Raw genomic sequence first — 249,670 nt, 5'->3', positions numbered from 1 at the left:
TAGGACACCTGGGTGGAATTGGATAAGTTCTCAGGCCCTTGGCAAATCCAGAAACCGTCTTTGTGATCTGAGGAAGGGGATGGGGAAAGGATAGAGATGGACAAGAGGGAGGCTTTAGGTCAGTCTCAGCTGGGGACAGATAATGGCTGGGGGTTTTCAATGAGGTGGGCTGCTTTCCCTGCCACCTTTGGGTGCAAGGAGGCTGTTTCGGCTCCATTTGATGCCCATGTCCTGCTTTTCCTCTGGTTTATGTCATTTACATCCACCAAAGGCACAGCCGCTGGCTTTGGGAAGGGTTCTCATGAAATTTTCTGGTTTTCACAATTTATGGCATTTTCCTCCATTGCCTACCATTGGCCTCACACAACGGAGGGTTGGCATTTTTTAACAGCCTTTTTCCCCCCTCCAACTACAAAACGTTGTAGAAGAATATGTAAAAAATGCAGAAAAAAAAAAATAGGGTCATCTAATCCCAGTGCCCAGAGAAAACCAGTTAATATTTTGGTGAATTTTCTTTCAACATTTCCCTGTTTGTCTGCAAACATGTATGATTTTCCTTTTCCTTTTTTTTTTTTTAAATAGAGGTCCTGTTTTTGTAGTCTCCTTTTGATTTATTTAACATGACCATTTTCTCATGTTGTTAAATATTCTATTAAAACATGGTTTTTAATGGTGGATGGTATTGTAATAGGGAAGAACAAATCTGACTCCATGTTAGATCTGTTTCTTTTACTTTAATTTTTGTGTTCTGTTGCCTTTGCTTCCAGTTAAGAATGTTGCCTTGAAATATACAGGACAGCCTATTCTCAAGGCTATACCTTTTTTTTTTTTAATTGGCGTATAGTTGCTTTACAATCAGCTATACCTATAGATACATATATCCCCTCTTTTTTGGACTTCCTTCTCATTTAGGTCGCCACAGAGCATTGAGTAGAGTTCCCTGTGCTACACAGAATGTTCTCATTAGTTACCTATTTTATACGTAGTGTCAACAGGTGTATATATGTCAATCCCAGTGTCCCAAGGGCTATACCTTTTAAGAGTATTACACTTTTCTGCTCATACAGAGATAAAATGTTGCAGAACAGAGAATAATACTTGGCTTGTTGGAGGTTTACAGGAACATGGTGACCTGACCTATAGGGACAAAGGATTCCTGTACCAAGAAGTTTGTAACAACCAGCCATACCCCTCCCTCACCTTTTAAAATGCTTTGCTGCAAGTTTTCAGGTAGTTTGGGGTTTGGGGGGGCTTGAGCCACCCATCTCCTTGCGTGGCCCTGCAATAAACCTTTCTCTGCTCCAAACTCTGATGTTTCCGTTTGGCCTCACTGGGCGACAGGCACACAAACTTGCAGTCGTTAACAGTATACTATCATATGGCTATACCATGATTTGTTTACAGTTTTTCTTATTACAAATGATGCTGCAGTGAATGTCCTTGTACATAAGTCTTGGTACTTGTGTGATTATTTCCATAGGTTCAGTTCCTACATGTGAAACTGCTGGGTCAAATATTTTTGAGGCTTGCGATATCACTGGGGCCTGATTTCTATTCAGAAGAAAGATGAAAGTTACAGACTTCAGAGTTGCAAAATGTCTGAGCTGTAAGGCTCCACTGAGACCATTTGACCAAATCAGCCCCTAACTTTGTGGATCGTGGGGACCCTGAGCCCCAAGGCCTCCTGGCTGGTTAGTGGCAGCCTAACCAGGCTTCCTGCCCACTTGTGAGCAACGTTAGGGTCCCCGAGTGACACCTCTGCCAGGCAGCTGGGACCAGGAAGAGGGACCTTGATAGGAACCATGGTTGGTGGTGGCTCGTCAATTTTACAGACTTACCAAATGCCTCCATAAGCCAGGTGCTTGGGCTGCGAGGGAAGGATTTGGAGATTAATAAGACACAGCCTGTGTCTGCAAGGAACTCACAGACCAGTGAGGAGAAAGTCAAACAGATTGTTGCAGAATCTAAGTACTTAGGACTGTGATCAAGGTTAGGAGTCCAGAAAATGGACAGGGGGTTGTAGAACTAGGGGATTAGGGGAGGGCTGAGGGTCAGGGGGGAGGCTTCATTGCAGGTGACGATCATCTGAACAGGTTCTCACCTCTGGGCAAGTGGGCAGAGGAAGGCTGAAGACACAGTTGTGATGGCATCTTAAGGCTGGCAAGCAGGCTGGCGCTGACTGGAGACATTTGAAGATTGCCATGAAGCTTTGGTGGACAGATGGGTAGGATGACTGTAATTTTTTTCTTCCCCAAACCAGGATGTCTTGAGTGAAAAGAGACATTATCACAATAACTCTGGGACGACAGGTGTAAACTGGGACTTCTGTTCTCCCTAGTCCTGGAAGAGAAAGTGTCCGGCCCTGGGAGGCTTGTTGTGTCTGGAAGACAGACGATCCCCGGCGTCCTTCCTTTCAGCCTCAGGTGCAGCCACCTGGCTCATCAGGAGGGATCGACTCTGAGCTGGTCCCCAGCACTGAGATAAACATGACGAGCAACATCGTATTCTGCGCAGCCAGCATTTTGGTGGTTGCAGATCGACCAATTTGGTTCATCCCCACACCAGCTCCAGGGGAAAGCTGGGGTCTTCCCTGACCCTCTGGACCTGAGCTGGCTGCCCTCCTCCAGGTCCTCCACTCAGAAGCTCTCTGCACGCCCCTTGACAGCGAAGCTTCCTTACTAACCACATGGCACCTCTGTCCCCCACTGGGATGAGATCTCCTTGAAGGCAGGGGAGCATCTGTGTCCCCAGCGCTCAGTGTAGGGCCCGGAGCAGGTAGGTGCCCCCAAAATACTGAGTGCATGAGGATTTTCCAGATTGCATCTAAATGGGTTTTTCCTCAAAGGAGGAAGCTGGAATCACACTGAGGTCTCTCCTGGCGCTAATTTTTAACACAATGAAGCTGCGTCCTTGGTGTCTTCTCAGAATGCCTGGCCTTACTTTCAGGCTCCTTAGGGAAAAGCACTTGAGAGAACGGCTCTTCAGTGAAGGATTTCTTCAGCTCAGGGACTCCTTTTTCTGCTCTTCCTTGTCTGCATCATTTGGAAACATCTTTTAAAAGCCATGTTAATTGATTGTCTCGGGCCCTAGGTGGGGTGGTGGGTTTCGCCACAGACATGGGTTATGCAGCCTCCTGGGTCTAAGCCGAGAGCCCTGTGTGGTGCCCACAGTGGGTGGCAAGGAGGGTGAAAGATTAATTATTTAAACACGTCCAGCAGCTCCAGTTTTCCTTCTCTTTATTGTGCAAACAATACATGTTCCTTTCAGAGAAACAGAAAGAAAATAAAAGTTTCTTAAGTCATAATGACTTAGTGGGTGGCCTTCCAGACCTTTCCTTGTGTGTATGTACATGCACACACCTCTTTCAGGGTGTACAACATGATGTTATATGTGTGGCAGAGTTCTGCCGCCTTAGGCCTCTGTGCATATACACACCTTGTGCTGGGTCACAGACCTCTAGAGACCCCAGCTGTCTGGCTGTTTCTTCCTACGCCATCACAGGGACCAGTGAGGTAGAAATGGCCTCTGGAACATTGTAGGAGGTAATCTGGGCCCTCGTCTCTTGGACCCACGTTGGTGTCTGGAGTTAGCTTGGGGCCTGAGGCTAGAGACTCGTCCAGAGGTGCAGCTTTTTCCAGAAAAACCAAGACAGATACTGTCCAATCTCGGACCCCTTGAGGAAGGCTTAACCCCACTTTGCCGAGGTGGGGCCTGAGGTCCAGAGGCTGCAACCAACCCATGCCCTGCCTCTCTCTGCCCAAGTCCTGAGCTCCCCTGGAGTCACTGCGACCTTGCTTCCAGCCTCTGAAGGCCACTGGAGTAGAAGTGATTTGGATTCCAGAGAAGGATGTTCACAGCATCTCCAGCTTCCCCCTGCTGAGCCTACCTGGGGAGGGGCTGGGAGCCCCGAGGACGATCTGGGGGCTGTTATTACCTTACTGATCTGTACTGTAGCATTTCCAAAAATAGTTCCCGCCTCCCCCGCTGCAGGATGAGACAGGCCGCCACTGCCTTCCAGATGCTGCCCGGGGCTTGCCTTCTGCAGGCACCCACCCCAGCCCTTAGGATCTACTGCTTTCAGAGCAAACGCTAACAGATGAGGAGACTGAGATGCAGAGAGGGGAAGTGAATTTCCCAAGGCCACACAGCAAGTCATTGGCAAAGCTGGGGTCCAGTTTTAGGTCTGTGTGGTTCCAGAGCCTGCGTTCTTTTCTGCTACGCCCGCGCTCAGCCTCGCTGGGGAAAGGGCATGCTGAGGGGCCTTGGAAGCTTCTGTGCTCCTGTCAGTCATTCCTAAGCTCATTTCCTCTCTGCCTCCCTCCCTCCCTCCCTCCTTCCCTCCCTCCCTCCCCCCCCCTCCTCTCTTTCTCCCTCCCTCCCTCCCTCCCTCCCTTCCTTCCTTCCTCCCTCCCTCCCTTCCTTCCTTCCTCCCTTCCTCTATCTTCCTCTCTTTTTCTTTCTCTCCTTTTTCTTTTTTCTCTCTTTTCTTTTTAAAAATATTTATTTATTTATTTGGCTGCATCAGGTCTTAGTTGTGGCACCTGGGACCTTCGTTGTGGCCTGTGGATCTTTAGTTGTGGCATGTGGGTTCTAGTTCCCTGACCAGGGATCAAACCCGGGCCCCCTGCATTGGGAGCGTGGAGTCTTAACCACTGGACCACCGGAGAAGTCCCCTAAGCTCATATTCTGCTGAGCTGAGGAGACAGGACATTTGTCACTGTCACCCCTGAACTTGAAGGACATTGAGGCCCAGAGGGGTTTTGTGGCTTGCCTGAGGTCACACAGCTTGTAAGTGGCAGGGCGGAAAACTATGGGATTCCAAATTCTGTTCCCTGCCAGAGGTGCTGTGGCTGCTGTGGCTGGGGTCGGATTTGTTCTTCCTGAGAGAAAGTGCTTGTGGATGGAGCTGCTGGAGGAGTCCCAGAGCCAGAGCCTGAGCTGGCTGCGGGGACAGTGGGAAGCTGAGAGCCAGGAGTCTGGGTCCCTGGGGGCCCAGATTCACCGGGTCTGCCGGGTTCCATTCCGTTCTGGTTTTGGAGCCTGGACCTGTGAGGAGCAGGACTGCTTCCTGACACATGGTATGCTCCATACAGTTGGTTCTGCTTCCCCTGGTGGCTTTGAGAGCTATTTGCAGAATCCAGTTTGTATAGCTGGCCCAGGTGGAGTGCACGTCTGGGAGACCCTGGGCGCTCCGGTCCATCCCTGAGCACAAGGCTCCTTGGGGTTTCTCTGTGCACAGGGGCTGTGGGGCCAAAGGCCAGCTGTGTAGGTTTCCCTTAATAGAACGATGCGTGTCTGACCCACCCTCAGCTCACAGGTGTGTATCACTTATGCATCACTCACCTGTTCAGTCTGCCAGTCCGTCACCAGACATTCACTGAGGGTTTATACTGTGACCAGTACTGGGTCGAGGACTAGGCCTGACGTGTGGCTAACTATGGGTCCTGCCCTCAAGAAAGTGGTCCATGTCCTTTATATCATCATAATTACGAGAGAGAGAGAGAGAGAGAGAGAGAGAGAGAGAGAGAGAGAGAGAGAGAGAGAGAGTGTGTGTGTGTGTGTGTGTGTGTGTGTGTGTGTGTGTGTGTGTACAATGTGCATGTGTGGGGTGACGGACAAAATATACTCTGTGCTCTTACCTGACTCAGATGTACCCAAAACGTACCTGTTTATAGAAGTCATCTCATTTTACACTGCGAAACTGGTGGCTGGAAAAATGTATTTTTAAAAAATTTGCCCATTAAACAGAAATCATTGTCTCCAGATTTAAAACAGGCTCTTCTGGATAAAATATTCCATTAAAGTTCAAACTTCAGACAAGTTTTGTGAGAATTTCAAAAGGCACCTCTTCCTCCAAATAGGTGCAGCTCTGCACCAGGAGAGTGGAGTGTAAGCAAGATTTCACCCCACACTTGCTCCCTTAGCCAGGCCTTCTTGGATGGTGAACAACCTGCACAGCTGTCCTTGGCAGACTTGTCAAACTCCCCACTGAAAGTGTCTTGTCTCAAGAGGTCTCCCTTCCCCCTCATCCCTCTTCTTTCCAAGATGGCTTTTGAGGGGAGGCAGACGTCTTTATGGGTTTGGGGGAGGGACATCCAGGTCTTGTTTTGGACTTTGGATCCTCAGACTAAAAGGCCACTATTAGATGATCATGGTCCCCTCAGGACTGAATATCCGAAACCGACTCAATCCTGTGTCTGAAGCTAAGTGTGTCTGCGTGCCATACCCTTGCCTGTGACATCTGACCTTTACCATCCCCACCAGGACACAGCAGGTTGTCACCGGCGCCTGAAGTCTCCGCCTTCCCATCAGCAGAGTAGAAAATTAGAGTGAGTGGGCTTGAGGACTCGATGCTGTTTGGTGCCACAGCAGTTAAGTGGGTGGTGGAGCAGCTCCTGCCTTTCCAAACCTCCAGGCCGGGGTGGCCTGTTGCCCTGGGGCAGGCCTCAGGCCCCTGCTCTTGAGCCTCAGCTTTCCTCCCCTACCCTGGGGACCAGGCCCGGGTGACTCGGCTACCTCCCTCAAGTCCACCCGGGCCCTGCGGGTTAGGGCTTCCCGTCCCACCTTCAACCACCCTCGGGGTCCAGCTCCCACCACTCTTCCAGACAACTCTGGAGAGGCCATGGCCCTAGAAAAGGGAGTTGACAACAAGAAGTGAGGTCAGAGGGGGCAGCGCTGGAGTTCTGGCACAGATGGGCATCAGTCCTGCTGGTCAGTCTTGGGCAACATGCTGGCCGCTGCCCACAGGAAGCCTTGACCCATGTGGGCCCTGAGGGGTCGGCTGCTCACTGGCTGGTCTTCAGCAGTCTGCACGTGGTGACACGACGGTCCCCATCCTCACGCTCTGTCTTCTCTCCGGCCCCTCTGCCCACCAATCCAGCCTCCCAGGGGCAGAGTTTGGGGTCAGCCTTGGCCTTGCATCCTGAGGGGGCAAGCAGGGAGAACGAAGAGCATTTGCTTCTAGGGAGGGGGCGCTTCGTGACCATGTCCAAACAGCCTCACCTTTCAGTGCAGACCAGCAGGACTTGGTGAGAACAGGAAGCTGCCCGGGGAACCCTTAATCAGGCTTGGAGCTCCTCTATGAGGAGCTAAACTCCAACCGCTGCTCAGTCCTACCAACCACCTCTAAAATCTCGATGTCTCCCACCACGCTCTGCCTCCTACTCCAGGAAGCTACTTGACTCTCTCCCAAATTGGAATTCCTAGGTCGGCGCACGTGATGGCAACAGGGAGACTGGGACAGGGAGGCTGGGACGTGTGTATTGCTTTCCATGCCGGGAGATGGACTCACTGCGAGAATTTCCCCCAGATACAAAGGCTATTTAAAAGATGGTGGGCAGCTGCGTGTGTGACCTATGCCCACTAGATGGCCACACAGGTATTTCTGGATCCATAGGACTCCTCCAGCTAGACCCACTCCACAGACCCTCCCCTCAGGTATGACAGTGTGAGGGGCTGGCCTGGGGACCCCGTCCTCAGTCTTCCCCTCACGCCCCCGCAGTCCCCGGCCCTCTGGAGGTGCCGACGCAGCCAGAGAGGTAGGTGCCTGGGAGCTTGGTGGAGCTCAGAGTCTGTCCTTGCCGAGGTCCTGAGAGTCAGGTTCGGCCAGATCTGGGTTCAAGTTCACATGCTACTGCTTCCTAGATGCAGGGCCAGACCCTAAACACTGGAAAAAGTGTAGTGCCAACACCCCACCCCCAACCCCAAAGTAATTAAAAATAAAAACAATACTAAGTCAATTATACCTCAATAAAACTGGGGGAAAAATGAAAAAAATAACCCACAATACTAACTCATAGAATTAGATTTAATATTGTAAAGTGATGCTACACTTGTCTGTGGGCTGATTTCCCTCTCTTGTGCTTCCACGCACGAGTCAGTCAGCCCAGCTGTGTGACCTGAGGCAAGTCACTTAGGCTCTCTGGTCCTCAGTCCTCAGCTGTAAAGGGGAGTTAGTATAAGTTCCTCCCAGGGTTGTTGAAGGACCACATGAGATGATGGATGTAGAGTATTCAGCTTCAAGCCTGGGTTGCAGTAGTTGTAGTAGAACAGTGGTCCTTTGGGTTGTTACTGATAGAGGCTTCTTTGGGCCGTTGGGGTGTGTAACCCATAGCGCAGAAGACCTGGCTTTGGCTGGTCAGCAGCAGTCGGGGTGATTGGGGGTTCAGCTGATACTTGATTGGAAAAGATGGAGAGAGCTTGAGCAAAGTGTCAGACACACGGGCCAGGTGTAGACATGAAGCAGGTGTCAGGAGAGAAGATGGTCCCGGACTGGGCATCCCCCCGGGTCCCTCATGCTCTCCTCTTGCCCCTGGAGAGGTGCGTGGTTATCCTCACTTTCGAGGCAGAAGCTCAGAGATGCTCAGAGACACAGCAGGCAGGGCTGTGAGCCCAGGTGTGGTGGCAGCTTGCTGGTCAGCCCTCTCCTGCCACATGTGATGCAGATGGGGCTCTTCCTGAGCACCCCTCGCCCACAGTGCTGGCCCTGGGGTCCAGGGATGGCTTGGGCGGGTCCAGGGGCGCTGGTGGACAGTGAGGCTTTTCCGGGCTGTCCCTATGGCCGCCTGTTGCCTCCAGATGCTCTGCCCTGTTCTGCATGCCTGCCACCCCGGGGACACAGCCTGTGACTTTGACACACACATGCACATCCACGCATACCGTCTGGGAGAGCAGGAATTGTCTGAGGAGGCAGAGAGCACATGGCCTCCCCGCTAGGTATTGACACGGCCTCCCTGGTTACGGCCAAGTTCAATGCCCCTGTTTTATAGCTTGGAGCCCGAGGCCAGAGTGGGGAACGAGCCAGATATGAGAGCCAGGGTCGAGCCAGGATTAGAACCTAGGATCCCAGCTCGCAGCTCAACTCTCTCCACGGCGCCCCTGGGAGGGGTCACCATGGTAACAGGGGGCATCAGGCAGCCCAGGTCATTGGGAGGAATAGGCCAGGGAGCTATCATTTCTTGAGAACCTACTAAGTGACTGGTTTATTGGGGCATTTAACTCACCGGCGTGTAAATATGAAATGGTTTCATTTCTTAAAAAATAAGGAGACAGCATAGCTACAAGCCTTGGAATTTCAACTGCCAGGGATCAAATCCTGACTCCTGCCTCTTGCTGTGTGACCCTGGGCAGGTTTCTGAGCCTCTCTGCTGCAGCCTCCTCATCTTTGAAATGGAGATAATAATAATAATATAATGATTAATATAATAACAGTATTATGGAGCTGTTGTGAAGGTTAAGAGAGTTACTAAATCTAAATAAAGCACTATGGGGCTTCCCTGGTGGCACAGTGGCTAAGAACATGCCTGCCAATGCAGGGGACATGAGTTTGATCCCTGGTCCGGGAAGATCCCACATGCCAGAGCAACTAAGTCCATGAACCTCAACTACTGAAGCCTACGCGCCTACAGCCCCTGCTCCGCAACAAGAGAAGCCACCGCAATGAGAAGCCCGCGCACCGCAACGAAGAGTAGCTCCCGCTCGCTGCAACTAGAGAAACCCTGCACGCAGCAATGAAGACCCAATGCAGCCAAAAATAAATAAACAATATAAACAAATATTTAAACTAAATAAAGCATTAGAACGCTGGCTGGTACACAAGAAGCGGTGTATATGTTAGCTGCTAGCATTATTATTATTATTGTATTTATTGTATTTTTATTATTCACATAGTTGCCCTCAACTATACTCCATCCCTCAGTGCCATGTTGGCCTGATTCCGCAGCTTCTGGTCCCTTTCTGTTGGAACCGTTTCATTTCAGTCGTAGGCTCAGGCCTGCATGTTTCCAAATCTCAGTCTTCAGTTCACCTCAGAGCTCCTCTCCCCCCCTCCCCTCGACCCTGCAAACTGCCTGCAGAGGGGTCCCACATACGTCACGGGGCAGAAGCCAGCCTCACCTGGACCCCACCATGGTTCAGTCCCCACCATGGACTCAGGCCGGGAGTCCACACCATGGCTTAGTTCTGTGGTCCCAGGAGTGGTCCTGAGACCTTTCCTCCTCTAATCTCTACTGGGGATAAAAAGAGTCCTTTCCCACCCTTCTGAGGGCCACAGAGAAGAAATGCGATTTCCCCTGGTTTCCCCAGGCGCACACCGCCACAGGCCCTTCAAGTGAAGATCGTCTATGGGCCAGGGTGCCTGCAGGGGGCCTCTCACCTTCAGAAGTCTCTGGGCCAGAAATGCCACCGATGCCACGTTCCCAAGTGCACCCCCAAACTCCCAGAGCCCAGCCCTGTGCAGTGGAGCCCTATCGGCCCCAGTTCTTCACCCCTCCTATGCCTGCCCTTTGTCTGTGGCTTCCAGCTCCTCCCACTACAGAGGAGTGTAAGTTGGGTTTGGCCATGGACTTTCCTTGGTCAGTAAGGTAAAGTAAAAGTGTAACCAAGCAGGACCTATGAGACCTTCCTAGAATAGACCCCCACCCATGTCCTCTGCCTGTCTTTTGTCTGTAGATAAACTTGAGTCAAAGAATAAATTTAATCAGAGAAGTGAGAAAGTGCAGAAAGAAAGACAAACAGTCGAGCAAGACAATATAATAATACTTTAGCCATTAAACAAAATCAAGGACATTTAGTTCTTCCTCAGGGACTATAGATGATATTCTGAGCCACGTCCTTTGAGCTGTTTTGCAGATACTAAGACTCCCACCAGGTGGAAGAAGTTAACTGTACGCTGCCCACAAGCATGTGGACCCCAGACCAGTTGGAACCAGAAGGTGGATGATGCTGACTCCCGATTACCTCACCACCAGCCAATCAGAAGCATGTCCACCAGCTGACCACGCCCTGCTCCTTGAAAACTATAAGACTCCTCACTACCCGCTCTGGGGTGGGGCACACAATTTTGAGGGCATTAGCCCGCTGGTGGCCTCCTTTGCCTGGCACAGCAGTAAAGCCATTCTTTTCTACTTCACCCAAAACTGTCTCCGCGTTTCTATTTGGCACTGGTGAACAGAGGCCGAATTCTGGCAAAAAAAAAGTGACAGCACGTCAATTCTGACCTAGACCTTCAGAGGCCTCATGCTCACTTCCTTGTACCTCTACTATTGTCATGCAAAGAGTAGGCCTGGGCCACCCTCCTGATCCCAAGAGGAGGATGAAGGACACCTGGAGAGGAGCCGAGGCCAGCCCAGGTCACCAACACGAGTCAGCTGCAGCCACCTGAGCGAGCCTGCCAAGCTCAGCAGAGCTGCCCTGCAGAGCCCAACCTTGGTCACCCCCAGACAGGCGAGCAGGCCGAGCTGAGATGAGCAGACCCCAGCCAACCCTCTGACATGAGAGAGTTCGGCTGAGATCGTGGAGCTTCCCAGATGACCCAGCTGAGACCAGCTGACCCCAGCTAGCCCCTGGACATGTGAGTAGGCCCAATGGAGATCAGCAGAGCTGTCCTAGCCAGCTCATTCTAGATCAGACAGCCCTGGTCACTGCAGATTCCTGAGCTAAATACATGTGTGTTGTTGATGCCACTGAGGTTTTGTGGCTCTTTTTATTACACAGTGTTATCTTGGCCTTTAGTTAACTGCTACACACCCCCACCTTCTACCCCACAATGGAGGAGAAGGGCTGAAAATAAAGATGCATTACGCACCTCCATGGGCCCCGAGGAAGCTCTCTACCCATGCTTCTCTCCTGTAGGGGCACCAGTGTGGGCCTGTGGAGCCTCTACCTCTGCCCGCATGCAGCTGACAAACAAGATGCCTTTCCTTAAAGGCATCCCCAGTCTGTCTCTACAATTCTCACAGAGCCTCCTTCTATTTAGAACGTGGGATCCTTGACAGCTTTGGTCCTCGGCTTCGGACCTTAGCTGCTAAGCACGGACAAAACAGGAAAAAAAAAAATCTCATTGGGTGGTCTGTTGCCTGCATATTATCTGAATTAACGTCCGCAGCATCAGTGAGACAGCCGCCACTTTACAGATGAGGAAATGGAGGTCAGTATGGTAAATGTCCTGCACGAGGTTGTAAGTGATGGATCCCAGATCCCAACACACATGTCTGACAAAGGAGCCCATGCCATTAGTCCTGCCACGTGCCACAGAAAAGAATCTCATGGAGTCTGGGCTGAGATGGGCCTGGGACTTCTGGAAGAATCTTTTTAGGGCTCCTCTCTACTTGCCCCCATTGCTCCCCCAGAAGGGCAGCTGCTATACTTGGGTCAGGTTTGTGGGTGAGGGTTGGGTTCCATTCGCCAGAGGCAGAGTGAGAAAGGAGGAGGGCAAGGTGCCTGTGGCTGTGTCTGCCTCTTCCATTTCCCCCCGGCCCCCACTTGCTTCTTCACTTCTTTCTTTGACAAACATTCAGTGAGAATCTGCTACATCGCGGGCTCTGTTCTAGGCCCACGGGACTCAACAGTGAGTGGCAGGCCTGGTCCCGCCCTCACGTAGCTGGTGTTCCAGTGGAGAAGACAGAACAGACTATAAATGAACAACAGTCATAAATGACTAAACATGGCCATTTGGGATCATGCCGAGGGAAGGAGACCGTGCTAGGGATGGGGCGCCTGCATGTCACAGGATGAACGGTCGGGGACCTCAGACCTGGAGCTGAGACCCAATGAGACCCAAGCGTGGTCTTCAGGAAGGAGAAATAGCAGTGCAAAGGCCCTGTGGCAGGAATCAGCTGGATGTACTAGAGAACAGAAGGAAGGCCAGTGTGGCTGGAATTTAGAGGGCGAGGGGGCAGAGTTTTATGAGATATTATTTGATTTTCCAAATCTGTACATGTTAATTTTAATATGAATTTTAAACAATAATTGAAAATCAACAATAGTACAAACTACTACTCCCCAAGCCCCAGCACTGCCCAGGGGGGAGCTGATGTCCTGCCCCAGCTGCCTTGTTTGGCAGGTGGTGGGGTGGGGGGAGTCTCAGCCCTTCCTTTCAGCAGTCCTTGCTGAGTCTTCCATGACCCTCACCCCAAACTCGGGCCCCTAAAAGCTCCTGGGTTCCATACGGACAACAGCAAACACCGCGCCTGCTCAGCGACCTCTGGCGCAGGCCGGCCGGCAAGACCGTACATGACGCATGCGCGCTTGCCCCGGAGCGCTGATTGTGAAGGCTGTTTTCTGTGATAATTGACCTCCTTGAAAGTCAAAGCAGGACGACCAGCCACCTCCTCCCAAGCACCTCAGGAGTCTCCTGCTGTTGGAGAAAACAAGTTTGTTCTGCAATCTGGGCGAGGCTTAACTCTGTTAAACCCAGCATCCTTCCCTTTCCTTCTGTTTTAAGAAAGCCCCCGCGGTGGCGCACTGGTTAAGAATCCGCCTGCCAGTGCAGGGGACACGGGTTTGAGCCCTGGTCCAGGAAGATCCCCCATGCCGCGGAGCAACTAAGCCTGTGAGCCACAAGTACTGAGCCCGAGTGCCACAACTACTGAAACCCGAGCACCTAGAGCCCGTGCTCCGCAACGAGAAGCCAATGAGAAGCCCAACGCACCGCAATGAAGAGTAGTCCCCGCTTGCTGCAACTAGAGAAAACCCACTCGCAGCAACGAAGACCCAACGCAGCCCCCCAAAATTAATTAATTAATAAAAAAAGAAGAAAAAGAAAGGTTCCACGGATGGGCTGTGAGAGATCGATCACCCTGGATCCCAGCTCTACCGCCTCTGGGCTAAGTGACCTCGCATGAGTCACCTCCCTCGGTTTACTCATCAAAATAATTGAGGGAAGGCTGATGATCAAGACAGCTCCAAGTTAGGGCTGTGAGGGAGTTTACCAAGCGTGTGTGCGTTAATTGCAGGTACGTAGCAAGAACTCCTTCTTACTATGAGGTGAAGGACCTGGAACTTAGTAGCCCCTTGACCAGCGGTACCTGAGCCAGAGATGGTGACCATTCTTCCGGTCTTGCCCTCTTCCCTCCGGCCACACAGTGACCCCTTGCTGCTCCCCTCACATTCTTTCTCTTCTGATCTCTGCACTGTTGTCCGCCGACTCCACACCCCCGTACCCTCCCCTACCACCATGGGTCTGCAAGGCTCACTCCCCTGTGGTCTCTGCTCCAGGGTATGTAAACAGCCTCCTCTCCATGTTTCACCTCCCTCGAGTTCACCTACAGCTCTCATCAACACCTGACCTGTTAGGGTCTTTTTTTGGGGTGAGTGGGGGGTAGTTATCATTAGTCTCCCTTCAAAAGAATGGAAGATTCTAGAAGGCAATAAACCACTTGTAGTGGTTGAATGATGACCCCTTCCTGCCAAAGATATGCCCACATCCCAGAACCTGTAAATGCGACCTTATTTTTAAAAAGGGTCTTTGCAGATATACTTAAGGATCTAGAGATGAGACCACCCTGGATTATCCGGTGGGCCCTAAATCCAATGATGAGTGTCTCCAAAAGATGTACCCAGAGGGGAAGGTGGGATGCAGAGATTGGAGGGATGCGGCCACAAGGAATGTCGGGAACCACCAGAAGCTGGAAGAGGCAAGGAAGGATCCTCCCCTGGAGCCCCCGGAGGGAGCATGGCCCTGCCGGACACCTTGAGTTCAGAGAGAATACATTTCTGTTGATTTAAGCCTCCCAGTTTGTGGTACTTTGTTATGCAGCGCCAGGCAGCGGAAATAGTTCTGTAGCGCCAATACCCAGAACAGGGCCTGGAATGTAGCAGAGCAGGGGGCAGCAGGCTTTCTCTGGAAAGGGCCAGAGAGCAAACATTTGAAGCTCTGTGGGCTGTGGGCCGTCCGTCTCTGTTGCGACAACCCAACGCTGCCCTGGAGCCTGCAGGCAGCCACAGATAACACGGAAATGGATGGGCATGGCTACTTTCCAATCAAACATTCTTTGCGGACACTGAAATTTGAATTTCATATAATTTTCATGTGTCACAAAATACGATTCTTATTTTGATTTTGTTTCGACCATTAAAAAATGTAAAAACTGTTCTTAGCTTGTGGGCAGAATGCAGCAGGCGGAGGGCTGGACTTGGCCCATGCGCCTTGGTCTGCTCCTTCCTGTAGAAGATGCTCGATGGGCTTCCCTGGTGGCGCAGTGGTTGAGAATCCGCCTGCCGATGCAGGGGACACGGGTTCGTGCCCCGGTCCGGGAAGATCCCACATGCCGCGGAGCGGGTGGGCCCGTGAGCCATGGCCGCTGAGCCTGCGCGTCCGGAGCCTGTGCTCCGCAACGGGAAAGGCCACAACAGTGAGAGGCCCGCATATCACAAAAAAAAAAAAAAAGAAAAGAAAAAAAAAGAAAAAAAAAGAAGATGCTCGATGGGGATTTGTTGAAGGATTGAAACATCAGAGACGGCAGCTGGATGCTCCAGTCAAGTGGCCCAGAGACGGAGATGAAACCATTTGCAGACTAAGCGCCTGGAGGATTAAAACAGACTTGGATTCTGGGGCCCTGCAAACTGCTGAAAGCAGAGGCCTCACCCCAGGATCATCAGCCACAGGGAGGAACAAGGACGTTTGAAGGCTGATCCGGTCACTCAGATGCCTGGCTAGGGAGGTGGTTTCCAAGTCCCTTGGTGGCTGGAGCGATGGAGGATGAAGAAGGAGGCAATGACGGCTCCCTACAAAGATCAGACGTTGAGCTGTGGGTTTAGTGGCAGTGGATCCTGGGATAACGATCTGGTGGAGCTCTGAGGACAGTGGAACTAAAATTCTAACCCAGTGGTGGCAAACTCCAGTGCCTGCGGGGATTAGGTCAGGGACAGGGTTGAGCAAAGTAGATCTGATGTAACACAATAGGGAGTGGTGGGGACTGTGGCAAAGTGGGGAGACTGTATCCTATCTAAAACAGTTACTCAGTTCCAGCCAGTTCTGCCAGCTGGGAATGCAGGTCCAGTGCTGGCAGACTTTTAGATTGTCCCTAAGAAGCTGGAGAATCCAATTATTTGTATTTGATCTCCTGATTTAAAATCTTGGCTCACATTAAAAAAAAAAAAGGCATACCAGAAGTTTTCCACAGGTTAAGTGGACACTGTCGTACCCATCTTACGTTCAGAGGGGCTAAGTTGCTTGACCAGCAATACGTATCTATGAGATGGCCAATCTGGTTGTAGGTGACATCATAGTCTTCCAAGTGGGGGCTTTGTGTGCCCCCATTCCCTGAGCAGAGTGGTCCAGAGGGCCCAGAGTGTCTCTCCAGCTAGGAGGTCTGGGTCCCTGATGCCTTCAGTCAGAGGGGGCAGGAGGGGGGTGTTCAGGTGCCTGGAATGACATAGCCACACTTGACCCTCCTTCTTGGTTGATGGAGAAGTGGCTGGGTACACACTCCCGTGTCTGATGGAAGCAGCTGTCACTCGTGTCTGTGAAGGAGGCAGTTTTCTGCAAAGAAACCTTGCGACATTGGATGTGGCTGCTGTGCCTGCATTCTTAGGGGCCTGGGAAAGCACTTTGCATGCAATTAGCAGATTAGACAGCCCCTTCTGCCCCCCCATACCCACCTCTTCACCCTGTCATTTCACAATTCCATCGGGACCGGCCATGGCGATAGTGGAGAAGGATTTGCTTTTAATGGGTCTGCCCAGAATTGCCTTGTTTTCTTGACGTTGACTAACTATATCCCTTAATAAAAGTTTCATGACTCAATTCAGTGAGGGAGACATGTAACCCCAGCCCCTACTGTCCTGATCTCGAAGATTATCCCTGGGCGTAGGTCCCACGAACATTCCTGTGTTTGACACGAGCACTGTCTCTAGGGGCATCGCCTGCTGAGTTGCCAGGGCACCCGTGGGCAGAAAGATCCACCCACTGCCTGGGAAGGCCTCTCTGCCATTGCGTCCCTCTAACCTCTCGTGACGGTCATTGGCCATTTTGGCCATCCAGAATCTTTTCCCTTGTATCTGCCCTAATCCCCTGTGGGATTGTTTGCAGACCTACCAGCCCTTTGCAATACTCCCTCTCCCTTTAGATCTGGGCAGAAATGCTTAGACCAACAGAATGCATGGAAGTGACTCCATGTGTGTGCCTGGGGCAGAGCTTAGGAGGCCTTGTGGCTTCCAGCTGTGCCTTCTAAGACCTCCAAGACGCACGCAAAACAGGAGCCCCGTCTAGCTGACTGGAGGGGAGGGCCCACGTGATGAACTAAGGCACCCCACCAAGCATAGTACCAACTTCCGGGTGTACAAGTGAGCTCCTCATTGATCCTATGGCCCAGTCGAGCCATCAGAAGACTGCAGCCCATGAATGGTACCAGGAGAGAGAAGTATAGTTGCCTAGATTCCAGCCCGCAGGATCATGAGAAATAGTAATTGTCGCTAAGTTTTGCAAGTTGTTAACACAGCAATAGATAATTGTTGTAGCCACCTCTCTGTGTCTCCTCCACGAGGTTTGGGCAGGGACTGACCCCAGACGCAGCTCCAGGGGTGGATCTCGACTGGCTTAAGCCAGTCGGAGCATCCCATTCTCTCTGTCTATAGTGAGATGTCAAGAGCCATTTGCTGGGGCTTCTGGGAAAGACAAACTTCCCCATCATCTAAGGAAGAGCTGGTGTGGTGTGAGAATGTGAGGTCAGGAATCCAGGCAGGTTGGACTTGGCAAGGGAGCTCTGTTGGTCTTGGCCGGCTTGGTCACATATCTGGGAATCGGTTGCGGGGGCTGTCAATCAAGGTCCCCCTCCTGGGGCCAGCAGCCTAGCCCAGGTGTGTTCTGATCACAGCGACGACAGAAGTGCAAGTGGGAACTTGCAAGATCTCACTCGTGAGGCCTAGACTGAGGACCAAGCCACCAACATCTTGACCTCAGGCTCTTGGCAAAGCCGTGTCCAAAGTCAAGGGGCAGGGAAGCAGGCCCCGCCCACTGTGGAAGGACAGTGTAAAATGGCAAAGGGTACAGATACAGGATGGATAAAGAATGGGGGCCCAGGATGGGATCTACCTCATTTATTCATCTCAACAGCCTAAATCCACCCCCTGTGTGCCCACCCTTGGCTCACAAACCCCAGCCAAGTCCCTTCCTGGGGCAGCCTCCCCTCAGGGGTGCTGGTCAGGCGGTAGATTTTCTTTTCATGATAAACTTACGCCAGTGAGGGGGCTCTCTCCCTTGCACTGGGTTGAACCCCGTGTCTGGTTTTCCTCACTCCTGGGGAGGCAGGAATGGAATACATCCCATTCTTCCTACTTCCGTTTCTCCATGCTTTACTGCCTTCACCTATTTTAACGAAACCCTCTTCTAACTCGGTAGAATTCTTTTCTGCTCAAAAACTCGACACAATGTTACAAGTCAAATTTATTCCATTAGAAAAAACAAACAAATAAACAAAACCCCCTCCCAACACACAGAACAGAGTTGACCACTCAGAGAGTTGCCAGGTGGAACTTCCAGAAGTGATGGCTGCCAGGTCAAGGTATCCTGGGCCACGGGAATGGGAGTCACATACCTGGGGTTGAACTCTAGCTCTGCCATTGACCTTGGGTAGGTCAACTCCTCTTTCAGCCTCAGTTTTCTCATCTATAAAATGGGGATACAAGGGCCCCTGACTCATAGGGCTATTGCAAGGAGAAAATGAGGTCATGCGTATAAAGGTCTGGGTACACCGTATGGCACTTAGTAGATGTTCAATAAATCATCTTCCTCTTTGGTTTACTTGGGAGACTAAACCAATAAAAGGAGTGTCAGGCAGTTGTGTGTGTGTGTGTGTGTGTGTGTGAGCATTTCTACTGTTTAACAGATTGTGTGGTAAAGGTAAGAGGCTCCAGAATATATATCTTGATCAGAAACCCGAGGAAGATAAGGCAATGCGAGCACAGGCAAGATTCGGCCTTTTTCAGTGAGTTCTGTGTCCCTCACCTCCCATCAGAGTGTGGCGTCCCTTGAGGGCTGTGCCGAAACCACAGGCCTCGACTCAAATCCGCTAGACACTCATGGTGTCTCCTGGGTGGTGGGGGAAGCCCTGGTTCCCAAGTTTGAGGGTCCCCATGTTCTCACACTGGCCCCATCAACAGTCTCCCCTTTGCTAGTATCATCTGTCAGAGTCACTACAACGATGTCCTAAACATTCTGTCCAGTTGGCTTCTCACGGTTTTGCCATGTCCGTGCCATAGTTTCTCCATCTGTCAAAAAGGTCTAGAATCGTACCTGCCTCACAGGGCTGTTCGTGGATATAGTAAGTTAATTCGTCTGAGCCCGCTTACAAAATGCCTGACACAGAGTCTCTATTCTCTATCACCATATTTACGATTTATATTATTACTACTAAGAACAAGACCTTTGCATAGAAGACTCTTCAGTGATACTTTGTTACGAGATGGGGAAGGACCCAGATTGTGACTTCAAACAGCTGCTGAGCCTGGAGATGAGGCTCACGTATTTAAAGACAAGCGCCCACATTTGCTGACCTCTCCTGGGGTGACACGTGACTGTCGACTATTTGTCCCGCTGAAAACAAAGCACCTAATCTGCTCCTCTAAGAGGAAGGTAATTTTTAAACAATGGGAGAGAATGTAACTGCTTTTTTATATCTTTGGAAAGAGCATTTTGAAAGCAGATGTTTGGAAATGTTTCCATTGTTATGAGCTTGTATTGTCAAAAAACAAGGAAAGTATGTTTCCCTTAGAAACTCTCCAAGTCTGCACACTTTAAGAACTTGAAAATGGAAGATTCCAACCAATTTCAAAAAGCTTCCAAAAAGAAAACTTTCAGGGGGTTTTGAATCCATTTGTTAAAAATACATGAATACTAGAGGCAAGTTTGACGTGTGAGGCTTGTTCCCCTCTCTCTCCCCCTCTCCCCCCTCTCCCCCTCTCTCCCCCTTAAGAAAAAAAAAAAGAAAAAAAATACATGAATACTAACCTTCTGATTTGTTTGCTGGACTTAATGATGGATATCTAGAAAGATGAATGTAGATTAGCCAGATTTCACCAAAAACGGTTCCCTATTTTGAGAATGGGACTAAAATATGAATATTGGTATTTAGAAAGCACAGCCCATGAGGTGCTTCTTTCATTTGGATTTAGAAATCTTTGTATAAATCCAAATGAAAGCGCCCTTTTCATCTCTAACAGCCAAATCAAGTATGGAAATAACTCTACATAGAACCAGACTCTTGAATCACGACAGCACAGAGTGTTAACCCATGCTTTTCAAAAAATTTAAGAAAGCATATGCAGTTGCATTGCTAGGTGTAAAAATATATTATAAAGAATGTTTAAAGGAAGGTCAAAAGGTCTGTTATACTGTTAGTAAATAAAATAAAAACATTTAAAAGCCGTGTTTATTTAATCTTTATGTCCTCCTTTAAATAATTTTTAGTTTTTATATATGCTTTATACTGCTGGTAATATATTTGTAATTTATAAACTTTTACGCCCACTTGGAGACCTCTGCTCTCAATCACCTAATCGAGTCCCAGCTGTCCCTCAGGTCACTGTGGAGGCAATTTTAGCTTCTTGGTGGAGGGTGGATGGGGAGAGAGGGGGGCTTTCTTCCTGGTCCAGGGAAGCAGAGCCTGCTGCCCCATTCTCAGCCTCTAGGGGGCAGAAGAGGGAAGCAAAAAACAGCTTGGGGGAAAAACAGACTCAGAAAGACAGCCCAGGAAGGGCTGGTTTCAGGAGACACCTTAGAATGTCTGTTTTCTCCCCAGCCTTCCTCACTGTCCCTCCTCAAGCCTGGAGTAAAACAAACCAGCTACAGCCCCTGAGGACTGAGAAAAATCCCACTGAGTGCTGCAAACAAGGAGGGGAGTCAGTGGGCTATGGGGCTTTCACCTGGACACGTGATTCACCGGAAGACAACAGCCAGCCAGGCCCTGGACTCCGGTCCCTGCCTTGCTACTTCTTGAGCCTCAGTTTCTCCAGCTGAGATTAAGAATTCCATAAGGTTTCAGTTACATCCCTTTGGCCAAAGTGCCTGCCTGACGTGCCCTGGGTCCTAAATAAATGTTCCCACACTCTTTCTCGTGATTCATTCATGCTCCATCCCCCTGAGATCTTCCCTGGCCTGTCATCCAGAGGACATCACTGCTGACGGTGGGGACCAGTGTGAGGCCCTCCTGTCCTCCTCCCACTTCTCCCCAGGGCTGGCTCGCTTCCCTCCTGCCCCGGACGTCAGAGCTGAGGTTGATTTGTTGGTCACCCTATGGCTGTGGTTTCTGAGCACATTTTCCAGCAGACATCCCACGGTGCATGTGTGCCCTGGCCTTGTTCTCTGTGAATGCGGCCAGATGACAAGCCCAGGCTTCCGTCTCATCACCAGAGCAGGTGTGGACCACAGCATGAGCCTCCTGACACATCTCCAGGACCCCTTACCTCCCAGCCACCCACCCTGCCGGCCCCCTGGGCAACCTTCCAGAAACACAGCCCTGGATGTGTCATGCTCTAGGCTCCACAGTCATCACTGGATCCTTACCGCTGATGGGGTAAGATCTTAGCTCCTGGGTTGATGTTCAAGGCCGTGGGATAGGAGCTCTCCCCAACCCCCTGCACTCCAAGCTTCTTCTCTCTCCATGCCTCAGTTTCCTCATCTGTCAAATGGAGGCAAGTAGCCTCGTGAGGGTTGAGAGTGAGAGGGGATGGAAGTCTCCTCCTGTGGTGAGGACGGTCAGCAAGTGTGGATGCCCCTTCCCCTCCCCATTTACAGATGAGAAAGCTGAGGCTCTGAGAGGTAGGGGTGGCCCAGATGTGGCAGAGCCAGGATTAAAATTCAGACCTTCTACCCTTGATACAGGACATCTGCTAACACATCCCAGCTCAACCGTCCCTCCTCAGTGAGGCCCCTGGTTGCTGTCTCTTGCATCCTGTTTTACCAACTGCAATTATTGAATGTATGAGCGGTTTCCTTGCTCATTATTGTCTCCTTTTCTAGAACATAGCCCCATGAAGGTATGGACCTGGTTGGTCTTGTTCGTTGAAAGCCTAGCACAGAGCCAGGGCCTGTTAAATTCTTCTTGAATAGTTGTTGGAAGAGTTAAGACAGTTTCAAAGAAACTCCAGTTGATCACTTGCTAATGAAGTGGGTTCCTTTCTCCTCCGGAGACCCCACACCCTGGGACTTCTTTGATTGCACAGAGCTCCAGGGTCCCTTCCTCCCCTGGGAACACTGGCCCCAAGCAGCAGGCAGCCTCATAAACACACCAGCCTCTCGAGGCCGGCTTTCACTGAAGCCCTGGAGAGGCATCGGAACCAGGGAGTAAAGTGTGTATTAGGCTTAGATACCTTGGGAGTCAATGTTTAAAAAACCTCACCAGTAATTGGAAATTGGCTAATCCCTTGCTATAATTAGGAGGGCCTGGAGGCCGGAGATGCTCTAGTTTCCCATTGAAGGCTTAGAAAACAGGAAGTGACTGGGCTTCCCTGATGGCGTAGTGGTTAAGAATCCGCCTGCCAATGCAGGTGACACGGGTTCGAGCCCTGGTCCGGGAAGATCCCACATGCCGCAGAGCAATTAAGCCCATGTGCCACAGCTACTGAGTCTGTGCTCTAGAGCCCACGAGCCACAACTACTGAGCCTATGTGCCACAACTACTGAAGCCCCCGTGCCTAGAGCCCATGCTCTGCAACAAGAGAAGCCACTGCAATGAGAAGCCCATGCACCGCAACGAAGAGTAGCCCCCGCTCACCGCAACTAGAGAAAGCCCGCACGCAGCAATAAAGACCCAACACCGCCAAAAATAAAAACGAATAAATAAATTAAAAAAAAAAGAAAACAGGAAGTGACTAGGGAGGCCCAGAAGCTGGTGAGAGTGTCTGCAGCAGCCGACTCCAAGTGGAAAGTGAGATGCATTTGGGTCGTGTCCCTTCAAAACATATTCATGGTTCCTGAAAAGTATGAATTTCATTTTAACAGCAACAGTTTTTCTGGTAAATTTCGTTGAATATAAAAAAGGGCACAGCTCCCAACTGTATGGCTCAATGAGTTTTCATAAAGTGCACACACCTATGTGACCAGACCCCAGAAGCCCCACCCCCAGGGGCCCCTTTCAGTCACTATGCCACCTGACTTTTAGCATCATAGACGTGCTAAATGGTGTTGTCAAAAATGTTTGGGGCCTGGATTCCAGGTTCTCAAATTTGAATGCCCCCAGGGGCTCCCCACAGGTACCCCTAACATGGAAGGGCCCAGTGGGACTGTGGCCCCCTGTGATCCACTTTAGGGGGAACTTTGGCAGTGGCTGCCAGGCAAAAATGCAGGCCCAGTGTCGGCAGGTCACTTGATCTTGCCAGAGAAGCTGAAAGTCTAGATTTTTATGTGAAATCATGATTATTGAATGTTGGCAACGCATGAAAATTTAGCACCCCGTGGAGGCCAATTCCAACCAGGCCAAACAAAACATGCTCATGGGCCAAACTTGGCCTGCAGGCTGCCGTTGGAGGTGACCTTGAGGGACCCCCCAGGCCCGTGGGGGGAGATGAGCGTGAACACAGACATCACAGCTCAGAGGAGGGGTGATGAAGGGCCAGACGGAGGAGGGCAGAGCCAAGGAAGGCTCTGCCGTGCGTGCGTGGAGCGACGTGTGACCAGCACTTTGAAGGATGCACAGGGTCAGCAGAGCAAGGGCATCCAGCCAGAGGGAGGGGGAGGGAGGGAGGTGGGCGAGGCCTGGGGGCCCGTCCCAGCGCAAGGTGATCAGGAAGCGCAAAGTGGCTTGGCGTGTCGGCGGCATGGGAGGGGCTGAGATGTGGGCAGGGCCAGCCGTACAGGATCTGGAAAGGCAAACTGGGGCATCTAGACTTTGTCCTGGGGCCGGCAGAGGGCAGTACTTGAGGAGGTTACGCAGAGGCATTTGGGGAATTCCCTGGCGGTCCAGTGGTTAGGACTCGGTGCTTTCACTGCCGTGGCCGGGGTTCAATCCCTGGTCGGGGGTCTTGGGAGACAGGAGGCCTTGGCCTTTGACAGTGTCTGAAGAGGAGGGGACAGGGGCTTGGGCCCACATTTCTGGCCTCCTAAACAAGCTCCCTCCCCACCCCAGCCCCACCCCAGACAAAGACCCTCCTTGACCAAACCTTAGTTGGGCTCCTCTGAGCCCTCTTCTCAACTAGGCCCTGACCTTGGGCTCTGTCCTTGGCCGGCTTACTTCAGTTTTAGCAAGAATCCTACTGGCTCAGTTTAGCAAGAATCCCTCATCCTTGAAACCCAATCAAGTTCCTCATTCCCCACTCCAGACAGCTTATCCTCCTGGGCCGCCTTCAGCAGGAATCTTGTCAAGTCACTTTATTTTTATTTTATTTATTTTTATTTGCGGTACGCGGGCCTCTCACTGCTGTGGCCTCTCCCGTTGCGGAGCACAGGCTCTGGACGCGCAGGCTCAGCGGCCATGGCTCACGGGCCCAGCCGCTCCGCGGCATGTGGGATCTTCCAGGACCGGGGCACGAACCTGTGTCCCCTGCATCGGCAGGTGGACTCTCAACCACTGCGCCACCAGGGAAGCCCTGTCAAGTCACTTTAGCCAGAATCCCCCCAGCCCTGAGGTTTTCTCCATCCACTGACCGCCCCCCTGCTCCTTAGCTATAAATCCTCTCTTGTCCCTGTGTCCGGAGTTCAGCCCAATCTCTCTCTCCTGTGGCAAAACTCCTTTTGCAGTGGTCCCTGAATAAAGGCTGCCTTACTGTCTTAACAAGTGTCATGAATAATTTTTCTTTAACACCTGTCCACACCCAAGGCAACTGTATCATTATCTGAGGATAAAAATATGTATCCTCTCCAAGGGGCTTGCTCATGAGTTTGGATTCGGTTCCTGAAGGGTGTGTAGACACATGCAGTGGCTCCCTCTGGTGGCACAATCTCCACCCCCTCGTCCTTATCCTCACTTTGAGTACAAGGTCCAGGGCAACATCAGTCAGAACTTTGGAGCTTCCCTGCGCCCCGCCCCCACCTGCTCCGGCTCAGCACAGGGCAGCTTTGTCCTTGCAGGAGCTCCTGCCAAACACCTCAAAGGCGTCTTACACATCCCACCTCAGATCCTGCTGGATCTGCTTTTGAAAATTGACACAGATGCAGAACCTCGTTGCAACGACCCTGGTCTGAGCCGCTGGCATTACTTGCACAGATTCACTCACTAGCCCCCAGCTGGTCTCTGTTTCCCCCTTCTTAATGCAGCGTCTAGAGTGGTCCTGTTATACTCCAAGTCAGATATGTCTCTCCTCTACTCAGAACCTCCCCAGGCTCCCACCCAACTCAGAGTAAATGCTGGAGTCCTTGTAACTGACTCCACACACCATGACCTGTCCCCTCCCCCCATCACCTCTCTACTCTCCCTGCTCACTCATCTCCAGCCACACTGCTTTCTCAGTTATCCCCTACCTCAGGGCCTTTGCACTGGCTGCTCCCTCTTCCTGGAACCTCCTTTCCTGGGATATCTCCATGGCCTGCTTCCACCCTCCTTCAAGCCTTTGCTCCAGTGTCAACTTCCCAGTGAGATCTCCTTGAAGCCCTGATTTAAAATCACAATCTGCTACCCTCACTTCTATCTCCTCCCTGCTTTATTGTTCTCCCTGGCTCTTAACACCTGCCGACTCTACAACGTACTTATTAATGATGTTCATGCCCTTTTCTCTCTGGTGCTGAGCATCCAGTGGGCACTCAGAGAGTGGAAGAGTGTCTTAGATGGAAATTTCAAACACCTCTGTGCTTCCTCTGGGTACTTCTTAAGAGAGTGTGGTCCCTGAGACATATGTCACTTGGGCTCTCCTGGCTTTGAATGCCCAGGACAGGGTTCCCAGCTTGTAGGTCCCTGAGTGCTACACACATGCACACGAACCACCGTCTCAAGCCAACATCTGAGGGACTGGTTTTCAAATGTGTACAGACACTCCTCCGATGAATATTGCACGGCCGTTTAAAAGTATCACTGAATTCTTTTCAGCTGTTTGGCCATAATGTATTTTCTCTCTCAACCAATAGCTTCAATACTGAATGGAGGTCCTCCTCAAAATAGTTGGGAACGCCTTGCCTAGAGCCAGAAAAGGGATCTAATGAACAAGTCTGGAGACCCTTGGCCACTCTTCACATGGGTTCCTGCCAAGAACGTTGCCCACAGTTATTCTCACCTACCCCCAGGCAAAGTAGCAGCAGCTGCCAGGGAGCACAGGCTCACCCACTAGAGTAAGGCAATTCATAATCCGTTAACCTTGAATTCTGCAAGCCCTGCCACTCCACAAGCAGGGGGTTGTTGGAGCAGTTCTCAGCTTGGGCAGAATTCAGATGAGCTCTTGTGATCAACATGCAATTAATCGTTGTACACCCTGGGCATCCGGGCACCCTGTGCTTTGCAGTGTGATGGGGCTTCAGGGGGCGTGGCTATTTTAGAGCAGAGGTGGGGATGGAGCGTTCATAGTTGGGCAATCCCACCTTGCACAAGAGATCCTGAAAAGGTCTGTGCGAATTTAGTCCTCTGATCTTGGTTCAGATGTTAATAGTAATAATGATGGGCAGTGTTTATTGAGCACGTACTATGTGCCAAGTGCTTTTTGCAGGTGTGATCTCATTACGACAGCCCAATATTCCTCCTCCCTTTTATAGATATGGAACTGAGACTCAGAAAGGTTTAGCACAATAACTTGTTCAAAGCCCACAGCTGGTCAAGCCCCAGGGTCGCCTGACCCCAAAGTCAGTATTCTTGACCTTTCTGTTCCCACCCCCCACCTTGGAGATTCTGGGTTGGCAGCCTCTGTAGGGCACCCCTGCCTGATAACTGCAACAACTTTGCGTCTGGTGTGGTACCTCCTTGGGTCATACTGCTAAGGACCTCAGGGGGGTGGGGATGCCTGCGTGGCGAAGTCCCATTCGTCATAACCAACACTTGGCATCCTGTGTGGCCCACTTCTTTGCCACCCTTCGTGCTGTACCATGCCATGATAAGGAGCCCGGGTGACTCCAGCTTTAGCCTGCCAGGGGAGCCTGTCCTGTTGGTTCACACGGCCCAAATCTCCCTGGGAGACCCCCAGGGGAAGCACAAGCCCTTTAGACTCTACAACCCCGCATTTCTGGTGAGGTACCCCTCCTGACAGGTCCTGCAACTCCAGGATCAGTAACGAGGCATCCTTTTCAGTGGGCCCTGCTGCTTCTTGGGTGTGGGAAGCCCAAAAAACTCAACTCTGCAGCTCAGACTCTTTGGGGCTCCTTCTTGGGGCTCCCTACCTGGCCTCCAGGGGAGGGTGCTGCGCGTCCATGTTCCTCGTGGGGAGCCCCAGCAGGCTCTGCCCTTCTCTCCAGAGGGCGGGATTTCTCTGGTTCCTGTGTGAGATGACCCCTCCCCTCACGTCCCCGGTGGGAAGCCTCTTTCTCCGAGAGCGCCTTCTGGCACTCTCTTTGCTTCTCAGACTCTCCACTCGGGTGCGGGTCTCTTTAGGGGGCGCCCTTCTCTGCCGGGCTCCCGCCAGCGCCCGGCGTGGGGCACCCCCTCTCCCAGTGAGGGCGGGAACCAGAACAGTGTCGCCGGCCGCCTGCAGGTGTCTCCCCACGGAGGGGCGCGCGTCCCTGCGCCGTGGCCGCTGCCAGGCGCCAGCGGCTCCTCGCCGAGGTGCACTCGCGCTCCGGTCTCCGGGCGCGCAGGAGCCGCTCCGCCACCGCCCGCCCCCCGCGCCCTCCGCGCGCCGCGCCCCCACCCCGGGGGCGGGGGCATGGGCCAGCGCCGCGTCCGCCGCCGCCCATCGCAGGCGCCGGAGCCCCGGGGCGCGGCGGGCAGCGGACGCTGACGCGGGGCGCCGGCTGCCAACTTCGCGCGCGGAGCTCCCCGGCGGCGCGGTCCCGGCGGCGCGGGCGGCATGAAGACGAACCGCCGCGGCCGAGCGCTCCTGGCCGTGGCCCTGAACCTGCTGGCGCTGCTCTTCGCCACCACCGCCTTCCTCACCACACACTGGTGCCAGGGCACGCAGCGGGTGCCCAAGCCGGTCTGCGGCCAGGGCGGGAGCGCCAACTGCCCCAACTCGGGCGCCAACGCCACGGCCAACAGCACCGCCGCCCCCGCCGCCGCCGCCGCCGCCGCCGCCGCGGGGAACGGCCCCCCTGGCGTCGCGCTCTACAGCTGGGAGACGGGCGACGACCGCTTCCTCTTCAGGAATTTCCACACCGGCATCTGGTACTCGTGCGAGGAGGAGCTCGGCGGGCTCGGTGAGTGAGCGGCGGTGCCCCGGGGCTCCGCTCCCGGCTCCCGCGGGCTGCGCGGCCCCGGCGCCCCAGACCCAAACCCGCGCTCCCTCCTCGCGCCCGGGCCGGGGGCCCGCGCCACCGCCAGGACGCCGTGTCCCGCGCTCCGCAGGCTCGGCCGAACGTTCGGGGGCGGGGAGCGCGGTGGGCAGGTCCGGGGGTGTCGAATGATGGCGTTCGGGACGCTCCGCCGTTTCAAGGTTCGGGCAGAGCTCGTGCCCCTTCCGTGCACCAGGCGCCTGTGGGGACGTCGCCGCGCCTTGGAGAGGCGCGTCTCCCGGCACCCACCCCGTTCCTTTCCGAGCCAGAACTCATCTCCATGCTCGCCCCTTCCCCCTCTTCCTTTCGCGGGGCACTGGCTACTCCCATCCATCCCTTCCCGCCTGGGGTGGCGGTGGTGTTGGCGCAGGGACTGTGGCTGTCAGCCGCCCCTTCCACCGCAGATCCACAGAGCTAGAAGCCGAGGGGCTCGTTCTTCCACCCGCATTCCCAGCCCGCACTAACCGCTCCCGGACCGGGTTTGGGCAGCACGGGAGTGAGGAGTGGGGGCAGTCCGGTGGGTTCCCGGCAGGGAGCCCTTCGCGTCCCGGCCCCCGCCCGGGAGAATATGCGGCGGGAAAGCGGGACAGCTCGGCGAGGCTCAGATCAGAATTGGGGCTTGGGGTGGGGGGACTCTTCAGAAGGCAGATCAAACTGTTTCCTCGGCCTCGCACCCTTTCCTGGACCCGCCGCCGGAGGCAGCCAGGGCCGGAGTAAGTGTCCCCGAGGCAGGCATTGAGGCTAGGGCAGGGCTCAGGGGAAAGCTGCCTGGCAGTGGTTGTACCACATGCTGGGGATGCTGGTCCACACCACCCGGTACCTCCCAGACGATGTTGCTCCGAGTCCAAGTCTGGGGACCCTCTTGAGTTGAATTGACCTCTTTGCCCAAGGTTAAAACTCCCCGTGCCTGCCTAGCTCTTTGATGTCAGCGTGGGCTATGTGTGTAGTCTCATGTAGACAGGAGTGGGCCACAACCGCTAGTTTGCCCTGAATATGGCGTTGGCCTGACTGGTTTAAAGGACAGAGGGAGGAAGGTGTGAAATAAACCCGGGGAGGCTGCTGCCTCTGCCTGGAATGCCCTTCCCCCCATCTTCCCTGGCTGGCTCCTCCTGAGCTCCAATGGGACTTCCTGACCCGCCTTCCCAGGCCGGCTCCCTTGGAGAGAAGACCTCCCTATCCCCCTTTGGAGGCAGGGCCTCCCCATCTTTGTATCTCATCACCATTTTTATCTCCCCCATCACACTTGGCACACCTGAAGTTTTCTGGGGGCATGCCTTTGGTCGCCAGCTGCTTGTCCCCCTTACCCATAGGATGTCACTCCATGAGGGCAGGGCCCCAGCCGTCTTGTTCATTGCCATGCCCAGTCTCTGGGTACTGTCTAGTGCATAGAAGGTCTTCAATACCTATTTGCAGGATAAATGTTGGATGAGGCTTCGGGACCATGAATCAGAGGTTTCCCGGGGTGCTGCCTGCTCTTGTCTTGCCTGTAGGGGTGCCCCACTGAACTTTTCTGGGACCACCTCCTTGATGCCGGTGCTTTGCCAAAGACACTCCGAATAGGGTCCCACCCCTGACCAGTTTCACCCCATCAGACTCACTTCTGGTGTGCACTCAGGACTTGAATTTTTACTCTGGGATGTAATAATAATAATAATAATTTAATGATTTAATGATAATTAACCTTAAAAGACATCTTGGCTAAAATTCCCTGCTTTCTGCTCAGCCCAATCCTCTCCCATAGAAGCCTTGGAATGCCTCGTCCTGGGAAATATCTGCATCCTTTAGGGTAGGGTCCCCCCACCTCACCTCCACCTCTCACCAAGTTTCTCCTTCGTATAAAAACGCAGACTCCCTGCCTTTTCCTTTATGTACACACTTAAATCCAATGCTGTGTCCTGCAGCGCAGTTGTCCTGTCTCTGCCCCGTGAAGTGCCTGGGCCCTCATTGGCCAGCTGAGCCTCTCAATTGTTTGAGGTCTCTCCTAGCTTCTTCCTGAAGGTCACGCCCCCAACTCTTGCAGTTATTTCCCTGGAGCTTGTCCATGTAGCTCCTCCAGGGCTTGATACAGGATGTTTAAAGCTAAGCATTAAAAAAATTGTTAATTAAAAACAATGCTAGCTCACATTTATTGAGCCCTTCATGTGTACCAGACATTGTTAAAACTTCTCACCGGGCTTCCCTGGTGGCTCTTGGGTTCAAATCCCAGCTCTGCTGCTGGCTAGCTTTGTGACTTAACCTCTCTGTGTCTCAGCTTCCTGCTCTATCAGAAGGGGATGCTTGGGCTTCCCTGGTGGCGCAGTGGTTGAGAGTCCGCCTGCCGATGCAGGGGACGCGGGTTCGTGCCCCGGTCCGGGAAGATCCCACATGCCGCGGAGCGGCTGGGCCCGTGAGCCATGGCCGCTGAGCCTGCGCGTCCGGAGCCTGTGCTCCGCAACGGGAGAGGCCACGACAGTGAGGCCCGCGTACCGCGAAAAAAACAAAACAAAACAAAAAAAACAACAACAAAACTTCTCACCAGCCGGATCTTGTTGAATCCTTGCCAATACCCTTGTGGCAGGCACTTCTATGGTGCCCATTTTTCAGATGAGGAATTTGAAGCTAAGAGAGGTTTTCGTCTTGGCCTCACAGCTGATGAGGGGGCCTGAATTGTCTTCATGGGGCACAAAGGAATCAAAATGAAGTGATCAGGGAAGAGAATGGTGCAGTTGGGGGTCAGAGAAAGGCGTGATCTGGGGGGCTCAGCATAAGACCCTCACCCCCAGTCCTTGGTTAGTAAAAACATTGATGGTTAGTTTGTGGGGTAAATAAACCAAACCCACAGTTTTCTCTTTCCTCTTGATCACTGTTGGCTAGAGATCGCCCCTCCCAGAAAATCACAATTTTCCTCCCTGGGAGCTTAGAAAATAGTTATCAGCCTGTCAGTGCTGGTGAGAAATTTGGGAGGTCTGAGCCAAGCTTTGGATGGTTTCTCCCACTGATCCTACAGTGCCCAAATCCTGTCCCTCCACTGTTATGGTACTGAAAGGGTGTCAGGAGGTACCTGGCCTCAAACTTTTGTTGCTATGACAACCTTTCTTCTGGGTTCTGCGACCATTTTAAAATTTATTTTCTACTTGAAGAGAAAAAAAAAGAAACACCCCAACACCCCTCCCCCCGAACAAAATCCTGCCCTCCCCGCCAGAACATCAAGGACCAACTTCCTTCCCTCATGCCCATGAAACTACAGGGTAGGCTCTCTTCCTTTCTTTGCATTTTATCCTCACTCCAATGAAAACACCAACCACGAAATCCTAACCTCTCCGTGAGAAGCAGCTGCTAAATGTTCCTTCCTCTCAAACGCCTGTTTGGTTATTTCTTTCTGTGCTCAGAAAAACCTCTCCCCGTTCTGGGCAGCCACAGGGAAATCTAATAAACCCTTTTCCCGCACGAAAAATCTACGGCGTTCACAAAGAAAACTGCAGCCTGTCCTAAACAGACACAATTTCCCCAGACGCGGCACAAAGGAAGCTTTTCTCCTTCCTCCAAGAAGGAGCATCAGCCTCCTTCAACAAACAGAAAGAGAAGTGTGGCCTCGACACAGAATTACCCCAAGCCCTTCATGCAGATTGGATTTCTCTTCTGGATTAGATGCTCGGAAGGCTTGGGTGGGTGCAGACGCAGGCATTGGGGTTGGAGGGGCAGCAGAGAAAGGCCTGGAGGGGTCACGAGTGAAGGTCTGGAGGCGGGCGAGGTGGGGATGGCAGGCAGGTAGCTGTGCTGACTGGGAGCACAGGTGATGTTGGACTTCAGTCTCAGGGAGTGTGTGTTTGAACCTCAGGAAATGGGTGGCTCTGGAGGATTGATGGGGTGGCAGGGTCTAGGAGGGCTTGTGAGGGTGGCTGGTGGGAGGTGGGATTGGGGCGGCCAGGGAGAAGGGGGAGACCAGTCAGCGGGAGGAGGAGCTGGACGTTTGGTGTCCCTACTCTAGACCCATTCTCTCCTCTGTCATGGGTGGGACAGTGCCCACTCTCTCTTGTGAAGGATGGATGCCACCCACTGCCTCTTTTTAGCAGTGTGGTTTGGGCGAGGCCCTCAGTTTGCTGCCCTGTAGAATGGGGTTAGGGAGATCAGAGCAACTAGCAGCTGCTCATGGTGCAAGGATTCAGTGAAATAGTGCAGGGAAGTGCCGGGCACCTTTTGGATGCGTGAGTGCACCTGGTCACCTCTGTGCTGCAACCTTTCTGAGCCACACACGTCTCTGCTGTGGACTTCTGCAGCAGCCTCCCCGCTTCCACCATTGCCCCCACCCCTGCCAGTCCCCTGTCCACCCTGCATCTGAGTAATCATCAGATCCTGTCTCTCCTTTGCACAGCCCCGCTCTGACAACTGCCCCTCCCCCCCACTCAGAGTCAAAGCCACAACCTCCCCAAAGCTTGAGGCCCTGCGTGAAGGTGGCCCTCAGCCCCTCCCCAGCTACATGGCCTCTCTGCCTTTCTGGGGTCCTCTCCTTCTCCAGCCTGGTCACTGGCTTCTGCCACACTGGCTCCTGACACCAGGCACACTCCGCCTCAGTGCCTTTGCACTGCCTTTCCCTCTGCCTGGAATGAAGTCAGCTCTTTCCCAGCACCCCATTCAATATTGATCTCCCCACACTTTTGCTGCTTGATTTTTCTGCTAGCATTTGCCACCAGTGACTTTTCCTCAGTGTTCCTCGTTTGTTTTGTGTGTGGTTCCCCAGCTCTGTGAAGGTGGAGGTTGAGTTTATCTGTGTTGTTTCATGGCTGGCGCCCCAGTGCTCAGGACACTGGCAACAGTAGGTGTTCGGTCAACATTTGTGGGATAGATGTTGGTTGTTATGTCTGTTGTTCTTTGTGCCCAGTTCTCTGCCAGGCTCTAAGTGTCTTCTTATGCTGCAGGGAAGCAGGGGCCCAGTCGGGGACCCCTCCCCTTCTGCTGAGGCTTCTGCTACATCTACCCCTCCTTACACACACACACACACACACACACACACACACACACACACACACACACACACGCATGCATGAGTGTGGGGCGGGCTCATAGCCCCTCAGGAGAAGACCCCTGCCACCCCCTGCCTTTCTTGATTCTCCTTCATTTCTACAGAAAACCCCAGCTCTTCTGTCCGTCCCTTATATCATGCTCCTACATTTTCACAAGTATGAGGACGCATGTGATGTCCCCAACCTAGGGACTTCCGGAGCTTGGGAATACGTTGGTGTAATATTAGACAGGCCAGGAGCAGCTGATACATGAAGAGTTTGACTTTGAAGGGCATGGCTTGAGCCCCCAAAAGTGTTACTTCCTTTTGTTCCCATAACAGCCCTATGAGGTAGGTGCCATGGTTATACCCGATGAGGAAACTGAGGCACAGAGAGGTGAAGTGACTTGTTCAAGGTCACACAGCTTCCAAGTGGCAGAGTTGTGATTTGCAGAAGACTCCAGAGCCTGGCTCTTGCCTGCGGTGCTGTGCTGCACGCCGTCCCCCCAACCCACTTCAGGCAGCCTCCCCAGGCACTTCCAAGAGGCCTTATTGAGAAGGGCACTGCACCAGGTGTCGTGAACCCTGGGTTCAAGTCCAGCCTCCAGTGCCAACTTGCTGAGTGACTTTAAACAAGTCACACCCCCTCTCTCTGTGGCCTTTTCTTTCCTTATGTGTAAAATGAGGGTTTGGTTTTGTTTTTTGTCTGGTTGATGGAGGTGGCAGAGCACCCCATGACCACAGGCCTTGTGGTCAGACAGTTCAGGCTCCAGCCCCCATGCCACCACTCACCTGCTGTGTGACCTCTGGCAGGGGCTTGCCCTCTCTGGGCCGCAGTTTCCCTGGCTGGGACAAGGGGACGATGATATCTGCCTCATGAGAGTGTCCTTGGAGTTAAAGCAGATAACGTGGATGCTTGGCTGGTACACAGCAATCACTCAGTAATGGAGCTTTCGTTGACCTGACCTCGTGTCAGAGGCTGCAGACCCATGGCCATCGGGTCAGATCCAAACTGTCCATCTGTTTTGTTTGGCCCTGCAGTGTCTTCAGCGTCTTTGAATAAGTTGCCAATATTTGAAAATTGAGTCACTTCACAGAAACATCCGGATTTATGGCTTTTCTCAAAAACCTGGCAGAGCCATCAGCGCTGGGCCCAGGTTCCTGTGGCAGTGGCAGCTGCCCCTTCTGGGAGTCCATCGCCTGCCCCTCCTCACTATTGAGGTAACTTGCCACCTTCCAGGCGCTCAGGACCCAAGCCTTGGGGTCCTCCTTGGTGCCTCTTGCTCTCACATCCCACGTCTCATCCATGGGTGAATCCTGCCAGCTCTTCAGTCAGAATCCAACCCCTGCCTGATCACGTTCCACCAGCTCTGCCCTGGCCGGGCCCCTGGTGCCTCTCCCCTGGACTAGGGCAGTAGCCCCTCCCTGGACTCCCTGCTCCTGCCCTTGGCCCCCACCCTCTGTTCTCCACCCAGCAGCCAGAGGAATCCTGTTAAATCCGAGTCAGGTCACTTCCCTCCGCTGCTCAGGGCCCTCCTGTGTATCCCATCTCGCTCAGTTACAGCCAAACATCCCCCAAAGCCTGTGGGCCCTTTGAAATTTTCCCCTATTGCCTCTCTGACCATCTCTCCCCGCAACTGCCCTCCTGCTGCCATACCAGCCTCCTTGCTGGTCCTTGAACAGGCCAAGACCCTCCTGCCTCAGGGCCTTTGTACTTGCTGTTCCTTCTGTGTGGGAACTCTTCTCCCAGATGGCTGCCAGGCACCCTCCCTTCTCAGGCAGGTCTCTGCTCAAATGTCCTCTTCTCAGTGAGACCTTCCCAGACCACACGATGTATATCAGTGACCTCACCACCCCCAAGCACTTCTCCCTCCCTCCTTATTCCCCCATCACTCTGATTATTGTCTTACCCACTACATATCCCACTCATTTATCTTCTTTCTTTCATTAAAAATATTTTAAAAAATTTTTTATTGGAGTATAGTTGATTTACAATGTTGTGCTAGTTTCTGCTGTACAGCACAGTGAATCAGTTATACATAGACATATATCCACTTTGTTAGATTCTTTTCCCATATAGATCATTACAGAGTGTTGAGTAGAGTTCCTGTGCTAAACCGTAGGTCCTTATTAGTTATCTATTTTATATATCGTAGTGTGTATATGTCAATCCCAATCTCCCAATTTATCCCTCCCCCTCTTTCCCCCTTGGTAACCATAAGTTTGTTTTCTATATCTGTGACTCTATTTCTGTTTTTCACTTGTCTTCTCTGCCCAGCACGGATGCTAGCTCCATGGTGGCAGGACTTGGTCCATTTCACGTAATGCCATATCCCAGAAACTAGACGAGCTGGCAATGACTCAGGGTTTGGTGAATATGTGTTGAAAGCATCTGGGATTCTCGGACCTTCTCAGGACTTGTGTGTGCAGTGAGAGGCCCCAAGCTCTGTGTCCATCATTCCCATGGACTTGTCAGATGTTCCTTCTGCCCTCTTCCCTCCCCTGTTCTGCTCCCAAGAAGAGGTATTTAGTGGGCTGCTGGGAAGGACTGAGGGGGTTCACTGTGGTCATCCTCCCTGTTTAAATCCTGGGGTACCAGACTCAGAACCATCTTGCAGGGATGCTGTGACCTCGGGCCTCTGTGCTGCTTGTGGGACCATCTGTGGTGGTTAAGCTCTTCTGGTCCCAAGTGATAGAGGCAGACTCAGGCCCACTTACGGTTAAAGGGGAGTTTTTTTTTTTTTTTTTTTTGCTTTTAAAACCTTTTATTTATTTTATTTTATTTTATTTTTTTATTTTTTTATTTTTTTTATTTTTTTTAACATCTTTATTGGAGTATAATTGTTTTACAATAGTGTGTTAGTTTTCCCTCTACAACAAACTAAATCAGTTATACATACACACATGCTCCCACATCTCCTCCCTCTTGCATCACCCTCTCTCCCACCCTCCCTATCCCACCCCCCCAGTAAAGGGGAGTTTTTAAGAAGGATGATGCTGCTGACTACAGAATCCAGGCAAAGGCCTCGGAGGTCAGAGCCGGGACCTCCTGGGCTCCTGGAGGCCAGAGTTGACGAGTCCTCCCTCAGGTCTAGAGCCCCCAACTAAAATCCTACAGGGGCCAGACTGGAAACCAAAGAGAGTAAACATACAGGGAGTGGGGGGGACTGTGGGGAACTGGGAGCGTCTGCCTGGTCTAAAGCAGCAGCTACTGTTCAGCTCCAGGTGACCGTTATCATTGGCGAAGGGGAGACCGCATGGTACCAAGTTGTGCATTTTGTCAACACTCCAGGTTTTTATACCAAACCTCTTTTTTTTTCCAGTAAGAATTGATACCTGCCACTTTTATTTGTTTTATTCTTTCTCTGTTAGGAAAACATTAACAGGAGATGGATATTTATTAATAAAATAATACATTTGTAGATGAATGGTTATTATAAGAGCCATTGAAATAATATAGTTTTATTAAATCATGGAAATAGATGAACAGAAACTTATTTATATTAAAAATTGTAGATGTTACATTTTTAAAAATTTAGCTAAGTTGTTGAGGTATATTAGCTTGCTTTTATTTAAAATTTTTGAAAAATTGAGAATATTTCAAGTGTAATTTCTCAAATTTTGTTTTGACATATATACCAGACCTCTTGATGGTTGGAATTTGGCAATGAATTCAATTCAAAATAAGAAGCCCACTCTGCAGGCCCAAAGCCAACACTTCTGAGGGGTGAGCAGACCCTGTCCTGCCAGTTTGCAACTTCTAGGCCAGAGCTCTGTTGTTTACGTGATTGGAGTCCCAGCTCCTTGTTTCCATGGTTATTGGTTCATGGTCTCGAGAGGCGGTCTGATTGGACAGTGTGGTGCTGGTGGCCATGACTGCTGGTCCAGTCTGCTCTGTCCTGGGAGTGGAGATGTAGGATTACACAACTGCATCCTGTGGATAGAGGGAAGGGGAAGCCAGGGGACTAGGTAGGGGCTTGGGCAGACATCCCCAAAGGAGTCGACCCTGTTAGGCAGGACACCAGGTCTCACTGAAAGTGACGGAAACTCACCTGAAATGGGCTTAAGAAAACAAACAATTTATGGTCGCTCTTTTTTTTATTTAAAAAAATTTTTTAATACATCAGGTTCTTATTAGTCATCAATTTTATACACATCAGTGTATACATATCAATCCCAATCACCCAATTCATCACACCACCATCCCCACCCCCCACGGCTTTCCCCCCTTGGTGTCCATATGTTTGCTCTCTACATCTGTGTCTCAACTTCTGCTCTGCAAACCAGTTCACCTGTACCATTTTTCTAGGTTCCACATACATGCGTTAATATACGATATTTGTTTTTCTCTTTCTGACTTACTTCATTCTGTATGATGGTCTCTAGATCCATCCACGTCTCAACAAATGACCCAATTTCGTTCACTTTTATGGCTGAGTAATATTCCATTATGTACCACATCTTCTTTATCCATTTGTCTGTCGATGGGCATTTAGGTTGCTTCCATGACCTGGCTATTGTAAATAGTGCTGCAATGAACATTGGGGTGCATGTGTCTTTTTGAATTATGGTTTTCTTTGGGTATATGCCCAGTAGTGGGATTGTTGGGTCATATGGTAATTCTATTTTTAGTTTTTTAAGGAACCTCCATACTGGTCTCCATAGTGGCTATATCAATTTACATTCCCACCAACAGTGCAAGAGGGTTCCCTTTTCTCCACACTCTCTCCAGAATTTGTTGTTTGTAGATTTTCTAATGATGCCCATTCTAACTGGTGTGAGGTGATACCTTACTGTAGTTTGATTTGCATTTCTCTAATAATTAGTGATGTTGAGCAGCTTTTCTTTCATGTGCTTCTTGGCCATCTGTATGTCTTCTTTGGAGAAATGTCTATATAGGTCTTCTGCCCATTTTTGGATTGGGTTGTTTGTTTCTTTAATATTGAGCTGCATGAGCTGTTTATATATTTTGGAGATTAATCCTTTGTCCGTTGACTCATTTGCAAATATTTTCTCCCATTCTGAGGGTTGTCTTTTCTTCTTGTTTATGGTTTACTTTGCTGTGCAAAAGTTTTGAAGTTTCATTAGGTCCCATTTGTTTACTTTTGTTTTTTTCCCATTATTCTAGGAGGTGGATCAGAAAAGATCTTGCTGCGATTTATGTCAAAGAGTGTTCTTCCTATGTTTTCCTCTAAAAGTTTTATAGTGTCTGGTCTTACATTTAGGTCTCAAATCCATTTTGAGTTTATTTTTATGTATGGTGTTAGGGAGTGTTCTAATTTCATTCTTTTACATGTAGCTGTCCAGTTTTCCCAGCACCACTTATTGAAGAGACTGTCTTTTCTCCATTGTATATCCTTACCTCCTTTGTCATAGATTAGTTGACCACAGGTGCGTGGGTTTATCTCTGGGGTTTCTATCTTGTTCCATTGATCTATGTTTCTGTTTTTGTGCCAGTACCATACTGTCTTGATTACTGTAGCTTTGTAGTATAGTCTGAAGTCAGGGAGTCTGATTCCTCCAGCTCTGTTTTTTCCCCTCAAGACTGCTTTGGCTATTTGGGGTCTTTTGTGTCTCCATACCAATTTTAAGACTTTTTGTTCTAGTTCCGTAAAAAATGCCATTGGTAATTTGATAGGAATTGCATTGAATCTGTAGATTGCTTTGGGTAGTATAGTCATTTTCACAATATTGATTCTTCCAATCCAGGAACATGGTATATCTCTCCATCTGTTGGTATCATCTTTAATTTCTTTCATCAGTGTCTTATAGTTTTCTGCATACAGGTCTTTTGTCTCCCTAGGTAGGTTTATTCCTAGGTATTTTATTCTTTTTGTTGCAGTGGTAAATGAGAGTGTTTCCTTAATTTCTCTTTCAGATTTTTCATCATTAGTGTATAGGAATGCAAGAGATTTCTGTTCATTAATTTTGTATCCTGCAACTTTACCAAATTCATTGATTAGCTCTAGTAGTTTTCTGGTGGCATTTTTAGGATTCTCTATGTATAGTATCATGTCATCTGCAAACAGTGACAGTTTTATTCTTCTTTTCCAATTTGTATTCCTTTTATTTCTTTTTCTTCTCTGATTGCCGTGGCTAGAACTTCTAAAACTATGTTGAATGATAGTGGTGAGAGTGGACATCCTTGTCTTATTCCTGATCTTAGAGGAAATGCTTTCAGTTTTTCACCATTGAAAATGATGTTTGCTGTGGGTTTGTCGTATATGGCCTTTATTATGTTGAGGTAGGTTCCCTCTATGCCCACTTTCTGGAGAGTTTTTATCATAAATGGGTGTTGAATTTTGTCAAAAGCTTTTTCTGCATCTATTGAGATGATCATATGGTTTTTACTCTTCAGTTTGTTAATATGGTGTATCACACTGATTGATTTGCATATAGTGAAGAATCCTTGCATCCCTGGGATAAATCCCACTTGATCATGGTGTATGATCCTTTATTTATTTATTTATTTATTTTTTTGTGGTATGCGGGCCTCACTGTTGTGGCCTCTCCCGTTGTGGAGCACAGGCTCCAGACGCTCAGGCTCAGCGGCCATGGCTCACGGGCCCAGCCGCTCCGCGGCACGTGGGATCTTCCCAGACCGGGGCACGAACCCGTGTCCCCTGCATCGGCAGGCGGACTCTCAACCACTGCGCCACCAGGGAAGCCCGTGTATGATCCTTTAAATGTGTTGTTGGATTCTGTTTGCTAGTATTTTGTTGAGGATTTTTGTATCTATATTCATCAGTGATATTGGTCTGTAATTTTCTTTTTTTGTAATATCTTTGTCTGGTTTTGGTATCAGGGTGATGGTGGGCTCGTAGAATGAGTTTGGGAGTGTTCCTTCCTCCACAATTTTTTGGAAGAGTTTGAGAAGGATGGGTGTTAGCTCTTCTCTAAATGTTTGATAGAATTCACCTGTGAAGCCATCTGGTCCTGGACTTTTGTTTGTTGGAAGATTTTAATCACAGTTTCAATTTCATTACTTGTGATTGGTCTGTTCATATTTTCTATTTCTTCCTGGTTCAGTCTTGGAAGGTTATACCTTTCTAAGAATTTGTCCATTTCTTCCAGGTTGTCCATTTTATTGGCATAGAGTTGCTTGTAGTAGTCTCTTAGGATGCTTTGTATTTCTGTGGTGTCTGTTGTAACTTCTCCTTTTTCATTTCTAATTTTATTGATTTTAGTCCTCTCCCTCTTTTTCTTGATGAGTCTGGCTAAAGGTTTATCAATTTTGTTTATCTTCTCAAAGAACCAGCTTTTAGTTTTATTGATCTTTGCTACTGTTTTCTTTGTTTCTATTTCATTTATTTCTGCTCTGATCTTTATGATTTCTTTCCTTCTGCTAACTTTGGGTTTTGTTTGTTCTTCTTTCTCTAGTTCCTTTAGGTGTAAGGTTAGATTGTTTGAGATTTTTCTTCTTTCTTGAGGTAGGCTTGTATAGCTATAAAATTCCCTCTTAGGACTGCTTTTGCTGCATCCCATAGGTTTTGGATCGTCATGTTTTCATTATCATTTGTGTGTAGGTACTTTTTGATTTCCTCTTTGATTTCTTCAGTGATCTCTTGGTTGTTTAGTAACATATTGTTTAGCCTCCATGTGTTTGTGTTTTTTACGTTTTTCCCCCCTGTAATTCATTTCTAATCTCATAATGTTTTGGTCAGAAAAGATGGTTGATATGATTTCAGTTTTCTTAAATTTACTGAGGCTTGATTTGTGACCCAAGATGTGATCTATCCTGGAGAATGTTTCATGGGCACTTGAGAAGAAAGTGTAATCTGCTGTTTTTGGATGGAATGTCCTATAAATATCAATTAAATCTATCTGGTCTACTGTGTCATTTAAAGCTTCTGTTTCCTTACTTATTTTCATTTTGGATGATCTGTCCATTGGTGTAAGTGAGGTGTTAAAGTCCCCCACTATTATTGTGTCACTGTCGATTTCCTCTTTTAGAGCTGTTAGCAGTTGTCTTATGTATTGAGGTGCTCCTATGTTGGGTGCATATATATTTATAATTGTTATATCTTCTTCTTGGATTGATCCCTTGATCATTATGTAGTGTCCTTCTTTGTCTCTTGTAACATTCTTTATTTTAAAGTCTATTTTATCTGATATGAGTATTGCTACTCCAGCTTTCTTTTGATTTCCATGTGCATCAAATATCTTTTTCCATCCCCTCACTTTCAGTCTGTATGTGTCCCTAGGTCTGAAGTGGGTCTCTTATAGACAGCATATAGATGGGTCTTGTTTTTGTATCCATTCAGCGAGCCTGTGTCTTTTGGTTGGAGCATTTAATCCATTCACGTTTAAGGTAATTATCGATATGTGTGTTCCTATGACCATTTTCTTAATCGTTTTGGGTTTGTTTTTGTAGGTCCTTTTCTTCTCTTGTGTTTCCCACTTAGAGAAGTTTCTTTAGCATTTGTTGTAGAGCTGGTTTGGTGGTGCTAAATTCTCTTAGCTTTTTCTTGTCTGTAAAGCTTTTGATTTCTCCATCGAATCTGAATGAGATCCTTGCTGGGTAGAGTAATCTTGGTTGTAGGTTCTTCCCTTTCATCACTTTAAGTATATCATGCCACTCCCTTCTGGCTTGTAGAGTTTCTGCTGAGAAATCAGCTGTTAACCTTATGGGAGTTCCCTTGTATGTTATTTGTCATTTTCCCTTGCCGCTTTCAATAATTTTTCTTTGTCTTTAATTTTTGCCAGTTTGATTACTATGTGTCTTGGCGTGTTTCTCCTTGGGTTTATCCTGTATGGGACTCTCTGTGCTTCCTGGACTTGGGTGGCTATTTCCTTTCCCATGTTAGGGAAGTTTTCGACTATAATCTCTTCAAATATTTTCTCTGGTCCTTTCTCTCTCTCTTCTCCTTCTGGGACCCCTATAATGCGAATGTTGTTGCATTTAATGTTGTCCCAGAGGTCTCTTAGGCTGTCTTCATTCCTTTTCATTCTTCTTTCTTTATTCTGTTTCACAGCAGTGAATTCCACTATTCTGTCTTCCAGGTCACTTATCCGTTCTTCTGCCTCAGTTATTCAGCTATTGATTCCTTCTAGCGTAGTTTTCACTTCAGTTATTGTATTGTTCATTTCTGTTTGTTTGTTCTTTAATTCTTCTAGGTCTTTGTTAAGCATTTCTTGCATCTTCTCGATCTTTGCCTCCATTCTTTTTCTGAGGTCCTGGATCATCTTCACTATCATTATTATGAATTCTTTTTCTGGAAGGTTGCCTATCTCCACTTCATTTAATTGTTTTTCTGGGGTTTTATCTTGTTCTCTCATCTTGTACATAGCCCCCTGCCTTTTCACCTTTTCTATGTTTCTGTGAATGTGGTTTTTGTTCCACAGGCTACAGGATTGTATTTCTTCTTGCTTCTGCTGTCTGCACTCTGGTGGATGAGGCTATCTAAGAGGCTTGTGCAAGTTTCCTGATGAGAGGGAATGGTGGTGGGTAGAGCTGACTGTTGCTCTGGTGGGCAGAGCTCAGTAAAACTTTAATCTGCTTGTCTGCTGATGGGTGGGGCTGGGTTCTCTCCCTGTTGGTTGTTTGGCCTGAGGCGACCCAACACTGGAGCCTACCTGGGCTCTTTGGTGGGGCTAATGACAGACTCTGGGAGGGCTCACGCAAAGGAGTACTTCCCAGAACTTCTGCTGCCAGTGTCCTTGTCCCCACGGTGAGCCACAGCCACCCCCCGCCTCTGCAGGAGACCCTCCAACACTAGCAGGTAGGTCTGGTTCAGTCTCCTATGGAGTCACTGCTCCTTCCCCTGGGTCCCGATGCACACACTGCTTTGTGTGTTTCCTCCAAGAGTGGAGTCTCTGTTTCCCCCAGTCCTGTCGAAGTCCTCCAGTCAAATCCCACGAGCCTTCAAAGTCTGATTCTCTAGGAATTCATCCTCCCATCGCTGGACCCCCAGGTTGGGAAGCCTGACGTGGGGGCTCAGAACCTTCACTCCAGTGGGTGGACTTCTGTGATATAAGTGTTCTCTAGTCTGTGAGTCACCCACCCAGCAGTTATGGGATTTGATTTTACTGTGATTGCGCCCCTCCTACCGTCTCATTGTGACTTCTCCTTTGTCTTTGGATGTGGGATATCTTTTTTGGTGAGTTCCAGTGTCTTCCTGTCAATGATTGTCCAGCAGCTAGTTGTGATTCTGGCGTTCTCTCGAGAGTGAGTGAGCGCACGTCCTTCTACTCCACCATCTTGGTTCCTCTCCTATGGTCGCTCTTGATAGAAAGTCTCCTAAGAAAAGTCTGGGGTTGTGTCATGGCTGGATCACAGTGTTATTGGGAATTTCTCTTTCCAGCCCTTGGCTCTGCCTTCTTCTGGGTTAGCTTCATTCTCAAGTGCACTCTCCCACTGTGGTCAGCCCCAAAAGCTTTGAGCTTACCTCCTGTCCTTCCAGTAACTTCAGGGGAAAAAGAGATCCTCCTCCGCAAAGTTCCAAACAAAAGTCCCAGAACTGGTTCTCATTGGACCAACTTGGACTGAACTGATGGGAGTGGCCAGAGGGGTAGATGGTGTTGATGAGGACGGGTCCCCCTAAGCCGTGAGGCCTGAGAGTGGAAGAGGGGTATGTCAGTTGGCCTTTGCCTCAGCAATGCTGTGTAACAGCATAACCTCAGGGGCAGGCAATTGTAAGCATTTACTTAGCTCACGAGTCTGTGGGTCCACATTTAGGTTGGGCCTAACTGTTAGGTAACTCACATGTGTGCTGGTCGCTGGCTATTGGCTGGAGTGAAGGAGGCAGCTGGGCCACGTGCCTCTTGTCCTTCAATAGGCTGGCCTGGGCATGTTCTCAGGTGGTGTCAGAGATGTAAAAGCCAGAGCAAGCCAAATCGTGCAGGCGCTTTTCAAGCCTCTGCTTACATCACATTTACTTACATCCCATTGGCCAAAGCAAATCACGCAGCTGAGCCTGGAGTCACTGTCCGGGGGCACCACAGAGTTATAATGGCCAAGGGCATGGATACAGGAGGGGTGAATAATTGGGACCATTAAAGCAATCACTGTATCGTAGGTGGTTCGTCAAAATCGGGGACTTGTCCCAGTAAGAGGGGAAATAGATGCTGGTCAGATAAGAACAGCAGATGCCCCCTACTTACACAACAAGGGTACATCTGGGGACTGAAGGAGTTTGTGGCCATGCCCTCTATCCCCCGCCTAATTCCTTTTTAGCCAAGACACTGCAGCTGTTCTTGAGTCAGAGGTTCTTAATTGTGTGGGGCTCTGGGGCTCTGTGATGCTGGGATGAAACCAGGGGCCTCTATCCAGAGAAATGTGTCCCCCTAAACACACAATTTGGCCTATAGTTTCCCGAGGCCCGCACTGGAGACCACACCAGGTTGAGAACTTCTGATTCATCTGGTGTTTCCCAAAGTTGGCTGTGCCCCAGAGTCATCTAGAGAACGTGTTAAAATACAGATTCCCAGGCTCTTGCCCTTGGACTTACTGCTGGATGGGTCTGGGCTGGGGGCCACGGATCTGTATTTCCCCAGGGGTTTCCAGAGCGCAGCAGGCACGGGCACCAGCGTTCCCATCCAGGCCTCTCTTCTGCATCTGGGAAGGAGGCAGCAGGCAGGGCTAGCGTGGAGCGTGGCGCAGAGCGTGACCCCGCCGGCGCACCTCAGCCTTCTGTCCCCTGCGGCGCCCGGCTGCTTCCCTCCACCTCCAGCCACAGGGAGCTTACTTCCCACCACTGGCCGTTTGCTGTTCCCTTCCTCTAGATAGGAAGAACTTGTCTCAGCTGTCACGTCCGCAGACCCTCCCCGAGCCCCAGCCCTCACCGCTGTGTCCTCCCAAGGTTTCTTTGCTTCACAGCACTTACCACTCGCTGAAATGACCTTGTTTCTTTTTATTTTTGTGCACGTTTACGATTTGTACCTCTCATCCTAAAGTGAGCAGCTCAGGGCAGACCAGAGACCATGTTCAACTTCTCACCGTGGTGTCCCAGGACCAGAACGCAGTGGTCCTTAGGAAGTGGCCCAGCCGAGCACAGAGGCCCTCCTGGCCCCCCAGGCCTGTTCCAGAGGGTGGAGCCTGGGGCTCCAGGACTTTCCAGCGCTGGTCAGAGGCGAGGAGAGGCCCTCAGCACACTTGGAGTGGAAGCCTGGGCAGGCTCGCAGGACGCTGAGGAAGATGTGGTCTGGATGGGGACCGAGGTTGAGAGCAGAGCAAGCAGGAGCTTTTCCTCTTCTGAGTTTTCAGAGGAAACGTGGTTCTCGGTTTCCCCATCTGACAAGTGGGGTGATGGTCCTGAGCTCTTGGACCAGCTCCTTCCTGTGATTCCTGGTTGCTTAAATCTACTCTAACTGGGAGGCCAGAATCACTGTCAAAAAACGAATACGGCGGCACTGGCCTCTGTCATTGGATTCTAGCTGGGTGGTGGCGTCGGCAAGGTGTGAGAGGTGGCCTGGCCCCCACCTGCCCACGCTGCGGCTGCCTCCTCGTGGCTTTTGGACAACTGGGCTGCAGGGTCCCCTCTCAGGGGCTGCCCGCTTCCTGCTGGTGGACACCAGCGGGGCTGTCCTAGCTCCAGCTTCCGGGAGCTGGGCTGGAGCCTGGGGGAGGGGCAGTGGCTGTGGGGGCCTGGTCCTGTGTCCCAGCGTCCCCGGGAGTGGGTCAGAGATGGCAGATACACCCAGCATATGGGAGGGACCCAGGGAAAGGCTGAGATCAGACAGCGGAGCCACGAAGGGAGGTAATGAAAGAGGGTGACAGAGACAGAGAGAAAGGGGACACATACAGGTGGGGCGAGAGCGGGAGTGGGGGGGGGCGCGGGGCAGAGAGACACACAGAGATACAGAGAGAGACACAGGGATGCAGAGAGAGTCACAGACACAGGGACACACATGCAGAGGATGGAGAGACACAGGGATAAACACAGAGACCGAAACCAGGAGAGAAACAGAGAAACTGAAAGGGAGAGATACAGAGAGAGAGAGGGAAACACACACAGACACACACACACACACACACACACACACACACACACACACACACACACACACACGCACAAGAGCAGGCCTGAGGAGCTGGGAGGAGAGGCGAGTGAGGGGAGCCTGAAATAGCCCCCGGGAGGAGGGAAGGAGCACATATGGCCCCTTCTTGCTGCTCTTTTCCAGGACGGCTGCGTCCATGGCAAGAGGAGGCGGCTCTGCCCAGGGGCCTCAGCTCTCGGTGACTGGCAGGTGGGAAAGGCAGGGCAGCCAGGCCAGTCCGTCCTCCAGGCTCCTCCCTCCTCCTCCCTCCACCCCTCGGCTGCTGGTGGGAGTGGGTGGGCTTGGCTTTTTGGTGCTGGAGGGGCTTCTGCCCCTCACGGCTCTCCAGCCCCTCTCTGAACTGTCACAAGTCACTAATAATGATGATGGTGATGACTCATGTGTGAGAATAATAAAAACATCTTAGCAAAACGATGGTATTTTTCCCCACATCTTTATCGTAGTATAATTGCTTCACAATGTTGTGTTAGTTTCTGCTGTACAACACAGTGAACCAGCTGTATGTATACACGTGTCCCCATATCTCCTCCCTCTTGCGTCTCCCTCCCACCCTCCCTATCCCACCCCTCTAGGTGGTCACAGAGCATCAGGCTGGTCTCCCTGTGCTATGTGGCTGCTTCCCACTAGCTATCTATTTTACATTTGGTAGCGTATACATGTCAGTGCTACTCTCTCACTTCGCCCCAGCTTCCCCTTCCCCCTCTGTGTCCTCAAGTCCATTCTCTACGTCTGCGTCTTCGTTCCTGCCCTGCCTCTAGGTTCATCAGTACCGTTTTTTTTTAGATTCCATATATATGCGTCAGCATATGGTATTTGTTTTTCTCTTTCTGACTTACTTCACTCTGTATGACAGACTCTAGGTTCATCCACCTCACTACAAATAACTCTGTTTCGTTCCTTTTTATGGCTGAGTAATATTCCATTGTATATATGTGCCACATCTTTATCCATTCATCTGTCTATGGATACTTAGGTTGCTTCCATGTCCTGGCTATTGTAAATAGAGCTGCAATGAGCATTGTGGCACATGACTTTTTGAATTATGGTTTTCTTAGGGTATATGCCCAAGAGTGGGATTGCTGGGTCATATGGTAGTTCTATTTGTAGTTTTTTAAGGACCCTCCATGCTGTTCGCCATAGTGGCTGTATTAATTTACATTCCCACCAACAGTACAGGAGGGTTCCCTTTTCTCCACATCCTCTCCAGCATTTATTGTTTCTAGATTTTTTGATGATGGCCATTCTGACTGGTGTGAGGTGATACCACTCTGTGGTTTTGATCTGCATTTCTCTAATGATTAGTGGGTTGAGAATCCTTTCGTGTGTTTGTTGGCAATCTGTATATCTTCTTTGGAGAAATGTCTATGTAGGTCTTCCGCCCATTTTTGGATTGGGTTGTTTGTTTTTCTGATATTGAGCTGCATGAGCTGCTCGTACATTTTGGAGATTAATCCTTTATCAGTTGCTTCGTTTGCAGGTATTTTCTCCCATTCTGAGGGTTGTTTCTTTGTCTTAAAACTATGGTATTTTATTAGTCATTCACAGCCTAAGTAAACTCAGTACGTGGGAGGCAGCTTCTCTGCAAGTCAACTGGATCTGTACCCTTGTTGCCTCTGAGACACACTTGTGGAGCCTCCCCTCCCCTCTGTCCTGTTTGTCCCCCCTTCTCTCTGGGCCTCTGTCCACCCTGCTTTCTCTGTCTGAGGGTGCAGCTCTGGAAGAACTCCCGTCCGTCCCTCCCATGCTCTCGGCTGCTGTCTTTGTCCCCTGCTGCCCCACTCTCTGCTGAACCCCACCTCAGGAGAAACCTGGGTGGTCCTGGAAGAGGCGCAGAGGGAGGGAGACCCTCCCCAGACACAGCCGGGGTGGGAGAGGGTGGACACAAGTCTCAGTGTCTCCTCTCAGTTGATACTTCTGCTCGGAGCTCTAACCAGCATCTCCAGTGAACAAGCCCACAACCCGCCGCCTGTTCTTCTGCCCTCACCAGCTGGGGTAGGCTGGGTCACTCTGCCCTGATCATCCGCAAATCTGGGAGGGTTCAGACAACCCTGGGGGCTCTGTTCCCTGCTGTTCCCATCAGGGACTCAGGTAAAAGAGCCTCTGTCTCCGGGTTCCTTGGCTGTAGAAGCAGGAAAGGGGGATGAGTTTCTGTCCAGAAGTGGCTCATGCCATTTGGCTTGCATTTCATTGGCCAAAGCAAGTCACATGGCCGTAGCTAATCTCCTCGGGGGCTGGAGTGTTGCTATCCTACCAGGTGCCTAGAAAGCGGAGGACTGGGAAGATTGGTGACACCATGAAAGGCTACCTCACGCTCACCTGCCCCTCTCAGCTCCATCTCAAGAAACAATAAAGGACAATGCCATCTTTCCCAGGCAAAACCTTGGAGTCCTCTTTAACTCCTCTGTCTGTCTGTCTGTCTCTCTCTCTCTCTCACACACACACACACACACACACACACACACACACACCACTACCACCACCACCACCATTCAATCCATCAGCAAATCCTGTTGACTTCTTTTAAAAATACCTCCAGAGTCCAACTGTTTCTCCCTCTCTCCTCTGCCACCCTGGTCCGAGGCAGCACCATCTCTTACGTGGATGACTCCAGCGCCCCCTCACTGGTCCTCCTGCCTCACATGTCCCCACAGTCTGCCGAGGGACCCTACTACACATCAGACCTCATTTCTCTGCTTGAGCCCTCCAGTGGCTCCCATCTCACTTGGGTGTAGCCAGAGTCCTCCCAGTGGCTGCAAGATGTAACTTGGCCCTGATGTCCCTCTGCCTCGTCTCTCACTACATACTTTCTTGTTTCCTCAGCTCCAGCCCCTCTATCCTCTGAGCCTTTGCACAGATGCCCCAGGCATGTTCCTGACTCAGGGCCTTTGCACTTGCAGTTCCCGCAGCCTGAACACTCTTCCCTGAGATCTCTGTCCCCTCGCTTTAATAAAATGCCTCCTTTCGTTCGAGATCTTTTCTGGTCACCCTATTTAAAATTGTGACCCCAACACACCCTCTTCCACCACTCAGCTTAATTTTTTTTTCATAACACTTTTCCCTTGTGACATTCTATCAGTCCCTGGACCTACCTCAATGTCCCAGAGATCTGCCAGCCACACTCTGAGAACCGCTAGCTGCTTAACTCTGTTTTATGGCCAAGGACACTCAGGTCTCTGCAGGGGAGCAGACCTCCTGTAAACCACACCTGTCACTAGCGGAGCTGGTGCTGGGTCCTGGACTGTATCCCCCTCAGCCCTGGCTTCTAGTTGCTGGTCCTTGATTATCCCTTGAAGATCCACAGACCTTGACCTCTAGTTTCCTGACTTTTGCTCTATTTGTCAGAAGAGCTGTTATCAAAAAAAATGGCACTCCCCGACCTCCCCAAAGCCACATTTCCTGGGACGGGTGGGAAGTTGGAAAACTTCACATTTTTATTCATTCTTTCATTCATGTTCATGAATACCTACTATGTTCTTTCTAGGTTTTGTTTAGGTGCAGAGATTATGGCAGCAAACAAGACATGAAGCTTTTAATCTCATGGAGCTGACATTCTAGAGCAGGGAAAGAGACAGTAAGAGGTTGTTTATATATTTGTGCGTTTAACCTACATTTACTGAGTCCCTATTGAGGCCACTGTGGGTTCAGTGGTGAACGAAACAGACACAGGCTCTGACTTCATGGAGCTTACATTCTAGAGGGGACGGACAATGAGTATGGTTTTATCACTCATCATGGCTTATGCAGCACCAGATTCCCTGGAACTCAGGGGCCAGGGAAGCAGTTGGACCCCCTGAGGGGCTAACAGGCCACTCACTGCTTCCACGTGTGGTTTTTTTTTTCTTTTTTTTGCGGTACACGGGCCTCTCACTGTTGTGGCCTCTCCCGTTGCGGAGCACAGGCTTCGGACGCGCAGGCTCAGCGGCCATGGCTCACGGGCCCAGCCGCTCCGCGGCATGTGGGATCTCCCCGGACCGGGGCACGAACCCGCGTCCCCTGCATCGGCACGCGGACCCTCAACCACTGCACCACCAGGTAAGCCCCTGTTTTTTTTTTTTTAATTTAAATGTAGTTGATTTACAATGTTATGTTGGTTTCTGGTGTACAGCAACATGACTCAGATATATATATATAAAATATATTTTTTTCTTTTTTGGATTCTTTTCCATCATAGGTTATTACAACATATTGAATATAGTTCCCTGTGCTATACAGTAGGTCCTTGTTGTTTATTATATTTTATTTTATTTTTAAATCTGTGGTAGAGTCAGAATACTCACTGTCTTTAATGGAGTTTTAAAAATTGAAGTATAGTTGATTTACAATATCGTGTTAGTTTCAGTTTCAGGTGTACCGCACAGTTATGTGTGTGTGTGTGTGTGTGTATGTTCTTTTTCAGACTCTTTTCCCTTATAGGTTATTACAAAATATTGAGTATAATTCCCTGTGCTATATAGTAGGTCCTTGTTGGTTATCTATTTTATATATAGTGGTGTGTATCTGTGAATCCCAAACTCCTAATTTATCTCTCCCTGCCTTTCCCCATAATTTAAGTTTGTTTTCTATGCCTGTGAGTCTGTTTCTGTTTTGTAAATAAGTTCATTTGTATCATTTTTTTTAGATTCCACATATAGGTGATATCATGTGATATTTGTTTTTCTCTGTCTGACTTACTTCACTTAGTATGACGATCTCTAGGTCCATCTATGTTGCTGCAAATGGCATAATTTCATTCTTTTTTATGGCTGAGTAGTATTCCATTGTATATATGTATCACATCTTCTTTATCCATTCATCTGTCAATGGACATTTAGGTTGCTCCTCAAGCCTGTTCTTTATTCCCCCTCTAATGGTTTTGGAGTAGGGTTTTGAGACCTGTGGTCACCTTCCCGTATATGAACCCTCACCTGCTGGCCCAGTTGTCCTGACCCTTGAAGTATTTTCCAGGATAGTTATTTCCATCTTGAAAGATTTGTCCTCCTTTGTAGTAAGAGGTTATTTGGAAGGATTTTCTGGAAGCTATCCTCTTGTCTTCTTTGATTTTCATTCATTCAGACATGTTTTTTGAGCACCTACTCTGTGCTGGGTCCTTTCCTCTATACCAGGAATACTTGATGAACTCAATGAATGAGGTCCCTGCTCACAAGGAGCTCACATTCCAGTGGAGAGAGAGAAAATAAATAAGTTAAAAGGGGATAAAGCAATAATTTCATTTATTATCAATCAATGTAGACCTAAGTGCTATGAAGCAGGGTCATGAGGTAGCATGTGAGGGTGGAGTTTTCTTGATGGGGTGTCAGGGAAACTTCTTTGAAGGGGTGACATTTGAACTGAGATCTGAATGACTAGGATAAGGTGGCCACTCAGAGTTCTGGTGTGGGGGAGGGCATTCTAGGCAAATAAGTTCATCCGTTTCCTACTTCTTGAGTCAATTTTTAGTGGATTGTGTTTTCTCTGAAAATAATTTACTCATCAAGAGATTCGAACTTATTTGCATAAAATTTAGCAAAGTATTTTCTTATGAATAGAAGAAAAAGTCGCTCTTTGGTGAGTTTCCTCTTTGTACTCCTAGTCCTGTGTAGTTTTTTCTCTTTCTCTTGATTTACCTTGCTGAGATCTGCTGAGGGTGATATGGGTCCTGGTGAAAATTGCTTCTCAGACCTTCCAGAAAGAGCAGACTGGCTTGAAATCTTTACATGGGATCTGAACTGAGATGTCATATCCTCGGGTTGGAGGCTCTGGTAATTTGTTCCAGCTTCCTCCCTTGTTTTTGGTCCAGGTCTTGCCAGCAAGGCTGTTTTATTGCCCTCCCCCACTTTTTTTTTTTCCCCAAAGAATCAGTACTCTTGTATTTATAAATTCTGTTTGCTCACATTCCCTAATGCATCATTAAATTTCTTTTGGCTTACTTTTCTGAGGTTTGTTTTGTTAGTGTTTTCAAGTATTTGAGTTGAAAACTTTGTTTCCATAGTTTAAAAAAAAGAATATGCTTAATGCTATGAGTTTGCCTATGAGTACCACTTTGGTCATATCTTGTGAGTTTTTAAATGCATGGGACTTCCCTGGCAGTCCAGCGGTTAAGCTTCCGCGCTGCCGATGCAGGGGATGTAGGTCTGATCCTTAGTTGGGGAGCTAAGATCCAACATGCTGCATGGCAAAAAAAAAAAAAGCAATGCCTTTTTCAAAATTGTTTTCTAAAAATTCTATAATTACAATTTTATTTCTAGCAGTTCTGAAATTTCAGTTTTGTTTCTTCATTGATCCAACAATAATTTAGTGGTGCATTAAACATTTCCTGATGCTTTGCCTTATCTGCTTAAATTTTTGTCATTAATTTCTAGTTTTACTGAATGTTGGAAGAGGTGGCCTGTGAGGTTCTACTTCATACTTTTTCTGGTAAAAGTTTTACTTGAAAAAGCAGGTAATTTCCCTGTATGTAAGGGAAAGCAGCTTTACACAATTTAGAATTTCAAGGATCATTTTGTTATTTATTTCTCGTTGCTTTCTTGATCTGTCAAAAGCTGGATGAGGTAGGTCAAAGTCTTTCTCTTCAATAGTATTCTTTCCATTTTTACTTGTGTTTCTGATAGTTTTTGTTTTTATAAAGTTTTCTTTGTTACTCATCACAAAAAGATTTGTGACAGTTATATTTTCACTGTGGAATTGTGAATTTTATCTTTTGTCAAGATAAAATTACTATTATCCCCTAGTGAATGCTTTTTGCCTTGGCTTCTGTTTTTTCATATTTTAATATTGCTATCCCAGTTTTCTTTTATTTGTGTCCTCTTGCTGTATCTCTTTCTAGCCTTGTTATTTTAACTTTTTCATGTCTTTCTGTTAGGCGCATATCTGGTAAGAGCACATTAGATTAGATTCTGTCTTTTGGTACAACCTAGGGGTCTTAACCAAATGACATTTATTTCTACAGGCAATAAATTTGATCTCATCTCTCTCTTTTTGTTGAATGCTTCAATTCTTTATTCCTTTTTCTTTAAACGTCTTCTTTGTTTTTATCCTTTGGTACGTGGATTCGGTTTTGTTTCTTTTTTCTTTACTAATGATTTAAAAAGTATATACATTGATGTTAATTCTGTTTTTAAAACTTGGGTTTCTATTTCTTTAATAACTATGAAGAGCTGTATATAGTGCATCTTCCATGGTAGGATGAGATTAGTTGCTCTTGATTTCTGCTTTTTGCTCATATTTGTAATAATAATTGCAGCTTGATCCCGTGTGTAACTGGTTTCAGTACTAATTGCAAGTCCCTTTAGTTCATTTTCCCGCACATTTTATTCATATATTGGTTGGCTTTGAACACTAGATACGATGGTGTATGTTCTTGCCACCAGCTGTGCTCTGGATCCCATGCTAGATGCTGAGATGCAATGGAGATGAGGCCAACGAGGTAGGTTCCTGCCCTCCTGGAACTTCTAGTTGTGTGTATGTGTGTGCACACGTGTGTGCACTCATGTGTATGTAAACAATACACAAGGAAGCAAACCCATCTCCCTCTGAGGAGGGGAATCTAAGTGAGACTTGAAGAGTGAGAAATAGCTGGCCCTGAGCAGGCAGAGGAAACAGCAGTGCAGAGCCTTTGCAGAGGGACAGAGCTTGGTGAGTGGGAAGAATGGAGAGAAGATGGATGTGGCTGGAGGGTAGTGAGCTAGGGAGAGTGGTGTGGGGCGAAGTGAGAGAGGGAGCAGAGACAAGATGAGAGCTTTGTAGGCGTGGAGGGCTGTGCTGTATCCCCAATGCACATGATCTACTTCTTAGCTCTTGTTTATTTAAGAACAGCTCTTTGTGACCTTTGGCTATGAATGACAACACCATGGCTGGGTATAGAAGCCACAGGTTTAAACCTTTGCCCTCAGCATCCTGTAGGCATCGCTCCATGTTTTCTGGCATCTAGCATTGAGGAAGAGACGCCTGAAGTCAGCCTAATTTTTTTCCTTTGTAGGCAACTTGTTTTGTTTTTTCCTTAATTCTTGTACGATTTTTTCCCCCATTCATCCTCAAAATAGAATTTCATCACAGAATAAATCTCTTTTTTAATTGGCCAGGTACCTGTTGTGATCAGCTTAGGAAAGCTTAATTGTATTATATTTTCAACTATTTCTACTATTCCATTTGTCCTGGGCTCTTCTTCAGAAACACCCACCTCATATTTATGGGATTGCTTTCTGTTCCCTGACCTCTATGGCTATTATTGTCTGTCACATAATCTTAATGTTCTTTTTGGCTCATTATTTTGGAATTTTTCCTGTTTGGTATTCTCTGAGCTTCCTAGATCTGTGGTTTGGTGTCTGATGTTAATTTGGGAAATACATATATATATAAAATATATATATTCTTTTTCATATTCTCTGCCATTATGGTTTATTACAAGATATTGAATATAGTTCCCTGTGCTCTACAGTAGGACCTAGTTGTTTATCTATTTTATATATAGTAGTTTGTATCTGCTAATCCCAATCTCCTAATTTATCCCTCCCCCACTTTCCCCTTTGGTAACCATAAGTTTGTTTTCTATGTCTGTGAGTCTGTTTCTATTTTGTAAATAAGTTCATTTATATCATATTTTAGATTCCACATATAAGTGATATCATATGATATTTGTCTTTGTCTGACTTACTTCACTTAGTATGATAATCTCTAGGTCCATCCATGTTGCTGCAAATGGCATTATTTCATTCTTTTTTATGGCTGAGTAGTACTCCGTTGTATATATGTACCACATCTTCTTTAACCATTCATCTGTCAATAGACATTTAGGTTGCTTCCATGTCCTGGCTATTGTAAATAGTGCTGCCATGAACTTTGGGGTGCATGTATCTTTTCTTTCTAAAGATTTTTTTTTTTTTTTGATCTGGACTATTTTTAAAGTCTTTGTTGAATTTGTTACAATATTGCTTCTGTTTTTTATGGTTTGGTTTTTTGGCCAGAGGCCTGGGGGATCTTAGCTCCCTGACCAGGGATCAAACCCACACCCGCTGCACTGGAAGGCAAAGTGTTAACCATTGGACCACAAGGGAAGTCCCACAGGGGTGCATATATCTTTTCAAATTATAGTTTTCTCTGGATATATGCCCAGGAGTGGTATTGCTGGGTCATATGTTAACTGTACCTTGTAATTTTTTTCTTAATAGCTGGACATGATGTGCTGGGTAAAAGAAACTGCTGTAAATAGCCTTTAGTAATGTGGTGGTGAGGTGTGGGGCCGGGTGAGTGTCCTATCGTCCTGTGACTTAGGTCTCAGCCTTTTGGTGAGCCTGTGCCCCTGGGCTGTGAGTTTCCCAAGTGCTTCTCAGTCCCCTATCCTGTAAGGTGGCATAGGATGCCTGGAGTTGGGTATTTCCCTTCCCCCAGGTCAGTTAGGCTCTGATAACACCCCAGTAGGTTAGGCTCTGGTTAACTAGTTTGTCCTTGTTAAGAACAGAATGCTCTGATGAATTTCAAAATGGTTCCTTTTCCTCCTCCTGTCCTGAAGCATGAGGGGATTTTTCTCGGATATTCACTGTGAGGATCTGGTCGAGCTTCTGGAGGTAAAATCACAGAAGTGTGAGGACCCCTGATGACGGGGTCCCCCGGGAGTTTTCATCTCTCAGACTTGTCCACACTGAGCCTCCAGCAATTCGTCAGTTACAGTTCAGGATGCATTAAGCCTGCTGCTGGTTGCCACAGTGGTTTCTGCTGCAGGACGTTGTATTTCTCTGCATCCACCTGAGTCTCTAATTTTGGGGGCAGCCATTTGCCCTGTGACCTCACTTCTCTTAGGGCTCAAAGAAGAGTTGTTGATTTTTCAGTTTGTTCAGCTTTTTTACTTGTTCTTAGGATGGATCGGCGACTTCCAAGCCTCTTACATGCTGGTCCGGAAACCAGAAGTCCTGTCTCATTCTTTTGTATGCCAAAATAGTTTAGAAAGTTTGTTCTCCAGCTTTTGGTATCTCTGAATGCTCAAGAGAGTGGATTCCAGACCCTATATCCTTGATGCTTTTTTACTCTAAGTGATCACGGTTAGACCATGCTTGGGCAGCTCTGAGGGTGCCTTGGTCTAGTCTGAGAGGTCCCCTTGCTTTCTCTTTCCTGTGCCCAGACTGATTCTGTTGGGACCTCTAAGGGTGTGAAATGTGGTGCATCCACCAAAGCAAGAGGAGGCTCCAGGCCCTAGTTTCAGTTCCAGCTGGGAGGAGCAGAGACACAAAAGGAGATTCTCTCTGCCCTCGAGCTGTGCCTCCTTGTGTCCCTAACTCATATCAAAACATCTCTTCTTGGGCAGTGGTGTAATTTTCTGGAGCTCAGTGTCACTGACACGCTGCAATGTCGATTCCATTTTCTGTAGGGTTGAGTCTGCTCTTTACTGCTTCAGATGTGTATTTGGATTCTGTTTTTTGCATCTTTAGTTCCTTAAAGTCTTTTCTTTCACCTAGACTGCCTTCCTGGCGGCTCTTCTCAACTAAATCTGTTGTCTTAGTCTCCAATCTGTTGAGTCTCGGTTATAGAGTTTATATTTTCTCAGGGACACAAACGAATGCTTTCGTGAATTATCTTGGAATAAGTACGTTTCGAAGATGTGCTTCTGCCCCTCTTTATTAGGTTGTAGAATTATCCCCAATGGCCTACTTGTCATTGTTTTCCTCACCTTTGGGTCTGGAAAGGTCTCTCCAGGCCTAATGTTTGCTCTAAAATAGGATGTGTAGATTCTCTTTCATTCGTCTCACTTTTCACCTGGCTGCTGTTAGATTCTAACTCATGTATCTTAAGTGGTACCGATGGTTGGCATTTATATCCTTAAGCCGATTTCTGTTTTTTTCAGGATTTATTTACATTTTGTGACTCAGCTTGCTGGAGGTGGGACCTCCCTTTCTCCCTCCTGGTGGTTTGAATATGGAAAGGAGGAATGACCTTCTTGTTCTATGCCGTGCTTTCTAGTTCTTTTCTTAACAGAAATGGCTGACGTAAAACTCCAATTCCCACAGCACACCATTCCGACGTTTCTTCTTGTCTTTGCCCCATTTTACTTCAACTCCAGATGCAATGCACTGTTGCTCCTCTGTTCAGACCCTCGCCATGTGCCCTCACTGGGCATCACAGATACCGGATGGATGGAGGCCGGGCTACAGAGGGTGGGCACCACCTCTACCAGACCTAGTGATGTCACTGCACTAGGGCGGTGGGACCCCTTTGGTCTTCCTTCTTGGCTGCAAAGATAAGTCGATTAATAGAAATTCCTTCTCGGTCTGGCAGAGGTCATTGACTATAAGCCCAATTTCTAGTCCCCTTGTAACATTTCACTGCTTCATGTGTCTCCCTGAGCATTTTGATTGAAAGATGGGTAAAAGGGGCAAGTCATACATCCCTGGTGTGCTACCAGTCTTAACCCAGAAGCCCTGCACCCTCTGTTGAGTGTAGGTTTTGATAAAGAGGAGGGGAAACTTGATCTCTATTGGATTTAGAATAAGAAGATGTGAATTGGAATTGTGGCTCAGTTATTCATTCATTTACTCACTCGTTCATTCCACGACCATTTATTAAGCTCTGAATTATTAAGCTTATATTATATCAGGTGCTTACCTGATAGGTACTAGAGATAAAAGACGGCTAGCATTGGATCTTTGTCCTCTGAGGAATTCTTTCATTACCAGCTCTGTGTGATCTTGAATAAGTGACTTGACTTAATGGTACCTCATTTTACCCATCACTAAAATGGCCATAAAAAACCCAAACATCCCGAGGGTTCTTGGGAGGTCGAGAGGACGCAGGCAAAGAGTGCTCTCCCATAGCACTCGGCATAGGCAGGTATGTGCACATTTGCTACTTTCAAGTCTGAATAAAGCACTTGGAATTTAAAAGGAGGGCCTGAGATGGGAATACTGTTGAGAAAAGAGAGTTTGGTTAGATCTTAACTGGTTCCAAGAAATGCCTGGGAAGCCAGTCGGCACTGCCCTGCCTGGGGGGTGGGAGGCCCTGGAGCTACCCGCAGACCCCCCACCTGCCTGAGTGTCCAGAGGGGCCAGAGCTCAGCCGAGAGGTTCTCAGTTCTGGGGCTGTGAGACTGTCTTCATCTCCTGGGTCTTACCCAACAAAAGGGGTCTCTTCTTAGGTTGCTGGAAAGGCATCTATCCTTGACATTTCATTCATTCATTTATTAGAAAACATTTTGAGTGCATGCTGCTTTTTTTTCTTTTTCCTTTTTCTTTTTTATTTTTTGGCCATGCTACAAGGCTTGCAGGATCTTAGTTCTGCAACCAGGAATTGAACCCTTGGCCCTTGGCAGTGAAAGTGCGGAGTCCTAACCATTGAACCGCCAGGAAATTCCCTGAGTGCATGCTGTATGCCAAACGCTGTGTGTGTGTGTGTTTTGTTTTGTGTTTGTTGGGGTTTCGTGGGGGTAACTAGGAGGAGACAGTGGTGAAAAAGGCCTCTACTTTTATGAACTTTTAAATCTCTGTAAGGGGAGTGATGAGGCAACAAATGAATAAATAAGATGGTTTCAGAGAGTGAGAATTACAATGAAAGAAGGAAAAAAATTGTGATGGGCTGGAGGGTAACTGAAGAGCTAATTTAGCTCGGGTCATCAGAGCAGGGAGGCCTCTCTGGGGAGGTGATGTTTTTCTTAAGACCTGAATGTCAAAAAGGAGCCTCCCAGTGAAGATCTGGGGAAAGCAGAACAGGCAGAGGGAACAGCAAGTGCAAAGGGCCTGAGGTGGGAGCAAGGAACTGAAAAAGGTGGGTGTGGCTGGGGGTCCAGTTAGGAGGCAGTTACAGTGGTCCACACAAAATGGTAGATTGAGCTGGGGTGGGGGGCCTGGAGGAGGGGTGAGTGTGGGAATTGTTTGGCAGGAAGAAACATCAGGACTTGATGATGAGGCTCACAGAGGAAGGAGAAGAGTCAGGGATGAGCCCTAGGATGTTGGCCTGACAAACAGGTGGTGCCATTTACTGAGATGGAGGAAAAGGAGGGGGAACACGTTTAGGGATAAAATCAGGAATTTTGTTTTTTGTCATATTAACGTCTAGATACTCATGTTGACATCTGACCTGCTGAGGACCAAGGATGGAAATCCAAACCGTTGTGTGCCTCTGTGTGTGTGTGTGTGTGTGTGTGTGTGTGTGTGTGTGTGTGTGTGTATGCGTGGGTGTGTTCTGCTTCTGCTGAGGGTTTCTCAGCCTTGGCACTGTTGACATTTTGGACTGGATCATTCTTTGTTGTGGGGGACTGTTTTTTTTTTTTTTTTTTTGCGGTATGCGGGCCTCTCACTGTTGTGGCCTCTCCCGTTGCGGAGCACAGGCTCTGGACGCGCAGGCTCAGCGGCCACGGCTCACGGGCCCAGCCGCTCCGCGGCATGTGGGATCTTCCCGGATCGGGGCACGAACCCGCATCCCCTGCATTGGCAGGCGGACTCTCAACCACTGCACCACCAGGGAAGCCTTGGGGGACTGTTTTTGCCTTGTAGAGTATTTAGAAGCCTCATTGGCCTCTACAACTAGGTGCCAGGAGTACCCATCCCAGTGGTGACAGGCGTTGCCAAATGTCCCCCTGGGGGATGAAATCGCTCCTGGTTGAGAACCAACACGAAACCTTCTCAGGGACGTCTGCCGTTGCCGTAGGAAGAAATGGAAAATACACAGTACAAGTGCTAGCACCACCCTCTCCCTTACCCGTGGTCAGCATCCTTAATTGATCACACTACTTTTTCCTACAAATCTCGATACCGCCTCAGCATCCTTCTTAATACAGCTGACCAGTAGCTCTTATCCATGACTGGGATAGGTGATGAGGGGAAGCCCATGTATTCTCCTTGTTCTAGGGTTACAAGAAACAACAACAACCACCACCACCCAGAGTGCTCTCTGTGGCCCACACAGTGATTTGCAGTAAAATCCTAGACAGCAGCCTTTATCCGCCTGTGCCTCAGTGTCCCTCCAAGTCAGAGGAAAGTGATTCTAACTGCTTTCTATGGATCTAACAGAGCCTTAAGTGGGCGGATCAAGGAGATAATCTTGGTAACTCAATTTGAGTGTTTGGAGGTGGGCAGAATATCACAGAAATGTGCAGTGGGCTCATTATCTCATGGGGTGCTGTGAAGGTGAACCTGTAAATGATTAGAAAACATTTAGCTGTTATCAAGTGCCATATTTAGTAATGGGAATAATGAAAAAGGAAGGCTCTCAGGAGCGGGCGGGCAGGTTGGAAGGCCCTGCAATTGGCTGTCTCAGGCGATCGCCGGGAGGAGTGGTGGCAATGCTCAAGGCTACGGTAATCTGCATGGTGTATGATGTTTTGTTCAGGTTCCGTGTAACCATGGAGACAGACCCCCCCCACCCTTCTTTCCGTGGAGCTGATTCCACACTCCAGCACATGTGTACTCACCACACACGCACGTTCCCTCTTCCCTCTACCCAGACTCCTTCTGGCTTGGGCAGAAGCGAGGGGTCAGAGGCCACCCTAAGAGAGGGACAGAACTGTGGAATCTGGACGCCAGGGCTGTGGGTTCAAGTGCTGCCTCTGCCCCTTCCTGACCATGTGACTGTGGATAAGTGGCTCAGCCTCTGGGAGCCTCCGTCTCCTCATCTGTGAGATGAAGATGAAGTACTCCCCCATCCCCGCAAAGTAATGGGAGGATCAAACTCCATCTCCGGTGCGGGAGAACCCTGTGAACTCTCAAAAACTCTTAGAGTGTAGCCTCACTTGCTGTATTGTTAATATGGACCTCAGGAACCCAGAATGATAGGAATCTAAATCCTTGATTAAAAAAACACAAACAAATGAACACAGTCAACAAAACCAAACCAGTGGTTCGTGCTGTCCTCTCACCAAAGGTCAATGTGTGGCCTCACTGTGTTTTATTTATGTATTTGATCCGAACCCTTGAGAATGAGACTACCCAAGAACTAGACCATGACTCTGGCAGCCGGCAGCTTGGAGCCGTGCTGATGCCAGGTTGGACAGCCTCCCTGGGCGCGTCTCAGCTCTAGCCTTACTGGATGTGTAACCACATGTTATTGAGCTTGTCTGTGCCTCAGCTCCTCAGCTGTAAAGTGGGATGATAATAGTACCTACCACAGAGTTGTTGTGAAGGTTAAATGGATTGATATTTGTAAAGCTTTTAGGACTGTGTCTGGCTGCATAAGTGTTCGTTAAGTCAGTGAACTTCACGGGACTTCCCTCGTGGCGCAGTGGTTAGGAATCCTCCTGCCAATGCAGGGGACACGGGTTCGAGTCCTGATCCAGGAAGATCCCACATGCCGCGGAGCAACTAAGCCCATGCGCCACAACTACTGAGCCTGCGCTCTAGAGTCCTCGAGCCACAACTACTGAGCCCACGTGCCACAACGACTGAAGCCCACGTGCCTAGAGCCGGTGCTCCCCTGCTCACTGCAACTAGAGAAAGCCCGTGGGCAGCAACGAAGACCCAATGCAGCCAAAAATAAATAAATTTTTTTTAAAAGTCAATGAACTTAACAAGCCTGGTATGATATCCAGTTTCTATAGAGCTTGCTGCAAAGCCACGGCAAGATGGGGAGAAGTGGATCAGTTGTGCGTGCGGGTGTCTGGGCGTCCAGGCCAGAAGACCAGGGGTTTAGAGGTGGTGGTGAGGATCTGTCCTTGATGCTGATGTGGACACATTTAATCCATAACCTGCAAGAGGGATTGGGGGCACTCTGGCCAACTGTGTATCTGTCAGACAATAGGGGGAGGGTTCAGGGTACAGAGAGCTGGGGAGAGGATGGTGGTGGCTGTATCCCACTAGGGGAAACATTAGATGGAAAAACGTAATGTGAGGCACTCAGGTCCAGAGAGCAAATGACAGGATCTAATGGGCAAGTCCAGCAGCATATGAGAGACTCAGCAAGGCTCTGGTTAACTGTGAATTTGGTATAAGAACAGGGCCTGGCACATTATATATATATGTATAGTACTGTATATACTATATACATATATATACACACTTATATATATACTATATATGTGTAGTACCTATATATATATATATAGTGTATATATATATATATATAGTGTCTGTGTATATATATATATATATATTATATATATATATACACACACATACACATTATTGTTATCTTTGCTGCTGCTGCTGTTGTTGTTACTGTGATTTTGTGCCAACAGTGAAAAATGGCTTCCCCAAACCAGAATGTGACCTTGGGTTACATCACTAGAAATATTATATATAGCATGAGGGAGGTGTGGCCCCTCTCTTCTCTGCTATAATGGAGGCACACCCAAAGCATTTGGCCTTAAGAGGGGCATTAATGAACTATCATGGGTCTTCTGGAGAGGAACCAGGAGGGTGACTTCTTCACAGGGAAGTGGAGGCTGTGTCTTATTCATCTGTTAATGGCTTGCAGTTCTAAGAATTAAGAAAGATACAGGGCTTCCCTGGTGGCGCAGTGGTTGAGAATCCGCCTGCCGATGCAGGAGACACGGGTTCATGCCCCGGTCCGGGAAGATCCCACATGCCGCGGAGCAACTAAGTCCGTGAGCCATGGCCGCTGGGCCTGCGCGTCCGGAGCCTGTGCTCTGCAAGGGGAGAGGTCACAACAGTGAGAGGCCCGCGTACCGCAAAAAAAAAAAAAAAAAAAAAAAAAGAAAGATACAGAGAGAACTTCTGCCCTCATGGAGTGTACACTCTTCTAGGGAGTGTAAACCAGGCCCATGATTCTCGTATCCAATGGGAAATGCAGTGAACACTGTGTGTGTTGGGTGGAGGGTTTCAACTGTGGGGAAAGGCATTTTAAGCCAAGGAAAGAGAAACAGGGAAGGGGGAGTGGCCTGGTGGCATGGGGGAGCTGTCTTGAAATGTCTCAAGGGCTCCTGTGGTGAAGAGAGCCCTGACTTGTCCTAGGAGACCCCAGAGTCACCATCAGAGGGAGACTGCTGACAAAAGCTAATGGAAGGAGGCTTAGCTCAGACCAGCCCGGGCTGCTCGGCTGCTGCCTTAGAAACCGACTCTGAAATGAGGACTTGATTTGTGTGCCTGCAGTTCATTTGGGAGGGGGGTTCCAGAAGCCCCGGTGAAGAGCGGGGGTCAGGAGATGGGGTAGGGAAGGCAGCTGGTACAGTGCGTGTTCCAGTGCGGAACCCCACGGAGGACTCTGGGGGACGAGTCAGGCATGTGCCCCACCAACAGCCATGGGCCATCGATGGGCTGAGGGCGTCACTGACTTCTTCCGGCTCTGGGTGCTGGCTGAGCACGCGCTGGGGCTGCTGGCAAGTGAGCCTCCTGAATGGGGTTAGGGAAGTAGTGCCTGGATGACCGCTGGCGAGGAGCTGGGCTGAGTCTGCCCTGGGCGATGTGGACTCTTGAAGGCATTTAGTCCATGTTGCCCACTCGAGAGATGCTGTCATCCCGGCTCTTTATCCCGCAGGTGATTGGGGGAGTTTGGAGGTGGGTGGACGTGGAGGAAGAGTAGCTTTTAAAGCTGGTTTTCTTCTTCCTAATCCACCACTGCAGCCTCACTCTCAGGCTAATTCCAAACACGGGAGCCCACTCAGATGCCCAGTTGTTGGTCAGAAGTGCCCAGTTTGCTGACCCAATCGACTCCTACACTGATTAATGGTGTTTTCCCGAGGGAGTGTGGCTGGGTGGCACCGAGGTGGCCCAGTGACCCAGGGGACTGGGCTGTCATCCCAGCTTTCTTGTTTATGAGCTGTGAGACTTCAGACAGGTCACGTCCCCTTAGGTGGAAGGAGCTGATTTCTTATCTGAAAAATGAGAGTTGGATGAGGAAATCTCTTAATTCTAGAGCTGACATTTCCAGGCTCTGGAAAAGCTTGAATAAGACATTAAAGCAATTTATGATTTGAGCTGCCATTAAACTACAAAGACCCTGTGTGGAAATCGGGGCTATTATCATGGTGTGTGGCGAAGCGCTTCCTAATATTTTATGAATTAATCGTGGCCCCATTAGAGCCCCCCTGTGAAGGGGCAACCGTGTGTTATAAAACCGGACCTGTATGTATGTGGGGGTGAGTGGATGATAAATAATTACTGTCACTGAGACGGGTTACTGAAAAGCTGGCAGTTGGGGTTCCCACGAGAGAAGGATCCTCACCTATTTTATTTAAATTAAAAAGGCACCATAGTGCCTTTTAATATACATCTTCTTTAAATAATAGAGCTGTTGGGACTTCCCTGGTGGGCCAGTGGTTAAGAATCTGCTTTCCAATGCAGGGGACGCGGGTTCGATCCCCAGTCGGGGAACTAAGATCCCACATGCCGCAGGGCAACTAAGCCCGCACGCCGCAACTACTGAGCCCGTGCGCCGCAGCTAGAGAGCCCGCCCACCACAACGAAAGATCCTGCATGCCGCAAGGAAGTTCCAGCGTGCTGCAGCTAAGACCCAATGCAGCCAAATAACAGAATAAAAAAATATGTAGCTGTAATTAGTGTATATAAAGGAGGGGAGAGAGTTTACATGCTAGGCACTCTCCCATTTTACAGTTGGGGAAACTGGAAGTCAGAGAAGTTCAGAAATTTGCCTAGTATAGGGGTTCTTGGCTGCGGGCGGGGGCTGCTACTGGCATCCAGTGGGTCAGGGCCAGGGATGCTGCTAAACATCTTACAGTGCACAGGACAGTCCTAACAACAGAGAATTATCTAGCACCATATGTCATATGTGGAGGCTATGAAACCCTGGCCTGGTATCACCCTGCTAAGATCTCCTGGAGTCTTAACCCTGCCTTTGTTGCCACGCCAGTCCTGCGTGGGCACCCTGTGAACCTCAGTTTCTGATCTCGAAGATGGGCCCATGCTTAGAGCTGAGATGTTACCAATGTTTTTCTGTGTTGCCCACTCCCTGGAGAAAGTGATGAAAGCTATGGGCCTTCTCTCTTCAACAATTTGACAGTATTTTCCCTTCTCAATATACTCTTTTAGAGTCTGCTTTTCCATTATTGTCATAATTGTTTCTCCACGTATCTGCAGTCTTAATAATGATCATTATTAAGTGCTTCATACTACTCCGTCCTATTCACAAAGCAGTATTTCCTGAGTCCTTCCTGTGCTGCTGGGCATTTATTTCATTTTTAGTTTTTGGATTCCTTGTAGTTTATCACCACAATGATTATCTTCTTGAATAGAACATTTTTGTTTGTGGAATTATTTCCTTAGGACAATTTCCCAAGAGTATTTCTCTCTCTCTCCCTCTCCCTGTTTTCTTTTTCTTTTCTCTCCCTCCCTTCCTTCCTTCCTTATTTTATTTGATTTAATGAAACATTTTGTAATAATAATATATGCACATGATTTAAAATTCAAAGGCATTAAACAATGCACAGTAAAAAGTCTCCTTGTTCCCAGCCACCCACTTTCTCTCCCAGGGGTGACCTCTGGTAGCACTTTTCAAGTATTTATCTATATTCATGTCTTATAAATGGGGTCAGGCTCTGCCCACTGTTCTGCTTGTGGGCTTGCGTGGGAGCAGATCTCCTTTGGACGGGAGGGGAGGCAGAGAAGGCCTCTCTAAGGAGGTGACATTTGAGTGGAAGCCGAGAAGATGGTAAGAATGGAAGGAAGAGTGGTATAGGAAGATGAGGCAGCAAGTGCAAAGGCCCTGGGGTAGGAACGGGCTGGCAGATTGCAAGACCTCAAAGGAGGTCAGTGGGGCTGTTGCGGAACAAGAAAGGTCAAATTGCATGGGAGGGAACTGGTCATACAGAGCCTTGTTGGCAGTGGTATTAAATTTGGACTTTATGCTAAATACACTGGGATGCCTTTGAGGGCTTTTAAGCAGAGAGGTGAAAGGATATGACTTGCATTGAACAAAAGAGCATTTTGACTGATGAGTGGAGAATATTGGATAGAGGCAGGAATAGGAGGCTTAACAGGTGATGGGCCAGGTGAGAGATGCTGGTGGCTTGGCCTCGGGGGGAGGTGGAGAGAACTGGATGGATTCAGGGTCTAGGTTGATGATACAGCCGACAGAATCAACCGACAGATTGGATGTGGAGTGAGGGAAAGGAGGCACTGAGGACAACTCCTAGACTTTTGTTCTACACACATGATTGTGTCCACTATTGGGATGGAGAAGATTGAAGTGGGAACAGATTTTTGGTTTTATTATTTATTATTAATTTATTTAGCAGGAGGGGAGGGAATCTTGAGTTCAGACTGGGCGTGTTAAGTTTATTGTGTCTGTGTGACAGCGCAGAGGCCATGTCAAGTAGAGGGGGCATGGTAGGGGTGATGGGGTGAGGAAGGGAGATGGCAGGGAGGATGGGTTGAGGTTACCTGGGAGTGCTTAGTGCATACATCAATGTAGGAATCTATTCGTTTCACCCTAACTATACCAGCTCTGCATGCTATCATTCATGTTTTTATTTTGTAACTTTCTAATTTTCCAAAGCAAACGTCGCCTGTAGTGAATTTAAAGACATCGGTAGGCTGCTTGTATTTGGATTTTAGGAACTCTCCTACTTGTTTCAGTAGCTTTACCTAATCTAGGGGAGAATCAAATTTGCCGGATACCCAAATTAAGAAAAAAAGTGGATTTCTCATTGAGTTCATGCGTCTCCGGCCATTTCTACCCTGAAAACCAGGGGTGCTCACTGGAGAGGAACCTTCCGGTATAGAGCTGGAGTTGTCTCTTCTCTTCCCTGTGTACCTTGAAAACCCAAGAGACGCGGCTCCCTGCTGATCTTGGCATAATACATTCTCGTTGCTCTTTCATTATAAATCCTAATTTTCTCTATTTCTGGATTATTTCCTTTCCAGCAGGGTTGTAATTCCTGTCAAGGCTCAAAAAGCCCCAGGATGCATTTTTTTCCCCCTGTGACATCAAGGCTCTCCTTGGAGGGGCTGCTGATGGAAACTGGCACGGAGTTCACCTTCTGTGCTCTGCACATCCAGAAAGCGAGTCTCGTATTTATGTTAACATTTACATAAGGTAGCATTAACCGATTCATCGGGCAGCTATTTATGGAGCACCGTCCGCGTGCTGGGGTCACAACTGTGCTTATCTCTCAGGTCACATCAGCTTGCTACAAAGAATCTGGGATCTTAAAGTAGGCAGGAAATTAAGGTCACCCCTCTGGTGAAGGCTCTTATGAATGGACAAATGGACACATCCATTTGGAACCTAGAGGGGCCTCATGTTCTTGGACACCTTGCTTTGGGAAAGTTAATGGATGAGCTCAAGCAATGATGCTCATACTAATGAACCACTACAGCGTGGCCTGTGCGCAGTTACCATAAAGGGCGGGGCTGAATCCCATCCCTTTCCCAGTCCTGAGTTCCTGGTATGGGAATTGAGATACAAAAATGAATAAGGCAATTTGTTTGGCCACAGGTGACAGAACTCAAACTGGTTGAAGCAAAAAGACTTTGGGAAAAAGAGGCTTAAGCAAACAAAATTTTATTGGCTCACGCAAGGGAAAAGATATGGCTTCAGGCTCGGTTAGATCCAGGTGCTCATATGATGTCAATGGGATTCAGTGTCTCTCTTTCTCTCCACTTCCCTTTGTTTCTCCTTCTGTTTCTGTTTTTTTTTCTTCTCCATTTCAGAATTCTTTTTTTTTTTTGTTGGATTCACTCTATGGTAGCCCCCAACAGCTGTTTTTATTCCCCCCATTTTAGCACCAGTAAACCTCCCAGGCAGGGCTCGTTAGCCAGGTTTGGGTCACTTGACATCACTAACCCTGCCATTGTGAAGAATGTGGCCCTGATAGTCTAGGCCTGGGTCACCTGCTCACCGCTGGAGTGAGGGGTGGAGTCAGCCCCAACAGAATCTCACACACTTGAGGGTGGTGGTGCCCCAAGGAGAGTCAAGATGCCACTACCAGAGTTGGGGAGCATGGGTGCTGGGCCGGCAGAACCACAGACAAGCACCTTGCTACATCTTTCTTCAAAGAGCTTCTCCATGCCTCTGTGTCTTTTGCAAGCACTTCCCTTCTGCAATGGCCCCCACCGGTCCTCCTGGAAAAGTCCTTCCTCCTCTTGCTTCAAGGTTGTGCAAGTGAGGCTCCCTCCATCTGTGACCTGGTGTGCCTCATCTCGCCCTGTCCTCTGTCCCCCCAGCTCACAGAGAAGTGCGGAGTCATCTCTCCACCCACACTCTGTCATAATTACCTGTTCACCAGTGAAAGTGCGGTATGCATGAGGGGAACCCCGGTGCAGTCAAGCCACTGTGAGTCATCTAGGGGTCACCCACACGCCCTTTGAGCCTAATTCAAAGTCAACGCTGCTTCCCTGATGAAGCTTCCTTCGCCCCTGTAGGTGGTGTTAGCTGCTCCCGCTTTGTGCCCCCATCACTGAGGTATTGAGAGGGGCTGGGAATTAGATTGCACCAGGTTACTACCTGCCGGTCCCACCTCTGGCTCACGGAGGGCCCTAGAGACCTACAGTGAGACAGACAAATACTGAGACTAACCCATCATAGGTAGGCTGCCTGGAGGACAGGCCACTCCAGGTAACTGAGAATTCTGGTGAGAGGCCAGAGCTCTTGGTCCCAACCATTCTTGAAAATCCATTTGAGATAAATCAGTGCCCCTTGGGGCTGGGCTGGGCTGGGCTGAACTGCACAATGGATGCCTTTTGGGGATCTTTCACCTTGACCCACCTTACCTGCAGCCTCTTGAACACGAGCCTTCCTTGCATGGGTCTGGGAGTGTAGCTGGCGTAGGAGACTGGGGAGAAGGCAGACTCGCAGAGGGCATATGTCGGGAGTTGTTTTAAAAAGTGCATATTAGGGAGCGACCAAGTGGTGCCAGGCCAGGTGTGTGAGTCCGTCAGTCCTTCCATGCCCAAGCTGGAAACCAGCCCCGGAGGCCTCCCGGCACTTAAAAAAAAGTACATTTTAATTTGAACTTTTTTCTCACAACCCACATTCTCTGCCAAATTCTCCCTCAGGACAGCACAACCAATACACACACACGCACACACACACGCACACACACACACACACACGCTCCCTGTGCCTTGAGGGTTTTGGGTATTGGGATCTAGTACCAGAGTAAGATTCTGAACCAGCCAAGAGTTGTATCCTAAAATTTCAGTTTCATCACCCATCCCTCCTCCATCCATTATCCATCCATCACGCATAAATACATCACCCACTCATCCACCACCCATCCATTCATCCATCCATCTTTCGTCCATCTACTATACATCCATCACCCATCAATCCTTCATCCTTCCATCTATCCACCACTACCCATCCATTCATCCATCCACAATCCATCTATCCATCCTCCATCCCTTCCTCTGTCCATCCATGCCCCCCATACTCCCACACAGCCAGTTCTCCATTTATCCATAATCCATCCATATAACAAATATTTGTTGCTGTCTCTTCTGTTCTGGGCACTGCCTTAGGCAGTGGGCTCCCCAGATGGGCAGGAAGATCCCTGCCCTGAAAGAGCAAGAGACAGACACACAAACAAAGAAAATTCAAAGAGTTGCAGGCGCTCCCATCTCACCCCAGTGTCAGCCATTTACTTTGTGCTGATGATTCCTACATGTAAATAATACACTTGTACTCAAATAATAAAAATGGCATCAGTTCACGTTTATTCAGTTCTTTACATGGTGCTTTCTCACGTATGGCCTCGTTTGTTTCTTAGGACCATTCTTTGGGGGTAGGTATTGTTATGTCTGTTTCTCAGATGAGGAAACTGGGGCCCAGAGAGGGCAGGGAACTGCGCAAGGACCCTCACCTTGGTACTCAGATACGGGCCTTTGGCTCCTGAGCGCGTGCTGTGAGCCAAGGCACTTTCTGCAGCTCCACTTGCTGCGGGTTGAGGGTCTGTCCACCAGCTGACGCAGGCTGTGTGACATCTGGTGGTGTCACAGAAGGCTGCTGGTCCCCCAGTGCCCTGCCATCCATCACCCTCTGAAACTTACCTGGGCTGGGAATGAGAGCCTGACAGACTGTGGGTCACTTCCACAGCCTCCGAGAGCTCCCTGAGGCCGAGGCCTCCCTTCTCTAACTACTGCCTTTCTGGCTACCAGGAGCCATAGTGCATCTAGAGAGAGGGAATTCCTGCATCTTCTGGAGGCATATAGCATAGAGGTTAAGCATAGGGCCTATTAGATAGTAATAAATCCCCTTTAGATAGTATGGTCGGCTTTGAGCCTTAGGCTGGCTTTTTCTGCGCAAGTACTAGAGAGGCATTAAAGACACATCAGCACTAAGCTGGGACTTTCTCCTTGGTATTAATAGAAGGACAGGAGGAGCATTGAAAAGGGAATAATTTTCTTTCTTTGAGAGTTAAAAGCTTAGGCTCTGAGGCAACACTGCCTGGGATGTATGTTCTTGGGCATGCAATGAGTGCTAGAGCTTATTAATATGAGTCTTATCATGACCACGGACAGAGTTTAAAAGCCACAGACAGCATAATGTGGTGGTAAAGAGTTTACATTCTGGAATCCTATCGGCTGATGGTCCAGTCCTGGCTTTGTCACCTTTGCCACTTTGCAGGGTGAGCCTCAGTTTACTCACCTGCAGGATCAGGATGAAAATAATAATAATAATAAAAAAGTTAACACTAGGGACTGTTTGCTACGTGCCTGGCACTGTTGTAGGCAATCCACATTTAATAACTCACTTGGCCTTCACAGCCCTTCGAGGTAGGGATGACCATCATCCCCATTGGACAGGTAAGGAAACTGAGGCATCAAGAAGGGCATACCTTGCCCAAAGCCCTACAGCCAGTACTTGGTGAAGGTGGGACTCAAGCCCAGGCCGTCTGGCTCCCGAGTTCCTCATGCGCTTATTTAGAAAGATCAGCGAGATGACACATGTATATCAGCTGAATGCCTGGCACATAGTAGGGCAAAATAAATGGAGGTGATACTGCTGCTGCTGGCATTACTTGAGACTCTTTCCACTTCTGCTGATGGAAACCCTACTAGCTTAAGCAAAACAAAGAAATTTACTTGCTCTTATAAGTGACAAAGGCATCAGGTTCAACCTGATGGGACCCGGGGTCCCCCCAAATCCTAAAAGGCTCTTCCATTTCTTAGATGACTCTATATTGGTTACATCCAATACGTTAGCCACTAGTGACCTATGGCTATAAGATTGAAATGAAAAATGAATTAAAATAAAATAAAATTTAAATTAAACCCCAAAGAAAATGTGAACTTCAGTAACTCATCTGCACCAGCCACAGTCACTTGTGGGCAGCACAGAACATTTCCACCATTGCTGCCATATTGGACTGTGCTGCTCTCTGTGGAGATCGGTGTGGACACTTGTAAACCCTGCACTCACACACACCCTACCTGCTTAGCAACCCCAGAGGGAAGAGAACATCTTTCTTGGTAGCCCCGGTGGAAAGGTCTCAGGGAGAGCTCTCATTGGCCTGTTTACACCACATTTCCATTCCTCAACCAATCATCGTGGCCTGGGGGTGTGAATGGGATACTCCGATTGGCTGGCCTAATTCCTCTGCCTACCCAGTGCTGGGGGTGATTAGGTCTGCTCACACCACATGGAATATATTTCTGGAGTGGAGGAGAGGGGAAACTGGAGAGTGAAAAAATAACATACTGTGCTCGATAGTATTATTTATTCACAATTATTCATTTCCTCTCCACCATTACCATGTGTCCTTGGAGGCCCTGTGTACTTCCTACCACCGTTGACTTTGGAATGGTCATGTGACCTGCTTTGACCGTTGAAATGTGAGCGGATGTGATGTTTGCCATATCCAAGCATGGCAAGCCTCTGCCCTCCTTTAGCTTCAGACCCCTGTCATGAGAACACAGAGCCCCAGATAGTGGCTGTTTCTTCTGCCTGGTCCCAGAGAGAGGACACGCAGAGCCCAGTGCAGCCAAGCCCAGCTGAGCCTGCTTGAGCTGTGGCCAACCTGCTGCCCTTGTGTAACAAGCATAAGAAGTAAATGTTTGGTACTGAAAGCAGCTGAGATTTTAGGACTCTTCATCATTGCAGCAAAAGCTGCCTCATACACATCCCGATCCTCTTCCTTCTGTCCCATCCCGCTTCCTGCTCTCATCCACTTTGGGATCTGAAGCCTGTGGCAGCATCAGACTCCAGTGAGGACCAGACTCAGGCCAGGGCAGAGGGGGCTTCTCTCCTGATTTCTCTTGAGCTTGCTGCCGTTCATTCAGTCAGAACCATTTACTGAGCTCCTGCCATATGCCGGGGGCTGGAATTGGAAGATCTCACAAGATCCAGTTCCTGCCCTCCAGGTGCTCACAGCTGGAAGGGAGAGTGATTGGCAAGCAAGTGACTGAAGGTGCAGCAGGACCCGGGAGGGCTCTGGTAGACCCAGGCCCAAGACGACCTGGGAGCTTGGCTTGGTTGAACATGGGGCTGGCCTTGGACCTGGAGCACCGTGTTTGTCTGATCAATTTCTTTAAAAAGGACCCTGGGATAGAAGTGTGGTCCTACAAGTGCAGGTGGTCCAGCAAGACTGAAGGCCTCTAGAGATCTTCTTTCTGTAGCAAGGAGCATCCTTCCCCAGCTCATTATCCTCCATGCAGCGCCTGCCATGGTATGTCTGCCTTGGCTGTGGGTCACACTTTACTCTGTTGTAGCCCTTGGGGCCGTCAGAATGACAGGCACATCACGCCTCACTGTCAGCGCTCTCCTGTCCTAACACGCTGTTCTCTGACTTCAGACCTCACTGGTCCTAATTATAAAAGGACAGGCAAGGATGGGGGTCCCCGCTCTTTCATAGGGTCCTAGAGGAAGGCCAGGCGCTCTGTCTCTCTCTCTCTCTCGCTCTCTCTTTCTCTCAGTCACTTATTCATTAATTTATCAGACAGATAGATAACCAATTATGTCCAGTTGGGGGGTGGCGGTTCCAGGGAGAATAAGACCCAGTTAATCCTTCTAGCCTGGGACAGGTTTGTGAGGGCCTGGGGGAGCCAGGGAGGTGGCATTTGAGCTGGGTCTAGGAGGATGGGTGAGATTGACAAAGCAGACAGCATTTTAGGCAGAAAGAAAAGCACAAAGGCATGGAGGTTGGGGCAGCCCTTTAGAGGCGGGGCTCCAGTCCTCCCAAGCCCTCCCCTCCCGGGAGTTCCCGTATGGGGAGTGTCAAGCTCTCCCATCACCTTGCCTTCTCACCTCCTTCCCTGCTGATATGTCTCACCAGCAGCTCCAGGGTAGGCACAGGACACAGCAACTCCTGGTTCATTGGCACTTACTGGAACTCCAGCTTTTCTTACATGGGCTGCTGGGGGAACACGACTCATTCCGCTCAGTCCTGCAAGGTTTGCTTTCAGGACCCTTGCATGGGGACTTTCTCTTGGTCCTAGGAGAGGAGGTCTTGTTACAGACACTGTCAGAATGGCCTGAGCCCCCCAAGTGGGGAATCAGGTTGCCGTGATCCTAACACTCCCATTTATCAAGCACCTGCTGTGTGCCCAGCACTTTCACGGCTGTTGCAGCACACGGCAGGCTCTGGCAAAATTGAGAAAGCCTCCTGCTCGGGCATGGAGGATGGGTTTGACTGAAGCCCCACTCACAGCCTCAGGTAAATGTCCTTGTTTGTGCACAACCTGAACAACTGTGCTTGGCAGCCCTGGGCCCTGTCTAGTCACTATCTCATTTAATCCTCATAATAGTGCTAGGAGGTCATATGTGCTATTTTCATTCCTATTTTACAGTCAAGGAAGCTGAGTCTTTGAGAGCTTCAGGAATTTGTTTAAGTTCACTTAGTCGGCAAGTGTGGGAGTCACTTCACACCCAGGCATCTCTGACTGCAGGTCCTATCCTCTCTGCCACTGTTCACCATCTCCTGCTGCCAGCTGCTCAGGCCTCCAGTCTGATGGGCTCTTAGCTGATTTTCCAATAATTCTCCCTTGCTGCTCTGGGGCCTGTTATCATTCATTATTGCGTTTTGTAGCTTCATAGATTGTTTTATTTTTTACTCCCAGTGGCTTTTTGCTCGGGAGCAGCTGAGAACCTCGTGTTCCCATGCTCTAAATGCATCGTGTCAGTTGCAAGTTTATCTAATTTACTATCAGAGTTGGCGGTGGCACCTTGTCAATTCCATTTTGAGCTCATTTCCTCCCCGATGATTTCCATGCAGGTGGTGGTCTACCTGCCAGCGCCCCCGGGGCCAGGCTCCACATGCATCTCACCTGGTTGTGTCCTTGGGGACATCAGGTTGCCTTTAGCCCCTCGGTAGTGGGTATCCATGGCATGTCTCAAGAGCACCTGTTCTTTAAGGATCAAAACCCCACATCTTGGCAAGAGCTTGGGTTTGGAGGCAAAAGATCTGAATTCAAGTCCCTGTGTTGCAACTTCCTTGCTGTGTGGTCTCAGGCAAATCGCTTAAGTTCTCTGAGCCTCTGTTTCTTCATCTATGAAATGAACAATTAGGAGGCACTATTTTCCTTCCCCCAAATGGCCAAAAAATGGAGCACTTTGAGGATATCATGAGTTGGAAAGGATGAAGGAACATGGGAATCCTCACACGATGCTGCGGGGAGAGGAACCCGTACAACCACGATGAACACTATTTTGGCAACGTTTATTAAAACTATCAATGTTCGTACCTTTTGCCACAGCAATTCCAGCTGCTGAGGTCATCCCTAAGGAAACGCACATGTCCACAAAGATGTTCACTGCCGTCTTGTTCAAATTAGAAACACACCAAATATTCATCAGTAGGGGATGGCTAAGTGAACTGTGGAATATCCACTCTGTAGTATATACTGCAGCTGTTAAAAAGAATGAAGTAAATTTTCAGGTGACAAATGGATAGACTTATTGGTGAGTGAACAGAAGCAGTGTTTAGAAAGGTAGAACAAGAAATTTGCTGTAAAACAGAAGTAGAGAACACATAGTTTCTTAAACCAAGCCTTTTAAAACAGTGAATTGTACTTACAGAAAAGTACACAAAACGAAAACGCCCCGTTTAATAATTTATCGCAAAGCCGACCCCGTGGAACCACCTCGGAGGTCAAAATAGAACATTGCCACCACCCCAGAAACTCCTCTCACACCTCTGCAATGACCCCCACCTTTACCTTGAGAAGTACCCACTGCCCTGGGTAGTGGCATTTCTGGTGGTCACTGCCTTGATTCATTTGATAATTTGGCCACCTAACCCTACAACCCTAAACACCATAGTATAATTTTGCCTATGTTTTGTACTTATGTTAAAGGAGTCACACAGTGGATTCAGTTGTGACTGGCGTCCTGCTCAACATTATTTCGTGAGACTTCACCCCATAGTTGTTCTGCTGTGTAGTTTTTTGGGGACATAAACATGAATATAAATGACTAGAAAAAAAGACCTGGAAAGGTACCCACCAAACTGATGATGTCAGTTTGGGAGAGGGACCCGGAGGTAGGGATGGGAGTGTTCTAAGGAGATTTAGGGATCTTATCTTCTAATTGATTTTTTTTTTTGAGGGAGGAAGGCATTGATGCATTACTTGGCTAATTACATTTTAATAGAAAGAATAAAATGGAGAGAATATTATGTGTTTGCCAGAGTGGTTGAGAGAGTGAAATGAATTAATATAGGTAACACTGGGAACACAGAGCAGGCACTCAGAGAAAGGGAGATGAATACAGTTAAACACAAGCTGGATCTCTTTTGGAAACAGCCAGAGGGTCAGTATAGTGGAGCGGTTAGATGCAGGGGCTCAAGATGGCCTGGGTTCAAATCCTGGCTCCACTACTTGCCAGTTAAAATAAATAAACAGAAGTTTATTTAACTTCTGTCTCCCTCCCTGAGTTTTACCACCTGTAATAGTTATCTGTTGCTGCCTAACAAATCACCTCCAAAACCTAGTGGCTTAAAAGAACAATAATTGTGAACTATCTCTCTTGGATTCTCTGGGTTAGGAATCTGGGAGCAGTTTCGTGGGTGGTTCTGAGTGGGGGTTTCTCATGAGATTGCAGTAGATGAGGGTTGGGGCTGAAGTCACCTGAGGCTTTCCTGGGGCTGGAGAGTTGGCCTACAAGGTGGCTCACTGTCTTGTTGCCAGGCTGGCACTGGCCAGTGGGTTCCTCTCCACATGCCTCTCGCCATGGGGCTGCTTGAGAGCCCTCACAACATGGCGGCTGGATTCCCCCAGAGCAAGCAGTCCAGAAACCAAGTCAGAAGTTGCAGTGCCTTCTGTGACCTGGCCTTGGATGTCACACACTGCCACTTCTGTAGTAGTCCATTATCCCTGGTTCATGCACAAGGGTGTGTAGAGCAGGAGGTAAGGAAGGCTCCCTGGAGTCATGTAGGGGCTGGTTACCACGTCCCATCTGAAATAGGGATAGTAATACCCACCTCCTAGGGTTTTTGTGAGGATTAAGTGAATTAATCTGGGTAAAAGCACTTAGAACAATGGCTGACACGATAAGCTTCATAGGAGCCCTAGTTATTATTATTTCAGAAATGCTGCCAAATGCATCACCTTCATGAATTTTTCTGGGCTTCATTTTATTTCCTAATTTTGTAACTGTAAGTTGGCGCTCAGGTTTCCTGGAATGACACACCATGTAACAATAGTCACGAAGAGCTGTGCTTTGGAGTAACCGCCAGAGCAGCATTTGAGCCACTGTGCAGAGATGGCACCCCACATAGCCATTTTGCATGTCGGCTTCACTGCATGGACTGATGCCCAGCAAGATGGTAGGGCTGATTTTCATCTCTTTGGGAACAAGCATTGAGTCTCACTTCAATCATTTACCGCATCAATGCCCCAGAGCGAATGAAGGCATTGATGTGAGAGTAGACTTGTTACTTTCACCACAGAACAGGAAACTTGTCTTCAGTGCTTTAGTTCAAGGATCCAAAACTCAAGTGTAAGACCAGACAGGTAACCCAAACTTGGCAAGTGGCCAAGGGCAATAAGAATCATGTGAGCGTGATGATAAACAGCAGTCAACCCCTGGCCTTAGTGTTGGAGAGACATTAGGGAGTGGTGGGGACTGTGGCAGACAGGACAACAGATGCCCTGTCTCCAGGGCCGTTGTATTTCAGGTGCCAGGCAGTCATTGTCTGCAGGACTGTAGGCCAGCACTGCCTGGATTTCTGCTCCCTGCCTCAGTGCTTTGCTGCCATGGCCTACCACCGTAGTGAACTTTGGGGCCCTCGAAGCTCAAGTTTCCAGTTGATTTGCAACCAGTGGGTAAAGTGGCTAATGGCCTCCCCTGACTAGCTTCTCCCTTTTCTATAGGGTCTGGCATTGGGGTCCTCACCATCATACACCAGAGTTCCAAATGACCAGATCAGGACAGCAGGAGGACTTGCTGACTTACTTCATCATATGATAGCGACTGTTATTGATTGGCAAAGTGAGGTTTATCACTCTGAGCTGGGGGGGGGGGGCTGGAGAGCAAACGTTTTTCAGAGCACCCCACTCCCAAGAATCTCATGGAGGAAACAGACACATCTCAACCGTTTGTTTTGGGGCTGTGTGGTATCCACTCCAGTTTCCACGTGAGGCATGGTTTATTTGACAGATCTGAAGACATCAGTGGTGAGACAGATGTACTTCATTTGCCTAGAGGTGGGGGGTGGATTGGGACAGGCATTATGGTTTCCTGCCCAGTGGGCATTCCCTCTCCTTCCTTGTCTATCTGACAGGGAGGCTGAAAAGGGCAGATATTTACCCAGCTTCCTTTGTGGCTAGCAGTGTTTAAATGACCCAGTTCTGGCCAATGAGATGTAAGTGGAACTCTGCTGGGACTTTTTGGGAAATATTTTCCCCTTGATGAAAGGATGTGGGCATATGAGGGAAGTCTTCCTCACTCTCCTGGCTCCTTCCCTATTTCCTACTTCTGGAAGTGGTTGGGTGAAGATGTGATGTCTGGAGCTGCAGCAGCCATCTTGTGCCTCTAGGAGAATTTCAGAGAAATGCATCACTCAGCTACTTGATCAACCCTTGACCACCAACCTTCTCGTTATGAGAGATCATTGAATGCCTTTATTATTTAGGCCACTTCTAGTGGAGTTTTTGATTTCAACCGAAAGCTGCATTCCTAATATTATAGGGAGTGCTTGAGCATATTATCTGAGGCTATGGAGAATTGGCTGCCCCTTAAACATCCACAGGGTCTTGAATTTGCTCTATCCTACCCCTAGGCCATTTTCTTTTTTTTTTACTTCTAAACCTAAAAAATTAAATTGTGAAATATATCATTTATGCAAAAGTATGTTTAAAACATAAGTGTATAGTCTAATGAATAATAATAAAAATACCCATATACTTACCACCTAAGTTAAGGATTAGAACATTAGCAAATCTTAGATATTCCCTGTGTGTGTCTCTCTCCATCACACCCTAATTCTCCCCAAAGCTCACTACTATCCTTAACTTTATGCTAATCATTTCCTGCTATTCTTTATAGTTGTTTCACCCATGTGTCCACAAACATATGATGTTTAATGATGCCTATCCTTGAATTGTATATAAACGGAAGCATTTGGGATGCTTGCTGTTCTGTCGCCATTGCCAACAAGTTTGCTTTGGACATTCTTGTCCATGTCTCAGGGTGCACACGGGCAAGAGTCACTCTGGGGCATATGCTTTTGAGTGGAGTTGCTGGGTCGTAGGAATGCACATGCTATCTTGGTTAGGTCATGCCAAATGCTTTTCCAAAGTAGCTGCACCCATTTATACTCCCCCAGCAGTGGCTGGATGCTCGTGTTGCTTACACCCTCACCGACATTCGGTCCTGGGCATGTTCTCTTCTGAATGGCCCTGTGGCCAAGCAGAGTTGACCTTTGATCTTTAAAGGTGCTCTGCCCCATTTGCCATTAAATATCGGCTTTCATACTTCTTTAAGTAATCACCTCCAAGTGATTTGGGGTGCCTTCAGCCATTGCTTCACTCATGGCTTTATCTCTGGGTTCTGCTGATTTTAGAGTTCCCAGTAAGGGTAAAACTGATCTGACATCCTCAGTCATCAAAACTGCCTCTGGTTCAATTTCCCCACGCTTCTCTTCAAGGTCAGCATCCAGTTTCTCTCTCTTGGTTCTATGTATTTTGAATAATCAACTCTGCAGGTGGAGGCACATTCTGGGATTCTCAGGTGTGCATGCTGTAGGGAGGTGAGGACATGGGGCAGGCAAGGAGATTTGAAAGGATGCGAGAGGGCCCTCCCTGGCTCTAATTACCGACTTGGGCAGGTCCCCTACCCTCTCTGAGACTCAGTGTTCTCTTCTATTAGAACGGGGATGATAATAGAGGATTACTGTGGAGAGAGGGGGTGTATGAGTCCTTTAGCACAATGCCAGCATCCAGTAAGTGCTCAGTGAACGTTAGCAGCCGCTATTGGCCCTAGTCCTCACCCAGAGCGGTGCGGTGTGGTTGAGAAAAGTTCCAGGTGTCACTGCTCTCTTGCCATAAATGCGCTCTTGTGAGACATTGTGATCTGTATAATTGTGCACTAATAAGAACAGGGCCAACGAGAAAAAAGAGAGTTCGGGTAGATTGCTCAGAATCTACCAGAGCACCACAAAATCAATACCAATTCTAATAAACACTTGAGCATGTGCAGACGCCCAGGGGCATTTGAGCCCAGCTACACGCTCATTCACACGTTTCGGCCTTAAACCCAACCCTGAGGCTCCCTTTGCCTCCTGAGAGGGAGGTCGTGGGGGGCAGTGGCTTCTAATTGGGACCATTTTCACTAAAAATATGATTGAAAGGATAGCCTTCGTCATTAATCCATTGTTTCAGGAGAGGTAGCAGGAATGACTTTATAGCTTCTTCATCTCAACTTGCCATGCCCCCACATTGCTTAATCCCGTGACAGCATGGAGGTCCTTGGAGCCACTGATCCAGCTACTACTTATAACAAGCGAAGGCACTTCTACAGAATTCTAGTCTTTTTCTTAAGTTCTTTAAATCCTGCTAAAGATATTTTTTAAAATTGTGCTTGTTCTGGACTATTTAAAAATACTAGCGTGCTGGGGAAAATCATGTATGGGCACAATTTCCCTGTTATTTCAACATCCTTTCCCTATTTACCAATCACAGATGAAGTTCCCTTGTTAAAGGAACCTGCCTTATAGCAGAAGAGACTGTGTCCTCAGAGGGTCTTTCCAGCTGCGATGTTCTAGAACAGGGGGTTGGCAAATTACAGCCTGGGGGCCAAATCCAGCCCCACTGCCTGTTTTTATTTTTCGTTTTTTAATTTAAATTAACATTTTTATTTTTAATCGTAAAAAACCATAACATAAAATTTACCATCTCAGCCATTTTTTGGTGGCACGGCATGCGGGATCTTAGTTCCCTCACCAGGGATTGAACCCATATGCCCCCTGCATTGGAAGCGTGGAGTCTTAACTGCTGGACTGCCAGGGAAGTCCCACGTCCTCCAGTTTTAATGTACAGTTCAGTAGTGATAGGTATATCCACACTGTTGTGCCCACTGCTTGTTTTTGTAAATAGAGTTGTATTGGAACACAGTCGTGCCTATTCGTTTATGTATCTCGTATGGCTGCTTTTTTGCTACAACATCAGAGTTGGGTAACTGTGACAGGGACCGGATGGCCCAAAAAACCTAAAATATTTACTTTCTGGCTCTTTACAGAAAAGGTATTCTGACCTCTGTTCTAGAATTATGAAAATGGTCAACTTCCTAGGTCCATGGCCTCTTCCTGCTCTGAGGTCCCAGGACCCCATCCCTTTCCCAGAAGCCAGGTGCAGTTGTGATAAAGGTCTGCAGCTGTAACAAAGAGGCTCTATCATACAGTGAGTACAAGTTTGCCATTGCCAGCTGGGCTGCCTCAGTTCCTCCCTGATGGCTGAGGACAGATCGGATGTGAGGAGTCACTAACTGAAGCAGCTGGGATTCACCTGGCCACCTTTTCTGTGGGTGGGCTTCCCTCTCTGAGTCACCACCCATCCTGTACCACAGGAGACAAGGGACCCATCCTGCCTTTGATGGGATGTTGCCCAGGCCTTCCCTGTTTAGCCATGGCCTGGCCCTATGAGGTCACATTTCCTCGCTCCTGGCCCAGGCAGAGAGGGTGAACTTCCTGCCTCTGAGACTTCTGTCTCTGGGAAACCACTAAGCTCAGACTTGACTAACTGGGAATTGATTCCTAAGCTCCCTGTCCCGGAATCCCTGAGTCCCACCCTCTGAGGACCAGTAGTTACACCAAGGCCTTCTTCCAGAGCTCATGTCCTGGCCGGGCAGGGTAGGACAAGCACATTTCCAATTTGCTTTAGAAATACAGGAAAGTTTTATTATAGTGTGATAGGTGTTCATCGTCAAAAGATACAATAGCCCAGTAGAACAGAGAAGTGAAAATTAAGAAAATCCCTCTTCTTCCCTTGTGCTGCGGCCCCACTCCTCAGTTTAGCCTGTATCTTTCCCATTATTTTCTCTCCATCTACAAGCGCATTCTTCTGCAGAGCAATGGAAACGTGGATGTATGCACTTTGCCTTCTTCTCGTAACAACAGAACTCAAGCATTTCCCCATGTCTGCACATATGGATCTGCCTCATTGTCTTTATTAGCTGTTTAGTATTGCTACAACGGATACACGCGTATTTATTTGGAATACAGACTTCCTTAAAGCCTAGTGCAAATGCCATGTTCCCCCAGGAAGTCTTCCTTGATTCCTGCAGTACAAAATGGCCACTTCCTGCTCCAAACTCCTAGAACCATGTCTCTTATTCAGGTGCTGCGTTAGTCAGGGTAAGGCTATGCTGCCATAACAAAGAGACCCCCCCCACAGAGGCTTATGGAACCGAGAGGCTGTTTCTCTCTTAGGTAATAGTCTCGGTTGATGGAGCAGCTCTGCCCCTGACGGTCATTTCAGGAACTTGGTTCCGTCCAAGTCATCACTCGGCCAACACTTAGGGCACCCAGTCGTCTGCATGGTTGAAACTGGGCCACCCAGGAAGCTGGGAAAGAGTGTGGAGGAGGCCTGCCTGGCGTCTTCATCCCTGACCTGGAGTGTTGACTCACAGGCCTTTGGCAAGAGCTTTGCGTGGCCATGCCTGCTGCCCAGGAGGCCTGCGTGGCATCAGTACCATGGAAGAAAGGAAACAGGTTTTGGTGGACAATGGCTAGTCTCTGCCACAAGCCTTGAGCCTTAACCTCGCGTTTGGGGTCCCCTATTCGTGCTTCCCGCTTTGGGAATGGCAAGGCTGAGGGCGTGACCCAGGACTGATCCATGTCTGCATCTTCCTTCAGTCCCACGCAGCACCTGGTGTGTGGTTGGTGCTTGGCAAACACGCAGCCAGTGCGTGGTAACGTGTTAGTCATTGAAACAGAGGGTGGTGGACTCTCAACAGAATCTTTCACTCATTTAGCAGATATCTGTTAATGTTTGCTACGTGCCAAGCTCTGATCTGGGCCCTGGAGACGCAAAGACACGGCTGCTCTGCTCTCAAACATCATTATCATTATCCTGTTGGGTTCCTGGGAAAGGACGTTCTCTTCCTGCCTCAGGGCCTTTGTATATACTCTTCCTTCTTTCTGGGACTGCCTTCCCTGCAGCTCTCCTCACTGGCCTAGCCAACCCCTACTTTACGTCTCTTCATAAATGCCACCTCCTCAAGGAAACTTTCTCTGACCCACCTCCCCCAGACTAAGTTGGATTCCCCCGTTATCCACACATGGTACTTTTCCTTTGTAAATTTAATCACAACTGCACTGAAGTAACTTTTGTTGTATAAGGTTTTCGTTCAAGGCAGTCCTTACCGTGCATCTGTAAGCTTCACGATGACAGGTGCCTTTTTGTATGCTCAGCACTTAGCAGGACACCTGGCACGATAGGTATTCTGTCTCTACTTGTTTAATCAGTATTATCACCAGTTCACCCATGAGGAAATTGAGGCTTAGAGAGGCCGAGTAACTAACCAGCTCTGAGATCACACAGCTTGTGAGTTTGGGCATTGAGATTTCAGTCTTTCTGCCTCCAGAGCCCTGGCTTTCACAGCTTGATGCAATTAGAATGCCACATGATGTAATAGGGTATTAATAGGGTATGTTTAAGGGGTGGTGGGAGGGCAGAGGAGGGCATGACTGACTCAGCCTGGGGGAGAGGGTGGCTGCCTGGAGGAGGCGGTGACCTTGAAGGCTTAGAAACTGTGGGCAGTTTGGAGTAGCTATCGCGACTGCATGGGAGTATAAAAGATGGAACCAAACGTGGGGCTGGTTGTGCAGGCCCTGCTTTGGGGTTCCAAGGAGTTTGGACTTAGCCAAGCTGACGGGAACTCTCAGAGGTTCGTAAACAGAGGAGCCACATGAGCCCATAGGGTCCGTTTAGAACATCACTTCAGGTCAGGGCTGCAAACTGGCCCTGGCTGGCTGACAGAGCTGGCTGGGCTCACTTAGCCTCCTACATTGGAGTTTGGGGCCAACTGTATTAGTTACGATTTTAAGTCTGACCGCTGAGCCAAACACCCCAAAATAACAGCAGCTTACATATGATTGAAGCTGTTTTTCCTCTCTCACATAAGAGCCTGAACTAGTCAGGCATCTCAGCTCCACACTGGGGCCCCAGGATTCTCCTAGATTGTCACTGTGGCATCCCCAAATACTGCCCTCGTCCACATGGTCCAAGATAGACCACGGTCGTGGCCAGATTCCAGCCGCCAAAGGAGGAGAGGGTGGACATTGGGGCTGAATAAGAGTCTCTTTCACTTCAAAGTGGAAAGATCAGGAGATTTCACGGAAGCGTCGGGGTTCAGGTTCTTGGACAACAGGAAGACTCCAGCAGTGGTGGGTCACACAGGGCCACACAGACATGAGTTGAATACCATCCACCCTCTCGGACAGGGCCTGTACTCTCAGTTCTCCACAGTCCCCACCACTCCCTTTTGTATCGCTGACTGTTTGTTGGTGTCAGCCATCTTATATCTGCTCCTTCACTCACCTGTGTCACCCACCTGTTCCCTGAGGCATGTGAGTTCCTTGCCCTGGGACCTGGCTCTCCCCGGGGGTCCCCACGCAGGGGTGAGAGTGGCTGGCCCAGCAGAGCCCCCTCCCCAGCCCTGCCCTCAGAGGCTCCCAGACCTGCTTTCCCATCCCCGGAAGGGCTGAGGCTGGCAGAGCAGGAGCCTTTTGGCCTGGGTTGCTGTTCAGACTTCCAGCCAGAGGCAATTGTGGACCGTTAGGCTGCATATGGATTTTGCAGTTGAGGCCCCATGGAAGCTCTAGATTATTTTCTTCCCACTCTTGCTGGGGGGCCAGTTGCCAAGGAATGATTTCCTGTGTCGGGATATTTGCCACCATCCATCGGTATCCACGATTCCTGACGCCAACGCCTCCGTAGTTGGGACTGTCAGGCAAGAGGGGGATGAATAGGTCTCCTTTTAGGGGCGAATGTTGATGAAGATACTCAGGTGGAGCTGGAGAGCAGAGAAGCTTGCCTCCCAGGGGCTGCAGGACTCCTGGAGACCAAAGGTCCCTGTGGGCAGGAAAGGGCATTGCCACCTCAGGGTCAACTAGCACTCCACAGTGTGGAAAGGCTCTCCCATACAAGTAGGAGTCTGGTCTAATTTGCTCTTCCTGAGCGCCATCTCTCAGCTGGGACCTCTGTCCCCCTGGAGAACCAGGTCCATCTGGTGCAATTCTCCACAAAGCATACGGTCTCTGGGGCCCCCCGCCTACGATTTCCAAGTTCCCAGAGGCCCCCTGTGCATTCAGGGTCTGGGTTTCCCACAGCTGACTCCCCTAATGAATGGGGTTAGCTCCAAGATGAGATGCTGTCCTTTCTTTGGTTTCCATGGTGACAAACCCCTCTTCAGAGAGTGAGAGCGTTGGGGGATTTAGCTGACTTTACTGAAGATCCGTGGGAGGCTACAGCGCACAGTGTGGAGCTTCTGGCATCTGACGGGCCCCTCCTTCCCCCTGGGTTTCCCGAGATGTGCCTGATGCCTCTCCCCTGAAGCCTTCCCCGTTGGAGCCAAAATACAACCTTGTGTGTGCACGTGTGGTGGGACACTTAGCTTGTACTCACTCCAGCGCTCATCCAAACATTTTGCTCAACAGTCATTTCTATCCCCCAGAGGGATTCTGGTACCGGTCGTGCTGCTCACAGCTGTGAGGTTGGCTGATGTAAGTCATCACCCCCATTTTACAGATGAGAAAACCGAGACTCAGAGAGGTACAGTGAATCTCTCAGGGTGACCCAGCTGGATGAGTGCGCCCTGGGACACAATTCTAGGCCCACTGACTCCCAAGTCCGGCGCCCTTTCTGGGGCACCTCTGCCTTTCCAAACCCTCTTTGCTGGAGCGTGGTGCTGAGTTTGCTTCCATTGAGAGCCTTCCTGGTATGAGCAGAGATGTGGGTAACAGCAAAGCATTCGTTTACTCATTCAACCAGTATATGATGTGCCCACGCTCTGTGCCAGGAACTGTATTAGGGAATTAGTGGTGAATAAGACAGAGGGGACCCCCTGCCCTTACGGAGCTGGGAGCTGGTGGAGACAGACGATGAGCACACACAGCACAGGAACAAAGGCGTCTGGTTCCCACAGTCAGGTTTGTGTGCTGATGAGCCATGTCCGGCAGGGTCAAGGGGGCAGGGGCAGAGTGCTGTCTTATAATGGGGCTCAGGCCTTTGAGAGTGCAAACCCCACAGATATCAGGGGGAAGAGGGCAAGTAGGTGCAAAAGTCTGAGCCTGGGCGGTGTGGGTAGCAGCACAGAAGCCACGGGGTTTGGAGTACAGTGAGTGAGGAGGTGGGGGAGGGGCCAGCTGTGACAAATTGCCACAAATGTAGTGGCTTAAAACAACACAGATTTATTATTTTACAGTTATGGAGGTCAGAAGTCTTGTACAGTCTCACCCCCCTAGACTCAAGGTGTTGGCAGGCTGTATTTCTTTCTGGAGGCCCTAGCGTAGGGTCTGTTTCTGCTTATTTTGATTGTTGGACGAATTCAGTTTCTCAAGGTTGTAGGACTGAGGTCCCCATGTTCCTGCTGGCTGTAAATCGATGACTGTTCTCAGCTTCTATAGGTCACCGTGTTCTTGGCTTGTGACCCCTTCCTCCATCTTCGGAGCCAGCAATGGTGATTGAGTCCTTTCACAGCGGGGGAAAGGTTCCTTGCTTTTAAAGACTTGTGTGATTACATGGGGTTCACTTAGATAATCCTGGATAATCTCTCCATGTCAAGATATGCAATTAATTACATCTGCAAAGTCCCTTTTGTCGTGGAAAGTAATATACTTACAGGTTTTGAGGATTAGAGCATGGACATCTTTGGGGGCCATTATCCTGCCTAACACACCAAATAATGATAATAAAGATGGTAATGTGACTAACACTTAATAAGCATTTACAGCTTGCCAGGTTTTATGTTTAGAAACTCACGAATCCTCAGAATGATCCTCTGGGGAAGGTAGATGAGAAAATGGAGGCACAGAGAGGTTAAGTGGTGTTATGGGTTGAATTGTGTCCTCCCAGAATTCATATGTTGAAGTCCTAAACACCCCAGTACCTCAGAATGTGATAGGAGATTGGAGATAGGGTCTTACAGAGATAATCAAGTTAAAATGAGGCCATTGAGGTGGGCCTTAATCCAGCACGACTGGTGTCCTTATAAAATGGGCAAGTTTGGAGATGAACACGCATACGTGGAGAACGCCATGTGAACATGAAGACAGCCATTTATGAACCAAGGAGTGAGGCCCGGAACAGATTCTTCTCTCACAGCCTCAGAAGGAACCATTCCTGCCAATGCCTTGATCTTGAACTTACAGCCTCCAGAACTGTGAGGGAATAGATTCTTGTTGTTTAAGCTGCCCAGTTATTGGTACTAACAAACTAATACAAGTGACTTGTCGTTGGTTGTGGTGCCTGGATTTGAACCCGGGCAGCTCTCCCTCTTTGACTCTCCAGTGGTTTTTCTCCTTGCTTCTGTCTCCGTCTCTCTCCCTTTGGTTTCTCTGGCTCTGCTTACTCTGTCCTGATCTTTCTCTCTTCTGTCTTTTTCTCACTCACTGTTCCTCTGTCTCCTCACTGCTAACCCCCCTTAATCCATCTCTCTGCCTCCCTCCTTCCCTCCTCTCTTCCTGGCCCTGCAGATGAGAGAGGACCCCTCCCAGGTCCCCCATCCCCCTCCAGCCACCGTTCCTCCCAGTGCGGCCCTCTGTATTGCGCTGCCTAATCAAGGCCCAGACATGCCCAGGTCCCAGGATGCCCACACTGTCTCAGCTTGGGGCCCTGATGGCAGCAGCACTGAGATGACAATGGAGATACCTCCCTACCTGGGAGAGGAGGCACCTGAGCCGCAGAGGAGCCAAGCAGAGCCCCCCGCTTTCTCTGTGCTCCCCGTGGGCTCTGTCCTTTCTCCTTGAGCCTGCCTTGCACACATGAGCCTCCGGCAGAGTGGCTGTCAGCCCCACCAGGCCTGGCTGGCGCTTGACACCAGCCATAGGCACCAGCAGCTGTTCAGGCAATCACCCTGACCCTGCGGCACTGACTCTTTGTTTGTCTGCACCTGATTTCTGGTTCCAGGGTCTGCAGAGTAGCCTTTCTTCCTGTCAGACCCCAGCCTCAGTCTTTAGGATTTGGCCTGTCCCCCCTGTTGCCCCTGCTTCTGGGGTCCCCTGATTCTCTGAGTGGGACTCTCTCCCACTTCCTAAGCCCCAGGGAACTTTGGTGGTCTGGCCAGCCCACGGTCTCCTGGAGAGTTGGGGGTGGGGACTGAGATGGAGACTGGAAATGCAGGAAGTCATCGAAGGCTGCCGAGAGGGAATTCTGGGGAACTGCCAAGCAGAGGGCACTTGGAGGTGTCTGCCCAGCACTCCTCTCCAGGAGCTTCCCCCCACCTACAGTTGCGGCCACTGCCGGCAGCCATGTTTCACTGGGCAGCCTCGCCCTTGCCGGGGGCTGTGCTGATTGGCCACTAGGTTGGACACGTGGTCTGAGCTGGGCCAATCAGCCTCAGCCTCCTGGGCATTTGGAGGAAGGGTCAGACTCTGGAGGGCTGGGTGCAGAGCAAGGGCCGGAGCACGTGCTTTGGGCCTGTGGTCTGAGGAGCAGAAAGGTGTTGAGAAGAGAGACCCCAGAGCTGAGATGGCCAGAGAAAGGCTGCCCTGGCTCCCGATGGCTCCCAGCTCCCTGCAGTCCCTGCATCTGGGTTTAGCAAGATACTCTTGTATCCCTCCAAGTTAACAAGCTTCCGTGCATAAGCTTGTGAGCTGGTTCAGTCTTTTGTAACTACACAGCCTCCAGATAGAGCTTTTTAAAAATGCAGATCAGATCACAGCACTCTGCTGCTTGGATTCCTCCAGTGACTTCCCAGAGCCCCAGCATAGCTCCTCCGCCTAAGCCCAGTCCGAGACCTGCAAGACCCAGCTCTGCTGACTCCTGCTTCTGTTCACCCAGGACTCACGCAGCCCCAGGCCCTCCAGACTCTTGGCTGCTCCTGCAGCCCTCCAAGCGCATTCCTGCCCCAGGGCCTTTGCACTTGATGAGCTTCTCTGGGATGCTTTCCCCCTGGACCCTTACATGGCTGGCTTGTCTTCATCAGGTTGCAGCTGGACTATTCTTTCATTAGAGAGGAGGAGATCACACTGTCAGAGAGGTCTCACCCATCCCATTCGTTCCGTCCTGTTTTGTTGTATTCAGAGTGTATATCACCACCTATTATTTACTTATTTGTTTACTTATTTACTGTCTGTCTACTCTGCTGGAATGAAATGTCTTGTTTACTGCTGACTCCTCAGTGCTTTGAATAGTGCCTGACACATCGTAGGGGCTTAGTGAAGATTTGTTGATTGAATGCAGGAAAATGGTAAAAAGGACTGAGAGTTAGATCAGCTGGAGCTTGGCTGGGTTTGCTGGGAGAATGGTAAAAGACCCATTTCATTCTCCTCACATAGGACCACCCCCCACCCTTGCCCATTGGCTGCTCTGACCCAGTAGATGATGGCTCTAAAGGTTCCAAAGCAGTGGGTGGAGACTGGGCTGCCAGGAGGCATGGAGATGGTGAGTGCAGCAGAGGTGGCCCAGTTGTACCTGGACTGACCTTGGGTCCCCTACTGGGCTGAGGTGCACTCTGTCTCGTGGGCCAGTGTCTATTCTTTCTCTTTTGGGCCCTGGAGACGATCTCCTCAAGTGGGTCCCCTGTGTTTCCTAGAGTCCTACAGTCCTTCCTAGAGTCCTTCAGTAGGGGACCATGGTTCAGATTCCCCAGGAATGGGGGCCTTGGCTTGGGGAAGGGCCTTGTGTCAGAAAACAAGCCCCTTCTTGGGTCAGCTGGCAAAGGAGATGATTTCATGCGAGGGTGAGTTGCCTTCCATCTGTCTCTCTCTGCTTTGTTTTTAAAAAGTTCATTGCATTTATTAGATAAGCCGTTACACATTGATCCCTCGACATATTTCATGATGTGAAGAGACAGCCCCTGCCATCAAGCTGTGCGCCGTAGCTGACAACACGCTCACAGCTCACACAAGTGTGCGTGCTGTTGTGAAGCGTGCAGACATCACAGGCTGGTGGGAGCAGCCCTGAGGATGGGAGATCCAGTCTGGTAGCGGCCATAGCTCCCTTTTTCTTTCTGGAGAAGTGATTGTAAACATCGAATTATCTGTGTGATTGGGGAAGAGGTAGCGTGAGCAGAGGAGTCCAGTGTCTGAGTTGCCTCCTTGCCAAACAGAAATGGCTGACCATGGGCTTCCCTGGTGGTGCAGTGGTTGAGAGTCTGCCTGCCTATGCAGGGGACACAGGTTCGTGCCCCGGTCCGGGAAGATCCCACATGCCGTGGAGCGGTTAGGCCCGTGAGCCATGGCCACTGAGCCTGCGCGTCCGGAGCCTGTGCTCCGCAATGGGAGAGGCCACAACAGTGAGAGGCCTACGTACCAAAAAAAAAAGAAATGGCTGACCAGGAACTCCTCTTGGTGGCTAAGAGTTTGGCAAACTTTCTTTTCCTTTCTTCCCTGCTGATGGAAGTTCTCATGAGTGGTGCCAGGCCCACAGGGAGGGGGGAAGCTAGAAGCCTGAGGAATCCACTCCCTGAATAATCAGCTCTGAATAATTGCGAATTGACTTATAATTGCAGTTGTGTCAGCTGAGATGCTGATGCTAAAAGACAAGGAACAGGCAGACTAGAATGATAGGATCTGGAGAGAGGATGCAGGATCTGGGATTGATGCACGGCAAAGCACCTTGGGGCGGGGGTTAGGGGAAATCTTTCTGTTACAAATTGAAACTGCAAGGGCAAAGGGCTACCGCGGTGGGGGAAGGTTACAGGGAGGAGGAGAAGAGAAACATATACAGGAAGGAGCGATGTTTCTTTGCAGACAGTAAACAACTGCCAAATAAATGCCAGAAATGACACTCGGAGAACGTCTGTGGGAAGCTTAGAGAGGTGCTTGTCCTGAAAGAGTTACTGGTTTTGTTCAAGCATCATCTGATGCTCTCTTAAAAAAATAGATTTTGTTTCCTCTCTTGCAACAGTCTGGAGGGGAAAATCAAGCACAAAACATCTGCCTCGTGTCATCATTCAGATGCTTATGAATAAACTGACACTGGAGGGGTAAGGAAATAGATGGTGGAACCAGACCTGGCCAACTCCCGATTATCTCTGTGTGGATTATCCGAAATGGGGATTGTCCAGAGGAAATGTCCATTCCAGGGTGGGATCCTTCCTGCCACTCAGCAAGGTCCCAGGCTGGCCTTTGCCCTCTGTGGTGACCTATGAGCAAGCAATGGTTAAGAGTGTGGGCTGTGCAGGCAGACAGACCTGGGGTTGAATTGGTCTCCTCCACACACTAGCTACAAGGTCTTGGGCCATGTCTCCATTCCTCTGATCCTCTGTTTCCCCAGTGGTAAGATGAGGCAGGTAATTGTGGCAGTGACTGCTATGCTTATCAGTATCCATGAGCTCCTCTGCATTTCCCAGCCTCCTTTGCAGTTGGATTGGCCATGGGACTGGTGTGGCCAGTGAGATATGAATGGCAGTGACATTATGTTCTCTTTGGGCTAAGGTGGGTAAATATCCAGTGTGTTCTCCCCATGCTTTCTCTCCCTCGTCGGTGGTACATCTGATCCATGGAAGGAGCCGGGGTCCTTGAGTCACCTCGTGGATGGGAGTCACGCAGGAGAGACATCTGAGAAATAAGCCTTTAGGATTTTGAGGTGTTTATAACAGCAGCTAGTATTCATTACCCAGCTACTGTAGTAGTCCTCTGAGAGTTATTGTGGAAAAAATAATGAGGGAGGCAGAGCTTATAAAAAGCTTAGCCAAGTGCCTGGAATATAGAAAAAGTTCAATAAATATTGGGTATGCTAGGGCTTCCCTGGTGGCGCAGTGGTTGAGGGTCCGCCTGCCGATGCAGGGGACACGGGTTCGTGCCCCGGTCCGGGAAGATCCCACATGCTGTGGAGTGGCTGGGCCCGTGAGCCATGGCCGCTGGGCCTGTGCGTCCGGAGCCTGTGCTCCGCAACGGGAGAGGCCACAGCACAGAGAGGCCCGCATACCACAAACACACACAAAAATATATTGGGTATGCTTATTAATTTATTTACGCAGCAAATATTTATTGAGCTCCTATCATATGCCAGGCACGTGGATTGACAATAATAACAACATACCTGTAACAACAACAGACACATAAAATCATAATTGGATTACAAATTATATAAATATCAGTAAGTAAATATATGTATGTATATATATATATACACATATACACATATATACATACATATATGTATTGTACATACACATATATACATAATGTATTTTATATGTATATTTGTATATATTTTTCATGCCACAGTAAAGTAGAAAGGATTAAGTCATTCATCCCTTCAGTGTTTGCTAACCCTACTGTGTACCAGGCACCATGCTGAATGGTGGGCATGTGCAGCTGAATAAGTGTTCACTCTTTTTTTTTTTTTTTTTAACATCCTTATTGGAGTATAATTGCTTTACAATGGTGCGTCAGTTTCTGCTTTATAACAAAGTGAATCAGTTATACATATACATATGTGCCCATATCTCTTCCCTCTTGCGTCTCCCTCCCACCCTCCCTATCCCACCCCTCTAGGTGGTCACAAAACACTGAGCTGATCTCCCTGTGCTATGCGGCTACTTCCCACTAGCTATCTATTTTACGTTTGGTAGCGTACATATGTCTATGCCACTCTCTCACTTTGTCCCAGCTTACCCTTCCCCCTCCCCGTGTCCTCAAGTCCATTCTCTAGTAGGTCTGCGTCTTTATTCCCATCTTGCCCCTAGGTTCTTCATGACCATTTTTTTGTTGTTTGATTTTTAGATTCCATATATATGTGTGTTAGCATACGGCATTTGTTTTTCTCTTTCTGACTTACTTCACTCTGTATGACAGACTCTAGGTCCATCCACCTCACTACAAATAACTCAACTTCATTTCTTTTTATGGCTGAGTAATATTCCGTTGTATATATGTGCCACATCTTCTTTATCCATTCATCCACTGATGGACACTTAGGTTGCTTCCATCTCCTGGCTACTGTAAATAGAGCTACAGTGAACATTTTGGTACATGACTCTTTTTGAATTATGGTTTTCTCAGGGTAGTGTTCACTCTTAAGTTGCTTGCTGGCTACTGAGAGATGCACGTATAGGCAAATAATTCAAATGCCAAGTGACAAGTGTCATACAGAAGGGTCTTTCCAAAGTGCCAGCAGTGTCCCTAATTATGCTTGGGGGAATCAGGGAGAGCTTCACAGAGGAGGGGGCTATGGAGTTTAGCCTTGAAGGTTTGAGTAGGAGTCTGGCAAGTGAGAAAGAGCATTTCAGGCAGAGGGACGGATACGACATCTTGGGTTTGATGAGATGTGACCAGTGCCTTGGTGGCTGGAGTCCAGAGTATCCGCTATGGGCAGAACAATATCTCCTCCCCAAGAGGTCGGCATCAGACTCTCCATAACCCGTGAATATGCAGCCTTAATGGTGAAAGAGACTTTTTCAGATGTGATTAAGTTAAGGATTTTGAGTTGGGGAGACTATCCTGAATCTTCCAGATGGGCCCAGTCTAATCACAGGAGTCCTTAAAAGAGGAGAACCTTTCCAGTTGTAGTCAGACAGGGAGCTGTGTCTATGGAAGAGGAGAGATTCAACACGGCTGACTTTGCAGATGGAGGAAGGGACCGAGAGTCAAGGAGTGTGAGAAGCTAGAAAAGGCAAGGCTAAGGAATTGTCCACAGAGCCTCTACGGAGGAGCACAGCCCTGCCAGTGCCATGATTTTAGCCCAGTGGGACTCATGTTGGAATTCTGACCTATAGAATTATAAGATAAAAATTTTGTATTGTTTAAGTCTTTAAGTTTGTGGTAACTTGTTATAGCAGCCATAGGAAACTCATACAGTATCTGAGGGAGAAGATTGAGACCACACTGGATAAAAGAAGGGGCAGATAGAATTGTTTAGATTTATTTTGTAAGAGCAGTGGGTCTCAAACTTCAGCAGAGTATCCACTTTTTCATGGAATATTGATATTCTGTGCTCTGTATTAATATTAATAGTCTATATTAATATTCTGAGAGGGAAAGAGCTACCTGTTTGTTTTAATGGGTGTGACTATTCCATAAATTGAATGTGTATTTCTTATTTAATTCATGGGAATTTGGATTATTTCCAGTCCTTTGTTACTAAAATAATGGTGCAACAAATTATCTTGACCTTGTGTTATTTTGCACACGTGTAAGCATGTCTGTAAGGTAAATTCCAAGAAATGAAATTGTTGGGTCGCAGAGAATATGCATCTTTGGGAGTCTGCGTTTTTAATAAATGTCTGAGGGCACGATGATTCTGGTGAGAACTGAAATTAAGTGGAGGCTCCTGAACAGAATTTCAGATCTGGGCTCCATGAACATCCCTGTGGCTGACAGTGTGGAGGCAGGGAGGCCAGAGGAGAGGCTGAGGCAATGGACCTCGAGAGAGATGAGTGTGTGTGTGTGTGTGTGTGTGTGTGTGTGTGTGTGTGTGTGCGTGAGAGAGAGAGAGAGAGAGAGAGAGAGAGAGAGATGTTTAGGACTGACCTGGCATGGGTGAGTGTAAGTTGATTTTCTTGTTTTGTTTGTTTATCAACTTGGGAAATTCATAGGACATGAGAGGCTCTTTCTCAGTGACCCTGGGTCAGAGAGCCATGTTGGGGGTCCCTGGGGACAAGTGAGTCCATGTGTTCACATGTCAGGCCTGAATTCTAATCTCCTTTCCCTTCTGCCCGGTCATTTACAATAGTTTCATTTTGTTTGTGTGTTCACATAGATTCCTTCCTCACCTTGGTGATTTTACTATGAATTCTCCATTCTTGAGTTGATTTTGGTTCATCCCCGGGTGAGCTGGATTTCATTGTCAACTAGCTATTCCAGGAATGGTTCACAGACTATATTCTCCAAGTGCCTTTGTGTCTGAGGACGTCTGCCCGCTGCCTTTGTAGCTGAACATGCAGCTCACTTGCCATTTATCTTCCTGCTGCATCCCCTGAGGAGAGCCCCGTGCCTGGGGTTCTTTCATTCATCCTGAGGATGGGTTAGGTGCCAGCGCTGCTTGGGCAGCCTGGGGGCCCCCCGAGCATGGGGACATTGTGGGAAGATCAGAGAGTGCTATAATTTGGAGTGAGGAACTTTGACTGCCAATTTCAGGGCAGCTGAACAGAAGATTACTTCTCTTTTATCCTATGTTTGGTGTATTTGTTACTCTAAAAATATCCACGGCTGCTGTGGACAGCCATGCAGGCTGTGCACTGCAGGACTCCAGGCAGTCTCATTTGTATAAACCACGATGTGGACCGTGCTTCCAGCATTGTGCAGGATGGTGACCCTGCAACCTCTTAGCCTGGAGTGGGCCTAGAAGCATAGAATGCTTTTATCCCAGTGTTTGCCAAACTTTAGTTATTCTTATAACACCTTTATGAATTTATTCTTAGTCACATCCTCCTGTTCTACTATGAATTTTTTTTTTTTTTTTTGCTCTATATTGGCTCATATTTTCCTTACATAAATGAAGGGGAGCTTTCAATTGCAACTGGAAATAGAAAATCAGCGCGGCTTGCCAAAAATAGAAGAAATATATACACGTGCATATGTGTATGCATACAAGACAACAATGCTATCAGATTCTAACTGGATATTTTTGCCTTTTCTCCTTTTTTAAAAGGAGAAGATTAGCAAGTGTTAGAGCCATGTTAAGGACAGGCTAGCGCAAGACTGATATTTTTTTCCTGGAAGTAATCTTGAAGGGTTGGAAGGGAATTGGGAAGGGAAATCATTTACCCATGATGTGAGTCAGTGTTATTTAGTGCCACATCCCCCATCATAAACCACCTGTGGGACACGCGAGGAAGCACTGGCCCAGTCAGATATCCCACTGGCTTCTTGAATCTCTTGGCAACATCTCCACGTGGGAATCCAACCCTTTCTTACATCCTCTCAACAATGGGAAGTTTGTTTTCGTTCTTGTTCTTGTTTTGTTTTGGCCGTGCCGTGGCTTGCCCGATCTTAGTTGCCCAACCAGGGATTGAACCCAGGCCCCCTGCAGTGGAAGCGCAGAGTCCTAACCACTGGACCGCCAGGAAATTCCCTCACCACTGGGAAGTTTAATGCCACCTTGGAGGGGCCTTTTTTATGGCTGGACTCTTCTTTGGTTGTGCCAGGTAGAGAGCTGCTCCTTGGGCCCACAGGGTTTAATTCTGCTCCCTGGAGTCAAGCAGAAAAAAAAAACCCAACAAATGCTTCCTACAGGTTCCATCCCTCCAAACATGATTAAAAGCGAAGCTTCTGGAATTGGAGTGTCCTGGGTGGAATCCTGGATCCACGACTTACTATCTCTGTGCCTTTGGGTAAGATACTTAACCTCACTGGGCCTCAGTTTATTCATCTGATAAATGGGAACAGTAATAGTGTCTCCTTCCTATGGTTGTTATGAGAATTAAAGATGGTGCTGCATATGGAGATTTAGAACAGTTTCTGGTATACCTAGTAAGTGCTCAGTAAGTGTTGGCTACTGTTATTTCTGTAGCCACAGACTGTGGGGCCCCTGTCCTCCCATCCCTTCTTCTGGATTAGAAGGCAGAGGACTTGGGTTCCAGCTTCAGCTCAATATCTGCCTGGTGATGAGATCGTAAGCAACTTATGAGCCCTACCTGGGCCTTGGTTTCCACGTCCGGAAGCTGAGGGTGGTGGCATTCATGGTCCCCAAGTGCCCCCTCCCATCTCCAGTCGGGGTGGAGACTTCTGTGCTGAGGGAGGAGAGAAGCAAAACGGGAACACAGATGACCGTGGGCCATAATGTCCCTGTGTCAGCCAGAGCGTGCCCCCCAAAAACTACCCATATCTTCTCCCTCCTTAATTTCTCCCAGGACATTCTTTTGAGGAGTGACAATGCAAGAAGGATTCCTGATAGTATCAAGAAAAGGGTGAAAATAAGACTGAGGTATCAGGAAAAGCAGCTTTGCTTTGCTTTAACTAACCCCAACATATGGGATGACGTAAAAAAAAATCACAATATCCTTTATTTATCCAGCTCCCTTGAAAGATGACAATAATAATAATTGTGAACACTTGCTGAGTTCTTGTCACGCACCAGCTGTCTCACATGTAGGGTCTCATTTGATCCCCAACTATGTATAAGGCATCAACAACTGTAACACCAGCTGTAACAAATAAACCCCTGAGATGGCAGGGGATTAACACAGCAGCTCATGTAACACTTCGGTACAGGTGATGCTGGTGGGTGGCAGGTCTCCTCCACACAGTGATTTGGGGACCCGGCAACTTCCATATTGTGCCTCTACCATTTCCTAGGACCTCGGAGGCCTCTGCATCTGGGCGGAAGAGGAAAGAAAAGGCACGCCTACTTCATAAAAGCCCACCCCAGGAAGTGCCACACATCACTCACACTCACATTTTATAGGCAAGAACCAGTCACATGACCCCAGGAGGATGTAGGGGGTGCTGGGAAGTATTGTGCCTGGTGGGGCAGCCACTTTCTAGCAAAAACTCCACACTACAGAAGGAGTAGCACACTTCTTGGTGGATAGCTAGGTAATTCTGTCACAGCTTATGTGATGGAGAAGACAATTATACCCATTTTACAGGTGAGGAAACCAAGACCCAGAGAGTCTGGCCTGGGTCCCAGAGTTTGTAAGTGGCAGAGGCTCTGTGAGTTCAAAGCTCTTACATTTAACCACTATGGTGTTAATTTTAAATAAGCATTTAGGTTCCTCTGGCTGTAAAATTCTTCAGAACAAATTATTCCCTTCAGTTTACCCAGAATGCCCCCAAATGCCCAAGCAAGGTACGTCTGGAGGCCATGGTGATGCAGTCATGATGCCAGGCAGGATTTTCGTTTCCAGTGTTTCATCCACTTGGAGAAATGCTTATCTCCAGAAAGTTGACCCATATTTTGAATTCCTGCCAGAAATCAAGGCCTGGTACCATCTGTAAGAGATAAATAAATCAAAATATCATCAGCAGATAAGTGTGTGCCATCTGCTGCCCTGTCAGTTGAACTGGCAGAGGCCTCCGGAGAATTCCAAGGAAGTGCTTGCCAAGGCTCTGACGCCAGCCTGGATAGTGCGAGGAGAAGCTTCATGCAAGATCTGCTGGCATTTTTCTTTACTCCCCGCTCCCGGTGCTGAATTCCTTGAATCCAGCCCAGTGAAGGTGTGTGGATTTTCACCCTTGCCAAACAGTTAAAATTGTTTCTCTTTGGCCACATTTGTTGGGGGCTAGGACTGTTTTCCTCTGCCCTCCCAGCAAGTAGAAAGCTCCTACTATAGAGAAAACTAGCCATGCACCTGCCCAAAGGTTGGGCTCCGTGGAATCTGGGTCTCAGAACCAGAGTCAAAAGCAGAACCAGCCATGTTTGGGCATCTGGCTGGACCTCTCGAAATGCAGCCGCATCCTGATGGATGCTGATTTCCCCTGCCGCATGTGGAGTCCTCTTGGAGGGCATCTGAGACTTCCCTTAGAAAGAATAGATTTTTCTAGAACCTGCTTACTCTCCTAAAGAGACAGGACAGGGTAGTGGCCAAATGCAAAGGCTCTGTGGCGGGCTGTCTCCATTTGAATCCAGGCTCCACCTTTGGCTGTGCGACCTTAGACAAGTTACTCAGTCTATCTGTGCCTCAGTTTCTTCATCTGTAAAATGGGGGGGGTAGTTTGTAAAGCATGTTGGGCCTAGCCCCTCACCATGGGGCTCCCTCCGGGTGCCCTCTCCGTACCTTGCAAGCCACAGAAACCTCAATTCCACCATCAGATGGGCTGTGAAATTAAGTCACAAACCTCAGACCCATGATCTGGGGACCCAGCCAAGGACACTGGGCTCCCCAGTGCCCCTTCCTCTTGCCGCCCATCTTCCCGCTGCCAACCAGATCTGACTCCTGCGTGTTCACGCCGAGGGCAGCTTGGCTGACCCTCAGCGCTCCTCAGCCTTCTGCCAGCCTTGAGCATCTGCCTCTGGCCACCTCCCTGGATTCTGCCCATGGCCCTGCCAACCTCCCCCCACCTCCTCCCGCTGAAGTGGCACAATTACAGCCTCCTGCTTCTGGCTCAGGAAGACGTCCAGGCTCTCCTTAGGAGGAGCGCAGTGTGACTCTAACTTAGGATCCAGGGATGGAATCAAAAATAGCGCTTATTTACGGAGCCGAGCCCGGGGCAAGCATTTTCTCACACTCCCTTCCGTTTTCATCCTTTTCTGCAAGCCTGGAGGGCAGAGCTGAAATGACTTTCATTTGGCACCTGAGGAAAAGGCTCAGATTTGTGAAGCCACTTCCTGAGGTCATGGGGCTGGGGGGGTGGGGAGGCAGAGGAGGGGTTTGAACGCACGTCTTGTGGCTTCTGAGCCCAGACACCTCCGTTTGCCTTCGGAGCACCCCCTTTCGAGGAGGGAGCCCAAGAGCTGTGATGAATGACGGGCTGGGGATGTGGGTGTCAGCACATCAAGCTGATCCCTCGCAGGTGTCGCCTGATTTAAATCCTAACTGAAGACGTCTTGCTTTATACCCATTACCTCATTTAGCCCTCAAGCAACCTCGTGAGGCTGGAATCATCATCCTTTACTGGCCAAAAAACCCAACCAAAAGAATAAAAACGATTGTTCCCCCAGAGTTCCGTGGCTAGCAGGAGGCAGAGCTGGGATTTGGCTTCAGGTCCGTGTGAAATCAGAGCCCGGGCTTTTCACCAGGGAGCACAGTCTGCCTGGCTCCCACGGACCCCAGGCTACCCGCCTTCCGTGGCCTCCACCGCGAGTTTCTTTCTCAAGTAGATCGGACCTGGAGGAGGGACCCGGGGTAAGATTCCTGGAATGAGGCGTGAGTGGTGAGCCAGAGAGGAGGCCGCTGTGACCCTCCCATTGTCTCTGGTGTGGATTCCTGGAAGCCTCGATTCCGCTGAGGGCCTTGCCAGGTGTTCCCCTTGGTGGTGGGATTGGAGCACCGGCTGCCAAGCTGAAGATGCTGTGTTGAGGGCAATTTCTGAGCCCCCTCACCCTTAGCTCAGCCAGGTCCCGCAGACAGTGGGGTCAAAAGGAGTCAGCAGCTAGGGCAGGTCAGGGCCTCTTGGGTTGCATGTTTCGTTCCCGTGGTGCTAAAAGTCAGCAGCCCCATAGGGTGATGCCAGAGTGTCTAAGAAGAACCGACCTTCCATTTGTCTTTTCTGAACAAGGGAGCAAACCCTTCAAAGAGGCATTTAGATTCAAACCTCTGGGATTTTTTTCAAGATAACCCCACTAGTGGTGGGCTGCTGGGTGTGGAGAGACAAGGTAAGTTTCCAGGCTGGGCTGCAGACATGGGACTCTTCATACCGGTCTCTCTGCTTTTGTAAAAGATGGGAACTTCCCATAATAAAATGTTAAAAAAAAAAAAAAAATAGGTATTTCAGAGACAGTGTTGATTTGCTGGAGTCCAAACAAGCTGGTCTGGTCATGGAATGTCCTGGGTCCCTGTCTCCCTCTGGACAAGTCAGTCCCTTGCATGATGGACAGAGCTTTGGAAAGACACAGACCTGGATCCAGCTCCTGGTTCTGCTACTTCTTGGCTGTGTAACCTTGGGTAGGTCGCTTTGCCTGTGCGAGCCTCAGTTTCCTCATCTGTAAAGTGGGGATGGATGTTGACCTTATACAGTTGTGATGTGTGCCATGCTCTTAGCATGGTGCTTGCCCTGGATTCTCCTTGGGTCATTGGATCCTGGATCTTAGGCAACATGACAAACTCAAGCTTCCACCTGATGGTGGGTAGATCTGCTATTAACAGCCCAAAGGGGGCCAAAACGGGCCAAGCTGTGCCCAAGGTAGAAAGTGACCGTATCATGGGAGATATCATGATAAAACACTGGGAATTCAGAGCAGGGAGACATCTCTTCGGGGCGGGGCAGGTGGTTGGTGAACAAGGCAGGCTTCACGGTGGGGGAGCTGGTGGGTTTGAAGGCTGGGGCTGCGTCAGACATGGGGAAATGGAGGGAGACAAGACGTCGAGATTGAGAGGTAGGAAAAGGTAGGTTGTAGATCTGAATCAGCAGGCGCAAAGCAGCAGAAAAGGAGGTGAAAGGCGACCATCAAAGACATCACGCCCAGGCTGATCTCCGGGCTCCTCTGCGTTGTGGCAGACATGAGGCTGGGCATGGCTGCTCTTCCCTGGGTAGTGAAGACCCCCCCCCCTTTCTGTTTGCCTCTTCCCTCTCAGATGGGCCCCGAGACGCTCCAGAGCTCAGCTTTCATTCTCAACTCTGCCTGCAGGTGTGTTGGCCATACCTGTAGGGTTCTGCAGAGGCGCCCCCCTTTGGTGAAATCCTTAATAAAGGCAATCTGTGAAATGCTCTTCATTTACTCATTCCACCATCATGTCCGGAGCACCTGTTAGTGTCCCAGGCTTTGAGGACACAGCAACAGATGAGACACCTGATCACAGAGCTTCCATTTGTCTCAGAGATGCTGTCTGGGCACTGTTTACCTATTTATTTTTAATTTTTCAATTGATGTATAGTTGATTTACAATGTTGTGTTCATTTCTGCCGTACAGCAAGATGATTCAGTTATACATATGTACACATTCTTTTTTAATATTCTTTTCTGTTATGGTTTATCATAGGATATTGGATACAGTTCTCTGTGCTATACAGCAGGACCTTGTTGTTTATCCATCCTGTATATAAAGCTTACATCTGCTACCCCCAACCTCCCACTCCATCCCTCCCCCAACCCCCTCCCCCTTGGCAACCTCCAGTCTGTTCTCTATGTCCATGAGTCTTGTTTCTGTTTCATAGATAGGTTCATTTGTGTCGTATTTCAGATTCCACATATCAGTGATATCACATGGTATTTGTCTTTCTCTTTCTGACTTACTTCACTTAGTATGATAATCTCTAGTTGCATCCATGTTGCTACAAATGGCATTATTTTATTCTTTTTTATGGCTGAGTAGTATTCATTGTATATATGCACCAACATCTTCTCTATCCATTCATCTGTCGATGGACATTTAGGTTGTTTCCATGCCTTGGCTATTATGAATAGTGCTACTATAAATATAGGGGTGCATGTATCTTTTTGAATTAGAGTTTTGTCTGGATATGTGCATCTGGGCACTGTTTAGATGAGCTGGGGAACGCCCTCTTTCGGTGCAAGGATTCCAAGTGGTCTATACATACACTTTAATATTAGAACAGCAGCTCCGCAAGCGTGGGCACTTGCCTTCTGGTTCTCTGCTGCACCCCCAGCACCTTGAATGGTGCCTGGCATGTAGGTGCTCAATAAATGTTCATTGAATATAAGTGCGTGAATACTAAACGCTGATATTGGGAACCAAAGAGAAGTATATTTTTAGGGATCAAAATTAATTCAAACACGGGACTTCCCTGATGGTCCAGTGGTTAAGAATCTTCCTTCCAATGCAGGGGACTCGGGTTTGATCCCTGGTTGGGGAACTAAGATTCCACATGCCGTGGAGGAACTAAGATTCCACATGCCATGGGGCAGCTAAGCCTGCACGCTGCAACTACTGAGCCCACACACTCTGGAGCCCCTGTGCTACAACTACAGAGCCCACGCGCTCTGGAGCCTGCACACCACGACTAGAGAGAAGCTCATGCGCCAAAATGAAAGATCCCGCATGCAGCCAAAAATAAACAAACAAATAAATATTTAAATAAATTAATTCAGACATCCCCCAACATCACTGCTTGATGGGATTTGGATTCCTAGGATTCAGAGAGAGAGAGAGAGAGAGAGAGAGAGAGAGATCTCATCTTCACTGTTGCATCACTGTGTGCAGCCTCCAGACTGGTCCAGAATGTGGTCAAGCCCACAGCCTATGCATACCTACATGTAAATACAATCCACAACAGAGGAGAAGTCCACACACATCCTGTAGAGGACACAGATAATAAACACGTGAACAAACGCATACACAAGATCATTTCAGATCGTAATCGTGGTAAGACTATGAAAGAGACAAGCATGCGGGGTGAGAGGATGAGAGTGATGGGTGAGGAGGGGTGAGGGCCACCTGGGGTAAGGTGGCATGCTGACTGTTCGCCGTTCACCCTTCCACGTCTGCCCACTGCCCCCTGGGCCGTGGCAGACTGCCCTGTGCAGATGCAATGGCCCGGACTCCTGCGTCCCCTGGTTTCTTACCGGTTCTGGCCAGTGGGAGGCATAGGAAGGAAATCAGAGGGCAGAAGGGGAGAAAGGTCGGGGTGTTTCCCCCTGCCCTGCCTCGTTCTTGGCCTGTTGAGGTTTTGACCGTGACTGCATTCCGCTAAGGACTGGTTCTAAAGTGTGGTCCCCAGACTAGCAGCATCAGCAACGCCTGGGAATTTGTTAGAAATGCAGATTCTCAGGCCCCAGGAATTCTGATTTTGATGCTTGCTTCGGTGCAGCTAACCTCCGAGGGGCAGTTCCTCCTCTGTGGCATCATCTCTCGCAGCCTCCTTTCCCTCCCCTTCACTCAGCAGTCTTCGGTGAGCCCTTTCCAGGGTGCCATCTGTTTCCTGCCAGGATCCTGACTGGTCCAGATGGCCAGGATGTTAATTCATATTCCTTTAGACAGGGCACACCTCCTCCAGGTTACCCAGTCCCCACGGGCTTCTCCAGTCACTGCTGGGTGTTGAGATCTCATGTGTTGGCCACCCTTGCATTGGGACTGTGTTCCAAGTCCCATCTGTTGACTACAGACTTTGGAGCAAGATGCAATGATGAGGAATCTTGTGCAGGATGTTTCCCTTCGAGGCTATGGTGGGTCTGAATCGGCACGCTCCCTTCTTACAGGCAACGTACTTGCCATTAGTTTATTCCTCTGGTCTAATGGGACTGAACGTCCATTTTCTGGGATAGTGAGAAATTCAGACCTCACATAATGAAGGTTCCCTCACAGCCCTGGGGTGCTGTGAAGTTTTCAGAACTTTTGGGAGAACCTCTGGTCTTCTTCTGCCCCTCTTCTCCCCATTGCTGATGGTTTCCTGGGCCCATGGGGGCCCTGAGACCCTCAGTGGGGTGCAGGAATTTTGTTAAACCTGTGACCTCTGACCCCAAAGTCCAGCTTTCCCAGGCTGTTTTCCTAGAAGGTCCTGACATCTCCATAGGGGGCTGTGGAGGTCCTGTAGCTCATGGACCCCCAAAAACTTCTCCTCAGGGGTCTGCTGGCTCTACCCTCCTCCTGCACAAATTCCTCCCTTTGCCCCTCCCTGAAGTGGGGCAGCGTTACCCTCCAGGGGGCCTCTGGGAACACAGTGGATCTTTAGGGAATTCTCCTCCTGGGAAGGAGAGGCTGACACCCATTCATTGTGTTGATCTTGGTAGCTCATCTTGGGTCGGAGGGAATCAGAGTGGGAGGAAGTGATGGGAGAAAGGGCATCTTCACGGGGCAAAAATGAGGCGGTTACCAGGCCATGTCCAATGGTTAGGGGGAGACAACGGAAGGTGCAGGGCCATAGGGGAACCCATGTATCCCTGCAGCTGCCACTTGGCTGGACTCCTGCCTGCGGAGCTGTCCTAGCTGTGTCACCTGGTGGTTGACACCAGCCCCTACAGATCCACCCTGTAATAAGCACTACAGAAACTAACATTAGTGATTTTCACTTTTTATAGGTAGGGAAACTGAGGTACCAAAAGGCTAACGTTGATGTTACGTATCTAGTAGGTGATGGAGCCAGGCTGAAGCCCCACGCAGGTCTGGCTCCAGAGCCACATACCACCCCCCCCATGGTGGTCCGTGCACCAGTCTTGTCTCTCTTCCCGTGATGTTCCATGTTTCCTCTGACCCCCGTGTGGCCGGTGATGATTATGATGGTGATGACAGCCACCATCTCCTAAGTTCCCACTCTGTTCCAGGCATCCTGTCTAAGTTCTTTGCCCATGTTGAGTCTTTATAACACCCCTGTAGGTGCTGTGCCTATTTTACAGACGAGGAACTCAAGGTCCAGAAAGACTGTGAACTCTCATGACAGGAGGTGACAGAGCCAGGATTTGAACCCACCTCTGCTGATTCCGGAGCTCAGGCCTTGGCCATTCTGCTATCCTGCCCCGTAAACACTGTTGCTGGAAGTAGTGTCCCGTGAGATAGCACCAGCTGTCACTAAAATGACTTACTATTGCTTTTCTTTTTTTTTTTAACATCTTTATTGGAGTATAATTGCTTTACAATGGTGTGTTAGTTTCTGCTTTATAACAAAGTGAATCAGTTATACATATACATATGTTCCCATATCTCTCTCCTCTTGCGTCTCTCTCCCTCCCACCCTCCCTATCCCACCCCTCTAGGGGGACACAAAGCACCGAGCTGATCTCCCTGTGCCGTGCGGCTGCCTCCCACTAGCTATCCACCCTACGTTTGGTGGTGTATATATGTCCATGCCACTCTCTCACTTCGTCACAGCTTACCCTTCCCCCTCCCCATATCCTCAAGGCCATGCTTTAGTAGATCTGTGTTTTATTCCCGTCCTACCCCTAGGCTCTTCATGACATTTTTTTTTTTCTTAGATTCCATATATATGCGTCAGCATATGGTATTTGTTTTTCTCCTTCTGACTTACTTCACTCTGTCTGACAGACTCCAGGTCCATCCACCTCACTACAAATAACTCAGTTTCATTTCTTTTTATGGCTGAGTAATAGTCCATTGTATATATATGCCACATCTTCTTTATCCATTCATCTGCTGATGGACACTTAGATTGCTTCCACGTCCTGGCTATTGTAAAGAGAGCTGCAATGAACATTTTAGTACATCATTAATCATTAGAGAAATGCCAATCAAAACTACAATGAGATATCATCTCACACCGGTCAAAATGGCCATCATCAAAAAATCTAGAAACAGTAAATGATGGAGAGGGTGTGGAGAAAAGGGAGCCCTCTTGCACTGTTGGTGGGAATGTAAATTGATCCAGCCACCATGGAGAACAGTATGGAGGTTCCTTAAAAAACTACAAATAGAACTACCATACGATCCAGCAATCCCACTACTGGGCATATACCCTGAGAAAACCATAATTGAAAAAGAGTCATGTACTACTATTGCTTTTCTAATGTTGAAAGTAGTTGTTTTTGCAAATCAGATTGGAATGTGAATCTCACCCTGGCTGTGACTGGAATCACCTGGGGGCTTTGAAAACCCACTGATGTTTAGGCCTCCTGCCAACCAGTTAAACCAGAATGTCTGTGGGTGGGGCCTGGGCTTCCCAGGACTGAGAACCACTTACGTTGGATGTCCTTTAAGATTCTTTCCAGGGACTTCCCTGGTGGCGCAGTGATTAAGAATCCCCCTGCTAATGCAGGGGACATAGGTTCGAGCTCTGGTCTGGGAAGATCCCACATGCCACAGAGCATCTAGGCCTGTGTGCCACAACTATGCCTGCTCTTGCCACTTCTATTCAACATTATACTGGAGGTTCTGGCCAGAGCAATAAGTCAAGAAAAAGAAATAAATGACATCGACATCGAGATTAAAAGGAAAAAGTGAAACTATATCTATTTGTAGATTACATGATCTTGTATATAGTAAATCCTAAGAATCCACTAAAAACTATCAGAACTAATAAGTGAATTCAGCAGGATTTCAGGGTACAAGGTCAGAGCAAAAGCCCATAAAATGTTTTAATTTCTTTCAGAATTAGAAGAAAAAAAACCTTTTAGGTGAAGAAAAATTTTAATATATAATGCTAATATATTAATCTTTAGCCGATGCATTTGTAAAATACAATTTTTAATTTAATTTGTTTTTATTGAGGAAGAGACTCTAAAGGCAAAAGAGCCTAGCGTCCACAAAAGTCTTAATGGGGCCCTGGCTGCTGATCTGAATTTGGCCATTAAAATTTTCCCTCTCGGGCTTCCCTGGTGGCGCAGTGGTTGAGAGTCCACCTGCGGATGCGGGGGATGCGGGTTCGTGCCCCGGTCTGGGAGGATCCCACATGCCGTGGAGCGGCTGGGCCGTGAGCCATGGCCGCTGAGCCTGCGCGTCCGGAGCCTGTGCTCCGCAGGGGGAGAGGCCACAGCAGTGAGAGGCCCGCGTACCACCAAAAAAAAAAAAAAAAAAATTTTCCCTCTCTAACTCTGAGAAAACAATATAAAATAAAGTTTAGGATGATGCATTCAAAATCCATCCATTCTTAGCATACTACCTATTCTCATTTTAAAAAATCCTCTCTTCTGGTTCTTGGCTGTCAGCCAACATCTCTTTATAATCTCGGTACTACTGACGTGCTGTGTGGTCCTGGGTGATCACTCAGTGACCCTGAGCCTTTTCTATAAAGGAAGGAGAGGGTCCTACATCTCAACGTAGAGCCTGGGGAGGAAGCAAGCACGATGGAATCACAGGAGCGGCATCCATCCACCTGTGGCCTCATGATTCTTTGGAAGGGGTGACATATATAAGAGAGGAATCCACTCCTTAACTCAGCACTTAAGACCCTTCGTGATCTGGCCCCAGCCTTCCTTCTCAGCCTCGTCTCTCACCACTCCCTGATATCTGCCTTTGCATTTGTATGGGGCTGGAAGGAGGTTCAGGAGCCCAAATGGGCTTCAAGGGACCTTCTTAGAGGAAAACTTAGGAAGCTTCAAGCAGACACAAGAATTGAGACTGCTGGAAGCTTCCAGCTTCTTTTCATCCCCCAACCTACATTGACTCCATTTGGACTCAACATCTATCTTCTTATTGGGCTCAGCAGTGAAATCTATCTCTTGCTGCTATGCTCAGCAGTAAAACCCTTGAACTAGGAGTTGCAAGCTCACCCTAAAGGTCAGCGAATCTAGTGTCTCAGGGACCAGTGAGGTCTAAGGTCTAGGGGTAAAGCAACAGGGTGTGGTGGGGACTGTGGCAAAGTATAGAGCACGTGTCCCATCTGAAAAAGGACCTTAAGGCTAGGTCACATCTTGCTCTCACTGTGTCCTAGATGGCCAGCATAGGGCCTGGCATCAAGGAGGCTGGGAGGAAAGACTGAAGAGTTGAAGTTTCTTATAGGCATAAGGTTTGGGTGGAAAGCGTTCGTTTGTTCATTCATTCATTTACTCATTCGTATACCCCTTCAACAAATATTTATTGAGCACTCTCTATGTACCAGGCAGTGTTCTAGGTGCTAGGGGTCCAGCAGGAAGAGAGATGGGGAGAGTCAGGGGAAAGGTGTTTGGAATATTAAATAGACTAGTTAGGAAAGGCCTTCCTGAGAAGGTAAAACTTGGGGAAAGTGATAAAGGAGAGGAAGGGTAAACCATTCAGCTATCTGGGGGAGGAATGCTCCAGGGAGAAGTAACAGCACGTGCAAAGGTCCTGAGGCAGGAATGTGGCTGGCACATTTAAGGATCAGCAAGGAGGCCAGTGTGGCTGGAGTGGAGTGAGCGAGGGGCAAGCCAGTAGGTGATGAGGTCAGGGAGGTGATGGGGGCACAGATCACACAGGGCCTTATAGGCCATGGTAAGGACTTAGGTTCTGACTCTGAGTGAATTGAGAACCGTGGGAAAGTTCTGAGAGGACGTAATCCATCTTAGGTTATAACAGGACCCTTCTGGTCACTGTGTGGATAAGGGCAGAAACAGGGAGACCCATGCAGAGGCTACTGCAGTAATCCAAGGGGAGATGATGGGGCTGGGACCAGAGGAGGTGGTGAAAAGTAGTTGGATTCTAAGTATATTGGGAAGCTGGAGCTGCAGATCAGATGGGGAGGTGTGAGAGAAAGAGAGAAACAAAGGATGACATCAAGGTTCTGGCCTGAGCATCTGGGAGGATGGAGGTACCATTTTTTCTGAGCTGGGGACGAATTGAAGATGTGGTACCTGCCTTCACGGGGCTTCCAGCTTGTGAACCATCCATCTGAGAATCACACACAAAATATTAAGAGTTGTAAGGTGACTAGCTGACCCCTAGGAGAAGGCCATGGTGCCATGAGAGCTTCTAATAGGGATGAAGTGTGTTCCCAGTCAGGGGGTTGGGGGAGGGAACACGAAGAGTATAGGAGCTGAGAGGAGGGGAGGGGAGGAGGGGCGGGGAGGGGTTGTGGATGGAGAGGCCCGGTGGAGGCCGGTCCTGGATCCATGTGAAGGAATTTGGGCTTTATTTTGGGATAAAGTGTTTTGAGCAGGAGTGTGTGTACTTGTGTGTGTGCAAGTGATATAATCAGAGCTGCATGGTTTGAAAATATCCCTCCAGCTGCAGTATGGAGAGTGAATCTGACAGAGGCCAGAGTGGCGGTCCAGGGAGCCCAGTGACAGCTTCTGCCCTCATCCTGCTGGGCCTGGACGGGGTGGAGTCCGTGGAAAGGGCAGGAGGGCTTTGAGGAGGTGGGAGTGACAAGGCTGCACGGGTTGGACTGGGAGGTGACGGAAGGAGGCGTCATGGGGACTTGCGGCTTCTCCATCCACATTCCTCAGGACGTTGGCTTTCTGGGAATTAGGGTCAGAGAAAGATGCTGCTGGGGTTAGAGATGTTTGGGCCCCCCTACCCCCAGATCCATTCAGGGCTCGTGGGAGGGGGAGAGGCGAAAGCCTGCAGCCCTCACTTCCTTTCATATTCTGAAAACCTTTCTTTCTTTTTTTTTTTTTCAAAGGTGAAAAATGCCGCAGCTTCATTGACCTGGCCCCAGCATCAGAGAAAGGTAGGTGTGGCCCCAGCTCAGGTGTGCCAACCTTGCCCTCTCCAGGGACACTTCTCGAAGCCCTGGCTGATCCTGTCCTTCAGCATCCCTGGGTGATGGTACCTCAGGTGCCAGAATCCTGTTGCAAAGCTCTGCGTTCCTTGAGCGGTTAGTGCAGGGGGAGAGGCAGGTGGAGGGACATCGTCTTGCCCTCCCCCGCCCCCCAAGTGGGATAGTTCGGAGAGTCATTACACTTCCCTTACTTCCAGCGCGTGCTGGGACTTTGGGGGAGGTAGGATGGGTGTGCGGAAGTTGGGATCAGGCCAGACCAGTGTTGGCCTTGCTTCCAAGTGTAGGATTTGACCTTGGGGGAGGGAAGCCAGACGTTCTGTGTCTGTCGTCTCACAGGTGTGGGGAGGTCCAGCCTGATCGGGCGCTGCCATTCAGAAAGGACCCGTCGGTGTGCAGGGCTTGACAGCAGAGATTCTGAGCCCGGTGATGCTCAGATACGACGATTAGGAGCGGGCTGCAGCTCGTGTAGGGGGCAGAGCAGTCAGGATTAGGTTTAGCTGCAGGTAATGGCGACCCCAAATAACTGGCTTCGGTGGAGAAATGTATTTATTCCTTTTAAAAGTTTCAAATCTAGGGTGGCTCTGCTCCATGCAGCCCTCAGGATCCCGGCCCCCGGGGGCCTCTCCATCATTCCTGTGGCCTCTGTCCTCATGGACTAACAGGATGGCTAGAGCTACAGCTGTCACATCTGCACTCCAGGCAACAGGATAGAGGGGAGGCAGAGAAGAAAGGGCAAAGGTTGCATGTCAACAGTAAGGTTCCCAGAAGTTGCCCCATGACACGGGCTTATATCCCCTTGGCCAGAACTTGATCACAGCTGCAAGGGAGGCTGGGAAATGAGGTCTTTATCCTGGCAACCATGTGCTCAGCTGAAAGGCAGGGGTTTTATCATTATGAAAGAACAGGAGAATGGATACTGGAGGACGCGCTGCCACAGGAGCGTAGGGCATGGCCACCTCCCTACTTCCCTACCCTGCCACCAAGGAGAACCCTTGCCAAGAGAGAACAGGTGTGCAGGTCTCTTCAGACAGCCTGGAGATTAGGAGAGGGCTCTGGTCCTGGGAGTCAGGGTGGGGAAACTGAGACAAGGGTTCAGTCCTAAATTGTCCCGACATAGGGGGCCTTGGTGGGCTGAGGCTCAGGGGAAATTCTTAAATCCAGGATGTGCGGTCACCCACGCCCCCTGCTGGTGGGGCTGAGTTTGCAGTTTTCCTGCAGTGTCAGGAGGTTCAAGGGCCTGAAATGCCCCGTCTCTGACCCCTCCAGGGTGTTGGGAGAGGCGGGGCAGGCAAGGGGGCTGCGTGTCTTTGAGGCTGGTGACGTTCCTGTCTCACAGACGCTGTCCCCTTGAAGAGCTCCAGCCAAGTGGCAGCTGGTGAGACTGAGGGGCATGTGACAGGGAGCCGGTAGTGCTCTGGGGTCCAGGAAGTGGCTGGGCTGCCCCTCTGAGCAAGCTTTTTGCAGTGGGGACTACCTCCTCTGTTTCCTCTGCTTCCCAGCGACGATCCCCTGTTTAGTGGCTACTTGTGGCCATCCCTGAAGTTTCGAGCTGAGCAGCTCGGGCCACAGCTTCCAAACTGAGTTCTCCAGAAAATACTACAGCTACTCATAAATGGCTGATATTTACTGAGCAGGTACAATGTGTCAGGCACTGGGCCAAACACTTTAAATGTATCAACTGAGAAACCTCCCCACAACCTTGCTAAGAAGGGGCTGACATCCTCACCCCACTTGACAGATGAGAAAACTGGGCCTTAGGGACATTAAGCCACTCATGTCTCACATCTCATAAGGAGCAGAGCCCATGCTCTGTACCCCTCCGTTGTACTGCATCCGAGAAGCCAATACCTGTAGGCAGCTTCAACGATGCTCATCCCGTAATCCCCAAGGCCTTGGATTTCCTGGGTCAACTCTGCTCCGAATCTGGCTTCCAGAAAGCTGGGCCCGTGTGTGCGTATGTACATGTGCGTGCATGTCTGGTTGAGGGCGAGGGTATGCGTGCATGGGCAGGTGCTCCTGTGAGAGTGTGCACATGGGTCTCGTGTGTGTGCCTGCACGCACACTCGTGGGTGAGTGTGAGCACAGAGGCATGTACACATGTGTGCACTTATGAGCGTGTGGATGTGTGTACATGCGTGTGTGTGTCCACATACAGTGACACGTGGGTTGCTCGTGCCTCTTGCTGGTGGCTTATTCCTGCCTCGTGTATGAGGACCGAGGCCCCAGCGGGATTGTATCTTTGTGTTTTACTGGCCTCGTGATTTTACTTTCAGGGCTTGTTGGTGGCCACGCCGAAGACCTTCTGGCTGTGTGTATAAAAATGTTTATAAGAAGCCTGAGTGGGCTGGCTTTGCAGACCAGTTTTCATGGACTCACTGCCTCTCAAGCACTTAGGTTCACCTTTGGGGCTGGCGGGGTTTGGTCAGGCAGCTCTGTGGCCTGTTCCCGAACCTCCCGGACCCCTCCGTGTGCTCGCCGAGTCCTCTCCACACTGTTTCACAGATGAGGAGCCCAGGCTGCAGAGAGAGGGGGACTGGTTCAGGGTCACGCAGGGAGTCCGGGCCGATATTGGAGCCCAGACGTAGTCTCTCCCAAAGAACACTCTTCTCCCAGATTCTGGCTGCACCCACTCCCGCTGTGACTTCCTTCCTGCTCTGCAAAATCCGATCATAATAATTAGTGTTAGGTGACACTAACACAAACTGGCGTTCATGCGGTGCTCACCACGTGCCAGGCGCTGTTCTGAGAACTTTATACCTGGTGGCTCATTTAATCCCCATTTTACAGATGAGGAGACTGAGGCCTAGAGAGTTAATCGACTTGCCCAAAGTCACACAGTTAGGATGCTGGGATTTAAAACTGAGCTGTCTGGCTCTTAAATGCCTGGTTCTTCTGCTGAAAAGCTAGGCCTTCCAAGCCTCTGTGTGTGTGTGTGTGTGTGTGTGTGTGTGTGTGTGTGTGTGTGTGTGTGTGTGTGTGTGAGAGAGAGAGAGAGAGAGAGAGAGAGAGAGAGAGAGAGAGAGAGAGTAATTGAGGCCCTTCTGAAATGGGCCCCATCTTTGCCATTTTCTCCAATACCCTCTGTCCTTTCCTCCCTACCCTCTCCCTTGGCAAAATATGTGTCTGTCGTCAGTGTTTTTACCATGGCATATTTTTGTTAGTTCTCCTGATCATTCTAGCTTTGTGCTTCATGTGGGAAATATCTTTTCATTTTAAACTAGCCTAAGCCACAACCATTTTTCATCTGGATTCCTGACGCAGTCTCTTAACTGATTATGTCCTTCCATTTTTGACCCCTGCTTCACTGGTAGCCAGAATGATCCTGTTAAAGCATAAATCACCTCATGTGGCTTCCTGTTTAAAACCCTCCCTTGGCTCCCATCTCGTTCAGAGTAAAAGTCAGTGTCCTCACCTTGGTCTGTAAGGTCTGGGGGATCTGGCCCTGTACATCCGGGATCTCACTTTCTGTAATCTCCCCTCCCTCACCATACTTCAGGTCTCCAAAATCTTTACTGTTCCTTGAGTCAGCCAAGCTAGTGTGTGCCTTGGCACTTGCTGTTTCCTGCTCCTGGAACCTTGTTCTCTCAGCTCTCTGCACAGCTGGTCGCTTCTCATCACTCAAACGTCACATCCAGGGCAGCCTTCCTTGAACATCCTTAGAGCAGCCCTTCCTCCTGCCAAGTCCTTCTCTACTCTCTTCAATGTTTAGTTGTCTTTACATCACGTATGAAATGTACTCAGTGCTTCTTTGATGAACAGTGGTCTCCCCTAAAAGAATGTCAGCTCCATGAGGGCAGGGATTTTTCTCTTGTTTGTGACTCACTGTATCCCCAGGGCCCAAAGCAATGCCTGGCACTGTTGAATTAATGAAAAATGAACATTGATTTTTAACTGTATACACTCTTGTTCTAAAAATTATAACAATGTTTAAATGTGTAAATGAGAAATGAAAGTCTCTTATAAGCCCACCCTTAGATATTCACTGGTAATGGTTTGGTTTATTAGTCCCTGAAGAAAGTTAGAAGGATGAAAGATAGATAGGGTGATAGATAGATAAATAACACACACATACATATATACACATATATACTTATACACCTGTGTAAAATCATAGATTGCTTTTCATGTCAATACATACAACTCACTCATCTTTTGGAACAACTGTATAATAGCCCATCACATAGAGACAATTCATTTAACCAAGCCCTATCACTGGACATTCAGATTATGTCCCCAGTACACTTTGAGAATCTTGTATCACAGCTGAATAATAGTAACCTGTACACATATCTTTCTCCCTCACAAGAGTGGGGCCCTCCGAGCAGTGGTTTCTTATTTACCTCTGGGCCTCCAGGGCCCAGCCCAGCACTGGAGCCCTACTGGCAGAGCAGAGTAATAAGTTCTCTGACAAAGATCTGCCCAGCAGGCCATGAGAGGCAGAGGAGGAGGAATGAATTAAGGACACTTGAGCAGTTTGTGAAGACGAAATGTGCAAATGAAGATAAACAGCAACGTCTGTGAACTTGTTGCTGAAAATGCAGAGGAGAAGCTTCTTATGCTTCCTAATCTTCCTCTTCAAGGTTTCCCTTGTCTCTCCAAATCTCAACCTCTTATCCCCTGGGGCCAGATTCTCCTACCAGATAATTGTGACCAACTGGATACTTTTCAAACCTAGTGTATTGGTCAGCAATAGTCACTATAATGCTGTGTAACAAGCCATCCCCAAACTCAATGGCACTCGGCATGTATTTTTTTGCTTGCATGTCTGTGGGTTGACTTAGATTTAAGCTGATGTAGGCTGTCTTGGTTGCAGACTGGGCTCAAGTCCACTCCATGTGTGTTCTTTTTGGGGGCCAAATAGAGGGGACAGAAATGCAAGGTGGCTAACTGCACAAGTACATTAAAAAAAAAAAATTCTTCTTTTTTTTTTTTTGGCTGCACTGTGCAGCATGCAGGATCTTAGTACCCCAACCAGGGATTGCACCCACGCCCCCTCCCATAGAAGCATGGAGTCTTAACCACTGGACCGCCGGGGGAGTCCCATGCACAAGCACATTTAAAACCTTTGCTTACATCCTATCTGCTAACATCCTGTTGGCTAAAGCAAGTCATGGGGTTGCATCCAACATCAATGGGGCAAGAAATACACAACCCACGTGGAGGGTGGAGTGGGAATGAATATTTGCTGAGTGATAGTCTAATCTGCCACACCTGGGCCTGACCACGGGCCTTAAGGATGATTGACAGCTGGCTGTGCTGGAACTGGCCCAGCCGGATTTCTGGGTGTATGTGCTTAATTTGCTTATCAAGGTCTCCTCTGGTCATTGTCATCCCAAAGTGACTCATTTATTTTTCCAAAAGTAACTAAAATATTTGAGGGAGGTAATTCATTCCTTCCCCAAACAATCCATTGAGCAGCCTCTGCGTGCGAGCCATCTGCACACATGCCTTCCAATTCAACACATATTTCCTGAGCACCTACTTTGATCCAAGTTCCGGGCTAGGTATGGGGGGCAATGCAAGGACGAGTGAGGTGAAGGTCCCTGCCCTACAGGAGTGGGAGAGAGCTACGGAAATGGTTATCAGGCATCGTGGGAGGGCTCCAGCCGAGGAACAAGGAGGCCACCCTCCAGTGCAAAAGGCTGGGGACGTGATGGCTGCCACCTCTGATCCTGCCATGGGGCGAGGGTGGGGGGGGGGTCCATGAAGATTTTGGGGTTTTCTGCCCTTTGTTATGTTAACTGGACCCCCCCAGTAAAGATCTGTCCCAAGTCATTTGTCAAGGTGTGATATGGGGAAAATTCCCAGTTCCTAAATCCCAGGTTGGAGCTTCCCCTCACAGGTGGATGGGTTCTCACTGTGAATGAATGAATGAAGAAGGAAGGAAGGAAGGAAGGAGGGAAGGAATTGAGCTCGTCCTGATTCATATTTGCCATCAAGGCTGTACTGGTAAATCACCGTGATTCCTCAGTGCCCATCAGCACACACCGTGGAGTACTGTGCAGTCTCCAACTTCTCTCAACGGTATGGACATTGGGCAAACGGAGCCAGATTCAAAAGGACACACACAGTATGTGATTCCATTTGTATGATACTGGAAATCAGGCAAAACGGATCTGTGCCGTCAGAAGTCAGGACAGGGGTTACCCTTGAAGAGCGAGTGTGACTGAGAGGGAACCAGTGGAGGGCTCTGGCAGCTGGCAATGTTATGTTTCTTAAGCCGGGTGCTAGTTACAGGATGTGTTCAGTTTATGAAAGTTCATCAAGCTGTACGTTTGTGATCAATGCCCTTTTCTGTATATGTGATACTTCCATAAAAAGTAAAACAAAAATTTCCTGCACTGAATTCTAAATGATCTTTCTAAACTGGAAATCCAGCTCCATCAGCCTCCTGCTTAAGGCCTTTCCTGGTTCCTAAACATACACCACGTAACACGGCACTCGTGGCCCTTCGTGATCTAGTGTGTGTCTGCCTTTTCCACTCCACCTCCTGTAATCCCTCATGTGGACCTTGCGCTCCAGCCCCGCCTCCTTACCTGCATACGTTTCCCCCCAAACTCTCCATCATATCTCATGCCTCTGTGCCTTTGCATATTCTCTTCCCTCTGCCTGACCTACCTTTACCACCTCTTGTTTGCCATGAAATCTTCTATTTATCCTTCAAAGCCCAGTTAAGACATGACCTCTTCTGAAAAGGCACCTCGGACCCCAGAAGTACTCACGGTGACTGGTCCTATTAGCACCCGTCACACAGCCTTGAGATGATCTCCTCCACCAGACTGGACACTCCCTGAGGACAGGCTCTGGATCTTGTCTTTCCAGTGGCTCCCGTGCCCCAGATGGGGTTGGCACACAACAAGAATTTAATAAAGTTCTGTTGAATGAAGGAAAGAAGGAAGGAAGGAACAGAGGCCATGTTATACATACTGGGTGTCCCATTTGGGTTTGGAAATCTGGATCCCGACTCTGGAAGCCGTGGTCTCCTCTGTCCCGCCTGGGCTGAGCTGTGTTTTAAGCCATCCCGACTCCCGGCCCCTCTTTCCCAGGGAGCTGGGATTTTTGGCAGCTACCAGCTGGCAATTTTTGTGAAACAATCTCCTAAGCTTGTAGGTTTCATTTGTTTAATATTTCAGGGATATGCAACAATGTGGTGGCTCCGTGGCCACAATCCCTAGTCTTGCGTGAGTCATTTCTCAACTGAGTTCCTATAATATATTGTCTCTTGTTGGTTCCCTCAACCTCTCTGTTCTCCGTCTGAAATCGATTTACAATTCTGCTGCTCACTTAATTTATTTAGTGCATTTTATTGATTTATGTCATCGAACTGAAAGGTGCATAGATCAGAACATGCCGAACAGGGAAGGGGGAGGGGAACCAGCTTCCACAGTTGCCCAGACTCTGACATCGAACTGCAGGCAGGTCAGCCTGCTGGCTGCAGCCTGAACACGCCGAGTCACTGTTGCATCCTTGTGCCTGTGCATTAATTCTGGGTGAGCTTTTCTCCCTGGCTGCTTGGGGGACTCACTGTCACCTTCACCTGCCAACCCCAAACGTTCTGCCTCCGCGAAGTCCTCTCTGGGCCCCAGGCTGAGTTAGTTATGCCCGCTCTGGGCTCCCAAGTCACCAAGTACATGCCTGTGGTCCAGGGCCTGACAAAAAGGGAACCCTGATTCTTTCATCCCAACAAGACGAACAATTCAGGACACAAAGAGGCAAGAGACTGGCCCGAGTGGTCCACACATCCATTTTTCCCTCTCACCTGCCATTCCCAGACAACACTGAGCTAGTTTTTGCAGCCCTCTGGCCGTGGGTGAGAACCATCGTTTGTCTGAATGGCCCTGGTCCTTCTGTGGAGGCAGCAGAGCTCTGGAATCCTCCTACAGAAGGAGATCACTTCCTGGCCATTCTCAATAAACTCACAACACAGGCCACCTCACCTGGAGCCATTTCATTCTTGGAAGCAGGGCAGGCTGCAGCCTTGTTTTCGGGGAAGGGCTGCAGGGACCTTTGTTCACCTTCCCAGGGCAGGCTAGTGGGCAGCATCCCTCGGTGCCAGGCTGTGTGCCAGGAGCTGGGTCAGTGAGGAGAACGCCTCACAGCTTCCGATCTTGAGGAGCCTTCTAGTGGGGGAGACACACAAGGAGGTGGAGAGTCACATCTGTGAATCAGGGACCCATGGGGGTGCCCAGAGGCCTGTGGAAGGAAAGGTGACAGTATAGGAAGGCTGTGTGGAGGGTTCCGTGTGGGGAGGGTCCTGAAGGATGAGTGGCATTCCTTCTACTGCATAAGGGGCACGGCGGTGGGGGGGGGGTGTCATTCCTGGTAGAATGAATGATATGTGCAAAGACGTGAGACCCAGTATCCTTGTGCCAGGCACGTGACAGATGTGCAATAGGCACTTGCTGAATGACTGAAGGGTGGAAGGAAGGTGTAGCCCCGAGAGGTTAAGTGCCTTGCTCAAAGTCACACAGCAAATTTAGGTTAGAGTCAGCCTCACCTGCCAGGATCCTGAGGGCTTTTAATCAGCATCCCGCGCACCCTGCCAACACCACCCATCCTCTCTCATCTCACCCTTCCTTCCCACCCATTCCTCCAGCCCCATTTTCTCTAGCATCACACATGGTCCTCCCACCTCCCTCATTCTGAAGTGCTGGTTCTGCCACTTTAGTTCTGAAATTCTGGATTCCTCTAATTACGTGCTCTTATTAAAAGTGATTAAACCCCCGTGCCGGTGGAGGACTGCTCCCGGAGATCACAACATCCAATAATTGCTTTAGTTGCTCTAATTCCAATTATTCAAGATTATCTTTCCAGGTAATTAGGTGTCTGGGTAGTCTCGCCTGTTCGCTCTCTCAGAGAGTGTCATATTAACCCCAAACGGTGACCAGCTTTCATGTTTCATAATTGGAAACAGTTTCTCCATGGTGAGAAGACTCTGTTAAGTGTAAACAGTGGTAATTAACATTTCGAAATGACTCTTCGGTCTTATCATACTTTGGCGTGAGAAATTACCTCGGATGCTTAAATCCAGCTCTTTGCCCCTCTGAGCAGAGGTTTCAGCAGCATTGGGGAATTAGGGCTTGCTGAACTGCACGGGGGTGGAGGAATTTGAAGGATGGCTCCTTTGCACATTCTAGGAAAGTCTTTGCATGGGCTGGTTTCCTTCTGGATCTCTGCCTGGATGGGAGGCCTTGGGATGGAATTTGCCATAAGACCCTTCCATTTGGCCCAGGCTTTGCAATCACACAGGGCCTTCACTTTAGACAAATGATGAGTCCTTCAAATGAAGTTATACAATCAAGGCCAGCAGGTACAGTTGTGTAGGTTACCCACTGTGCAACTCTGGGGGTCATGATTCATCTACGTGAGTGGCATTGGGTTGGGCAGTGCACATCCTATACGACTCTAGGCAGGGGCTGGGGATATATAGACTGAGTTAAAAGAAGACAACATTCAACATACAAGTCTATACCTGCACATCATTGCTGAACCACACTGCCTGTGATGAGCAGGGAATTTATAACCCTATTTTGTCATGTTTCTTTTTTAATTGATATAATTTCATTTATATAATATACAAAGAGTGAAAGGCACAGAGTTTAAATGTACAGTTCAGTGAGTTTCAAGAAATGCATACATCCATGTAGCCCACATCCTTGCCAAGATGTAGAACCAGGGCCAGCTTCGTGGGCATGTGACCTTATAGTCGCATAGGGTTCCATGCACGGAAGGACCCTCCGTCTGGTTTAATGCTATACTGTAACTGTCTTGAAATTCTTTTTTTTTTTTGAGTTTCTGAAGCAGGGTTTATTTATTTATTGGCCACGCCACACAGCTTGCAGGATCTTAGTTCCCTGACCAGGGATCAAACCCACACCCTCAGCAGTGAAAGAGCGGAGTCCTAACCACTGGGCCACCAGGGAATTCCCCCGAAGCAGAGTTTAAATAGACTTTATTGTTACAAGGGAGGCCCTACCGAGCAGCGCCTTCTAAATGGATACATGTGGTCCCAGGATGTCAACATGGAGAAAGGAAGAGGTCATGATGGCAGAAGAGGTCCCTGTAACTGAAGGACAGGATCCCGGGGAGGCCAGCCAGGAATGCCGCAGACGTGATCGGGACAGGCCGGGGTGGTCCGGTCACAGGGTTAGGGAGAGGACAGCTCCTGTCTCTCCCGCTTCTTGTAGCTCTGCGGGTGTGACAGGACCCAGCCCGACGGCAGGAGGAAACCCAGGAAGCAGGAGGTGAGCCCAACGGCGATATCCATGGTTCCGAGTTGCTCCCGCGGCGGCTTGGAATGGATCTGGGCCTGCGGCATGGGGGGCCGCCAGGCCGGGCCTGTCACGTCTCTGAGCAGCAGTGGAGTCAGCACAGACATGACCGCACAGAGTAGACTGCAGGTAGCACGCAGCCAGAACCCAAGGCCACGAAGTCAAAATCTGTCTTGAAATTCTGAATGATTTTTTCAACAAGAGGCCCTGAATTTTCTTTTTTAAAAAAAAATTAATTAATTAATTTATTTATTTATTTGGCTGCATTGGGTCTTTGTTGCAGTCTCCGGGCTTTCTCTAGTTCCGGCGAGCGGGGGCTACTCTTTGTTGTGGAGCACGGGCTCTAGGTGCATGGGCTTCAGTAGTTGTGGCTCGTGGGCTCTAGAGCGCAGGCTCAGTAGTTGTGGCACACGGGCTTAGTTGCTCCGCGGCATGTGGGATCTTCCCGGAGCAGGGCTCGAACCCGTGTCCCCTGCATGGGCGGGCGGATTCTTAACCACTGTGCCACCAGGGAAGTCCCCTGAATTTTCATTTTGCACTGCCTTCCCGATTTGGGTATATACAGCACCGCCATACTATTATTCACTTACTATTTCTCTTTACGTTGATGAACTTAAAAGTCGAATTATTTTCTCCCCATCCTGAGCAATGAGATCTGTCAATTCAAGGTTTTAGTGTGCCATGTTATTTTTTTCCACGGTGCTTTAAAATAAATAATAATAATACCAAAAACGTATTTCTGTTTTGCCAATGTGTCAGACCCAGCTGATTCACCCAACAACTCAGTGCGTTCGTGCTGTCATTAAGCTATGTGATGGGTGGGGAAACTGAGGCTCAGAGAGGTTAAGTTAACTTGCCCAAGGCCGTATGGGTTGCGATGGTGGAGCTGGCTTGGAACCTGGGCAGGTGGGCTGCAGAGTCCTTGTGCTTTACCATTCCACTTGCTGCCTTGATGCGAGCTATTAAAATAGAAGAAGAATCCCCGTGACTAGGGAAGGACTAAAATCTAATGAAAGGAAGGGATGAGGTAAGTGTTGTCTGGGTGGGGCTGGGAGGGAGAAAGGGCCGTCATACCACATGGGATGACACTTGTCATCCTCCAGAGCCCTTATGACTCATGCATCTAATGCTGCTTCCTTCTTGTTACACTTCTAGTTCCAAGACAGGAATCTAACCATCACACATGGGCTGTCAGGTGGGAAGACCTCAGAGAGCTGGTCTCACCTGCTTCATTTTGCAGATAAGAAAACTGAGGCCCTGAGATAAAACTCTTCGTGGCTGCTATGGCCTGAGTACAGGTAGACCTCAGAGATATTGCGGGTTCAGTTCCAGGCCACCGCAATGAAGCAAATATCACAGTGAAGCAAGTCACACCAATTGTTTGGTTTCCCAGTGCATGGAAAAGTTATGTTTACACAATACTGTAGTCTATTAAGTGTGCAACAGCATCATGTCTAAAATACAATGTGCATACCTTAATTAAAAATACTTTATTGTTGGGCTTCCCTGGTGGCGCAGTGGTTGAGAGTCCGCCTGCCGATGCAAGGCACACGGGTTCATGCCCCGGTCCGAGAAGATCCCTCATGCCGCAGAGCGGCTGGGCCCGTGAGCCATGGCCGCTGAGCCTGCGCGTCCGGAGCCTGTGCTCCGCAACGGGAGAGGCCACAACAGTGAGAGGCCCGCGTAACGCAAAAAAAGGAAAAAAAAAAAATCTTTATTGTTAAAAAATGCTAACCATCGTCTGACAATGCCAGATTGCCACAAATCTTCAATTTGTAAAAAAAAAAAAAAGCAGTATCTTCAAAATGCAATAACAAGGTGTGCCTGTATAATGAGTGTACAAATGGCATACCAATCCCTGAGAAGTGGAGTCCCCACTCTGGGGCAGCCTCCCCCAGCCCAGCCCTGGCAATTCTTGGAACCCTTATTGAGCACCTGCTACATACCAGTCCCCTTCAGGCATATTATCCCATTTAATCTTCTCAACAGCCCACAAAGTGGGTTTACTCTTATCCCCCTTTTCAGATCAGGAAGCTGAGGCTCAGGCTAAGACACTTGCTCCCGGTTCAGGGAGGGGCAGAGCTTGGATTTAATCACAGAGCTGAGTGCAGTATTAATGCAGAGCATGGGCTCTGGATTCAAATTGTGACTCTACCTCATTAGCTGTGGGACCTCAGGCATGCTTCTCATCCTCTTTATGGCTCACTTTTCTTCATCTGAAAAATGGGGATAAATAGCATCCACTTTGTGGAATTCTTCCGAGAATCAAATGGAATAATCCACGTGAGGGGTTAGCACCGGGTCTGTCTCAATCAACAGTAGTTTGAATGAATATTCCAGTATATTTCCACCATCTCCTCAGTTCGGCCCAACCAGCTGGAAAGCTAACTTGGAAAGAACTCAAATTTGTGTTTACTTCTACTCAACTAACCTTCATTGAATCATGCACAGAATTCCATTCCCTGCTAAATACTTTCACATCTCTTGGTTCATTTAATTCTGTTGACAGCTCTTTGAGGAGGTGCTATTATCTCTGCTTTACACCCAAGGAAACAGACTCAGGGAAGTTGAGCTACTTGCCTGAGGTCACACAGCAAAGCAATGTATCCCATCAGTCACGTGCTATTTCTGCCACACCTCACAGGTCTTTCCATGCTGCCTGGGGCCTCCTGGCCCCTCTTCCACTCCTTGGGCCCAGGAAATTCTTTGGTTGGCTTTGCTGTGTGTTCTGACCCAGCCAGGTGGCCCCATTGGCTCACAGCTGTCAGGGGCTGCGTGGAGCAGAGGGAGGTGGCAGCCAAGGGGACCCATGGCTGCTCCTGCTCCTGGCACCCTCTGCTCCTCACGCGTCACATCTGCTGGCTCCTGCAGACTCGGCGTTTGCAACCATCTGCCGGGCTCCCTGGAGGCGCTAAGTCTGTGATGTGACACAGAATCCCCCAAACCCACTGCCTTTAGCCTGTGTGAGGAACAGAGGGCTTTAAGCCCCTGAGACCTTATCTATATCTTTTGTTTTTTTTGGTCCGCGGGGATCTCACTGTTGTGGCCTCTCCCATTGCCGGAGCACAGGCTCCGGACGGACGCGCAGGCTCAGCGGCCATGGCTCACGGGCCCAGCTGCTCCGCGGCATGTGGGATCTTCCCGGACCAGGGCACGAACCCGCGTCCCCTGCATTGGCAGGCAGACTCTCAACCACTGCGCCACCAGGGAAGCCCTTTTTTTTTTTTTTTTTTAATGTGTACTACTTTAACATCTTGTGTGTGTGTGTGTGTGTGTGTGTCATTCATCTTTTTTTTAAAAAAAAAAAACATCTTTATTGGAGTATAATTGCTTTACAATGGTGTGTTAGTTTCTGCTTTGCAACAAAGTGAATCAGTTATACATATACATATGTTCCTATGTCTCTTCCCTCTTGTGTTATCTATATCTTGAACCCACTAGGAACGATGGACTTGTTAGAGGCCCTTTCAGGCCCTGGAGGGCTGAAGCCCCTGCCTTGATTTGCTACCCAGAAATTTGCTCCTGCAGACCTGGTGCCGGTTCTGGAGCCAGCCTGACTCCCACGCGCTCTGCTTCGTTTAGGCTTTCCCCTGAGATTTCATTTTGAGTTTAAAAAGTCCTGTGTCTCTTGGCAGGGATGCCCTGGTCCCCTGCTTGTCCGCAGACTCTCTGGCCTCGTGGGCTTCTGGTATTCAGCGTGTGTTTTGCCAAAGGCAGAGAAAGGCCCAGTGTGTGTGTGCTTGTGCGCGCGCACACGTGCACTTGTTCCAGAGACACGAGGAAGGAAAGTGGTTTCTTCGAAGCTGGTGCCTGTCTGTTGTTCTCATCACACACTCCCCTTCCCTGGCCCATCTCTGGTGGTGAGGGCAAAGGCTGTTGGTTTTATTCATTAGTTAAACATTTTCTTGATTGGTGGGTAACAGCCTTTTTTGCGATATAATTCACTTATCACTTGTTTGTCCCCTTAAAGTTCAGTGGTTTTTAGTGTATTCACAGAGTTGTGCAACGATCACCACTATGAATTATAGGATATTTTCATCACCCTGGAAGGAAACACTGTTTCCTTTAGCCATCATCCCTCAATCCACCAGACCCCGCAGACTCACACAACCAACGATCTCCTTTCTGTCGTTGTAGATTTGTCAATTCTGGACATATATGAACAGAATCATATAATGTGAGGATTTTTGTGCCTGACTTCTTTTACTTAGCATAATGTTTTAAAGGTTCATTCATATTGTAGCATGTATCAGTACTTCATTTCTTTTTATTGCCAAATAATAGTTCACTGTGGAGATATTTATTTATCAACCCTTTTTAAAATTGGGAAATACAGCACGATTCCAAAAAGTACATAAAATATATAGCTTAACAAATAATTGAAAGCAAAAACTTTATTACCACGGAGGTCAAAGAAGAAGATCATTGCCAGCATGACGTGTGCCCCTTCCTGAGCACTAGCAACTCCTGTCCTCAGAAGAGAGCAGTCACTGCCTTGCTTAGCTGTACCTCAGGGGCTGGCCAAGCATGGCCCGCTGCTTGTTTTTGTAAATAAAGTTTTACTGGAACACAGCTACGCTCATTCCCTTATGTATATCCCTGGCTGCTTCCATGTTATAATGGCAGAGTTGAGCGGTTGTGGCAGAGATGGTAAGGCCCGAAAAACATAAGATACTTCCTCCCTGGCTCTTTACAGAAAAGGTTAGCGGACCCTGCTTCATAGTTTACCATCAAGTATGCAAACTTTAACACAATAGTTTTGCTTGTTTTTGAACTTTCTACATAAATGTGATCAAATGATGAACCTTTTCTGTGTCTGGCTTCCTTTGCTTAACATTATGTTGATCATTATTGTAGTCTCTTTGGGCTGCTAAAAACAACAGAAATTTATTTCTCACAATTTTGGAGGCTGGAAGTCCAAGACCAAGGCATCGCCAGATTCAGTGTCTGGTGGGAACCTGTTCCTTGCTTCACAGATGCCTGTCTTCTTGCTGTGTTCTCACAGGGCAGAAGGAGTGAGGGAGCTCTTTGGGGTCTCTTTTATAAGTTATTAATCCCTTTCATGAGGGGTCCACCTTCATGATCGAATCACCCCCAAATGCCCCACCTCCAAGTACCATCACATTGGGAGTTAGAATTTCAACATATGAATCTGTGTGTGTAGGGGATGCAAACGTTCAGTCTATAGCAATCACGTAGCTGTAGTTTGTTCATTCTTATCGCTGTGTAATATTCCATTGTGTGACTCTACGACCTTCTGTTTGTTCGTTTTACTCTCAGTGGGTATTTGGGACATTTTCAGTTTTTATTATGAATAATGCCATTAGTTCTTCAAGCGTGGTCCCCAGACCAGCAGCATCACCTGGGAGCCTATTAGAACTGTAAATTCTCGGGGCTTCCCTGGTGGCACAGTGGTTGAGAGTCCGCCTGCCGATGCAGAGGACACGGGTTCGTGCCCCGGTCCGGGAGGATCCCACGTGCCGCGGAGCGGCTGGGCCCATGAGCCATGGCCGCTGAGCCTGCGCGTCCGGAGCCTGTGCTCCTCAACGGGAGAGGCCACAACAGTGAGAGGCCTGCGTACCACAAAAAAAAAAAAAAAAAAAAAAAAAAAAAAAAAAAGAACTGTAAATTCTCTCAAGCTCCACCCCAGACCTCCTGAACAAGAAACTCTGGGTTGGTGCTGGCAATCTGTGTTTAACAAGCCCTTTGGGTGATTCTGATGCATCCTCCAGTTTGAGAATCGCTGCCGTAGTGTTTACCTAGACACAGAATTACTGGGTCAACTCTGTATATCTTTAATTTTACTAGTCGTCTTGTTTTCCAAAGCGGGTATACCAGTTTATACTCCCATGCACGTGGTGTGAGAACTCCCATTGCTCTATTCTGGACAATGATTAGCTTTAGCAGATTTTCAACATTTGCCAAATGGATGGATGAGAAATGGTATCTTATTGTGGTTTTCAGTTTGCATTTCCTTGGTTATGAAAGGGGTTGAGCATCTCCTCACGTTTATGGTTTTTTGGGTTTTCCCTTGCATGAAGTGCCTGTTTACATCTTTTGTTTTGCCTATTAGACTGTTTGTCTTGTACTTATTGCTTTATAAGGGTTTTGGGTTTTTTTGCACATTATAACCCTTCGTTGCTTATAGGTATTACACACTCCTTTTGTCACTCTGTGGGCTTGCCTTTTCACAGATGTCTTTTGATGAATGTAAATTCTTAATTTTGAAAATTGTGGTAAGACATCCATAACATACAATTTACCATTTTAACTGTACAGTTCAGTGGCATTAAGTACGTTTACGTTGTTATGCAACCATCACCACCATCCATCTCCATACCGTTTTTATCCTCCCAAACTGAAACTCAGTATCCATTAAGCAGTAATTCTCATTCCCCGCTACCAATCATCATTCTCTTTCTTGTCTCTATTGATAAGACTGCTCCGGGTACCTCATATAAGAGGGATATGCAATATTTGTCCTTCTGTGCCTGTCTTATTTCACTTAGCATAATGTCTTTGAGGTTCATCTATGTACCTCACTGTGGATGTGTCAGAAACAAAATGTTTTGGTATGGTCTGGTATATATACTATATTTTGTTTATCCATCGGTTGACGGACGTTTGGGCTGTTTGTACCCTTTGGCTATTGTGAGTAATACTGCTGTGAACATTGGTGTACTAACATCCATTCAGATCCCTGCTTTCACTTCTTCCACCCAGAAATGGAATTGCTGGGTCGTATGGTAATTCCATGTTTAATTTTTTGAGGAACCACCGTACTGTTTTCCGTAACAGCTGTACCATTTTCTATTCACAATGCACAAGTGTTCCAATCTCTCTATGTCCTCACCAATGCTTGTTATTTTCTGTTTTGATAACAGCCATGCTAATGGATGTGAGGTGGTATCTCACTGTGGTTTTGATTTGACTGGTGATGTTGAGCATCTTCTTGTGCTTTTTGGCCATTTGTGTATCTCCTTTGGAGAATGTCTGTTCAGGTCCTTTGCCCATTTATGAATTGGGTTGTTTGCTTTTTGTTGTTGAGTTGTAGGAGTTCTGTATATATTCTGAATATCATTCTTATCAGATATATGCTATGCAAGTATTTTCTCCCATTTTGTGGGTTGCCTTTTCATTCTGTTGATAGTGTCCCCTGATGCACAAAAGCTTTCAAGTTTGATGAAGTCCAGTTTATTTGCTTTTTCTTTTGTTGTCTGTGTTTTTGTTTTTGTACCCAAGAGATTACTGCCAAATGCAATGTCATGAAGTTTCCCCCTGTTTCCTTCTAAGAGCATGAACATACACCCAAAACTTATTCATCCATCCATCTATCCATCCATCCATCCATCCATCCATCCAATAATTTTGATTCTCCAGCTGCACGCATCCTTCTGGCCTCATGAAAAATACTCCAAGGCTGTGTCCCAGGCCCATTTGTCTGGAATTTCTTTGCAAACATTCATTTGTTCCTGCGCTGTACTGGGTGCATGAGAACTCTTGAGTCTTGCTACTCTCCTTGTCTTCCTTGGGAGATTGGGTGATTTCTGCTTTAAGATTTCCTAGTCTGTTATTCTCTCCCTGGCAGGATGGTGTGTGCATGTGTGTGCGTGTGTGCACGCGTGCGCGTTGGCAGAGGGTGCAGGGGCCCCCTTCAGTGATCCACTCCAGCATCTGGACTTTCTTGCTTCCCTTGAATTAGCAACACTAGCTGCTGTAACAAAGAAACCTCCAAATCTTAGTCGCCTTCTGTGGTAAGAGTTGATCTTCCCATCCCAGGAGGTCCTGTGCAGGTGATCCCATGTGACCCCCTTCCTCAAGCTCATCCAGAGCTCCAGGCTCCTTCCCCTGCAGGCTTTGGCGTCTTCTCCATCCAGCCAGAAGTTGGGGAAAGAGGATGGTGTGGGAGGTCCCTGTGGGCCGGGCTGGGCTGGGAAGTGGCTCCTTTCATTTCCACCCACATTCCTTTGGCTGGAACTCAGTCTCATGGCTGTGCTCAACTACAAAGGCTATAGGGAAATGTAGCTTATTTGTGTGCCCACGAGGAAAAGGAAATGGGCTTTGGTGACACATGGAAGCCTCTGCCATACCCTCTGTCTTCCCTTTCTCTATCCCCCAGGCCAGGGGAACTTTATTAAGTGTGGGATGTCGAGGGGAGAAGGGCCAGGAGAGGGGAGGTAGCTCAGACCTTCTTCTCTTTTTCTAAATACAATATTTACAGTAAAAGTTGTGGCTTTTAAACTTAAAAGTCCAGGCTTTTGCAGCTCAGAAGCCTTGTTCTTGTGTCCTGAGACCTGGCCCTGCTTTCCCCTGGACTCCCTCCCCTGCAGCAGTGGTTACAGGTGGGGAAGGACAAGGGGTTCAGGAAGGCTGTGGGAAACCTTACCTAATGTCTCAAAAAATTATCCTGCTACTGTTAACTCAAGAATCCAGTTGTGTGTCTGCCACCCTTTAGTTTGCAGATACTAGTTTCTTGCACTTTTAAAAATCAAAACGCCCATTATCTGCTTTCAGGTTCTTGATTCCTCACTGGTTCCACAGGATTCCCCCCTGCACAGCAACAAAGGGCCACCGATCCCAGGTGGGGTCCCTGCACCCTGGACTGTGTTTATTTGCTTTGGGGGCTCATGCAGAAAGCGCAGGACTTCACTTCCCTTTGGACTTCGGCTCCACCTTGACAGTACTCACTCTGCCTTTTTCACATTAACTGCGCCTCTTTCGTGCCACAGAAGTCAGAAATAAAGCAGAATTGGGGAGCTCCGATTGCTTCCTGCCAGGCTTTTTTTTTTTTTTTTTTTTTTTTGTGGTACGCGGGCCTCTCACTGCTGTGGCCTCTCCCGTTGCGGAGCTCAGGCTCTGGACGCGCAGGCTCAGCAGCCATGGCTCACAGGCCCAGCCGCTCCGCGGCACGTGGGATCTTCCCGGACCGGGACACGAACCCGTGTCCCCTGCATCGGCAGGCGGACTCTCAACCACTGCACCACCAGGGAAGCCCCCTGTTATGCTTTAACATCGGACTGTTGGCCCTGAGCAGCCTGTTTGTTCCTGCCCAGTCGTTCTTGTTCTGAACAGAACTGCAGAGCTCATTTTTGCTCCCACCAGCGGTTTTCAACAGCTTAATCCCTGGTGGTGGGCGCCTGCTCATCCCGACAGGATCCTGACACCCTGCCTCCAGGGCCTTCGAGACTTCCTTCCCCATTAGGGCATCTGCTCCCATCCCTGCTGGACTCCAGCCCGTGTTGAGGCATGTTTGCCTTCATGGAAGCCTTGGGGGAGCATAAAGTTTGGACTCTTGGAAGTCCGGTGGTCATCCTGCATGGCCCTATGCTCTCTCAGTAGACCATCTCCCTTGTTGACAGGGGGATCTGAAATGGGCAGTCTACCTCTAGATCATTGTCCTAGTGAGACAGACCCAGGCAATCGCTCAGTGCTCCCCAAATCCTTGGCACCATTGTTAGACCAGGGACTGGTGGGAGGTTCTAGAATAGAAGGAAGATTGGCTGCAAGAGCCAGAAGCCTGCCCAGACCAGCTTAACTACAAAGGCGGTTTTGACAGGACAACCCCACAAAGTCCAGATGAGAAGTATTTAAAGGCCAAAACTTAGGATATCAGAAGGGGACTGACCAGGAGTCTTACTTCTCTTCCTCTGCACATCTGTTTCTTTTCTTGTGGCCTCTCCTGAGTGATGACCGTAGCCCTATGGTAGTCTACTGACCTTCCATCTGTGAACTAAATCTCTAGGTCCCATTTTCAAATACTTGAGGACAGAGAATCTGATTGGTCCAGCTTGGAACTGGGAACAACTCAGATTGGATGAGCTGAAGCAGGGGGTGGGATCACCCAGGATGCCCCAGGGTTGTGGTCAGTTTCATTAAGAAGGTGGTGTGGTCAGGGAGGAGATGATTGGCAGGGCTACTGTGGCGGGGGGATGGGGAGTAAACCATTGTTTGGTTTAGGAGAAAGAGGAGGACTTTGAGCCAGAGAAACCCAAGATCTGGGTTCAAATCCCAGCTCTGACTTGCATACCAGGTGACCTTACCAACTCTGAACCTCAGTTGCCTTATTTGTAAAATGGTCAGGATCATCCCCCAGTTAAGAGTGCTGTGAATATTAGCACCTCCTTTTCCCTTGCCTGGGTTGTGATTGCACTGGGCATGTGAAATCCTTAGTGTCCTGGGTAGGCTGGGTGAAGGTCAGGTGGGGTCCTGAGCGGGTGGGGTTGACCCTTGGGTCCTGGGATTGAGGGGTCTTAGATTATGGCACAGTGTGGGTCCCAGAGCTAGGCCTGACCATACTTGGGGTAGGGATCAGATTATCAGGTAGGGGTTACTGAGCCATTTTGATGCACCTTGCAGGCTTAATGGTTAAGGTAGAGAAAGGCATTCCAAGTGGAAGGATCAACAGGTCCAAATTCAAGGAGATCGGATGCCCCGTGGCCTGTTCTGTCTGCAGCAGCTACTGGCTTTAGCTGGACACTGATGAGTGGGGAACAGTTAGGAGCCAGGCTAGAGGGGTCAGCCGGGCTGGGTCGCAACAAGCTTCAAATGTCATATCAAGAAGCTTGGTCTTGGGCTTCCCTGGTGGCGCAGTGGTTGAGAATCCGCCTGCCTATGCAGGGGACATGGGTTCGAGCCCTGGTCCGGGAGGATCCCACATGCCGTGGAGCGGCCGGGCCCGTGAGCCATGGCTGCTGAGTCTGCACGTCCGGAGCCTGTGCTCTGCAACGGGAGAGGCCACAGCAGTGAGAGGCCCCCATACCGCAAAAAAAAAAAAAAAGAAGCTTGGTCTCTATCCTGGAGGCCACCAGAGGGTCAGCAATAGGATCAACAGTGACAGATCTGACCTGAACTCTGGAAACTGATTCATAGCTACCCCTGGGCAGAAGGGTGACATTGGTTGGAAGCAGCAGCCCCTAGAACTCTGGGGGAGCTTGGGGAGGGCCTGAGAGGGGGGTCTGTCTCTCAGATGTGGCTGAGAGACTGGCACTGAGTTAGCTGTCAGTTGAGATTCTGACTACATGTCCTACGGATTCAGGGTAGAAAGAGCCTAGAATCAGGGCCTGTGTCATAGACTTCAGGTGTCATTGGGAATAAAGGCCCAACTAAAGCCCCCATTGCTGACTCTGAAGCCCTCCTTTCCTCCAGTAGGGTGTGAAGAGCTGAGGATGTGTGGCCAAGGCCACTTTTGGAGGACCTGTGGGCGGGGCCTTTCTCAGCCACCCTGGCTGCCCTTCCCCGGGCAGGGGGCACTGTTTGCTGATGAGAGTGGGGGAGATCTCTTCCTGTACCCTGTCTGCACCAACACTTCCCACATGGGCATCTTCCCAGCTTGCCGTCTCACCTCAATGTTCTCTCTTCGGAGAAGCCTTGCCCTGCCAGCCTGTCTGAAATGGACACCCCCATCTCTAATCACTCTGATTTACCCCTTCTGCAAATCCCTAAAATGATCTTGTCGGATGCATTTACTTGTTTTCTGTCTTGTTTCCAAAACACCTTGAGCTACACGAGGGCACAGTCTAGCCTGCCTCATTCGCCGCTGAATCCCAGCATGGTGCTGGGCGCCCAGCAGGAGCTCAGCCAACATCAAAGGTACATTTTGGAGGCTCTGCTAAGCCAGGCACTGTGCATCGAGCATCTCCCTGAATTCTCCGAACAGCCCCATGGGATAGGGGCGATTCTTGTTCCCATTCTATACGTGGGAAAACTGAAGCTCAGAGAGGCTGAGCACACCGCTCACACGCACACAGCTGCGAAGTGACAGCATCGGGATTCACCCCGGGGCCGCCTGGACTCCAGAACCGGCTCTGTGGTGGCTTCGGAGAGCCATTTGCTCTGGGTTTCCTCTACTTTTTGTTCTCTTCCAAATCTAGTTTCCTTGGAAATAAAATTCATAGCTCACTTAAGTCCTCCTCCCCTCTCTGCACCTCAAGGGCATTCCACCCTGAGGTTTATTTAGAGTTAAATAAGCTGAAGGGGGAGGGGCCCTTACAAATGGACCGGTAACCCTCTGGGCACGGAGGCCTGCGCTGCCTTCCTGGCTTCCCCTCTGCTGTCTCATTATTTCCAGTGGAGTTCTCATCAACGTCCTTTACCACTGAAGTTGACAAATAAACTGGCTGAGGCGGTCAGAACGATTTAATTTAGTTCAACTCTGGCCCTTCCCCCTCCTGCACTCATGCCAACGGAAGGACCTCTGAGCCGGGGTTCAAAATAGGGCCTTCACCTGCAGCAGATCTGGGTCCAAGCAGGGCCAGCACCCAGGGGACCTTGGACTTGCTTCTGAACCTCTCTGAGACCTGCAAGGTCAAGGTGACAAAGACCCTCCCTCCAGGCATTTGAGTTTTGCATTCTGACAAAATCGTGTGAACCTTTCTTCTGGAAGGGAGGTTCTGGGGTTCTGAGAGTCAAAAAGGCTTCAGATTTTTTACCTTAGTCATTGGTTCAATGGGTATTTCTTGGGCACCAACTGTGGACCCCACCCTCCCAGGGTTATTTTAGGTCCCTGCCCTCCTGGGCTTGACTTTGTTGAGGCAGAAACTCAGGGGAAGAGAGTGAGCCCTTGTTACTGGTCTGATCAAGGCAGTGACCATCAGAGGTCCATGCGACTGATACGCGACTGATGGATTGATTTCTCTTTATCCCCCGTACCCTCCTCCCATGCCCCTCTCTTCCATACTGGCAACCCTCGGTTCTGTTTAAAGTATTTATGTTTGTATATATTCTTGCACGTGTGTCACTTTTTGCATCCTTTAAATGTATATAAATAGTACGTATATTACTATTTCTGCAGTAAGGCTGTACTATAACAAATCACCCCAAGACTCAATGGCTTACAAACACAAGCTTTATTTTTCTTGCTCGTGGGTCTGAGAGTTGGGTGGTGACTGCTGTGGGTTGTGGGCTGACTGGGCTTGGTTCCAGGCTGTGCCTTGGGTTCAGGTCTGCCCTGGGCATGTCCTGTCACGCTGGGGCCGGCATCTACCTGGAGGATATTCTCATGGCGATAGCAGAAATGCAAAAGGGATGAGAGAAACCTGTGATGCCAGACATAGAGAACAGACCTGTGGTTGCCATGGGGGGGGGGGGGCAGGGGAGGGAAGGAATGGGAGTTTGAGATTAGCAGAGGCAAACTATCGTATATAGGATGGATAAACAACAAGGTCCTACTGTATAGCACAGGGAACTATATTCAATATCCTGTGACAAACCATAATGGAAAAGAATATGAACAAGAGTATACACATAGGGCTTCCCTGGTGGCGCAGTGGTTGAGAGTCTGCCTGCCGATGCAGGGGACACGGGTTCGTGCCCCGGTCCGGGAAGATCCCATGTGCCGCGGAGCGGCTGGGCCCGTGAGCCATGGCCGCTGAGCCTGCGCGTCCGGAGCCTGTGCTCTGCAACGGGAGAGGCCACAACAGTGAGAGGCCCGCGTACCATAAAAAAAAAAGTATACACATATATGTATAGCTGAGTCACTTTGCTGTAGAGAAGAAATTAACACAACATTGTAAATCAACTATACTTCAATAAAATAAATAAATAAATAAATAAATGAAAGTCCCATTCATGCGTGAAAAACATTAAGAACAAAATAAAAATCCTAAAAAAAGAAAAGAAAAGAAATCTGTGATGGCTTCTGAAGTCTTGGCTAGGGAATGGTGCATGGCCACTTCTGTCCATATCCCAGTGGACAAAGCAAGTCACACAGCCAGGTCCAAAGTTAGTAGGGTGGGGAAGTATCTGTGCCCCAAGAAGGAGGGGTGAGACTGTTTGCTGAACAGTAATGCAGTTGATCGCAGTATCTGTTTTAGGTCTCTCTTTGTTTCTTAAGTTTCCACTAAGCACTCCGTGTTTAAGCTCCATCGGTGTGGCTTTGTGCACGCCTAGTCCCACGTCTGCCCGATGCGCCATGTTGAGTATCTCCTCTGTGTGCTATTTCTTCTCCTAGGGAGGGACACCAAGGTTGTTTCTCACTCTCTGTCGCCACAAACGATGCTGCAGAGAACATCCTTGAGTCTGCCCTGTGAGGATGTCCTTGAGGTGTACACCCAGGAGCAGAATTACGGGGTCATAGGGTAGGATATACTCTTACTTTGCAACATTAACACCAGCGCCGCTGGAGGGTCCCACACCCTCCGTATTGGGACCATCGGACTCACATCCGGATATCAGCCAGCTTTCTCATGTTTACCTGTCTAATCAGTAGAAAGCCTAAAGTCATGTCTCCTTGCCTTAATTTGCATTTCTTTGATTAGTAATGCGTCTGAGTGTCTCTTCACGTGCCCCCTCAGGTTTGAGTTTCCGCTTCTGGAAACTGCCTCTTCACATCCTTCCCACTGTGTGCTTCCTACCAGGAGAGAGAGGTTGGGGGGCGGAGGGGCGCTGGGAAGGGGGCTGGGCCGGGGGGCAGCGGTGTGCAGGCCACCCATTTGGACATGTTGGGCTGAGGTCAGAGCAGGGCATCCATGTGGCTGAGTCCTCAGTGGGCACAGGCAGGAGATTTCACCTGGAAAGAAGTCCAGGCTCATCTGCTTTGTCCCAGTGGCATTAATTATTTAACCTTTATTAGCAGCTCTCAGATAGGAAACCTGTTGTCCCTTGATTGGCCCCATGAAGAACCTGAATCAAGAAACAGATGTCACATTATTTGCTGTATTATGAGTGACCTGAGAGGTACCCCCAAACCCTTCTTTCTCAGGTTGCTATGGAAGTCAAGAAAATAGCATTTCTGAACCATGTCGGTAGAGGACCTACTATGCGCTGGGGGGCTGAAAGATAATGATATCACCTCAGGGATGATACCAGGACCTTGTGAAGACTGAACTCGTTCATTTAGTCAACAAACATTGATTGAGCACCTACTATGTGCACGGTGTATGCTAGGCCCTGGGATACACCAGTGAATAAAAGGAAAACAATTCTACCTTCCTGCAGCTCACCTTCCAGTGGGAGTCAGATACGAAATGAATGTGGATCATGTAAATTATTTAGGTGGTTGGTGTTAAGTGCTATAAGGAGGGAAGTGGGGCAGGGTGAATGCACTTGTAAATAGGGCCGGAGGAAGGCTCCTTTGAATAAAGACCCAAAGGGGATGAGGGGATCAACCACGTGGGTTCAGCAAGGCATTACAAAAAAGCACTGAGTGGCTCCTGACACCTAGTAGGCCCTCTGTACAACGACTATAGTTTATACATGAGGAAGCGGAGATTCAGGGGAGTCCTGTGACTTGCCCAAAGGAGCTCCTCTTGCCTACAGGAGCAGGCTGAGACTAAGGTGAAGGGCCTTGGGTACAAAATATAAGGAGACCCTCACTCTCGGAGGCATGCAGGTCCCAGCCCTGGTCAAGAGGCGCAGCTGGGCTCAAACCCGCTCTCTAACATGCAGCATGGGGCACTCAATAAGTGCTGCACAAGTGGGGATGGCCAACTATGCAGGGCTTGGTTGCTGCTTCATCACAGAGAGTCTTTTCTGGGGTGTGATCTGGGCTGTAGGAGACCCAGAAGAGCAGGAAAGATGAGAGTGTGATAGAAGAGAACAGAGAGCTGGGACCCTGCCCACCCATTCCTCATTCTCTCACTCTGAGCTGGGTGCCCCGGGCATGTGGAATGGAATCTGGCCCACAGCCTTACCTCACCAAGCTCACCACGGAGCAGGCAGACTAATCCCAACTCCAGCCATCAAGACTTCTAAAAACCATACACGACAGAAACACAACTCAGGCAGGCGGAAAGAAAAAAGGAAATTTCATGGGCCCAAGTAACTGAAAACCACCTTCAGGCATGGCTGGATCCAGGACTCACACTACTACTGGAATCTATCTTCTTTTCAGCCGTTGGCTTTACATTTCCTCTGTTATAGCTTCATTATCTGGCTGACTCTTTCCAGGAGGTGGCCCAGTGACTGCTGGAGCATCCATACATAGCAATCCCAGAGGAAAGACAGCTTTTCTTTCTCAGCAGTACCCACAAAAGCCCCAGGCTGATTCTCAGTGGGATGACTTGAGCTACTTGCCCTTCCTTAATCAATCACTGTCATTAGGGAGATGGAAAACTCTGATTGGCCAGGTTTCGGTCATGTGACCATCCCAGGGCCAGCGGTGAGACTGTCCCAAACCAAGGGATGAGAGTGGAGGGAGGGTAAGGAAAACCAGGCAGCTGTTACCAGAAGAAGGGAGGATGGACTGGGTGACTCCACTATGATTTTACCCTCAGTCACCTTCAAGGAACCATTTAACCTCTTGTGCAGTGGTTCTCAAGTCTGGCAGCAGGTTAAAACCACCTGGGTAGATTTTAAGAAATACAGGTACCTGGGCCCTACCTGGATAGACACAGGTCTGAGGTAGGACCCCAGCCCCATTATTTTTTAAATGCTCCTCTGGCAGCCAGAGCCGAGAATCACTTTCCTGGGTTCCCACTCCTTAATTCACTCCACGTATTATCATTCTGTGATTAGGAAAGATTTTTTCAGTCTCCCAGTTCAGAAGGAAGAAAGTTAAAAGGGACAGAAATCCATAAGCAGACTCTAAACCCCTTAGCCAGTCTCTGGCTTATATTAAACTGAGCTCCAGGCCAGTGTCCGGGTCTCCAGGGATGGAGGTCATCAGGGTGGGCTTCACCAGAGTGTGGCTTCCGATGGGCATGAAAGCCACTGAGGTTAAAGTCATACTGCCCGGGCCGCGGGCCACTCCGAGGATCCCCTGAGCCAGGCCTTTGTTGTACCCTCCAGCACCAGCCAAGTGGCAGCAGGAAGATCCAGGTCAGCTGAACAGAATCCAGTTTGCTGCCTCTCCCTGGTGTGCAGTAGGCCTGCCACATGGAGCCCTGGTCTTTGTTTTGGTTTCTCTCCACTCACAAGGGTTTTATTTTCCTTAGAACTGGGCTCGGGGGTGAAGAGACTGGGAAAGACCGAGTCAAACACTTAATCAGAGTCTCCCTCGGGGTGGCAGCTTCACAGACGTTATTTTTTACCATGATGTGAGGAGATGGGCAGGGTTGCGTAGGGAGAAAGTTCTGGAGTCAGATGGACCGGGGCTGGAATCCACCCTCTGGGACTCGCTTCTCTTTGTGATCTTGATCCTGGTTTGAGACTCAGTTTCCCCATCTGTCAAGTGGGGCTAATAGGAATTCCCACCTGATAGGGTTTGGTTTTTTTGTTCGTTTGTTTTGTTTTGTTTTTTGTGGTACGTGGCCCTCTCACTGTTGTGGCCTCTCCCGTTGCGGAGCACAGGCTCCGGACGCTCAGGCTCAGCGGCCATGGCTCACGGGCCCAGCCGCTCCGTGGCATGTGGGATCTTCCCGGACCGGGGCACGAACCCGTGTCCCCTGCATCGGCAGGTGGATTCTCAACCACTGCGCCACCAGGGAAGCCCCTGATAGGGTTTTTGTGAGAATGAAACCAGGCAGTGCACGTGAAGTCCACGGTCCTGGCACGCACTGGCTGCAATGGTGATCCTCACCCACAGAATACGTATTATTGTGTGCCTACTTGAAGAAATTATGATAAGGCACTGATTCTCCACTGTGGCTGTACCTGGGGAGATTTTCCCTGTACTGGGAAGTCAGAGAGGGTATCCTGGAGGAGGTGACAGGTGGGCTGAAGGATGGGTGTGAGCCAACTAAGGCAGGAGCTTGGTGGGGGTGAAGGTGAGGTAGAATGCTCGACACAAGGAGGAGCATGGGCAAAGGCCCTGTGGCAGGAAGGAAGTTGGCATGGGGGAGGGGGTCTGAGAAAAGGCCAGTGTGGCTGGAGCACAGAGAGGATGAGTGTGGAGACATGGGAGGGGCCAGACTGCACAAGGCCTTGAAGTCCATGGTGAGGAGTCTTTTCCTCCATCTGAACGGTAAGGGAAGCCTTTGAAGGACCCTGGTGGGAGGTGACAAGGTCAGATTTGCATTTTCAAAAGATCCCTCTGGCTGCTGTGTGGAGGGTGGATTGAAAGGGGATCTAAGTGGACATGGGAGACCCAACAGGAGGTTACCATAGTTATCTGGGTGAGCAAAGACGGAGGGTTGGATGAGGTGGTGGCTCAATGTAGAGGTCAGGGGCTTGGGTTTGGCCTCAGTCTCTGACATGTTCCTTAACCCTTCTGAGCCTCAGGTTCCTCATCTGAAAAGGGAGGATGGTAGTAATAGGCACCTCGCTGGATTGTCGTGTTCGTTAAATGGGAGATAATGACCTGCCTCCATAGTGGACACTTCCCTGAGGTCAACCTTCTGTGCTACCCTCTCACTCTTCAGTCGTCACCCCAGATGTCACGTCCTCCAACTCGTTGCTTCTCCACTGGGATTCCTTGTCAGTGCATCTTATCAGCTTGTCTCGTACTCATCTGCATCCCCCACTAGACTGAACACGAGCTCTGCAAAGGCAGGGACCGTCACTACTTGGATCATGGCTCTCTTTCCATGATTCTTTTTCATGGTTCTTTTTCTGTGCCCGGCACGTAGCATGCACTTAACATTGGTGGATAAATGAATGAACGTCAAGAAGGAACAAATAAATGGATAACTCCTCCCACATTTTATGGAGCCAGGACGGAGTCCAGACTGACCTATGGTCGGGGTTGTGGAACCCTTCAGTGACGGCTTCCCACGCTTACAATCTGACGTCCAGGGCCTCTCCTTGGAGAAGATGGAACCATAATTGTAGATTAGGTTTTGTCATTCCTTTTCTCCATCTTGTATTCATGAAGCCCGTTTTTTTTGAAATCCAATGAGAAGCCCCACTTCAATTAATGCAGAAAAACTTTCACGGAGGATGCCTCTGGAACTTTAACAACACACACCATTTCATTCAGCTAATTTTTCCCCTTCCCCTCCGATGTTAGCAGAAATGCATTTTTGTTTGGACTTCCTGGGCTGCTCTCTGCCATCGCCATTCGAGGTGCTGGCACATAGCCTGGAATTCTAGGACTCTATGCATGCTGCAGGTCGGGTAGTATTCTGTATTTTTGCTTTATTTTTGCTTCTTTACTGACTTGGTTAATGACGCCATCATTCATCTCATCACCCCCTGCCCCTTGGCCCCTGTCCTAACATGAAAGCACCTCTGCTTCTGTGGATCCCACCTCCCTGGATGGGTAGACTCTCTCACCTCCCTCCCATGAGTGCTGCCCTGGGGTGAGCCTGTGGTATTACCCTTGGACGACTGTGCCTTGTTCCTAACCGGTCTCCCTTCACCCACTTCTCTCCTGCCCTGCATCCTGTATCTATGCCCAGGTTTTCCCCCCCAAAGTTCAGCTTTTCTGTGTTTTTTTTTTTTTTTTTTTCTCTGAAACCTTCAGTGGCTTCCCATGGCCCCAGATTCCGAGTCCAGCCTTCTTCAACTAGCATTTAAACATTATTCCAACCTGGCCTCAATGTAGCCTTACATTCCACCCCTCCTCACTTCTAGCACCCAACATCCCAGTTTCCCTGGGACAGTCATTCTTCCTGGAAAATGCCCCACAGTTTACTGCACCTCTGACTCTGCTCATGCTGGAACTTCAGCCTGAAATGTTGGCTCCTCCCACACTGTTGACATTTACACATCCTCCAAAGCCCAGATCAAATGTCACCTCCTTTAAGCATTTTAATCCCTTTGCTCAGACTTAATTGCTTCTCCAAGTTGGGTGTAAGTGAAACGTCCAAACGAGAAACAAGGCAGATACGTTAACTGTCTCCCCACTATCTGTCTGCCCTACCTTTCTTCTTCCAAAGGAGTTGGTTTCTGTTCAGCTTTCCACATGTATCCACTTTTGGGGAATGTAACCCTATATCCCCAGCCTAGGGATGAATCCCAGTTAGTCTAAATCAACAAGGTTGTCCTGTCCCCTTGGCAGTGATTGGCTTAGAAGTAGGTGTGTGACCCCGTTCTGCTGGGAGACAGTGGAAAGCTTTTCCTACTCTTAAGAAGAGACATAAGAATCAGTCCCTTCTTCCACTTCAGCCCAGATCGCTGCAGTCATATCATGATCGTAAGGGTCTTAGGACAATCCATCACCCATCACCTGCAGATGGCAGAGTCCAAATATAGAAAGGATTTTGTGATGATACTGTTGAGCTGCCAAATTAATCAACCCCAGAGGTGCTTTCCTTCCAAGGTTTCATTTATGTGAGATAAGAAAATCCCTTTTTGTTTAAGGTAGTTGAATCAGGGCTTCTTGTTACTTGCAGCCTAAAGCACCCTAGCACATATAAGGGCAACAGCTAAGTCAATACGGGTCTGTCTACTCATTGGAGTATTATACAGCCATTAAAAAGGAACTCTAAGGTTGTGTAGTCACATGAAACAATACTGATAACATTATTTATACCCAGAAGTCAAGACACAAAAGTGTAGGTCCACCATGATATAAAAATGTATGCAAATGAAAAAAAAGATCAGAAGAAAAGAATTTAAACAATGATGATAGCTGTTAGGGTAGTGAATCTGTTCATTTCTACCCCCACTTCCTGCTACCTTTAGTAATGTGTACACACACACGCACATAATATAGTATATAGTGTACTATAATAACATCTAATATTGATTACATAGTTCAATAAGTATATATGTATATACTAATTATATATGATATCTATAATTATATATATTTGTGTATGTGTAGGTGTATATTCATACATATATATAATTTTGCTCCTACAGATTAAACACTTTATAAATATAAATATTATATTCATAAATTTGAACATTAAACATTAACACACTAAGTCAGTCCTCACAAACCCTCTGAGGAATGTACTATTATTCCTGTTTAATAATACTTTGAGGAGATTGAGGCCCATAGAGGTTAGGTAACTTGCATAAGGGCACAAAGCTAGTATGCGGGTGGAGCAAAGATTTGAACACAGATAGCTGGGGTCCAGAGTTTGTGCCTTTTTTTTTTTTTCTTTTGACTGTGCTGCATGGGCGGGGGATCTTAGTTCCCCAACCAGGGATGGAACCTGGCCACAGCAGGGATAGCGCCGAGTCCTAACCACTGGACTGCCAGGGAACTCCCCAGAGTCTGTGCTTTTAATCACCACGGTACACTCCTTTTGAGTGTCCCTGAAAAAATGGCTTCCACAGTACTCTTTGTAGTTGGTCTTTTGGAACTTTCCTGAAGCATGCCGTGTACCATGGATTTCTGGTGAGGTCTCCCCCTTTGCAGTAGGGCAGGGCATTGACAGAGTGTATCAGGGGTGTAGAAATGAGAGGTGGTCCTCATCCTGGGGGTGTCTAGAGTCTCTTGGGAGCACAGGGACAGAGGCAGAAGCTCAGCAACAGTTGCCCAGATGGCCGTGGTGTGCTGAGTACCACGTAGCGCTTGACCCTAGCCAGGGGCAGCAGAGCAAAGCTGGATGATCATGTCCAGACCATCTCCCAGCACCAAGCTTTACCCAGCCAGTAAATACTGGTCCAGTTTGTCAAATCTATATATGCAAATTGTACGTTTAAATGATGATACGTTGAACCAGTTGTGGAGAATAAGGAGATTCAAGAGCATCAGCATGGGATGCCTCCACTTGTCTGTGTTTGGGGAGAAGGCTGTTGTGTAGGATTGAGTGCCATCCACCTTTGGACTCGGAACCCTGGAGTGAATGGTGCCGGGGAGCTGTCCAGTGGGCAGTGCTGAAGGCTTGGGTCATGAGAGAAAGCAGAATGCAGAGTGAGCAAAGGAAAGGAGATAGGGAGGGAGTCACAGAGACTGGGAATCAGGTCAGCATCTGCATCAAAGACTCCCATCTTCCCCTAGAGTGATTGGTAGTATTGGCCAATCTATTGTAATCGAGTAGGGAAACTTGTTAGGTTAAGTAGTAAGTATATAAAGTGTATTTGGTTATAGGTATGTGAAGGAAAACAGTATAATTATATGGCCGTGTGTGTTGGAAAATGTTTTATAGGCCTGTTTTGTTGGGAGAAATAGAATACATGGGATCAATGGAAATAGACAACTATATCTTGTGCAGCAAGATACTTGGAGACACATGCGTGATAAAGAGGGGAAAACTGCAGTTTTGACATTCTTGTGGCCACAAGAGAGCTGGAGGAACTAGAGTAGTGCAGAGGAGAGAGAAATAAGTCATTTTCAGGGCAAAAAGGATGAGTGATGGATAGAGGAGATGTGTACAGGCATGGTCACAACGAGGGTAAATAAATGTAGTGTTGATAAATTTGTTTATTATGTTTGCTCATCAGCACAGCTGATTAGAGGACATGGTAGATGGAGGGAAGGCTGGAGATACTCTTCTGGTGGTCTTTAGGGGGTTGGCTTGAGCTATTATATAGATGCTGTGACATCCTGGTGCCTTGGTTTCCCTCCCTGTCTCTTGCTGCTGCCAAAAAAAAAAATGGGTGACAGGTACGATCAAGGTAGAGTCCTCATCTTAGGAGGGGGCTACGGTCTAAGACACATCACCAAAACAGAAATTTGGAAAAGAAATCAAGGCAGAGATCTGGTTATACACAGACCAGAATTCAAGCTATCAAGCCAGTTCCTCAACTTGCAGGAAGCTCAAGTGTATGAATGGGGGCAAAACTGAGAAGGCTTGTGAAGGGTGCATAGGGTTGTTTTGTTTTTTTTTTTTTTTTTCGGTATGCGGGCCTCTCACTGTTGTGGCCTCTCCCGTTGCGGAGCACAGGCTCCGGACACGCAGGCCTAGCGGCCATGGCTCACGGGCCCAGCCGCTCCGCGGCATGTGGGATCTTCCCGGACCGGGGCACGAACCCGTGTCTCCTGCATCGGCAGACGGATTCTCAACCACTGCGCCACCAGGGAAGCCCGATGCGTAGGGGTTTTGAAGGAAAGATGAGGGAGACCGAAAGCTAGCTAGGGAGAATGTGCCTTGTTTAGTCTTGCTTGGGGAATGGTGGGAAATTCATGTTACTGGGGTTCGTGGTGATTGTGTTGTGAGAGATAAGCCCAGAAAAGTTAGTAGGAGCGAGAGTATAAAAGAATATGCCAGATGGAAGGCTATGGACTTTAAATAGTGGAGAGTGATATTCAGAATCTTTTAATAACACTCAGGCACCAACCATAAGTACAGACTCTGGCCATGGTGCTGGAGGAAGTCTTGGAAGGGAAAACTGAGGGTCTTGGAGAGGGGCGAGGACAGTGTATGTGTGTTGGAGGACACACTGGGGACAGGGAGGTGGTGCTCAAGATAGCAACTATTTACCTGTATGAACTGATATGAAAGTATTTCAATATTTGAACCATCAGAATGGCTGTACTGGTACATATCAGCTGACCAGCAGACCTGAGTTAGGAGCAAGGGAATGATACAATTGGATTTATGCTTTAAAAAGTGGCTCTGGGGGCTTCCCTGGTGGCGCAGTGGTTGAGAGTCTGCCTGCCGATGCAGGGGACACGGGTTCGTGCCCCGGTCTGGGAAGACCCCACATGCCGCGGAGCGGCGGGGCCCGTGAGCCATGGCCGCTGGGCCTGCGCGTCCGGAACCTGTGCTCCGCAACGGGAGAGGCCGCGACAGTGAGAGGCCCGCGTACCACACACACACACACACACAAAAAGTGGCTCTGGTCACAGCAAATGTTTGTTCACCAGGTGGATTGTTGGGTAATAGATTTTAGAATGGGTAGGGATCTGGGCTGATTTCTTTCCACCTGACAGAATATAAAAGTTTCCAGTCCTTCTCAGCCTGGGCCTGGCCAGAGATCACCTGCTTCCATCTGGCCCCTCATTCCCTGTGACTAAACATATCCCCAGCTCCCCACATTGTCTGCTCTTGGCCACTGCAGCCCAAGCTGCCTCTGTCCCTGGCTGGCTGTCTCTGCTCAGCCCTGTCTGGACATGCCTGCTGTGCCTTGCTCTTTTCTCCCCTCACCAGCAAGAGAATTGGCAATCTTCTGGGATTTAATTACAGGTTCCCTGAGGGCTTTTCAGCCCATCACAAGGCTCCTGCAGGCTGTCACTGGGAGGGTGACAGGAACATGCGGTGATGAACAGCAGCTTCCTGGCATGGTGGCTGTCCCCGGTGGCTGGCCCCAGTGGCTGGCCCACGCTCCTTGGGCCGCTCTGTGTTTTCCCGAGCAAAACATGTCTCACTCCCATTTGGCGAGATCAGTTAGCAAGCAGGGAAAACGCTTGCAGCGGGAGAGATGATAAAAGAGAGAGAGCCATGCAGCCAGGGCGGAGGACAGAAAGCACAGCAGTTCCCCTGGAGGTGGTACATGCTCCCAAAGACTTCCGGAAACTCTTTAGATCTGTTAAATAATGACTTAGTAATTCTGCTCACTTTAATTACGTCAACCCGGTGTGCTGACAGCTCAGGTCCAGGGGGGATCTTTTTGGCCTTAGGCAACCACTCTAGAGTACAAGAAAGTTGGTAGACTAGGGTCAGCAAATACACAGCAGGCATGCCACTGTTTCCCACTCCTCGGCCCACGGCAGACATTGCTAATTGATCACGGCACCACTAAGCCTGAATGTTACAGGAGCGTGGATGTGAATGTTGGCTATTCAGGGCTTGGGGGTGTCTTAAAATAAGACAATGAAAGATCTTTTTTCTTTGGTCCTTCTGAAGTACAATGGTCATGTAAGGCCTCAGTAGGCCTCAGAGGAAGACATTCTGATCATGGCTAAAGAGGTCCCTTCCCTGCTATCAAGATTCCCCAGTATTTCACCAATGCAGCCCTCTCTGAATATGCCATCTGCATGGAGTAGGATGGACCCTCATCGGGAGAGATGGGATAAATCCATTTACCTTTGCACTCTTTGTTCTTGGTCCTGGGAAAATAAGCATCCAAACCTCCTGTCTCTCAGGTTTCTCCTTCCAGGTGAAAACCAAATGATATGGACTCTGCATTACCAGCTAGAGTGTCTGTGGAGCCCTTCCTCCCTTCCTCTGCCAGCGTGCTGTAATTTCCTCATGGGCAGCCACCTCTCCATCACTGTCAGTCTGCGTGACCAGGATGACGCTGACTCTGCTCTCCAGGGATTCAGGATCCAGGCCTGGCCGGTCAGCTTTCCATCTTCTTGGCTGCCACAGTGGGTTCTGGAGTCTAGTAGGCTAATGAGACTCAGGCTTAGGGGGTTTGCTGCACTTAGTGGAAAAGTGGAGCTCTCCTTCTGTGGGGTTTGTGGGCTAAGCTGGTGGGATGTTAGGCTGGAGCTGCTGGTGAAGGTCTTTGTCTCCCCTCGGGGAAACCTTTCAAAGGCACTGAGGAGTGGCTGAGCTTGGTATGTTCTGAGGAACAAAAAGACAGGATGTCTGGGGCTGGAGGGTGAGGGGAGTTTTGTAGGAGATGAAGTCAGAGAGAAAGGCAGGAGCCAGCCTATGGAAAACCTTGCAGACTATGGTAGGGAATTTGGAGTTTATTTGAACAGCAGTGGGAAGCTATCACCACTTTGGGCATCTCCACATCCTCAAACCTTCTTTGCTCCTGACTCATCGCTTCATCTGAGTCATCTTGGATATTACCAGGATTAATTAGGAGTTAGAAGACTAGGGGCATCCCCAAGCTCTGCTGATGACTTGCCCAGTGAAATGGGCCATTTGCACCCTTCTCTGGGCCTGTTTCCACTCTGGCTCGTGATGGAATTGCACTAGTTCAAGGATAACAGAAAGGTTTCATCTTTCATCCCTTCTCTGTTCACTTGGTAGCGTTTGCCTGGACAGCTATGGAGAGAAGGATTGTGAGTATCACCCAGGCTCTGTGGGAGAGTGCTATGATCCATTAGCAATGTCTGCCATGGGTAAAGAAAAAAGGAGTGGTGAATCATTCATCTTAAGACCACATGCTCCCGGAGGTGTTTTCTATAGCATTTTATGAGACTTTAAGTCAGACATATCAGCATCTTGGAACACCAGACCAGGAATAAAAATGTCTAGCAAGTTAGGAAACTTGCACAGGGCTTCCCACTTTACAAAGAGTTTTCATGGCCATTTTCTCACTCGAACCTAACAATCTATTATGTTTGTCTCACACCCAGCATCCCTCCTTCTGGTAACCATACTCTGGTTTTTTTCTTGGGCACCAATCCCTTCCTGTGCTCAGGCTGTGTGCTTTGGGGCTGAGGATAGGATATGAGAACCAGACCTCTACCGTGATAGTCACCTCATCATGGCAATGGGTCAAGTGGTGGACCCATGACCCCACAGAGGTTATGAGATGTAGTGAAATATGTGCTGCAACCCCTGGGGAAGGCTACTGTGCCCGTGGATTTGAAGGTGTTAGGATATAGGCCTAGGTGTGCTGGGACTGTTTCCCATGTTCTTAAGAGCTCATTTTGCACCTCTTCTCAACTTGACGTTCAGTGATGTCACACTGGTAGCTCGAAGTCAGCCACAGTGGAAGTATTTGCCACAAATCAGGGACGTTTCTTTCCCTGAGAGCTGACTTGCCAGCACTCCACTGGCCTGGGGGCTGCCAGAAGCTTTCTAGCTACTGCAAAGAGCCAGAGACCCAAGCCACAAAGTGGGAGGTGAAGCCAAAAAAAAAAAAAGAGGACCAAGTCCTGAATCCAGTTGTGCCTGAAGCTACACCTGCCTTTATATTTTTCAGCTGATAAATGATTCTTCTGTTTAAGCCTATTTGGGTTGTATTTTCTGTCTCTTTCAACTAAAAGAAGCCTGCTATAAATTTTATATTTCAATATGCAAAAAAACAGATGGTTTAATATTCATCTCTGCAAAACTTTGTGAATAGTTCTCCACTGCCTTGGGAGGAATGTTCAAGTTCTCACCCAGCAGCCAAGATTTCCCACAGTCTGGCTCCACTCTCTCTCTCTGGCTTCAGATTAAGGTATTCTGTGCTCTAGGTTAATTGGACTTTCAAACTGCCCTCAACCGTCTCCTCCTTTCCTGCTCATTCTGTTCCCTCTGCTTGGAATATCCTCTCTTTCTCTTCACATCTACATTCCTGTCACTGTTTAAGGTCCAGCAGCTCTCCACCTCCAGGCTCCCCTAGGTTTCACCTGCCCCTCTCTATCAGCACTTTCTAGGTTGTAGAGTCCTGATGCTAAGGCTTGCTGCCTCTTCTGGATATGAACCCTTTGATGTGAGGTTCATCTTTGAATCCTTCCAAATACTTGTTATACTGCCTTGCACAAAACAAGCCACCAGGAAGTACTTGTTAAGCCAGCAAATCCATTCTTAACTCATCAACCAGAGTGATCTGCAGTGTAAATCAAATTAGACTACACCCTTACTTAAAACCCTCTGAGGTTCCAGCCACACTGGCCTTCTGTTACAGGAACAAAGCACTAAGCAACATTATTCCCACCACAGGGCCTTTGCACTTGCTGTGTGTGGATATCTCTTCATCCAGCTCTTCACTTAGTTGACTCCTTTCCATCACTCAGAGTTTAGCTCAAATGTCACCTCCTCATAGACATTTTCCCTGGACACTTTTAACTACTGTACCCCCTTAGACACTTACTTTGCATTAAACAATTTTATTTTTCTTTAATAATTATGAATGCTTACCTTATTGTGGTAATCATTTCACAATATATACATATATCAAATCATCACATTGTATATCTTAAACTTACGCAATGTTATATGTCAATCAATATTATTATTATATATCTCAATAAAGCTAGGGGGAGAAAAGAAATATATTGATTCATTTGGTCTTCAACAACAATTCCCAGAGAGAAGTGCTATTATAGCCTCCATTTACTGATAAGAATGAGTGTCTTATGCTAGGTTCCCTAGAAACACAACCTAAGATGTGTATTCTGGTGCCCAAGGTTTTTGAGAGAGGCACTTTCAGGAGAAAGGGGTGTGAAGGAAACAAGGTGCTGCAGAGAAGGGCTAAGCAAGGATGTGGCCTCTGAGAGACTGGCTTCAGTCTGATCCCGCGGGGAGCTTTGCACCGCAGAGCTGGTCCCACCTTCAGACAAAGGGGGTGGGCCTTTTCCCCTCATTGGCTGCCTCAAGAATTAGCGGGAATGAACATGACCTTCCAGGCGAGGTTGCTGTAAATCGTCCAAGGACATCTGCAAAAGGGGGCAACGTGAAGCCACGTGAACATTTAGTGGTCCACAGGGCAGCCAGGGATGTGGGCAGAGCACGGGTAGCATTCACTACAAAGAGCTTAAATGACTTGCCCAATGTCCCTACCTAGCAAGTGGCAGAGCCAGGATTTGAACCCAGGCCGTCTGGCTCCAGAGGCTGTACCTTCAGCTACTCCGCTCTGGCTGGCACTGTCTGAAATGATCTCATTCACTTCTTTTTTTTAATTTTTAAAAATTTTATTTATTGAACTATAGTTGATTTACAATATTGTGTTAGCTTCAGGTGTACAGCTACAGATTCTTTTCCATTATAGGTTATTACAAGATTCATTGACTTCTTAAAGCTTGTTTATTTTCAGTCTCCTCAAGGGATCTGACTCATCGTTTCGAAAGAAACAGCTACATCCCCAGTACTTTGAACAGTGCCTGGCACATAGAAAGTGCTCAGGAAATGTTCCTGGTGTGAATGAGGACTGGTGGGGCCATGAGCCCAGGAAGCCAGTTGACTCTCCCCTGTGGTTTGTCTGCTTACTACCGTGCCCTATATGCCCGATCTTTATTTATGGCCCCCAAAGGCCTCCTGCTGTTTATGGATTTCTTTGCTTTCAAATATTTCTTTCCTAACTGAAATAGGAGTCTGGCAAATGCTCCCTAAATCACCAGACTTCCTGGGCAGCAGGTCACGTGTTCAGACCCCATCCCATCCCTCCCTCCCTACTTCCTGTTTTGGAAACCAAATTTGGGTGTGCTTGTGTGTGTGCGTGCATGTGCACACACATCCTCTGGGGGAGAGGATCACCCCATCACTCAGCTCGGATCTGCCTCAGCTCCGTTCAATACCTGTGTAGTAGCGGCTCAGTTCTGTCTGCAGTCAAGAGCCATTTGCTCCTTTTTTGGTTGCAGGTATGTTCTCATCAAAGCCCATTTGCGATCACAGTCCTTCGACAAATGATATGGAAACAGTCCTCACAGGGCTGCAAAGTTGAGCCAGAAGAGTGCCTCCTGCCACTTTGCTGGAGCCCCTTCCAGAAGCTTGTTATTTTTTACTTAAGTGTGGGTGTAGCCAGGGGCGATCTTCAAAAATTTAGCAGCTGGTAGGATGCAGGACTGACCTATCAGCCTGATTATATCCTTTTTTCCCCATTTATGTATTATTTTTTTTTAATTATAATAGCTCTAGGACAGAGGATGCACGCCATTTGTGCTAGATGCTTCCAAAGCATCATCTCCTTTAATCCTCCTAAAACAACCCTGCAAGGTATTGTCTCCACTTTGTAGATGAGGAAACTGAGGCTCTGAAAGACAGCCATTTTTCTCTTCTTTATGATCGTCACACTTCATAGCTACAGAATATTCCATCCAATAATGTACCAAGTTCCTATAATGATTCTCCTACTGCCAGCTCATTCATCTTGTTTCCAGTCTCTTTGCTGGTATAAATAATGCAGCCATGACAGTCTCCATATCATTAAGAATTCCTTGAAGAATTCATTTTGGATGACTATATATTTCATATTGTCAACAAAAATGTGTGTACAAGGATACTAATTGCATCATTACTTATAATAGCAAAATTGAATGTAATTAAGCCACACAGAAAAATGCTTCTAAGTTGATATTGAGTGAAAGCAGCAGGGTACAAAATTGCATAATCAGCGTGCTCCTGGTTATGGGTAGGCGGGAATGAACAGATGCATTAAAAAAAAAGGAAGGAAATATCTCCCAATTTTCCTAATGGTTATTGCTGGGTGCTGACCTTATATGGAAAACTGCTATTTTTTCATGTTGCCGTATTTTTCAAATTCTTCACAATAAGCATGTATCGCTTCTAAATTTAAAAAATAAGTACAAACATTTAAAATAATTAATTTAGTGTGTGAGTTTGGCTCAAGGCTCTAGCCTAGGGTTCAGCAAACTTTTTTTGCAAAGTGGCCAGTTAGCAAATACCTGGATAGTAAACATTGGCTTTGTGGGTCTGCGGTCTCTGTTGCAGTTAGTCAACCTTGACGTTGTAGTGTGAAAGCAGCCACAGACAACTCATAAACAAATGGACATGGCTGTGTTCCAATAAATCTTTATTTGTAAAAACAAGATGTAAGCCACACTATGGACCATAGTTTGCCAACCCTCCTTGCTCTAGCCTTCCCTAGTTATTGTTTTCCTTTTTTTAGTTTTTTTTTTAGCCATGCCGTGTGGCATGGGGGATCTTAGTTCCCTGATGACCCATGCCCCCGGCAGTGGAAGCACGGAGTCTTAACCACTGGACCACCAGGGAAGTCCCTGTTTTCCTTGTTAAAAACACCTGACCTCATTAAATATTGGAATAGATACAAAAGAATATTTATGAAAATAAGTTCAAAGTACCAATAATAAAAATGCAGTGAGGGTCTTCCCTGGTGGTCCAGTGGCTGGGCCTGGACCCCAGGCAGGCTGGGAGCTTGGGTGCCAGATAGTGGGACAGTGGTGGCTGTCAGACCCTTGTAGGATTTGTAGGAACTAACCAAGCCTCAGCCTGAACCTCCATAGTAGGTAGTCAGCAGTTTGTAGCTGGAATTCAAAGCGGGCAAGTGAATCATTTGTTTATTTGACAAATATTGAAGGCCTACTCTGTGTTAGGCACTGGTCAAGATGCAAGGGTTCAGTGGTGTAAAAAGGGACAAAAATCCCTGCCTCCATGGAGCTTACCCTCTTGAAGAGAGAAGCAGACATTCAAAAAGTAAAAGTCATCAATTACATGGTTTTCTTAGGCGGTGATAAGTGTGGAGAAAAAGGAGGGAACGAGGAGCGAATGGGTGTTTGCGTTTCCGATGGAGTGGCCAGAGCAGACCTCACTGAGAAGGTGACATCTGAGCAAAGATCAGAGGGAGGTGGGGGAACAAGCCATGAGGATATCTGGGGGGGGAGTTGGGGGGAGAATGTGCTAAGCATCAGGAACAGCAGGTGCAAAGGCCCTAAGGCAGGAGAATGCCCAGTATGTTCAAAGAACAGCCAAGCAGCAAAGAGGCCATTGTGCCTGGAGTAAAGAGAGAACAGAGAAGAGTTAGGGAGGTGAGGCTAGAGAGGAAAGGGGCCAGACTGTGCTGGGCTGTGCAAACGGCAGGCTTGATTCTGGCTGCCAAGAAACTCTGAGAGAGTCCGATCAGGCTGGTGGGGGTGGCAGGGTCTGGCAGCTGCTGGGGAGGAAGTGGTCGGTATCAAAAGAGACTGTTGGGGCCCCAGCCCTGGCCTGGGGTTCTGCGCAGGGAACTGGAGTGTTTGGTGGAGACAGAGGCAAGCTCCCACTGTGTCAGGCAGGTTGACAAGGTGTGTGTACCTGTATGTGTGTTTGGGCATCCCTGGTGGGAAGACCGGGGATCATTAGTATTCATTTCCTAGTCTGGGGCAACAAGACTAATGCCAGAACTCACACACAGGCTGGTGGGGCTCAGGTAGGGGTGAGGTTGAGTCTGGAGAAGGTGCCGGGGCAGCCAGGCTGAGCCCAGAACAGGGTAGTAGCCATAGGTTGAAGTGGTGCTGGGGTGCCCTCTCCACCTCTTGGATCCTGTCTTCCGTGAGAGCCCATCAGCCTAGAAAGCTCCATGGCACCAGGCAGCCTATTCAAATCCCAGCTCTGACATTTACTAGCTGTGTGACCTTGAGCAAGTCAATGAACCTTCTGTGCCTCAGTTTCCTTGACTGTAAAATGGGGATAATCATAGTCATACCTCAGAGAAGTTTCTGCAAAGATTAAATATGTTGAAATAAGTCAGTTGATTAGAACAGCACCAGTAACATAGCAAATGCTTTACAATATTAGCTATTACTATTATTTACACCAAAGAGAACCATTCACTTTTATTGGATATCACAACATGTCTCTTTGTCCCAAATATGGACAGGACAGGAGGGGCATGTACGTCACTTAATTGCTCTGTGATCTTGGGCAAGTTATGTTGCTTCTCTGCATCTTAGTTTTCTTAGCAATGAAATGGGACTGTTAATGCCCTCTTCAGAGAATCAGCAGTGCCAGCTTATCCAGACCTGGGTCATGAGGGGTGTTGGGTCACTTTACCTTTTCCATCTTTCTATGGTCCAGGCCACAGGCAGGTGGTGGTGAACAAGGTGTCGGTCCTGACTTCTGGAGCCCAAATGCCCTCATGCCTTTATGAGGGAGCCAGATAATTGCATTGTGGTGTGATAAGCACCGTGGTAACAAGAATAACAGCTAGGTGTATGGTGCACTGAAATCTGGGCTCCAGACACGGTGCTCAGCCCTTCCTGTGGGTTATCTATGAGGCGGGCGCTATTACCATCATCTCGATTTTCAGGTGAGGAAGCCGAGGTTTAGTAAGGTAACATGATGGGTCCAAAGCCCCCAGAGCTAGTGAGTGGTAGCACCAGGACTGGACCCACACTGTCTGACTCCAGCCTGTTTTAACAGAGGGCTGTTGCAGGGGCACAAAGAAATGAACTATCTTGGGCTGGGATGGGAGGAGGAAGTTCCTGAAGGTCTTCATTGGATGAGACACTTGAGCGGAGTATTTTTTTTTTTTTTTGAGCTGAGTATTGAAGGATGTGTTGTAGGAGTTAGCCAGGCAGATCAGAGTGGGGACGGGGAGGTCTTCCAGGCAGATGCAAGAGCCCTTGCAAAGGCTGGAGGTGTTTGGGGGACTTGGAAGATGTGTCAGTGATCTCTTGCTGAAGTAATGACACGTGAGTTATGTGTCACATGTGTCAGTTACCTCTTGCCACGGGCATGACCTTGTGGCAATAATAGAGGTGCAAGCAACAGGGCACACCTATGCTTGTGTCTCATCCACTCGAACCCCATTGGCCAAAGCAAGTCACGTGGTGGAGCCCAAAGTCCCAGCAGGGGGTGAGTGCAGAGGACACAGACCCAAGGAGGGGTGAAGAATTGGGGCCATGTCTGCTGTCTATCGCACAGGGAGTTTGGGGGATTGGAGAGCTGGGGTGTAGCTGCAGATGAGGCGGCAGAGGTCGTTTGTCTTGTCTTGGGACAAGTTTGTGGAGAATGACAGGAAGTGGCGAGGAGGCTGCCGCAGCCACGGGAAAGGACACAGGCTCAGACCACAGCAAGAGCGGTGGGGATAGAAGAGATTGATTATGCTACTTTTGTCCTATAAAAACCCAGACAGTCAGGCTGAGGTACTCGGTCTGTTACACAGATGTCACAGATGGCCCGGGGGTATAATTGGCCTTGGCCTCTGCAGAAAGGTTAATTGCTCCGATCACACAGTCTGAAGCTTCTGGACTGACAGAACAGCTCCCCAGTTAAGGACTCGGAGCTACTGAGCTTTCTGTCTTCTCTGGTCACTTGGCCAGGGCTGTGGAGGGCAGTGGAGGGCAGTGGAGGGGCAGAGAGGCCACAGGCCCTACCGGGAGCTGTGGGGAGCTCACAGCCTGAAGGGACACTGGCCAATAAGCAAACATAACTGGGGCTGTGACAGGCATTCTTAAAGGGCCAGTGAAGGCTGAAGGCTGTTTTGGTTGCAAGAGACAGACAACTCATTGCAACAGGCTTGAGCCAAAGGAGGAATTTGCCGGCCTAGGTAACCCAGCAGTCGGGTAGATCTTCAAAATGCACAGCGGGGTCCACTAGGGAGCAGCTTCTGTCTCTCTGCTTGGTGTTCCTGTCAACTTCATTCTCAAGTGGGTTATGTAGTGGCAGAGATGCCCCCGACAGATCCAGCTTTCCATCTTCTCCGGTTTAGCAACCCACCATGGAAGAGGACACCTTCTTCCCAGATGTTTCAGCAAAGCTCTGGACTGGCTCTGATTGGCTCAGCTTTGAGTCATGTGCCATCCCTGAACCAATCACCGTGGCCTGGGTCCCAGCCCCACTGGAACTGGGAGGTGGGGGGGTCTGTCCCACCCATTCCAGGGACTGGAGTAGGGGGAGCAGTGGTCCCTGGAGGGAAGAGCAGATTCCATTCCCAAAAGGGATGCTGGGCTGGCCAAGGGCACAGGAGCAGGAGAGGTGGTGGAAACGGGGTGGGGGTGGGGGTGGGGGAGGGGGATGGGCGTGGGGATCAGTACCTACCACGAGTCCCACAAGTCATGTCGCAGAGGAAGGGCCCTTAGGAACTGTTGAGTCCAGCTGCCCATTTCACAGATGAGGAGACTGAGCCAAGGATATGATCATTTCAAATGGGAAAGCTGCTAGGAAGATGAACAAGCTGTTAGAGTGGGGAGGGTCTGGGGGGAGGAAGGTTGGATTGGCGGAGAGACTGGGACCTTTCTGGATCCTGTCTGAAGAGATGACATCTGAGCTGAGACCTGAATGGAGAAAAGGAGTCAGCCACGTGAGGATAAGGGGAAAGAACATTCCAGAAGGAACAGCTTAGGTGCAGAGGGCCCCAGGCTGAAGCAAACTTGGTCGACACACCAACCTCTCAACCTGTGGTGTCCCACACTCCCCGTAAGCAGGGGTGAGGGCTACAGAGGTCACATGCCAGCTTTTCTGTGCATTTCCTCAAAAGTGATGCATGTTTCTGCTCAGAGCACAGCGGCCAGGACAAGTCACACAGCCCTTCCTATCTGCAAGGGGTCTGGAACACCGGGGATCACACGGCTATTGAGTAAGAAGTGTTCCTGCAAGGGAAACCCACTTTCCCTTAACATCTCTGGCCAGAAACTCTTACCTGAAAAACCTTTGCTCAATATGCTGGTTAGAGGTGCTATTTCATGGATGTTTTCATTTAAATTTTACTACTAATGAGGTTGAATCTATTTTTCCATAGAATTTTAACTACATTCTTTTCTTCTTTTGTGAATTGTCTGGAAACCTAACCTTTTGGGCCTCTTTAAAATCTGCCCTCGCCCGCCTTTTTTTTTTAAAGCCTGAAATATGAGGCATTTGGAAGCTGTGATCTCAAAGGCCCCGTCCAGCTTGCATATTCTCTTGGATTCTCTGATCTTTAAAAATACCAAAGGAAATGCCATTTATATTGGCAAAAGCTTTGTGAGTGCCTCCCAGATGAGAGAATAAAGCCCTGAAGTTGGTAAGTTTAGGTATTTTTAGAATCTCTGCTAGAGTCATAAAACTAGGATCCTTTTGACCAAGGTGGTGACAGCAGGGGTGGGGAGGGAGGGTGCAAGAGAAAAGATGCTGTCTGGCTCCAGGGTAATAAAATAGAGATTCCAAGTGCAAGGGAGACTCAAGCAGAATCATGCATTACTCCCCCAACCCCCTCCATGATGAATGTCCTACTCAGATAGAAGAAGCCCTTCCTTTGTGCTAGAATAGCCCTTCTCACACCCTTGCAGATAAGTCCTAAAAGATTTCTGCCCACAAGCATTTTTTTTTCCCTTATTCCGTGCATGCCTTAAAGGTGTTGACGTGAACTTGACTAGCATTTTCCCCTTTGTGTGGTCTAGTGTAGCCTTGTAGGAGTTAAAGACATGTCTGTTAAGAATCAGAAGTCCCGGGCTTCCCTGGTGGTGCAATGGTTGAGAGTCCGCTTGCCGATGCAGGGGACACGGGTTCGTGCCCCGGTCCGGGAGGATCCCACGTGCCGCGGAGCGGCTGGGCCCGTGAGTCATGGCCGCTGAGCCTGCGCGTCCGGAGCCTGTGCTCCGCAACGGGAGAGGCCACAACAGTGAGAAGCCCATGTACCGCAAAAAAAAAAAAAAAAAAAAAAGAATCAGAAGTCCTGGATTGGAGTTCACTGTGCTGCTGTGTGACCTTGTTTAATTCTTCTTCCCTCTCTGGGGTGAATTTTTACCATCTGAATAATGAAGTGGAGAGGACGCAGTTATGATTGGGTTTTGAGTTCTGTGAAGGATGTACACTAGTGTTCTAGAACCCCACCACCGCTCATCTGTGTTTGACTCACATGGTGTGTGGAAATATTAGAATTTGTTGCTGATGTTTCAGAATGGGGAGATTTCACATTAAAAAATCAGGATTCCTGGCTTTTGAAAAGTTGGAAGATCTGGCAACCCTGGCTACAGCCTCCCACCAGTTGGCTGAGTTGAGCCAGCCTCTCCTTTTACCTGGGGTTGCCACCCTGTTGCCCTTCTGTCTTCCTGACATGGAAGCCGGGTGTCAGTTCCATTTATTATTATGCTTGTGCCTTTACTAAAGGAAGAAAGTAAGACATTTCTTGCACCCATGTTTTCTGCCAAAGGTAGGGAAAAGCATGTGTGAAGGCCCTGAGGTAGGAATGAGTTTTGTGCATTTGGCTCAAGGAGGAAGGGACATCAGGCCAGACAGGAGGGCAGGGGCCAGATTATTTAGGGTCCTGGAAGGAACTTGGATTTTATTTTGAGTGTGATGGGAAAACATTGGAGCATTGGAGGGCTTAAAGGAATGAGATTCCATTTACATTCTAGAAAGATCCCTGTGACTGCTGAATGGTGATAAGTGCTAGAGAAGAAAATAAAAAGGGGTGGGCTTCCCTGGTGGCGCAGTGGTTGGGAGTCTGCCTGCCGATGCAGGGGACACGGGTTCGTGCCCCGGTCCGGGAAGATCCCACATGCCGTGGAGCGGCTGGGCCCATGAGCCATGGCCGCTGAGCCTGCGCGTCCGGAGCCTGTGCTCCGCAACGGGAGAGGCCACAACGGTGAGAGGCCCGTGTACCACAAAATAAATAAATAAATAAAAAGGGGAAGGGGCCAGGGAATATTGGGGAGGGGTGTTGACAGTTTTAAACAGTGGGATCAGGGGATCAGGGAAGACCTCATTAAGAAATAACATTTGGGCAAAACTTAGGGTAGGGGAGGGAGGTCCAGGGGAAAGGAAAGACAAGTGCAAAGGCCCTGAGGCGGGTGTGTGCCTGATGTGTTTAAGGACCAGCAAGGAGGCCAGTATGACTAGAAGGAAGTGAGCGAGGGGGAGGAGGGTAGGAAATGGGGTCAGGAGGTGTGGGGGAGTTAAAGGCTACTGTACTGCTGCCCCGGACAGGCGACAAGCAGCAGGCAAGTGAATGCTGAGCCCACTGGAGGATCTTGCACTGGCTTCGTGGAGGGCCTCGGAGGGTCTGTGTCTTGGCTGGGCCCTCCTGGGGCCAGGACTTCCAAATGGGAGCTTGGGGAGGAGGGTGGAGCTGCAGTCTGTCCACTGAGCCCCGGACTCCTGGCCTGCTCTGCAGGGATTGGTGCCCTGGTGGCCCATTCCAGCTTTGAGGCTGTTCTCTGTCCACAGCCCCCAGGATGGAGTCTCAACAGCTGAAGTCCCTTCCCCCCTGCACTACGAATAGGCTCCATCTGTGACCCTCAGCCAGCCATGATGGAGTTGGAGGAACAAGGGTTGATGGTGTCAGGTGGGAGTTGGGTGTCCACCTCAGGTACTTGTCCTAGTGGGACATGCATCAGATTAACTCACCCTGGAGTCCTCAGCGGTGAGCCCTGTGGCTGCCTTTGTCACACTATCCACCATTGCCTTCTGGATGCTGAGTGGTCTCCCCACAGGTCAGCGTCGACTCCAGGCTCACCCCTCCCTCCCCTCTCTGCATGGCACCAGAATGAACTTTTGGACACTAGATCCCCGTTGCCCTCGAGACAAAGTGGCCTCCTCTGCCCAGCCCCAGCCCTTTACCTCTCGGCCTCTGTGGCCCAGCCACACCTGAAGTTCCCTGTGGTCCTAACTCCTGCTGCTCCAGGTCTTTGCCCTTCCCGGTCCCCTCTCGTCCTTCAAGTCCCATTGGAGGCAGCATCTCCTCCAGAAACTCTTGGGACTTCCCAGCCTGGCCACAGCCCCTGCTTACAGGCTCATGCGTGGACCATCCATGCTTAGCTGGTCTTTCTCCTCATCTCTCTGGTGTGTCTTGAGAGTGGCCTTTCATCCTGACGTTCCAGCTCCGTCACAGCGCCGGCACATTTAGGAAATAAAAGATTGCACTTGCTGGGCGCTCACTGTGTACCAGGCTCTATTTCCACATAGGTCATTGAATCCCTGCTACAACCCTTGAAAAGGGCGTTGTAGGCATTCCATTTTACAGATAAGGAAACTGAGGCCCAGCAGGATGTAAATAACTTGCCCCAAATCACACAGCTGGTACGTGGAGGAGGTGGGATTGGAATCCACTCTGTCAGGGCTCCCAAGAGCCCCGCTCTTTCCCCCTTGGACTCCTGGACTGCTCTGCCGGGGTTGTCCCTCCCCCACTGAAAATGAATTAATGACTCGGGCACCCACCCAGTCCAGATGACCAAACCTCCAAACTGGCTGCCTCCCCTTCTCTCTCCCTGTGCACTGAAACTTGAGCAAACCTCCAGGGCCGGCTGGTTCTCATCATCAAAACCCAGGGGATCTGCACCGCCAGCCTCACCGCCCACTCCTTCCCTAGCCCCTCAAGTGAGATTCCCCTTGGCATCATCCCCTCTGAACACTCTGCCTCTCTCCCCGCAGATGTCACTAGAGGGGCTCAAATCTCCAAAGCCCATGGCCTTTTTCTCATCTCCTGGTCCTCGTTTTTTCCTGACCTTTGGGTGGCATTCACAGCAGCAGCTGCCTCATCCTTGAAGCAGTTTCTTCCCTTGGCTTCTTTGCAGCTAAGGGAGTCTGGCCGTCTCCTCCTTTTCCTCTTGGCTTGTGTCCTTTCTTAATTATTTATTTAACAACTTTTTACTTAGTGTCTCCCGGGCCAGTGCCGGATACTGTTCTAGGAGACAGCACTGAACGGTCTGACAAAATCCCTGCCCGCGTGGAACTTTCACTGTGAATGGAGAACAGACCACACATGGTAGCCAAGAGAAGACGCCATTTCAAATAATGAAAAATAAAACAGGGTGAACGATAGAAAGTGACTGTGTGCGTTGGGTGTGTGGCTCATTTAGGTGGAGTGGTCTGTGGCGTCTGATCTGGGAAGCAGTCAACCAAGCAGCACTGGGGGATGAGCATTCTGGACAGAGGGCACAGCAAGTGCAAAGGCCCTGAGGTGGCTGGAGCACAGTGGGTGAGGAGGTGTCAAAGGGAAGGCAGAGGCTTGACAATCTGGGGGTGGGGCTTGAAAACCGGGCAGGAAGTTGGGGTTTATTCCAAGTGCAGTGGGAAATCTCCAGAAGGTTGCAACAAAGAAGAGACCTGACGGTATTTGCACTTTGGAAAGACGCCTCTTTCTCAAAATATGGCTCATGCATCAGAATGACCTGGGGTGCTTTTCACAATGCAGAGCCCAGCCAATTCCTCGTCTCTGCAGCATCAGCTTCCCTAGGGCCAGCCTGGGAATTGCATTTTAGCAAGCACTTACATATTTGAGAACAATTGCTTCAGGCAGAAAGGTTTAACCTGGAAATTCCCAAGGGGTCAGTGGTCAGAATTCAGGGGATCCCAGAACTTGGGTGGCAAAATATTACATCTTTACTCTCTTTACTAGCTTCTAACTGGCAGTTAAGCATTTCTTTCCATGATATGTGGAGTCCTAGCCCCACCTGGGACTTTGTCGCCAGTTGGAATCACAGTTTTCATAGCACATTACAGGGTTTGCAGAGGTCTTGAAAATATCACTTTCTTCCTTGCTCGTTCAAAGTTACCAAAGTTATTAGACTTGCACTAGATCTTGTTATTTTGTGCATTAGTAAAAAGGCACATAGGTTAATATGATACATTTGATTTTTTAAAATGTCTTGATAACTCCATTTCAATATAATTGGTTTCCTTTGCAATCCTGTATGTTTGTTTTATTTAAAAACATTTTTCAGAGAAAAATGTTAGACTGCATCAGATGCCATAGGGGTCCATGGCCCAGAAGAGGGGCAGAGCCCCTGCAGAGAGCTGGAAGGGGGCTCAGACAGAGCTGGGTACCACTCATGACTCCTCCCCTTGCCAATGCTGTGGGACCTTGGGCAAATCACTCTCCTTCTCTGTGCCTCAGTGTCCTCATTTGTAAGATGGAGCCTGTATCAGCTGTTTTGAATGCTTGTTGGACGGGACCAGGCAGGCCACCCAGAGGTTATCAGGAAGTGTCCTTTTTTCCACTGGCTCACCAGACCTTGAGGTCAGCTGGGCTTGGCATGCAGGGGGATCTGGGCTGGCTGGCCTTTGAATCCCAGTCCTGCTACTTATTAGCTATGTTCCTGGGCTCGGTAGTTAACCTCTCTGTGTCCAGTTTCCTCTCATCTATAACTCAGAGAAGATAATAGCACCCAAGTCATAGGGTTGTTGTGGGTTGAAATGAGCTTCTCTTTGCCAAGGCCCGAGCATGGTGCTTTGCCCTCCTGAGGTGATGTATAATGTGGTTGTCATTATTGGGTGTATCTCAGCCCTCAGGTTAAATTTGGGGTTCCCAGAGGGCTGGAACCAAGTCTGTTCCCCTCTGCATTCCCCATAGTGCCCTCTGCAGAGTCTGGGTTTGGGAAATTTGCTTGGTGCAGAGACTGTGGTTTTTCAGGTGAGTTTAAGGGAAGAGGGACACTCCAGAGGTCAGGATTGGGGAGGGCGAGTCAGAATGCCCTTGATTTCGCAGGGGGGCCACAGGGAGGCCAAAGGCAGAGGGCTAGACTGTGCTTTTTTCTTGACATCCTGGGCAAATGTTGAATCCAGGTCACCCGGTTGACAGCACCTCCACACTACCCACTCGGCCTGGCTCTGTCAGGCTTGAGACAGATGAATTTTTTCTTCTTCTTTCCAAGTCTCAATGTTCTCATCTGTTAAATGGGGATAGCTGACATATATTGAGGCCTATCATGAGCTGAGCCTGGATTATGCCTCTTTACATGTCTCATTTAATTCTTACAACCACCCTCTGAGGCGGAGGAGGAAACCGGCTCAGAGAGGTCAAATAACTTGCCCAAGGCCACACAGCAAGTCGTTGGCAGAGATGAGATTTGCCTGTAGGTGGTCTGGCTCCCCAGGCCATGCCCTTAACCATTGGGCACACTACCATCTCACAGCAGATAACTATTTCCTTCTTTCCCCGCCTCTGCAGTGACCAGCCCCATTCTATGTTCACAGCTGTGTTCTCCAGGGTACACTACTCCTCCCACCTGGCAGCAGGTGGCAGCTGGAATAGGAACCAGCTGGCGTCTGGGAGGCCCTTCTGATGCAGCGCCTTCCCCAGCATCCCCTGCGGACCTCCTCCCAGAGCCCTGTCCATCTCTGTCCCCTGGCTGCACACCGCCTGGCATTCCCCACCCCCCAATGCCTTTCTCCCAGCTCTCATTGTAAAAGAACCTGCCTGCACTCTGGGGTGATTCCCTGGGCTGTAGCCCTCAGCCTCCAGGGCAGGAAATCATAGGGAAGGGTGAGGACTCTGGCAAACTAGAGAGAAACTGCCTGCAGGGAGCAGCCACCACCGGGCTCTAGCCATCATCTTCCTGTAGGAAGGTGGCCCTGGTCAACCAGATTTCCAAAAGAATCTAGATTTTCATGTGATTTTCCCATTTTTCAAATTCATTTTTCTAATTCAAAATTTTAAAAATACCACATATAACAAGAGAGCGAGACAGAAAGACAGAATGACAGAGACAGAGAGACAGAGACAGAAAGACAGAGAGACAAAGCAAGAGAAGGAACCAAACCAAAACAAAGCACCAACCCAGGAAACACAGCAAAAAAAAATCTCAAAAACTTGTCTTCGGGCCAGTTTGCAACTTTGGACCTACCCCGGCCTACTTCCTTTGCCTACATAGCAACCCCATTTTAGAGATGGGGAAGGGGGAGGCCCAGAGCGATGAGAGGACTTTCTAAAGTGATGGGAGGTCCGGGTGGGGCGAAGTGGCCAATACTCAACCTCGGACTTCTAAGTTCCTCCCACCATGCTCCCCCTCCCAGCCTCCTCCCCAGGCCCCGGCTTGTGTGGGCCAGAGATTATTTTCAAGACCAGCTTCTAGAGAGAGAAAAATCATTGTAGCCTGATGCTGAAGGCCAAGGTCACCACGACACATCTCAAATGCTCAGTGATTGTCCCAGGGTTCCAACAGAGGCATTTCTAAAGGGCATGTCTGCCAGAGTCATTTCTAAATTGACAGGGACTGGAACCTTGTGGAACTCTGGGGGCAATAAGACATTGTCAAAAATCCATTCCAATGATAAACTCGTTTATCAATTGTGAGCTCAGAGGAGAACGACTCATTTCTCTGGGCCCAGCCTGTCAGCTTGATATACAACATTTACTGAGGACCTACAATGTGCCAGGAACTGGACTGTTGGGGGGGTGGGGTGGATTTGCAGCCACAATCTCATTTAACTTGCCCAGAAAATGTGTGAGATTGGTGGCGTTGACTCCATTTTATAGCCAAAGAGGCTGAGGCTCAGAGAAGTTAGCTAAGGGTCCAAGGTCAAATCCAGACCTGCTTGACCCCAAGTCCAGGCTCTCTCCATCTCAGCGAGGCATCTACCTGGAAGTGATGGAGAAGCTTTCTTGTTTGCTGAGGTCTGTCTGGGGGCCGCAGTGGGGGCTAGGGTAGTCAGGAGAGGCTCCTGGAAGAGGTGATCTTGAACAAAGAAAGAAGATGTATTAGTTTCTTATTGCTATAGTAACAATAGCACACATTTTAATGGCTTAAAATAACATCGATTTATTCTTTTTTATTTACTTATGTTTTGATGCGGACCATTTTTAAAGTCATTATTGAATTTGCCACAATATTGCTTCTGTTTCATGTTTTGTTTTTTTGGCCGTGAGGCATGTGGGATCTTAGCTCCTCGACCAGGGATTGAACCCGCACCCCCTGCATTGGAAGGCGAAGTCTTAACCACTCAACCACCAGAGAAGTCCCTGGATTTATTATCTTAAAGTTCTGGGGATCAGAATTCTGAAGTGAGCCTTATGGGGCTAAAATCAAAGTGTCGTCATCCCTTTCTGGAGGCTCCAGGGGAGAACCTGTTTCCTTGCATTTTCCAGTTTCTAGAGGCTGCCTGCATTCCTTGGCTCATGGCCCCATATCCCTCCAACCTCTGCTTCTATTGTCACTCTTGACTCAGACCCTCTTGCTTCCCTCTTATGAGGACTCTTGTGATTACATTGGGCCCATCCAATTAATCCAGGATAATGTCCTGATCTCAAGATCATAATCACGTCTGCAAAGTCCCTTCTGCCATATAAGGTAACATACGCATAGGTTCTGGAGATTAGGGCGTGGATATCTTTGCCATTATTCAGCTGACCCCAGAGGAGGACAACACTCCAAGGGCCGGGGCCATTCTGGAGGCACAGGAGGGCATGGAACGTTCAGGAAGCAGCCAGTGCTGAGGTGGGCAGGGCTACTTAGCACCTGCTTGTCAAGGATGCGGGTCCCATATTAAAACATATGAACTTCATGCTCTAGAACAGTGTGTTCGGGTCAGCTGGGGATCTGGTTAAAATGTAGACCTTGGGCTTCCCTGGTGGCGCAGTGGTTGAGAATCCGCCTGACGATGCAGGGGATGCGGGTTCGTGCCCCGGTCCGGGAAGATCCCACATGCCATGGAGCGGCTGGGCCCGTGAGCCATGGCCGCTGAGCCTGTGCGTCCGGAGCCTGTGCTCCGCAACGGGAGAGGTCACAGCAGTGAGAGGCCCGCGTACCACAAAAAAAATAAAATAAAATAAAATGTAGACCTTGAGTCAGTAGGTCTGCTTTGAGCAGAGAGGCTCTAGAAAAGGACAGTTCTGGAAAAGATGGTGACTGACACAGAAAACAGCCCCAGCCAGGCCCTGTGTTTCCAGAGCAACGCGCTGATGGGCCTTTGAATGGCATTCGGTTCCCAGGCACTCTTGTTACCCAACGTTTTTTGCACATCCACGAGAGCAGCCACCTAGGGTCTCCACCATGACCTGCAGTCCAAGCCTAAAAGGTTCTATCTGACTCATGAAAGGAAGATTCCCAGTGTCATAACCTCGGGCTACTCACAGGCCCTCTCAGGCCTTCATGGACAGGATGTAGGGCTGGGGTGGACAAGGTGACTCTTGGAAATAGCGTTCAGACCCAGGCTCTTGGCTCAGTTAAATCAATCTGGGCATATTTTTAGAGCTGAATGCTTTTCCTTTGAATCTGACTCTTTGAAAATTGGTACCCTCATGTGTGGGGTAGCATGGTGTTTGCTAGAACCCCCCATCCCTGAGGAAGTTGGATAACTGAGAGTTTGCTGTGTATTTCACTCCCACATGTAAATATCAGGGAGGACCATACAGGATCTCAAAATGTTGCATTGCTGCGGAGTGTCAGGGATAGAAATGACCTTAGACAGCGTTGTATGGGGGGCTGTAAACCCAAATGCTCACGGAGTGCTAGGAAGGAACCATGAAGGGGTGAGGGGCGCTGGCTGGGGTCTGGGCTGCCCTGCTGGAGGGGGGCCGCCCCAGCTCAGCCTCACAATCATCATCGTATGGGGATACGGGTCTTATATTGCTGCATCCACCCGTTTTGCAAACAAATCCAGAACTCTGGAATTTTATGTGGTCTCCTATTTTTAAATGTTGATAATGAATTCAGATATTTTTAAAATACTGTGTGGGCCAAACAAGACAATTTTGCGGACTGGCTTCGGCCTGTTGGCAGCTTGTTTGAGAATCCGCTTGTTTTACCGGGAGGGAAACTGAGGCCCCTGGAGACACGGGGGCCTTCCAGAGGTCCCACGGCATCAGGGCTGGAACTCAGGGCTACAGACGTGCGGTGCAGCCACCATCTTCCAGGCAGCCCCTTTCCCCTAAAATCTCAATCCCAGTGCTTGTGATAGAGTCACCCCAATCATGAAACACCGAGCAGCTGGGGAGGTGGCAAATCCACCCCTACCCCAATCTGCCCCCAACGTGCTTGGGGACAGGGACACATCCTAACTCCTCTCTGGGCTAATTTCTCATCTGCAGACGGAGGGCTGGGGGCTCGGTGACCCCCAAAGTCCCTCCCCACGGTTCTTTGAGGCCTCTGGCTTTCTCCTCCCATCCCCTGTGCATCTCTGCCAGTATTGACATTTCGCAAACAGCAGCTATCATGGAGCTGTTTCCAGCTTCAGAGGTCCTGGCCCATGCCATTTACATGATTTAACATGCTGGGTTTCAGGGGGCGTGTCACCGAGCCCACAGCCAGCGGCCACTGCACCACGACTTATTGATTTGACATATGAAACTGATGGATTTGGGGAGGAAAAATGTTTTCTCTTAAAATGCCATTGCATCTTGGGATTTCATATGATTTTACCACAATCCCCCTGTGCACACCCCCGCCCCCCGCTGCCACCATAAGAGTTTTATTTGTCCAGTGGCTGAGGTGCAATTGTCCCAGGCTGCCTACTCCTTGGCTACGTCCCATGGGAATAACAACGATGACAACAATAATAGTAACAGTAACTAACGCTTACGTTAACACTTGCTATGTGCCAGGCACTGCCCTTAGTACTTCACGTATCAATTAACTTGCTTTATCCTCACAACAGTCCATAAGTGGGTACTAGATCTAGCCCCAGTTTATAAGCGAGAAAACAGGTACAGTGTGTGATACCACTTGCTCAGTCTCCCAGCTAGTAACTGGCAGAGCTAGTGTCAATCTAGGTGGCCTGGCCCACGTCTGGCTCTTCACCCCTCTGCCTCACTGCCTCTTGTAATTATTGTAATTGCTAATAATTATACTAATTAGGAAGTAATAGTAACACTTAGCTCTCTTGAACACTTTCCAAGTGCCAGGCTTGTGTGACTTAAAGATATCGTCTCATTTAACGCTCACAAGTCTGTCATGCCCATTTTTCAATTGAGGAAACAGAGGGCAAAAGGTTAAGGCCCCCAGCCAATGTCACACATCCAAGAGAGTTCCCGCCTGTGACTTTCCCCTCAGCCAACGAGCTGGCCCTGGAAAGTGTCTTAGCAAGGGAGGGATTCCCGGGCAAAAGGGAAATGGTTCTTGCAAACCCATCAATTGCATCAGTGGAGGGTCAGAGCTAGCATCACGAAGATGTTTTTTAAAAAGGCAAAAAGTGCAGCTAACAGGATTAGCTGTCACCCCACAGGCCCCGCACCTGATGAGAAATCATTTCATTTCTTCTGCCCCGGGAGGTCACCAGTTCTCAGCTGCAAATTGAGCCATTAGCAGCAAGTTTCAGAGACTTGAAACAATCATCTCTGTGATTATTGAGCCTTTCCGGGTGTCACCAAGGCTCCCCGCTGGTCCTGCCCAGAGGCTGCCAGCCCACTGTCCTTCCCAGCTTCCTTTATTCACATGTGTGTGCGTTCCATAACGCTAATAGTGGGCATTGATTTTAGACCAGACGCTTCGCGATGATTCCCAATTGTTTCATTATTCCCATTATACCTTCTCTCCGTTGGCCAGACGCCAACACCTACGGTCTAGCATTTATTGACTCAATCCCCTCCCCCGCACAAGTCGACTCTCTTTGTTCTACATACATTTGAAAGGGGACTTCAGATCAGTGATGCTCATGTTTGAATGTGCCTCAGCATCACCTGGAGGGCCCACTAAGACACAGATGGGGGACTTCCCTGGTGGCGCAGTGGTTAAGAAACTGCCTGCCAATGCAGGGGACGCAGGTTCGAGCCCTGGTCCGGGAAGATCCCACATGCCGCGGAGCAGCTAAGCCCGTGCGCCACGACTACTGAGCCTGCGCTCTAGAGCCCACGAGCCACAAATACTGGGCCCACGTGCCACAGCTACTGAAGCCTGCGTGCCTAGAGCCCGTGCTCTGCAACAAGAGAAGCCACCACAATGAGAAGCCCGTGCGCTGCAACTAGAGAAAGCCCACGCGCAGCAACAAAGACCCAAAGCAGCCAAAAATAAATAAATAAATAATTTTATTTTTAAAAAAAAGACACAGATGGGTTCTACTCTCAGAGTTCCTGGATTCAGTAAGGCCCAAGAATTTTCATCCCAAGTTCCCAAGTGCTGCTGCTCCTGCTGCTATTCGGGGCCTACTCTGGGACCACTGGCTAAGATCACTCCTCTAATTGGATCCCTGGCCATAAAAAATGATGTGCGGGCTTCCCTGGTGGCGCAGCGGTTGAGAGTCCTCCTGCCGATGCAGGGGACGCGGGTTCGAGCCCCGGTTCGGGAAGATCCCACGTGCCGCGGAGCGGCTGGGCCCGTGAGCCATGGCCACTGAGTCTGCGCATCCGGAGCCTGTGCTCCGCAACGGGAGAGGCCACAGCAGTGAGAGGCCCGCGTCCCGCGTACAGCAAAAAAAAAAAAAAAAAAAAAAAAAAAGATGTGCCAAGGAGGCTCTCTGTGGGAAACGAACCTCCCAAAATGGTTCAAATGAAGGCACTTGAATGAAAGAACTCCTAACAGAGGCATGGAAAGGGTTAAGAGAATCTGAGGCCCCCAAGGGCTGATGACAGAGGGGAGCCGTTACCAGCCTTGGACAGGAAGGAGAAAAGGGGAAGAACAGTGTTCTGGGGTCTGTAAGAATAGTAGCCGTGACAACAGAGCTGTAGTCACGGGCAAGAGGATGAAGCTGATGCCGGAGAAGTAGACAGACAGAGAGGGAGCAGGGCAGAAGCACACTGGCCTCTCTCCTCCCGTGTGCCGATTTCCAACTGGCGTCCCCCATTGCTGAGTCAGAGGACCAGGGAGCGGATGCCCTTCTGAGGAGTCAGTCCCCTGGAGCCCAGAGTAGGGCAGAGGAGGGTGGAGAGCTGTGGCCTGGGAGGGGAGGGAGAGGATGGGGGTGATGGAGAGTCCCCAGCACAGCAGGCAACTGCCAAAATGTTCTTCAAGTCTGCTTAGGAACTGCTGAAGATCTGAGCCCTCTCATTGTTTCAAACAATTAACAAGTATTAGGAAAGTGTTAAGCGGAGACTCTTTCGATTGGGCTGATAAGAATTTTAAAAATAATGGAAAAGGAATAGCGTTTCCACTCTTTGATGCAGACAATTTAATGTTGTGGTTCTTCACACTTAACAGCCATCTCTCCCCTGGTGGTGGTGTTACTGAGTCCAAGCTTGTACTGCTCACGCATGGCAGGACAATAGATAGAGTTGCTGGGGCAAGGAATAGTGACTTTATTCCGAAAGCCAGCAGACTGAGAAGATGGTGGATTCGTGTCCCAAAGAACCATCTTCCCCAAGCTAGAATTCAAGCTTCTTTTATACTGAAAGGGGAGGGGGTGTGGTTTGTTGTTGCAAACTTCTTGGTGGCGGAATCCTTTGTTCTTGCAACTGTCCAGCTAGGTCAGGTCAGGTCAGGAGTTCCTGTAAACCTCCAACAAGACAAATGTTCTTCTCTGTTCTGCAACTTTTTATCTCTATATGAATGGAAAAGTGTTACATCTATAAAGGACAGAACCTTGAGAATGGGCCATCCTGTATATTTCAGGCTAGAGGCAATATTCTTAACTTGTAGCAAAAGCAACAGAGTATAAAGGTTGAAGGAAAAGAAACCAATCCGATATGGAGTCAAATTTGTTCCTCCCTATTACAGTGGGAAACACAGGTATAATTTGTACTTATTCATCAGCTCACATCAGGCATTGGTTGAGGGCTGCTGCTGAGGTGGAGGGCAGGGTGGTGTCAGTCTCCCAGCAAGTGGGGACTAGGCTCTGGTGACCAGGGCAACCCCTGGGGCAGAGAGGTGCTGGCAGGTGGCAGGGATGGGTGGGACACCCACAGTGTGTCACTACACCTTCGCAGCCCCTCCCCACCCCTCCCCTTGAGTATTAATGTTCCTGTGGATTCTACTTCTTACCCTTTTCTCTTTTGCTCTAAATGCTTTTGGGGGGCATCCATCTCTTTAACAATCACGGCAAACATTTAGTGAGTGCCCATGTCTTGCCAGTGTCCCCACATCCCTGTCTGAGCTCCAGCTGCCTCCTGCACATCCCGTCCCCACTGGAGGTCCTGCAGCTGCTGCAGACTCTGCACATGTAGGAGTGGCCTCACCACTTTCCCGCCTTAGCATCATCCCATTCTCACTGAGGAACGATGACTGTCTGCTCAGATGCCTGTGCTGGGAACGTGGCCCCACTCTGGACTCCTCCCTCTCCTTTGCCATCGCGTTCATGGGTCAGCAGTCCACTGAGCCCACCCCTCTGGAGTTATCAAGCTCCCCACTTGTCCTCACCGCCCCCATCATTGCCGCGGCCCAGGCCACCACCGTCTCTTCATGGAGCGCGGCCCAAACCTCCACGGGGTCTTCCAGCCAGCCCCCTTCCAGAGCAGGCCTCCCTGCATGTCTTTCCCTTGCTAAGCCCTTTAGGACTGCACCTGCCTCTGCAGCATGGGTCAAACCCATCTTTTCCAGCCTGGTTCCCAGTGTTACCAACCAGGCAGGGTTCTTGGCCTCCTTAATCAATAGAAATTGGTAAGAGGCCAGACAAGGAATTCAGGCAAGGCTTTACCGGGGCCCCTGCTGCAGCAAGAGGGCGCGAAAACAAGCAACAGTTAGTTTCCCTTGCTCGCTGGCTCCGGGAGCGGGTGTGGGGTGGTGGGGGCGACCTGGTTCCTTATATGGGGTGATGGCAGGGGCAGGTCCAGGGGTCGGGCCAGAGGCGTGGCTTAGGTGGTTTGCCCGCCCCTTTGGTGGTGCTGTGTGCAGGGGCATGAGCGGTGCTGTGCTTTTGGTCCTGGCTCTTCAGAAGTGGCAGTTGGGGTTTTTGTCTTTTCGTATCTTGTTGTCCATAATCATAATTTGCCCCAACCGCCAATGCGCACAATTATTTTTAGTCCTTTATAGTTTCTTTGTGTTTTGTTGCTCAAAGAGACTTTGTCCAGGTACGAGCACTGCAGCAAAGGGTCCCAGGTCCCAGGTCCTAGGTCCCAGCCTGAGTCACCAGCATCCTCAACACCCATCTGCTGTTCCCTGCGACCTCCTGCCCCACCACACCTGGTGGCCAGCTGGGCTCAGGATCACTGAGAACGCCCTCCCCCACCATAATCCCACTCCGTGGCCATCTTCTTGCAAGAATTCCGATGCAGGAATTCTTTGGGATGCTGGAGTGCATGTAGATGAGAGCCATCGCCAGGGAACCCAAATCCCCCGATGTGACTTCAGAGTGGCCATTCTATCCTGATAGGTTACAACCTCCCTACCCGTGATGGTTTCTGGAGTCAGAGAGGCCTGAGTTTGAACCCAGATTGACTATATCACTCACTATCCAGCTGTGTAGACCAGTGGTTTAATCCCTCTGAACCTCAGTTTGCTCATCTGTGATATGGGTGCTGCATTGTGCCTTGCAAAGTTGTCAGGAAGATTGGGGGAGATCGTGCATGTGAATGCTGGTGTTTGAGGCCAGAGTCCCTAGAAACAGACTCTGGGCTGAGGATCCATGTGCAAGTCACTTATAAAGGAAATTCCCCCGGAGGAGAATGGTAAGGGAACTGGGGGGAGTAGAACGGGGAAGGGAGGAAGGCTAGTGAGGGGGTGATGTCAGGCCAGGGCCCAGAGAGGGCAGCTTCAGTTTGGGCCCCGAGGGAGCTTTGCAGTGTCGATCACCACCCAGGGTGGTCTCCACCGGAGCCATGGGGCAGGACTACCCCAGTCAGCCACTGGTTGACGACAGAACAGAGAGGAAAGTGTAAGTTTCCAGGCACTTTCTGAATGAATATGGGCAAGATGTAGTCCAGTTTCCCAAAGACCATCCTCCAAAGACAGAAACGCTAAAAAGAGGTGCAAGGACATTGGGTGGAACGTTAACATTGTCCAGTATGACTTGGCACGTGATAAAGACCTAATATCCCTTGGCCCTTACAGTGACATTGTTGCTGCTATTAGCATAACCTCAGCAACAATTCCGCTCCTTACTATAGTTATTAATTTCCTTGGCTTGGGTGGGCTGTAACTTGCAGACAGATGCTCTGAGTCCAATGGCTAGACAGGGAAATAAATCTGGCAGAAATAAGAAGCATAACCCCATCCATGCAGCTGAGATTCCACTGCCTGTTTCTCCGTGGTTAACTCCTGGAGCATCTCAGTCCCCCACGCCCATACCATCTGAAAGAGCAGAGCTGGGCCCTGCTATGAGGGGTGGTGGGTGGGGTGGAGGCTTGGCCAGGGGCCCACTTGGGCAGGATGAGAGCATCCCCTGGGGGAACGGGGGCACTGAGGGGGGAGTCAGCTGAGTCGGTGAGCCTCACCCTGGTGAGGCTCCGCCCACCAGCAGGGCAACAGCAGCTGGAGGTGAAGGCTTCTGGGAGGGAGAGCAGGCCTCCCCGAGGGCAGCCGCACCCCTGCAAGGCCCAGCTCACCCTGCACCTCCTGTCTTCCTCCTTGCTGCCCGGTGGGCCTGGGGCCAGCGAAGGGCCTCAGAGGCCGTGAGTGTACGGTGCCAGGGGATGTTTTAACAACATCCAGGCTGCCAAGAGCACATTATTCTCTTATAGAAATCCAAGGGATTGCCCAGGAGATGCGATATTTTTGTAGCAAAAAAAAAAAAAAAGAAAAAGAAGAAAGTTCTTCAAAGCTCTGAAAGCCCCGTTGCATTAGGAATGATAGTGGGTGTTTGAGAATCTGGATCCTTCATCAGGGAATAGATAGGGGCTCAGACATTGCTGTTTGTTTGCTTCCTTCACTGAATGGTGTATATCGGGTGTCCCTAGGGCATTAAGGTAGAAAGAACAACTTGCCGCAAAGGCAGAGAGGTAGGGAAGGACAGCTTCCGAGAAAAGAAAAACTGAAGATCCGGACTGTTGGTTGTGAGAGACAGAAGTTCTACCCCAAACCGGCTTAGGCAAAGACAAGGATCTCTTGGTTCATGTGATTGAAAGAACAAATGACTGGCCGCTTTAGGCATGGCTGGATCTGGGGGCTCGATGTCACAGGGCACGGTCTTCCTCCATCTCTTGGTGCCGCCTGCCTTGGCCTTGGCTCTGCCCTCAGGAAGGCCCTTGCTACTTGAGGCAGTCACTTCCATCCTTCCACCTTCCCAGCCTCACACCCAGTGGAAAAAAGGCATTTTCTTTCCCAATAGTTTCAGCAAAGGTCCTGTGCCTGACTCATTGAACTGATTTGGGTCATGTATCCATCTCCGGCTGGCCAGGCCTGGTCCATCCATAGTCCCTTCTCAAAACGTGTGGTTAGGGCTTCCCTGGTGGCGCAGTGGTTGAGAGCCTGCCTGCTGATGCAGGGGACGTGGGTTCGCGCCCCGGTCCGGGAAGATCCCACATGCCCCGGAGATGGAAAAAAAAACAAAAACAAAAACGTGTGGTTAGTGTGGCTTGGAAGGTAAGTCACATGATGTGCTCCATCTCCTACTCGCCACCCTTTTTCTCAGAAATCGTGTCTGCTCCCACAGTGTCATTTCTCCCTGTTGACTGTCTCTAGCCTTGACCTCCCTCAAGGACCCCTCGGCTCCATTGCCAGTCCCCACCGTGTTCCTCCCATCCAACAATGGTAACGATGCACATGAACTGAGAGCTCTTACTATATGCTAAGCACAAGCTCATTACGTTGCTGTGTGAATCCTCGCAGCACCACAATACTATGAGATGGGAGTTATTATTATCCCCATTTTACAGGTCAAGAAACTGAGGCATAGAGAGGTTCATTCCTGAACCAATGACTCCAGACAGAAGGACACGGAGTTCTGATTGGCCAGATAAGAGTCATGGAGCCAGGGTGTGAATCTGATGCACTAAACTGCACAGACTGAGAGAGGAAAGGGGTTCTTCAAATAAAAAGCATGTAGGAAGAAGGAAGAATAATGTGGGATGGGAGAAATAGAAGACGCCCCCTAAATTAGGTGGCAAATGATGGTAACCCAATTTGGACCAATTTGGGGGAAGAGGGGGCTGTGCTATCTTAGGGAATAAAAAGAAGGTTTGGGTATAGCCAAAACACTGGCAGGATGGGGTGCAGCTGGCCTTCAGGAACAGCTGGAACCAGTCGCTCATACTGACAGAGTGCCTGGACGCCCATCTGGGCCTCTCTTCCTGTCTATTTCAGTGGGTTCCAAGCACAGATTCCTAGAGAAGGGCCTTGACTGGCCAATTCTAGGTCACGTGATCCCGTGGGATCAATTAGCTGTGCCCAGTGGGGTGGGACCACAGCAGAACATGGCTGGCAGCTCCCAAGAGAACCACAGGGTTGAAGCTGTGGGGATAGCAGTGGTGGTTTCTAGAAAAAAGTGGAGTAGGGAACAGGGTAAATAAAAATGTAGGTGTACCTTGAGGGCAAGCATGATGTGTGTAAGAGTTGGGATGCTTATAGCTGCAGGGAACAGAGAACATCATACTGACCAGCTTAGCCACAGGGAAGCCCTCGGGGCTGGTGGTTGCGTGGCCCAGTGAGGTCATGTTTCCATTGCTCTGCTCAGCAACCAGTGTCAGCTTCATTCTAAGGCAGGTGCTCTCTGGGCCATGAGATGGCTTCCAGCGGCAGTCATGTAACAGATGAGAAGAGAAAGAGAGCCTCCCGTCCAGCCACAGGATGGAAGTTCTTCCCTCCAATCTGAATGGACCCGCTTATTGGTCACATGCCTCCCTGGACCAGTAACTGTCATCCTGAGAGTGCCACGCTCCGACTGACTCAGGCTGCGGTTCCTGAGCCAGTCCTGGTGAGGAGGATGTCTGGCCAGGATCTCCTTACCTAATCAGGACCCACCCTAGAGCCGAGGTCTTCTCTAAAACGACTTGATCCCCCAACCCAAGGGCGTGGGGTGGAACGATCCCAGGGAGAGTCCGCCCTGTGCGTCCTCATCTCACGACCTCCCTACCTCCTCCGTGCAGGGGTCCTGTGGCTGTCGGTCGTCTCCGAGGTGCTTTACATCCTCCTGCTGGTGGTTGGCTTCAGCCTCATGTGTCTCGAGCTCTTCCACTCCAGCAATGTCATCGACGGGCTCAAGCTCAATGCCTTTGCGGCCGTCTTCACGGTGCTCTCAGGTAAGGCAGAGGGCCTCGGGCAGTGGGGCAAGAACACACCGGAACCAACCCTGTGCCCAGAGCAGAGGGGAATGCGGGAGCTGGAGCCACCCTCGGGCTAAGTCCTGATTGGTCCACCTAGGTGACCATTCGGCCAATCACTTCTCTTCTCTGAACCTCAGTGTTAACAATTTGTAAAGTAGGATTTGTCTGCTCTCCTATTCTCTGATTCAGCATGTGTTTACTGAGTGTCTCGTGTGCCAGGTCATGTGTTTAATAAGTACGGGGTTATAGTAATGAATGGAAACAGACAGTTCCAGTGCCTCATGGAGCTTAACACACGTGGGAGAGAGGGATGGGTTTGCTGCAGATGTATTCAGGAGATGAACGCCCTATGGCGGGTGATGGATTGGATTTGTGGCACGAGGGAAAGGGAGGTGGTCGTGAAAATGGGCGGACGGCGGCGGCGTCTTTCACAGGGATATGAAAGGGGAGCCTGCTGGGTGTGGTGGACACATCACTCATCTGCTTTATCTTATTTGCCCTTGAGACCTCCATGGGGAGATGGCCAGCAGGAAGTCTGATGAACAAACACATTTGGAATCTCAATGGTGAGGGCGGGGTGAGCAGAGATTGTGGACAAAGGCCAAGGATTTTGAGGGTTTTAGGAAAAATTGGATGGTCAGCGGTGGCAGCGTGACTCGGGAAGGTGGAGAAAGAAGGCTCCAAGCAAAGGTCATTGGATTAGGTGTCCAGGTGCCCCGAATAGCCTCAGCAGACCCGGGTCATAAGGGGTTAAGCCAGGAGTTTGCCAGAAGGGAGTCAAAGGAGCCTGTAAACCATAACTTCAGGAAGCCTGACAGAGCAGTGGCTTGGCTGTGTACGACATCTGTTCCTAAAAAGCCAAATGTAAACTGAATTTCTATAAATCTAATCTTATTCTTCATGCACGGGAAGAACTCTCTATTTAATGAAACCGAAACGATGAGCCTTTTGGTAAGGGAAATAATCGCCCCCTAAGTGAGGTATGTGTATATAACAGAAGGATCTCTCAAAGAATAGAGAGCGGAATTCAAGAAATTATAGCATGCTGCATAGATCAAAACATACGCATTGTCCTCCCCAGGATGTGGGAGATCTAACCAGAATAGAAAAGAAAAACACAGTGATCCTCACAGCACAGTGCTGATTTTGGCTGCCTTCCCCTTCCCCCATGACCCTGTTTTCAGTTATTCCAGATCGAGAGACGGGTTATTCTTTGTTTGCTGTTATTAAATGCGTTTATTATGCCTGAAATCAGTTGTTGTTGTTGTTTTTTCATATTGTATTCATTTACTCAACCAGCACTTACTGAAGGCCTCCTGGGCTCCGGGGTCGGTACTAGGTTTGGGGGAGTCACAGAAAAAATGACTCAGTCCTGGCCTCCTGAAGTTTGCCATCTTGTAGCGACACAGACTCATCAAACCCTTGTAACATGGCAAGTTGACCTTCATGAACTGGGTGTGGTGAGTCCTGCAAGGGGGCACCTACGTTTGCCCAGGGGGTGCCAATGGGTGGGGTGGGGCCTGAGGAAGCAATCATTTGAGCTGAGACTTGGAAAAATAACTTTAAGAGTTTGCCTTGATGGACAACTCGGGGAGGGCATTGTGGGGGGAGGGAAGAGCATAGGAAAAAGCTTAGTGAGGTGGCATATTCTGGAAACTTCACATAGTTCAAAATAATGGGGACGTGAAAAGTCAGGCGAGTAGGAGTGTTGAGAGATGAGGCTGGAGAGCCAGGTAGGGGTCTTGGTGCTTTGCAATGGTCTGTAGATTTTATCATGCAGGCAATAGGGAGCCATCGAAGAATCCAGAGCAAAGGGTGATACGGTCAGGTTTGCATTTGGGGATGAAGGTCCAGGGTGCAGCACGGGAGGAGTGAAGCCAGAATGGAGGTGAGGAGGCCGGCCAGGAGGTGAGAAAGGGTGAGGCCCCGACCCCATGCAGTGGCTGTTGGGATAGGAGTTGCAGGCCCTGTGCCCGCAGACTGATTAGGAGAGGTGGGCGGGAATGAGTGGGTTGGAAGAACCGAGACTCTAGGTCAAAGGTTCCTGGTGTGAAGTCCGCAGAATTCAGAGAGTCCATGAACCTGGATGGGGGGGAAGTTACATCTTTATTTCTCTAACTTGTAACTGACATTTAGAATATCTTTCAAATATGAACGGAGGTAACGCACCACAGTCGTGGGCGGCACCTGTGATATAGTCACCAATTGGAACCACGTTTTTCATATGCACATATCTTGAAATGCACTCCTTCAAAAGGGCAATACTTCTGAGAGCTTCCGCTGAATCTTATCTAACATGCTAATGAAGAAGCACATATATTACTATACAACACATTTGTTTGAATATTTTGCTAACTGTATTTCCGTATAACTGGTTTCTTCTATAATCCTTTTATTTTATTTTATGGAGCTGAAAACATTATTCTGGGGAGGGGCCCCTAGGTCCACATGGCCAGACCCCTGATCTGGGCTGGCGTTTGGCCAGGATGGGATGGTACCACCAAGATGGGGAAGGTGGGGAAAGAGCAGCTGGGGGAGATGATGGGTCCCTTTTGAACAGGTTGGGTGTGAGGTGCTGCGGGGTGTCCAGGCTCCTTTCCTTGTCAATGGTTTCATCTCTCCTTTTCTTTCTCTCTACCAAGCATCAAAGAATCCCCTCCATTATCCCAAGCATCCAGCCCTCCCCTCAACCTGCTTACTCCTGTCACAAAACAAAAGCTGGTGGCCAGCCCAACGCAGCTGTCTCTGGTTCTTCAAGCCTCTCTCGTGGGGAAGCGGGTAGGGGGCTCTTGCCCCCTACCTCAAAGGGCTTATCAAAGTTTTCACCCCTCAAAAAACCCCAGTTTCCTTCTAGCGGGGAGTCCCACTGCTAAAGAAAATAAGATCATCTCCGTAATTTCAGGCAGATAAACAATGCACAGCTCAGGGAGGTTAACTGACTTGCCCAAGGTCACACAGCTGGTCAGTTGTGGAGCTGGGATTAAACCCGGCTCCTGCTGGCTTCGAAGTCCTCTGCTCTTTTCTAAGGATCGTACTGCAGGAGTGACTGCAGGTGCTAAATGAGTTCAGGCCAAGTCAGATTTTGTGGCCAGATGAATTATGAAGAAGCTTTTGGATTTCAGAACTTCTGGGAATTTGAAATTGCAGATAAGAAATTATGGGCTCAGTAGCTTCCATTTATTGAGCATTTATTATGCCAGACACTGTTCTAAACATATTCCCTCTGTTGAACCCTACGATGGTAGGTGCTATTATTATTCCCATTTTACAGTTGAGAAAACTGAGGCACAGAGTTAGTATGTGGCGGTTCTGGCTTCAAAGCCATATGCTTTATTTACTGTTACATGGGTCCATGTAGGTTGCCACTGAGCCTCCTCTAGTGCCCTGTTCACAGGGTCCCTTCCAGGCCCCAGAGCTCTTTGCTTCTAGGGCCAGACGGGAGGTGGGAGAAGGGGGCTGGTGACCTCAGTGCCTGTGGTGTCATCACTCCTGATCAGAGGTCTCAAGTGCAGTGCCTACAGGGACCATGTAGGTGACATAAGTGAGTCAAGCTGTCCAGATGTAACACAGCAGTGGATGTGGGGATGGCGGCAAACTGGGGAGTGCCCGCCCCATCAGCACCCCGTTGCTGCCGTGGAGGAAGGTGTACGGCATTCAAGGAAAGCCCAAAGCTGGTTTTTTTATAGGAAAGTCTCCTGATTTTTAATTCAAAATGTTTTTTAAACAGCTTTATTGGGATAGAATTTACATATTGTAAAGTTCACCCATGTAAAGTGTATAGTTTAAAGGCTTTTAGTAACCGTCGCAGAATCTAATTTTAAAATCTTTTCATCACCCCAGGAAGAAACCCCATACCCACTAGCAGTCACTCCCTATTTTCCACCAACCCCCACCCCATCTTTAGGCAACCGCTGATCTACTTTCTATCTCCATGGACTTGCCGATTCTAGACATTTTATATAAATGGGGTCATACACTATGTGGTCTTTTATGACTGGCTTCTTGCACTTAGCGTGATGTTTTCAAGGTTCATCCAAGTTGTAAGATGTATCACCACTGCATTCCGTTTTATTGCCGAATAATATTCCATGGCACAAATACACCACATCTTATTTCTCTGTTTGTCAGTTGATGGACATGTGTGTTGTTTTCCACTTTTTGGCTAGTACGAATAACGCTGCTGTGAACATTCATGTCCAAGTGTTTGTGTGGACATATGTTTTCCTAGGAGAGGAATTATTGGGTTACCTAGTAACCCTAGGTTAACTTTTTAATTCAAAATGTTGTAAAACATTGTATTAGCCAACAAAACATCACTGCAGACCCTCAGCCTCCTCTCTTGCCCCAGACAAGGACAATCCAACCCTTCTTCTTTTGTTTTCTTTTCCGGGGGGGCTGTGTTGGGTCTTCGTTGCTGTGCACGGGCTTTCTCTAGTTGTGGCGAGCAGGGGCTACTCTTCATTGTGGAGCATGGGCTCTAGGCGCGTGGGCTTCAGTAGTTGTGGCTTGCGGGCTCTAGCACACAGGCTCAGTAGTTGTGGCCCATGGGCTTAGTTGCTCCGTGGCATGTGGGATCTTCCCGGACCAGGGATCGAACCTGTGTCCCCTGCATTGGCAGATGGATTCTTAACCACTGCGCCACCAAGGAAGTCCCCAACGCTTTTTTTTTGCCTAAGGACTAGAAGACAGCTCACTCTTTCTCTCCCTGACTCAGAGGTCCCTGTCCTAATCTCCTCGGTAAATTAAGGCTTCTAAAGATGAAAGCCAGGAGGGAAGGATTTTGCAGATGGGCTTCCCCTCTTTGCTGCAAAACCTCTGGGACAAAGAAGTCCAGAGCCTCTTACTGTTTGAATGAAGCGAAAGGAAAAGGGGGAAAAATACAGGGGAAATAAGCATGAATTACCATCTAAAATTATTCCGCCATACCTATTTGCCGAATGGTCATTTTGCATACTTAGCGACTGACCTCAAGTTGATACTGATCAAGTGTACGGCTCTCCGTTTGATAAAGTTCCAGCTCCTTTAGAGTTTTAAATATAGAAGGCTTTTTTCTCACTTCGCCTCATTGGACATTTTAGGGGATTTTTTTTTTTTTTTTACAAAGTCTGTTTTTGTCATTTCTAGTTGGTATTTATCAAATGTTACTTTTGTAAACAAAATCTAAACTCCATCCGAAGACCACAAAATGTCGCCTTTGCCGTCCTCTCTAACTTCATCTCCTACCATCAGCCCCCCTTGCTGCTCTTCACGCTCTCTGAGCTTGGTCCTGCCCAGGCCCGTGGTCCCCTCCGTGGGGCTGCCTTCCCCGCATGAGCCTGGCTCACTTCCTCCTTCAGCCAGCTGTCACTCAAATGGCATCTCCTGAGGAGCTCTTTCCTTTCCCCCAGTCGTTTCCATCCCCTCCTGCTTGTTTTTCTTTCCTTTTAAAAAGTATTTATTTCTTTATTTTGGTTGTGCCGGGTCTTTTTTTTTTTTCTTTTTCTTTTTGCGGTACGCCGGCCTCTCACTGTGGCCTCTCCTGTTGCGGAGCACAGGCTCCGGACGCGTAGGCTTAGCGGCCATGGCTCACGGGCCCAGCCGCTCCGCGGCATGTGGGATCTTCCCGGACCGGGGCACGAACCCGCGTCGCCTGCATCGGCAGGCGGACTCTCAACCACTGTGCCACCAGGGAAGCCCTGTGCCGGGTCTTAGTTGTGGCATGCAGCCTTCTTAGTTGCGGCATGCAGACTTCGTAGTTACAGCATGCATGCAGGCTTCTTAGTTGCAGCATTTGGACTTCTTAGTTGCGGCATGTGGACTCAGTTGCAGCATGCATGCAGGATCTAGTTCCCCCACCAGGGATCGAACCCTGACCCCCTGCGCTGGGAGCGGGGAGTCTTACCCACTGGACCACCAGGGAAATCCCCTGCTTGTTTTTCTGAATGGCACATACTGCTTCTTGGGGATCATCTAAAACATGGTGGGCACTCAATGAATAGTTGTTGAATGGATAAGAGAACCTATATACTAATTTGTTTACTTGTCTGCCACCCCATCTCTGCTCCTCAGACCGGGTTTTCTCAACGGTGACACACTCTTGGCTGGATCATTCTTTATTTTGGGGGGAGAGAGTCTGTCCTGCGCATTGTAGGGTGACGAGCAGCATCCCTGGCCTCTACCCACCAGATGCCAGTGGTGCCCCACCCAAGTCGTGACAACAAAAATGTCTCCAGACGTTGCCAAATGTCCCTTGGGAGGCAAAAAGCACTCGTGGTTGAGAACCACTGCCCTGGACAGTGGGGTCCCTGAGAGCCCCAGCTGCCTCCTTCGCTGCTGTATCCCCAGGGCCTGGCCCTCAGGAAATTCTCCTTGAATGTAGAAGTGCACTGTAGAGGCGACACGCGTGGGCCAGACCCCTCACAGCGGGGTGGTTGGCGTTCGAGCTTTGGGGTTTGCAACTTGCCCAATAGGACAAGCAGGGACTCTGAAACCAGACAGATCAGATCAAACCACAGTTTGGGTCCCGTTGAAGCTGCGTGGTCTGGCAAGTTACTTGTAGCATCTTGTAGCATCTGCACGAGATGGGTTTGAGCGATGAAATGACATCCCCCGAAACCACACGAAGAGCCAGTGGGGCGGGTGGACGCGCAGCACATTCTCGGTCTTGTTTGTTGAAGAGTTTGGGTGAGAACGGTGACCCCGATGGCATCGGGTGCAGGCTGCACACTGCTGGGTAGGCGGCCGTGCGTCCAGGTGTGGCCAGGACAGTCCCAGCATCGTTATTAACGGGGCCCCTTTCACTCCCAGAAGCGTCCCGGTTCGGATGATAAACTCTCTGCTCACCCACTTTGGGGGGCTCTGCTCTTGCCTTATTCTCTGAGTTTCTTCTTAAAGGAATCCACATCTTCCCCTCCTCTTTCCTAAGGCAGAAATCACCCGCCCCAATGCCAGCCCTTTCCGGCTGTCACTCCTTTGAATTGTTCCTTTTCTCCTAGTCCAGTGCTGGGTCTATTTCCGCTCTGTTTCTCTCCGCTTGCTGGAACAATGGGACTTCTTTTAAAAAAAAAGATTTTTTTTTTTTTTTTACTCTGAGTTGCTGACTTTCATCTGGGCTTTGTTCTTGTGGCTGTTGACAGCTGGGCAACGGGGAAGGAGGCCAGGCAGGGTGCGGTCTCTTTGGAGCTGGGGGATGGGCTGTGACAGCAGCCTCTCGATGGGTGTAAGTGTTAATTCCACGCTTTGGCCGACAGACACTCAGAGAAAGACTCTCTTAGCCTTAAAGGATGGGTGGAAAGGTGTGAAAACCCTTGCGGGGAGGAAGCAGGATGACAGATGCAGAGGCCAGAGGGACACACGGCATCCATCCTTCATTTCTCCTTCCTTCCCTCCCTTCCACAAAGAGTCCTAGAGCATTTCCTCTGTACCAGGTACCAGGAAAACAACCAGGAAAGCTCTCTGCCCTCGGGGGCTTGTGTCTAGTGGGGGAAGCAGTGAATTAGTGAGCAGTTGGGACTGTGCTATGAAGAGACAGTCCCAAGGCTAGAGACCACGCGCTGCTGGGGGCTCAGGGGCCCCTCCAGAGGCCCTACGGATGGCAGGAGTTAGCTGGGTGAGGAGGCAGCGGGGGTGGAGGGGGTGAGAGAGAGTGCTCCAGGCAAGGAGGCAGCAGATGCAAAGGCCCCATCCAGGGGGGATGTCAGAGGATCTGTGAGAAGGTGGCCATGGGAGGAGACTGGGGAACAAGGGAGGGCTGGGGATGAGATGCAGAGGCGAATGGCGCAGGGCTTGAGTTGTCTTAGCAGAACAACAGGGAGGAAGCCAGGCGTTAGGGGTTTTCGGTAAGGAAGTTTCAGGGAAGGTGACTCCCTGGAGTTGCTGGACATGGATGCGCTGGGCAAGGGTGGGGAAGTGGAAACTTGGGTCTGATTGTGACTGGCTGTGGATGCCAGGCCAGGAAGTGTGGGCCTTGCCGGAGTGGGGGTGTAGTTGGGGACCTCTGAGGCTTTAAGCAAAGAAGTGGTAAGGTCAGGGGCGAGTTCTAGAAATATGGTTCTTGGGGTAGAGGGAGGGGTGGGCACAGGTCCAGGAGCCCGGCTAGGAGGCTATGTGGGTGTCTGGCCACAAGGGGCTGGTGGCAGTGGGGACAGAGAGGGATGGGGATGGGTTTGAGGGAAGGGTTGGCAGGACCTGGAGGGCAGGGGTGGGGGTTGTTGATGTGCCCAGGTTGTGACTATGATGGGGAAGTGGGGAGTCATGCCCTGAGGTCAGGAAGACAGAGGGGTGCATTCTGGGTGTGTGAGGGCTGAGACAGGACCTCTCATGGGAAATACTTGCTCACCATGTCTCAGTCTGTCCAGGGCTAGGAGGGAGGGGGCAGGGAAGAGAGGAGAGTAGAAGGTTCCTGATAAGGAAGGAGATGGAGCAGGAGACTGGGGGAGGCAGAGGAAATGGACAGACCCACTAGAATGGAGGGGGACACACACACAGGGAGAAAGAGACAGCCAAGGGGGTGGGGGGAAGGAGGGAAGAGACACAGCAAGCAAAGGGTAGCAAAGACACTCATTTTTACTGAGCCCCTACTGTGTGCCAGACCCATGATCAAAGTTAATCCTACGATTAACCCCCTCTCAGCCTCGAAGACCTTGGGGACCCTCTACTGTTGAATAAAGTCTGGAATACAGTTGTGTGTGTGTGTATCTTAATGAATTACAACAGTAGAATTCCAAGAATAGCAATAGCAATTATTGGTTCATTCATTCATTCATTCGACCAATGTTTATTGAGCTCCTACATACAAGGCATTGTTCTAGAACAGGGTCAACAAACTCTCTCTATTAAAAAGCCAGAGAGTAAATATTTTAGGCTTTGCAGGACATTGGGTCTTTCACCAGAGTCACTCAACACTGCTGTTGAAAGCAGCCATAGATAATATATAAATGAAGGGCATGGTCATCTTCCAAAACAACTTTAAGAATGACAATTCCTAAAAAAATTTTAAATAGACCTACCATATGATCCAGTAATTTCACTTCTGGGTAATTCTTGGAAGGAAGCAAAATCACTGTCTTGAGAGATATCTGCATTCCCATGTGCATTGCAACATTATTTACAATAACCAAGACATGGAAACAACTGAAGTGTCCATCGATGGATGAATGGATAAAGAAAAATGTGAGATACACACACACACACAGACACACACACAGTGGAATATTATTCAGCCATAAAAAGAAGGAAATTCTGCCATTTGTGACAGCATGGCTAGACCTTGAGGGCATTATGCTAAGTGAAATAAGTCAGTGTATGATCTCACTTATATGTGGAATAAAAACGCAAACAAACGTAGAACTCATAGATGCAGAGAACAGGTTGGTAGTTGCCAGAGGAGGCAGGTTGGGTTGGGTAAGATGGGTGAAAGTGGTCAAAAGGACAAACTTCCAGTTATAAGATAAGTAAGTCCTGGGGTTGTTAACGTACAGCATGGTGACTAAAATTAATGACATGGTATCATATATTTGAAAGTTACTAAGAGGGTAGATCATAAAAATTCTCATCATAAGAAAAAAAATCATAGCTATGTGAGGTGATGGATTTTAACTAAACTTATTGTGGTAATCATTTTCCAATATAGATCTTCCTCAACTTGTGAGGAGGGTATGCCTGATAAACCCATTGTTATAAGTTGAAAATACATTTAATACACCTGACCATCAAAGCTGAGCCTGGCTTGCCTTAAATGTGCTCAGAACACTTACATTGGCTGGCGGTTGGGCAAAATTATCTAACACAAAAGCCTATTTCATAACAAAGTGTTGAATATTTCATGTAATTTATTGAATATTGTACTTGAAGGTGAGAACCAGGATGGTTGCCTGGGTACAGAATGGTTGTAAGTGTATCGGTTGTTTACCCTCGTGATTGCGGGGCTGCCTGGGAGCTGAGGTGGCCAGCGCTGCCCAGCATGACGAAAGCAGCACATATCACTAGGCTGGGAAAGGAGAAAATTCAGAATTCTGAGTGCCTGTCACTTTCACACCACTGTGAAAGTTGAAAAATCATAAGTTGGGGACCATCTATACATACAGATATCAAATCATCACGTGATTTGATATAGCAAGTCACCAATTACCTCAAACGAATACAATGTTATCTGTCAATTACACCTCAGTAAAACTGGGAGGAAAAGAACTTTGTTTACAAAAACAGACGACCAGCCACGTTGGGCGGGTGGGCCACAGTTTGCCAGCCCCTGCTCTAGATCTGGGAAACACAGCAGTGATCAAAACAGACAAAATCACTGTTCTTGTGGAGCGTACAATCTGGTGGAGGAGATGGACATATAATTAGATAAACAAGGATAATATGTTGATATAATGTCAGGTGATGATACATGCTTTGACAAAAATAAAGTAAGGGGTTAGAGAGTGATGGAAGGAGGGGCTATTGTAGATGAGTTGGTCAGGAAAGGCCTCTCAGCAGAGGTAGTGTACGTTTCAGTAGAGACTTGGAAGAAGTGAGGGAGTTGTGGGACTATCTGGGGAAGGGCATTTCAGAGTGAGGGGACAGTAAGTACAAAGGCCCTGGGGTAGCAGTGTGTCTGGTGGTTCCTGAGGAATGGAAGCCACCTGTCTGGGGTGGCATGAGCAAGGTGGAGAGTGTTAGGAGGTCCAGAGGACCAGGAAGAGCGGGGGTTAGATTGTGGAGTCCTTGTCGGCCGCCTTATCCTTTATGAGGACTTTGGCTTTGACCCCAAGGAGATGGAGAGCCATTGGAGTGTTCTGATCGGAGAAGCATGATCTGATCTGTTCTTAGAGGGACCACAGTGGCTGCTTTGTTGAGAAGGGCAGAAGCAGGGAGACCAGTGAGGAGGCTACCACGATGGTCCAGGTGAGAGATGTGGGTGCTTAGATTTGGGGGGGGGGCAGTGGTGGAAGCGTGAGAGGTGGTCAGCTTCTGGATGTGTTTCAGAGGTAGAAACAACAGGCTGCACTGATGGATCAGATGTGGGGAGATGGAGATGGACATTAGGAGAGAGATTTAGAGAGAGAGGGATTGGAGCCACTGAAAGGACGGAGTCTCCTTCAGTCAGGTTGGGCAGACAGGGTGGGTGGAACGTTTCGGGGGGATCAGGAGTTTAGATCTGGGCATACTAACTTGAGATGCCCATTAAATGCTGCAGGTGAGTAAGACGCAACCCCTGTCTCCAGGGAACTCAGAGTCTAGCCTGGAGAAACCAGCCAGGACGTACCTTAGTGACAATCTGATGTGTTAAAGATGCCCTGGAAGGGTGAACACAGCATTGCAGGCCACCCGGAGCATCTGGAAAGGTGAAGGAGCCTTCACAGAGGTGACAAGTTGACTGCTCTTTGAAGGAAGATCAGGTAAAGAATCGGGGGAAGGCATTTCAGGCAGGAGGAAGAGCAGGTGTGAAGGCAAGGGGGCATGGTGGAGCTTGGAGGGTGCAGGTGAATCTGTAGTTTCCTGCAGCTGCAACGTGAGTGGTGGGCGTGGGCACCGTGGGTCGAGATGAGGTTTTTTTTTTTTTTTTTTTTTTTTTGTGTGTGGTACGCGGGCCTCTCACTGTTGTGGCCTCTCCCGTTGCGGGGCACAGGCTCCGGACGCGCAGGCTCAGCGGCCATGGCTCACAGGCCCAGCCGCTCCGCGGCATGTGGGATCTTCCCGTACCGGGGCACGAACCCGTATCCCCTGCATCGGCAGGCGGATTCTCAACCACTGCGCCACCAGGGAAGCCCGAGATGAGGTTTGAGAGGCGGCCATGCTGGGCAGTTCAGACTCTCCCCCGGAGGCAATGGGGAGCCAGTGATGGTTCTAGATCAGGGGAGTGAGATAGTCAAAGTGCCTTTTTGGAAGGTCTGCTCTGCCAGTCAGGAGGCCTCCCTCTCACTCACAGGTGGAAGCCCAAGATGTGTAGCCAGGACAGCGTTTCTCAACCTTACATTCATTCTTGTTCCGCGTTTCACACTTTCTTTTCCTAATTGCCTCTCCCTTCATGAAATCTTAACTCCACAGATACACTATATATCTGTTTACACACATGATGTACATCTGTGCTTTCTACACAGTTAGATTTTTCTTTTTCTTTTTTTTTGCTTGTGCTAGGATGACTCAACCATTTAGGTTGAGTACTTTCACGTAGAGCCTGCCTGAAGGTGAGTTAAGCCATGGCCCTGGGACCCGGGGGCCTGGCATCTACCCTCCTCTCTAACCGACTTGTTGGCTGTGGGTCTTTGCTGACTTGCCTAGTCTTTCTGTGCAATTTAATTTCCTTCACAGAGTACCTGCGATGCACTGTGTCTATGCTGGACCCGGGGCTGCAGACCTGATCAGGGCCTGGCCCCCGATTTCTGTGAGCTTATGGCCTAGGAGTGGCAGAGAGGAGGAGACAGGAATTGTCCGAGGCTGACAATGATGGGATGCCCGGGTGTCAGAGTCCTGGGGTCGCTCAGAAAGGTTGAGACTGCAGAAAGGTTGGGTTCCCGGTGAGAACTCTCGTTTTTTGTTTTTAAATACAAGTCCAGTTATCAAGGAAGTTGATCACCGCGTACATTGTTGGTGGGAATGTACAATGGTACAGCCACTCTGGAAAATAGTTCAGCAGTTATTTTCAAAAGTAAAGGTGGATTGACCATAAGACTTACCAGGAGACCAAGGAATTGCACTCTTGGGCATTGATCCCAGAGAAAAGAAGACTTATTTTCACACAGGAACTTGTACAGGAGTGTTCATAGCGGCTTTATCTATAATAGCCCCGAACTGGAAACTAACCAAATGTCCTTCAGTGAGTGAGTAAATAAACAAATTGTAGCACATCCATCCGACGGAACATTACTCAGCAAAAAAAAAAAAAAAAAAAAAAAAAAAAGAACCACTGCTGATATTGGATGGACCTCAAGGAAATTCTGCTGAGCCAACAAAGCCAATCTCAAAAAGATACATATTGCATGATTCCATTTATGTGACAAATGTATCTCCAGAGATGGAGAACAGATTGGTGGTTATCGGGGATTAGGGATGGAGGGCAGATGGGTGTGTCTAGTAAGAGGCGATGTGATGGGGTCTAGTGATGGTGCAGTTGAGTATCTTGATTGTGGTGGTGTTTATGCCAGGCTACACAAGTGAACACACACACACACACACACACACACACACACACACACTTAATGGGTACATGCAGAACTAGTGAAATCTGAGTCAGCTATGGATTGTGCCATGGTCAATTTTTTGGCTTTGATATTGTACCCTAGGACCATGCAAGGTGGGTAAGTGTTAACACTGGGGGAAGGGTGCGTGAGACGTCCTTGTACATTTCTTTGCAACTTCCTGTGACTCTATGATTATCTCAGAATAAGAAGTTTAAAAAAAAATTCCGGTAAGAGTTACAAGGTGGCTTACAGATGATATGGTTGGAAACCTCCCCTTTCTATGTCCCCTACACTTTGTGGTCTGCATCACTTGTAGCCTTGCTCTCTCCTGTCCGTGGCAGGTCCCAGGGGGTCAGAAGCACAGCTGGACATTCCTGAGTCGGGACCCCCATCGGAGCAGCCAGTGCCAAACTCAGCAGGACTGGGAGGCCCAGAACTGGCTGTTTCTCTCTTCCCTGCCTTTGCTTGGGCTCTTTACTTGGCCAGGCTGCCTTTCTCCTTCTTCCTCGCCTCCTCCTGCCCCCTCTTGGTGAACACATGCTGATCTTTCCTGACCCAGCTCAAAGCTCGCTTCCCCTTCCAAGCCTTTCCCCAAGCCCAGGTAAAACTGACCCCTTCTCTCCTTCCGGTCCTTTGCAGGAGTTGAAAATGTAAATGCCTTGAGTGGCCTGGAAGGAAAAGTGGATGTGTGAGTGGGTGGGAATATTACAGGGTTGGCAAAGGCAGCGGACAGGGAGACGGTGGCCCCGTGGGCACCGTGTAGCCTGCGAGGCGCGGCCACCACGGGTCCTCACTAAACAGCATGGCTCTGATCAGCTCCAACTGAGGGTCACCGAGGGGAAATGTGGACCCAGTGTTGCCACAGTTTCTGATTTTTGCAAGAGAAGGCCAAACTCCCATATTTTAATGGAAATCCTCCAGATTTTTAAATGTTGGCCAAAAAAAATTCATCATTTTTTACAGCTCTAGCCAACATCTGCAGGTTGGATTCAGCTCATGGGCTGCCAGTTTTCGATCGTGGCTGTATATATTTCTATTCTGGTATTTGTAATCATTGATTTTCCTTCGCTGTTTATGTTGTCCTCCTCATTAGCCTTGGGGGAATGGCCATGCCGTAGTCACAGCTGTATCCCCAGTGGCTGACCCAATGCTTTGCATATAGAGAATGCTTCACAAATGTTAGCTGAATGAATGAGTTGGAGTGTTCGAAGCAAGTCAGGGACCTGCAGAGGGGTCTGAAGATTCTAGAAGGGAACCAGGACCTGTCCGCTGGGGGGCAGCCAGTGTGTCTTCAGGAGATGGTGCTGAGGGCGCAGCCTGTGTCTGTCCTTGACCTCGCTGAGGCTGGTCGTGGTGATTGAAATTCTGCCACATCCTTTGCATGCTTTTGAAAGCAAGGACAGCGGGAGGGGGGGGGCGGGGGGGCGGGGAATGTGCAGCCCACTGGGCCTTTCATACAAATGAGGCTGGCCCCAGGCACAGAGCCAGGCAGCAATTGGGCTTTGGGGGTGGGGGGATAGGAGGAAGCAAGAATTTTAATAAGTTTAATAAAGATTGGAAGTAAAACCCACAGTCCTGGAACTGCTTGGTTCTAGTAGTTTTAAGCTACTTAGCAGAGTGGGTGTAGCAACGGATGCCAGGTGCTCAGGGGCCTGGTCTCTGGGGAAACATGAGGGGGGCCAGGCACTTCCCCAGGGGAAGGTGGACCCTGAGGGACGTGGCCAGGAAATGGAGGTTGTACATATTGTCCTTTATATCTGAACTGTGACTGAAGCAGTAATGTTAAGACAGCCTAGGAAACACATCAGTTTCCTAACATTAGCAATAGGCATGGTTCATAAAACCCTGTAGCTCTATCCTGATGCTGCATGGCGCTTCTTGTGTGCTCCTAAATTGGTTCGTGTAAAATAGTTCTACTTCCTCAAAAGGTACCACTGACCATGTTGCAGTTGCCCTTCAAACCAGATGTGTATTTAACTCTGCGTTATATAACTGCTGGTTCCTTTAGCCAAGATGCCTAGTCCAACTTTTTTTTTCTCCAATTAATCACATCCTGGGATTGATTATAAATCCAGTATTGCATGTCTTGTGCATAACTGTTCTAAAGAATCTTATTTTATGTACTATATGGATCAGAATAGTGTACGTTGCCATGTAATGTAAAAAAGAAAAATCGACATAAGTAATGCAGACGGCTAAGTGTTATACCCACTAAAACAATAAATAAACCTTGAACAGTGAAACAAAACAAAACACCCCTCACTTGCCTCTGCTTCTCCGTAGCTCGCAGACACAGCTGACTCCCCGTGGCCTGAGGTCCCCCCCAGCCCTAATGTCTGCTCTCAGCACCCGGGGAGCCCCAGTGGGGGCACCTGCCTGAGTCCCAGGCCTTCCTTGGAAGAGGGGCTGCAAAACCCATTCCCGTCTGAGGGAGGACCAGAGGAGAAAAGCTGAAGGTCTTAGGCACAGGGGCACCGGGCCAGTAAGAGCAGAGGCAGTGGTGTCCGGCCCCCCACAGGGATGCGTGTGACACATCCTGTCCTCCAAGAGCGCCCCAGGCAATCCCAGCCTCTCACCCCCCCCACCCCACCCCCGAGGGAGCTTTTAGAGCCACCAGAGGGTGACTGGGACAGCCCCTCGACATCCAGCTCCGGGCTCGTTGCACTGTCTCCCTCCAGCTCTGTCCTCCCATCACCCTGGCCGTGCGTGGCCGGGTCCCAGTCCTGAAGGCTCCCATCTTAGCTCCTGTCCCAGGACAGAAGCGGGCCCACTGGGGCTTGCAGTCCATTGGCATCTGGGCCCCTCTGAGTCCTCCTGAGCCAGGTCAGGAAGGGGGCCTGCGGAGAGACCCCCAGAGCCAGCATCACTCATGAAGGAGGAGGGGCTGATGGTGCTCTGCCCCCACCTCCTCACAGCTCGTAACCCCACCTCCCTGCAGCCACGGAGATGAGGCTCCTGCCCTCTTGGCCTCCTGGACTGAGGACAGCTGTCTTCCTTCCCATCTCCAGGCCTCTGTGCTCGCCCTCATCTTCACGTAAGTTCCCCAAATCTTCAAAAAATTCAGGTCTCGGTTTAAATGTCACCTTCCTAGACATGCCTGCTCTGACTTCCTTGACCAGACTAACTACCCAATCTCTCTTTTCCTCATGCCCCCTCTTTTCCTTCACAGCATTTACTAAACTCTGAATTTTATTTCATTTTAAATTTTTTGTTTTAATTAATTTATTTATTTGGCTGCGTTGGGTCTTAGTTGTGGCACGCGGAAGCTTTGTTGCGGCGTGCGTGATCTTTCGTTGCAGCAAGCGGGATCTTCGCTGTAGCTCGCGGGCTTCTCTCGAGTTGTGGTGCGCAGGGTCCAGAGCACGCAGGCTCAGTAGTTGCGGCGTGCAGGCTCTCTAGTTTTGGCACACGGGCTCAGTAGTTGCAGCGCAGGCTTAGTTGCTCCGTGGCGTGTGGGATCTTAGTTCCCCGACCAGGGATCGAACCCGCGTCCCCTGCATTGGAAGGCAGATTCTTAACCACTGGACCACCAGGGAAGTCCTCTAAACTCTAAATTTTAGATATGCTTCTGTGTTTATTTTCTATCTTCCTTCATAAGACTATCCGCTCCGTGAGTGCAGGGACCTTGCTTGTCTTACATACTCCTTTATATCCTGAACCATGAAGAGAGCCCGGTACACAGTAAGTACCTAATAAATATGTGTTGACTGAATGAATGGATGGAGAGGGCTATGATGGAATGTTAAAACGTCTGGACTTGGAGTTGGGCAGACCTGGACTCAAACACACTCCTTTCGTGCTGTGCTTTGCTGGGTGGATTGCTTTACCCCTCTGAGTTTCACTTTCTCATTTGTTAAATAGGGTGTCACCAAACCTAGCCTTCTTGGGATGAGGCAAGGATTATATGAGATATGGGACAGCTGAGTGCTTTACAAACTGTAGAGTCCCCAGGGAAGGGAAGGGCTGTGCAGAGGTTTTGTTCTCTAGAGGTTCTGCAGTAAAGCATCTCATTTTCCTAGTGCACAGGCAGCTTCCCAGGCAGTGAAACTAATTGGATGGTATCATAGCGTCGCTGCAGGGAAGTTGGAAGCTCAGAGCACTTAAGATCTAACTGGCCAGAAGAGTCGGATTTGCATTTCAGCTAATGTGACGGAGGCATGGAAGGGTAGCCCTGGGAGGAATGTTCTCGAGGCTGCTTATGAAGGTCTCCGCTTACTCTCTGCTGAGGTGGAAAGAGTCAGCGGGCAGGGGGTGAGGCGTGGGCCTGAAACTTCAGCCCCAAACCCACCCCAGGTTTCTCTGTGAAGACCAGGGTCCCTCATGGGCCAAGTGGGAGGGGAAGTGGAGGCCCACTGCATGAGACCTGAGTACAGTGACTATTCCTGTTGTTGTTTTTGTGTGTGTGTGTGTGGTACGCGGGCCTCTCACTGTCGTGGCCTCTCCCTTGCGGAGCACAGGCTCCGGACGCGCAGGCTCAGCGGCCATGGCTCACGGGCCCAGCCGCTCCGCGGCATGTGGGATCTTCCCGGACCGGGGCCCGAACCCGCGTCCCCTGCATCAGCAGGCGGATTCTCAACCGCTGTGCCGCCAGGGAAGCCCGACTATTCCTGTTTATAACTTGGGTTCATGTATCTAGATATTCCTGGGGCAATGAGAAAGTGAGAGAGAGAGAGAGAGAGAGCGCACCAGACACAGAATGAGAGTCAAAGGCAGAAATAGAAGAAAGAGGGAGACAGAGACAGAGGTAGAAAGAGAAAAAAGCCAAAAGGAGGGGGTCTGCTTCGCGGCCCCTATGAACACGTGCCCCAGAAGGACAGTGAGATGGGACTGCCCAGTGTGCTGGCCCTGCCTCCGTTGATTCAGCGTCCCCAATGCCTTTCATAACGCGAGCATCTTGCCTCAAAGAGTGTGCTTCTGGTGTTTAAAGATTCTTATCTTTCATACCATTTGGGCCCCCAAAGTTTAGCCAATTCCTTCTTGTGCCCAACCCAAGAGAGACAATCTGTTGCCAGGCAGGAGGAAAGCTGGCCTTGAACTCCAGAGGCAAAGGGTGTGCTCTCCAGGATGGCATGCCCTGGGGGATTCCTAAGCATCACACACACACACACACACACACACACACACACACACACACACACACACACACACACACCAACCTTCAGCTCCCTTGGGTGCCACACGCCCCACTCTCACCTGACTCAGCACTTCTCAGCCCTCAGGCCTGGGCATGTAGCCACATCCATGTGCCATTACTTACTTAGCATTTTTTTCCTCTAAATCACTCCCTTTTTTTGAAATTTAAATTTATCCAGCAAGGAAGCTTCAGATCACTTTTGGAAATAAAAAGCCAATATCCCTTGCAGTAAGTAGAAGGGAATTGTAAATCTGTAAAAATAAAAACATTACCATCGTAAAGACGTTTATGTAGCATCTAAAATGGTGGTCTCACGGGGGGTGGGGGGGGTGATTTTGCACTCTCAGCTCCCTCCCCACCCCCGGGGCCATTTGGTAACATCTGGAGACCGTTTGGTTATTTATTTATTTATTTATTTGGCTGTCCCGGATCTTAGTTGTGGCATGCGGGCTCCTTATTTGAGGCATGCGGACTTCTTAGTTGCAGCATGCGTGTGAGATCTAGTTCCCTGAGCAGGGATCGAATCCAGGCCCCGTGCATTGGGAGCATGGAGCCTTAGCCATTGGACCACCAGGGAAGTCCCAACATCTGGAGACGTTCTGGGTTGTCACAACTAGGGGAGCCGGGGGTGGGGGGGGAGTGCTCCTGGCATGTAATGAGTAGATAACCTGCCATGCACAGGGCAGCTCACCCCCGCAGCTAAGGGTTGTCTGGCCCCAGATGCCAGTAGTGTTGAGGCTTAGAACTCCTGATCTAAAAGAAGCTTGAGCACCCCAGGGAGGTATGCCGCATACTCGGGCAGCTCTGACCTGCTTAACTGCGCCTCATCCTTCAGGCTCAGCTGGAACACCCACCCCAGGGACGCCTTCCCTGACCCCCGGAGCAGAGGACTTCAGATGTCAGGTCCTATGGCCCCTGACCCTCCTACCTCCTAACTCTCTGACCCTTGGCAGTTGTTTTCTGCTTGTGTCTGTCTCCCCAACTAGACCTTCAAGCAGGCAGGGGCCACGTCTGTCTCATTTATCTCTTTCTCCAACCCCTAGCACAGTGCTGGCTCATAGTAGGGGCTCCGTTGTTACGTGCAGAAGGAAGGAAGGAAGGAAGGAAAGAAGGAAGTTTTGGGCAAAAAAAAAAAAAGATGTGGATTCTGTTCCTGGATTCCCCATGGTCGGTCAGGCACGTAACCTCTCCTTGGTGAACTTTTTTCCTTTTCCTCACTTGTGAGATGGACACCGTAAGGGGAATCTGTCCCCATCAGAGAAACAGCAGGTGTAAAAGTCCTTGGCAGAGGGGCTGCCCTGGTGGCGCAGTGGTTGAGAGTCCGCCTGCCGATGCAGGGGACACGGGTTCGTGCCCCGGTCCGGGAGGATCCCACGTGCCACGGAGAGGCTGGGCCCGTGAGCCATGGCCGCTGAGCCTGCGCGTCCGGAGCCTGTGCTCCGCAACGGGAGGGGCCACAACAGTGAGAGGCCCGCGTACCACAAAATTTAAAAGAAAGAAAAGGTTAAAAAAAAAAAGTCCTTGACAGAGGGAAAGCCCTCGGTAAAGGTTAGGGGCATCCACAGGTAGAAGGGGTATCCCTGGAGAGATTGGGGCTCATTCCCTCATTCATTTATCTACCACCATTGTCAAGAGCCCGTATTCCTCTTGTCCCAGGGTAAGTTTTAGTTACATCCCTTTCATCTCAAAGGTGTCCTGGCTTTGGGCAATCAGTGATATGGTCCCTCTCATTCTCAGCCACTGCATCTAGTAGGGCAGTGGAGAGATGAGCAGTGATTAAGTCTTGAGAGGGCCGTCTGCCCTGGCTGTCTCCTCCACCCGGCAATCTGATCCTTGCTCCCATGGCTCCGGACCCTGCGCTAAGTGCTCAGGGATCCTCAGGGATCTCCCTTTAGCAGCAGGGCCTAGAGGCTGCAGGTGGGGCTGGCTGGGAGCCTCTGAGAAGGTGCCACATGGCAGACATGTGGCTGGGAACATCACACCCAGGTGAAGCCAAATCCGGCCTCTGTACCCCAACACCAGATTAAATCTCAGAGACGGTTTGGTGTGAAGTAGAAAAGAATAGCTTTTATTGCTATGTTAGGCAAAGGGGGCCACAGCGGGCTAAGGCCTTCAAAACTGTGTGTCCCGACCTGGAAGGGGTAGTGAGGAGTTTTATAGTAATGGTTCAAAGAGGGCGTGGTCAGCTCGTGGACATTCTTCTGATTGGTTGGCGGTGAGGTGACCGGGAGTCAGCATCATCCACCTTCTGGGTGCAACCGGTTTGGAGTCTCTGTGCTTGTGGGCAGCATAGAGTTAACTTCTCCCACCTGGTGGGAGTTTCGGTATCTGCAAAACAGCTCAAAGATATTCTTATGTGTATCCCTTAAGGGGGAACCGGGACCTGCCCCAAGGCTGCACTATGTTCCTTGACTGTTCCTCCCTTGTCTCCGCATCCCCTGTGTCCCCATCCGGTTCCTTCCCTAATTAGCAACTGTTTGAACCTACCCTTTGGAACTGAGGGAAGGTCATAGAGGCTGAATGCAGCCTATTTCCTGTAATCAAGAAATGGGGGACCCAGAAAGGCTTTTGTGTCCAGGAGCCCCACAGGGTCCTGCTCAGTTTCACAGGGTCAGGGCTGTTCCCCACAGAGGCAGCCCAAGTCCAAGGCTTGGGTGGAACGTCAAGACCCTGTGCCGTGGCGCATGGATTTCCGGGGTGGAGATGTGGGAGAGGGGCAGGGCCGTGACTTGGGCGTGTGTATCTGTGAAGGGGGCCTCCGGCCTCTGCCTGGATAGCTGTGTGAGGTTCCCAGCATGCTTTACTCAGTCCCACCCAAGCGCGGGCTGGGGGGACTTTCTCCTCTTCCTCGCACCATCATCCTCTAGGCCAGAGGGCCGACCCTCCATACCGGGGGGCTTAGGGGCGTCCAAGGCTGTCACAGTGGGGTTGCCCACGGGAAGAGTCATACGGGAATCGAGGGCCGGGGCCCAGGCAGACAGCAATCGTTCTGAACAGGATGTACTGGCCCTGTCTGTGAGCACATGGCCCGACTCCCAGGATGTTCCCGGTCCACTCAGATGGGGACAGGGCCCTTTGTGGAGGCCACTTCACTCCCACGTGTTCCTGGGAATAAGGAGGAGGCCGGGCCCCCTTGGGGGCTGCCCTGCTCACGTCTGCATCGTTGCATCCATTCTCTCCTGGGGACCCACTATCCTCTCCTCCTCCTCCTCTTTTTCCTCCCACTTCCCCCAGGTGGGCAACTTTACCTGGTCTCCAGGTGGAGGGGAGGAGGAACTGGCTCTGCTTGATCATATATTCTTCCAAACCTTTTCTTCGAACACCTGCTTGTAGGCTTTTGAAATCCCCAAAGCCAGGGGTTAGATTCTTGTTTTCTCAGTCCTCTGTGATAGCCGAGGCCACGGAGGTCTTATATCTAGTTACCCTAATGAAGGAGGGAATGGGGACGTACCCACTAATATTAAAAAAAAAATCATCCACCACCAAGTTGCCCCGGGCCAACCCAAGATTCACTGGGAACTGGGGGCGTGGCCTCAGGTCTCATTCTAGACGCCCGTGTCCCCCCCCCCCCCCCCCCCCCCCGGTGAAGGGGCTGTCTTAGCCCGTTCTTTGTCTCAGGGCTGGATGGGGGCAGCCGGGTGGATGAGGCCGGTGCGGGTTCAGTAAACCTTGGTCCCTCATTAAATGCCACCTCTGATTTGGGCCACTTCACTTGAAAAGGCAAATAGAGAAATGGGCAGAATCCAATCAGGAGTGGTGCAGATAACTCAAGGGGCCCAGAAGGAGACCTTTGGAGCAAGGGCAGAGTAATTGGAATGATCTAGTGCCGAGAAGACAGAGTTGAGGGCTGACTCAGTAACTGCCAAGCTCCGGGAAGGTTCTTCTCAGGGAGATCCAACCAGCTTACTCCCCAACCCCCTTGTCCTCAGAGGGCAGAGCAAGAAATTAGCTTCAATTGGCGCTGGAAAGATTTAGGTTACGTGTAAGGAAGAACTTTTTAAAGCCTGAAATATGCTACCGAGAGAGGCTGCGGATTCTCTGGAGAGTATCTAAAAATAGCCTGTTCTTTAAAAATAGATCTGGGCAAGCTTTAAACAGCATCAGCTCAGCTTCTTGGGGAAGGTTTTAAGTGCAGGCGTCTGCAGCAGGGTGGGGTCTTCCCCAGGCCAAAGGGCAGAAGGGAGAGTCAGCCTTTAGCCCCTATTGGGGCAAACATCTGGATGGATGTTTTAGATCTGCATAGATAAGGGAGGATGTTTTAGATCTGCATAGATAAGGGATTTCTCTTTCCATCTGCCCCCAGTTGATTGGTGTCATGAAATACCAGCCCTTAGGATCTCCGTTTTCTTTCTGTGGGAGGATGTTTTAGGGCTGATGTTAATTGGGTCAGTCCCACCGGCTTCTCCCAGTCCGTCCTCATTCCTGAGTCAGGGCTCTCCAGTGCCCTGAGGCTTTGCTGGGAGTCCATCCATCTCAGCGGTGCCCACAGATGTGACTCCCTCCAGCCACCTGCTTGCCCACCTCTTAATCTCAGCACCCTTGACCTGGCCTCGTCCTCTCACTGCAGCTGCCCCTCCCGGACCTCCCTGCTCCCACCTTCTTGCCAATCTGTCCTCCACCAGCAGGAAGAGACGGCTTTAAAAAAAGTGAGAGAGTGGCACGGACATATATACACTACCAGATGTAGTAGGGTGGATAGCTAGTGGGAAGCAGCTGCACGGCACAGGGAGATCAGCTCGGTGCTTTGTGTCCCCCTAGAGGGGTGGGATAGGGAGGGTGGGAGGGAGGGAGACGCAAGAGGGAGGGGATATGGGAACATATGTATATGTATAACTGATTCACTTTGTTGTAAAGCAGAAACTAACACACCATTGTAAAGCAATTATACTCCAATAAAGATGTTTAAAAAAGGCCGACTGGTTCTGCCAGGAACTTACAATTATGCAATTCCTGCCCATTGCCCTCAGGAGAAAGCCTGAACTCCCAGGATGGCTTCAGAATTTTCCAGGCAGCGTCTTGTTTACCCTTCCAGCAGCCAGCCGCTGTCTCCACCCACATGCCCTACCTAAGGGCCCACTAAGGCCCCACCGAACCACTTTGCCTGTGGGCTCTGCTAGAGCTGCTCCACTGCCTGGTCCGCCCTCCTGCTCCCTCTAAGCTTGGATGTCACCCGGTCTAGATGCCTCTCCTGACCTCCCCACCTACACCTGGCCTAGGAGCCCAGCTAGGGTTCCCGCAGGCTCCTGGCCTCCCCCGTTGGCCGCCCTGCCACACAGTAGCCCCCAGTTTTCTGTCTCTCACCTCCCCGAGAGCACTGAAAGCCAGGTCTCTCATTCGCAGTCATATTCCCCCAACTAGAAGGAGGCCTGGTATACATCAGGTGCTTAGTACATGCTCAGCGACTAACTAAAAGTCAGGCTGCCCTAGCAGGGGTTTCCCTTTGCTACTTTGTGCCTCACCTCATCTGGTTTCAGCTTCCTCCAGGTGCCCACCGGCCCCTCTGTCTTACATCCCTGACATGACATGAATGGGATGTTGGCAAACCCAGGCCAGTGCCCACGTACACGGAATGTTTGTTTAGACATGAACGCTCCCCGAGTGCTCTGAGTAATAACTTCTTGAACAGCATCTTTTAATGATAAACTCTATTATGAATTAATTCATCAGCTGATCCCTCTGCCATCTCAATTAAATGGAGCATGCCACTGACATAATACATACAAACCCTGCAAAAGAGAAGTGGGGCTGGAGGCGAGAGGAGTTCTGGAACTCAGCTGGGCATCATTGCTCTGTATCCCTATCTGGGGGGGAGGCATCATGGCTCAGTCCTCCTGTGTGTCCTCCGGACCCAGGAGGCACCACTCTGCATGGCCAGGCTGACTCGTCCCCCCTCAACCGAATCCCTTGGCCATGCTGCCTGGTCTCACTTTAAATTCCTGAGCTCAGGCCTCACACGCAGCAGCACTGCCCCGCCGGCCACACGCACTGCCACGGTTTTTCTGTGCTTTCCCACGCTCTGAAAGGACCATTTCACACCATCTCCCGGTTCCTCAAAACTCCTACTTCCGCCATCTCGCTCTCGGCTGGTGGCCTGGCCTCATCGGGGCGAGGGAGAGGCACAGCCGCCCCCGGTACTGGGATCTTCACTCGCACTCCCTGCTTCCCGTTCCCTTGGGCCAAGCATCTCTGCTCTCATCAAAAGCCAGCTCCTCCGTCTTCCAGAACCTCCTCTCTCCCTTGCTTCTACAATTGCTGTCTGGCTCCTCCGCACCTTCAGGCTCCCCCTGTCTACTCGAGCATTCTGGGTAAGTGCAGAAGCATCCTATATCTCCCCTCTTCAGGATCCCTCCCTGAACCCCAGGCCTGCTCCAGCTCTCACCCCATTTTTCTGCTTCTCCATGCAGCAAGTTTGGACGTCTTCTCTCTAACCGTTTGGCTATTTTCTGTCCTCTGCTCAGCGTATTCCACGGAGCATCTGTCCCCCATGGCCTCCATGTTGGCAAATCCAGCAGTCACTTCCCTGTCTTCATCTCTGATCTAACAAACCACTTCCTCCTCCTCGATATGCATCCCTCTCCTGGCCCCGGCAATGCCGCCCTCTGGTTTTCCTCCTGCTGCCTGGGCCTCTGGTCCTCACCCTCCTCTGCTGGCTCCGCCTGTTTCGCTCAGCACTGGATGTTGGCTCCATCCAGGCCCTTCTCTTCTCTCCCTACAGGCCTCTTCTAGGCCCACGTCCGTACTCCAATGACTCACGCATTTAAATCTCCAGCTCTGACTACCCCCTGGACCCCAGACTTGTACACCCAAGTGCTGCTGTGTTGTCTCAGCTTGGGTATAAAATAGGCATTTCAAATTCATGTAGCCCAAATGGGGTTTGACCCACCCAGACAACTTCCTCCGTCTTCTTCATCTTCATGAGTGGCACCGTCGTCTGCCCAATAGCCCAGACGCAAACCCCAAGGGCATCCCAATCTCTGGGTAGCCCTGGTCCCTCACACCTAGCCCATCAGCAGGTCCTGTGGACTCCACCTTTGAAACCTGCCCCAGAGCTGGCAACAACTTTAGACCAAGCAGCAGCAGCTCGGCCTGGGTGCCCTTCTTTACCCCAACTTCCATCATCTGTCTTCACACAGTAATCAGAATGATCTGAAAACATAAATTAGGCCCCTGCTTCAGCCCTCTACTATGGCTTCCCATAGTCCCTAGAAGAAAGCCAGCTTCCTCACTGTGACCTACGAGGTCCTGCATGACCTGGTCCTCGCCTGCCTTCCTGACTCGGCTCTACCCTGCCCCCCGCCCCGCCCCTTTCCCACTCTGTCGAAGCTTCTCTCCCCTTCCCCCTAAGGTCAGGCTCTGGTTGCCTTCAAGCCTTTGCCCTAGCCGGTCACTCCCTCTGTCTGGAATGCTCTTTCCCAGACCTCTCTGTGGCTGCCTCCAGTTCCCCATTCAAACCTCTGTTGAAGTGTCACCTCCTCCGAGAGGCCCTCCATGACCTCCATGACCACCCACTCTGAAGTGAGCCCCAGGCATTTGCCCTATTTTATTTTCATCACCACACTTTTCACTGCCTGACTTTTTCTTGATAATCAATGTACTCATTGTCTGGATCTGTCCACCAGAACCTGAGACCTCTGAGAGCAGACCCCTCCCCCGCCCCCAGGAACAGTGCCTGGCATGTGAAAAGCAGCGATAAATATTCATTGAATGAATGAATAAATGATAAATAAACAAATGATGAGTCTGTTCCTGTACAGAGACAATTTGCTCTCCAGAGTTTTCAGATTTGGCCCTGTTCTAGCTCATTCCCATATCCCAGACCCTGGACCTTTACACCAGGCAGTGCAGCTCTCTCCCAAGCACCTTGCAATCAGCATTGAACGGAACGAACCATCTCTTCATTTAACAAACACGTATGGAACACTTACTGTGCCAGACCCTGGGCTCGGTGCTAGGGATTCAGTGGAGAGAAAACTGACCTGGTCCCTGGACTAGTGTGCGGTCAGGCAGGCTTACGTAGTGGGTCTCGAACATCCATTCATTCATTCATTCATGAAACACTGTGTAGGGCTTATTATCTGCCAAGCACTATTCTAAGTGCTTTACAGTATAAGCCACTTAGTCCTCATATCAATCTATGAGGTAGGCATTATTATTATCCCATATTACAGTTGAGGAAACTGAGGCACAGACGGGCAAGGTAACCTCCCCAAGGTCATATAGCTTGTAAGAGACAGAGCTGGAAACCAGACTCTCCCTTTCCCTTTGTTTCACCCTTGCTTTACTGTGGGGCTCACCTTTTGACTCTCCTGACTTTGGCTCTTAATTCTGGCCCTGACACCAGCCCTTCCGGCCTTGACAACAGATTTCGGCTTCCTCCGTCTGACCAGCGGAGGGCAGGCCTGGGAGTCACGGCAGCTCTTTTTGCCTTGGGTTCTGGGTGGCATCACACCCAGCCCAGCTCTGAGCCCTCAGCCAGCATCCCCCACCTGTCAGTGCTCTCCAAGGTCCCGCAGGGGCAGGGAGGAGCCATGCCTGCCTCACCACAGGCGCTGAGAATCCCATTTATGGTGTCAGGAGTTGGGAGATTCCAGAAACCACAGGATGAGAGATTTACAGCTGTGAGTTTCGTGGTGTGAGTCCATGCCAGGAAGCAGCACAGAAAGCTGCCTTCGTTTAGTTGCCGCTGGTTTAGGAGGTGCCATAACTCAGCAGAAAGTCACTTTTTTTTGCGGTACGCGGGCCTCCCACCGTTACGGCCTCTCCCGTTGCGGAGCACAGGCTCCGGACGCACAGGCTCAGCGGCCATGGCTCACGGGCCCAGCCGCTCCGTGGCATGTGGGATCTTACCAGACCGGGGCACCAACCCGCGTCCCCTGAATCGGCAGGCGGACTCTCAACCACTGTGCCACCAGAGAAGCCCAGAAAGTCACTTTTTAATTCAGAACGAGCTGCAAACAATCCCTTCTGCTGAGGATTGCTACAGCAGATGCTACCGGTGGTGGACCTCACTTAACAGAACAGACATGCTTCCAGAAACTTGATTGAGGGCTCTGTTTTTTTAAGCAGAATCGTTAGAATGCAATCAGAAAATCTCACCAGCCTATCTTTGAATGATTTGTAATTTTCATTTATTGAATTTTCTTAAAGCATGGCCTTTCATATTTGGGAATAAATGGGATTCAATTGAGAAATCAATGCATTTCTAAACTAACAATTTGGAAAATTAATTATTCTGCCAACAGGCTGGGTCCAGCTTCTGGGTCTGGTTGGTAGTTTTTGTATTAAAATACTGTTCTGTCCCCACTGTCCTAGTACATGGAATAATTGTTCTCATGAATGTTTTCCTTCTTTAGTGGATGTTCTCTGGAATTACCTATGTCTACTGTTATCCCCACTTTATAGATGAGAGAACCAAGGCACTGACAGGTCAGATAACTTGGATAGCATCTGGACAGACATGGTGAGGAAGAAGCTGACCGTTACAACAGCTGAGGGTTTGGAGAGCAAGTCCAGCCTTCAGAAAGGGACCTAGGCAGTGGGTGGGGTTGGGGGGTGGGGCTAAAGAAGGGGTCCTGCCCCACAGAGGGAGCAAGGTTCTGGGTAGGGTAGCACTTCTAGAGGGAATGAGCAATGGGCCGAAAGGAAGAGAGACCTGTCCTTCCAGCTAACAGACTCCACCGTAAGTTACAATGATTAAAATAACAGGGGGCGGGTATTCCCTGGCAGTCCAGTGGTTAGGACTCTGAGCTTCCACTGCTGGGGGCCTGGGTTGGATCCCTGGTCGGGGAACTAGGACCCACAAACCATGCGGCACAGCAAAACAAAAAAATAGTGTGGCATTGTCACAGGAACAGAGAGAGATCCATGGCACAGAATGAGAGGAATAGACTCATGTAATGTGAGGCTTGGAATGTGGTATAAAAGTGTTATCAAAAATCATTGGAGTTTGGCTTCCCTGGTGGCACAGTGGTTGAGAGTCCGCCTGCCAACGCAGGGGACACGGGTTCGTGCCCCGGTCTGGGAAGATCCCACATGCCGCAGAGTGGCTAGGCCCATGAGCCATGGCCGCTGAGCCTGCGCGTCTGGAGGCTGTGCTCTGCAACGGGAGAGGCCACAACAGTGAGAGGCCCACATACCGCAAAAAAAAAAAAAAAAAAAAAAAAAATCACTGGGGAAAGAACAGACCCTTCTATAAGTTTTCAGAGCAATTAACGCCTCATTAAAAAAAAATTAAGTTAGATCCTTACTTCACACAATTCACCAAGATAAATTCCAGATGAATTAACATAAATATCTATAAGTATGTTAGAAAAAATACAGGATAATGGGTTTATGGTGTTGGTTTTCTTAAAGTAGACACAGGAAGCAAAAACCAAAAGCAAAAGACTGCTAAATTTGACTGTATTAAATATCAAAATGTATGACAAAAGCAGTTTTGTTCATAATTGCTAAAACTTGGAAGCAACCAAGATGTCCTTCAATAAGTGATGCATCCATATGGTGGATTATTTAGCAATAAAAGGAAAAGAACAAACAAGCCATGAAAAGATAAGGGAGAACCCTTAAATCCCTATTGCTAAGTGAGAGAAGCCAATCTGAAAAGGCTACATACTGTGTGATTCCAACTACATGACATTCTGAAAGCACCTTGGGGTGCTATGGAGACAGTAAAAAAAGCAGTGGTTACCAGGGGTTCAGAAGGAGTGGGGAGGGAGGGATGAACAAGTGGAGCACAGGGGGGTTTTAGGGCCATAACTCTTGGACACAGTAATGATGGATACATGTCACTATGCATTTGTCAAAATCCATAGACTGTAAAACACAGAGAGTGAACCCTAATGTAAACTATGGATTTCATTAATAATAATATATCACTATTGGCTCATCAACTGTAACAAATATACACTCTGTTGACAGATGTTAATCATGGGAGAAACTGTGAAGGCAGAGAGAGGGGGCATTTGGGAACTCTGGAACTCTCTGCATTTTCCACTTAATTTTCTGTAAACCTAAAACTGCTCTAAAAAATAAAACCTATTAGTTAAAAAAAAAAGCGCTTTTTCCCCTGTGGTGTATAGGGGGAAAGACAAGCAGTAAGCTATTTGGAGTCTATACAGTAGACAGGTTTAGTATCCAGAATACATAAAGAATTTCTATCAATTGATAAGGAGAAAGATTTTCAATAAAAGGAAATTGACAAAGGATACAAACAAGCACAGTCATAGAAGAAGAAATAAAAATGGTTAATAAATAACATGAAAAATGCCCCAGCTCAGTAGTAATGAGGGAAATTATAAAACTTAAAACAATGTTGAGGTGTCATTTTTTACCATGCAATGGGCAAAATTGTTCATGTTTTATAATATCAAGTATCGGTGAGGATTTGTGTGAGGACTCTCACGAAGCTGGTGGAAGTATGACACGGTACCTTTGCTCAGGAGAGCAGTTCACTGACACTGATTAAAATATAAAATGCACACGCTTGGGGCTTCCCTGGTGGCGCAGTGGTTAAGAGTCCGCCTGCCGATGCAGGGGACACAGGTTCGTGCCCCAGTCTGGGAGGATCCCACATGCCGCGGAGTGGCTGAGCCTGCGCGTCCGGAGCCTGTGCTCCGCAATGGGAGGGGCCGCAACAGTGAGAGGCCCGCATACCGCAAAAAAAAAAAATGCACACGCTTTACGACCTGGCAATTCCTCTTGTTGTTCACGCTGGAGGCATACTTGCTTGTCGGCACAAAGAGTCTTGTAGAAATGTGTTCATTGCAGCACTGCTTAGAGAGCAAAAAGCTGGAAATAACTTAAATACCATCAACTGATTGGATAAATAAAACATGGTGTGTCATTATCAGGGAATCTTATGCATCAGTTCCAAAGAATAAGGTACGTCTGTTATGTACCTCTTGGAAGTTCACCAGGAATTGTGTCAAGTAAAGATAAATAAGATACCCACGTGGCTCAGCCCTTGTCTCCTTCTAACAAACTGAGCCAAGGCAGAGGGGACCCGAGAGGCTTCTAGCATACCTGCCGGGGTATGACTGAGGATGGGGTCTAAGCCTGGCAGAGACAGCTGGGGAAGGCTGAGCCTTTAAGGGATCTTAGGGGGCCTCCGCACCTGTCACAGTCGCCCTCTCCCTGGATTTCCTGACTCAGGTACTCCCCGCCAGCCCTGGAGAGCAGTTCTCATCTGAGGCCAGAGGTCCATGAGGGGCTGGCCCTGGCCCAGAGATACAGGCAACCAGCTCTGAGTCCTCTGTCTCCGTGGGGCCTGGGGTCAGGTGACTGGAAGGAGACAGGTGTGCCGGATCCTGCTGGCTCAGCTCCCGAGACCCCGACCGTGCACACCTTTTCTCTATTCCGCTTTCAGTGACATTACACGGGTAGCTTGAAATTGGCCATGGTGGGATTATTCACACCATGGAAATTGGCAAACGCTACAAATCATAGCTTTCTCTTTCTGTCTCTCTCTTTGGGGAACCTGGTGTTAAAACATTTACCTTCACACCATGACAACACAGGATGTCCCCCTTTGTCCTCACACCTGCCCGCAAGGCTGGGTTTCAGGACTCGGTACCTCACTGCCTCTTTACTTCTGTCTTTCCTTATCTCTACCCCTTCTCTCCTTATCTCCATCTCTTCTCTCGTCTCCCCAGGGGAAAGGGTGACTGGGGCAACAAGGGGAGGACAGACGCATTCTAGGCAGCGTGGGAAGAGCCCTGGCTTTAAGGGCATTTGGATCTGGGCCCCCGTCACAACTAAGCCATCTACTCCTTTTGTGACCTGGGACAGACTTGACCACTCTGAGCTTCTGTTTTCTCACCTGTAAAATGGGAATAATCATATTCAGGACTACTATATACAGCCTTGGAGGTGTGGTTCTCCTTCAACTCCAGGGAGCGATGGGCACATAAACTGTGATGTGAATGGAGCCGTATGGAGATGTGCAGTGGGCAGCCTGAACAGCAGTACATGGCCCACATCATCATACTTCAGAGGGTTGTCACGAAGATTAAAAGATGATACTGTAGTGGAGGTGAGCGAGTCTGACGGAGTGCCTGGCACACAGTAGGTGCACATGCATCGTTGGTTTCCTTCCTTCCTCCTGTCATCCATCTCTTCCCTCCTCATCAATACCGTATCACTCCGTCTGAAAATTAGGTCCACGCCAGTTAGCCCACAAAGGCTCCAGATGCCATAGTCCACACGAGCAATGTCGCCAGGTTCACGATAATCCTGGCAACTGTAACGATTGCATGCCCGCTAGGCAGCAGACGTGGAGGCTGCCCTGCTTCATTTCAGCCACTTTTCACCTTACTTGTCATAACCCTCATCTTAGGGTTGAAAGACTTGAAGCTCGGAAGAGTGAGGTGCCTCGCCCAGGGCCACACAGTGGAAACGTGGTGCAAAAGGATTCCCACTCGGACCCCTTGGAATCAGAGTTCTCCCAGCCAGTGGGTTGCAAGGTTTTTGACACTGGCATGGAAAAACATTTCATATTACAATCACTATACACACGCACGTGGACACGCACATGTATAGAACTGAAAAGTTTCACAAAACAATATTTACTTCTGCTACCTTTGACGGTATCAGATATCTATTCCATTCCACTCTTGTTTGTTTATGTTTAAGTTTTTTTAAATTAATTAATGTATCTATTTTTGGCTGTGTTGGGTCTTCACTGCTGCGCGTGGGCTTTCTCTAGTTGCGGGCTTCTCATTGCGGTGGCTTCTCTTGTTGCAGAGCACAGGCTCTAGGCACGTGGAGCACGGCATGTGGTGTCCCCTGCATTGGCAGGCGGATTCTTAACCACTGCACCACCAGGGAAGTCCGTGTTTGTCTGTTTTAAATGCTGGTTGCAATCTACGCCATCCATGAAGTTGACTTCACAATCCACTAGTCTAGTGAGTCAAGACCTGCAGTTTGATAAACATTCTCTAAGCAACTTCTCCCAAATGACCTTCTAACACAGGTATCAGCAAGCTCTGGCCCACAGGCTAAATCCAGCCCAACGCCTGCTTTTGTAAATAAAGTTTGATCGGTACAGGCCATGCTCATCTCTTTATGTACTGTCTGTGGCTCCTTTGTGCTGCCACAGTAGAGTTGAAACCCACAAAGCCTAAAATATTTACTTACCTGGTCCGTAACAGAAAAACTTTGGCCGTCCAGAAACAGATCTGACTCTGTGTCTCCCTTGTTTACATTTCTCCAGGGTCTCCCTTTGCCCTGGGGCTCAACTCAAACTCCTTGGCAGGCTTAGGAAACCACCGCCCTCTGGTTTTCCAGTGTTCCAGTCCGGCTGACTGTCCTTCCCTGCGGATCCGTGCTCTCCCCAGCACTAACAGGCCCCTGGTGGGTAGACAAAGCCCCACCTTGCTTCCTGACACCTTGTCCTGCTCCCCCCTCACAGGCCTCCTGGGAATGGTAGCCCACATGATGTACACCCAGGTGTTCCAGGTCACGGCGAGCCTCGGCCCTGAAGACTGGAGGCCCCATTCCTGGGACTACGGGTGGTCCTTCTGGTAAGTGGCTTTTGACTTTCAGACACCAGAGCCCCGAGGCATGCTGGAACTTCAGTAGCTCAACCCAGTTGGGAAACAGAGGAAGGTGGGGCGTCGGGGGGAAGCCCAGAGTCCAAAGATGCTTTGAGATCCTAGAGCTGAGCTTGACAAACTATGACCTCTGGGCCAAATCCAGCCCATCACTTGTTTTTATGCAGCCCTCAAGCTAAGGATGGTTTTTACATTTTTTAATGCTTGAACAGATAAATCAAAAGAAGAAAAATATTTGGGGACATGTGAAAGTTATGGGAAATTCAGATTTCAGTGTCCATAAAGTTTTCTCGGGACATAGCCAGGCTTATTGTTTACTTATTGTCTACAGTGGCTTTCACGCTACAATGGCGGAGCTGAGTGGTTGTGACAGAGACTGAATGGCCCACTACGCCTAAAATATTTACTGTCTGGCCCTTTACAGATAAAGTTGGTCAGCCTCTGCCTTAGAGGCTGCTCTGGAAGGTGGGATGGAAGCTGTTGAGAGCCTAGTGAAGAGTTCTGACCACAGGGAGAAGGGGCCAGCACCTCAGAGCATGGTGTGCAAAAGAAAGGCAGAATCTGTCAAGGTTCTTTGGCTTGTGAGTGATAGAGTCCCAAGCTTAAGTAAACAGGAGGTGTGTATTAGTTCATGGAACTGAAAAACCCAGTTGGCTCAGCTGGGGTGGGGGCATGGATTGTAACAGAAAAACCCACCCACCTCAGTCCAATCAATAAGGAAATACCTTGGTTCCTGTAAATGGAAAGTGCAGCTTGGCATGGACTTCAGGGAATGTTCGATCCAGAGTTTCTGATGTCATCAGGGCTGAGTTTTCTTCCTCTGTGGTCATCTGAGCCTTGCCCACTCCCCATGTTAACTCTGTTCCTGGGTGGGCTTCCCTCCTAGTGGTGAGAAAGCTTCTTTGAATCTGGTGCTTCTTCCTTCACATACAGGGGGAGAGAGAGCTCTTTCCCTAACATTCACTAAAGTCCCAAGCTTCCCTCTGATGAGCCCAACTTAAGTCATTTTCTCTCTTCTGAATTGTCGCCATGACTGGGGGAGAGTCGTGAGCACATTGGCTCAGCTGGACCATTCCTCTGGAACGAGGAATGAGTCCAAAACTCTCAAATGGTAAGTGGGTGGAATGGATGCTGGGTGAGCTACCACAATGTCTGCTTCAGGCACAGCTGGATCCAGGTGGTCAGGTGATTGATCAGGAACTCAGTCATTCTCTCCCCACTTCTGACTCCATTCCCTTTGGGGCGGCTTTATTTGTAAGCAGCTTCTCCCCAGGTGGTAGCAGATTTGGTCACCAAGCCCAGTTCTAGGCTTACATGTTACAAATGTAGCAATACCAGCAGAGAGATGGGGCCTCTTTCCAATATCGCCCAACAAAATCTTGGTTGTGACTTTCACTGGGTTAGCTTAAGTCATGTGACCATACTGCAACCAATGATGTAGACCCTGAGGAGACTCAGCTGCTCTAATTGTCTGGCTTAAGTCATATGGTGCAGAGGGTGGGGTTGCCCCATCCAAACTCTTGGACAGGAAGATGGAGGAGAGGTCCTCTAATGGAAAACTGGGGGTGGGGCAAGGGTGGAGCGAGGTGTTCTCAAAAGGAGGAATGTGCACTGGAAAAGACAGTGACCACAGTTGTCTGTTACGCAGGGCATCCAGGTCCGGTTCTGGTGCCTAGGAGCATTTATCCACTCAGTCATTTAACACATATTAACCGAGTGAGCACTTATTTGGGGGCAGCTGGTGCTGGGGCTCCTAGGTGCTGGGGGTACAGCAGTGGCTGAGACAGTGTGGTAACAGGGGACTAAGACAATGGACAAGCCGTACTCTGAACCATGCTATGATGTGGGTGGTTGGCTCGGGATGGGGGTGCAGTCACAGACAGCCACGGAAGCACAGAGAAAGGGTCACTGACCCAGCTTCCCCTGGGGAGGGTCCTCGGGGGAGAGTTTGGTCAGGCAAGCTGGTGGAGGAGGGCATAAGATAGCCTGTTGGGCAGGGGAATGGCAGGTGCAAAGACTTGCCAGTAAGAGGGCATCTTGGGGGGAAGGTGGTCAGAATGGAGCAAGAAGGGCTTCGATTGTGACCAGTGGGGACTCCTGCTATTTTACTGCCCCTTCCCACTCTCTGCTTGGCTCCGCCCCCTTAAAGCTAAAGGCATGTGCCCTAAAGGGACCTTGACCCATCAACACAGACCCTGATCCCTTTAAGTAGAACAGTCGTGGGGAAACCTCACAACAGCACAACAGTGCTATGAGGTAGGTGGTTCATGGAGGGGAAACTGAGGCACAGAGAACTTAAGTAACCTGTCCAGGGTCATCTAGCTTGTGAGCAGCGGAGCTGGGGTTTGAACCCAGGCCGTCTGGCCCTGGAGCCCACGCTCTCAACCTCTATGTTCCGCCTCTCAGAGGGGATGGGCTAATAGTAAGACGGTTCATGTGTGTTTAGCACATGGCACATGTAAATGCTCAGGGAGCACTAGTTCTTCTAATATTATCGTTATTGACATGAAATTTAACACGCACAATAACCCCCTGCTGCATATGTAGACACTGACGCTCAGGAAGGTTGGGTCACTTGCCCGGGATTCTGAACCCCCTCCCCCGACATGCCTGTCTTTCCAGCAGCCCCTGGCTCTCCACCTGGCCTGGAGCCCAGACTGCTGGTCTCCCACGGGAACCTTTCTTCCCCTGAAAGCCAGGCCTCCTGCCCTGCTCCTCAGCATCCCCCCACACCACCGCCGGGCCAGCCTCTCAAGGGGCACCCAATTCCCATTTTACTTATTTAAAGCCGGTGCCCAGTGTGCGGCCCCTGTTAGGTCTGATCCATTTCTCCTTGTCACTGAGGCCCACAGATGGATCAGCCCCATTCTTCATCCCTCGCGTCTGGGGGCCTTGCCAGGGCTGTGCAGTGTCATCTCTCTTGTTTAATAAGTGTGCGGCCATTTGTCAAAATTCTGCCCCCAACCCCCCGCCAGGGAGGAGGCCAGCTCCACGGCAAGGCAGCACCGGCCTCTGTCTCCCGGCCCAGCAGGAGAGGAAGAACGGGCTGCAGGGGCTTGTCGGTTGGGGCTTCTGAGGAGCTCAACGGATGTTGGGGACCAGCTTTCGAGAGCCACACCTGCACGGGAAGGCAAAGGTTCCATGGTTAGGGGTCCACCAGCCTGGGTTCAGACCTCGCCCTGACGGGCACTTCCGGCCACTGTGAGCAGCATAAAGGCGTGGTTGAGGGGCGGGCGGCCTCGGGAGTCAGCCAGCTTCGGAGCAGAGCCTGACCCTGACCTTCACCAGCTGTGGGCCTGGCCAAGTCACTTAGCCTCCCTGCACCTCAGTATCCTCAGCTGTAAGATGGGGCCAGCCTGAGTTTCCACGTCATGGGGCTCTTGTGAGTGGTGCTCTAGTTCTCTGTTAATTTATCAGACATCATCAGGAAATTTAGTGGCTTAAAATAAAAATGTGTTATTATCTCTTACGGTTCAGTGGATTGACCCAACTCAGCTGGCTGTCCTGCTTCGGGCTCTTCCAAGGATGCTTCAGTCAGATGCTGTCTGGGGCCAGCCCCCTGGGGCGCCGCTGGGCTAGGCATCCAGGGGGCCCCCTCACAGTGCTGGCCGTCGGTGCTGGCGGGTACTGGGAGCTCGGCTCTCAGCGAGACTGGCTCTCAGGCACGGTGGTTGGGCCCCTGGAGAGTGTCCCAAGAGGTCCAAGTGGAAGCTGCGAGTTTATTTTATGACCCTGCCTCAGAAGCCACGCAGTGTCACCTCTGCTGCATTCTGGTGGTCAAGAGCAAGTCGTGGGGCCAGGGTCAAGGAGAAGGTGCTGCACAAAGCATGAACCCCAGGAGGTGTGTCTCAGGGGTGGGGGGGCGTCTTTGGAGACTGTGTGAAATAACGCACATGAGGCACTTGGCACAGAGAATGTGCTCGATGCGTTTTGCTATTAAAGGCAAGTGACCCATCCTCTCCGAGTCTCAGCTTCTTCATCTCTAGAGTAGCGATCACAGTAATGCGAGTCTAATGGGGTTATTAGTGTGAGGGCCATGTGACACCCAGCTCTTAAAGTGGGTATACACAGTAAGTGTAAATGGCAGTGATTATAAAGGGTGATAATGACATTGGGCCTTTGGTAATGCCACTGTCACTTTTTGAGAGACACGTGACCCAAATGTCCAAGAGGATGACATCCGGTGGGCATGCAGGCAGCCCCTTGCGCTCCGTTCTCCCCAGTCTGCCCTGACTTGCTGCTCACGCTTGTTTTCAGGACTTTAGTGCTTCCTTGAGATCCAGCCCTGGCCGCACCCTCCCCTCACGCCCAGACTCCCCTCCGTGGGCCCCCACTAAGCTGCGGAACCCCATCCCTGCCCTGCGCCGCGGTCCCTCCAGCTCTCTTGCCTGCTCCTTTTTTTTCAGCTCTTTGTCTTAACTCTCTCCAGGTCCTCCTATGACAGTGCCAAGGCAAGACCCTGGGGGGTGGGGGGGCACGGGGACATGGCAGATGCTTGGTGTGGGGAAGGGGTGGATGAGACCAAGGTTGGTCAGCACCTAACTTTGTACCAGGCACAGCAAGAGGCACTTTACAAGCCCTGAGCTTTCCGATCCTGCCGTTGACTCCCACTTGGAGAGGTTGCCATGTCTACTTGAGGGATGAGGACACAGGCTCAGAAAGGGCCAAGGCCCAAGTCATACAATTAGCTTCAGAGGCTCCAAATTGCATGAAGCCCAGGGCTGAACCCAGCCTGTAGATATTTTGTTTGACCTGCCACAGTGGTTTATTTTTTTTTTTAATTTGCATTTATTTCTATCATTCAAATTCGTAAAAACTTTACATAAAAATCCAGGTTTCTGGCTTCTCTTGACAATTGGAAGATATGTCTATGTCTAGCCTGCATTGCCACATGGCAGCAGGCAGCTTCAGCTGAGTAGAGGCTGCCCCCTTTAGATGAGGCACCTGCTCTCTACTTTACCCCAGTCCCCACTGCTCCCTATTGCCTTCCCTTACCTTACAATTTCCTCACTTAGTCATTTGTCTGACCCTGCAGGAATTGGAGTTCGTGACCCCGGTTGGAATGTCAGCGTGTCAGTTTTCCTGGTGATGGTGGGAGAATGGAAAGCTAGTCACTTTCTACTTCCACTTTGCATTTGATCAAAATGGAGAGGGGTGGATAAAGGGGCCCTTCTACCCTAGCACACACGGTGAAACCCCAATCCTGAGCATTCACGTGACAGAGTGAGGGTAGTAGAACGTCATGGAGTTGTAGCTTATAAAAGCTGGGTGCCCAGAGAGGTGAAGTAGTTTGTCCCAGGTCACGCAGTGAGAGTAGCAAGTTAAGCCAGGTCCCAGGAGGGAGGTCCCTCTCTGTTTGCTTCTGGGGCCCATCTGTGTGTCATGTGGTGGCCTCACCGCTGTCCTCCTTTCTTCCCCTCCCCTCCTCTTCAGTCTGCATGATGCTGTGGAAACAGCAGGCTAGCCCTTTCCCTCTCTGGGGATCCCAGGCTGCCCTGCCCTCTCTGCAAGGCCGAGCTGGCATTTCAGCAAGTTGATCCCTTGCAGTGGGAGGAGGGGGGGTTCTGGAAGAGCCTTGGCCGCAAAGAACCACTGAGCAGGTTGTTTGCTGGTGTTACTGAGAGGCTGTGTGGTCAGCAGGAATCTCTTGCTTTTACTCATCCCCGCCCTAGGCGGGTGGCACTGGCCTCCTTTTCTCTAAGACCAGGGCAGGGAGAAAGCACTGTGGTGCCCAAGGGTGCCCTGCTGCCATGGATGGACCAGCTGGGCCCCCAGAACCTGCCATCATCATCTTCTGGCCCCTTCAGTTCACAGGCACTGAGGATGGCCTACATTAGGAGCATCTGCACCATGTCCTGCCCCACACAGTGACTCTATGCCCATCTGGCCTGCAGGTGGATGGGGGCTGCCTCCCTCAGTGACCAGGTACAATCTTTCCACCAAGCAGGGCCTGGGGTGGATTTCAAGGTGGCATCATGCGTCTCTGAATCTGGTCCCCTAGCATCCCCCGACCCACTCCTGTAGCTTCCAGAAGACAGAGAGTTAGTTGACAGCCACCCCCCTTCACCTTCCCCAACCGTGTCACAGTGTCCACTCTGTCCTTGTCGCCAAAAACCAGGCCAACCACCCACGTACCTCACTGTACCAGTCCAGCCATGTAAGCTGCAAACACCAGCAGGCGTTCCAGACGTGAAGTTTTCAATCTGTGCCCTGCATGGGGGCCTGAGGGCCTGGGGTTTTGGGGAGCAGGCAAGTTGAAGACTCACAGATGCACCCCTGAACCCCTCACCCACATCAAAACCAGAACAGTTTTTTTTCTATCTGTTTTTATTTTATCTGTATCTATTCATTCTACAAATATTTATTGAGCACCTACTATGTGCCAGGCACTGTTTCAGGTGCTAAGGATATAGCAATGAACGAAATAAAGCTCCTGTTTTCATAAAGCTGACGTTCTGGAGTGTGGGGGAAGACAATCTGAAAACAAGTAATAAGGACTTACACTTCTGGGAAGATGGAGCAGACACACTTCTCCCTACCCTCCTGCTAAGTACAACTGAAATCCTGGACATTATATATAAAACAAACATAATAAGCCTCTGAGAGGTGGAGGGAAGACAGTAGGCTGGCTAAGGACCCAAGAGATAACACACTGGTGAGTACTTTTTGTCTCCTACATCCCAGATTTGGAGCTGAAGAAATCAGCAACTCAGAAATGCCAAAAGGCACCCCCCTTCCATGCCCCCCTCACAAAAACGCCTCTAAAAGTCTGCTTTCTAGTCAAAGAACCAGAAAAGGGCCAGCCTACCAAGACAGTAAACTTTTAGCAATAACTGCTCTACCCAGTCACCCATCACAGGAAAAAAACAGAAACAAAAACAACCCAAAACAACAACAACAGCAAAACCACACTGTGGCTCTACCCCACTCATGCCAAGTTTAGATCTCATGTCATCAGGCTATAATGAGGCGCTCAACTGCATGCCCACGTCCTGCCGAGCTGGTACCAGAGTAGGGAGCTGTGACTTTCACCCTGCTTGACGGTAATATGCCCTACCCACCCCTGAGTGTCAGTGGAGGTCACCTGGAGAGCCTGGACTCCCACCCCCAGTGGGCAGTAACAAGTAAGAACCCTCCCTATCCCTGCTGGAGTGATGTCAGAGGAGAAGTAGTGGAGAGTCAGGATTTTCACCACTGCCCAGTGGTGATGAAGTCATCCCCCTCCCTGTGGTGTCAGTGGAGGCAAATTGGGGAGGAGTAATGAGGCACTTCTGCCTCTCCCAACCAGAGTGGTATCTGCAAAGGCCTAAGGGGGTCAGAACTCCCACCCCTGCCCAACAGTAACCAGGAACCTTTCCATCTTGAATGTCAGTGGTGGCCCAGTGGGAAACCTGGACTTCTACTCCCACCTGGCATTAACAAGGCAGTGTTCCCCCTTCCTGTGTCAGAACAGTGTCAGAGGAAGTCAGCTAAAGCAGAAGGTTTAAACAAGATCCAGAGTCTCATGAAAAAATACCCCAAATGTCAAGTTTGCAACTAAAAATCACTCACCATATCGAGACCTGGGAAGATCTCAACTTGAAAGTAAAAAGACGAGATCCCAATACTGAGATAACAGAGATGTTAGAATCATCTGAGAAGGATTCTAAAGCAATCGTGAAAATGCTTCAACAAGCAATTACAAACACCCTTGAAACAAATGAAAAAATAGAAAGTCCCAGGAAAGAAATAAGTCTTGGGAAAGAACTAGAAAATATGAAAAAGAAACAAGCAGAAATTTTAGAACTGAAAAATACAATAACTGAAATAAAAACTTCAGTGAGTGGGCTCAACAGCAGAATGGAGAGGAAAGAATCAGTGAACTTGAAGATATAAGTTACCTGATCTGAAAAACAGAGAGAAAATAGACTTTAAAAAAATGAACAGAGCCTCAAGGACCTCTGGGACTATAACAAAAGATCTAACATTGGAGTGCCAGAAGGGGAGAGGAAAGAGGGTGCTGAAAAAAATACTCAGAGAAATAATGGCTGAAAAATTCCCTAATTTTGTAAAAGACATAAACCTAGAGTCAAGCTGAGTGGATACCCAAACAGGATAAACCCAAAGAAATCCATACTATGAAACATCTGTGTTTTAAAAAAACCTAAAGTCAAAGAAAAAAAAATTGAAAGCAGCAAGAGAGAAACAATACCTTAACTGTAGGGAAAACCAATTTAAACAGGGGATTTTGCATCAGAAACCATGGGGCTAGAAGGAAGTGACATGACATTTCAACTTCTGAAAGAAAAGAATTCAGAATTCCATTTCTAGCAAAAATATCCTTTAGGAAAGGGGGGATCAAGACATTCTCAGATGACAGAAAACTAAGAAAATTTGTTGTCAGCAGACCTATCCTAAAAGAATGGTCAAAGGAGTTCTCTAAACAGGAAAAAAAAAAAAAAATTAAAGAAGGCATCTTGGAATGTTAGGAATGAAGAAAGAACATTTTTACTTTTCCTCTTGAGTTTTCTGAATCATGTGTGATGATTGAAGCAAAAATTATAACGTGGTCTGATGTGGTTCTAAATTACTCAGAGGAAATATTTAAGGCAATTATATTATTGATGGCAGAAGATTAAGGGACATAAAGTGAAAACCACATAATCATATCAATCAATGCAGAAAAAAGTTTGATAAAATTCAACATCCATTTGTGATTTGTGTGTGTGTGTGTGTGTGTGGTATGCGGGCCTCTCACTGTTGTGGCCTCTCCCGTTGGGGAGCACAGGCTCCGGACGCGCAGGCTCAGCGGCCATGGCTCACAGGCCCAGCCGCTCCGCGGCATATGGTATCATCCTGGACTGGGGCACAAACCCGTGTCCCCTGCATCGGCAGGCAGACTCTCAAGCACTGCGCCACCAGGGAAACCCCATTTGTGATTTTTTTAAAAAACTTGCAGAAAGCTAGGAATAGAGAGAAACGTCCTCAACTTGGTAAAGAGCATCTACAAACACCTACAGCTAACATTATACTTAATGGTGAAAGATTGAATGCTTTCTCCCTAAGACTGGGAAAATCACTCTTACTCATCAAAGTGCTGGAAGTTCTTACTAGTGCAGTAAGGCATGAAAAGTAAATAAAAGGCATAGAGATTGGAAAGGAAGAAATAAGCTACACCTATTTGCAGATGACATGATTGTCTCTGTAGAAAAATCTAAGAAATCTACCCCCTCCAAAATGCCTAGACCTAATAAATGAGTTCAGTTTGCTTTCAGGATACAAAATAAAAATACAAAAAAAAAAATCAATTATATTTCTATAAGCTAGAAAAAACAGTTGGGCAACAAAACTAAAAAATACAATACCATGTACACTTCAAAAAGTGAAATAGTCATAAATCTAACGAAACACCTACTTGACTTGCTTGTTGAAAACCACAAAATGCTAATGAAAGAAATAAAAGAAGATCTAAATAAATGGAGAGATATACCATGTTCATGGTAAAGATGTTGATTCTCCTCAAGTTGGTATAGAGGTTTAATGCAATTCCCATTAAAATCTCAGCAACATTTCTTGTAGGTTTAGACCAGATTATTCTAAAACTTATTAGGAAAGCTAAAGGAACTAGAATAGCTAAAACAATATTGAGAAAAAAGAATAAAGTGGGATGGATCAGGCTACCCAGTTTCAAGACTTACTATATAGCTACAGTAATCCAGACTGTGTAGTATTGGTGGAAGGATAGACCTATAGGTCAATGGAATAGAGCAAAGAACCCAGAAATAGACCCACACAAATATGCCCAACTGATTTTTGACAAAGGTATAAATCCATTCAGTGGAACAGGGAATAACTTTTTCAACAAATGGTGACAAACAAACGAACAAACAAAACCCAATCTTGATCTAAACTCCTTACTTTATATACAAAGTAACTCTAAATGGATCATTGTCCTCGATATAAAATGTAAAACTATAAAATTTTTAGAAAAAAATTAGGAGAAAATCTTTGGGATTTAGACCTGGCAAAGAGTTCTTAGACTTGACATCAATAGCGTCAAAGAAAAAATTGATAAAATGGATTTCATCAAAATTAAACACTTCTGGGACTTCCCTGGTGGCGCAGTGGTTAAGAATCCGCCTGCCAATGCAGGGACATGGGTTTGAGCCCTGATCTGGGAAGATCCCACATGCCGCGGAGCAGCTAAGCCCGTGCGCCACAACGACTGAGCCTGCGCTCTAGAGCCCACAAGCCACAACTACTGAGCCCATGTGCTGCAACTGCTGAAGCCGGCACACCGTGGAGCCCGTGCTCCGAAACAAGAGAAGCCACCGTGATGAGAAGTCCACGCACTGCAACGAAGAGTAGCCCCCACTCACCAGAACTAGAGAAAGCCCGCATGCAATAACTAAGACCCAACACAGCCAAAAATTGAATTAATTAATTAATTTTTAAAAAATTAAACACTTCTGCTGTGCGAAAAACCTTGTTAAGAGGTTGAAAAGATAAGCTACAGACTGATAGAAACTATTGGAAACCACATATTTGACAAAGAACTAATATCTAGGATATATAAAAACTCTCACAACCCAATGGTAAATAATAACAATAGCAAAACAATTCAATTAGAAAGTGGGCAGGACTTCCCTGGTGGCGCAGTGGTTGGGAGTCCGCCTGCCAATGCAGAGGACGCGGGTTTGAGCCCTAGTCCGGGAGGATCCCACATGCCGCGGAGCAGCTAGGCCCGCGCGCCACAGCTGAGCCTGCGCTCTAGAGCCTGCGAGCCACAACTACTAAAAGCCCACGCACCTAGAGCCCATGCTCCGCAACAAGAGAATCCACCACAATAAGAAGCCCACGCACTGCAATGAAGAGTAGCCCCTGCTTGCTGCAACTGGAGAAAGCCTGTGCACAGCACCTAAGACCCAATGCAACCAAAAACAAATAAATAAATTTATAGAAAAAAAAGAAAGTGGGCAAAAAACATGAACAGCCGTTTTACCAAAGAGAATACACAGATGGCAAATAAGCAAATGAAAAGATGTTCAACACCATTAGCCATTAGGGAAATGCAAATGAAAGCCACAATGAGATATTTCTACATGTCTCTCAGAATAGCTAAAATTAATAAATAGTGACAATGCCAAAAGCTGGTGGGGGTGTGGAGCAACTCATACATTGCTCTAGGAATCCGATTCAGCAAAATAAAGGAACAAATGCTTGATACACACAACTTGGATGAATCTCCAGAGAACTATGCTGAGCAGAAAAAGCCAACCCCAGGGCTTCCCTGGGGGCGCAGTGGTTGGGAGTCCGCCTGCCGATGCAGGGGACGCGGGTTCGTGCCCTGGTCCGGGAAGATCCCACATGCCGCGGAGCGGCTGGGCCCGTGAGCCATGGCCGCTGAGCCTGCGCATCCGGAGCCTGTGTTCCGCAGCGGGAGAGGCCACGACAGTGAGAGGCCCACGTACCGCCAAAAAAACCCAAAAAAACAAAAAAAACCAAGCCAACCCCAAACATACATACTGGGTGATCCCATTAATACAGCGTTCTTGAAATGACAAGATTATAGGAATGAAGAACTGATGAGTGGTTGCCAGAGATTGGGAGCCATGTGGGTATGCCTATAAAATGGCAACAGGATGGAAATGTTCTGTATCTTGACGGTATCAGTGTCAATATCCCGGTTGTTACTATATTTGCAAGGTGTTGCCGTTGGGGGAAACTGGGTGAAGAGTACACAGGGATCTCCCTGAATCACTTCCTACAACTGCATGTGAACCTGTAATGATCTCAAAATAAAATGTTTAATTTAAAAACAAAGAATAAAAAAATAATAGATAAAAAGACACCAGAGAAGTACAGGGTGTTATGAGCACTGTGGTGAAATGAAACCGGGGTATGTGATAGCATGTGATGCTTCATCTTGGTTCCGTCATCAGAGTTGAGAGTTAGACCTGTTCCGAGTAAAGATCCCTGGTTGTAAGGACTAGAAATTCACTTCAAAAGGAACTTATGCAAAAGAAGGGAATTTATAGAAAGTAATTGTATAAGAACTTTTGTTGCCAATGAAAGAAACCCAATTCAAACTGGCTTGAGGAGGGGAAAAAAATCCAAGAAAGGAATTTGGTCTCCTATAATTGAAAGTCCAGGAGTAATGGCTTCAACTCAGAGATCTAGCTCCTTTTTATGGCTCTGCTTCCTTTTGAGTCAGCTTCATTCTCAGGGTGCGGGGGCGGTGACCAAATGGGCTCCAGAAGCTCCTGGCTCATATCCCACGAGCTTGGCACCCCAGAAAAAAGATGATCCCCGTTTCCCAATAGCTTCAGCAAAAGTCCTGGGAATGAGTCTCGATAGCCTAATTAGGGTGTCACATGTCCATCCCTGAACCAATAACTGTGGCCAGATGGAAGTGACACTCTCATTGGCCAGGCCTAGGTCATGTGCACACCCCTAAAGTTTGGGGGTGAGGCCGACCCCACAGGAACCACACGGCCGGAGAGGAGGGGAGTAGTGGTCCCTTTACAGAACGGGTGCTGGTCAGGCCAAACCAACAGACATGGACTCATGGAATCCCAGAAGAAGCCTGCTTCTTCATTCTCTGTCCTCTTGTTCTGAATTTCCATCACTCTAGTTCAAACAGACATCCCAGATTGAGCTAGACTCTTCAGTTTCGTTGTTCAGAAGAGAGAACAATGTATCTGACTGGACCAGCTTTGGCCAGATGTTCGACCCTCCTCCAATCATCTGTGCACAGTAGGGTGGGGTCACCTACTAGGCCCTTTGATGGACAGGGCAGTTCTTAGAGGGGCCAGACTGCCACCCTGCAGCTGTCTATTACAGATACTCAGAGTTTCTAGAGAACGTAAATTAGTTTCTTATGAAAAAACAGGGGAATCTCCTAAAGGGTTTTGTGATAAGGGAAAAATGATGAATGGGGATCCCTGGGAGAAAGGTGGAATCCTCAGCTTTCCCCTTGCTTTTCCTTCTGGGTTCTCTGAGGCTGACACGGAGAAGAGCAGTGGGTATGGGAAGGGGGCTGCACTGGCCTTGAGGAATGCAGGGGCGGCGATGTTGAGAGACCCAATGGGTGGCTGGTGGAAGGGGGGGCTGGAGGCCCGGAGACAGTGTAGCGTTGACAGCAACAAAACCGAGCCCTTGATGTGTAGGAAACCAGTTATCAAGACAGAGGCTGGGCAACAGGTACCTGGGAACCAGACTGGGTGCAACTGGAGCAAGGCGGGTACCCCACTTCTGGTTCTACATGTTACTTGCACGGTCTTGATCAGAGGAAGCAAGCAGGAGGCCATTTCTAGAGTGGGCGCTGGAGCAGAGAAGACCAGCATCCTGGCCAGCTGACTCTCCTAGCTCCACAACCCCCTTGCCTTCTCTCCAGATGTGGACAGGACAGATTCTCCAGCTCTGGTTGACATCCACATCAGGTGAGCGCAGCCAGGAGTCCCCAGCTGCGCCCGGAGGAAGTATGAGCAGAGAGCCTTAATCTAACAGAGAAAGAGCTTAGCTAGATTGGGAGATTGGGACTGACATGTATACACTAATATGTATAAAATAGATAACTAATGAGAACCTGCTGTGTAGCCCAGGGAACTCTACTCAGTGCTCGGTGGGGACCTAAATGGGAAGGAAAGCCAAAAACGAGGGGATATATGTGTACATACAGCTGATTTCACTTCGCTGTACATCAGAAACTAACACAACATTGTAAAGCAACTATACCCCCATTTTTAAAAAAAAAGGAAGTGGATAATAAGGATGTTGATAATAGTGATGGCAGTAACGAGGGCAAACCTTTCTTGAGTGCCTACTATTTCCAGGCGCTGTTCTAAGATATTTTTAACGGGTCGTTTCCTTTACTCTTGGCAACAGGCCTGTGACATGGTACTCTATGAGGCAGAGAGGCAAAACACCTTTGCCGAGGTCACTCGTGAACAAGGGTGCTTTAACTCTCATGGAAAATCAGCTACTAGGGCACCTGACCCCCCCTCTACTTTTCCATCATCAACCCCAACTAACCTCCTCACACCCCCTCACTCGGCACCCCAAACCTCCTACAGTTCGTGGAGTGCTTCCTACTGCCTCCTGTCTCCACGCCTTTACACGTGCTCTTCCCTCCTCCTGGAATGCTGTTCCCCCTAGTAAACTCTCACTCATCCTCCAAGACCGACCGCAAGCGTTGTTGTATTCTGGTCACTTGCCCTGATGCCAACCTGTGGATAGAATGACTCGGTCTCTTCTTGCCTCCCAGTAATGAACTCTGTGGTGTCTGCATCACAATGTACAGATAATGCTGTCTCCCAGGCCAGACCACGGGTCGGGCAGGGATCAAGTCTTACTCTTCTCTGCGGCCGCACATGCTCAGGTCTGGGTGTCTGGTGGGTGTGGTTTTCTGTCCCCTGCCCACCCTCACCGTGGCACCTCTCTCCTCGTCTCTTGGCAGCCTGGCGTGGGGCTCCTTTACCTGCTGCATGGCAGCCTCTGTCACCACGCTCAACTCCTACACCAAGACGGTCATTGAGTTCCGGCACAAGCGCAAGGTCTTTGAGCAGGGCTACCGGGAGGAGCCGACCTTCATAGACCCTGAGGCCATCAAGTACTTCCGGGAGAGGTCAGTGCACATGGGGTCACCTCTGGCCACCACTGGGAATCAGAAGCCCGAGGCCTGGCCTCAGTGGCCACAGGGCGCCAGTCGAAAACTGGAGTGATCTGACAGAAGTGTTCTGGGGGGTTGCGGGTCGGAAGGGGCAGGCTGGGTGAGGCAGAGTTTGGACTCCACTATGTTGGAATTTCGGGGACATTTTAATGTTTTATGGGGCATGAGGTTGCCTTGGGCTTATGTGAACAGAGCCTGAGAAACCAAGAAGGGAATCAAGTTTGAGTGTTTGCCCTTGGGTCCCATGCTTCTTAGAACCAAGATAGGGTCACAGAGCTTCCCTGGTGGCGCAGTGGTTGAGAGTCCGCCTGCCGATGCAGGGGACACGGGTTCGTGCCCTGGTCTGGGAAGATCCCACATGCCACGGAGCGGCTGGGCCCGTGAGTCATGGCTGCTGAGCCTGCGCGTCCGGAGCCTGCGCTCCGCAACGGGAGAGGCCACAGCAGTGAGAGGCCTGCGTACCGCAAAGAAAAAAAAAAAAAGATAGGGTCACAGAGAGGCAGAACCAAGGTTTCCTTCTTGGGCTGTGTCACAGCACTGAGTGAAAAAAAAGACTCAGCAGTGGGATCGGTGACGGTTGCTAGAGGAGGAGGGCCCCTCAAGGTCAGGGACCACATCTGATCACCTGAGTCCTTAGAGTCCAGCTGGGAATAGAGAAGATGACAATAAATAGTGGGTGGATGGATGGATGGATGGATGGTTGGGTGGGTGGATGGATGGACGGTTGAGTGGATGGACAGATGTATGTATGGTTGGGTGGGTGGGTATATGGATGAATTGATGGATGGATGGGTGGATGGATGGATGGATGGATGGATGGATGGATGGATGATGGATGAGTGGAAGGACAAGCAAATGGTTATCGTATTTCCTGGGACCATCTCCTAAATAAACTACCTGTACCCAAATCTTTATCACAGCCTGCTTTGGGGGAGCTGATTGGACATGCCATAATGCCTTTTGGTGGCAGGGAACTGAAAGGTTCTCAGGACTGATGACAGAGTCTGAGGAGGAAAAGGGGGAAGGAGACTGTGGAGCTGGGCAGCGTTGAGGAGTTGGACTCTCCGTGGGGCACATGGAAGGGTTTAAGCCAAGAAGTTGCACGTTGGGGGATGGTGGGGGCCACACCGGAACCTCCCTCTGACTGCTACAGACCCCATCATCTCTCCCTTGCCCCATGAGCCTCCTTTCTGTCTCTTGAACACTACAAGCTCATCCCCACCTCAGGGCCTTTGCACCTGCTGTGCCCCCTGCCTGGAATCCTCACCTGGCTGGCACACTCAGGTCTTGGCTCAGATGTCACCTATTCAGTGAAGCCTTCCTTAATCACTTCATCTAAATTTGTACACCCCCGTACACCCTGTCCTAGTCGCTCTTTATCATTGCTATTTTTTCATAGCACCTATACAACCTGACATTATTTTATTTGTTTATCTGTTTGATAGTTTGTAGACCGTGAGCTCCACGATGGAAGGGCTCTGCTGACTTCTTCCCCACTGTATTCTGATCACCGAGGACTGGGCCAGCACCTAATAGGTGCTCATTTAACATTTGGGGGGTTAGTTTGGGGTGTGTGTGTGTGCGTGTGCACGCGTGTGTGTGTGATTGGCTGAATACTTCTCTTTGGAGACCTCAGCCCTGACTGCCTCGTCCACTTTCAGCTCAAGCCCCACCATCACTGGGCAGGTTCAGCATCCCAGCGCCCCTTCATCAAAGTCCCAGGTCAGTTGTCCAGTCCTGGGCCTGTCAGGTGTGGTCAGGGAGGTCAGGCCAGCCTGGCACACAGGCCCGCCTTGCCCACGGCTGTGGACAGAGCAGGTCCACTAGGAAGGTGGTGATGGCTGGCAGAGCACGGGACCCATAGTAGGTGCTCAGGAAATGTTTACAGCAGCTACATGAGCAGCCTGGTTTCTAAAGCTGCTCCATTAACACCGCATCCTCTGTTACCTTGGCTGTGGGAGAGCCCGGAGCATCCGTGGGCACCCTAGTTTTTCTGAGGCAGAAGACAGGACCTCTTTGTACCTCATCAGCAAGAAGCTGCTGCTCACTGGTCCTGAACAGCTCAGGCCCCAACGACGTGGGAGAAGATAAATGCTTCCCAGCATATGTGCAGAATATCACTTTACACGTTCATAACTTGAACATTATGCAGAGGTTCATCAAATTTTATTTCCCTTCCTCTCCAAGGAGAACATTTCAGCTTAGCTGGGCTGTTCATTTTTTTTCTTTTTTCTTTCTTTCTTTTTTTTTTTTTTTTTGGGTGCCTTCTCTGCAAAGAGCTCAGAGCACACAGACAGATGTCTACACAGGGCTGTGGGGACCCAGCAGCAGGGCTGAACTCCTGCAGTGGCCAGAGTCCCCGAAACCATAGCCAGGGACGTGAGGGAAGAGATCCTTGAGCCCCCCTGCCCACGTTTCTTACTCCTTGGGGAACAGGGCGTGCTGTGGAGAGCATAGGCGTTTGAGGGCCCCCCTGACCTGAATTTTCCAGTTCTGTCGCCTCACTGCTGTGTGACTTGGGGCAAGTCACTGAGCCTCTCTGGGTCGATTTCTGCTGACCTACAGTAGGAGAACCCAGAGCTCTCGTCATCTTGGGAAGGCTCAAATTGGACCCAGGTCACGTGGTAAGCACAGTGCATGGCACATAGAGGGCATTTCATGTGTCCCTTCTGCGACGGATACAAAGTCCAAAGCTTGGGAATGACTAGCTTAGGATGGAGGTGAAGACAGTGTTGTGGCTACTGGGCATCTAATAAGCACGTTAATAACCACAGCAGACAGGTGGGTGAGGTGCAAGGTGGGCTGTGAATACGGAAGAGCGGTGTCGGATACGATGTGCCCTTGGAGAGGGTGCAGGTTTTCCCAGGCGCTCCCAGCCCTTGCCATTCCTATCAGCGGGAGAGCCACCCCTGCCTGAGGACAAGACGGTGCCCTGTGGAGGCTGATGGAGCAGGAGGGCCGGTACTGCTGCCCACCCCACTGCACCCCATCCCTGTCTTGCTGGATTTTTCTCTGCAGGAGCCAGTTGTGAGTCTGAAGAGTGATCTGGCAGATTCCGAACCGTTTTCAGAGGTTGTGAAATGTAGTGGTGTGTGTGTGTGTGTGTGTGTGTGTGTATGCATGTGTAGGGGCCAGTGTGCCCCCGTATGTTGGGCTTGTGGGGGAGGGCAAGCCTGCTAACTCTGACCAGCCTTGCCTGTCCCAGCTCTGAGAAACGTCTGGCATTAAACCCTCCCAGCCTCACCCTGCCTGTCGTCCCCAAGGAGGGCGTCTTAATCGGGCCTCCCAGGGGAGGGTCGAAAGCTGCAGGACGAAAGGTAAATATCTGCACATCGGGGCTTTCTTGAATGCTTGATGTTCAGATCTCATTTAACAATGCAGGGAAGGAAATGAGACCCTGTTGGATTGGACTCTAGGGGGAATTCAGCTGAGCCAGAATCCCGCTGCTGCAGGGGAAGCCGCTGTGGGTGGATGGGAGCAGAGGGCCGGGGCCTCCAGGGAGGAGCGCCGCTGCCCTCCCCAGGGTCAGATCACCCGTCACACGCCCTTGCTCCAAGGCATGAGGCGCACGTCCCAGTCTCTGAACTTGTGCATGCACCTTATCTGCCTCCGCGCCAGAGCAGTGAGCTTTCTTGGCTTCCGCTCTGTCCCTGACACCTAGAGCCACAGACGCTTAACAAGTTATTAACTCTCCGTAGTCATTATACTGTTCATTATAGTGGTGCAGTCCCCCTGTTGCAAGCACTGTTCGAGAGCCTTACCTGTACACTCTCACTTAACCCCGTGGAAGCCACGAGGAAACAGACTAGGGCTGGCATGAGCTCTGCAGTTTATTAGTTGTGAGTCCGCAGGTGAGTCAGTAACCTCAGAGCCTTCCAGCTTCTTCCATCACCTGCCGGCCTCCAGGCTCTGGTCTAGGGAGTGCAGCAAATCACCCCGGGTGCCACGATGGGGTCTCCTGGAGGTCATTCCAGGTGGAGGGCTGGGCACCCCGGGGAAGGCAGAGGCTAGAGAAGCCTTCACAGACGAGACCCTCAAGCCAGGTTTTTAAAGGTACGCTCAGCACGCATGGCCAGACGGGCAGTGGGCGGGAGAAGGTGTTCCCAGGCACAGTCAAGGCCAGGACGGGCAACACACAAGGGTAGTTAGGAAAAATCTAAGCACTTTGCTGTGATTTGAGAGTAGGGTATGGGTGGGAGTTCGGCCTGGCTGTCTCATCTCTCTCGTCCTCCCACAGCATTTGGGGCGGGGGGCTGGCGCAGTAGCGGACTGGATGTTACTGGGATGAGAAGGCGGCGTGGGGACCGTCCCCAAGCCTCCTTCCTGGGCCCCAGGGCTCACGGGGCTCTGGGCAGACGCAGAAAAGCCACACCCCAACCTGGGGGCGATTGGCCTGGACATAAATCGTTCTGGCCTAGTGGAGGACCACGCCGTCTTTACCCATCCCCATGACTGGAGTAGAAAGGGCTGTAAGGACCCCACTCGCCACTGGCTCTGCTCTCTCTCCTGTCTGTTGTAGGGACACCTTTGGAAGGGCTGGTCTTCACCTCCTCACCTCCCCTCATGGCTCGACCCACTGCAAGCTGCCCTCCACCCCTGACTCCGCTGAACCAGCTCCCAGAGGCCTAAATGACGTGCACACACCCTCCCCCCAGCTCCCACCAGCCACTCTTCTGGGCTCCAGGCAGCCCCTCCCACCCCCTCCTCCCTGTTCTGTTAAATGGAGATGCTCCCAAGGTCAGTTCTAGGCCCTTCCTCGACATTAGCCTCAGCGGCCACATACGCACCAGGACTCCTGAGTTCTTAGTCCCCTCCTGACCCCCGACCCCATACCCAGCCGCCTCCCTGGCGTTTCCACTCTGGATCCTCAAAGGCATCACAAATGAACACGGCCAGTACCCACTCAGGATGGTCTCCCCCAAACCTGGTCCTACTTCCACGCTCCTCTCCAGGGTGGTCCTGCTTGTGCAAGCTGACATCTGCACATCATGTCAGGACACCCCAAACCCAGTGCTTTTCCCCTATGGCTGGGTCACTTCTCTCGGTCTTCACTCCCGTCATCCCCGTCCAGGGCAGCAGCTCTCACCTCCTACGTGCAGGTGAGATGTAAATCCCACACCTGTCCTCCCCCAGCGGCCAAAGCCTCTTCACTACGCTAATGTGATCAGGGTGCCTCTGCCCTCGTCTTTCTGCTAAAACACTGCAGTGCCTTCCCACAGCCCCAGGACAAAGGCCCAGCTCCCCGCCATAACTTATGAGCGTCGCTGTGGACCCGGGCCCCTTGCCCTGCACACAGCTGCCCCTCCCCTGGGAGTTCCCCAGACAGAGTTGCTCTGCTTGCATGCAGCCTCAGGATGGCTGTCCTCTCTATCTGGGGTGCCCCCCATTCTTTGCCTTGTTGATTCTGGGCCTGCAGATCTTACCTCAAGCATCGATTCTTTTTTTTTCTTTTTTTTTTTTTTAGAATCAATTTTATTTACTTTTGGTTGTGTTGGATCTTCGTTGCTGCGCACGGGCTTTCTCTAGTGGCGGCGAGCGGGGGCTACTCTCCGTTGCGGTGCGTGGGCTTCTCATTGCGGTGGCTTCTCTTGTTGTGGACCATGGGCTCTAGGTGCGCAGGCTTCAGTAGTTGTGGCGCACGGGCTTAGTTGCTCTGCGGCACGTGGGATCTTCCTGGACCAGGGCTCGAACCCGTGGCCCCTGCATTGGCAGGCGGATTCTTAACCACTGCGCCACCGGGGAAGCCCTCGAGCATCGATTCTGAACTGGACTGAATTCCCCCACCCGTCCTCTCTCAGCACCGGCCACGGATGCAAGTTCCACGGGGCAGGGATGCAGGTCCACTCCCTTCTTTATTCCCAAATAGGGGATGGATGGAGAGGGTGACAGAGAGCAGAGAGGAAGGAGCCTTGTGGGGAGGTCACTGGTCAGTCTGTTGGCCGAGGTGACCTTTGGCCTCTAGGAGCTGCCACTGGTCTTGCCTGCATGACCTTTCCCACACTGCTGCCGCCATGCTGAACAGCACGCTGCTCAGGTGCGCTCACCTCTGCTCACCCGGTCTTTTGACTTTTGAGATAAGTCAGGTGTAGAGGTTTTCATGTTGTCTGGTGCCTTTGGAACTGTTGAAGGCAGGCACGGGGTGTGGGGGTAGGGGCTCCACTAATGCTAGTGATTGTTTTCCTGAGTAATAATTACTAGCCCCTGCTGTTCCCAAAATAACCTCAAGGCGCTAATATCTAGCGGTCTCTTTTTAAAACCAAATAGAGAAACAGGAGGTAGAACTGTCAACCACACACAAAGATCAGGGGAGGGCGTTGGCACTGTGGCTATTTATCTTCCCTGTATTTTCCAACTGTTCTGTATCATGATGATCTTACTCACAAGATGGCAAAAGAGAAAAAAAAAAAAAAAAAAAAAAAAGAATCTTTTAAAAAACCCATTTATTTCCGCCGTCTTGGAATGGCACTTCTGCTGGGATGTTATAGAATCTTAATCTCCTACCTGTGGTCATTTATTTGCCAAGTTTTCTTTTAATTTCATCCTTCATTCTATCATCATTTAAAGATCACTGTGTACTTTGTCCTCTGTGACTGTTTCTTAGCCATTTAACCTCTGAGACGTGTTCGATCACAGCTCCCTCTTAACCTGTCTGTTTCCACTCTCGCTGCTTGAATATTACTTCTCAGGGATGCCTCGCACCTCTCGCTAGGTGCCCAGGAATTAGAGATGGCGCCATGGAAATTTCAGGGCCCTCCCAAGATTAGCGCGATGACCAATGCTGTGTGAAAGGAAAGCAAAAAGAACAGAGTGGTCCTTGAACTGGAAATGAACCTGCAGGACAGCTGCTCCCTGACCTCCACGTTTTCTCCAAATATCAGCCCAGTGGAGGCGGGAGGTGCCCTCCTTCCCACCGTCACTACTGCGGGCTCTTCGGTGAAGCTCATTTGCAGCTGGGACTGTGGGGAGGGCACTGGAGGCCTGGGCCCACTGGGTGACAGCCCAGGACGTAGAGGGTGACTGGGCTGACACTTTGCGGAGCCTCACAAGTGCCCAGAGCCCAGGGTCCAATGCCTAGTTCCTCAGATGTGGTCTGGGGCCCAACAGCATCGACCCCACCTGGAAACCTGTTAGAATGCAGGCCTTGCCCCAGACCCGCTGAACCAGAATCTGCATTTTTTTTTTTTTTTTTTCTTTTTTGGCACGCGGGCTCAGCAGTTGTGGCTCATGAACTTAGTTGCACCGCGGCATGTGGAATCTTCCCGGACCAGGGCTCGAACCCGTGTCCCCTGCACTGGCAGGCGGATTCTTAACCACTGAACCACCAGGGAAGCCCCAAGAATCTGCATTTTTAAAAGCTCCTCGGGTGATCTGTGGGCACCAGCACATTTGGGAAACGTCGGGCTAGAGGACGGAGCAGATGCCAGCCCGGTTATGGTTCAGGAGGTGGACATGGCCAGTAGAGGCCAGTGGATAAAGAAGGGTTCTACAACCTCAGTGCTACTCAAAGTGTGGTCCCTGGACCAGGGCCCATTTGCAAACGTCCATGATGATATAAGGACCGCGGAACTGAGACACGTGTTTGGAAACTTCCATAGTGAGTTGATATCGCTGGTACACCCAAGCTTACCTTGTGTGTGTGTGTGTGTGTGTGTGTGTGTGTGTGTGTGTGTGTGTGTGTTTCATTTTCTAGCAACTCATTTTTATTGTATTTTATTAAAAATTTGGTCCGAGGTAGATTGAAAATTAAGGGGGAAAAACCTAGTCCTTTATCAGATGGTTGGAGAAGCACACCACGTAGACTGCCACTTTATACCAGGAAGTGACTGGAGATTTGGGAAACAAGCCAGCCTGGGGCAGCAAGAAAGGGTCTGGCTTTGAGGATGGCACAGAGAGGGCCACGGCAGCTGGAGAGCGTGCTGGGAGCTGTGTGCTGGGGAGGCCTGGGGCTCCCACCACAACAGAGGTAAGACCTGGTAGACCTCTTCCCAGTGCCCCAGCTGCTGTGGCCACACTTGGCTCTGGAATTAGATGGGCAGGTGCCAGCGGTCTCCGTGCAAGACAAGATATTTGTTCAAACCATCAAATCCTTGGAGCCTCCCTGCTCCATCGCTGGCGTCCTTCTCTTCTCTCAAAAAGAGCAAATATGCCCAGGCTCAACCCGATGCCAGATGTTGTGGGTCATTGGAACAGTGACTCCGTGACAGTGTGGTCACACCCCTCACCGCCTGGCACACCTGCTGGCTGTTCTGGGAGAGCCCGAATGGGATGGGACCTCATAGTGTAGGTGTACCCATGGTGAGTCTGACAGAGCATCCCTTGCCAGCCGGTAATCGGCAGGGCACAATGGAAACAGGCTTGGGCCTGTTTCTTGATAAACCTGAGTTCAAATCCCTGCCCTGCCACCAGCCAGCTGCCAGGGTGGAGCTGGCCCATGAGAGCAGAGTGGACAGATGCCTTCCTGGTGCCACGTTCAGTGACGTCACACGTTCAGTGAAGTCCGGAGGTGTTTGACACTTTGAAGCCTTTTCTCTGCTTCAGATCAGCCGTGCTGGGAGTATTCACCCCACAGAGGTCCACAAAGCAGAGCTCTTTCTATTGTAGAGCTGGTTGTGGATCTTTTCCAGCACACCACCAGAATTCGGGCAAGTTACAAAGTTTTCACATCTGTAAAATGGGGATGATGGTAATGACGATTTCGATGGTAATGCCTCTGTGGTTGGGATACAGGTTTGAATCAGTGTAAATATACCGCAAATAATGAGGATTTAAACCATGTACAAGCATATTTCTCTCTCCTGTGAAAGTCTGAGGCGTTACCTCTGTTTCTGTCGCCTTTGCCGAGGGCTCATCCACCTTTCTGCACGTCACAGCGTCGGCTCACCCAGCCTCTGCTCGGACTCCCCTTGCCCCCAGTTTGGGGAGACTCTTCTCTTCTGGGGCGTAAGAGGCCGTGCTGTGACTCCCTGTGGTTCCCTCTGCACCGAATCCAGAGGTGTTTCATACTTTGAAGCCTTTTCTCTGCTTCTTGGAAAACATCCCTTTCCTGACGCAACGAGGCCAAAATGATGGAATGAAAGGAAGGGGTGTCTGTGGGGGTTTTTGAGGGGGAGCATTGGTTAATATGTTAAAATAATATCCTTCTGCATCAGGAGCTGGGAGGTGGAGTCACAGAGTGACCGACCGCAAAGGCCCCAGCGGTGCGGATGCTGACAAGGTTGATAATAACAGTTGTGACAGTAGCAAGTGAAGGCAGTGCTGTACGAACGCCAGACAGATGGAGCTAGAGCGTGTGTTATTCACTGAATCCTTATGACAACCCTAAGAGTGGGTACATTATTATGCCCATTTATCAGATGAGGAAATCGAGGCTCAGGGATGACAGGCACGTGTCCAGACTCAGAGAGCTAGTACATAGTGGAGCCACCGCTCCACCCCCTCACAGAGGAGACGCTGAGACCCGGAGAGGAAGGTGACACAGCAGGTGCGTGGAGGGCCTGAGGGGCCCTGGGACCCACCCACTGCCCCTTCTGAGCACTGCTTCACCCCAAGCATCCCCTGCTGACCCTTCAAGGCACTTAATTATTAAGATTCGTGGGTCACCCCTCACACCACCATCAAAAAAAAAGCCCGTCTTCAGAAAGCACATAATATTTCCTGCAAGAAGTCCTTCAAATTAAACAAGATAGTCATCTAGTGACATTTGAGTATTTCCTTTTCTTTCAATACAAAGCTCAGCCTCCCTGGGTGAACCTGGGCTGTCTCCCCGGTGGTCTGCTCTTAGCCTTGGCTGCTTTTCCTCGATTCCCTGCCTCCCTACCTCCCCCACCCTCCCTTCCCTCCCTGCTGACATTCTTTGGGATACTTTGTGCCATCGCTGTGCTAGACCCTGAGACTACAAGTGGACAAGGAGATAAACTCCATCCTTCTTCTCTCTGAGTTTAAAATGTTTGTGGGGAGACCAGTGATTCAACAGATTGAAAACCAGTAGTAGCGCTGCTCTGTTCTGAGCCCTTCCTCTGTGCCAGGTGCTGGGCTTCTGACCTCACAACAACCAGTGGGGCGGTGGTAGCTGTCCTACGGTCATTCCCTCCACCACTGTCCTGCCCGTGGCCGCGTAGAAAACTCCGGACCACAGAGATTCAGAGCGGGTGAGCTGTCCATTCATAGCAGAGCTGGGCTCAGCCATGATCCCGCCTCACCGCAGGGCCCAAGGTCTCAGCTGTGCCCAAAGCGTCCTCTTGTCCTCACGTGTTTTCTGCCAGGAAGCACGGGGGTAGGGGGACGAAGGGTCAAAGGCGTTGCCGTAACCGAGCGTTAGGCACTCACCAGACAGCTGCCAGGACTCTGCAGACCGTTTCTTTTCATTAGCGAACCTGGTGGTTCGGGCTGCATTTGGTTCGGGCTGCATAGTGGAGAGGGCTGCATTTGTGCAAGGAACCAGCTCTTTCCAGAACGGCCACACAGCACAGCAGAAAGACAGGTAGACCTGGGCTGGATTCCAGCTCCCTCTCTGAGAGGCGAGCGCGTCCTGTGCTTTCAAGGTGCAGCTCCAGCATCGCTTCCTCCTGTGAAGCCTCTGCTGGTCCCGACACAAGTGAATCTCAACCCTGGCTGTACACTGTGATCACGGGGCAACTTGAAACTCCCCTGGTGACTTCAGGGGACGTCCGCATGGAGAACCACTGGCTAGACCAGAGGTTAACATATACTGTCTCCCGGAAACCAAGTCCAGGCCACCACCTGCTGTACATAATCGTCTATTAAACAATGTGCCCATTCGTTTGCATATTGTCTGCGGCTGCTCTCCAACCGCAAGGGCAGTTGAATAGTTGTGACAGAGATCATGTGGTACGCAAAGGCTCACATATTTACCATCTAGACCTTTACAGAAAAAGTTTGCCAACCCCTGGTCTAGACAGACAGTCACCCTTATTCAACCTTTGTACTGTCCTTCTAGCTTAAAACTTAGTACATGGAGTTGTGATGATCGGTTCACATGTATAACAGGTGTGAGCATCTCAAGGGTGGGGGCTTCGAGCTGTTCCTTGGCCCCCAGCTCAGCAGGTGCCCACTAACTGGCAGGTGTTCTTATATGTTGACTATTGAACTTTGGGCTTCTTAGCAGCAAGGTTTGGGTGACCAGGGACGGGGCTTGCCATGCCAGGTGGGGCTGTTCTCTCCTAAAGCATCAGCTCCTTTGCTCGCTGGCCCCTCTTCCCAGGGTGGGGCTCCCAGCAGAGGGAGGGCCCAGCATGAGGCCTGGAGGAAGACGATCTCAGGATAGGAAGCTATGAGAACTGGGAGCCTGGAGTAGTAGACCGAGGAATGGGTTCAAGGTTAAGGCTGTGAAATGCAGGAGGATGTGGGAGGCCCAGTACTTGGCCGGGCTGGTATCTATTGACCCGGAGGTTCTAGCCGTGGCCGGGCAGGTGGTCTCCGGGATGAAATGGGCTCAGTGATCTGCTGCAGCCTCCTATCCAGTGTTTGAATCCAGTTGCACCTTCTTATTTTTATTTTTTTGAATAAATTTATTTATGTATTTATTTTTGGCTGCATTGGGTCTTCAGTGCTGCATGCGGGCTTTCTCTCTAGTTGTGGCGAGCGGGGGCTACTCTTCGTTGCGGTGCGTGGGCTTCCCATGGCGGTGGCTTCTCTTGATGCAGAGCATGGGCTCTAGGTGCCCAGACTTCAGTAATTGTGGCATGTGGGCTCAGTAGTTGTGGCTTACGGGCTCTAGAGCGCAGGCTCAGTAGTTGTGGCGCACGGGCTTAGTTGCTCCACGGCATGTGGGATCTTCCCGGACCAGGGCTCGAACCCATGTCCCCTGCATTGGCAGGTGGATTCTTAACCACTGTGCCACCAGGGAAGTCCCCAGTTGCACCTTCTTGACTGGGCATTCTCCCGCCTCTAGCACCTCTGCAGAAGGGAAACTCACCCCCTTGCTAGATACACATGCACCATTACTTGGAAGAGTGAAAAAACTGGAAAACACCGAAATGTCTATCAATAGGTTATTGAATATTCATTATTCTTTCATGTACAACTATGAGGAAAGATGAGTGGGACTTACGTGTACTGATATAAAAACACATTGGAACTTTAAGGGTAAGCTAAAAAATCAGATTACAAAAAAATCTGTTTAATTGGAGGCTATTTATGTAAAAAAAAGTATTAATTCTAAAACCCTAAACTACTTTCAGTGGTGATCTCCCTTCACGGAGGTTTAATTATAGGGGGACTTTTGCTCTGTCTATAGGGTTGGCATTTTTTAAACAAGCCTGTGCTATAAGGAAACTAACAAGGATGTTTCCACTAAAAAACAAAAAAACAACCAACCAAACAAACAAAAATACATCTTCCCTTATACTGAATCTCCCTTGAACCTTCCTATAGAGTCAGTTATCTCTAGGATATCTGCCTTCATATAGCATCTACACTCAGGCCTTTGTTCTGCCATCTGGGGCTTCCTGGGCCACAGAAGGTCCTTGTTAATAAGATCTGTGTTCAGAGTTTGTCTCCTGGGAAGCACAGGCCTAGCCCCTGGTACAGACATTATCGTAGGCAATCCCGAAGTGTGTTATTCAATGCATGGCATTTTCTAACTCGTGTGCATGCTTGACTTCCTACTTGACTAGAAGCTCTTTGAGGGCAGAGACTATGAAGTAGACATTTCCACCCTCTACAGCATCTGGTACAAACTACACAGAGCAGGGCCTCAGGAAATCCCTGCTGAATGCATGAATGAACAATGCTAGGAGACCCACATTATCATTGCTTGAATATTTCTTTCCCTTCTACTGGGGACACTTCTGGCATTGCTTGCTTGTCGGTGACTGCCTGCCCCACGTCTCCTCTAGCCCCAAGCTTCTGGACACTGCTATGCAACTAGGAATAAGAGGTGATGGGAAGAGTCAGAAAACAGGGGTGGGGCATTTGCTTTGGAAAGAATTGAGACATGCTTGCATGAGAGAAAAGAGGAGAGCAGTGGAAAGAAGAGGAGGGTGGGGAAAAGGGAAGACACCGTGCTGGGGACCCTGCAGAGAGTGTAGGGCGGCACTGAAAGTGAGATGTGAGACGAGAGAGGTTCCAGGACAGCTGCAAGGGCAAGGAAAAGCAAAGCAAGGAATGGAGGGCCGATGTCATGGTGCAGGGCCACAGATAAGGAATTGGGGGTGCTTTCAGTGTTCTTTAGGACATACAGTAATGGTTGGAATTGTTTCTACTTTGGAGGCCTAGGTTATGTTTGTCTACAAGTGAGGCACATGCGGACTGGACCTCGTGGAGCTCTGGAATGTATTGGGGTTACACGTGGATGAGTGCCATGTGGGACTATGGCCCTGCCCGTTCCCTGGCTCAGTCACTGGTGGGATGGGGGTGAGGGTCTAGGTCTGGAGCTGTGTTGGAGAATCTGCAGCTGCTTTCACTCTGACCCTTCCTCTGCTCTGTGCTTGTCATCCCATCTCCGGCCAGGCCAGTAGAGACAGCGCCCTCTGGAACTGCAGTGATCTGGAGAGGCCAGAGGAGAAATTCTCCCAGTTGTCGGTGGGAAAAAGCACTGTGGCAGAGGCCAGAAGACCAGGGCTTTGTTTCTATGTAGAAATGTCTTTAGGGAATGTTTTGATTTAGTTAAAGAAAGTGGTGCAGCTAATAAAAGTCCTTTGCCCCCAAATCAGAAAATAGGGGTAAGTTCATAAAGAAGGTTCTAGATTTAATCCACTATATTCTCACTATCTGGGGTTCATCACCACTAACCCTTTGGTATATGTTCTGGCAAGTAATATTTTGTACACATTCGTGTGTAATTTTTAAGCAAATCAAACTGTGCACATTCTCATGTCATATGCTATTTGCACGTGATTGAAATCTTTCTGTGAGAGCACGTAGTTTTGCAGCCCTATTCTGCCTCTAATTTATCAGCTGCATGGCACCTGATTGGTCACGTCACCTTTCAATACCTCAGTTTCTTCATCAGTCAAATGGAAAGATAACGATGCCCGTCTCACAGGGCCCTGGGAAGGATCCCGTGGGACGATGGGCCAAGTTGCTTTGCAAAATGTTCTCCAGCGGGGCGGGGCTGCACTTTTCCAGGTCCCGGGTCTCTGCCAGCTCAGCCTGCTTTTTCTTACGCCGGCTTTTGGCTTCTTTTCTTTCCAGGATGGAGAAGGGGGATGGAAACGAGGAGGAGGACCTTCGCTTGGATTGCCGCCACGAGAGATACCCTGCCCGTAAGTGGCCTCACCTGCAGGAGCCAGTGCTGCAGATTCGTGAGCCGTCTGAGAATAGAGGACCCTGGAGATGGGCCAGGCCAACTCCTCCCTGCCCCCCTGCATTCTCCCCCAGACACACACTGCAGATGGCGAAACTGAGGCTGGGGTCTTAGCAGAGCAAGTCTTCCGCACACAGCAGCCACGGCCCTTGCAGTGGGGTCGGAATGCTAAGGAAGCAAGAGGGACACGGGGGTGCCTTAAAGACAGGCAGGCGAACCACAGCTCCATCCAGGACGGGGTTAGCCATTGGCTGGAAGGGACAACAGCTCCGGGGCAGAACTAGCCAAGTCAGGGAGGTGATAGCTCACAAGATCTGTTTGAGCAGTGGATGCTTGTGGCAGCTCAGAATACACTGACTTCATATGCCTCATGGTGGGGGTCAGAATCTAGGGCTCCTATTCAGAAAACAAATGTCTGGACCAGAAGGCAAAGGGGAGGTCAAAGGAGAGAAAGATCTTGCTCTGGACAGAAAAGAAAGGAGCTGAGACTAAAGTTAAAGTGGCAGAGTCTCATCCTAGCCTACTGAATGCCCACCCCGTGCTCCCTGCCCACCCCACTCTGTACTAAGGGCTTTTTATGCCTGATGTCCTGTTCTTGCTGACCGCCAACCCCTACAACCGGGATTACTAAGCACACTTTGCAGAAATGAGGGCTCAGAGAGGTGGAGCAACTTGCCTAAGGTCACACAGCTTAGCTAGTCAGTGGCAGAGCCGTTAGAGCAGGTGCTGTCTGTGCCCTGCCTGTATCTCTCAGACCTTTTAGGAAGCTATGATGCCTCCCAGCTGCCAGTATCTGCATCTCTGTGCCTGGGGGCTTGCCCCGCCTCAGGGATAACAGAAGAGAGCAGGAATCCACCAGAGGGGTTCAGGAAGCACATGGTAGGGACACAGGCTGAGAGCCTTGGCACAGTGCAGAGGGCCACTGTCTCCCCTGCTTGGGCCGGAGCCGCCTGAGGCCCCTGCAGAGTGGGCAGGAAGCCCTGGGTGGAAAGAGGTCGTGGGGCTTGTCTTGGGGGCATCTAGGGAGCTGGGAGGAGGAAAGGCCAGATCCCTGAGGGCTGAGGATGGAAGAAAGAGTCCAGAGAGCAAATCTGGCCCTGAAAGCGAGCCCTGGGATGGAAAGTGAAGACAGCCAGCGTCGGCCGAGCCACAGAAGCCCTCCACCCCCACCCCAGCCCCTCACCTCTGTCCTGGCATCCACTTCACCTCCCAAGCATCACATGCATTCCCCAGGTCAATAGCCTGCAGAGAATTCCTTCTTTCGTGCCCTCAGCAAATACTGAGCTGTGCAGACCCTCCGTGCTGGCACTGGAGATGGAGCGGGTAGCCAGAGCAAGCAAAGCTCCTGCCTTGGGGGGTGGGAGTCTAGAGGGAGAGAGAATCAAGGAAGAAGTAAACTCAGAAACAAACATGGTGATCTCAAGTGCTAAGGAACGTGATGATAAAGAGGGATCAAGGGAGGCCTCTTTAGAGGAGCCGCTGGAGCTGGGGGCTACGGAAATAGAAGGAGTCAGCCAAACAAAGAGCCTTCCAGGCAGAGGGGCCTGCAGGTGCCAAGTCTCCACAGCAGCCAGCACTGGAGGCCACGTGGCTGGAGCAGGGAGAGCGGTGGGGAGTGGGGATTGGGATGCCCAGGGGGCGGAACCATGGGAGGGAGCTGTCTCTGCAGTGGGGAGCAGGGGGCATTTTGAACGCGGAAGAAACTTGCGCAGATTATTTATCTGTATCTGTATCATCTGTGGCTATATCTATATCTGTGTCTACATCATCTTTACCTATATCCACATCTGTCCATCCATCCTTCCATCCACCTGCAGTGTGGGAAAAGGATGGGAGGGGAGGAAGAGTAGAGGCCAGCAGACCAGCTTAGATGCCGTCCCCTCATCCCCTGGAGTGAGTGATGGTGGCCTGACATGTGGCAACAGAGATAAAAGTGGGAGGATTCAAGAAAGTTTTGCTGGAAGAGTCGTCTGAGTGCGTTGTTTGTGCTACTCTGGAAGCAGATCCTGAGATAAGGATCCAACAGCAAGTACCTTATTTGGGTGATCCCCAAAAATACAGATCGGTGCCAGCAGACTAAGCAAGGGAAAGGCAGATGGCAGGTGGAAGCCGTGTTCCAGGCTGGTTATCACTGTAGGTCCTGCTAGGTGACTTGGGGAGCCAGCGCAGAGCACACGGTTTGAGTTATCCCCCCAGATATGACAGTAGCTCTCCTCAGGCGTTGTTCGAAGGCTGCTGGGGTAGGGTGGGGTGCACGAATTCTCCTGGGGCGGGTGGAGAAAGCTCTGGCGCTGTAGGAGGTCAGCAGCCTGCTCCACTGGGAGGGAGGGCGCACCCACAGCATCAGCTTGTCTGACTTGAGGTGAAGGATGGAGGCGGCCAGGAACCTAAGATATGCACAGAACTTTCAGGCCAGCAATCAAGGGCCAGATGTCACCCACTGATGGACCTGGAGAGGACGAGTTTGAGGGGCGTATAGGGTTGAGAACAGAGATCGTTGAAGCTGGGGGACTTTTGAGACCGTCGAGGGCAATTGTGTGGGGTGGAGAGAGATGGAGAAGCCACAAGGTCCTAACACCCTGGGGCTCAAAGAGAAGCATGGAAGCCGGTGGGGAAGGGACTGTGACTCGCACAGGTTTTCCAAGCCCCAGCCTCTCGGGGAAGAAAGGAACCTCAGTGTCCCCAGCACCTCTGCCATGTGTGCCTTTCATCAGGTAGCCGACTTATCCGGATGGCTGACTTTCCCCGGGGACCAGCGGAGGCGCTGGAGACTCAGAGTCACAGCAGTGAGGAAGAGGTGGACCCCATCTGCTGTCGGAGCTGACGGGGGGAGGCACCCGAATGTGGGCCGGGCACAGCCCCTCTGCCAGACCCCAAGCAGCGTTTGGGGATGCGGGGGCCCAGCCACCTGTGGACTGGGTCCTCAGATGGTTCATGGGCTGGAGAGCATCCCGATCAGACCGTCTAGGGAAATGACACCATCTCCAGAATGCGGCCTCTTAGCTGCTAGTGCGATTTTGGACGAGAAAATGTTCTGGAAAGGCCTGGACAAGTTTTGCAATACTCCTCTACTGAGCAACTGCTCAGATCTGGTTGGTGTACTGACTTGCCAGCAGGACACACGGGGGAGGAGGAGTGCCAGGGAGCCTGCATTATTAAGCACTTACTGTGTGCAGGTCCCGCTAAGCACTTCACAGCCATCTTATCTGACGGCTGGCACGGCCCTGGGAAGGAGGGTTGATTGTTGTTATTGTGTAGACTGAGAGGCTGAGGCTCTGAGACGCAGATTGACTTTGTTGAGATCTCTGTTCCCCTGGGCAGTACAGCTCAGCTTGGCATGTAGATCCATCCCCTTATCCTGGGAGCCAGGTCGTTGCTGCTCCGGCCCCCAAACTCCCCACCTCATTTCTTCCCACTCTCCCCTCCCTCCAGCCACCCTGGCCTTTCTCTTTCTTGAACATACAGAACTCATTCACTCCACAGGATCTTTGCACGTGCTCTTCTCTCCACCTGAAAGGCTCTCCCTCTAAATCTTTGCATGGCTGGCTTTGTCTCCTCTTTAAAAAAAAAAAAAAAAAAAAATTATTTATTTATTTATTTTTGGCCGTGTTCAGTCTTTGTTGCTGCACATGGTGGGCTTTCTCTAGTTGTGGTGAGTGGGGGCTACTCTTCATGGCGGTGCGCGGGCTTCGCATTGTGGTGGCTTCTCTTGTTGCGGAGCATGGGCTCTAGGCGCATGGGCTTCAGTAGTTGTGGCTCGTGGGCTCTAGAGCGCAGGCTCAGTTGTGGTGGCGCACGGGCTTAGTTGCTCCGCGGCGTGTGGGGTCTTCCCGGACCAGGGCTTGAACCTGCATCCCCTGCATTGGCAGGTGGATTCTAAACCACTGCGCCACCAGGGAAGTCCCTTGTCTCCTCTTTAAGGGCACCTCCTCAGAGAAGCTCCACTAACCTGCACCAGCTTCCCCAGTCGACCTCATATCACTGTGTTTTCTTTTCTTCATCATATCTGTACCTCTCTGAAATTATACTTACATACCTGACTTTTGTTTTGTTGCCTTGCTCCGCTGGGTTCCATGAGATTAGACACCCTGTCTTTTGTTTTGTTCATGCCTGTATCCTGAGAGCCTACAACAGTGGGTGGCACACAGTAGGTGCTGAATTGCCTGTCTAAACCTCTCATTTTCTCCCACCATATCCCACCCGAGAAGCCACTTTTACATAAACAGTTACATGAACTTTTGGTTATCTTAACTGTTCCAAAAGTTGCTATTTTTTCTTGGGCTAGTGTGATATAGATTCTGCCACATTTTTTTTTTTTTTCTTCCTGAGGAAAGAGTTTGCCTTTGAAACCTGCCTTTGGGGCTTTGCAGTGCCACCAGCTAGCTCGGGGGCACATCAGATGTGACATTTGCTGGAGGCCATGATGCCATATGGTCCAGGTGTCTGCATCTTCCTTTTAGGGACAACTGGGGTTTGCAGCTGATTGCAGCTGTCCAGTTCAATGCCCGAGACAAGCTTTTGATTTTGCCAGGTGTGTCTGTGAGGCTGGGCTGAGTGAGAGGCTGTCACTCGCCGGGTATAGAGGTGGCTTCTGGGAGCTCCATCTAGATGAGTCTCTGCCGCTGCTGCCCTCAAAATAGCAGAGGGAATTTCAAGAAAGACTTTTCTGGGCTCAGAGCAACTTGGCATTTTTATTAGATCAAAATCAAATCCAATCTAGTACTGCTTGAGTCTGCTTACTTTATTCAAATGGAAACAGACAATATTTCTGAAATAAATATCAATGCCAACTTGCTGGGCACACAGACAGCCATGCAGCTTGGAGATACCTGAGACCCTGGCACTGGGGTAGAGAGAGCTGAGCCAGTGTCAGCATCAGAATCCCCTGGAGGGCTCCCTGAAACACAGATTGCCCAGTCCCACCCCAGGGTTTCTGGCTGAGGAGATCGGGGTGGGGCCTGGGGCTCTGCATTTCCAGAGACACTCCTTTTGCTGCTCCACAGACCAAATTCTGAACTACACTTGTCCCTGGGCTGCTGCCAGGAGGGAGTCTGCATTTTGTCACCTGTTTGGGCTATTCAGCTACTTCTGGATGGAAACTGCTGCCTCTGGGGCCCATTCTCTACCCATCCATCTTCCTAAGACACAAACTCGTGTCTTCTCCACCCCCTCCCAGCCCCAAACCTTCCTGTGAGAGCATCCCTGGTGGGTGTCAGGGCCTGTGCCGGCCCCTCCTGGACATTCCCCGGGAAGCCTTCTCCAGCCATCCCGTGCATGCTTCAGCTTTCTCAGTCACTCATCGCTCCTGGAATCCTCCTTTGCTAGCTCTCTCCCCCACTGGAATGGAAATGTCATGAGGACCAGGACCTTGTCACCACATTTGTGTGGCAGCCCCAGTGCCTAGCACAGGGTTGCTCCTCAGTACCTTTCCAGTGAATGGTTGAGCTCACTTTGTCTTCATGGGGTAGTTTCTCTGAGGACTCTTTCCATTTTACAGGTGAAGTTCCTTGGATCCCGAGCAGCAATGTCATTTTTCTTGGCTCAGAAGTCTGGGTGACTCTAAGCTCAAGCTGTGTCATTGTCCTCTATGCCCATTTTTGCCCAAGGCAGTGTTTCTGCAATCATCCCCGATCCTAAGAAACACTTGGGGACAGTTGTGAAAATACAGATTTCCCTGGAGATTCCAATTCCTTGGTTTGGGGCAGGCCAGGAATTGGCTTCAGGTAAGTCTGATGATACAGCAGAAACCCCAGGTACAGGATAAACCCTGTACCCCCAGGGGCCTGCCGGGCCATTTACGCCTGGCACCCAGCGTCTTTGCAACTGCAGCCTTCCACTCCTCAACCCTCCAGCCCCGTGGACTGGGCTTTCCAGCCTCACAGACCATCTCGCTTTCTTCCAATCACCAACATCATGAGGTTTTTCACACCTCCTGAAAACCTCATTTACCTGCCAAGAACCTATTTCACACCCTGTTCCTTCTGCCTGAACTGACCTGCTCCCTGCCTCCCTTTAGCAAAAAAAAAACAAAAAAACAAACCCTACCAGTGCTTTCCAAGTGTAGCTCAGATGTCTAGCAACAGTAACCTGTCCCCTCTCCAGCCCCGAGCAGAGGTGGCGTGTTCACCTCTGCATTTCCCTTCCCTGGCGCTCGAGCAGATGAGGGAGAATTTTATAGTGGTTACAAGTCCAGCCTGTGAAGTGAGGCTGCCTAGGTTCAAATCCCAGCAGTAAGACCCTGGACAAGTCACTTAAGCTGTCTGAGCCTGAGTTTCCTCATCTGTGTAATGGGCATAGTAATGGCGCCTAACGCCCATTTCTGAGGATTAAATGAGCCAGTGAACACGAGGGACAGTGAATGGCTCCTGACACAGCGAGAGCTGGAGGCACGTTTGCTCTTGTCAGCTCTTCCCCTCACTAGACGGTGAGCACCCGGAGGACAGGTCTGCATCTGACTCCTGTCTGCACACCCAGCACCCAGCTGGAGGCGGGCACACAGTAGGTGCTCAACCAATGAGGAAATGAAGGAATCAGTGGCTCTGGGGAGAGGTGGCAGGTTCAGTGGACTCAGCCTGATCCCGAGTGTGGAAAAGAGATGGAGAGAATGTTATGACCCAGGAGGAAGTCCCCAGCAGATGGACTCCAGGGAAGAGAGGGGGGAGACCCCCATTCGATCTCCTAGGACAACCCATCCCCAAGGTAAACCAGAAAACCCAACTTTCCCATCCACATGGATCCCACACAAATCCTTCCCAAATCCTCCGTCGTATTCATTCAACAGACCTATGCTCTCAGCACTGCATGTGGAATTGTGCTGGGTGCCGAGGACGCAGCAATGCATAAAAGCAGAGCTAGTTTGGGTCCTCATGTTACATACAGCCTAGAAGAGGAAAACGGGAGCAAACAAGTAAACAGATATTACCAAATATGATGGAGTTTCTGTAGCGCCCTCAGCACACAGATTCACAGAGCAGGGTTGACTTGGAGAGGCAGTCAGGGCGACAATGGAAGAGCGATGATGGTGTCACTAGCTGGAAGGGTCTCCAAAGCCGGACATCTCAGTGCCGACGTTGATTCATCTCCCCGTCTCTCCCCACATCCCAAGTCTTTCTAGAGGTAAGAGTTCAAGGTAGGGGGCTTCCCTGGTGGCGCAGTGGTTGAGAGTCCGCCTGTCGATGCAGGGGACGCAGGTTCGTGCCCCGGTCCCGGAAGATCCCACGTGCCGCGGAGCGGCTGGGCCCGTGAGCCATGGCCGCTGAGCCTGCGCGTCCGGAGCCTGTGCTCCGCAACGGGAGAGGCCACAACAGTGAGAGGCCCGCGTACCGCAAAAAAAAAAAAAAAAAAAAAAAAGAGTTCAAGGTAGGGCAGCCAGACAGTAGGCTCTGGATTGGGCCCATGCGTCCTGGAGAGGGTTCTTCAGTACCTTGGACAGCGAGTGAAGAGGGTCCATCTGGCTTTTCTGTGATAGGCTGAGCTCCTGTGGGGTCAAGAACGGCAGTACCAGCCACCTGCCCCACCCTCACTAATTCCTCTCCTGGCTTTGGAGCGCCTTGGACAAGTCACTTCCCCTGCGATCGCCCCCATTTCCTTGTCTGCACATTTGTGATGCTGCTCTTGGTCTTGAAGGACCCTTCCAACCCAAAGAATCCATTTGGGAACAGTGGATGTGATTTCACACAATTCAGCAGAGCTGAGAGCTGATCTCCCGGGATCTTGGTGCCTTGGAGAGAGTTCGAGACAGTGACTTCCCACTGAGGGATTGAGATGGTAGGACTGGAAGAGGCTGAATGTTAAAAAACTTCATGTTTGATATTTGGACCAAAAATGGAAGATAAATCACATCTTCTGAGAACCTCCTGTGGGCTGAATACTCTGCTAAGCCTGGGAGGTTCCAAGGGAATTTGAAGCACAGTACTTGCTGCCAAACCTCTGAGTGAGACCTTGGGTAGATCTCTTCCCCGCTCTGGGCCTTGGCCACCTCATCTGTGAAGACAGCTGGTTGAACCCAAGCCCCCTCTATACTGGCATTTTTAAATTTTCACATCTCTCTGAGGTCACATAATGAAAGCCTTCTAGCAGGGGGCCTTCAGGGTCTGCTGACTTCTTTGTAACTAACATTCATTTGCGGGCCCAGAGAGGTGAAGTTACTTGTCAAAAGTCACACAGCTGGGCTTCCCTGGTGGCGCAGTGGTTGAGAGTCTGCCTGCCGATGCAGGGGACGCGGGTTCGTGCCCCGGTCCGGGAAGATCCCACATGCCGCGGAGCGGCTGGGCCCGTGAGCCATGGCCGCTGAGCCTGCGCGTCCGGAGCCTGTGCTCCGCAACGGGAGAGGCCACAACAGTGAGAGGCCCGCGTACCGCAGCAAAAAAAAAAAAAAAGGCACACAGCTTTAAAAAATAAATAGGTTCACTCAGCTTGTCAGTGGTGGAGCCTGGATTTGAACCTTTGACTATCAGACTCCAAGTACAGTTCCCTGCCCTGAGTCTGTACCCAAAGGAGGAGAGGCTGAGCAAAGAGACTCTCAAATGTACACAATCTCAGGGAAGGTAGGCCGAGCACATGCCTCCAGCTCAGGGATCGCTTCGTCTCCTCCCGCATGGTTTCTTCATTTGTTATAAAAAGTCAGCTCAGGACGTGCTCTGTGGCCCAGCCAGGTGCTGGGGGCTGCGGGCTCCGGAATGAAGCAGACCCAGTCCCTGATGGCACTGAGTCCCCAGGTCAGTTGGGGAGACCCCGACAGCACAAAGGGACATGCACAGGGAGAGAAGGATGTGCAGTTTGCTGTGTGGGCACAGAGGCCCATGGAATGCTTCCCAGAGGAGGGCGCATTCAAGTGAGGAGAGGGGGACTCAGCGGCCAGAGGACAGCGGGGAAGGGCACCCCGGCCGAGGAACCAGAATGTGTGAAGCCACAGACCAGAATCATGGGACAAAGACGCCGGCCGGGAAGTAGTCAGAGGTCAGAAATGGCCTCCTGTGGGCTGAGTCCAGCCTGAGAGATTCTGCTTGGCCCACAGATGGTTTTAAATGCTTTAAAAGCCTTAGCTGTCATCATTTAAAAGCCAGGAGATTTGATTTCAAAATCCCGATTTTCAGTTTCTCTGATCATTTTGGGAGATCAGAGCCCACATTCCCCGCGGCAACAGTTGACCAAAGCTAAGGAAAGGCTGCTTCTGGCCACTTCACCCAATTATGTCATTTGCTTGGGCCAGTAGACATTTTGAGGTGGGATTCTCTGATTTATAGCATAAGGCTTTTTTTTTTTTTTTTTCCTGGTTGGTGACTGGCCCCAAAGTAAAGGAACCAGGAGAAGGGAAGTGAGTGGGGAGCCCTGGTGGGGTGTATGGTGAGGACAGGGCTCCCCTCACTGTAAATGGCTCTGGGCCCCAAGCCCCTCCTGGGAGGCTAGAGAAGGGAGGAGGACCCCAGTCATCAGCGAATTGACCTGATTTTGACTCACAGAAGGATAAGGATCATGGCCCTTCTTTTTCCTTAAAAATCACATGATCACTTTCTCTCTGTTCCAACAAACTCTCCAAGGTTCTTCCTGTTGGCAACGGTAAGCAGCTACAATCATTTCTAAATACTCATTTAGAAAAACAATCAAGGCTTTCTGTGCACCAAATATTTGCTTTTAGATTTAAAAAAAAATCCCAACACCTATATCTTGGCAGCAGGCACTTCCAAAGAATGCAACTGTTTCAGTGACTGGGGCCAAAACAAATGTTTTTCCTGAGGCCAAACGATTCCAGAATGTTTGGCAAATGTTTCCCACCCCTTTTTAAAATATAGTAAAATTAGCAAAGCACCAACCTTAAAGAATATTAAGAACAGAAGAAATGCCAAAGGGAAAAAAAATCACACGTGCACACTCCACACCATTGGTACAACCATCCCCATCTTTGCCTGTTCCCTTCCAGCCTTTGTTGTGAGGAAGAATCTCCCAATAGTCAGAGCTACTTTGGGGGTGAAGGAAGAGTGATGAGCTGTCTGTCCTTGGAGGAGAGCAAGCAGCCGCTTGGCTTCAGCAGGAATTCCCACCTCAAGGGGCTTCCTCTGAGGGATGTCTAAAGGATGAGAAGTATATCTGAGCATCCTTTAGAGCTCGGAGGGGGAAACAAACCAGCAGAGAACACATTTCTTTTAATGCTGAAGTTTCGAATCAGGAAGAAATTAATTCAACCCAGCAGGCCTGTAGCTGTGAATCCTAAGGCAGCTGCTTATGTTGGCTGAGTCTCAGTTTCCCCATCTGTAAAATGGGCTCAGGCTTGCGAGGACAGAACCTAGCAGGGGGTGTAGACTATAAGCACTCTGTCACTGTTAGTTTTCCCCCTTGCCCTTTGAGCCAGTCCTACCCACCATGCCACGCAGTCTCTCCTCCCTGTGTTCCCCTTTGTTCTTATCTTTCTGGCTCCATTGATTCACCATGGACTATTCTCCAGGGGTTGAGCCATTTCTCTGCTGGGCTCACAGTCTAATGCTGGGGGTGGGGGCTGGCAGAGCACCACTTGGAGTGGATGCTCCAAGAGAGGGAGACCCCTGAGGCTGGAGAGAGGATGTCTGGAGGGCTTCCTGTAGGAGGAGAAACTTGAGCTGGGCTTTGAGTGTTCAGTTCAGCAGTAGGTACAAGGGCATTTTAGGCAGGTCCCAGCTTGGAAATTTGGAAATGGGTCTGGTGTGTTAGGAAGACATGAAGCAGGTGCTTGGTGAAGGCAGGGGAGCAAGCTTCCGAGAATCAAGAAAAACAGAAGAGTGAGCATGTTGGATCAGTCGAGCCTCCCAGCCCGTGTGCTTGCCCAGGCCGTCAAGAGCAGAGGGCCATAGTGGGAGGCGGTAGAGTCTCTGCCCCATGTCTCGGCCCAGGGAGCCGCTCAGGGCTGGCTCTGGGACGTCCACGTACTTGCTCGCTGGCCTGAGGTCAAGTACAATTGGGGCCCAGGAGTCATCTACACTCTTCTCCTTCTAACCCTCCCACAGCTCCTCGAGCACGTGGCAGCACACAGCGGAGCCCAGGGAAGCCTGACGGGGTGGGTGGCTGGGGGGCAGGTGAGGGTGTGGGTAGGTGAAGGTGGGGGATGGAAAGTTGGTGGGTGGATGGCTTGAATGGAGTGGGTGAATGTCAGGGCAGGTGGGTGTGTGCAGCGTTGGTGGTGGGGCAGTGTGGGATTGTTGGATGAGTATGTTGGTGAGTTAAGGGGTAGAGACTTGATGAGTTAGTGGATGTGCTGGCAGGTTGGGAAGCAGATGAGTAACCGGGTGAGTTGGAGAGTGGCTGGGTGGCTGGATGGGTGGATGTTTCAGGTTATGGGTAGATGTGTGTGTGGGAAGCCAGGCTGGTGGGAGTATTATGGGGTGCTGGGAGGCTGGACGAGGCAATGGTGGGCGTATGGTGTGTTGAGAGGTAGGAGATGCTTGAGTGGGTTCTAGGGCTGTGCGGGCGCCTGGGGGGATGGTGTGTGAGTGGATGGTGGATATCTTGGTGGGCTGGTGAGTGGATGGCAGCGGATGCTGGCAGGTGGATGTCTAGGTGTTGGTGGACCGGTGGGCAGAGGGGTGGTTGATGGGGGCGGGGCAGAGGTGGAGAGCTGGGTGGGCGGATGGTGATACGGTGAGCGGGACAGTGGGTAGAGAGCTGGGTGCAGCTTGATAGATAGGTGGGTGGGGAGCTGGCGGGGGTTGGTGGGCAGATGGGGTGGAGGTGGGGGAAGTCAGCCGTTGGCACTGACCACGCCGTCTCTCGGCAGGATACCAGCCACACATGGGAGATTCCTGGCCCCGGAGCTCTGCACAGGAGGTGCCGGAGCTGAACCGCCAGTGCTGGGTCCTGGGCCACTGGGTGTGACAGCGACCGGCCTGGCTCCGGACCTCGGGCCGTCGTCGGCACCGGCCCCCTGCTGCAAGACCACTGGTCTGGCGCCTTTGGAAACCTGGCCTGTGTGGGACACATGTGGCCTGCCCTGCCCGCCGCTGCCTGGGTCTCAGGGCCCTGGAAACGGGACCAGGGCAGCCGGAGGGACTGCACGGGGCTGCACAGCGTGGCTCTGGGACAGCAACTCCTAACTCTCGCCACCGCCACACGCAGAGCCCTGCTGTGTGCAGCTGGGATGCGGGGAAAGACACAGACCTCGGCCACCGAAAACCTGGGACCCACGAGCCAGCCAGGAAGTTCAGGAGGTCCCCAGCGTGCGGAGCCCTGCAGGGGGGCAGGGAGTGGGTGGGGCTTCCTGAAGGAGGGGCAGTGGCTCCAGGGGGCTCACACAGCAGGCACACAGCAAGGGCTCAATAAATGCTTGTTGAATCTGCTTCCTTGCCGTGTGTGGAGGCCAGTTGCTCTCTGAGCCGTGGCTGTCCCCTCCTGGCGCCCCCCCCATCAGGTCCCTAAGGAACCTGAAGATGAGACAGCCCTGAGTGTGCTGGTCAGGGCCAGAAATTGAAGCATGGGCGGGTGGGGCAAAGGGGGGAACCTGGAGCTGAGGCTAGGTCTGGGGGGCGGGGTCAGGGTGGAGCCAGGCTGGCAGGCTGCCTTGGATTCCAAAGGGTGGGCGAGGTGGGGGCCGAGCAGGTGGGAAATTTGGGTAGACAAGGGACAGGCCCTCAAACCCGGGCGCTAAGCTACCCTGCCTCCCACAGGGACCCTTTACCCTGTGTCTAGAGCCACATTTACATGGAATCTTAAGGCTTAGGTGACTGGGGAGACATTCCTATTGTGAAGACGAGGGAACCTGGGGTCCCAGAGATGACGTAACTTGCCCAAGATCACAGAGCCAGCAAACGGCAGATGAGGGTTTGAACCAGGACTCCTGACTCCAAGAGGCCTCATCCCTTCCCAGAAGGATTTCTAGAGCTTTCCCTCAAGTAGAGAATGTTTTTCATTCTTTCATAAACCCATCGTCCAACCATCCATCATCCATTTTCCACCCATCTTCCATCCATCCATCCACCTATCCAGCCAGCCAGCCAGCCAGCCACCCATCATCCAGTCATCCATTATCCACCCATCAGTGGTCTTTCTTCCCTGTATCAGACATCCATCCATCACCCTTTCATGCATCACCCATCCTCATTATTCAACCATCCATCCATCTGTGTATCCATCTATCCAATGATATAATTCATTGTGCCCCTACTATGTGCCAAACACTGTGGTAGGCACTTGAGGCAGGATACTGAACCATCCAGAGAGGGCGTCCGTCCTCACAGAGCTCACAGATGGGCAGGGCACATAACTAGACAGATGATTCTATAGGACAGTGTGTGAAGTGCTCTGGGACCAGGCAGCCTGGACGCAGATCCCAGCTCCTCCACTTAAGCCCTTGGGCAAGTTACCGGACCTCTCTGTGCCTCCCCCCCATGGGCACATGGGGACCATCAGCACACCTACCTCTTAAAACTATTCTGAGGGTTAAAGGAGGGAATGTATGCGAAGCATTTAGAACAGAGCCTGGCACACAAACGCTCTGTCGGTGTTTGCTGTTACCTCAATGAGGGGAACGGAGGGGGAGAAGCTGCGGGACCCCAAAGGCAGCACCTGCTTGTTGGGGGGGAGTGGTGGTCAGGGGAGGCTCCTGTGGGAAAATGACATTTAAGCTGAGACATGAAGTTGTCTAGATGTCAGGCAGGCAAAAATGTAGAGGGGAAGAAAGTTGGGAACGTTATAGGAACTTTCAGATAGCCTAGATGGCAGGTGCGGAGAGAAGGGAGAGCCGCGGAGGTGGTGAGAAATGTGGCGGCAGAGGTCGGTGGAGCCAGAGGGACTCTGAAGCCTCTTGAGGACGGAGCAGCAGGGGATGCTTTCAGCAGAGTGGGAAGCGCCCAGCTGTGCATTCCAGGAAGGTCCCCGCAGCTCTGGACAGAGAACAGATGGCGGCTCCCTTCCTCATCCTCACCACACCTGCAGGGAGAGAAGAGGGTGGGCTGCTTCAGCACGGAAGCCCTGGGATGGGACAGTGAGAGCAGATTCGGGAGGTAGTCAGCAGGGAAAACAGGCCGACGTCGGGGGGGGTGGGGGGAAGCCAGCGGTGACTCTCAGGTTATGCGCTGGGGGAGGTGGGGGCAGGGTCAGATGTGTTGAGTCTCAGGTGCCTGGGGGACCCCCCGGGTGGAGGTATGTGCTATCATTCATTCATGCAGCTGTTAAGTCAGTGATTCATTCATCCAGTAAATACTGCAGACCTACCGTGAGGGGTGGGAGCTGGGTCTGGGAGACAGACTGGGACCCAAATAAAAAGGCTTTGAATGTCAGGACAAGAGGGTCAGGCTTTGGCCTCTGGGTGAGAAGAAACCACAGCGGCAGCTGCAGCGCGAGTCTAGGCAGGGGCGTGTCCAAAGGGAAATCTGGCCCAGGGCCCCTTGGAGCTCTTTATTCTCACCCAGGATCCTTTCAAAGTTACAAGTGGACCACAGAGGTCCGGGAGATGATTTTCATTGACACATGGGAAAAATTTTAATCTATTTTAATAGTTGTGTTTATGTAAATGTGTATTAGGAAAAAAATGTATAACGGGCACATTAGTGCCATGATTTCACAGACGTTATTGGTTAAGATGAAACCAAAAATAGGCATTTAAGTTAAAAGAAAAAAAGTTGGCTTAAAGAAAAATATTAAATAAATAATCGTGGAAGTGGTATGTGATTATGGTACGTGGACGGCTCAAGCGAGGGCCATTCTTACCCTCCGCTCACGCCAGAGAGGGACGGGGAGGAGGGAGGAGGCCCATGGGACCACTCAGGCTTCAAGTCCTTTTGGGCACCTGCTGGGCGGCGGGGAGAAGTAGCTGTCTTTCAGTCTCACAGAGGTTGCAGCAAGAAGGCTGCAGGTTAGATTAAAGGAAGCACTTCCAGGCAGGCCAGGTGAATGATCCCAATGAGTCCCTAGTGAGAGTTACTGGAAGGGTTGTCTTCATGCAGGGAACAAATGCCACACTGTCTGTCTGAACCTGGGAGGAGGAAGGACCACCTGATTTGAAAGCAGGGATCCTGGGTGAGCACACAGAGGCTTGGATGGGGAGGCAAAGGCG

General features: G+C 49.7%; 1 protein-coding gene and 1 pseudogene across 3 annotated transcripts; one reads left to right on the top strand and one right to left on the bottom strand.

The window, feature by feature from the left end:
- The first annotated feature begins 27,548 nt into the window (after nucleotides 1-27,548).
- GSG1L (GSG1 like) lies at nucleotides 27,549-249,278 on the top strand. Of its 3 annotated transcripts, XM_059038222.2 has the most exons (7): nucleotides 27,549-27,979; nucleotides 108,907-108,954; nucleotides 172,737-172,889; nucleotides 205,597-205,708; nucleotides 220,176-220,343; nucleotides 234,543-234,613; nucleotides 246,398-249,278. In XM_059038222.2, exons 1-7 carry the CDS (start codon nucleotides 27,634-27,636, stop codon nucleotides 246,493-246,495), a joined length of 996 nt encoding a protein of 331 aa, XP_058894205.1. In that variant the 5' UTR covers nucleotides 27,549-27,633; the 3' UTR covers nucleotides 246,496-249,278. The 3 variants fall into 3 exon arrangements, with proteins under 3 accessions (XP_058894205.1, XP_066868796.1, XP_066868795.1); XM_067012695.1 differs by lacking the exon at nucleotides 220,176-220,343 and having other exon boundaries at nucleotides 246,398-249,272; XM_067012694.1 differs by lacking the exon at nucleotides 108,907-108,954 and having other exon boundaries at nucleotides 27,585-27,979; nucleotides 246,398-249,272.
- Nucleotides 119,153-119,383, bottom strand: LOC131741004 (cytochrome c oxidase subunit 8A, mitochondrial pseudogene; annotated as a pseudogene).
- Nucleotides 249,279-249,670: the final 392 nt, after the last annotated feature.

This window comes from Kogia breviceps, chromosome 14 (assembly GCF_026419965.1).
Source record: "Kogia breviceps isolate mKogBre1 chromosome 14, mKogBre1 haplotype 1, whole genome shotgun sequence".
NCBI lineage: Eukaryota > Metazoa > Chordata > Mammalia > Artiodactyla > Physeteridae > Kogia > Kogia breviceps.
This window is presented reverse-complemented; position numbering and strand designations above follow the sequence as displayed.

Bases quoted from the DNA above. Each gene is read 5' to 3' on its own strand.
- GSG1L (XM_059038222.2), top strand. From the start codon at position 27,634: ATGAAGACGAACCGCCGCGGCCGAGCGCTCCTGGCCGTGGCCCTGAAC. The intron at 205,709-220,175 runs GTAAGTGGCTTT...GTCTCTTGGCAG, and splicing joins GACTACGGGTGGTCCTTCTG to CCTGGCGTGGGGCTCCTTTA. The intron at 220,344-234,542 runs GTCAGTGCACAT...TTTTCTTTCCAG, and splicing joins ATCAAGTACTTCCGGGAGAG to GATGGAGAAGGGGGATGGAA.